The following is a 255,258-nucleotide window of genomic DNA, read 5'->3' on the forward strand; positions in this document are numbered from 1 at the left end:
TCGTGTTGGTGGTAGGCTTCACAATGCACCGTTAAGTTGGGAAACTAAATTTCCGCTTCTCCTTCCCCGAGAAAATCACTTCACAAAATTGATAGTGATCGCCGCTCATTGGCAAATAAAACACTCCGGATCACAGACAACTATCACACACATTCGGCAGAGATTTTGGATTCCACAAATTCGACCGTTTGTAAAATCAATATTGAGAAGATGCGTTGTCTGTCGAGTAGTGTGCGGCAAACCCTACAGAAAGCCAATCCCCGCACCCCTACAGAGTTGTAGATTGAGTGATGCTCCACCCTTTACTGTTACTGGCGTGGATTTTACTGGTGCAGTGTATGTCTCAGTAGGAAAGTCTGAGCAAAAAGCGTACATTTGTTTATTCACTTGTGCCGTTACTCGAGCCATACATTTAGAATTGGTCGCAAACCTCAGTAGCGAGACATTTTTACGAGCCTTCAGGAGGTTCGCCGCCAGACGCTCCCTGCCGCGCAAAATTATGTCGGATAACGGATCCACATATTTATCAGCCGCGACGGAAATAGAAAACATGATGAAATCAGTACCAGTACGGAACTATTTTGCAAACTGTCGCGTGGAATGGACTTTCATTCCAAAACGTGCACCGTGGTTTGGTGGCTTTTGGGAACGACTTATCGGCTTGACTAAAACTGCCCTCAAAAAAGTTCTCGGTCGATCGTTCGTATCAGTCGATGAGTTACAAACAGTTCTTGCTGAAATTGAAGCTACGTTGAACGATCGTCCACTGACCTATCTTTCCAACGATCCCAACGATCTTTCACCCTTGACCCCTTCACACTTGTTGCATGGCCGTCTTATCACAACTTTGCCATATTACTCAATCGATGAAGATGAGCTTAATGCCCAACATTTGGTTGCCAAGAACGTCTCCAGCGGAGATCAGAGTATTTAGGCAAAATTCACACTCATTTCTGGAAAAGATGGTCTCAAGATTACCTCAACACATTGCGTGAAAGAGATCGAATTTCAGGAAGGGAGCCATTCAGAATCAGATAAGGGTGGGTGATGTTGTTCTAATGGAAGACAAATCCGTCCCACGGATAAGGTGGAATCTTGCCATTGTTGAAAAACTTAACACAGGAAATGATGGTTTAGTGCGTTCCGCTTACATCAGAACGCGTACCGGCAAAACTAGTAGACCTATCACTAAATTGTATCCATTAGAAGTTAATTCAGAAGTTGAAAATAATGAAACGTGCGCCGACACTGACAAAGGTGCACACACTACAAATAGTAGCGTGAACAGTTCACGACCATTTCGTGAAGCGGCTATGAAAGCCCGTCAACGACTAAAGGAAATGTCATCAATTCTGTATTAATTTTTGTTTCAGACACGCATTCACTATCTTCAGTGACTGCTTTGTAGTTTAGAGTTTTACTTTAGTTTGTGATATTTGTAACTTTGAACTTATTTCAGTTGTGATTTCATTTAACGTTCGCTATGAACATCCGTTAGATTGTAACTTACAGTTATTTTTTGAATTAGAGATTAATGTAACGTTTACACAAAGTATTTCCGTCATCTTATTTGTAGTTTCTTCTGTTAAAGCTTATAACGAACTAGTACTGTAAGAAGGATTTAATTAAGTATAGTTTATATAAGGATTTGCATTAGAGTTCTCTTTGAAGTTTGTATCACGCGCCACAAACAGAAGCAGATTGTGATTTAATCCGTACCAGGCGTACTTTCATATCAAGCATGATTAGACACCAACCGCCATTGATCTTTCAGATTATTCTTTCCAATCTTACGCTTATCATAGACACTTTACTCTTGAGATTTATTTCGTGTTGTTTTTTGCATTTTTGAATTCAGTTGTGTAAGATTTTTGAAACTCTTTATCTTGCTGGCGGGAGGATGTTGGGAATCACGTGTATGGTGTAGCTCCGCCCACCCTTTCCTTTACTAATTATTTAGATTATGCATTGGGCGTGTCATTAGTTAGTCGTGTCATTCATTGATTCTAATGATTATTCATACTACACTGTATATATGGACCTGTGATAGTAATAAAGGTCAAGATTTGAACTTGGTCATACTAAGACACAATACAAAGCTGTCTCCGGCCTATTCTGTCTCTCTCTAACCGAACCTACCCCCAAGTGTGTAACCCACAAATGTCATAGCTATGCACATTAATTTGTTTTGTGATACGATCCAATATGGCCGCCATGCGACCATTTTGTTACGATTTTTTCATGTACAGAGCCATAACTCAGGCATATCTCAACCAATTTTATTCGAACTTGGTACAAGGACATCGACCTATGTCATACATATGCATATTGACTTGTTTTGTGATACGATCCAATATGGCCGCCGTGTGGCCATTTTATTATGTTTTTTCATGTCCAGAAACATAATTAACTCAAGACATGTATCAAGCAAATTTATTCAAAGTTGGTACAAAGAGATTGACCAATGTCATACATATGCATGTTAATTTGTTTTGTGGTACGATCCGATATGGCTGCTGTGAGGCCATTTTGTTATGATTTTTTCATGTACAAAGCAGTAACTCAGGCATATTTTAACCGATTTTAATCAAAGTTGGTACAAGGACATTGACCTATGTCATACATATGCATATTGATTTGTTTTGTGATTCGATCTAATATGGCCAACATGTGGCCATTTTATTACGATTTTTTCATGTCCTGAACTACAACTCAGACATGTATCAAGCGAATTTATTCAAAAGTATTTTTATCACAGACCTAATGAAGAGGACTCTATCCTCTCTGAGGACCTGTAATCAAAGCACCCATTAACAAGTGGGGACTGTGTCATCAACGATGACTTGTCTTCTTACTTCCTACAATCATATACTCACTTGAGACTTCGTTCAGTCAGTTTTGATGACACTGGTGGGAGGTTCTCATCGGCAGAATGGTGTGCCATCCTTCAATGGTACTTCGACTAAAACCACAAATTTGGCAAATATTCTGAAATGACACCTAAACTGGGGCAGCGTTGGTCGGTAACCCTATGTTTTCCGTTGTCTCAACAGTTGGCGTTTTACAAGGCGTTGCAATCCGGCGATATGCCCGTCGAATGGAGCTGCTCATAAGTCCATACAATAACGGGTTTATTGAACTTGAGACCCAGAACAGCGCCGAGCAAATCATGTACGCTTCTTTCGGAGAGGAACCGTTGGAGTCGATAAAGTTCAAAAGCACATAAGGTCCAAAGCAAACGAGGAAAGATATGAAAATCACAGCGGACTGCTTGGCTAATCGAATTTCTACATAACGGTCACTATTGCTGTTTGCAGGGTGATGAGCTGGCACAGGCGGGCCTGAGTGTCTCTGAATCCTTTGTCTTGACTTCTTAACGGAGACATAAATCCCTATGTACGCAAAAATTGTGCAAATGAAGGGAATTCCGATGCCAGACATAACCATGAAGTTAAAAACTGTTGGGTTATCAGTTTTCGTCAGAACACAGCGTGAGTATAGCGAGGAGTAATCAGCAGATGCCAAACGACCGACCATCGTGACGAGAGGCATCACAACAGGTAGTAACCATGACATGGCGAGCATTAAACAGACGCTTGATCGGTTTCGCAAGAACTCTTTCATCGGACAGACGATGGAAAAGAAACGAAACATGGAGATGGCGGCCAAATGGCACACCGAGGCACCGGTGAGGGTATACGTCAGGTTTGCCGTGATGACACAGTAGCCGTGGTGGTAGGGCCAGCTGTCACTGATGAACGAGACGAGGAAGAACGGAGCAACAGTAACGAGAAACAGGACGTCGGCGACGGCAAGGCTCAGTAGTAGCGCGTTAGAACGAGTCCGTAAATGACTGAAGGCCAGGATTGATGTTATCATCAGTAAGTTACCAGCATAGCCGACCAGAATGACACAAACAACAATGAAGACGAGAATGTTTCTTGCAGTATCAGCCATGATGGCACTAGCAAGGAGAAACTGTGACTTTGCCGGGTAAATAAATCGGTTAACTGTTTAGGGAGTGATCAAATATCATTGAAGTGACCGTATAGACGCTGTTATTGTCGTAGTCGATATTGCTAGGCAACGAATCAATGAACCATGACGATGATAAAAAGGCGGGTAAGTCCACGCATTCCCAAAACACATTTTTACAGAATTTCACGTAAGCTGCAAGGGAGAGCGAATTCGCTATATGTGAGAGCTTACGCGAAAACAGCATGCTTGTCGTACCTCGCGCAATGCACGGCACCGGGCAGAAAGTTATGAAAACGTAGGGCGCAATCCAATTCACATGAATCGTTTAGTCAGTTTACGTGTAGCTTACAGAGTGACGATAGAACCGCGGAAAATAAACTAAGCCCAACAAACAAAATAAAACGTATGGCTACATTTGGTATTACGTGTTTATGTGCCTGGAACAAATCGCAACGTCATGAAAGTCTCAAGACACTTCAAGTCGAAAGTCTCAATCAAGGGGACTGATTCCCTCGTTAAACCGAACTTGGTCAGTCTAATTAGTAGTGGTTGTTAATTAAGTCCTTTTATGCGCATTCGTACATCTGCCCTTTAACATTTTGCAGTCAAAGTGTTTTCACAAGCAGGGCTTTTCATCACATAATTACATCAACTTTGAGACAGCTGGTGCGTAATATTATGATGGTGCATTACGTACAATACTGCAGGAATACATGTATTCAATATACGAGGATTCAAATACAGCGAACATTGACAATATCAGACTTCATAAATCATAAGGTGACACAGCAAACCTTATACTTGATATGGTAGCTACGATAGTCAGAAAAGACAAAAACTTATATCAACAATGAGAGTTTGGTATATTTCTAAATCTGTTTAAAAACGCATGCCACCCATCTGATCAAAATGACCCGGGGATAGGAGGATTGTCAATTAACAGCAAAAATACAATGTAGAAGGCTAACTCTCAGCATAATCATTATTTCATACTGAAATGTCCATATATGAGAAATACAAGTAAAATACCTGGAAAATTTACTCAGTTCCTAGGATATATAATACTTTTTAGGTTTTTGAAAATCAAAAATTTCATTTTCTCGATAAAGATCAAATACAGAATAACCGGGCTATTTTGGATTTCAAATATCTGTAAATGTTATAACAGATAGCTTGTTACGAAGGTAGGTTATCTCACACAAAGGTTAATGCACCTCTGATGCACAGGAAAAATATATTAATTAAAACAACAAGATCTCAGTTATTAGTCGATATCCGTACAAACAAAAAACGGCGGCAAACCATATTGGCACAAGGACACTAATTACGGTTTACGAGAACATTTACGAAGTCTGGACGAAAACAATAATATTTTTGAATCATATTAAAAATGATGAAGGTAGTCAACACTTAATAAAGAAACATGAGAATTTCACGTGATGGGTTTGCAACGTGTCACAGGTTAGTCAATACCCAGTACTTCTCAGCAAGCCAAGACGAGTTCACGAGTAAAAGTCACAAACGATCTACGTAAAAGAAGGAATAGTAATAAATTGTTTGTTTCTTTAGTTCCAAACTTTGCATGGTGACCCCTGATTTTATTTTCGATTTCGTAAGGGAAGGATTGAAAGATTCATCGAGAAAAGTTTGAGGAAAAGTATAAGTATTTCAATTTCGGAGCACATGCTACATTGATCGACAGAGTAGTGCGCTAATTTCACTGCTAATAATTTGTTAGTTGCCAAATGTTTAATGCCATTTAGCACATTCAGCTCAACATTACGCAAGTGGAACACAACTGCGGCATAGAGTGTTGCTAAGTCTTGTACATATGTGATCATATTGCCTGGATACATAGGCATTTCATCTTTCAAATGATTCTTCGTATCTCTTACGTCACCATAAGTAAAACCTGTGCGCCTTTTGAGACCACAGTGATTTTATAGTGGTGTTCTGTTCAGATCAACAATTCTACTGTACTGTGGTACGTTTAAAATTCTCAGAGCAATACGGTACTTTATCAGGGTTATTGACACAGTAGCATCTCAATTGTACAGTTTACCAGAAAGACGACAGCAAAGATTGAGGCATACGCTTCAGGTATAACATTTTACACATTCATAAAGCATGTTTACCCTTGTCTTTCCTAATATGAATTGATATAATGCCCTGTACGGCATGATATTAGTTAATTATCTTTTGTACGGCTTAGAGCTAGTAAATTACTTCTGGAAACTGATCTTGCAAACTCCCCTTACAAAGGAACGACACGCAACGCTACTCCTGTTGAACAAATAAGCAGAGCATGCACCAGTTATCCTACGTCAGTAATAGTTCTGGACTATCGCCCTTGCAGTGAAATCGAAGCAATACGTTTAAGCACTTTGGGATAATAAAAATCCAAGTACGGCAGCTGTCATATTAACATTCAAGCTCCATTAAGCTGGAACTTTTGAAGCACTACCTAGTATACTGTTTTGTCTGTAAATTACAGTTGCCTGTTCTTCTGCTCAATTCACGTCGAAATTTATTGTATACACCTTGCTAATATGGCCTGTACGTGAGTATTGGTCATTTGTATTACTGACGCAAAAATCATTTTGAACTACAATTCAATTATCAAAGATACTACTATATAACGTAAAATTGAGTTTTGTGTTGGCAAGGACGATACTATTATCGCAACAAATACTTCAAGGACATTTGACAAGAAGAAAATGTTGTTGGTGATAAAAACAATGAAAATACTATGAAACGTAACATTAACTATCGCCGCCTTTTACATGGCTCTTTCACTCGCTATTTGATCATTAGTGTACATTGGCAATTTCGCAGCTGAATAACATTTCCGTACAACAACAATTTTTTGAACTCAAAAAAGCAGTATTAAAATTTCAAAATGGCCGCAATCCCCTGTGTTAACCCCATGGGATAAAATGACATTTTCGATTTTCAAAAACAGACGGTTGAGTCCCCACAAGTGGTAGATCAGTAAATAATTTTATAAGAATTGGGGGTCCGAAGATCTGTCCTTGGTTCGCATTTACTACCTTTAAACTAAACAGATTAGAACGATGTTCGTACCTTTACAAGAAGAAAGAGCTATTTATAGCCATTTCAATTTATATGTTACAATTAGCATGTATACTTTATACCACTAGGATAGTAAGAAGAAACACTCAACCTAGTAATCAGACCATAACATCATGAGACAGACAATTTATAACTGGAGAGAACAAGATAATATAACTAAAACAGGTACATGGACTTCTCATAATCATACCATCAAGAATTAGTGGAGAGAGAGAGAGAGAGAGAGAGAGAGAGAGAGAGAGAGAGAGAGAGAGAGAGAGAGAGAGAGAGAGAGAGAAGAGAGAGAGAGAGAGAGAGAAAGAGAGAGAGAGACAGACAGACAGACAGACAGACAGACAGACAGACAGACAGACAGACAGACAGACAGACAGAGACTCTTCGCAATATAAACAAGTATTGCGAAATGAAGTGAGATGATTCCATCGGTGAATGTTACTCCCAATAAAGAGTGCAACCGCACACGTTCATTTTGAAGAATTGCTACACCACTTCCTCCCTATTTCCTGTCTCTCTCTTTTACCTCAACAGACATTTGAGGAAAGAATGTTGTCCAAGGGTGAAACGCTTTGTTGAATGGATGTTTCACCACTTCGTTATTTCGCTATTTGCGGTTTAACATCCATTACTGTCATTTCAGTAGTCTGCGAACTCAATGAATGCCGTAATATGAGAATTGAATCAGAACCAGCGCGATAGCAATATCATGTTTCCGATCATGACGAACCAGAGTCGTGATCAATCAACAATAATTACGAGTAATTTTGAGACAATAAATGCGTAATCTGCGTATAAAGTGCCATATGCTTTCTCTCATACTTGTTATTTTCAGCCTGAAGGTAATAAAATTAAATGTTTCATCGAGAGTGGCGACAAAAATAATGATTGGCTGGTAATTCCCGTCTCCGATCGATGGCTATTTGACACAAATTGATTTTTTTTTCATTAATGTATGAGAATAGGGTATTCCTAGAATTGCCAAACTCAGTCACAATTTAGTCACAAACCTTCTTCCGTGTCTTACAACAATCTTGCATCTAGGTTCATACATCTAGCAGACACTGACACTGGAACATCCAACACGTTAGTAAGCCAAGTCGCACGATAGCAGACACACATCAGTAGCGGCATCCACCGAAACGTTAATTGTGTTTTACTAGGATAAGTTTATACTTTGCTTGCTTTGCAAAAGTACAATGTAACGTAACCCTCCCAGGCTTAAACCCCTATATATAGGAGTAGCTCTGGTAAATTGGGAAATGTATGTAGGCCTAAGGCTGTCATAAAGTGGATTTTCCCTATATTATCCTCTTAAAAAGACTCTAAAGAAGAATGACGTATGAGTGCGTTGCAGATTTCAATCTCAGAATCTGTGACATGTGACGTAAACATTTACTTGTCCTCGTCCGGCAGTAATGGGAAGGGTTGTGAGGTTGAATTGCCGAAGCAAAACACGAATAGAAACGAACAAGCAAACAAACATATGACTTAAAATCCTGATTCCCAGTAACGATTCTGTCACTAAGAGGGCGTTCACAGGTTGGCGAAATACGTGTACCACTTCATTTCGTGAACAAACAGCAAAGTCTGTAGAATTAATGTAGTACATAGACTAGTTTGACAGACCTGTGTTGTGTTTTAGAAATCGGGTACAAATGAACTAAGGTGAACTAAGGTCCATTCATAGGCACGGACAATGTACATGGCTAAAAAAATAGACTGGCTTGTTTTTCAGGGACATCTTGCTGCGTTGCTTATAGCATGCAGAAAAAAAACTTTTGGCCAACCGACCTTTCATTTGTTAACGGATCCACAAACACGTTACGACAAGTAAACGCCAATGATGGTATAAATTACGCCCTCACTAGAGTGGCAAGGTGCTTCTCTTTGTTTTATTTTTCTTCAGGTTAGAAATATGAAAATTGTGTTTACAAAATGTGTGGTTGTTTTTTTCTTACAGGGCAAAGAACTCTTTCAAACTCACATTGACAAGGCCTCATGTTCTCGACATGACATATGCGAGTTTTGCAATCACTGCACAGAGCTTGGTATCAAGTACTTGAGGATATGCTGCGGCAATCGTCCTGTCCTCACCCGAAGCCAAGCCAAGTCTCTTGGCCGATCGCCGCCCGCTAGTCGCTTCTCGCCCGACATGTCCAAGCATCGCGTCTACGGCACTGACGCCAAAGTAAAGAAAGACGTCGCTGACGTTAACATGAAGCTTTATCACTACCTGGGCGAAGTCGATTAACGGTATAAAGTTCTACTCGCAAATCCTTAGCACTCATTGAGTATACATCAGATTTGAGGACACGACTATAATAATGGTACCGGTTCGATAACAAACTTAGACCACGTGTTTGATTAAGATGAAATGGCCTTCAAAACGCGATAGTTGCCTCCTTATATACACGATTACACATTGGAGCAATTTACTCTATTTTAGAACTTAATAAAGCATCCTGTCTTAATTAACTGTTCTCTCGATCTACTTCATTTTAAACCATGCCTCTTACCAAAAATTCCTCAACCGCTAAAATTTTCCGTATGTAATTTTAACTTGCATAGCAATCTGGTGATTGTAGCGATACACGTCTTTGTTAAGGTAAATAAGCAGTCCCATCACACAATAGCATTATCAAAAGCGGGGAGCAACGAAGCTGTTTGCGAAGAAAAGTTATAATTCGCAACTGTAGCTGCTTGTCGGACGGACGGGCATTTGTTTGAATCTGGGGTGAGTAAAGAATTGGGTTGAATTTCTTGTCATCAGAGGGCTGGAAAACTTCTATTCAGTTGATTCGCTAACGAGGGGTAAAAAGCATAACGAGCCGACAGAGATTACACTTCGGTTATTTTGGGGCTTTTGTGACAGGAAGGGCAAACTGCAAATTACTGGGAGAGAAGAAGGGGAGCTTTAGTGACAGGGAGAGGGCAAGCAGCGTGTTCCGAATCGGGAGCGAGGAGATGGGAAAACTGTTGGGCTGGCAATTCCCCTCAAAATTCCAAATTTCGGCGCAGCAGCATTTTGAAGAGGCTCTAGGCGTGCAAGTCGGGCATTATGGATATCAAAGAAAAACAAACTATTACAGTGTTCTATACCTGGAATGTTAAAATATCTTGTCTTGAGTTTGTCATTGTCAAATATGTCTTTGGCTTTGTCTGTGTGTAGTGATATGGTGCTGTGAACCACATCTTTTACTTCCAAGTCGGAATATAGTCGGGTTCTAGGTGATGTGTCATCACACGAGACTCTGTATCCCTGAAATATGACGTAACATTTGAATTCCCATTTGAATGCACATGACTGTGATATGACTTCTGACCCGTAAATACCTCTTCAGCGTCGCGGCCGTCAGGAGATTTCGGTATAGGGTCAGTAGAACTTTTCTCTTTTAAAGCATATGCACCATAACTTCGAACTTGAATTTGGTCAACGCGTATTTAATGTTGGGCTTATCATCAATTCAAAAGATTACTCATATTGTTAGTAATATAATTAGAGTATTTCAGAGCAAAGAATCGCTAATATTCTAATATACCAACATACTCCTGCCCATAGCCTGTATCAAACTATTCGTGTTGCAGCCTATGATTATGTTCATAAGAATAACTAACATCGTCATAAAGACATTTTAACGGCGCATTTATGTCGACCCCGGACAAATTCTGCAAATGGTTGTGTAATGCACTTATGACGTCAGAGCATGATTTTAGCATTTTGGCCTAACTTTTCCTTGACAAATCCTTCCCGTCACATTTCATTTTTCTCAAATCATTGTCTACCATAATGAAGCTAGTCATACGGAAGCTGTACCAGTAGGAAACTAGTCATATGGGGCCTTTACCATCATGAAGGTAGTCATTCATAGCTTTTGTCACCCGAAATATAAAGTTGATTTGCCATTTCTCCATTGATTTTCTCGTCACCAGTCTTTTACCCACGTTATAAGTGATTAACCCCTGTATTTCACCCTATAGAGTGAACAATTGTGGCTTAAGCATACGTGACTGTGCAAAACACACGTATCTGGAGAGTTAGTCTAGTACTTTGACATATTTTTGCTTTGAAAACGGTCTTGGCATGCGGTTACACTGTTTCGTTGCAAAGACAGCACATCCATTTCAAATCTTACGATAAGTATACCCTCATCTGTGATGACGATATGCTTGAACAAATGGTCGTTTGCAACATAAAAAAAGCACTAAAGACTATCTCCAACGTTCATGTCATGCAGTGTCATGTTATATTCTCCATTGTTAAATCACTTGACAGATTTACCATATCTCTTTATATGAAGGTTACACTGGACAATAGCTACAATTGAGATAATACATTATACAGAAGGCCATCAAGAGTGCAAAGTGCAAGCGTTGGCTATGTCTGGAAAGGTGAAAGGTGAGTTACCTTAATTACGACACCAAAGAATTAATTGACAGACAGAGGTATATAGTAAGCCATGCCATGGAGTTGGATAATTTTATATGAGATGCAGACTATAGCTAGTCACAATCATTAAGCTAATATTAATACTAGCCCATATATCAGTCTTATAGTATATTTATTCATATGTCAATTTTAGCCATTACGCTGATTTCCCACCATGGGGACTTGACAAGATTTGGGAGGGAAAATGTTTTGTTGCGCCAAACGAAAGAGCGAGTGCCCTTTCGCTCCTTTCCGTGCAGACAGTAGCCATTCGCAAGAGAGTTAGTTACCAAATGCCTTTCATAATGCACCGATTTCTCCTCGCCACGGGGGTTTTTGAGTATCTTGTTATCGGTTTTCCTCGCCCTATATTAATGAGAGAGAATGTTCAGGGTAATTTTATGTACTATAAAATGCCTGCTGCTTATATGTCTGCGTGTCGGATGTACAGTGTAGCTGAAATTTGGGAAATTCTTGGAACTGGTGAAACCGTTACGTTTCATATATCTTAAGGTGGACCATTAACTTTCACTTCTAGGTTTTTAGAAACTTGATATCAACGGTTTAGATTATTTACTCGTTATTGTAGGCTTCATTCTTGAAAGTTGAACACGTTAATGTCGTTGAAGAGCAGTGATGTTAGAGCACTGCTTCTGTGAAACGTTCCTTTTCCATTCAGGCTTGCTGGAACGATTAAATGATGGAGAGTCAGTTATTGCCGCTGAAGGATTTCTGTTCCACTTTGAGAGGACCGGTTATCTACAGATAGGCCCGAGCGTTCCTGTCGTAGTACTGGAACACCCTGAGCTGGTTAGGGACACCTACAGAAATTTCGTTCACAGCGGCAGTGATGTCGTGCTTGCCTTTACGGTATGTAAGCAATTTCTCAGATCCCCGGCTCTGTAAGATCCATATATTTCTTGACGAATTTTGAACCTCACGTAATGTAAGATTTCTTTGTGTAGCAACGAAATTCTTCGTATACCTCATCTACAATTATCCCAGGATGCAACGGAATCATCAACTTCTGTTTAATCACGCCAAAGGCATCGGTAAGACCATACTACGACAGATTAAGCCCTTCATAATTTGACACAGTCGAACCCTAAAATGTATGTGTTTTTAAAGTTTTGTGGATAAGTTCCTGTGGGATACTAACAAGAAACTCAATATTCAGTGTATACTTAATGTATGCAAAAGGCATCTTTCTCTTCTCTTTCCTTACAGTTTTAAAGTCTAATTACTTTCAAATGAAAATCGATAAAACCCTGACAATACTGCCAGTGTGAGAAATAAATGAACAATAACATAAATGAAACAAAAACACAATACCGAAAAAATATCTCAAAACATTAAATACCCTTATTTATCTCCTTCAGTATTATGCAACACGTGAGAAAACACGTCTTATTGGAGCTGAAGAGTCCTTGGAAAAGATGAACCGCGCAGCGTTAAAAATGGCTCGGGAGGTTGCAGATGAAACTGGTACATTGATGGCCGGTAATATATGCAACACGAACATCTACCAGCCAGAGAATGAAAGCAGCGAGAAAGAAATACTTAACATGTTCAAGGTTACTTTCAATATGACCCCACATGTCTTTAAAATAAGTAGTTCCTTTCAGATATTGTAAACATTTGGGCTGATTAAAACTTGTTGACAACTGTTATTTTTACACTCACGATAAATTCAACTAATTGATAGTGCATGAAATTAAAATATTGTTAATAATATGCAATGGGTGATGAGAAAATAGTTAAAAATCTAAAATCTTGTTACGGGGTTGCATCGGGAACAATCTCTGTAACATACCTGTCAACGATAAAATGACGAAAATGGAGAAAGGAAGGACTGTTCAATTACGAGGTCTGTGAAGAAACTGAAATATGAGAAGGATGGCTGTTAACCTGTCGATCAATCATTACTATTAAAGGGACAAAGTCAGCCATTTTTCATGAATTTTGTTTGATACGGTATACTACTTATATACTAATATAAGTTGTATCTCGTATCAAACGAAATTCATGAAATTCAGCTTTGTCCTTTTAAGGTAGAACGCGCTTCGGGGACACAAATTTGGACTCTCAAACTTTTACAATTCTTTTCTGATATACCACTTGTGGGGGTTCATTTTAAAGCTCTTGTTGTAAAGAAACTTTTTACCGGCTTAGTTTTTCGAAACTCGAGAACCCAAGAGAGGGACAATTAAAATTGTAAAATAAGGCATATGGATCAGTTTCATAGGAGCTAAACAGTTATAAGATCACTTCTCGATGCAAAAACTGTAGCCATACACATTTTTTTCTTTCGCGAATTGACAGGAAATGATTTTCTGGGCCGTCGAAGAGGGCGCGGATTTTATCGTGGCCGAAACCTACGCACACTTTGGTGAAGCAATGCTTGCATTGAAAGCAATCAAGGAATACGGCAAGGGTTGGTATAACGAAATGTTACTTAATCTTGATACAATATTGAATAAACAATGGAAGGAAAGTTTTGTATAGTACTCTATTCCTGAAGTCTAGCTTCTCTGATGAAACGATATTACCAAAGATGCCTAAAAATTAAATTTCTAAACTGTATCAAAGACCTGACGTCGATGTTGACAATACATTAGTCTTGTAGAGGCCTACATTTTTGTAATCTCTAAAAAATTTTCATTTTATTAATAGGTCTACCAGCAGTCATAACATTGGCGCCATTCGTCGTGTCAACCCAAAATTGCCAAGCAATCACGGCTGATATGGTGCCTTTAACCGAGGCTTGTAAGAAGTTGGAAGAAGCTGGTGCTGATGTTGTTGGTTTGAATTGTGGTCGTGGACCAGCCACTATGATGCCCTTAATGGAAGAAATCAGGAAAACATGTAAAGTATGTAAACATATTCTCACCAAGAGTGTATTTTTTCACACTAAACCATTTATGACAGTGCATTATTTTTTAACAATGTAGTTCTCTATAGTTGATTATGAAGTGTTTAATATTGCATCATGAATGTTGATCGACATCATTTGAGAAACAGATGTTAGGCACTTCTAATTTTTTTCATCTTTAGGGACCGTTCAGTTTTTACGGCCGGGGGGGGGGGGCGGCAAAATCTTGTCGCCGGTATTCAAAAAAGTATATACCCCCCTGCATTTTTCGCGAAAAAATGATGACCCCCCTTAGTCAGACGAAAAAATTTGATGAACCCCCGCTGAAAAATAACCAAAACCCATATGCCAAATTTACCCGCACGGTTTGGATTTGAACCCCGGTACACGGCGCTCTTTATTCGTGTAGCAGAGATGCCAGTGTACAAACTTCTCAGCCACATCCATGCAAACGTCTGTTGATTAGGACAACTATAAGGCAATTTTCAACTTCATTTCCATAGACAAATTATGTCCATGGACATTGTATAAAGTAAACTTTATCGGAGTTGTTCGCCAAAGGTAGCCCTCCGGTTAAGAGGGTCATGGGCCATTACATAAAGTCAACTTTATTCTAGTGGGCAACCAAAGGTGGCCCGCTGGTAAAAAGAGGGTCGATCATGGCCATTGCACGAAGTAAACTTTACTGAACAGGGCCGCTGAAGGTGTCCGGCCGTTAAGATGGTCATGGGGTATTACAATAAAGTCAATTTATTGTAATGGGCCGCCGCAGACGGCCCACCGGTAAAGAGGGTCGATCATGGCCATTGCATGAAGTAAACCTAATGGGAATGGGCTTCCAAAGGCGTCTGCCCGTTAAGAGGGTCATGGGTAATACATAAAGTATATCTATTGTAGTGGGCCGCCGAAGGCGGGCCGCCGGTAAAGAGGGTCGATCATGGCCATGGCATAAAGTGAACTTTATCGTAGATATTATGTTTTTGAAAATGTGGTGACCCCCCTTTCCTACCAGTGAAAAAGTGATGACCCCCCCCCCTTCGCGGATTCCAAAAACGGCCGTAAAAACTGAACGGTCCCCTATGACCTCGTTTGTGAAGAGGCCCAAAAATAGTAAGTTTTTCAAGCGAAAGGGAAGACAGGAGATGTTTATTACTTCACAGTTTGGAGAGCCTATTATCACATAAAAGTGTGTATCAGGGATAGACCTGGAAGCTGTGGAAAACCGTTCGTCCTGACAACATTGTACAGCACATTTAATTGTGTATTTAGAAACACCCTGTAATTCTGCTTACTAAAAGAAGCAGTCACCTACCAAATCATTTTATTAGCACTAATGGAATCAAGAGCGAACTCTTTGTCACAAGTACATGGAGTTTTTTAACAAGCTTTTCGTAACCTTTTCAGGGTCACTTGGCTGTATTGCCCGCACCATATCGAACTACAGCAGAACAACCAACCTTTTTCATGTTGACCGATCCACAATCAGGTAAGCTATAAGTTACACGTTTTAAAGAGAAAAATGCAAGGGATCGTTCCCCATCGATCGGCAGATTCATCATGCCATTTTGAATCACATTTACAAACGTAAAATATACATGAACTCGAATTTATATATTTAAGCAATAAAGCAGACCCAGCGATTGTATATTTCGAGATTTTAACCAGTTCACGACATATATGCACAAGCGATAGCGAGTGCATATATGAAGTGAACCCGTCAAAATCGAGTGGTGTACCGTCGCTGGGTGTGATGTATTGCTATTATATCATAACAGTATGTTGAAATTCAGGCATGGAAAGTCAAAGAAGGATATTTCCTCAAGCTGAGAGCTCGCGCGTGTGCCAGCCGTGGTATATCGCTAATATACCACGGTTCTTTTCACATCTCGACCAATAAGATCGTTGTATTTGCGCTATCAGTATACTTGTATGATATAATAAGTGTTATATAATGGCTACTTTACACAGTACCTTTACGCAGTCATTTCTATTTTTATGTAAGAAGAACAAGAAATGTTTTAAACTGACAGGAAAATACTCAAAACATGTAAAAAAGTTTCAGCCAGTGGAGATTTAAAGCGAAAAAAAACTGTCAGTATAAATACTTCATCATATTTATTCTGTAAAACATTGACATTTTTGTCTTGTCTCAAAACTGTATCAAAATATAAAGTTTTAAGCCATTAAAAAATACATTGTGTACGATGTTGCAATATCTGTTGTTGTTGTTGTTGTTGTTGTTGCTGTTGTTGTTGTTGTTGTTGTTGACAAATGACTTCTGGTCCGGGATGGAATTCAATTGTAGACAATATCACCGCCGCACGTGTCACACACATACATGCTATGTTGATTGCAGGAGGTATCTTCGATTACGGGAGTAGAACTTGAACACTATATTTTACAAGCATAACAAAAATTTTAGAAAATACATAAAAAATTAAAGGTAAGAACCAAAAATTGTCATTCCGGTTATATCACCGATTGGTTCCAATGATAATTAGCATAAGAAATGTGGATTGAAATGCGACACCTTAATTTCCCTTGTGTGGAATTGTTTATGAAGCAGGATCTTTTGAGTTAAAGTGATGGAGACAGAGACGGCGGCTCTATTTCTTCAAAAGTTATTACTACAGCTACGATGAACTACTGGTACAATAATATAATGTATGAGTGCTGGGTGGATGAGTGACAACCAGTTCCAGTGGTGAGAGATGCGCTCTGAGTATACGCATACACATACACTATACTGTACATAAACATATACTAAAGTAAAGTGATTGATAACCGGTGTTGGTGGGAAAGTAAGAAGTGTCTTTGACTTTGCTTGGTCAGAAATGAGTGATTCGCCAAAGCATAATTTCCGCTCCGCTGACCTACGCAAAAATTAACGGGTAGCGCTAAGCTGTTGCCGTAAATAGGCGCGTGGTTGACGACGATGGAGTGAAGTAAAAAAGAATTAAAACTATGTGTAAACACAGGATATTAAGAAGGAACTGACAAGATGGCAATCTGTCTTCATTTTCAAGGAATTAAGAAGTAGCTATCTTTGTATAACGTTTCTCAACATCCCTTGGTATTGAATTCAGGTTATTTTCGCTGTCGTGGACGGGAATCATTACAAGGCACAGTCGCTTGTGCCACACGACACAACGCGACCGATAAGTGTCTTTGAAAGCAGTATCTCATTGTATATTTTACAGGAAAGGACTTGTTTCCGGCGAACACGGACGTCCTATCATGCTCTCGCGATGACATACACGAATTTGGCAAGCGCTGCAAAGAACTGGGTATACAGTACGTGGGGATATGCTGCGGTAATCGCCCTTTCTACACCCGAAGCTTGGCCGAGTCTCTTGGCCGATCACCGCCCGCCAGTCGCTTCTCACCTGACATGTCCAGGCATTACGTCTATGGTACTGACACCAAAGTGAAGAAAGACGTCGCTGATGAAAGCATGAAGCTCTACCACACCCTCGGTGAAGTCCAGTAGCCATTCACAATTGGCCGGTTTATCAAGAAGTCTGAATCGTGAAATGTTACCAAGATGGAACACATACATAACGATAGAATTCATCAAATCGTTGGAACACGACATTTAAGTGCGGACTTAGTTATGCATCGAAATGTATTTCATGATTGATGCAACAAGTTTTTTTACCGATTTTTCATGAGTAATCGCTTTCAAATTAGCATAATCAAGTAAATTTGTAACTCCTTGCATGTCATATGGGCTAGTGGCCTTGAAATGTAATAAACTTGCACTAATAAAATAAGTTACCGAAAATTTAAATATATCCACGTGAATTTATGTTCGGTTATTCCAATTTACCGTAAGTCGGGAAACGAAATTTTCAACGAGCATAACCTTAAAAAGTAAATGAAACCAACACTTCATATTTTTGTAGCGTGTGTATCGTTTACGAGAAACATGCTGACGGTGGAATTATGCGCGAGCATTCATGGCTACAACCAAATACCGCAAAATACTCTATACAGCATAATCAAAGAAAACGTACAATTATAAATGAAATAATTCTAGCCTGTGTACAGGAAATACATACATACATACATACATACACACACACACACACACACACACACACATACATACATACATACATACATACATACATACATACATACATACATACATACATACATACATACATACATACATACATGCATGCATGCATGCATGCATGCATACATACATACATACATACATACATACATACATACATGCATACATGCATACATACATACATACATACATACATACATACATACATACATACATACATACATACATACATACATACATGAGTAGAGAACAATCAAGAGAGGAAATGTCATCATCTCTACATCTGATTTCGATTGGATTAGGAGAACAGTGATAGCGAAATTGTAACATGGACTCTTTTATAGTCAAAACGTTCAATTATCTCAGAGTTAAAACCGGAAAGGTGTTGTACATTTATAGATTATCTACCTATATCGCAGTGATATTTTTTGTAACTCCTGCAATTATCCAGGGAAACCGACTCCACTATTTAAGATACGGAAACTCATTACATAAGTGTTGCAGGTGAGATATTAATGGCGTGCAAGGACCTAGCATCGTCCTGACGTGACCATTGCGTGTGCAATATGGTAGATTATCATATTTGTGTCTCAGACCAATGACAATGGACATTTGATTGACTCCCGTTTATTCCAAATGAAGCCAGCCGTTATCAGTATCAACTACTGTCCACTATTGGCACCGAAATATCACCAAATAACTTTTATGACGTAGTCCTCTACGATCATTTTCGTCCGATCATTTGTACTTTACTTTTATTTGTTCCTTGATATTACAGGCGCTAAAAGCATCGAAACCAAATCAAACCTGACTCTGACGGACTGGTCATTAACAGATAGTGGCCCCCTTTAACAAATAGGATGTACATAACCGGATGAGACGATTCCATCAAGGAAGCTAACAATTATCGACGCCTACTTTCACAGCATGGAAAGCAAGTTATATGTCTAGTTAGGACTAATTTATGATTACATCCCTCATAGTCGAGCCAAATTTCAAACAGTTTAGGATAGAATGGGATCAGAATCGTGCTGATGAAATGGCTATCGCTTTCCTGTAAAATTTCCATATACCATTTAGGGCGGCAGTCGTTAATTTAAATAAGAAGAGTTTCATGGTCTGAGTTTGTTGTCAGTGGCAATATGCAGCGCCTCGGTACATTTTAGCTAATTGGTCGCTTAAATGTCCTTATCATTAACAAATTATTTCCAACAGCCAATCACCAAATTTAGTTTCAGACAATTTACGCTGCTTTAGATAGTTAAAACCTGCCAACTACATCCAATTGCATGTGACCTTCCGAGCCGCTGCAAATCACTAGCAGTGCTGTCATATTTGGAACTCACGTCAAGCAACTATGACAGACCAAAATCGTTTACTTTATCCAGGGCATATGAGAAAGGGAGATATCGCCTGAATGATCAGGTGACACACGATCGCCTCTCCTATGAACTGACAAAAGGCATGTACCTGGGATTACAATACCTTAAGTAGAATAGAAAATTACTCGCATGAAACGGAAACACTGACAGTGTACGACCCGATGCAACGAATAAAGCATGTGCACCGCTGAACATTACTAGGCGCAGCCGAAAATGCAAAAATTATTGTTACTTTTCCAGTCAGGGCAAAGTGGAATCGTCAGATTGTGTAGTATTATTTATTTATTTATTTATTTATTTATTTATTTATTTATTTATTTATTTATTTCATATTAAAGGATTTTCCATTTACATAATCAAACAGGGGTAAAGACTGCTATAAGGTTGTAATCTACCATGGGGTCCGACATAAAGAATAAAATATTCAAGTTTTAAACGTGAAAATAACTATAAAAAAATCAAATAAAAATAAAATCAGTACAAGTAAAATGTAAGAGCAGTGACTACAGGTAGAAACATACATAAAAAAACTGCTAAAATGCGAATAGTCTATCTGTTTACATTGTCTCTGATGTAAGAGTTCAACTGGGATTTGAAATTATTCATGTTCGTACTGCATCTAACCACATCAGGCAGAGAATTCCAAGCTCGAGCTGCACGCATGGCAAAAGTCCTTTGACCCGTTTCAGTACGAAATCGAGGCAGTAATAATTTACAAGTTGAGGCTCCTCGTGTTTGATAAGCATGAACGTCATTCAGCGTAACAATTTTTTCGATAAGATAACTTGGAGCAGTATTGCTGAAACATTTGTACACCATGATACAGGTAAAGTAAAAAATACGTTGTCTAACAGATAGCACATTGAACCTTTCAAAAAGTACTTCAGTTGGGGTATCAAAATCAGCATTAAGTATCACTCTTAAGGCACGCTTCTGCATTTTATAAACCTTATCTATATTTTTATAAGTCGTATTTCCCCAAACAATAGAGCAATAATCAATGGCAGATTGAATCAAACCGTAATATAAAACTTTTCTAAGGTGCAAAGGAATAAAATTACACAGGCGCCTAAGTAGACCAACTCTCCGACTCAAAGTAAGACACAAATTATCAATATGTTTGTCCCAAGAAATAAAACTGTCTAATGTTAGTCCTAGTATCTTTTCAGAGGAGACACATGAAATTTGTTTGTCATTAATAGAGATGTCTAATTGTTCACCAGAAATATTAGCGTCTTTTATTTTTTGACGAGATCGACTAACATGGCTTTCGTTTTGCTCTCATTTATGATCATTCCATTACTACAATCCAGTTATTTGACGACATTACATCATTTTGAAGGGATTCATTAACATGCGGAACAGAAATACCAGAGGTAAGAAGGGTCTGGTCATCAGCGTACATATCAAGTTGTGAATTATGCAAAGTAAATGGTAAATCATTGATAAAAATAGTAAATAGTAGTGGTCCCAACAATGATCCCTGAGGCACACCTACAGTCACCTTTTGAATATTCGAAATTTTACCCATGTAAGTAACTACTTGAGAACGATTTGATAAAAACGATTTAAACCAGTTTAACCCATTAATTTCTAGTCCATATAAAGATAACTTTTTAAGAAGGGTTTGGTGATTAACTAGATCAAATGCTTTTGACAAATCCAAAAAGAATACCAGAAATTTGACCATTGTCAATATTTTCTAACAGTTCATCACACATTCTTAATAAAGCTGTTTGACAGGAAACAACATTATTAATTGCGCCCTTCTCCCGAAAAAAAGCCGACCTGTGTTCACGTTTTTTGCGAGTGCGATTGGATATGACGTTGAAACCAGCTTTTCAGTCGTCCGATTATTCCTGTATTAACTTCTTCTATCCATATTTATTACAAGGGAGCATTTAATCGGAAAATATGAAAAAACCCACTTAACAACGTTTCGTATTATTCAGATATTTTAATACAATGAAAGGAAACAAATCCAAAGGAGTGACAATACAGATAATCTGTCTGTTCCGGAAAGACAGTTGAGTACAATATTTCAAGATACATTCACGGTACTGGTGTAAAGCAATTATTATATTGTGCTAAACTTAATATCACGGCTCCTTTGATTTTTAAGTTTTTTAAGAACATGGGGTATAAAGTTTCCCTGCAATGATAAAAATTTTATTCGTGTTTTTATAATAATTCCAACTTATCAACTACTTTGTTCTACAGAATCAGACCGAGAAGACATTAAGAACAAGTTGGCCATAAATTCTTGTTTCGATATCGTATAGTTATTTATGTTCATAATAATGTGCAAACCTTTTTACTATAAATTTTCAAAACTAATAGACTATGAAGACCATTGGAAACTTTTCAAATACGATAATAATCCGTGATATGTGCAATATTTTGAAAGACTGCATTGGAGATTTAAAAGAGAGCAGAGCGCACAAATGTTGCTTTCTGCATCGAAGACCGAAAACATTCTTTGTATATGTAAAAAAATGCATTCGTATAGATATTTTGAGGTGTGAATAATCTTCTGCAATTGTAATTTAACAAGTAAGGATTTCAGTTTGTGATCTTCACCAATATATCGTTAACCGGTTAAATATCATGTCAAGTCTCGAAGCCATCTGTGTACGACAAAGATGATGCTATCTTTGGCTTAACGCCGATATATGGGATGGGTAGACGTGGGTTCACTCCGGCACAAATCAATTCGGGCAGCTGGACCATTTCATAAAGACCCCTACGTCATATTACTTCATAGTATTCTCTACGATATGTGACATTAAACTTTGAGAAAAAAAGTCCACAATTAGTGAAAGTGAAATTTAAGTTCAAAGTACAGTGAATGAACTCGACCTGCGGGTCCATACAGACAATGACAGCAGAATATACTGTAAGATCACGCAGGGGTCATAAAAATGTTCAACTCAATCCTGGGATGTTTTTCCTACTGACATGCAATGTATTAGATAAGGTAATAAATGTAATAGTCGATAGGAACGACACAACAAATAAGAAAAATAACTTTGCCAGTTGTTTGAAGATAGAGTGTACCACGGGGATAGATATTCGACTCTCTATAATTTTTCATAATACTTCTCTAGCCTAACACTTTTGGCGGCTCACCTTAAAGCTCCTGGAGTAAGAAACGTTTTGCCTGTCTTTATCTTTTCCAAATTATTAGACTCAAAACGGAGACAGCGGATATTTTGAATTCCAAATAACTGTAAATATCAGATAATTTCTTTCTGTGATACAAAACTTTGCAGGGTGACTCCTGCTTTTCATTCTTGATTTGTCTAAACAATGATTGAAAGTTCATTGAGGAAGTTGAGCAAAAGTTTCAGTCATTTACTTCGAGGGTTTACTTTTACTTTCGTGTACTACTAAATCATGAGAAAGTATATATCGTCAGATCCAAAATTGGCGATGAAAACATCCCCTGTATATGGGTTGACAGCCAAGAACATTTCCTCACTTTCTGGACACATAGACTTCAAGATGTAGAAATGCTGATCCTCTGGTTTGTCAAGGTTGAATGTACAGCAAGGGTCGGGTACGGACTCTTTGTCCTGCAATATAAAGGATGTCAAAATTATCACATTAGCGTCTTTTCTTTAATTGCGTTGCAAGGAGAAATTCCTACACCTGTCTTTTATTGTGCCGAATAGGTGATAAATGAGACAAGCATTTGTCACCTGTCACCATGAGAATACCAATGGAATACTCTAGCTTTTCAAGGTTCTCACAAAACAAGCGATAAATTTTACCTGAACAACTGGTACGTATGTCTCATTGTCGTGATGAAGATCCACGCAGAGAACTTTGCTCTCGGATTTATCCGTGTAGAAGAATGTCGTTGTTCTGTTGAAGGTGTTTTCTACCAAATGTACTGAAACAAACGGAGAAATAAATGGAAAGACGAGTTAGTATTTTTGTTTTATTTTGCGTTGCATGCATGCATATAGCAAAACCGTCTAAATAATTAAATTACAGTAAAGGCCTAAAGGTGGATAAAAACATGCGCCAACATCGTAAGTGGAACCGTGATATAATGGATGTTGTTAGCGTACATGAAGACAGATAGTGTGAAGGTGCTTTTAGTTCAAAACCGGCGTTAGAATGCTTTTATGTATTTTCTCTCTTCGGTATCAATTTGAAAGCCAAAAGATTATAAACAAGATATGATGTCAATTGCCAAATTGTGTGTGTATGTCTTGGTACATTTTGATCGTGACATAGTCTTCAATACGTAAAAGCTACCTCGTGTCAGGCTTTTGTTGTATACTTGTTGCTCGAAATCTTCTATACTTTTTGCGGCAAGAAGTTAATAAGTCACAAATAGGTTTGCTCTTAATCAGTGATACTGTTCCTTTGATATTTCATTCCAAAGTGATTAAGTTTTGTTTGAAAAATTCGCTTTTTTATTACTTTGCGTATATATTCATCGAGAACTTCAATACCTTCAATTATTGATGTTACTTGACAGTTTTGTTTTCTGAACGAGAAAACTCGAGGACCAGTAGGTTCACTGTGGCATTACAAATCGCATTAAACACCAACGGTATTCAAATGTTGGCGTCATTTTCATGAATTTGCAAGCAAGCAAGAATTCATTCACTTTTTTGAATTTTGGTAGTGCTATAGATGAAGAGAATAGTATATGAAGTCCGCATGACTAGGTAAACGTGACAATTATCAATAATGGCAGAAAAAAGATATGATTTTCCTTTCTTTGAAATAAGCCATAACGAGACATGGAGACTGGTCTTAGACTTTCATGTACCTGCCACTCTTGTGTGAACTGTTGGACTGACTCTCTATGGACAGAACATCACTTGACCAGAAAAAAAAAACCGTTTCCGATAAACCGGGAGTCATATTGTTTGGCATCGCCAGTGCACTGGCAATGCCAAAATCATATACCAAGATCATGCGTTTTTCTTCTTCTTACATCATCATAATTTCATAAATAAGGAACTTAAGGAAAATCTGAGGAAAGTAAAAAGTTGGCGAGGTACAAATTCAGATGATTGAACTGAGGTTGCCATAGACTTCTGGGCTCCGACATGATTGTCATAAACTGGGTAATATCTCGATTATGAAACCTACCATGATCGTGGTTCGAATCCCTTGTCGTTCCATGGGTGTGCAGCCCTTCGCTGTACGGCGAAATAATTATGTAGTAGCCACTCCTGTTGATCATGTTAATATGTCTGCTGTCTCTTTTCTCTGCCAGAGCTCCCAACAGTCGTTTCCGCATGGGAGATTCCCGATCTTTGTGATGTTGTCTGCCGTAACAACCATACAAGCTCAAGGTTATAAGGAGAGCTAGACATGCTATGCGTATCAAGTTCATGATGCAGCTGGATCAGGCCAGAGCCAATGGAACTGTTTCTCACTAAATTATGAAGTACACTTGTGCGCTGCTGGTTAAACAGCACCGCTTGTTTATATGTGTGTATTGTCGGGAAGCTGCGCAGATGCCCACAGCAATAGTGGGTAATTTGGGGCGGGGGTATTTGATTGATGAGATACTAATAGATAAAAGTTTTCAATTTCCGTCATCATCTGCCTCCCACGTTGATATCTTTAATGAAGCTTAATGTGAAAATACCAACCCTTTGCTTACAAGTAACTTTTCAATGGGATAATAACCAACGCAAATTTATGGCATTGGACTTAGATTTGTGATGTTCATGCTCTTGAGAAAATACGGTGGTTTCAAACGGGTTCGAACCCACATCGTACGGTACCCATGCAGTCACCTAGCGGAGAAGCAACTGACGAAATCGCTCGGCCAAATCTCCAATCTCAAAAAAGATTGGTTCAATAACCGAGCTAAGTTGTTACAATTTTTCTGACTGCAACCCCTCCACACGCTGAAGAGTTCGTGAAGAACTCACGCTCGTTCGCTCACTATCACACATCGCACAAAAACTTTATCGAAGCGAAGCAATGAATACATCGCTTAAAATGGGCGAAAGACTGCCTCGTGGACAATTCTGTCAACCAGCAGAGCTATCAACCAAGGGTACAAAATACATTGGTTTCAAACAGGTACGAACTCACAACGTATGGTACCCAGTCACCTAGCGGGGAAACAACAAACAAAACATCAGCCTCAATAACTTTGGATTAAATCAAATGCTTAAAGCTGTTGCGCCTTTTCATTATATTACCATCGAATAACATCGTGCGCCCAAGAGATATTGAAAGATCAGATCCACCCTGAAGACATCATCATCGGAAAGTAAAGGTGCACCAGAACCAAAGCAAACGGGCAAATAAGCAATAAGTATTGTACAGTATTGATGTTCCATTTCGATAGTTGGTTGGTAATGGCTACAACTTATTGTAAGTGTTATTGTTTTCCGGATTAAACCAAGAGAGCAAAAATGTGTCGTCCTGGTCCTTGAAAATGCTACTCAATAGAACAGTAACAGACTATATATATTTTACAACCTATTTTAATTTATAGTTGTCGTAAATTGTCTTGTGCGGAAATACACATCATTAAGAAGATGAAAGTCACAGCAATTTAACAAAGAAATTGCCGACACTTGATGCTGACCAATCAAAGTTGTTAAACAAACTTTCTGAATTAATCATTAAATGTAGACACGAGAAAGAACAAATTTTACCGGTCGAACTTCCAACCGATGACGAACTGCGGAAATGCACTCTCCAACATGACACATAAGTTGTATTCATTGATTTAAGTTAATTCATTTAAGTTAATTGAACACCATGGGACTGATCCATTCGATATAACCGCGAGTACATGGAACTCGACAGTCTGTGTACTCAATTCTTGCTTTCATATTATTCATTATACTATTCTGTGCCAAACCACACAAGATTTCTTGTGTGTGTGTGTATATATATATATATATATATATATATATATATATATATATATATATATATATATATATATATATATATATATCATATTTTCTTCATACTACAAATAAATATATAAATTTGAATTATTATCTATAACGCCCAGCTTTTGGAACCGAGCTCTGTGTACTATCTATCTATCTATCTATCTATCTATCTATCTATCTATCTATCTATCTATCTATCTATCTATCTATCTATCTATCTATCTATCTATTATACAAAGTACTGCAAGTACAAAGTAATAATATCTGTTACTTAAGTTTCACGCATCCTGCAATCATCAGACAGATGAATTTAAAATATTCTTAGCCCCACACTCTCTCTTATATCTTTGGACCTACCATGCCATTCTTAGTTGGTGTTAAAATTTGATAAATACTATTTTGTTTGATGGAACCACAGTTTTGCTTTCATTGTGTTACACTCTCGCTGATGCAAGTTATCTACTATGATTTTACTTGATATCCTATTACTTTGTGTGTGAGTTGATATAGGCCAACGCACACAAACTCTCATAGGAAGGCCGTACAATTCCCTAGATGGGAAACTATCCTTCAGGGAAATACGCATAATACTTTTGAAAATTGAATCAATCTTGTTTGTATTCTCATGACCTCAAAGTACATAAATAAATATCACTTGAGAAACATGTTTATGCACAATATATTAGTAAAGAACTTGTGTTGAATATATGTGCATAGATGTGGAAGACTTTAGTCGGATTCCAGCTGGATAATTACCAGAATCAGCTATTTTAGCAACGATATAGTTGCTTTTCCAGAAATGTCTAAAAAGTGATTACATTTTTTATATTTAACCTATCTACCTGAATGTTTGCAATGTGATACGGGACACTGCTTCCAAATTAAACCCATACCTTCGTCAACACGAGTATAAAAGTGCAAATGTTGAGCTAACCTACTAGGGAGTTTGCACTAAATGTATTTATTTGTGAATGTATTGTAATATACAGAACGTAATAGCCGCCACACAAACGAAACGCCATAGCTGAAGTAAAGTTGTAGGCCAGTGAGGGAGAAATGGCAACATCATATAGGAAAATGGCGTAGCATCAAGAAATATTGTTTTAATTCTTCTCTTAATTATGAGATGACGACAGAGCCAAAAACAACAGTCGCGCATATTACGATTGCAACAAAGATCGAAGGGATTCATATCGCTCTTGGGTGCATTCATTTGTGACGAGCTTCTATCAGCTCAGTCCCTCAGGGGTTATGTTAATTTTCACCCACATCATCCTTGCCATTATTAAATTAATGATCGTCTCGTTTCATTAACGACGACAAAAGAGTCCCCCTTTAACTATGTTACTTATTATAAACGCAATAATTTAAAATGAAGAACAAGTGCTTGGCGTCTACACAGGAAGTTGTAAACAATGGAGTGTTGAAATTAATAACGAATAAAAATACCTATCACATGATCACTAAAGTCATCGATTAAGGAGTACAGTTAGCTATGTTGATGCACTCAGATTAAAAGACGGTGAAAACAATGCAAAAGCATGAGTTACGTAGTTTCTGTACTTTAATCTGATCAAAGCTATCATCCGCAAAATTATTGTATATTTATTACGCTGTGTCAATGTCCTAAAATCTCATTTGACAGGAATGAATTTTGAAGAAAAAACTAAATATGGTTTCAAAGATTTGAAATCACTGCTCCACAAATTACCACCACCACACACTGCAAATACCTTTTGAATTGCGCAATATCTTGTGGCAGGTTACTTTGTATTCTTCTACGCCGAATTTATTTTAAAACACTAGGACGTAATGACATGAGGCTGTACATAATTTGATGGAAACTCAATAAAGATACTGATTTTTGAAAGATGTTTCGGTGATCCTGTATGGTGCTTTGCTCCTTTGAAGTATTTTCATTATCAGGTTAAGATGCGTTTTTATGATTCGTACTATACAATGAACCACATAATTCTAACAGTAGTTTTAATTTGTTTTTCTCTGTAACATACCTGAAATTTTTGACATCTAATGCAATTTCGAGACGGAAGTCTATAAAAAGTTTGAACCTCGGATCTTGCAGTGTATGATTTTTGAAGTAGATCATTTCTGAGAGAGAGTGTTGTCTGACTTCGCCTGATGATCAAACATTGCAAGGTTTAATAATCAGGACCTCAAGGCTTATTCATCGGTAAAGTATTTGAAAAATATTGAAGTGGTGTCATTTTACTAATTAAAATAATCCTTGTTTTTCATTAAGAATCACGATGCATAATCTGAATAATTACCTGCATCAATATTTGTAATATGGCGACAACGTGTTCTTAAATTGCGATAACTTTAGACACCATTTGAGCTTAATTTTTAACATGGTAAAAGGCGTGTGGGACTGATTCAAAGCAGAATAGCATTCTTGCTAGTGTTACCTGAATTTTCATCTTTCACTGATCAATATGAGATCACGGTTCGAAGATAAGAAAACTAAGCAATAATGCTTTGTGTTTCTGCCATCAACTTTAATTGAACGCTTCCCTTTTACGCGATCTAAAGTAAGCTTGTATTGGTTAAATGAAATCACCGAGAAAGTCCTTAATGAATACCGTGAAACGCAAAAACACTAAAAACACACAATTATATCAAATGGTACACCTGAACATCTCAAAATAATACAAAATCACGTAAAATCTGTTACAAAATGTCACTTTCACAATAATAACGTTTGCAATTGCTATCTGTTTAGATTACAAATATGTACAAGAACTCAGCTGGACCTACCATGCAGCGATTCTTCATCGGATATGCAGTATTTTATCTTTTGACTGGATTAGAAAATTGTGAGTGACACAGCTATGGGAGTCGGTAAAACAAATACGCTATCCAGTATTGTGAACCAGAGGAGGCCGTCCCCAGTTACCCTTCATCTGACATCAATTACGGATTTTTTGCTGCAATCATAAATTATTACACAAGCATACCACACAACTAATTTTTTTGCAATTTGAGTTTTTTAATCCAAAGAGATGGTCTAATTTGAGGAAAAGATTGCAGTTTGCTTTAGCCATATAACAAAATTTTCACGATGCAATTCACTCAAAACGATGGGCGATACCGACAGTACGAAGCACATAAAATATAATTGAATATCTTAGGATAAGGTCACACAATATTGTTCATACATCCGTTTGACTTTGTAAATTTTAATGTGCCATTTAGGATAATGGTACAGTATTTTTTTATATATCTGCGGTAATGGCTTGATCAGATAAAGTACACGACAGGGTATATCGTCATTTCTCTTTCAAGGTCTTTTTTTCTCTCAATGCATCGACACTGCCAATCACTGTGCTTGATTGATGACTATAGCCGATCACATTGTAGCCATTTAATTCGTTGTTTAATTTCAACAAAAGCATTGTTCACCACTTCGTATACAGGCGCCATGCTCTTGTCCTTCATTTTAAACAAAAGGGCCCATATACATTTACTATCGTTTAAAGGGACTCTTCTGTCGTCGTTCATAAAATGAGACGATTATTAATATAATAACGGTAGGGATGTGGGTGACAATTAACAGAACCCCTAAGGGATAGTAATGACGGAAGCGCGCTTTCCTCTTTCATTTGAAATAAATATATACAAGTGCATCAAGTACCTGTCCGAACTATGTTAAAATCAAATACGTGTGACTATTTTCTGTCTCAATCTATATCTCATAACGACTAAAGTGTCGCTATTACTCTATATAGTATCTGGGGTATGTAAATAAAAGTGATCAGAGTTCCAAAGCTGGCAGGATATAGGAGAGCATGGTTTCCCAGCTAATGAGTACTACACCTCTGGAGGAGGGGGATTCCGAAAAATGTTCTGAAATGTTTACAAATACCCCCTAACAAACTCACAATGCGTTCAAATTCCCGTATTGATTTGCCATAATTTTGAAGTCCCCCTCAAAGTAAGGCAAACTGTGGCCAATATAATGCTTTATCTAAAAATATCAAATCATAATACATGCGAGTCTATTGGGCAAACTATTAACATTTCCCCATAAAAACAAGCTATATCTCTACATTTATATGTGTTTGATAATTCATTTAAATGTACTTTGCTTGAAGTGGAAGGTAAAGAGTACATGTGGGCAATTACAAAACAATTGATTGTTAGATTTCATTGATAATAGAGAGGTTTAGTTACACGTAATTACGTTCGATTAATACGCGTAGTGTCTTTATCACGTGACAACCAGACGTCGCCTACGTGTAGAACAGACGTTCAGAACGTCAGATGACACTTCTACACGTAGTCGTGATTACGTGTAGTATTTTTTAAATATTCTTGATGATTTCTGCTAATTTAGACAAGAAACCTTGTAAAGTATTATTGCAAATTGGCAAACATCTTTGTAATCATAATATTTTGAAGAGTTTGCACCAGCACAAGAAGTACTTGCTATGATTTCCTGACGTGAATAAAATGTTCTGGTCTCATTCCACTTAATCTAACGCCGCCACAGAGATCTCGATAAACCACATAAACTAGAATATTACTCTCGTTGACAAATTAACGTTTCTTAAAACTTACACAAATTTAGCGTGTTTCTGAGAAAAATACAGCAAAACTATCGGGAACGCATAACTAAACTAAAAATTCACACGTGCGCACAGATACACGTACGTCATCACGCGCCGTCGGAGACGTACACGTAATTACGTGTAACTAAACCTCTATATTGTTGATTCTCTGTTCGTTTTAATCTATGAGAAAACTATGAACACATTTTCCAATATAAAACTAGGAATATCTGCTCATCTATAAACGTTCGATAATTGATGTAAATGTAGTTGATAAACACTGTGGTGTTTACAAGTGTATATGTGTACAAGAAATTTGATTTGATACTAACATTGGAATCTGTGACAGTACTGTGAATACTTTTTTTCCCAAAATAAAGCTAACAATATCTGTGCATTTATGGACTCTAGATAATTTCCATAACTTTACTTGTTTAGAAGAGGGTACTTACATGTGCACATGTTTACAAGAAATTTAATTTTGGAATTTCACCGAAGATGTTCATCCACTATACATGGAAAACGAAAATCCGGTTTCTTGCACACTTATCCACTTGTAACTACCCCAGTCCAATCAAGTACATTAATATCCATAATCAAGCACACATAAATACATATTTACCTATTTTTGTATTGATAAAAATTATTCATAATTTCCTCATAGACTACCATCTGTAGTGAATCAACATTTCGGTGAAATTCAAAAATCAAATTTGGCTCATATCAAAAAACTATTCTTTTCCAAAGTATTTCGTTGCCTCTTGAGAAATAAGCGGCGATCTCGTAAAGGAACTTTGCCACCAGGAGGAAATCGATCAGTATCAACTGTTTGTTTAAAGGCACTCTTCACACGTTTAACGTCTTTATGGTCCTTAACATCAAAATCTTTAAACGACTATCCCATCTTTTACCTTGCATTTTATGATCGTGATTCTTATTGATCTCAGAGCAGGAGGTTCATCTAGATCGCTAAGTTCAGTTTTTGTACATTAAAACAGATTGGACTATATCCTTATCATTTAGACATTGCAATTTTTCGTACAAACGACACGCTATAGCTAAGGGATGGACCATTAGACCTTGGGATGGGGGTGGTCACAATGAAATTGTGAATTTTTTTTTTTACTATTGTAAATTTCTGAAATTTTTTTTTCAAATGAGATTAGCTGTGCAAATTTTTTTTTCTGAGTAAATTTTCAGATTTATAATTTTTTTTAGTTCGTCGCTGTCTGAAGATAAAGAGGGCAAAGATATGGTGCAAAGCACCACAAGTGGCCATGCAAGCGGTCATGGGGGGGGGGGGGGGAGGGGGGGAGGTTGGAGCTTTTGAAAATAGAGATTAAAATGGTGTTATTTGGTGGCACTTGGGGAGTATTTTTGCGGGGGGGGGAGGTCAGGAGGGGGGTGTCCCCCCTCCTGCTGTTGGAGCTTTTGAAAAATAGAGATAAAAATGGTGTTATTTGGTGGCACTTTGGGAGCATTTTTTTCGGATTACACATCTTCCCCTGAAACATGGTCTTCTTGCTCCTCAGTAGCTTCCTATAGTTTTGAAAATTGACTATTTTGGTTTCCTGGCTTCCCTTTCTACTGCGTGGTGAAATGCCTACATTCACCCCACCAAACATCATGCATATCTCATGATTTACAATTGATTTTGACAAGCTGAGAAGCTAAAATAAGCTAAATAATATAGTTAAATTTGCATATTTGTGTTTTTAGAGCAATTGTTGCCCTTTTTTGATCAAAACATCTATTTCTCTGTAGCAGCATGTCCAAATTGATTGGATGTGTATAGATGTGTTGAAATTTCAATATTTGTCTTTTTAATTTTAGGGCAATTTATGCCATTCATGGTCAAAAAATCTGTATTCTCTGAAAGGGCTTGTCCAATTTCTTTGAAATTTGCTACACAAAAACGATTATTCATGCAGATTTATTCAGTATTTGCTATCGAGAAACTTTCAAAGTTCAACCCTTTTGTGTGTTTTTGTGTTGGGATTTGTTGGATAGATGGCATTCTACGTAGTGTATTGTTGAATGTTAAAACATGTGTTGCTGTTGTTTTTTGAGGCTGTTTTTTGAGAAAAAAGAATTGAAAATGCCTTTTTAAAAGCAAAATAATACATAATGACTTGATATGTTGTTTTATCATTATTACGTTCTTCTACTTGTTCACACCATTCTTGCATTCATCATTGCAATAAAATGCTGTGAAAAAAATGAAACTGATGTGGCCTGCATCTGTTTACCTTGATCTTAAAAGGCAAATACAACTTTCTGTCTTGACAACCATACCATAGTTTCAATGTTTTACCTAGTGTACCCGCTTGGGTTGAACGCAGGAAACAAGTAGAAAACAGGCTCTATAATTTCATAATGTTCAAGTGATCAGAATACAAAAGTCCCGAAAAGATAAGATAATCACAAATTCCAGTATAAGGGATACAGTCACTCTAAATGTATAAATTAAAATTAAAAATGTGCCGGGAGGATGTACTAAAAATACAAAAGTTGCTTTCTGTCGGTAAAATCTAAAAAAATTCAAAATTTTAAAGACTTTTGCAGATTTTTTTTACGCCTTTGTCTTCTTATTTATTTATTTTTATTTTGCAAACTAGTTTGAAGATTTTTTTTCCTAACTTTCTGCTCTGAAATTTTTTTCCCCTGTTTTTGACCACCCCCCTCCCAAGATCTAATGGTCCGTCCCTAAGCTGTTTGTAATCCAGAGGTACGCTTGATCCGAATATCTCGTCGAATGTCGGGGAGGCGGTGAGTAATATTAGAAGATCGACCGCTTACGCCTCGGCTATCATAAATGACACGAGGAGGAAATCTTAATGTGATAAAAATAACGCATAGAATGCGAACTATTAGAATAGCGGCGTCAGAACGCCTCGCTCGTAAAAACACTGAAAGCGACTTAATGTAAATGAACTGATTGCGGTAGAAGTGAAAGTAATTGAAATGGTATAGTAACTGCGCGGTTGCAAACCATCGTTTTCTTAGAGTACAAAGAATTGACGGCAAATGGTCATCGGGGAGTGCAGGGCTTGACGTGAAGACTTGTGACGTGTAGCAAACATCCAATAAATACCAAATTGGACGTGAGGAGGAACGACAATGTTTTCAATATATAGCACATTTATCATGTGTTTCGTGTGCAGTAAAATTCGTGAGTGGTGTATCTATTGTGCTTGAAATACGTATTCTTACGTTGTCGCATCTTTTGTGTATGTGTCGTCTGAAGCGAAATTATCCTTTGTGATTTACGATGGATTGACACAGTATGTTTGAAACTAAGGCTATACATGCCAGTTTGGCTAATTTACGATGTCCCGGAAGCCAGTCAATTTTTTTAAAGAAGCCATTTTGTGGATCATAGGAAACTTTCAAATTTCAAACTTTCCATGATCGGGAGTTTAGGAAATAATCTGTGTTGTCTCATGGGGATACTCTCCATACTTGTATATATCACAAATTTTCGGGTGACGTCAATATCTGTGTAAGATCAAATATTTGTGAATGTTACAAATCTATATTCTCCATCTGAACCGATATTAATTCACAAAGTCTCTGTACATGTACAACTTCTTCTTACTTTGCTTATAATAATCTTTAATACAAAGGGGAAACCTTTGATTATAGGAATAATCATCAATAAAATACGAAAGTATGTTATTGATGTTCTCAAATGTCAATAACCAGCCCTTTTTATACAACGTTACAGCGTCTACAGAGTATATTCTTTTTCTATGCGAGCGAGAAATTGAGGAACTATTTTCATCTATTTCACATTCTATTTTACAATGGAAATTCTCACAGCATGATGTGAAGTCGACTGAGCTCATCTTAGGTAGGTTCCTATAAAAAACAAGTACTGCGATCTGCATCCCCCTCTGCTGTCAAAGGTTGGACGTTCTTTTGCTTTTGACCTGTTGACTGACATTTTAAGCTATATTGGCACATATGCAATGGTTAATGACGTCTGCATCATATGTATACTAACTTTTGTCCAAGGTTTAGCGCCCGTCGACAGCATATACGCGGGCACTTTTGTCAAACATGTAGTTACTGACAATCTTTCGCAAGTCAATACCCTTTTGGACATTGCATTGCATTTGATTGATGCTGTATGATAAAACCTTGCATAATTTACACATAAAACCAAAATGTGTTTACAAGAAACAAGTTTACAAGAAAGTCGACTTCACATGACCGCGGATTTTATTCGTTCCGTGGTAGGACAAACGTAATAACGCAGACTACTGTACAAACTGGCATAGCTCATCTCAGGTAGGTTCCTATAAGAAACAAGTACTGCTATCTACATCCCCCTCTGGTGTCGAAGGTAGGACATTCTTTTGCTTTTGACCTGTTGACTGACATTTTAAGCTAAATTGGCACATATGCAATGATTAATGACGTCTGCCTCATATGTACCAACTTTCGTCCAAAGTTTAGCCCCCGTCGACAGCATATACGTAGGCACTTTTGTCCAACCTGTAGTTACAAGCACAGTAGATACACCACTCACGAATTTTACTGCACACGATTACACGATGCGCTTGCACATGACAATCTTTTGCAAGTCAATACCCTTTTGGTCTTTGCATTGCATTTGATTGATGTTGTATGATCAAACCTTCTTGCAAAATTTACTCATAAAACTAAAATATGTTTACAAGAAATGTCTCTAAAAATCTGACCTTTTCGAAGTTACCGATGCGTGATTTTGAATCAAAGCTTTGAGATCACATGAGGCATTACCCTGATAACTTAAGGGTCAAACACGATAACCTCGTTACAGGGTCAAAAGGTCAAGGACCCGCGAATGTGACCTTACTATCATTGTGTATGACATTTCGCACAAAGGGCCAGTGAAAATGGGTGTAGCATCTTGATTCCGACAACGCGTACACGTTTTGACAGACTGAAATTGATGGGACAAGCAAAATTTATATGTTTTCTCTGTGAAAGTTCCAGAAGGAGAAGATAGCTAGAAATATATACCTACAGGTGCCTAACAAACTCTGGATACCCTACTTCGAACCGAGAATCTATTCTGGCTGGCCAGACTGTGTCTTCAAATTAAATACAACCTCAGGACAAAAATGCGATTAATATATTCATAACACTTTCAAATAGTCCGACTTTGCGGAAGAACACAGCGGATACACCGTTCGGTAAATAGACCACATTTCAATCATTTTATGTATGATCTTCAGAAAGACACTTGGTATTCGAAAAGCTTATTTATATTTAGACTGAGTTCCAAGTATAGCCTGATGTCAATACAATATCAACTAGTTTGTGTCACACAAAGCATTATAGAAAGTAGCTCATCTATAGTCGATCTATCGGATGGTGTATCCTCCTTTGATAGACCGGCTGAAACACATGATTTCGCCATCTATCTAACCATAACCTATCCATGCATGCATCGCATTTGTATATATGAATATACGCTAATGAATGAGAGAGAGAGAGAGAGCAGTTGTAGAGTCGACTCAACTCTACTTCTTTGAAACCATGCAAATATATGCATCTGGTGACACTACGTCACACGCGTCGCGAGCTGTCCGCTTTTTAAAGTCAAGCCCCAGCCTCATACAACAGCCCGAGCTAGCTGACAACTTCGATACATGGGTTGGTGGTATTCATTTCTCGCTTACTTACTTAGAGTAGTATACGTCATGAATTCCTTGCTGAACTTTCTCCTGAATTTGCCTTCAAACACTGCTGTAATCGTTTCAGACCAGAATTGACTATTTGACATGTAATGTTTGCATCGCGCTGACTGTAGTTATGAATTGTGTCATGCTACTTTAAATAAGCGAACAATGGAAGTCTGAATATGTTTAGATGACTCATGAATGTCTTTATTCTATGTAGAGACACCAACTTGGCAAATGCAACGGTACAACCACAATTTTGCGCCTACATACGCACTTCACAAAACTACCTTAAGTTTGCTTCGCTCGTCGCTTTAATATTCATTACAGATATTATCTCCTGTAATAGGTGACGCTGACTAGTGTCCAAGTCACAATTGATAATTGCATCACAGGTCTTAAAGGCTGGAGAACGTGAGTGATAAACATGGCGGGAAAGGTGAAAGGTGAGATTGGGTCGAGACGGCCTAGTTACGAAATAACACACTTTGGTACACACATCAAAAATATGCTATGAGTAAATGTAACACGATAAGCCAGTGAAAACTTCATTTACCAGATGATCTTCAGAACGAGCCTCTACAAGTAGTAGACTAAAAGTGTATTTTAAAATTTTGAGAGTATGAATATCTGTCTCCCTGAGGCGTATTCTAGGAAGTTAACTTGAGAATTTGATGCATTTCACTGTGAAATAACCTATATGAAAAATAGGTAATACTCTTGAATTTGATCTTTTGCTGTATTTCTTAAAGAGGCACTCCCACTTGGTAACATTTTTAAAACACATATTTTTAATGCCAACAGTCGATATTTGACGTGGCGACTCCGCGCGGATCGCGAGATATCGATAAAAACATGTCATTTCCCGAGCGTATTTTTCACATCCCGAAGTTTTACGATCGTTTCTGATTATGACGCGAAATCCCCCGAAGGTTTGTTATTGTGGTGATTGACGATATTCTAGGGAGTCCATAATAAGTTCGAACGACGCAATTTTACCTCCCCTCCCGAAGACTTTATATACAGCATTATGCCTTCACTTCAGGAAATTGTTTTTAAAACTTCTCTTTAGTTTTTGTCGTTTTCATTATTCTCAGTCAGTTCTATTATATTTTTAACCAATACCACATAGATATCAGTTTTTACGTGTAAAATATTAGCCGCCTCTGATGACTACATTTTGTCGTCTGCCACACTGTTACGCGTGGTTCGATACATACACTACTATTTTATCTGTCAGATTGTGACAGGATATTTCTTTCTTGACTAAATCCCCCAGGACACATAACAATGAAAAAGTAAAGTGACGTAAAATACCATGAATATATTAGGACACTGACAAAATATTACATCCCAAGTGATTTTTAGCCGCGCTTGACGGAAACCCCGTATCACTTTCTCCTTTGTAATTTAGCCAACGGCTATGTCTAGCTGATTACTGCGCACTGTCAGCATGGAATCTAGTTAAGAGTATGAAGGCTGTACAGTACTCTTCACTATCGGCATTCTGTAAGTTTCTCCTCTCTAGTACAATGCAACACGTGAGAAAACCCGCTTCATCGGCAAGGAAGATTCTTTGGAAAGGATGAACCGGACAGCGTTAAAAATGGCTCGGGAAGTTGCTGATGAAACAGGTACACTCATGGCTGGCAATATTTGCAACACGAACGTCTATCGGCCAGATAATGAGAAAAGAAAGAATGAAACAATGAACATGTTCACGGTTTGTTTTCAGTTTGATGAAGTTCATTTTATGACCAGTTCGCAATTCATGGTACTTTGTGTTGAAGCGATGTTTCCATAGCAATTAAATAGAAACATATGATATAATGTCTCTTTGAAATTGCGATAAAGCAGTTCAAAGGAAGGTGATATGGAATCTCAAAACTTGTTATCCTTTCTGTTTTCCTTGCCTCGTAATTGCCTACTGGCTTCATGTAAACAAGTGATTATTACATTGATATTTAAGAATTATAATTTATAGGCATTATGTTATCGGTGACATTACTTTCTGTCTGTTTTAGGAAAAATTCCAGGAAAATTAATGAAAATGAAAGGGAAATTCTGAATAAAAGGAAAATGGTTGCTCATGTCATTTTCGTTCGCTTCGAGCTGGTAAATTTTAACAGGTTCCTATGAGTAATTTTGCTGATTGTTTTCAATTCCATCTATAATTGTTCACTTGAGTTAGCAAGGTCAAAGGTCAGGTGTAAGGAAAATTACGCAACGGTGAATGGTTAACTTCTGAATTTCAATAAAACTTGTGAACATTTCATGCATTCTGTACACCATTGAAGGTATGCATACGCTGTGAACCTTGACCTTTCCAACAATATTTGATAGGAAATGATCGAATGGTCCGTCGTCGAGGGCGCTGATTTCATCCTAGCTGAAACCTACACACACTTCGGCGAAGCCATGCTGGCTCTCAAAGCAATCAAGGAATATGGCAAGGGTAGGGAATGATTATTTGCGTTAAGTTTATTTGATAAAGAACTGAATGAGCTTGAAATGAATAATTCGTGTCAAACTGTGATTAAGTATAATATAACCCTTCATAAGATATAAACTAGGATTCTGCAAACTATTGGTTAACTCAAACTAAGTGTATCAAGAGGAACTGAATAGATATTTATAATCTTGGGACTACAATGTACAAAATGCATACAATGTGTATTTCATAGGTCTACCAGCAGTCATAACATTGGTGCCATTCGTCGTGTCAACCAAAAATGGCCAAGCAATCACGGCTGATATGGTGCCTTTAACAGAGGCTTGTAAGAAGTTGGAAGAAGCTGGTGCTGATGTTGTGGGTTTGAATTGTGGTCGTGGACCTGCCACTATGATGCCCTTAATGGAAGAAATCAGGAAAGCGTGTAAAGTACGGTAAAGTAATTATGTCTGTAGTCTGTCTGTGTAAAAAATACATCCGTTGTACTCAGATCATTCTTTTATGAACAACATTTTCGATTGATAGTTTTTTGCTCGACATACTATACCAATTGAAAACAAATCAAACCAATTTGAGGTAGAAAAAATCCCGTGGACAGATAATCAGACTCTCAAACTTTTACAATTCTTTTCAGTTCTACAACTTTAGGGGGGTTCGTTTTGAAGCTATTGGTGCAAGGAAAATTTCTATTGTCTTAGTTTTTCGAAAATTGAAAATTTTATTTTCCCCATAGAATAAAAACACAGGGATGGCGGCCATTTTGAATTTAAAATATCTGTAAATCTTTGGTAATTTGTTTTCCTAGTAGCAAAACTTGCACTGTGACCTCGAAAGAGAATGATCGAAAGATTCCTCAAGGAAAGTTTGAGAAAAAGTTTGTTTTTTATTTTTGAGGCGCATACTACGTTAAGATTAAGTATTATATTCGAAATTAAATGCAGTACATGTATATATCAAAGTCGATGTAATTGTCAGCTGATTGCATTGGACAAACCCTTTTTTCAAACACATCAAATGTGACAAATTTACCTTGGTAAAATAATTCTAGCCCTTCTTCATGTCTAGTTAATCTTGCTGTCTTCAAAAGGGTTGTACACTAATTATCAATGAGATTCTACGTGCAAAAGCATTAACTTATGTGAATCAGATTCAGATCAACACAAATTTTAAGTAATGATCAGTTGTTCTCGCTGTCCGATTCATATGCCATATGTCAGCATTCTTTTGTCAGTGACCTTTATCGATAGTCTCGAATCGACAATCCCCAGCCATTGAACAATCACAAAGCCAGGTACAATATTCTATATCTGTAGAGGGCTATGCTTTTCTATTTCAGGTTTTGAAACTTTTCACATAACTTTTCCAGGGACACCTTGCTGCTGTACCATTGCCGTACAGAACCACAGAAGAAGAACCAAATTTTTTCTTGATGACCGACCCTAAAACAGGTAATGCTACACAGTTCCGACCTGTAAATAAATGGATAGGTGGTTAGGGAATGCTCCTTGTCTTTAATGTACCTCGGGGACAGATATTCAGACTCTCAAACTTTTACTATTCTCTTCTTATATACCACTTGTAGGGGGTTCATTTCAAAGCTCTTGGTGTAAGAAAACTTTTCACCGACTTAGTTTTTCGAAAATAGAAAATATCATTTTTTCTCCATGGACTTAACATAGGGATGTCGGCCATTTTGAATTTCAAATATCAATAAAATTTTGCACCGTCACCCCAATTTTTATTCTTTATTTAGTAAGAGAATGGCTGAAAGTTTCAATAAGGAAAGTTTGAGCAAAAGTTCAAGTCTTTCACTTTCGAGGCCCAAAATGTGCCTCGGGGACAGATATTCGGACTCTCAAATTTCGAAATTCTTTTCTGATCTACCACTTGTATGGACTAATTTAAAGATCTTGAGGTAAGAAAAATGTTCACTGTCTTAGTTTTTCGAAAATCTGTTTTTCTTGATAGAGTTAACACAGGGATGGTGGCCATTTTGAATTTCAAATATCGGTAAATCCCGGATAATTTGTTTTTTTTTTTTATACGAAAATTTGATTCGTATTTTTGATTCTGAAAGCGAAGGGTTGAAAGATTCACTGAGGAAAGTTTGATCAGATGTTTATTTGTACAATGTTTAGGTGCATACTATCTTAATGACGTTGTCCTTAATACCACTGCAACTGTTAAACAATACCTTAAATATCATAAATTTATATCACTAACCATTAACTTTCGACCACATCGTTCAAATCGATGTTGTAAATCAAAGCTTCTTTGCATACACTTATTGTGGGTATTGATATACTGTCACTTAATTTTTTTTCCTCTGCAAGACGCTTCCGTCACTAAAATAAAAGTAACCAGATAACTTTCAGATGCACTTTTTGATGCGCTAAGCTGGCATTACATGCGTATTTAGAGCCATAATAGTTGGAAGTATTCGACCTTAACAGGTGACTGTTGCAACTAAGTTGTGCTCACAATCCACATAGTACTGACGAAAGCGTATTTGCATGTTGTCCAGGATAACCTTAATTAGACAATGTTTCAAACTAAAAATACCCTAGTTAAAGTCTCTGTATTTCAAAAGCTATTATATGCCTGTTATCTATCTATGAGGCAAGGTGTGGGAAACGCGTTATTCAGTTTATCCCTGTCACAACCATGGTTTGACCCAATCCTTTTGTTTTTGATTGCTAACATGACCTTCTACATAGGGCAATGGGTATAAATCTATTAAGAGTGAAGGAGAACAGATTTGCCAAATTTAGGAGACTCAAATATTCACCATAGTATGCTTACCTGCTTCTGGCTTTATTTTTTCTCTTTTTTTCCCCTTTTTTAATTTTTCATGGGAAAAATAGTTTTATCCAACAATTTCGTTTTATCTGACAGGAAAGAGACTGTTTCCAACAGATGACGATGTCTTATCGTGTTCTTGCGATGAAATACGTGACTTTGGCAAGCACTGTAAAGAGCTCGGCATAGAATACGTTGGATTATGTTGCGGCAATCGACCTTTCCAAACCCGAAGCTTGGCGGAGTCTCTTGGCCGATCGCCGCCCGCCAGTCTCTTCTCACCTGACATGACCAAACACGCCGTCTACGGTACTGACTCCAAGGTGAAGAAAGACGTCGCTGATGAATGCATGAAACTTTATCACACCCTCGGCGAAGTCCAGTGATAACCACCTTTTAGATCACCTACCATTATTCAAAGCCCTGATTGCAAAGATTACGAGCAGAGATTTTGTCACTGACAAATTGCACCCAAATTTAATAAAAGCTACTCACCCAGAAATGAGAGAATCAAATGTTCATGACATCTTAATGTGTCGATTAGGCTCTTTTACAAAATGTACTAATTGCTATGGATTGCTAACATTTAAATTGGAATAATAACAATATATTGACTAGATATTTATAATAATAATAATAATAATAATAATAATAATAATAATTTTATTGCTTGCTTGTAAATATAGGATTTACATCACATTTGTGGCAATAAAAGTGTGATACAAAAATATGTTAAAATTTTCTTCAATAAAGATAAAGTATGACAGTATAATAATAGTAGCTAATAATAAATATAACTAGGTATTTCGTTTTTTATATAAAGTAAAAATATAATCTGCTAGTTCATTAAAAGATAACTCTTGTTTTAGAGAAATAAGCTGATTTTCAGTATCGTCGTTTGGGAAACTGATTTTACTGAAAAGTTCTTTCTTTGGACTTTGTATTTCTGACAGACTAATAAAATATGTGTTTCATCTTCAATACTGTTGGTGTTACACTGATTGCAGTATCTTTCAGTAATTTGGGGTTTTCGATTGTTTTTATACATTTGATGGCCGTTACTGCTATGCGGAGATATCATAATATAATATCATAATTAATATCATGATGTAAGAGTATGCCCCTTGTTTTGCACTTTCAGCCAATTTCAACTTACTTTGAGGATAAGATATGTATGCTTTCATTAATCACGGGAAGAGGTTTCATACTTTATTCTGGAATACATCGAAATTACTTCAAATGTCGCCTCCCAGTGGCCGATGAGTAGGAGTACGGCATTAAAAAATGCATCAAAACTCTATGTTAAGAACGTAATTTTGATTTGATATAATATAACATAATATGATATGATATGATATAGTATATGATATAGTATAATATAATATGATATAATATTATGTAATATAATATAATATAAGGTAATATAATGTATGTAATATAATATAATATAATATAATATAATATATACGAGATTTTGACCAGTTCATGACACATATGCACGAGCGAACAGTCAAAATCGAATGGTATACCGTTGCTGGGTGTGATTTATCGCTATTATATCATCACAGTATATTGAAATTCTGGCGAGGAACGACAAAACGAGATTTTTGCTCAAGCTCAAGCCACGTTTTTTTTTTCGCGTCTCAACCAATTAGATCGCTGTAATATAATATAATGTAATGTAATGTAATAAGATATGATATAACATTATAAAATATAATAAACATCACATAATATAATATAATATAATATAATATAATATAATATAATACAATATAATATAATATAATATAATATAATATAATATAATATAATATAATATAATATAATATAATATGATATGATATGATATGATATGATATGATATGATATGTTATGTTATGTTATGTTATGATATGTTATGATATGTTATCATATACCCATGCCCATATTGCTACATCCTAGTGAACGCGCATTATAAAAAGAAGCTAAAATATCCTGCAACTGTCATTTTTGCGTTTTGTTGTAAAATTTGGAAAATGAATGGACGCACTTAGACCACTCTGTAGAAAGTAGGAATTCGTGGCAAAACGCGTCCAACAGTTATTCCTTTTTGATACAAAGAGATGAAAACAAGAAAACTGCTATCGTATACTGTTTTTCGGCATTTGTTGAAGAAGTGAAAAGTACATGTAAGTTCCTTTTTCATGTTTATGCTTTTCTCTCCTGTTTACGTATTAACGAAACAGGGAGCCCTACTTTCTACAGAGTGGTCCAAGTGCGTCCATTCATTTTACGAATTTTAAAACATAACGCAAAATTGACAGTGCAGAGATATTTTAATTATAACACGCGTTCTCATGGGGGCTTACTTATCAACTCAAGAGTTCGTTATATAACGTGGACCAGTTTGTTATTGTTCATAGTGGGTAGGTTTGTGCATAATTATTTATAGTTTCGATGCATTTCTTTTATAATAATGTCGATTTTATCATGGCAACCTTCCGAAAATTTCATTTTTATGAAGATATACAGGCAATATTTATACTGTATAATACATACTTAATATGCAGCCATGCTCAATAGTTTAATCATATCTTAATAACAAAAAGGGCATTAAATGACTAAAAATAGTAGAAAATATAGTTGGAATTGTAAAGTTACGATCAGTCCATCGAACTCAAACCCGAATCCGAACCGAATCTAAGTTCGGTGTCGAATAAAATCACTACTTCCTATGATTGTCTGCATCGCTTTTGGCAGGAAACTTTGCGCAGGTTCTTCCATCTTGCAACATGTAACTTAGTTTAAGTCAGATTAAGGAAAGGGCCGCAGTCAAAATAAACGGGAAGGTATCAACACAAACCTAAATAATTTTACTGATTCTATTTGCCATAATTCCTGTAACTCAGAGCGAATTGCGTTCGGTAGAATATTTCGACTGAATCACTCAGCCTCCATCAGCTGTTGTGTGATTGTGAAGAGTGCGATGACTTAACAGGTCCACTGATTCAGAAATATTGTACCAAAAGCAATTCGCTCTGAGTTACAGGATTACGACCAATAGAATATGATTCCAGAGCAAGGAAACAATACTTTAGTTGTATTTTACTGATTGATACTTAAAGTAGCTACATTTCATTGTTTGCACTGTCGAGTGTGACAACTGTTGATATAAGCAACGAAAGGTAGCCGTGTACGATAACTGAATCAGAGCTTCCAAGAAAGGTTGCCATGGCAATTTAACATTATTATAAAAGAAATACATCAAAACTATAAATAATTATGCACGAACCTACCAACTATGAACAATAACAAACTAGTCCACGTTATATAACGAACTCTTCAGTTGATAAGTACGCCCCCATGAGAACGCGCGTTATAAAAAGAAGCTAAAATATCCCTGCAACTATCAATCTTGCGTTTGTTGTAAAATTCGTAAAATGAATGGACGCACTTGGACCACTCGTAGAAAGTAGGGCTCCCTGTTTCGTTTATACGTATACAGGAGAGAAAAGCAAAAACATGAAAAAGGAACTTACATGTACTTTTCATTTCTTCAACAAAAGCTTAAAAACAGTATATGATAGCCGTTTTTTTGTTTTTCTTTCTTTGTATCAAAAAGGAATAACTGTTGGACGCGTTTTGCCACGGATTAGTAGGGCTCCCTGTTTCGTTTATACGTACACAGGAGAGAAAAGCAAAAACATGAAAAAGGAACTTACATGTACTTTTCATTTCTTCAACAAAAGCTTAAAAACAGTATACGATAGCCGTTTTTTTGTTTTTCTTTCTTTGTATCAAAAAGGGACTAACTGTTGGACGCGTTTTGCCACGGATTTTATATATATATATATATATATATATATATATATATATATATATATATATATATATATATATATATATATATCCATAAATTTTCCGGCGACGTTCATTTCTGTGTAAGATAAAATATTTGTGAATGTTACAAATCTACATTCTCTGTCTGAACTAATATTAAATTCACAAGCTCTGCGAGTCTGAGTATATGTACGACTACTTTTTGGTATAGTGATTATTATGGAGAATCATACATAAAAAGTGGAAACCTCTTCTTATAGGAAATATCATCAACGAAATACGAAAGTATGTTATTTTTTGTTTTTTCGCAAATGTCAATAACCTGCCATTTCTATACAACTTTACAGTGTCTACCAAGTATACTCTTTTCCATTCGAGAAATTCTTTCTTACAGCGAAAATTTTCATAATTTTCAAATGAAGTTTATTCGGCCTTGATGTTTTTATGAAATTTCCTCCGGAAAACCCCCAGGCTTTATTCTGTCGAGACACTTTTGGATTCAGCGTTTCCCTTTAGATAAATGATTAAAACGTGGGAATGTAATGGATACCATCACTGAAATGGACCTGCGCTTTTCAGATTTTTCATCTGCAACAAAGCCAGGGAGTCATATTTAAAATACATTTGTCAAGAGCGCATAAAAGTTTACGTTTAATATGTTTACAACTGTAGCATTGAAATCACCGATGAAAAGCGTTGTGTCAACGGTTTTGATAGGAACGTGCATAGGGGCATGAATATTTATAGTGACTTGGCCCGGTAAACCAAGGAAGTGATTGTTTTTTTCAAAATTATTGTGGCAACATTTACGTTATCAATTTTAATTCATTGCCTTTGTGAAGTTGACTTTTCAAGCCGTGGATTTAATTCGTTCCTTTGTAGGGTAAAGTAGAAACGCAGACTACTTTACTACTATCATGGCTCATGTCAGGTTTAGGTTCCTATAAGAAACACGTACTACGACCTGCACCCCCTCCCTCTGGTGTCGAAGGTTGGACATTCTTTTGCTTTTAACCTGTTGACTGACATTTTAGAACACATGTGCAGCATCTCGGGACCTTCTATTCAATTGGTTGGCTCTTACCGTCATCATTGAATTATGCACAATAGACTCCCTAAGTTGCTGTGAATAGTTACAATCGACCAATCAGACATAACCTTCGAACCAGGTTCACATCAGCAAACGTTTTAAGCTAAAATGGCACATATACAATGATTAATGGCGTCTTCCTCATATGTACTGAACTTCTGTCCAAAGTCTAGCGCCCGTCGACAGCATATACGTCAGTTTTTTTCCAACATGGAATTACAGAAAACTTTAAATACCCTTTTGCACTTGCATAGCATTTGATTGAGGCTGTATATGCTTCTTTCTATATAACATCAATTGCGATCATCAGTTTACATGATCATGAAAAGATCAATTTAAATGATCATGAAAAGATCAATTTACATGATCATGAAAAGACGTTTCTAAAGAGCACAACATTCCTGCACAACTCATAAAAACCAAAATGTGTTTATAAGAAAAGCCTCCAAAATGTGATTTTGTCGACGTCGCCGATGTGTGATTTACAATCAAATCTTTGAGGTGAAGCGTGGCATTACGCTGATAACTTACAGACTAAATACTATAACCTTGTTACTGGGTCAAAAAGTCATACTTATCGTCTAGGAGATGTGATTGTAATCTTACTATCATGGTGTATGATAAGCTCGAGCATATGTGAGGTACCGTACATGGCACTTTATTTCCAGGGCCAGAGAAAATCGGTCCAGCATTCCCGTTTTACGTTTTGACAACGTTTACAAGTTTTGACAGACGGAAATGTATGGTACAAACAATATTTACAGGTATTATCTGTCGAAGGTCCAGAAGGAGAACACAAATTTGATTATGTACGTCTGGGTGCCTACAAACTGAAGGTGCCTACTTTCAAACGAGCATCTACTCATACATGTCAGAGTCTGTCCTTCGAACTAAATACAAGGACCTAAAATGTGTTAGTATATTCATAACACTTTTTCTGACTTTGCGGAAAACAGAATGTTTACCCATTCATTGGATATTACAAAAATAATTCAAATACGTTCTTCGGAGAGATACTGGGTATGAGAAAAGCGTAATTGTATTCAGATTGAGTTCCATTTATTGCCCTGATGTCAACATAATATAAACTAGTTTTTCTCGAACAACGGACTATAGAAAGTGCAATAACATATTGAAGCACATTCATTTCGGCATTTATTGAGAACTATGAATGATATATCGGCCGATATATTCTCGTTTTGGAGACCTGCAGAAACACATGGTTTTAACTGCAGACTTGTATCACATCCATATCGCCATCCACCCATCATCCATCCATCCATCCATCCATCGCATTTGTACATAGGGATAATCAACGATGACAGAGAGAGAGAGAGAGAGAGAGAGAGAGAGAGAGAGAGAGAGAGAGAGAGAGAGAGAGAGAGAGAGAGAGAGAGAGAGAGAGAGACAGACAGACAGACAGACAGACAGACAGACAGACAGACAGACAGACAGAGACAGAGAGAGAATAAGAGAGAGGCACAGACAGACAGACAGACAGAGACAAAGAAAGAACCAAAGTCGACTCATTGAAACGATGCCAATATTTGCATCTGGTGGAAAATTTGACACTACGTCACATGCGCATACGCGAGCTGTCGTCTTTTCAAGTTAAACCCCAGCTTCATACAACACTGGGAGCAAGCTGACAACTTCGATACATGGTTGGTGTCATTCATTTCTCGCTTATATACTTACTTACAGTAGTATACGTCCTGAATTTCCTGCTGAACGTTCTCGGGAATTTGCCTTCAGACATGACTGTATAGTTGCAGAACAGAAGTGACTATAACGTTTGCATCGCACGGAACGTAGTTATGAATTGTGTTACGCTACTTTAAATAAGCAAACAATGGAAGGCTGAATATGTTTAGATGACTCATAAATGTCTTTATTCTATGTAGAGTCGCCAACTTGGCAAATGTAACAAGTGCAACCACAATTCTGTGCTATGTACTTCACAAATCTACCTTTGCTTCGCCCGTCGCTTTAATGCCCAGTCCATTACAGATGTGATCTCATGTAATAATTCATAGGTCGCTGACTGATGTCCAAGTCACAATTGATAATTGCATCACGGGTCTTAAAGGCTGGAGAACGTGAGTGATAAGCATGGCGGGAAAGGTGAAAGGTGAGATTGGGCTGAGACGGCCTAGTTAACAAATAGACATTTAGCACACAAATCACAAATATGCCATGTTTTAATGTAACATGATAAAAACTGTCTAAGATATCGTCTAACTATTCTCTTTCGCGATAAAGAATAAAACTCAGGGGTGTAAAATTTTGTTCCAGAAAAACAAACTACTCAATTGTTTACCGATTCTTGAAATTCAAAATACCAACCATCACTGTGTTAACTAGGTAGCGAAAAGCAAAATTTTCGATTCACGAAAATAACTTAAACCATTGAAATCTTAATTTAACCGATGAGCTTCAAAATGAGACACCACAAGAGGTAAACTAAAACTCTATTTAAAAATTTTGAGAGTCTGAATATCTGCCTGCCTGAGGCACATTCTAGGAAATTGAGCAACTTGAGAAATTTATGCATTTCACTGTCAAATGTCTATATCAAAAATCGGTAATATTCTTGAATTAAAATATTTCGATCTTTTGTTGCATTTCGTAAGAGTATTGCTCTTTGATTCCAGGATTGTTGGAGCGATTGAACGACGGTGAGTCTGTGATCGTCGCTGAAGGATTTGTATATTATTTTGAGAGGTTAGGATACCTACAACTCGGTGCAAACGTACCGGTTGTGTTGCTGGAACACCCGGAATTGGTAAGAAATCTCTACAGAGATTTCGTTCACAGCGGAAGTGACGTCGTGCTTGCCTTTATGGTATGTAACTGGTGAAGACTCACCATCGTTTTCTTAATCTGGCTCATTTGAACAGACTCTTGTTGAAATTGAGAACCTTCTCACTGTTTTACTTTAATGAATTCTCAACCAATGGTGGGATTTCATCTGGCAGTTGTGACAGGATATTTCGTTCTTGACTAAATCTCCAAGGACACGTAATAATGAAATAGTTAAGTGACGTAAAATACCATGAATACATTAGGACACTGACAAAATATTACATCCAAAGTGATTTTGGCGGCGCTTGACGGAAACCCCCTATCACTTTCTCCTTTTGTAATTTTTTCAATGGCTGTGTCTTGCTGATTACTGCGCACCGTCAGCATGGAATCTAGTTGAGAGTACGAAGGCTGTACATTACTGTTCACTAACTTACAGCGTTCTGTATGTTTCTCCCCTCCAGTATTATGCAACACGTGAGAAAACCCGCCTTATCGGCAAGGAAGATTGCTTGGAAAGGATGAACCGGACAGCGTTAAAAATGGCTCGGGAGGTTGCCGATGAAACTGGTACACTGATGGCTGGCAATATTTGCAACACGAATGTCTATCAGCCAGGCAATGAGGAAAGAAACAACGAAATAATGAACATGTTCAAGGTTAGTTTTCAGTTTGATGACGTTCATTTTATGAACAGTTTGCAATTCATGGTACTTTGTGTTGAAGCGATGTTTCCATGGCAATGGAATAGAAATATATGATATAAAATTGTGAGAAAGTAGTCCAAAACAAGGCGATTAGGAATCTCAAACTTGTCAATCTATTTTCCTTGCCACGTGATCGCCTGCTGACTATATGTAAACGAATCCTACATTGATATTTAAGAATTTATAGGTGTTATTTTTACCGGTAACATGACAGTTGGTCTGTTTTAGGAATATGACATTAAACTGGTCCAATAATCATTTTCATTCAAGGTAAAGGAAAAGTTCCAGGGAAATGAATGAAAATGAATGTACATGTAAGGGAAATTGTGAATAAAAGGCATATGGGAGCTCATTTCACTTTCGTTCGCGTCGAGCTCGCAAATTTTAGTGGGTTCCTGTGAGTAATTTTGTTGATTGTTTTCCAGACTTGCTATACTTGTGTTGGCAAGGTCGGGTAAGTAGTACACGTAACAGTAAATGGTTATCTTCTGAAATTTCGATAAAACTCGTCAACTCTCGATGAATTCTATACACCATTGAAGGTATGCATTCACTTTAAACTTTGATCTTTCGAAAAATATTTGATAGGAAATGATCGAATGGTCCGTCGACGAGGGCGCTGATTTCATCCTCGCTGAAACCTACGCACACTTTGGCGAAGCCATGCTGGCTCTCAAAGCAATCAAGGAATATGGCAAGGGTAGGGAATGATTATTTGTATTTCTTTGATGAGAAACTGGATGAGCTTGAAAAGAATAATTCGTGTCATGCTGTGATGAAGTATAATATAATCCTTCATAAGATGTTAGCTAGGATTCTGAAAATAAACATCTAGGATTCTGAAAACAAATAGTAAACTAAAGCAAAGTGTATCAAGAAGGATTGAATAGATATGATTCTTCTTGTAATGCTTGGGACGTCAGTGTACACAATGCAAACACTGTATTCCATAGGTCTACCTGCTGTCATAACCTTGGCGCCGTTCGTAGTGTCAACCAAAAACGGCCAGGCAATCACAGCTGATATGGTGCCTTTAACCGAGGCTTGTAAGAAGTTGGAAGAAGCTGGTGCTGATGTTGTGGGTTTGAATTGTGGTCGTGGACCTGCCACTATGATGCCCTTAATGGAAGAAATCAGGAAAACATGTAAAGTACGATAAAGTAATTATGTCTGTAATCTGTCTGTGTAAAAATATATCTGTTATATGTAGATCATTCGTTTAAGAGAATTTCTTTTTTGATGCCTGACGTTCTATACTAATTGAAAAAAATCAAACCAATTTCAGGTAGAATGCACCCCGGGGACAGATAATCATACTCTCAAACTTTTACAATTCTTTTCAGATCTACAACTTTTTTGGGCTCGTTTTGAAGCTCTTGGTGCAAGGAAAATATTCCCCGTCTTAGTTTTTCTAAAATTGTAAACTTTTATCTTCCCCTATAGAGATTGCAGCCATATTAAAATTTAAAATATCTGTAAATCTTTGGTAATATGTTTTTCTAGTAGCAAAATTTGCACGGCGACTCCCGATTTTCTCTCTTGATTTTGAAAGAGAACGACTGAAAGATACCTTGAGAAAGGTTTCAGCAGAAGTCTGTCTTTCACCTTCAAGGCGCATACTACCTTAAGATTAAGTATTATATTTGAAATTAAATGCTGTACATGTATATATCAAAGTCGATGTAATTGTCTGTTGATTTCATTGGACAAATCCTTTTATTCAAACACATCAAATGTGACAAATGTACCTTGATAAAATAATCTTAGCTCCTCTTCAGTTATAGTTAATCTTGCTTTCTGCAAAAGGGTTGCTAAAACATTCATTTATGTGAATCAGATTCAGATCTACACACACTAGAATTGAGTAATTCTAAGTAATGATCAGTTGTTCTCGAAGTCAGGTTCATATGTCACACGTCAGCATTCTTTTGTTAGTGCCATATATCTATAATCTCAAATCAACAATCCCCAACCATTAAAAATCACAAAACCAGTTATAGGTACATTATTCTATATCTCTAGAGCTGGCAATGCTTTGCGTCTTTCACGTTTTAAAACTTTGTACATTACTTTTCCAGGGACACCTGGCTGCCGTACCAGTGCCTTACAGAACCACAGAAGAAGAGCCAACTTTTTTCATGATGACCGACCCTCAAACAGGTAAAGCTACGGAGTTCCTCTTTGTAAATAAAAGGATAGGTGGTTTGGGAATATTCTTTGGTGTCAAGGTAGAATGTGCCTCGGAGACAGATATTCGGACTCTCAAATTTCGAAATTCTCTTCTTGTCTAACACTTGTGTGGACTAATTTAAAGATCATGAGGTAAGCAAAATGTTCAAAGGCTTAGTTTTTCGAAAATTTATTTTTTCTCTTCAGAGTTAACACAGGAATGATGTCAATTTTGAATTTCAAATATCGGTAAATATTGGGAAATTTGTTTTTCTAGTACAAAAATTTGAACGGTAATCCCAGATTTGTATTGTTGATTCTGAAAACGAAGGGTTGAAAGATTCATTGAGGAAAGTTTGATCAAATGTTTATTTGTACAATGTCGAGGTGCATACTATCTTGATGACCTTTTCCTTATTATCACTGTAGCTGTTTATTGATACTTTAAATATCATAAAGTTATATCACGAATGATTGACTTAGAATATCGGTTCAATCGGTGTTGTAAATCAAAGTTACTTTGCTACTTATTGTTGTATTGAAATACTGTAGGTTAACAACTGTCACTTAAGACGCTTCTGTCACTAATATCAAAGTCAGGAGATAACTTTCAGACCCAATTTGTGATGTGCTGATCTGGCGTGACATGCGCATTCAGAGCCATGATAATTGAACATTGAGATTGATATTCGATCTGAACAGGTGAATGTAGCAAGTAAATGCTCACAATCCACGTACTAGTACTGACGAAAGTGTCATGTTGACCAAATAACCTTAGATAACGTTTCAAATTAAAAACACTCTAATTAAACTTACTGTATTTCAAAGGCTGATATATGCCTGTTATATTGCTCTACCTATCTATGAGGCAAGGTGTGAGAAACGCATTATTCAGTTTATCCCTGTCACCACCATGGTTTGACCCAATCCTTTTGTTTTCGAAGGCAAACATGGACTACGTAGGGCAACGGGTATAGAAAGAGTGAAGGAGGGCAGATTTGCCAGATTTGAGGGGACTCAAATTTTCACCATAGTATGCTTGCCTGCTTCTGGTTTTGTTTTTCTTTGTTTTTTTGTTTTGTTTTTCTTTGTTTAACTTTTCATTGGAAAATGGTTTTATCCAACAATTTCGTTTTATCTGACAGGAAAAAGACTGTTTCCAACAGACAACGATGTCTTATCGTGTTCTCGCGATGACATACGTGACTTTGGCAAGCAATGCAAAGAGGTCGGCATACAATACGTTGGAATATGTTGCGGCAATCGACCTTTCCAAACCCGAAGCCTGGCGGAGTCTCTTGGCCGATCGCCGCCCGCCAGTCTCTTCTCACCTGACATGACCACACACGCCGTCTACGGTACTGACTCCAAAATAAAGAAAGACGTAGCTGATGAATGTATGAAACTTTATCACACCCTCGGCGAAGTCCAGTAATAACGACCTTTTAGATCACCTACCATTATTCAAAGCCTTGATTGCAAAGATTACGAGCAGAGATTTTGTCACTGACAAATTGCACCCAAATTTAATGAAAGCTACTCACCAAGAAATGAGAGAATCAAATGTTCATGACATCTTGATGTATCGATTAGGCTCTTTTACAAAATGTACTAATTGCTATGAATTGCTTACATCTAAATTTGAATAATAAAAGTATAATTAACGCGATATTTATAGTTCTCGATTATTTCTATAAGTTTGATGGCCGGTACCTAATATAACATAATAATTAATATCACGATTTAAGAGTATGCCCTTTGTTTACACTTACAGCCAACCTCAACTTACTTTGACGATAACATATGTTTGCTTTCATTAATCACGAAAAGAGGTTGTATACTTTATACCGGAATACAGCGAAACTACTTTAAATGTCGCCTCTCAGTGGCTGATGAGTGAGAGTAAGGCATTAAAAACTGCATCAAAACTGTATGTTTAGAGTGTAATTTCGATGAACACTGGCCTTTTTGAAAGCCCAACACGCTTACCTTCAATGTGGTCTGTCTGATATCTAATGTTGGTCGTCTGAACACCAGGGTGGATACAAAGTACGTTCAATACAATTTATATTGATCATTTCTATCTCTCAATATGTAACAATTTACATATAATATTGTATGCTACTTTAATCTATTTCTCGTCATCATACGTACACTAATATTCTTCTTCAATTACTCAAAAATTTCCTGTTCATTGTGATTTTGAGCGATACGTGTTCATACATCGCAACGCAGATCTAGAATACATTGACAATAAGGGAGCTAGGAATATAGCCATGCGCTAGTCGAACCTAGCCCCGTTAACTCATACGTACATTGCATTATCAAAAGCTATGATGGGTTGCTGTCCAATGATATACGTACATGGAGAGATATAGTAACTTGGACTGTAAAAAATTTAAAAAGCTGGTATTACAGCTAGACACATTAGCACATTAATAGTCGCGCCAGCAGCTTACTGACTACGCATGCGTAGATTTACATATGTTATGCGATTAACCGGAAGAGTACCCGGCTTAATTCATAGGCACCTCTATGTATTTTTGAGTGGTCGTAAATAAACAAATACGAAACTTGCAAAGTATTATTTTATGACATGCCATTAATAAATTATATGTTTTTATTAGCCAGTAAGTATTATTATGCACTTTGTGACTGATACAAAATATCGTTAGGGACCGTTCAGTCAGTTTTACGGCCTGGGGGGGGGCGGCATAATCTTGTCGCCGGTGTTCAAAATAATATAGACCCCCTGCATTTTTCGTGAAAAAAAGATGACCCCCCCCCCTTTGTCAGACGAAAAAATTTGATGACCCCCCGGCTGAAAAATAACCAAAACCCATATGTCAAATTTACCCGAACGGTTTGGATTTGAACTCTGTTACGCAGCGCACTTTATTTGTGTAGCAGAGATGCCAGTGCACAAACTTCTCAGCTACATCCATGCAAACGTCTGTTAATTAGGACGACTGTAAGGCAATTTTTAACTTCATTTGCATAGACAACTTATGTCCATGGACATTGTATAAAGTAACCTTTATTGGAGTGGTTCGCCAAAGGCAGCCCTCCGGTTAAGAGGGTCATGGGCCATCACGTAAAGTCAACTTTATTCTAGTGGGCCACCAAAGGTGGCCCGCTGGTAAAGAGGGTCGATCATGGCCATTGCATAAAGTGAACTTTATTTTAGGTATTATATTTTTGAAAATGTGGTGACCCCCCCTTTCCTACCAGTGAAATAGCGATGACCCCCCCTTCGCGGATTCCAAAATTTTGATGACCCCCCTGGATTTTGCCGTCCCCCCCGCCGTAAAAACTGAACGGTCCCTAAAGTGAACTTTATTTTAGGTATTATATTTTTGAAAATGTGGTGACCCCCCCTTTCCTACCAGTGAAAAAGCGATGACCCCCCCCCCTTTGCGGATTCCAAAATTTTGATGACCCCCCCCCTGGATTTTGCCGGGCCCCCCCGGCCGTAAAAACTGAACGGTCCCTTACTATCACGCCTAAAAATAGAAAAAGAAAACTGGCGAGCATATGAACGAGGGCATACGCAAAGAATGCTGGGGTTCAATTTCAGAAAAGAGTCATCAGTGTCAGTAACTAGATGCAAAAATTGCCAGTTTTTAGTAAGAACGCTAGTTTTCAGTTTGCAAGTTGAAGTTGGACAGTGCAGTTACTATTGCAACGATAATGATGGCACAATACGTCCCTAGTTAAACACAATAGGTAGTTATCATGGCAAAAATTGCTAATCAATGTCCAACATTTTTACACATTGAACAGGAAATCTATACCTGCAGGGTATCCGTAGGACATCGTGCGCGTGAACTGTTTTTATCAGAGGGTAAACAAGGCTTACGACAGTTGTCGTAAAACGTATATAGCAAGTTTAATTATATCTTATCCTCTACTATTAATAATCATGAAGCAATACAATTTTCTAATCTTAACACCTGGCGCGACACCAAGGGCTGAGCCCTATATAATACTGAAGAGCAAGACATTCTCGTAAGAGATGGTCTTTCAGGGCTTTTGTGAACTTACACCAAGACGTTTGATTTTTAATATAATTCGACAAAGTTTGCGTCTGTGTAAGAGATTGAAGATTAACCTGCAGATGTATACATGCTAGGCAGTACTGAATTCATATCCAACTTTTGACGGGTATCGTAACAATGGTCTACGATATGAAAATAATGTGATAAGTCTGAGGAACATTTTGATTGAGCCAATCACAAACATAAAAGTACAGAGTAGCAACTTGTAGAGCTTCTTAACATCCAGAGTAAGTATATTGAAGAACAAAAGTGACGATGGCTCTGTAAATTCAGAGGAGGTCATGCTACGCATACACGTTTTCTGAGTGATATAAATTAGATGTACTCATACCTCCCTTCGTACCCTGTATTTAGATACGATATTTGTTGCTGCTCCAATGTTAAATAAATCCGATCTAGGTATCCACCCCCCTGTTTCAAGGCCGGATGACTTGTTGTGCTGTCTAGCCATTGACTATTACGCTGCCACTTTGAAAAACACAGTCAAGGGTTCAAAATCCTCTGATCCGTATCATATTCTACAGCTTGAGCAAAAGTTAACAAACAGAAGACACAGCCGAAAGGATATAAGGTTTGTCGCTATCTTTGCACGTTGGAAAAGTAGTGTACGGTTCTTAAAGTAACGGTGGGTGTAGTATTAGAAAGCAACGTTGGGTTTAGTGAGGCGTTTTGCTATGCTTCCGTTACATTACTTGTTGCTGTTGACCGATACTGATCCATTACGAGGTCACACCATAGAACTGAAGGTCTATGGTCACACTGACCAACTTTTCAGCTGAGCAGTCGGGCTGAATTTCTTTACAGCGTATATGTCCCCTCCTCTATCTAGAACAGACAAATCCATTTCAAACATACTTTAATTTAAATCAGCTTGCCACGAAAGTCGTAGACCGTGCCTTACAGTTCCACGGGCATACAGACCCAGATACAGACAGAAGTATTAAAGTGGGTTAGGGTCGAAGGGTAGATTTATCTAGGACAAAGATGTAGAGTATAACCTTGTTTTAATGTGATTCACAGTTGGCACGTCATCCATGCCAAAACTAAGCTCGCAGATTCTTAGGTAAGGTCAGCACTTTTCACAGTTTTGTTTTTAAGAATGATTCTGATATCAGTAACAGTATGTGAAGGTGTAAAGATAATGACAATTTGAGCGATCGGCAATAACCGCCCCACGACCGCCCGCAAATCCCCTTCTGCTTCTTGCCAGATTCGTTCTCATCTGCCATCTACGAACGGTTTTGATTTACGATGATGATTATTCTAGGTTCACCTGATAGGCATAAACGTTGAAAAAATTTGGACTGTGCCCTTACGGTTTTAATCGAAATCAGGAACGTGAAACTACAAAACCATGTGGGGCAACTGCCACCTAAGAATATGCTTGCCAAACTTCGGAATCTAGCAAACCGAACTCCGGAAATTACCCACTCGGAACTACCGTTGACTCGTCTGACTCGTCACAACTGGGTCCGGAATCTAACATCCTAACTTCGTATTCGAACTTACCTTCCTTCGTATCCTAAATTCTGAATCGAACAACGTAACTCCAGATCTTGTCGATCCATCTCCAGGTCCTCGCCACCTAATTAGTATTGACCAAACCTAAGGAATGTATGAGCTTACATGTAGTTCAGGTGTGGACTACGCGACATAGCGATATGAGTGCCGGGACATTTTAGCAAGATAAGTCTGCACTCTTACTAACGGGGTAATCGCTTGATTTCGAAGACTATAGGGAGACTCACCGTGTGACAAACCTGACCCTAACTAAAATGTTCCATATTTTGAGGTCGAGTGAAAGAAAACGGCCTATAAAACGCACTTTTGATTTGCTCTGAAAGAAATCTTTCCTCTGGCAGCACATTATATGGGTCGGTGCATATGAGGTGTTTTTCAAAATGATGCCTATTAAGACAGTGATTGAATTTGAGAAAACAACCTTAGTTTCAACTGAAACAAATCGTTCGTCTAATTTACAAGCAGCCGTCGTAGCTTGTTTTCAAATTTATCTCAAGAAAAATGCAATACATATATTGTCATTAATACATGAGTAATTTGTCATCGCACGACATCGACCTAGATGCCAAACAGAACCTGGTAACATCAACTTACATTTTTTTCACATTCAAGGTAACAATTTGGTCATAGCTAGGCTGTTTTTTTTTCAAACATGATTAGATTTTTGTATAGGCGATTTGTATAGGCGCATTTATGACATAAGATTATGTAAAGCTAAGTGTTTCCGAACTGCAAACTTAGGATGAACTTTGTCAATATATTGCATTTCAGTTCTCGATTATTTGCACACGTGACAGGGTTATCTTTTTCTGCTAATTTACAGGTGACACGCTTTAGATATTTAGCAGTGGTTCAAAGTTCATCAAGGTGACCGCTACAAACGAGCGAGCGCTGAACATGCCAGGAAAGGTGAAAGGTGAGACTAGCCTTAGAATGTCACATAATAAATACCTAAATGACACAGCCTGTATTCTATGAAACACAATTATGATGACATTATATAACGGGATGGGATCTCGTGTAAGTTACGGGCGAGAAGCACGTTTTACCGAAAAAACCCTTAGGCTACTACTACTACTATTGCATTACGCTGAATGCTCACTGATTCTGATTCTCTCGATACTTATGAGAGTCCCTCCTTTATAGCTTTTTAAGGTAGAATTCACCCCGGTGACAGATATACGAACTCTGAAGTGTTTACAATAGTTTTCTGGCCTGCTGCTTGTGTAAATGGAATTATCACCGTCTGTTTCGGTGAAATCGACAATTTCATTTTCTCCATTTACGTTGACCCATAGGGTTTATGATTTAAGGTAGTATGCACCTCGAAAGTTAAAGACTTAAACTTTTGCTCGGATATTCCCAAAGGTATCATGGTGGTTCAGGATGGTCCTACTTAAATTTGTAAATCACAATTGTCCCATGGACCTGGTAATGTATTACCTTAAATGGAAATGGTTATTGGACCAGTTTAATGTCATATTTCAACAATTCTTTTTCAAAATCAAGGATAAAAATTAGGGGTCACCGTGCACATTTTGGTACTATAGAAACAAATTACCCTAGACTTATCGTTATTTGAAATTCAAAATGGACGCCCTCCCTGAGTTAACTCTATGGAGAAAAATAAGATTTTCGATTTTCGAAAAACTAAGAAACTGGAAGTCTCTCTTTCTCCCAGGGCTTCAAAATGAACCCCCATAGGTGGTAGATCAGAAAAGAATTCGAAAAGTTTGAGAGTTAAAATATCTGTCCCCAAGGCGCATTCTACCTTTAACACAGGGACGACCGCCAGTCTGAATATTAAATGTCAGTAAACGTAAGGTAACTTGTTTCCACAGTACGACAATATGCACTGTGACCCCTTGATCTTTGCTTTTATTTTGAAAGAGAATGGTTGAAAGTTTCTTCGAGGAAAATTTGAGCAAATCTGAAAGTTTTTCATTACAAGGTGCGAACTACCTCAAAACTGAGCACGGTCCACATTACACTCTACTCTTCCAACTCACTTTTCTTTGCATTCTTCCTAGCTTTCCTATGGTATTTCTACTCTGCTGATTTCTTTACCAATACATAGTTATGTCTAACCCATATCTACCATATAGTTGTTGCTGCCTGTTCAGCGCAAGCAAGTGAACGTTCTCAATATGTAATATGACGACGTCGGAATTGGGAACTAATGAATTGATGTTGCAAACCTTATAAAACAAATTTTATCAGCAACGATTGTATGACGACGTCGATAGACATACTTTTCATGATTAGATTCTATCGATGGGAAACGTGAAAAGGCTCATGAAGTTTACCCTGAACAACAAGGCTAAAATCTGTCGTCTGGTATATTTTGCTTTCAAATTTTAGTTTATGATTTTATCAGATACGCTGATTTCTTCCAAATACTTCAACGGGTGGGGCTATACTTTTTACTTGTCTCGGAAAACCTCTAGCAGGGACATCTGTTATATAAAGCGGGATAAATACTTGATACACATTGGAAGTTTCCTGTCATTTGAAATATTTGATTTCACGTCACTCACACCTATTCCAACCCTCTGCTAGGATTGATCGAACGGCTGGACAATGGAGAGTCGGTGATTGTTGCAGAGGGATTTGTGTTCTACTTTGAACGGATGGGGTACCTGCAAGCCGGCCCGTGGGTACCGCAAGTAGTGCTGGACCATCCTGAGTTAGTGAGGAACGCCTACAGGGATTTCGTTCACAACGGAAGTGACGTTGTCCTTGCCTTTACGGTATGCATATCCCCTATATACCACTTATACTCACACTGATAGTAAATTGTTTCAATTTGTCCTACGATATACAACAGTAGCATTTTGAAAAGAACAGTACGCTTTCAAGATTGGGCAAATTATCACCATGCCGCAGGTAAATCTGGAAAGTTTGACTCGAGATCAAAATTAATGATGTCAATGGTACAGCTAGTTTTTGCGCCCCTCGTACAGATAGTCAGACTTTTGAAAATATTTAATTACACTCATCATACTCTACGTCCCCCCCCCCCCCCAGTACTACGCAACACGTGAGAAGACCCGTCTTATCGGCAAGGAAGATTCTTTGGAAAACATTAACAAAGCTGCCTTAAAAATGGCTCGGGAGGTTGCAGATGAAACTGGTACATTGATGGCCGGTAATATATGCAACACGAACATCTACCAGCCAGATAACGAAGATAGGAAGAAGGAGATAATGGGAATGTTTAAGGTTTGGTTTTAGATTTTATGGCGTTTGTTTTGCCCTAAGTGCATATTTTAAACACTGATACTTTTTGTGCAGACATTCAAAACATATATATTTAAATGGTCAATGGTATATGAGTAATTCATGAATCCGAAACCCTGCTATAGTTTATGTGGCCCATTCTTTTGACTTATTTACCTACAAAACAGCATAAAGGAGAAAGCAAGGTGACCAGTTACTTTACGTTTATTCTATTGTTCCTGTCTTGTACTCTTTTGAAGTAAAGGATAGAGCTGTGATCGGTCATATGAAAGTCAAATTATTAGTTTCAGAAACGAAATTCACGAAGGGGTAAATTGGCTGGTGATTTGACCCTGTTCTGCCCACGCCCACATTACTCTCTCTCTCTCTCTCTCTCTCTCTCTCTCTCTCTCTCTCTCTCTCTCTCTCTCTCTCTCTCACAAGTGTAATATCGTCTATATTGTATGTACATGTATTCTCGGAGGCAGACATTTTTCGGGGCCGAGAACGTGGTGTCAAACCACTTTGTTTACTGTATCAGTTCTTGATGATACATTTTCTTTTCAATTGAGAGATTTTCCTTCTGTTTAATTTTCTTTCAGGAAATGATCGAATGGGCTGTGGAAGCTGGTGCTGACTTCATTTTGGCCGAGACGTACGCACACCTTGGTGAAGCTATGCTGGCTCTGAAAGCAATCAAGGAATACGGCAAGGGTAGGGGAAAAATCAATGAGCATGAAATTGGATGGAAGATAACAGTGATATGTAATGTGCTAAAAACTTAAGAGCGTCAGATGCGTAATGTGCTGACAAAATTATCTTGTAACTTTATCGGATATCGGGTATCAATATTATGCGGGCAGTAACCGTTCTTCTTTAGAACCAAAATAATTTCCGTGTACTCATTGACAAGAATATTACCGTCTTTCATAGGTCTACCAGCAGTCATAACCTTGGCGCCATTTGTCGTATCAACCAAAAATGGCCAAGCAATCACGGCTGATATGGTGCCTTTAACCGAGGCTTGTAAGAAGTTAGAAGAAGCTGGTGCTGATGTTGTGGGTTTGAATTGTGGTCGTGGACCAGCCACTATGATGCCCTTAATGGAAGAAATCAGGAAAACATGTAAAGTATGTGTACATGTTTATCCATTCAGTTAACCGAAATAGAATGTCTCATTCTGTCATAAGTCGTGTATGTGGTTAGCCTCCGAAGGATTGTCGATTGGTACACTTAATACAATAGATTAGATTTACAGCAAAGTCAGAGGTAAACACTGACACATTTTATGGCCATGGCGACACTGTTGTAATTTGTAACAATAGATGCACAGGTGGTAAGATGGTATTCATAATGATGATGAAGATGATGGTGAAGGTGATGATGATGATGATGATGATGATGATGATGATGTAATGCTATTTGGTCAACGAGGTGAGGTACGACAAATTTTTCATGGGTGGTTGTGCTGACGACGGCATAGATAGTTGGCGAACTAATATCGAGATATCAGGAGTGAAAATTATGTAAAATATTATCAAAGTCTTCATATCAAAAAATGATAACTCTTATGTGGATGGTACCGATGGGATTTATAGGGTAAGAGAAATTACGGCACCGAAATGTCGAATGATTTTTAATGTGTTTCAAAGTAAAATTGTTGTGTCTTTATGGTTGTTTGGTATTTCAATACTTTATTGCAAAATATGACCATTTTACATCTCCGTTTCCGAAAATAAACTCCTCTGCAACCTTCCGATTCGTACTCGGTACAATACACTTCAAAGAATGTATGCATTGCTGTAAAACGTTAGTGAAAGCCAATCCCTGTTACATAGGTTACATGAAGTCATGTAATTATTTCATTGATGCAAATCTATTTCCTTTATCGTTTGACCTTTCATACACGTATTCGTGTTTACGCTAGCCTTGTAGATTCATGTAATCCATTTGTACTTCACGGATTAGACCAAATTGCTTTGGTGGAATTTCGCCAAAAATCATTCTAGTTACTGTTCATATACCTTACAAAATTCATGTCACTTATAGGTTCACAGACCCTTTTCATCAATTGCAGCAATCATTATTGACCAACGCATTGTAAGATTTAACATGAATAACACCACTTTTACTGGGCAAAATTGAACAAATTTTGTTAAACCGTTTTAGGGTCACCTGGCTGTCGTGCCTGTACCTTACCGGACCACTGCAGAACAACCAACCTTTTTCATGTTGACCGACCCAAAAACAGGTAAAACCCAGAGAAGCGGTGTTTTGCGAAACGAGTGTCTAAAGATGATTCTTTAAGGATTATGTAACTAGATATTGCCCTATGGTGAACAAATAAAAGTGGCATACATCCATGACAATTATTTACATGTTGTATATTTGTATTGTGTAAATTATTCATGAAGCCGAACTCGTTTTATTCAGTGTCTAGACTGCTGGCTTTACAATATCATACAAATATATTAATTTATGTCTGTTGGAAATATCCCATCGAAGTTGAAGATTAGGGCACCTTTCAGGTTTACTATCACCACGGTAAAACTAAGCCTGTTACTGTTACATTTTACTTTGGGACGTGTTTTTTTGTACTACGGTCGGAATCCAGATTCATGTAAACCAGAAACTGTCCCTCAGACTGAAATGTGTATATGTATATCAAATACAATCTCAGAGGGTTAAAATGGTTGTGCACGCCTCTTCATGTTTCCCACAGCACAGATCAATAAATGTTAGCATACATTCTTGGTGTAGGTGCAAATTAAAACTGAAATGCGAACGAGAAAAATGCGCATTCTTAATATCTTTCCGAACGTTACGTTTTTGAGCACATGCAATGAAGTGTTAATTGCATCGTGGTTACTCTATGGGTAGAGTAACTGTGGCTTAAGTAAAACATGTGACCTCTTTACACTGATACCGTGTTGGCTTATTGTAATATCACATTCTTCATTGAAAATGCATCAAATCTGTCTGCACAATCTTACTGTTTTTCCCGGTAGGTAAGAAACTGTTCCCTACAGATACTGACGTACTGTCCTGTTCCCGCGACGACATGAGGGAGTTCGGCAAACAGTGCAAAGATATTGGCATACAGTACGTGGGAGTATGCTGTGGTAATCGCCCTTTTCAAACCCGCAGCTTGGCGGAGTCTCTTGGCCGATCGCCGCCCGCCAGTCGCTTCTCGCCTGACATGTCCAAGCATTACGTCTATGGCACTGACACCAAAGTGAGGAAAGACGTCGCCGATGAAAGCATGAAGCTTTATCACACCCTAGGTGAAGTTCAGTAAAAAAATTGTGATAGCAATTCTTCTAAAAAATCGAAAATATTTCCGGAAGAGTGCGCAGGCATTAATCATTCATTTATGCGATAGCTAAGTCCACTTACCTGGAGATGAGAGCAAATATCACACATACAATAATGTCAATTCTGCCTGTTAGCATCAAAATACATTACCTTTATGATATAAATTTATTTTTTACTGGAGTAATAAAGTAATTTGAGCTGTTATTTGGTCTTTGGTCATTTTTATTTTGTAATGCAAGTGTCACGCCAGAATGTTTTTACACGCAAAGCATAAATACCCTTAGTACAAGATATAAAGTTACACTGCTTGCTGGACGCAGATTTGTATCCATTATGTAACAAGAATAATAACGACTATGTGGTCTGTACCAAATCGTGTTAACCAATCAACCGATTCGAGTTCATCTTCGACCTTTGAATGTTTAGTATCCACTATACGTATATATCATTCGTTATCAATAAAGAACGCGATAATTGGTAACGGAAAAAACAAGGGATATTTTTACACAACAATGTACCATGAATCATCTTAATTTGGAGGCGGAGTTGATAACTGGTGGCATCTACCATTCTCTCAAGGTTAGATAGCCTTCCCGACTACTAGTGTTCCCACTTGTAATCACTCCACTACAGGAGCTCCAATGCTCTCCCAACATCATATTATCTCCCCCCCCCCTCCACTGGAAACCTTCAAAAATTGAACCCTTCCCCAAAAGAATTTCGGGCTTTTCCTACACTGCCAACTTAGCAAAAAACGCAAGCCCGTCCGTTGATGATAAAATTTCGGTCCACCGTATCCTTGCCCCGAGCAGCTTTGCTGACCACTGCGTCGGAGCTGTCGATGCCCGCCTCGTGATGTGACTGACATCAACAAGTAACGCCCCTTGCAAAGGACCTTGAATAAAAGATTGACAGGACCATACAGGGACACTCCATTGATGCACAATATATAGCGAGTGTCTGATGACCTATTTTTTTAACCCGTCAAACCACATCTTTCTCGACTGTCTATGATCAATATGACCAAACTTCTGTGAATGTTGCTGACCGACATTTTCTTTCTCAACCAACATGAATTTTCAATGGCGTTGATCATGTTATATATCCTTTAGCTTGATTTGAACTTTGGGCGAGTCACACAGACACATAGCATCACACAAGCCTAAGGTCACACAAATTTACACTCATCAGGTCAGTCCTTGATCGCTGACACCGCAATGTGTGGCTAAGCCATGGATAAGGTACATCATTTGAAATCGGGGAGGGGGGGGTTATTTTCAAATTGTTCCTTTGAATGAATCTTTTTTCAAATAAGGCTCAGCAGTGTTTTAGTTAAAAAATAAAATGCGTTAGAACACGCAATTCCACGCATTTTTGTCGTTTGAAGCAGCACTGTTGCGCTTGAACTAATGTTTTCCGAATAAGTCATATCGAGTGTACAATTTTTATTTTGTGAGGAAAAGATAACATTTTTATGAAAGACTGGAGACACAACTTGCTGTCCTATTTGCTCAATTTTTTTCTTTATAGTTATTTTTAAGGGTGCAATATATTGACCACTACCTTTGTTGCCATGAAGTTTAAACGTTTTATAAAAAATAATACAAAATACACACACATATATACATACATATATATATATATATATATATATATATATATATATATATATATATATGTATATAAAATAGTATATTCCATATATTTGAATTCACCAATAAATTATTTTTCCTTTGAAAATAGTTAAGCGAATTAATGAGATACATCCCTGTCAAATAACACATCAATCTTAATAGTGTGAGAGGTTAGTTTTTAGAGTCATTTTTAAAGATACAATTAGACACAGATTGCTTTTTACGTTTTCTTCAATCCTTCCTGGATAAGAAATCATGTGAACTGTTTCATGAACGTTGGGCTAAACAGGATTAATTGTGTACTCTTTTACAAGTTCCACAATAGATGGTTGCTCTAGATACCAGCGAAGCAGTACTCTTATTACCAGTATTCGACTGGAGACGATTGTGTGTATCGTAGCAATTTTTCAACCGTCCCCATGACAATCTCTTCAACTCTGCATACTGATAAGGCAGTTTTCTCCTAACCGGCAACACATGTTGTTTTTTTTCCTTTAAAATCCTCGACTACCCTCTCGCGACTTTAAGTGGCGCTCCCCCTAAGGTCAGGTTATAACCTCTGTACCCAAGGTCACGTGATTGTATTCTAACAACAATCAGCTGTTTGAGATCTTATTTCCAATTCTGTTCCAATGTGTGACCTACCCTAGCCCAGGAGCCCAACATACGGTTAGTAAAAACTTGTCTCCATTAATAACGATATGACAATAATTGAGTATGAATTTTGGTCAACTACACTCTGCGGCATGCATCTGTTACAGCTTTTTCTTGTTGTAGACCTGACCGAGACAGAGAATTGATTGTCTGCTGATGACTACGTTTGACCAGTGGAATACTATTATAAAACACAAGTATCTTATCTTATGTTATACGTACTAGATTTGTTGTAAAGGTCAATCGCTTATCAATGATGGCGCCTTTATGAGGTCAAAACGGGGGCAGTGCGCAGTGTTTGATCCAGACTAGAATCAAAGGGTCATATTTGCCTTGAATATGCCAACATAATTGGTGACCATTTTAAATAATAAGTGCACATATAATTGAGAAGACGTTTAATTTCAGACCAGAGGACATAGGGGAGCGTTCAGTTATTATGGCCGGGGGTGGGCCGGCAAATTCTTCCCGCGCATCAGTCAAAATAAGTGAACCCCCCCTACCCATTGTACCAAAAAATTGATGACCCCCCTTTCAAGATGAAAAAAAAATTTCATGACCCCCCCCCCCACATTGCTTGAGTAAATTAGCTGCACACACAAATACCTAAGGAGTATGGAGCGATAGAATCCCCCAAAAAAGAGCTTAGATTTTTTCAAATGACCTTCCTTACAAACTCAAAAGGTGTTAATGCTCAGATCTCCAATTCTGACTTGCTATAGTTTTGAAATTACCCCTCAAAGGGGTTGGACAGAAATTACTGGTTGATCGCAATATTTTTGCGCAAGCGTGTGTGTTCATATTTTGATATTTGGATTTAATTAAAAATCAGCTGTTGATAATGTTGATTCACATGGTATACATATATTTTCTCATACATGTATGAGGAATCTATGTAATACTTTCTCAATGCAAAACTATATCTATGCATTTATAGATACTTGATAATTTACATAAATGTACTTAAATGAAATAGGGTTGTTACAACTGGCATGTGGACAAAAAGTTTGACCTTAGAATTTCACCAAAAATGTTCATCCACTATACATGGGAGTCTATGAGGAAAGTATGAATAATTTTTTTCCAATACAAAAATAGGTAAACCCATGTATTTATGTACTCTCAATTATTGATATCAATGTACTTGATTAGATTAGGGTGGTAACAAATGGATGTGTTCGCCAGAAATTGGATTTTGGAATTATACCAAAATGTAGATTCACTGTACATGGGAGTCTATGAGGAAAATATGAATAAATTTTTTCAAATACAAAACTATCAAAATCTGTGTATTTATAGACATTTGATAATTCATTTTAAAGTACTTAGCCTAGGATGGTTAAAGGTTGATATGTGTGCAAGAAATTAGATTTTGGAATTTCACCGAAATGCTGATTAACTATACACTGGAGTCTATGAGAAAACTAAGAATAATTTTTTTACAATGCTAAACTAAATTAATTTGTGCGTTTATAGGTGTTTGATAATTGATACAAATGTACTTGATTCAAATAGGGTATTTAAAAGTTCATATGTGGACAACAATTATGATATTGGAATTTCACCTAAAAGTATTATTTAACTTTTCATGGTACTAGTATTCTCAGTACAGGTAACTGTTGAATAATTTCCCTGACAAAACTTGCTATATCTCTATTATGTAAGTAATCAGAATTGTTCATTGCCCTCAGTGCAGTGAACTTGATTTACAATAAGACAAGCCTGAGTTGTCAAGTCAAGATGTTCATGTGACAGATAATTATACTTTTGTTCAGATTTGAATAACTTCAGAGAATGAAATCATGCAACGAATCATTTTTATCTCCCAGAATATTTCTGAACACTGAAACTGCTTTTTGACGGGACGGATACTTATGAAAATTAAGTGACCCCCCCCCTCTGAGCTGTTTGAAAAATACATGACCCCCCCCTTTGCAGTTTTCAAATTTGAGGTGAACCCCCCCCCCTGGATTTTGCCGGCCCACCCCGGCCATAATAACTGAACGCTCCCTAGGTTTGAGACTTGTTTCAAATTTGTTTCACAGTCCGAAATACATTTAACCTAGCAAAGCAGAAGAATTTACGGTGACCTCAAAAGTAGTCATTCACTTTAATTGTGTGATTGAGTGAAAATCTTTATGGCCGTCCCCTATCTGATAAGTAATGGAGAACGGGCCCTTAACTTAGATTATGCACGCCTGGGTGTTTTCCGCAGCCTTGAGTGATTATTCAGTTATGTCCGATTCGAGTGGACTGTGGCTGAGCACAGTACCAACCAAGTGCAGTGATTCATTTTCGCTCAAAAATGTGTGGATTACGATAGAAAGTCTTCCAATGAGCGTTGAAATGATCAAGGTATGCAAAATACCCTGCGATATTGTGGTTCCCCGTCGAATGCTGAGCAACGATTTGTGTTAGACGCCATTTTGAGTCATGTTTGAATGTTTGACGATGAAATTGACAACAAATTCGAAAAATACGCGTTGAGTCGGCAGTTTTTAATACCGTTTTTCACTTTGTATCTGTAAATACTTGCATTGTCTATAACCAATATTTGAACGGTAAGTGCAAAGCAATATTGCTTAACCCTGCGCTGAGAGAAATAATTCAATTAAAGTCAGTCCCCACTTGTTTCTGGCTCTATCATAAAACAATACTAGTTATTGTAAAGATATCTAAAAGGATGCGTCCAGATCACCACACACGCTCATTCAATTTCTCGTCGACTCACTTCTTCATACGGTATATGCAATATTTTCTAACATTACATTATTTTGCGGTAAAACGGACAGTACTGCACTTAAGATGCTTATCTGACACTATTTTCTTATATTTATGTCGAGAGCGACTGTTCAGATATAATATGATTTGTTTTCTTAAAACAAATACGTGCCTGCCTCGAGTAATACATACATGTACAAATGAACATGTCGATATTTTTCTCACTTAATATGAAGGAGGACAACAGCATAATTAAGTAATATTCAGCCAAAGGTGTTCTGTGTCGCCGCAATGTCTGTATGTCCCTCTGTCCGACCCTCTGCCTGTCCGTCCGTGGATGAATTTTGCTCTATTCATAACTGAAGAAGCATTGGTTCAAGTGCATGTAATTTGGTATATAGTATTGTCATGATGAGATCTAGACCTAATTAGATTTTGGTGGGTTTGGCTTCCAAATTAATTGCTCATGACAGTAGCATAGTTTGATGAATTTTGTAATCAGGTCATATCTCAAGAAGTACTCAACTAAATTTGATGCTTCTTTGCACCTACTTTCATCACCCTAAAGCATACCATGCTGAAAGTTAAGCAGGTTTGGCTTGATTAATACTCTTTTGCATATTCAATGAATTTGTGAAATTAGACTACATTCAAGAATTTCTAAAATAAACATGCATTAAGAAGGGATGCACAGGATTGGATGAAATTTTGCTACAAATGTTGATCACACAAGGATTTATCAACATAAAGTTATATAAAGGTGTGCGATGAAAGTTAATTGCTTATATGCATATTTTATGACCTTCGCTAATTAGACATATCTATCTGAATTTACTCGATCAAAAATGATGAAACCTCGTGTGTATATTGAAGATACTATGGTTTAACATTATTGAAGACTTTTTACTTTAGCCAATATCTAATTTGCACATTTAATGAACTTTCCTAATGAAGGATATATACCTTGATTAACTTGATCAAGTTTGGCAAATCATGCTATGTATATTGATGATACCAGGTTAAAACAATTACAAAGGTCATTTAGCATTTTCACATCAGCTAATTACTAATTTGCAAAACATCCTTTTCTTATTAGGGATATTTATCTGGCTTGACACGATTAAATTTGACAAAAATTGGAATAAACATTAAAGATACTAAGTTAAAACATCATCCATTTAGCATTTTTACTCCAACTAATAACTAATTTGCATATTTACAAACTTTCGTAATTAGGGATATATATATGGATTGACTAGATCAAAATTTACGAAACTTGCTCTGAATATTAAAGAAACTATAATGACCAAAAGTCAGCTAAGATTTTTAGAACATCTATTTACCAATTCGTATACTCAACAAACTTTCTTTATGAGATATATATATATCTTGATTGGCTTAATAAAAAATGACAAAACGTGCTACATACATTGAAGATTCTGCGATATAACATTATTGAAGTCATTAGCATTTTTATTTCAGCCAATTCCTAATTAGGGATATATATCTGTACCAAAGTTGACGAAACTTGCTATGTTCATCGTAGATACTATTATTTATTATTACCAAAAGTCAAAAGTGTAACCTGGTATTCAGTTTTGTTTAGCTTTCGCCTGCACATTAATCGCTAATTTGCATTTTTCATAATTAGGCGATTTCTCAAATTTACTCAAGCCAACATGATATTCTAAGCACATACTTTGATCTTCCTATAATATTGACTGTATTGAGTGTTTGATTGAAATGTATTTCCTGTGCCACTTCACTGTCTCCCTAATACATACCGATTTGCCACCTAAGTCTCACTTTGATGAAACAGAGTTGTTATGCAGATCTTTTGCACGTGGAACTGGTGTGTTTTTGGCACTTGTTGTAGGACTTTACACGGATTAATCTGCATTTTCAATACTTCGTTTTATTTATTTATTTATTTATTTTTCACAAAATGATAATAAAACTCCACAAAATGAACAAAATTGTGCACGGATTACAAAGAAAAGTCTGAAGACTTATTACCACTGTGGTCCATACAGACAAAAGACTAAAAAACAACGAAAAACAATACAAAATAAGAAATCCGACAACACAGAGTAAAACAAGCACTTCCAAAAGGTAAATAAAACTGACTATAACCCTCTGAAAATCTCATCAAAGATTAAATGAAATCTCTCCTGAAACGATCGACATAAGAATCTTGCAAATGTCGTTGTAACTTTCTTTTAAAATTGTAACTGGAATCAATATTCCTTATACTACATGGAAGGCAATTCCATAACTGCGAAGCTGAGTTCTGAAAACTTGTTTGAAATAATTTAGCTCCTCCAGAGATAAAAACTGAATTATTGCCAGAACGTGTAGTATAATTGTGTACATTTTGTCTGGTAATAAAATTTGATGCCAGGTAGGATGGAGCTTGACCCCATATTATTTTATGCATGAGATTCAGTTTCAGATACGACACTCTTTCCTCTACACAAAGCCACCCAAGTTTTTCAAAGTGACCTGGCCCGATATGTTCCCTGGGGTGCATATCTAGAACAAACCTTATTGTGTTGTTTGTAGTCTATGTTTACTGACAACTTTCAAACCTTGATAACAGTAGGCACAGGCATAATCGAAGAGACAATTAATGAGACTGTTGGCAAGAAGTTTGCGTGTTTTCCTGTCCAAAAAGTGACGTTCGACAAAAACTTAAGACGAATGTTTGCCTTCTTAATTATTTGTGTGGCCATACTCTCTCCTGATAGTGTTTGATCCAGATCGGCACGCAAATAATATGACAGAACTCCATGACCTTGCCTTGACGTTTGTGTGGTACGGAAGTTATTTTCACGAGTGATGCGGTGTATCCTGCGGCCGTATTTTCACGAGCGAAGCGAGTGAAAATACAGCAAGGATACACCGCATCACTCGTGAAAATAACTTCCGTACCACACAAACGTCAGGGCAAGGTCATGGAGTTCTGTTATTATTACATATGTTCCCAAATTACACACGTTGGTAACTTCGTCGAACAAGTAAATTCCTGGGTCGGCGGATGGATATTACTTAACCTATAGAGTTATTCGCCTCTCAGCTGGTACACTCAACGGCGAGTCTCAAAACCCGGACCGAGACGAGTCGAGACGAGACCAAAATGACCCCTTGGGCCAGGCGTTGTAAATACATCATATCTACAACACTACAGAAAGCTTGCAGTTTGTTGAGAGTGTCAAAGATCGATGCACAAAGCAAGAGATAGCACAATCAACGATTGGAACAAGTGAAAAAAGATCTGTTGAGGTTTTTCAACTTGAGTTCAAGGCGAGCTCGAAACAGGTGTGATCTTGGTGATCTGAACAGGAGTGTCTTTCGTAATTAAACATTGTCATTTCATTGTCATATTCTGTAAAGGACGTTGTTCCACTTCTGTCTTAGTTAGTCAAAGAAGTGATATCCCACTCCTACCATCGACTTATGCTTGTTCATTTCTTACATTCTCTTTACATGGGTACAAGTCAGTGGTTACATAGCTCTCCGAATCTGAATCTTAATCTGAGGCTGCCTCAGATTCCACACATAACGTTAATATACATGTACTATCGGCAATGTGGAAAAATGGTGCAGAGCCACTGTAATAATTAAGTAAACATATGAGCTCTCAGTTAACTTTCCTATAATGTGTTTATAATGGTAAATCTAATTTCTAAAAAGTGATTACTTAAATCTCCTGTATGTATGTTTCCAATACAAGGCAATGCCTATTTTGAATTCACAGTAGATATCTGAGTAAAGAATCTGAATCTGGCGCTTATCACTTAGGCCACAATGCCGACGTCGTAGTTCGCATGTTTCGAGCTCGCCTTGAATTCAAGTTGAAAAACCTCAACAAATCTTTTTCACTTGTTCCAATCGTTGATTGTGCTATCTCTTGCTTTGTGCATCGATCTTTGACACTCTCACAAACTGCAAGCTTCCTGAAGTGTTGTAGATATGATGTATTTACAACGCCTGCCTGAGGGGTCATTTTGGTCTCGTCTCGACTCGTCTCGGTCCGGGTTTTGAGACTCGCCACACTCAAACAACGTCACTCACACACACATGACACTGCAAAATGTTTTCAAGTGAAACCGTTCGTATTTTATATCATTATAATCGAAATTCATGTAGACTGGAACAAGAACAATGAGTAAAACTTCAAAACGAGAAAGTATAATTATGTTATCGTTGAATCATTCAATCTGAGTCGGAATCGGAGTAGATCACTGAAGGTCGGCGACGTTTGGAGGCGATGCAACGACGCGTGACATACAGGCCACAGGCGAAGACTGTTGAGATCGAATAGGGAATTATTTCCGGTGATGTTGAAGGTAAAGTTGAACGATCCACCACTGATTTGTGCATTTGAGAACATCCCTGGTAGTTGCGGAAACTGATGGAGGGCATTTTGATGCATTGACGACAAGGGACCTCGAATAGCATACGAAGGACCGGCCACCGGTCGCGGTGTATGTTCGGCCGGCATCAGGCTTGTACTTCCGGTCGCGGTCGATTGTGGATCAAATGCAGGTTGTATACCGGCGAGTATGTTGCTCATCTGACGCTGCTGGTCTGCACTGGCCATAGAATAGCGGTTGAGTAATGCTGGATTTTTGTGCCCGCTTAGCTTAGTTGTGAAGCCACAGTTGGTGGAACGCCGGCATCGAGCAGTCGTTGTACGCAGGCTTTACCGTACGAGCGCTGTCAGTGAGTCCCGTCGCTCAGAAAAAAACGGCTAGCAATTGATCTAACTCAGGTGGTGGAATGTTCAGAATTCGCAAGTTTCTTCTGTCATCGTGTGAAGCCATTCCTTGAAAGTGCCACTTCGCGTCTTGTTTCCATTTCCGTGTTTTGGTTTTTCTGCGGTGCAACTTTCGACATGTCAGCTGTGTTGACACGGGCACATCTCCCTGTGCAGTCCCAGACGGCACTGTCAACGACGCTACCGTCGCGTTATCCTTGGAAAATACTTGTTTCTCAGTGTCACAAGGTGTTTCCATTGTGTCTCCGTAATTAAATTCACTTAAATTCAATTTCGAAATGATCAACATATTCGCAATTTTGCCAGTCGTAATGCCGGTCCTACATCGAGCGGGTTTCAATATACAGTAGGCCTAGACGACAATTTTTACCAAAGTATAAAGTAGTCCGTCAAATTTAAAATTTGATACTCATTTGCATAATTTAGCGTGAAAATACCGAAAAATTATTAAATGGGCACGTGACTAATTTGCATAGTTATTTGATTATTTGACATTCTCCCTCAATCTGTAAGTACGTTTTTAGCTGTTTGACAAGGAGTTTATTGTTAACATTTTGTATTATTATGATAAAATTAATAAAGTGTAGGAAGCAACTGTGTGGTCAATATGATATGCAATTTATCCTGCCAAAAACCGAATTTTGAAAAGGAACTATTTTTCTCAATGCACATTACTGAGATTCAATACCAACTTTATGTGGTGGGGCACAATAGAATAATCTGCAGTACATATGTAATAATTAACGATATCCTTGGCGATGACATTGGTATCATTACAGACTAGTTCCAGCTTAGACTGTTCTTTTAAGAAATGATTCGAGCCAAAAAGAATTGACTCCGTTTTACCAAGATGTAAAGTCAATTTGTTATCCACTAACCATTCATTCAAACTTTGCAATTGTAAGCTTAGTTCGTTTTGTATTTTACCAATATCCTCGTAAGAGACCAGTGTTGAGTCATCAGCATACGAAAAAAGTTTACAATTTACAGCAGAACATATGTCATTAACATATATTGAAAACAGAATCGGACTCAGTATCGATCCTTGAGGTACCCCACAATTGCACAGTTTTAGTCAACCACTTCATATTTCACAAGCCCAAGGATTTCAACCAAGACTTGTTTTCACTTGAACCAATCTGCGCTTCAATTAATCGCGTTAGAGCCTCGAAGATTTTCTAACATTTGTACGTATGACGCAAACATCTTACGTTGTTATTTACAGGTGATTGCAATATCGCATCAAAAATTCGCCAAAGCTGTAAAGTGAAATTCAGAGCATGCCAGGAAAGGTGAAAGGTAGGGTTGTGTTGCGGCACTGTACATGATGTAATGTAAGATAATACTTTATCATCCACAGTTGTGGCGACCGTTCTTACTATACGAAATTCAGGGTTGTGCCAGATGCTTTAGAGCACACAGTAAGCGAGGCTACCCACAATTCTGCACGATCTGTACACAAGGAGATCACTCACTGAACTGAAGCAAATTTCTTCTGTACACAGAACAACTCGGTCCATATTTCAAAATTCTGGCAACATAGTTCTGATAATCATGATTTTCTGATTTCTCACTGTGAATAATGAGAAGATCAACCCCTTTTCTGCGGAGGAGATAGCAATTTTGTAATTTTGTCGACATAGATTTTTGACAGCCATACACAATATTTTCAGGGAAACTAAAGGAATAAGTTGCATCTGTGTTGGCAAATGAAAGGGTATTGATTTCTTTTAATGTTCGTAACAAAGGAAATTTGCATGTCTGACAGGTGGTATGATGAGACCATCTTAGTTGCTGATAACTTTATCTTGACAAGTGTGCAATTTTTAGCACCTCCAAACATCGACTTCTCATTCAACATACTCTAGAATCTTAAACACAATCAATAATTTTGGAACATAGTTTTAACAAATAATGCTGAACTTAAATTGTAAGTTAAAAATTGTTAAGAAACTAATAAAGTTGAAAAAGATCTTAGCAAAAAATGTCTGAGTGAACAAATCAAGGGGAATTGTTGGTTGCCTCACTTACTGTGGAGCAGTTGACCAAGAAACTGATCAAACTCCTGGTTCCACTACTGTTACTATGCTCATTGTTACTATAATACTGATTGGATGCGGTGGAATTTTAGTGAAAATGAAATATAATGATTAATATTGTTCGATAAAGTGTTTACATGTCTAAATATATGTATTTGAGTACGTAGAAACGGTGAGTATGAAATCAGAGGAGAAATGTTCAACGTGTACAAATTAGAGGGTGAAAGATGTTCCCTTAAATTCTCGGGAATTTTTAGTTTGAATAAAACATTCTTCAGGAAGTCATCTGTTTTCGCTAGGCTAGACATTCTTGCTTTTCTTCGCAAGGTTATCGCGCACGGGATGCCGTAAAAGTTGCGCTTAGGGTAAATAATTCAGGCAGGCCTTGTCACTGACTTTAAAATGACTTTCTGGCGTTTCTATCAAGCATTTATCTCCGATTCTAGGATTGATAGAACGATTAAAAGATGGAGAGTCCGTAATTGTGGCCGAAGGATATGTCTTTCACTTTGAGAGGATGGGATACCTGCAAGCCGGTCCTTGGGTACCGCAAGTAGTGCTGGACCATCCTGAGTTGGTGAGGAACGCCTACAGGGATTTCGTTAACAGCGGAAGTGACGTTGTCCTTGCCTTTACGGTACGCGTGCAATTGGAACACCTTTGCCAATTTTCTCCTTGGTAATACTATGTATTGCTTCTAGACTGTGTTTCCTGATTCTCCTGTTTGTATGGGTTACATTTTTTATTCATCGTCGATGAAACTATGGTTACTTTAAATCGGATAACGTGAATGCAATTCTTGTACTTTAGTCTTTGAAATCAAACGATAAACTTTGAAAACTTGATACGAAACATCATAAATATTATAGGTTATTATATGATTTGTTTTTAAATATAAAGTAAATATTCATAAGAACACAATTGACTTAGTACTAAATCTCCATGTTCCTTTCCCGTCCCAGTACTATGCCACACGTGAGAAGGCACGTCTTATTGGACTTGAGGATTCTTTGGAAAAGATGAACAGGTCAGCGTTAAAAATGGCTCGGGAGGTTGCAGACGAAACTGGCACATTGATGGCCGGTAATATATGCAACACAAACATTTACCAGCCAGATAACGAAGATAGGAAGAAGGAAATACTGGGAATGTTTAAGGTTTGATTTTACGTTCAAAAATGACAAGCAGCATAGTTTTGAAAGGAAGGGGTCTATGAAAGATTGTGAAACGTGGTAGAATACCCCAACATATTACTACTGGGGAAACACTCTTAATTCTGCCAATAAAGCGAAATTTATGAGGTAAAAACTTGATAAATTTAGAACAGGCCACTAAAGAAAACAATTTTCGCGCACGTTTTTCTACCACTTTTCCACCGAATGAGATTGTGATATTGATTATTGTTAATGGTGGAAGCGTGTTCAGGTCGCAAATTTAAACTCAAAATGTTACTCTTACAGGTGACAGATTAAATTTTGTTTTATTAGGGAATATTATTTTCACTCATGTTCCTGGCATTATTCTACACAGGAAATGATTGAATGGGCCGTAGAAGCTGGTGCCGATTATATAGTGGCTGAGACATACGCACACTTTGGTGAAGCCATGCTGGCTGTCAAAGCAATCAAGGAATATGGCAAAGGTAGGGGATGGTGGCAAATATGTCTTAGCTAGAAAATAGGTGTGCATACTCAGAATTAAATAGTCTATGGTATTAGTTGATAAAGTGGACACAGGCAATCAGTGAAGCTTTAAGAGCAAGTTTATATAACCGGTGCACACTACATGATCGTATTAAGTTTTCTTCAAAATTACACGTAGATATAAAAACTCAAAAAATACTACTTACGTTTACTTTTTAACAAATAATGTCTATCAAAGGTCTGCCAGCAGTCATAACCTTGGCGCCATTTGTCGTGTCAACCCAAAATGGCCAAGCAATCACGGCTGATATGGTGCCTTTAACCGAGGCTTGTAAGAAGTTGGAAGAAGCTGGTGCTGATGTTGTGGGTTTAAATTGTGGTCGTGGACCAGCCACTATGATGCCCTTAATGGAAGAAATCAGGAAAACATGTAAAGTAAGCGAACAGTTTAACTATTGATTATGAAGGTGTGGCAGTCTTCTTTGAATGAAGGTGGAAGAAATGAAATGTTGCAACCCTAAATTCAAAATTCAATAAAAAGATAACTGAAGCATGTAGGTCTGTACTTCGCATGTTCTGTTTACAACTCTTTTTTACCCACATACCATTTTCACACCAAGGAATGCCAGTTGAAGTTGTTGGCCTAATGAAAGTATAGCCGCTCATTTGCATTGTGAATATCCAAGAAACGCGTATCGATAAGTTTATCAATGTCAAGTTTGAAAATATCACCACGAACGTTAAGGTTATGCAGATGGTTGTAATGGACTTACAACTCGCACGTGCACGATTAACGATTTATTCCTAACTATAACATTTATGATCACCTCCGCGATTGTCCCTTAATGATCCATTCATTTAGGAAGTCTTCTTGTGACTGACACATAAATATTCGAATTATGACCATCTTAAATGTACGTACAGTATAAAGCATACGTTCTGACATTTTTAATATGCCTTTTCAGGGTCCTTTAGCCGCAGTCCCGGTGCCAGTCAGAACGACAAGCAAAGAGCCAACGCACTTCTTGAGTACAGACCCAGTTTCAGGTATATGATTTACATACTACAAAAAACCTCAAGCCTCTTTATGAACATTTTTATTTCCTAAGTGGATGGAATATTGCACAAGGAAAAGATCACCTGAAAAATAATACTAGACTCGTAAATTTGAAACGTGCTATGATTAAAAAGCGTTATGGCACTATAAACATGATCGTAGGTATCAAATGAAAATCTCCATCTTATAATTGAGGGGAACTGTTATGACAGCTGTGTTAACTTCAACAGAGTCTTTACTTCAAAAGAGTCTCTCTGAGGCGAACTTTAGGGGGTAAAATGATTTCCGTTGTTCGAAATCCCCCCAAAAATTGCCGGTATGTTTTGATCTTCGTAAAAATTCAAATCCTAAAGTACGCTATGGCAAGAATTGTTTACAAAAATACTGCACAGAATAAGTTGTTTCGCTTCGTTTTACAGAACAAATGTGTCTGTATTTGTTGATGAGAAAATAATAAATAAATGTTCATGTTTTCCGAACAGGAAAAAAACTGTTTCCAGCGAATACAGATGTCATAGCATGTTCTCGTGATGACATGGGCGAGTTCGGCAAGCGATGCAAAGAAGTCGGCGTACAGTACATGGGAATATGTTGCGGCAATCGGCCTTTCCTCACCCGAGGCTTGGCCGAGTCTCTTGGCCGATCTCCACCCGCTAGTCTCTTCTCACCTGACATGTCCAAGCATTACGTCTATGGCACTGACACCAAAGTGAAGAAAGACGTCGCCGATGAAAGCATGAAGCTCTATCACACCATCGGTGAAGTCCAGTAGCAAGGGAATGAAAACCTGACTTTTGGCAAAATGAGATTGATCATGAATCAAGTTCGAGAGGGCATGCTTGACAATATCACTTGCCTTGAATACAGACTGTAAGACATTACACGGAATCATGGGTATTTTTAGGTCCTGGGAACAACATACAGATTGATACTGTTGATTTAACGATCCGATAAAACACCATTTTGTCAATAGCCGGAACTCCTGCACCACACCGTACAAATGTAATGTTTGCATTTCTTGTTTGTCTCTTTGAGTTTGCAGGATCATGATACATGTTCAGTTGATAGTGCAAGGACACTTAGAAAACGACCGATTTCACCGGCGGTCTAGTTTGTGACAATTGCCCTTGGGCGTCTGTCGAGCTTTCTGTGGACGTCTGTCACGTTTATGCTCGTCTGCTTCTGCGGCAGCCATGGTGTTGAAAATATCACTGCGAACTTCGGATTACATTTTCTGCCAATAAAAATATCAAATATATTGATCAATATGACAAAATGGGGTCGGGGAAACATTTTCCTGAATAGATTTGATCGTGAATAGGCGTGCAGTAAAAAAGTATTTCCTGTACTCTTTGGATTTGCTGTCACCTGGGCAGTAGGCACTTTTCCTTTTTTGACATAAGGCGAGTGAAACCTTCCCACCTCTTTCGAGCCTTATGCCCAATGTATTGAATCACCGCAAACCTCTTTCTACGTAGAGTAAGCCTTGCAAAAGCGAGAATGATTCAGAAGTATCAAAATGCTTCTCGTAATTTTTTGTAACTTTGACCCTTTATTAGAGCAAATGTGACAAAACATCATTTTTGCATTTATTTTTTATCGCCTCTCAGTTTCAGATATTGCCAAGGAGGATTATTAGGCTCCCGCGTCAGTGGTTAAATTTCATATCACATGTTTTCATTGAAAATTTATGAGTTATAACCCCCTTTTTGAGTATGCAAATGACAAAGATTTGCAGCACTGGTTTTGTAAACTGTATCTGTGGTTGGCTGTTAGAAGATCCAGTGACTGTTTTTTAGTAAGGACTAGTCTGCGCACGCGTTCCTTACCGCAAGGTCAATATGCAATTGTGCTACCACCCCTGGACAAATTGCAACGATAACAAAACAGTCACATGAGCTTCTGTCACCGACATTAAAACGTAAAATTACCAGCCCTGGATTTGAACAACACCCTACGCAGGCTTAGGACTTCATTACACGGTCAGTGGCACACTTATACTCCTCTGTCTGGTTTCTTTTTTACTTAATTCATACTTTCTAATTACAGCGAATGATCAGGCGGTTTGACTTCTGGCTTCGTCACTGAAAACATTTAGTTTGCATAGTATCAGGCGAAACCAACCGAAAAGTGAATGAAAATGACTGAAGGAAGGCGGAACAGATTCACTATCGACTTGGCTGTGAATTGTAGCAATATTATGTATCGCCAATTTGTAGTTGAAGCAAAAGTATGTGTATTCCTTCGACATGCTGCAGGCCTCTTTGCGGACTGCGATCTCACATATCGTGATATGCCAATCCAAAGCTACTGCTGTTCAAAAGTGTGTGAATGAAAGGATTTTAAATACGGCTGCGTTCACAAATAAGGGTTGGGGTAGGGGGCTGGAGGAATCGTGATTGAAATCTTATTTGTGTTAGACCCCCTCGATACCCCAGTCTATATGATCAAACATTTTCACGTCCCCCCGATTTATCATACAGCTGCATATTTATTAGGGATGCTCGTAAAGAAAAATAAACATGTCTTGGGCAGTTCTGCTCGCAGATGTTAAAAACTTCGTGTAATTAGCAGTTTGTAGAGCCATATACCTAAGGCAAGTTCTTAAATTGGCTCATATTTCAACACATCAGTGGACTTTTTTGATTTATCAGTCAAAGCTGGCTTGGATTAATCCGACTCGATCTGGCCAGGCCAGTGGCACTGTTGAAGGGAACACAAAATAACAATCACGAGAGAGTATGAAAATTGTGAATTACTGGCTCTGTAAGTTGCTACTTATAAGTTTTACAAAATTGACAATACTGGAAGGTTAAATATTCCATCAAATACGCGTATGTACCTATGGTAAATATGGTCAATTTAAAGTAATTCCGTTTAGTCACAAATTGTTTAATTTCAATTAGTGTCTTTACAGTACAAAGTTTTACTTTTGTATTATTTTACGACAAGAATGCGAAATTTAGAAAATCATGCATGCTAACCCCATTTGTTCTTCAATATTTAAAACATAATTATTCTTATATGCCAGAATTCAAAAATCCCTGATAACTTTCAAATCACATGAACCGAACTCTTCTTCAGCTACATGTACTCCATAATCAGAGCTATTTTGGTCACTGCCGGTATGCAGTGACAGTGACACTGCTCGTAGGCAGTAACAGGGCAGTAGCCTTACTAACTTTGACAATTGTGCCAATAATTTTCTTCAGTTTATACAACTTAATTCTTGTTCTGCTTCCAACAGCGTGTTGAACTGTCCAGTATTCAGCTTGCTATCACGGCCTGTGTATATTTACCCCGCATTTGTATCATCGACAAATGACTTTCAGTCTGGACTCTAATTCAATTATCACCCAATATCCATATATGCGGGCTTTGTCGACGAACTGAATATTGTGTGCTTCAGCATGCTGTAGGAAGACGGCAAGAAACTATATTTTGATATATTGAATAGAGATATTGAATAAACTTATCAACAGTTGCAGCTTCTGGCCATATGCTAGTTGTACTTGTTTTTTTTTTTACAAAAATCCATACATTTTAGTAATGAATGCGCAAAATGGTTCCAGATCTTGTTTAATTATTACCAACATTAGAACAATGGGATGACATTGAAATGTTATTAAATTTTCATTGAATTACGCACCACACCTTGGAATTGTATAAAAACAGAAACAAAATATTTTGAGTTGCGCCCCTTACCATATGGAAAGCAAAACTTTCAAGTCACCCCTCTACTACCACAAAAGTTGCAAATACCCAGAATTCCTCCACCCCCATCCCCCCGTTTTTCGTGAACGGAGCCTTAGGTCTTAGTTTACTTTGTTCCATCTCTGCTGAATCCATTTTAAGTTACGTAACAGTTGTTTGTGTCTATGGCAGAGTTATCTTATCTTGTGATTTATGAGTGACGCTCTGATCACAAACAGTGAAGAGTTCGCGTTGAGATGGCTGGGAAGGTCAAAGGTAAGATCGAGTCTTTTTGAAAAACTTTAGTTATTAGTTTCAAAAGTACGTCCATGGCATGAACCACACTAGCGTACTAAGTTAAAGGTAGAATTTCACAATACCTCAGTGGTCGGTTGTTGATGTGTACTCGTATTAATGCCCATGGAGAAAATGAAGTTTCATCAGCCTTGATTAATATTTTTAAGTGCCACTGGACAAATTTATACTTCCTGCTTAGAGTTAATACAGATATTTTGAATTTCGAAATCACTTAATTTGAAGGAATTCGTTCATTTTATCCCAAACTTTGCACGGTGACCAATGATTTAAATTATTGATTACAAAAGAGAATGGTTTCTAAGTTTGTCTGAGGAAAGTTCTTCTTAACGTCGCATATTAACTTATTTTAGTTAATTTGAAAAAAAATAATAGAAAATGTAAAGAAAGGACGGAAGCTATTTATGGAAGCTCAGTATGATGTAACACCCCTTGTCTATTCTGCTAAGTGTACATTTCTTTGACCAAACTTATCCCTACTACAGTTCCCTTATAGCTTCTCCCTTCTTAAAACCGAACACTGTTGACGTCACGGTTTTCTCGGCAGGTTTCCCTCAAACGACCATAGTATTTTCCCCTATAGAAAGTCAAGTTTCAACGCGTTAAACAAAAGAAAAGAAAAAAAGAAAAAAGAAAATGAGTACGACGGATGATCTGACCATGATACAACTCACTGTCATTGTTCTCCAAACCTAATCATGCCTTGATTTACATTTTTTGATTGATACAATGGATACCATTTCGTCTAGTTTCACAGTCAGAAAGACGCTACTGTGGTTAAAATTGGGGGTTTCAGTTGTAACTTATGGAATCGGCTGACCAAAGTGAATGATGTCATGGTTTGATGTGAAGTTTGATGTGGTGCAAACGACCACGTGTCCATATTCCAATATTTCTTTTAATAATATCTTTATTCATCTTGACAAACATCATACTTCGATTACAGGGTTGTTGGAACGACTTGACGATGGAGAGTCGGTAATCATCGCGGAGGGATATTCGTTTCACCTGGAGAGGTTGGGATATTTACAGCCCGGTACAGCAGTGCCAGAGGTGGTCCTCTACCGTCCAGAGGTTGTGAGGAGTGCTTACAGGGATTTCGTTCACAACGGAAGTGACGTGGTGCTCGCCTATACGGTATGTACTAGGTGAAAGATGTCAAGAAGTCAACATTAGAAATAAGAGTTTTTGCATGGAACAGTTGCTACAAACCCATGTACTATTTTGTACGACTGTTATAGGTATCTCAGTTTTACTTTTATATCTGATCTATATTATCTGCTTTTCCTGCAATAATCAACAGACAGTAAGACAGACAGAGCTGTATTCCTCTTTAGGCAAATATCGGCAAAAAGATAAGTCAACTGTGTGTTCAAAAACAAATAGTCAGGACCTTGTCATGGATTTGTCAATTTTAATCCTCGAATGCGTACCTTAAAGAACTTTTGTTTTCCAAGTGGCTTAACCTTTCAGCAGTCCCTTACACGGTAGTGTTAGCCTACTCATAAACAAGTGGCTGCCTTGAAGACTTATTTATAAGCAGTCACCGTGGTAATAAGTTTGAAAACGATTGGAACTAATTTCGGACAATTGGATGGTGAAGTAATGTTGATTTAATGTACAAATGTTATCTCATCTGCTTTTCTTTTTATATTACACACTTGTTTTTATGAGTAATTTGCGGTCTTGCAACATTCAGCTATATGGCACCTAACACTTTTGAAAATTTTGCAATATATGAAAATTAAATTATCCCAAATTAGTTCCAACCGTGTTTTTTGGAGAATGTAAACTTTTCTTTTTATGAATTTCGATTGATTCAAAATTATAGTTGAAATTATTTAAGGTAGAAAGCGCCCCGGGGACACAAATTCGGGCTTTCAAATTTTATCGATTCTCTACTGATCCACCACTAATGGGGGATCATTTAAAGCTCTTGATGAAAGGAAAGTTTTTCCCGGCCTAGATTTTCGAAAATCGGAAATTTTATTTTCCCAATAGAGTAAGCACAAGGACCAGATGGCAGCTATTTTGCATTTCAAATATCGGGAAATCTTAGTTAATTTGTCATTCTAGTACAAAATTTTGCACCTTGACCCCTGAATTTTATTCATGCGTTCGTAAGAGAATGGTCGAAAGTTTCATTGAGGAAAGTTTGAGCAAAAGTCTTTCACTTTCGAGGCGCATATGATGTTAATAGTAACTGTGAATGGACACGTCAGAAATGCTGTTCGTTGATATGACAACTCCTTTTTCTCATAACGCGATTGGAACTAAGTTGGGATAATTGGATCTTAATATTTTTCAAATTTCTCAGGAGTGTTAGGTGCCCTATTGCTGAATGTTGCAATATTACAAAATTACTCATAAAAAGTGTATAACTTAAAAAGAAAGGCAGATGAGCTTACATTTGCAGATTGAACCAATATTACTTCACCATCCAAATATCCAAAATCGCGTTTCTTACAACAACAGACATAAACACATCTCAACATGCATAAACCCCAATCACATGAAAGTTTCGGATTCAAAAAGGACAGGGCTTCCTGCGACAGTATGCGGTGTGATCTCTGAAAGTTTAGCTTTATTAGTTCAATAAGCCCTCTGCAGGTTCCCTCTTGAACTGTTTGTTTTCCTCGCGTTCTTTAGATATTTCTTTCTTTGACGGAATTTGGAGTTCGTTATCAGGGGTCTCATCGCTCGATAGCATCAAATCACTCATACTGCTTTTATTTAATAGATGCCAGATAAAGGATGCTCAGACTGGTTCCTTTTGTAGTTCTTTCGAGTGTTCCACAGTTTACCAAATGCTCTCCTGTGTTCATATTCCATAGTATTATGCTACACGTATTAAGGCACGCCTCAAGGGAGTCGAAGATTCATTGGAACAGATGAATAGGGCAGCCCTTAAAATGGCTCGGGAGGTTGCTGATAGCACAGGCACACTGATGGCTGGCAATATTTGCAATACAAATATGTATCAGCCAGAAAACGAGGCAAGAAAGGAAGAAATATGGAAAATGTTCAAGGTATGGTTTTCAGTTTTCTGTTTAATCAGTTTGTTTTACCCCCAAAATTATTGTGATAACACTATTCAAGTATTAAAAAAGTATCCATCGATATCGATATCTTTATCTATCCATCCACCCACCCATCCATCCGTCTCTCTCTCTCTCTCTCTCTCTCTCTCTCTCTCTCTCTCTCTCTCTCTCTCTCTCTCTCTCTCTCTCTCTCTCTCTATATATATATATATATATATAGAGAGAGAGAGAGAGAGAGAGAGAGAGAGAGAGAGAGAGAGAGCATGAAACCTCCCACGAGAGAGCAGTTGAAACTGAGTTGGTGGTACTCACTGATTTTAATATGCTACAATATTACTTAAACCTGAATGCAAATAAATAATGCTTGACTACCCACATTGTTGGTAGAAGTAGAAGTGGATTTTCTGTTGTTAACACAAATAAAGATAAGGTGGTTTGTCAACTGTACCTTTTAGCAGTTTGGAATAGGTTTAAAAGAAAAATTGCTAGTTGAAGAGTGTGTAGAGTTGAGAAATTACATATGTAACCATGGCTTACTCACCCTATGTAGTATATGTGGATGCATATTGTAATGTGACCACTGTGTCAGGAGTAAACATGCGGACCACATTATCACACTTATTGCTTTTGTGCATGTTTTATGGCATGATACTGGTTGTTATTATGCAGACCATGTTGCTTACTGGTGCAATATCAAGACTTAGTGATTGAAATATAAAGGTAAAGGATAATGTTGTAATTTCACTAACTTATGAAAAGTTGTGAAATAACCACACAGGAAATGATTGAGTGGGCCGTAGAAGCTGGAGCTGATTTCATCTTGGGTGAAACCTACGCACACTTTGGTGAAGCTATGCTGGCTTTGAAAGCAATCAAGGAATTTGGCAAAGGTACGGGATAAATCTTTCCAGTCAACTCGTACGCCCTGAGAAAACAAGGTTATACTTTCTGCGTTAGACTCTGAAGTAGTAGAGAATGTAATAACCTAATGTTGAATTGAATCTACACCCTCTCTTATCACTACAATGGCACAACGCAACTGAGAAAAGGGCAAGGCTAGGTCAAGCGTCTAAAACGGTTAACTGTAAAATACAGCTGCATATGATAACAAAGAAGAGGATGTTTGGAATATGATCAGGTCTGAGAAAGCAGTAGGGAGACGAAGTCGTCTAATACTGAAGATGACTACTTCATTACTAAACTAATATTAAACGTTAAATCATAACAATTTGGTGAGAGATCGTGCATAGAGTCCAGTGACATGAAGTATCTCTTTTGAGGGTAGAAATGTCTCTGATTTTGGAAGGTGAGGTTTCCTGAAGATAAAACACTTTTGGCGGAGAAAGTGTCTATGAGTCACGAGAAAGGCATATGATGGACAAATTATCTTAGCAGATTTAATCTCTGGTTGCTAAAATAAACAGTGATAGGAAGCATGCCTAAAAGTTAGGTCTTAGAAGGAATGCTGTCTTAGTATCTAGAGCAAGACACTGTACTAACAATGACGTAATAAAAATAATATACTTCCTAGCATACTATCTCACATAGGTCTACCAGCAGTCATAACCTTGGCGCCATTTGTCGTATCAACCAAAAATGGCCAAGCAATCACGGCTGATATGGTGCCTTTAACCGAGGCTTGTAAGAAGTTGGAAGAAGCTGGTGCTGATGTTGTGGGTCTGAATTGTGGTCGTGGACCTACCACTATGATGCCCTTAATGGAAGAAATCAGGAAAACATGTAAAGTAAGGGTACATTGTCTGTATGCTTTTTAAACATGTTGTTCATTTTTAAGTATAGTTAGTGTTAGAACCAGAGAAATACATTGATATCTTACCAGAAAGTCATTTGATAACAGCGATAGCTAGAATCAGATGTGTGACGGAAAGCAAATTAGAAATTGTAAAAGGACGGGGGCTCAAAATAGAAAGACAAATGAAATTGCGTAGATATTGTAAAGACGATGTTGTTGACGATAAATGCCATTTTCTGTTGCTTTGTAAATTTCCACAAGATTTAAGAAGTGAATACTTACCTGTATACTACAGTGAAAATGTTTCTACTATGTTACATTTATTGAGTTGATGAAAAACAAGCAGAAGTACGTGATTTTAGTCTGGCTAAGTACATCCATAATGGTATTAAAAGAAACAGATTGTAGATAGGCCTCTTGTGTGAGGCAGGTTTTATATGTAAAAGTGCTTTTGAGATGTGACTTGTGACCTTATATTACATTTTGTGGCATGTAATATGAAACAAAAGGCCGGTGGCCTGGTGTATTGAAATACACTATTTTTTCTAATTGTTTGTATGCCGAAACAGTTAGTACTGCTATCTTTGAAGATGGGAGAGGTTATCGAAAATGCTCTACGCCCTATGAATATCACTTTCTCTTTCGATAATTTCCGGACACTTCAATCCATGAAAAATCTTACCATCAATTAAACGAAATTATGCATTTACATGAGTAATGTTTCGTTTTTAATCAACCGATTGAAATCGCAATGACAATCCGACAGATGGCGAAGTTATGCCGACAGAAATAATGTTCTACACATATTATAACGGCCTACATTGTATTCTTGCAGAGATCATACTGATCATTACATGAGTGACGCTGGCATTAGACACTAGCCTTCGGTGTGTCTTTTCGGTAATTTATCATGAAAGACACCCATTCTGATACAATATGCTTTTCGTCGATATTAAAGTTGCCATATGTTAGCACGTTTTCATGAAGTACATTATCATTATCTTTTGAAAAATAATGTATCTTGCGGATATTTGAATTGTTCACGGAATTGAACAAATCATGTTTAATTCTTTCAGGGTCCACTGGCCGCTTTACCTGTACCGTATAGAACTACAGTAGAACAGCCTACATTTTTCATGTTAACTGACCCTGTAACAGGTAAGTCAAAGGAAGTATTTATAATAACGCATATAGTTATTGGTTCGAATATATATATATATATATATATATATATATATATATATATATATATATATATATATATATTATATTATATATATATTATTTATATATATATATATATATATATATATATATATATATATATATATATATATATATATATATATATATATATAATATATATATATATATATATCATAAATATGTCTAACCACAGTATTTGTCTAAACTTGGAACGAAAGTAAGGTTCTATCATATCACAATAATACATTACACTTCGGAATCCATGGTTTGCGATACATGTATAGGGCAAGTCGCAGGTTGGCCTAGTTTTATATTTTTATGTCCTACATTACCTGAAAAACCGTGATGTAAGGTTTAAAGCAAATCATGGATCAATTTATTGCTTTATTGATAAAATCCTGGAAACTCTTCATGATAGACCTATAAATATGAGAAATAAATTTCTAACTCAATATTTGATTAACATTAAACTGTTTTGTTTTCCGATCGTGAATAAAATGGAAGGTCAACTTTCGTTTTTCGTTGTTTTCCTTCGTTTGTTCAAATTGGTAACGGACTGTATCCGTTTCAGATGGAATTAAAACTAACACAGTAGCGTAACGTTCGAAATTGTTTTCCCACAGGAAGGAAACTATTTCCAGACGACACTGAAGTCTCATCGTGCCTTCGTGAAGACATATTCCAGTTCGGCAAGCGATGCAGGGAACTTGGTATACAGTGCTTTGGTATATGTTGTGGTAATCGTCCTGTCCTGATGCGAAGCTTGGCCGAGTCTCTCGGCCGATCACCGCCCTCCAGTCGCTTCTCGGCTGACATGTCCAAGCATTACGTCTATGGTACTGACACCAAAGTGAAGAAAGACGTCGCTGATGAAAGCATGAAGCTCTACCACACCCTCGGTGAAGTCCAGTAGCATATACAGTATAAATTGCATACTACAGCAGTAACGAGAACAAAATTACAAGAGACTAAAATATGGGTTAAGGTAGAACGCACCTCGGAGACAGAAATTCGGGCCTTTAAATTTTATCAATTCTCTACTGGCCTACCACTTGTGGGGACTCATTTTGAAGCTCTTGACGAAAGAAAAGTTTTCACTGTCTTAGTTTTTCAAAAATTGAAAATTTTATTTTTCCTCATAGAGTTAACACAGGGATGGCGGCCATCTTGAATTTCGAATTTCGAGAAATCGCGAGTAATTCGCCTCTCTAGTACCAAAGTTTGCACGGTGACCCCTGCTTTTTATTCTTGCTTTGGTAAGAGAATGGTCGAAAGTTTCACCGGGGAAAGTTTGAGCAAAAGTTTAAGTCTTTTACTTTCGAGGTGCATTTACCTTAATAAGCTTTCAACGATCATTCACAGTTAGCGTACAATCACGAAAAATTATGGATAACATCACATTTCACGAGGCCTTCTATCCAGCGACCGGAAGAAATGTTATATTTTCGCTGCCTCAAAATGTAGTTAATGTCCACCCACTCTTTTATGTTGTTATTGTTCTCAGATCGGTTTATAATAAAAATAAAATCAAACGTATAATTTCATTTTACCATGACATTATTCTTGTTTTCCTATCCATGCACACTGCAGCGCCCTCGACCAAGTTAGATTTTTGTGGACATAAACGTGCAAACTAGGGGTTGGGTGTTCTGGTACACAATGCAGCCATTGATGGACGAACACTGTAGAATTTCAAGATTATTTTACAAAATTTAGTGCCAGGCCACAACTTCATCATATTAACAAAATAAGGAACAGGAGTAACAGCGACTTTGTTTAAAACTTTGGCGTTTTAAGCAGCATACGAATGGAGCGGCGTACGTGTAATTCAATGTGGAGGGCCGTTGTATTGTCAAATGCTTTCATTTTGCCATGCTAGTACTTTTTCGTTCGTCAATTTTCATCTAAGGCCATACAATCATATGAACTTCATGTACCCGTCAAAACTCACTTAACAATTCTTAAAAACTATCTACCGTTGATTGACCAATCAGAGTGCTAAATTCAGGGTGTTATGTTTACTCGTAAAGCCTTGGTCACCAAATTCCAGAAACGAATGACAGCGCCGTAGTAAAGTACTGTCCAATCAAAAGTGAACATGTCAAATTCTGTAGACATCTGGTACGTTTTAATATTCAAATTTGGTAACACAGCGGAAACCAGCTGCAACACAAAATCTGCTGTGCCCTAGGGCATTTATATAATGTGCCCTAGGGCATTTATAGGATGTTCCATTACATTGGAAGGCTATTTCACAAATAAAAGTTTTAATTCATATCCTAAACATGTTACATTGACAAAGGGGACGGTTGACGTAAACACATCGAAAACGAAAATATATCAGTTAGGGGCGATAGTTTTTAAGTCGGATAAAACCCTCGTACTCGGGCTTTATCCTATACATAAACTCTACCCATAAACTGGAACAAACAAGAGAGAAAATTCATTTCCTCTGTAAAACCCCTATAAAACCCCTATAAAAGTTTTTGCCGTATTTAACGGTTGATACTGTGCAAAATAAGTATAGTCAACTAAGCTATTAATCGAGAAAAGTTGTACGGTAATTGCCATGATATTATCGCATATTGACACAAGTAAGGTCCTCTTTTACAGGAGCTTTGTAGGGTAGGTTGACCTTTTCAAGAGCATTTATTTTTTAGTGACCGGAAAGCTAGCTTTCGTGCAACGTTACATGAAATGGGAGAACAGGGTGTGCGTTTAGTATGCGTAAGTTTCATATAATCTATCAATATAATAATAATAATAATAATAATAATAATATTGGGTTCTTATATAGCGCTCAAGGCGCTTTACAATTATTATTACCCCTGGTCACAGGACCTAATATGATACCACTCAACCCCTTTGGGAGCAAAGTACAGCTCACATGTGCAGCCAATAAGCGCAGCAGAGCTGAACACACACATTACAACCACTGTCCTACCAGGTACCCATCACTCCTGGGTGGGGAGGAACAATGAGGAATAAAGTGCCTTGCTCAAGGACACAACACCATGGCCATGCCGGTGCTCGAACTCACCATCCTGTGATCGTGTGTCCACTGCTATTGCCACTGGCCCATGATGCCTCCCTAATTCAATCAGTTTATGACTAGACCTATCGCAAGACCCTTATCTTGCAAATGACTTTTGATAATCCGAGGTCGATATTTATCCGCAGTTTGATCCCCGACTACATTCCGAGCAGTGATGGCGCTCTTGATAAAAGCGTACACCATTGCTATGGCCACCTAGAATGCAACAGACATAGCAATATATCCGCCACAATCCCCCTTTAATGATTTCATGAGAGAAGAAAACATGGCCAACAATTTTTCACAGAATTTACGATGCATATAAGAATGAAATTATTATTTTGCATTATTCCCTTATATACAATCATGTAGGTATATTTTCCGCCCTGCTTCAAATTGGATTGGCATTGTTGGCAGACCTACAAATCTCATCAAGCACGTCATCACTGCTCTGATTTTGATTGAAAGTTCTTCGACGCGACAGTTGAGGGATATCTTCATCAAACATGAGAGTTACTGACAGGAGAATTCATATTCATCCCACAATGATAAACAAATGGTGGGTGTCATTCTCGAGCACAACGGTAAATTTACGTGACAGAGTATTCTTTTTAACTTTGCACAGCTATGATGATGACGTGCCGTGGACACTGTAAAACACAACTTGACCAAAGACACACATAAAATCTTTGCTATAGTGTACACAAAAGCAATGTGCAAATAGGATGTTATGATCTCCAGCCAAAAGAGGGAGACTTTTAATTGTCATGAGCAAGCGAAATTATGACCTTGAAACAGTCACTCAATAAACGATGTGACTCTATGATTGACATCTGCCATTAAGAACTTATCGTTTACGAGGAATTCCTATCCTAGTTCTCAATGTCGACGTACATATATTATATCTTGGGGTCCAAGGCTTAACCATAGGAGAGTTTTCAAGACTTCGAGTGGCACATCATCCGCATTGCCAATATCGATGGTTAGCCTTTACAGAACAGGTAACATTTAAACCGGGTTAAGAAATATCTGAAAACATTTAGGGGGAAGACTTAGGGGACTTTAAAAACTTGACAAAATGCCAGAGGTTCTGAAAAAAATTGACATTGCTGGGGTAGGGCGTTGAAAATTTATTGAATATCAAATTCCTTTCAAATACCTTGTGGCAACTTCATTTCCTTGCATTGCCTTTTTCGGCGCACCCTTTGGGCGAACGTTTTAGGGTATAATAGTAAACAATTTATTGATGATCCAAGCAGCCACCTTGAGGCAAAGGATTTATGTTGTCATTATTTCTACTTACTCAATCCGTCTGTTGCACAAAGCTGGCCTCTATATAATGACTAAAACATTCACCTCAACCTTTCCATAGCAATTTGGGAGATAACTTATTTGATAACATTCTCCAATTGAAAATATATTGGGTCTAGGTAGGTGTCAAATGTTCATGTGGCCGTACGTACATTTATATTTTTTGAAGACTTGACAGATACAAACCATTTAGACTAGTGCATAGTGTCATAAAGAGCAACTGGAAGCTTCAGGCCAAACAACCTTTAAATAACTTTTTGGTAACGTCTGTGCTATTCGTAGTTTCGTCATAGACTACAATGTATAGTGGATCAACATTTTCAGTGAAATTCGCAAATCAAATTTCCTGCACTAAGATGAACCTTTAACCATTCTAATCTAATCACGTATATTAATATCAATAATCAAACACCTAAAATACACAGATTTAGCCAGTTTTGTAATGGGCAAAATTATTCATGTTTCCTCACGGACTACAATGCTAGATGAATCAATATTTTAGTGAAATTCCAAAATCAAATTTCTTGCTCACACATGCACCTGTAACCACCCTAGTCCAATCGCACATTGATATCAATAATCAAGGGTCAAATACACAGATTTAGCTAGTTTTGTATTGTAAAAAAGTTATTCATGGTTTCCTCATAGACTACAATGTATAGTGGATCAAAATTTTTGGCGAATTTCCAGAATCAAATTTCTTGCACATACATGCATGGGTAACCACCCTCTTCTAATCAAATATAATAATGTCAATTGTTATATGCACAAACATTGCTAGTTTTGTATTGGGAAAAAATTATTCACAGTTTGTCATAGACCCCACTCACATGTATAGTGGATAAACATTTTCGGCGAAATTTCTCAATTAAATTTCTTGTAAACGTGTGCACTCTGTAAACACCCCATGTTGATCAAGTACATTTATATCAGTTATCACACATCTATAGATGAGCATTTATTGCTACTTTTATATTGGGAAATACGCCTTCATAGCTATCTCATATACTTCTATGCATAGTGAGTCAACATGTTATCCAAAAATCAAGGGTTTTTTATACACACGTGCACTATTAACTGCCACTTCAAGCAAAATACATTTATAATGTCACGCACATATAAATGTAGAGATCTATCTTATTTATTGGAAAATATCAATAGTTTCCCCAATTGACCCCATGTATTATGATTTGATATATTTGTACGAAGTACTATATCGGCCACATTTAGCCCTTTGAGGGGGGAGGAGGACTTCAAAATTATGTTAAGTCAAAGGGGGGACTTGAACACATTGTGGATTTGTGAAGGGGGTACTTGAAAAAATCTGAGAACATTTTTTTGAATCTCTCCCCACCCTTCATAGATATTAGTAAATGCAACCTTATTATGATATGTATCGCCAATAAAGATTTATACGGCCAACCTTTGATGTCTTGGTATTATGTTAGCACTGGTTTTATAACGATTTCTTTTTCTCCTTTCCGTGTCACGTATTTGTCCTTTGATAATCTTACGCGAAGTTTTGTTACTTTATTGCGTTTATTATCAAATGCGTTTGGTTGCCTAATGCGCCAAAGCAAGCAAGGGTTAATTACTAATCTGTGGACGCTGTCACCAGATTATCACCGAATTAACTTTGACAAAGTCAGCAACAAATGCACCAGTAAGGTATAATAGAAAGGTAGCCCAGGATCAGCAGGTGCGAGTAGTTTTGTTCCTGAGTAAATCGATCTCGGCTATAAATTTCCGCTTAGGGAAGTTCCACCGTCAAATGAATTGAGAAACAATGCATCAGTTATTAAACATAGCGATTTTTATATCTGTCGAAATAAGTAAGTTGATTGCTAAAGCTTGTATTTCGAAACCGCTGACTAAACCGCATATTGTTAACCCACTGTTGGTAGCAGTGAGACACGGTCAGTGCAGGTTGCAAGTTAAATTTGTTGTGCTATCAACTATTTAATAACGTTCGATATTAAGTCGGCCTTTCACCACATCGAAATTTTCCTTAGTCACCGCACGATTCGCTTGGGATTTGGGAAATGGCGTTGAATATTTTCATTTTAATGTTTTACCCTTGGCGTTCCAACGGCGACGTATATATTTACGAAAGTATAGAGAACAAGGCCTATATGATCTGGACAAGGTAAGCGCATTGTTTTGTATTAGTAGTCTGGTGCCGAAACCCTGATTTTTGGTCGAACCCAAAAATTTCGGCCCCACAATGGTTCTCGGTGGTTTCTGTATCTTCAAAGCCTACTGAATCAGGATCTGCATGATGCCACCCTGGCATCCTTGGGCATTTTAATATATTCAAGATGGCCGCCAAGATGGCCGCCAAAACATGTAAATGGTAATATCTCAGCTCTATGAAATGTTATCAAAGTGATTTTGGTGTCATTTGCCAGGTAAACAGGGCCAAGGAATTCATTTCTTTCATTGCCCAACATGTGCAACTCTTAATTTGCATAAAAATCCAAGATGGCTGCCAAAATCACCTCCAAAACAGGTAAAATGCCATATCTCAGCTCCATGAGAAGCTGTTGGAGTCATTGTGGTCTCCTTTGCCAGGTAAATGGGGTTAAGGAACTCATATCTTTCATTGCCTGACATTTATAACCCTTATTTGCATAAAAATAAGATGGCTGCCAAAACGAACTCAAAAAAAATTAAAATGTCATATATCTCAGCTCAATGAGAAGCTGTTGGAGTCATTTTAGTGTCCTTTGCCAGGTATATTTGGTCAAGCAATTCATATCTTTCATTGGCTGACATGTACAACCTTAATTTGCATAAAAATTTCATAAAAATCCAAATACCTGTTTCAGTGTGTAAGGAGTCATATCTCAATACACTAAATTGCCACTGAGTTTGGTGTCTGTCGGCATGTTTTACGGGTCAAAAATTGGTATCTTTTGTTATATTCGCTATAAAATCAACAATGAAAATCTGAAATTGATGCTTACAACCCAAGATAGTTGCTAAGAGGTTCCACAACAATATCAAGGTATATCTTAGCTGAGATTGCATACTAGAGACTAATACAGTAAGGTTTAAGGCTGAAGGATAAGTTTCTTTCGTTATATTAAATGTGAAATATTTCATCGAAAGCCAACATGACCACCCAATATCAACTATGGCCACACAGATGGATGTAACAAAAATATTGAGTCGTATCTAAACCCATCAGGCATTCTTGAGACCTATTTTGTTGTGTTTGGTCAGGTTTTATTGGTCGCAGGGTTTTATTGCTTGTTTTCTGCACTGGAAAAATCTTAATTTTAATTGCAGCTATAATGGTTTACTAAAACATCACACCATACTTTAATTAATCTAGAATCTTTGACACGAGGTTGTATGTGTTTGGGTCCGTCTGAGAGGTCATGGATTTCACATTTTCACTCCTATAAATTGTCAAACCATCCATTTACATGATTCTTTTATGACAGTAAAGATACTTTCATGTTATCCCTTTGAAGTTCTACCCTTAGCTTCGCAACCTTCATACTGCAAACAATTTTATAGTATCTGCAAAACAGTCATCCGTAGGGGCATCAAGAATACAAATGTTTGCGCTTGACACCCACCAAAGCACTTTGAACAGTTTAATTGCAGTAAAATATTACCAATATTTAATTTGATTTTTGTTGTTTTTATAATTAAACATATATACACCTTGCTCCTCCAAAAGCAATCTTTTTCACTAGTTCTAATCTACTACCTGACATAAAAGTTCTATACTGATGAGTATGTGCATTTTTCCTTGTGTATCGGAATGAAATCATAAGTACATTGCAGACTAACCTGTACTGTTTTGATGACTTGTACAAGCTTTTATTGGACTATGAAAAGAAACATACCAACACCCAAAAATGTATGGAGACAAAGAGCTACAACTGCTAGGTGCCCATGTTTTGTCTTGCTATGGTGCAGTGGGCTACATGCTAGCCATTTGGGCCGCAACACACTTAAACAGCTTCTAAAAATAACGAGCGTAACAACTGGCACACACATATATAACTTAGACAAGAAAAAATGAAAAAAGTAAAATATTGATGAACATGTAATATACGCATATAGATATTCAGATTAATACATATATATCTCTTTTTTAATACTCGTTTGTTGTTGATTTTTCAAAACCTTTATTGTACTTTATGATCAAGATCCCAATTGGGATACGACTTCAATAAAGGCTTACTTTACTTCACGTAACTTTATATATATAAATAAGGAACGGTATAGTGAACAAAGATCCAAGGTGTCAAACGGATTTCGTGACTTTGGTTGGCTGAAAAATGAATCAGTCAAATCGCTTTTCACTTTAACTTTTAGTCAAGGCTAACCAGCTCCTTCAGATGTGCATAAATTCATTCCTAATGGATGTACAGGTGACCCTCCATATTCCACAGGAAGTTACAGGCGCTCTTTAACTCAACTGGCTGTGACATTTGTATTTTCTGGTTCTATAGTATAGCAAGCAACTGCCAATATAAATGGCCCTGCTAATAACAAAAGCGATGAAGATGATGTTGTGTCAGAATCTTACCGAATCTTACAGTTCTGGTCGAAAACTTGTAAATGACTATTTTGGTACATTGTTACAGATAAGTATTATAAATGTGCCACCAAATGATAAACGGTACGTAAACAGTTCATGTAATGGGAAAAGTGTGTTCCTCTATACCTAAAATGCTGCCAAAGATTAAGAATCAATCTCAAAGATGATCAATGACGTTATAAGTTAAGGCTACATGCCTGTTTTGCGACTCTTTTTAGGGCATCGATGATGTTTTGACTTCACTTTTGATATATGTTGGATTGTACAGTTTATATGCAATTGACCTTCAAATGTATCAAAAGACACAAAAGTTGGTCTTGTGAGCTACTCAATAAATAGAAACATGATTAAATATTTTGAAACCATTATTCGCATTATCAGATAAACTCCCTCTTTTGTAATGTTCTTGGAAGTTTTTTCAGGTCAGATAACTGGAGATTCAAATTCTGCAACTGGATAAAACATGACCATACTCATCAAAATAGGTCTTAAGAATGCTTAATTGGTAAAGAGCAACTCACACCTTACTAATATGGTTGATTGTAATGCAATGACACTATAGCGAAACTAGAGACTTGTTTGCAGCATGAGGTTGTAAAGCTTAAGGTACAACGTCTGACGGATGACATTAAAACTGGTTGTCATAAGTGGCAAAAGACAACTATTTTCATTGTCAAATCAGAAAACCATGCCTGCAATGATAAAGGTATTCATAGAAGGCCTCTGCTACACCCACTTGCGGTCATATATTTAAAGGGCAGCAATGTTAAAGATCCTCCTTAAAATGATCTGAGTGACTAAGTTGGTGCAAAGAAAACAAGACAGGATGACTCAGGTTGGCTCAAAGATGATCAAACAAGTCACTTTTATGCAAGTGCGAAATGCATTCTCAGCAAATTCGCCTCGAATAATTGAAGCTCATTTATTGTGGTCAATTGGAAAATGATAAAATTACCATTGATGTTGTATGGAAAGATACAGTTCATTATCATTTAATTTAAATGGATGGTTTGACAATATATGTGAATAAAATGTGAATCCCATGTCCTCTCCAACAGACCAAACACACACAACTTTGTGTCAAAGAAGCTGGATAATTAAGATACGGTGTAATGTTTTAGGAAACCATATAGCGGCAATGTGGGATAAAATCCCCCCATTAGAAGTAAGATTTTTTCCAGTTCAGAAAACAAGCAATGAAAACCCTGCAACCGTTAAAACCTGACCAAACACAACAAAATAGATATCAAGAATGCTTGGTGGATTAAGATACGACTCAATGTATTTGTGGCATCCATTTATGTGGCTATAGTTGATATCGGGTGGTCATGTTTGCTTTCAATGAAATATTTCACATTTAATATAACGAAAAAACATTATCCTTCAGCCTTGAACCCTTAATGTATTAGTCTTTAGTATGCAATCTCAGCTAAGATATACCTTAATATTTGTTGTGGAAACCAGCTTAGCAAGTATCTTGGTTGTAAGTATCAATTTCAGATTTTCATTGTTGATTTTATAGCAAACATAACGAAAGATACCAATTTTGATACCAATTTTTGACCCATAAAACATGCCGAAAGAAACCTCAGTGGCATAGTGTATTGAGATATGACTCCTTACACACTGAAACAGGTATTGGGTTTTTATACAAATTTTATGCAAATTAAGTGTTGTACATATCAGCGAATGGAAGATATGAATTGCTTGATCAAATATACCTGGCAAAGGAGACAAAATGACTCCAACAGCTTCTCATTGAGCTGAGATATGACATTTTACCTGTTTTTTGATGTCGTTTTGGCAGCCATCTTGGCTTTTTATGCAAATGAAGGGTTGTACATATCAGGCAATGAAAGATATGAGTTCCTTAACCCCATTTACCTGGCAAAGGAGACCACAATGACTCCAACAGCTTCTCATGGAGCTGAGATATGGCATTTTACCTGTTTTGGAGGTCATTTTGGCAGCCATCTTGGATTTTTATGCAAATTAAGAGTTGCACATGTTGGGCAATGAAAGAAATGAATTCCTTGGCCCTGTTTACCTGGCAAATGACACCAAAATCACTTTGATAACATTTCATAGAGCTGAGATATTACCATTTACATGTTTTGGCAGCCATCTTGGCGGCCATCTTGAATATATTAAAATGCCCAAGGGTGCCAGGGTGGCATCATGCAGATCCTGATTCAGTAGGCTTTGAAGATACAGAAACCACCGAGAACCATTGTGGGGCTGAAATTTTTGGGTTTTGTGTTTCGGCACCAGACTAAGGCCTATGACGGTGGTATCGCAGGTCCTTAGATACTGAACGAAGTTGAAAGTTTTGCAGTACAAATCGAAAGAGATTTATCATGCTTCAGGTTTCTTATCGCTCAGGATAAATGTATGCGGATACCACAGCAGAAAGTACGGTGGTTAGGTTACGTGATTAATGTACTTGATGGCTACTTATAATTTGTTCCAAGAGGAACGAATTAAACGAGTATTGTCAGCTATATCCAAGGTAATACATTACGTTGCAAATAAAGGCAACTGTGTGCTTTAGCCTGACGTTACCAACTCTGGCTGTTCCATCATTAATGAATGAATGGAGTGAAACGTAATTTATTTATTAGAATGAGAGTAGAGCGAAGACGCCATTCTATCCGCGGTAAACCATGTTTTTTTTCTTGAAAAAGATAAATTTATTTCAACATGGTCGCAAATAAAACAAATCTACATAACTGTGAATGCATTAAAATTACAATGCGTCTTGTCAGAAACAAAAAAACAAACAAAAAATAATTAGCTGTTTAATTACAAAGATCATCATATGAATGCATTCAAGATGCATACTTCTCCTTCAAGTCTTACAAGGCTTGAAAACTTTGCGATGAAATCCTGTTTTGTTCATCATCTTATAAGTGAAATATAATGTGTTCATCCATGAGGAAAGATAACATTTTAATTGCATAACATAGGATTGAAGGTATACCATGATTTTTTTAAGGTATACCATGATTGGAGACACTATCTTGAGTAAAGCGCCCCCAACGGATGTTTCAAAGTTCAATTGAGAGGCCTTGAGGTCAAAAGTTCATATTGTAACTAAAGCTCGATAAACAGTCCTATTCGTTCTGTACACAGATGTAGCCGCCATTTGACGCCGTTTAAGATTTGAATTTTACGCCCCTCTGGAATGTGTTTGCAGCAAAATTTGTACTTTGACAACTAAATCGACGAAAATAATGAACAAGGACTGTCTTCTATCGGATTTGGAGCCGGCCTCGGAGAGAACAAACAACGATGGCGGCGGTGGCAGTGAATTGAATAACAACTGTGGTGTTCTACTACTAAGTCAACAAGGTATGATCCATGTGAAGCGGGGGTGAAACGCCCGCATAGTCCACAATCGCTTGTGGTCAGGCACACGGTAGACGTCCCTGCGACCCAGAAAAGGGGTTCTGTTTCAGGGTCAAAGGAGTCTGTCGTTCGTTATGTACCTCAAAACAGGGTAAGCCTAATTCAAGTGCCGCGAGCCAGAGTTCACGATGCACGATTAGCATGTTAAGCTAGAAATAGGTGCATTTACACTCCATTTTAATTCATTGATTTCAACGCCGCCTTCTAAATGCATGAACTGGTGACCAGCGAATGTGTGTTTACGAATTCTACATCAAGGGGCATATGCAGAAAGGGACTCGAGAGAAATTGTAGGGAGGGAGGGCCAAAAATTGATCAATCAAAATTCTGTACATTAATTTAGACCATGGTAAGGTTGCTATATTTCAAATATCTAATTCTCAAGCCATGATAACATTAGGGAGATTTTTACAATATTATTTTTAAGAATTTATGACCTTTGACCTGCCCTATCCCCCCTCTGCAACTAAGCTATGTGAGTCTTTCCACAGTAAAGCGCAACATTTGACATTCCCAACTTTGGAGCTCTAGCTTTTTCAATGATAACAGCATTCACACAGAATGATATTATTTTTAGTAAGTACTACATATGAACATATATAAAAAATAATATTAAAGCTGTATGTCCAGCTCAACAAAAATTATAGATTTTTATCTTTGTAAATATGGCCTCTATTTGCTCACCATTTTGTGACATTTTGTACCCCTGTAACATTAGGAAGGGATATTTACAATATTTATACCATTTGAATTGATTTTAAATGCAAAGTAGTAATGTATTATAAGCAATTACGAACTAAATTTATTCTTAGAAAAAAAGCACTAGGGAAAGGGCCAAATATTATGCCCAAAAATATTGCTAACGCGTGTAACAATGTCTGTCCAACTCTATGCGAATTGATAATATGAGAACAATAAATATAGTGAAGGCTGTAAGCTGCAACAAACCACTCATACATTTGACTAACAATGAAATCTTCCACTATGTAACATTCTTTATTCTGTCTTTCTTGAAGCTTGGGTTCTCTTGCAGTTAAAAATATTTCTGGAAGGAGTGTGTCCACATGTTACACGTGTTAACTCATTTCCAAAATCAAGATTTAAAAAAAATTCTTTTGGTATACATTGCTGAAATTTTGTCATTTGAGGGTGCCCTAAAGTTCATGTTTTATGGCGCAATTGAATATAAACCGATGGCCACCATTACAGAGAGCACCTGAATGGCAGGATGTGTGTCCTCTTTGTTACACGCGTTACCGGTGTTACACGCGTGGAAGTAATTGTAGTTTAATTAATACTGGATAGAATAATGTTAATTTGTTTTTTTAGTGTGACAATTCTATCTGTATCAGAAAGTTACTGAAAGCTTTCTTTACAACTATTGATGCACCTTAGATGCCCATATCGTTTATGAACGAATTGGACAGAACTGATGATGTGTGTCCAATGTTACATACGTTATCCCATAGACAATACAGGGGTCTTCCCTCTGTTGTCTATATGGTTATCCACAGAGCCAATTTGTAACAATTCACATCATAATTCTGAGGTATTTAACTTCGTCATGACATATACATATAAAATCAATCAAGTACATTTATTCAGAATGGAACACACACAATTTGTGTATAAAGCCAGTCCAGTGTCTGTATATGTTACATACGTTGCCAGTTGCCATAACGTTGCATCAGATATCCTCCTCTTCTGATAATATTAAGATTAAAACATCTTCTGAAGTGTGTTTCTAGTTCTTGTAGACTAATGGGTTTCTTTCAAACTTGGCACAGGGATGATAATGGGATACATGTGATCAAATACAATACAATGTCATGTCTGTCCATGTTACACGCGTTACTGTTGCCGCGACAATTTGCCCTCCTTCTTAAAGAAAGAAATTATTTATCTTAAAAAAAATATTTTTAGATGACACACCTGTAGTACTGTCCACCCACTCAACTTTTAGATTCAGATCAATAAATTTAATTTTTGACCTTATTGTCACAAAGTGGTTGCACTTTACTCTGGAATGACTCATATTGCTTATGCTACGTAAGAGTCAAAGAGTACTGGTGTCTATCAGGGCTCGAAATTAACTTTTTTCCCTGGTAGTCCCATTGGGCTACCATTTTCTGAAGTTGGTAGCCCAGCGACAAGGTCTGGTAGCCCTTGCATGAATGAAGTTTTTTGTAAAGGATATTTTTATTTATATCTAGACAATGAAATATTTATTTTGCATGATTCTATCCAGGAGGTGAATTTTCTAGTCATTTGACATCAATACCTGCAGATCATAGCCCGCTTAGGAGAACGGTTTAGCATGTGTAGTGGACAACGGTGACTCCTCAAAGTTAGGTAGACCTATTCACACATTTTGATGTTCGCCATGACGACTTTTCACTCAGCACATGTAAACATAACATGGCGAAAAATAGATGGGCTATGAATTTCCGGATGGCAACTTGGTACAGTCATGTTCCAAATACTTTCGTGGCAATTGGCTATATTTCTCCACCATAGTACACTATCATGCGATGATCTCATACACTCTGGAAAGCGTAATTTGTGGATGGCCCAACAACTTTTTCTTTGCAGCGTGAATAATTTTGTGTTTAATTGTGATTGATACATTGTAATTAAATAACTATGAAAATAAATTTTCATTGGCCATCATTTCCCGAGCCTGTCATCCAAGTACATCAGTGAACATAATGACATTTTATTGAAAGTTTGTCCCAACAAATTCGACTGCACTGTCGCCTTTTAATTTTCATAACTGGGTTGACTGTATTAGCGTCGGTCGTCTCACAGCGATCAACATCATGTCACTCACTAAGTAAGTTCATGTCCCGGCCTTTGGTAGTCCGTGTGGGCTACCATTTAATGGGTTTTGGTAGCCCAAGGAAAAAGTTGGTATATCTGCGCCGTATGTAAAATAATTAGTTTAGACATTAAAAACATCATGCATTACACATCACATCATAGTCTCTGCCTGGATACATACACATACACACACTCATACATAACATGTACACTCATACAATTGACACACACACATATAGATACATACGTACGTACGTACATGTACACATCACACATACATACACACAAACATACATACAATTACATGTTTGTATCATACATACATGTTTGTATTTATGTAGATACATACAGACATATATATAGGAGTTAATGTACACATGGTATCTGTGAGAATACACGAGCACATACATTGTATGCATTCAGTGCAGGACATACAGAAGACACTGGTGGAAGGTCTGTTCATGATACATACCAACACATGACACACAAACACATTCCTACAAATACTGAACACTGTCAACGTTGGTGACGATACGTATCATGGAGATGCATCGAACATGCAGATTTCTCAAACACGAGATGAGTGAGTTCAGTTTCACGACATGCATGTGAAGTTGCTACACCAGTGAGCCAACAGATTCAAGAATTCAACAATTCAAAGATACAGATACCACTGAGACTGAATGCGCATGTGTTGAAACGCATACAAGTGAGGTTTCTCAAACACAAAAGGGACTTCAGACACCCATAGGTGACGGGGGGTCCCACTCATACCGGTATTCTAGGAAAATGCTCTGCATGACACACAAGTGCAGGGGGTCCCACTCATATCCCAGGAAAATACTCAGCGTGATTATGTTACAGAAATTGAATATATATGCGTCTTTGTGAACAGTGGCGTATGAGTAAGATTACTCACACACACAATTATTTTAAGTGAGTTTCATTAGTGTCCGAGGTGCCTCCTCATAGTTCTTGGATCCGGGAAATGTCTTACTTCAGTGTCGTTCATCTACTGTATAACAAGCGCCTGAACTTAACAAATGTCTATGTGTCAATGTGGAAGTAAATATAATGTTGTGTCACAGAGCTCCAGATGGTCGTACGTATGTAAGCCAATTCAGCCACCTGAAAATGATAGGATTCACTTGTATCTCAGCACTTGTACTTTAGTTAGTAGTTTTTAACATCCTCTTGAACCACATACAACTAAAAACACAAATCGACACATTTGAATTCCTACGTAGAACATCAGGCCACCTGAAATCTACTCTCAAAAAGCCTGATCAAGGGCAAAACAATATGATACACCAGAACTTGCAACACTATAAAAATAACGTTGTTTCAAAGGTCAATACACTTAACAAGATTAGTTGAACGTGGCTATAAAAAACAAACAAGAAATCTGGTCACATCACAAACACTGTTCGCTACACGCGAATTTCATGGTACAGCATTCTTCATTGAGAAAACACAATTGCCCCAACAGATCTTCGCCACCGACGCGCTCTAGGGCAGGAGCAGGCATTTACGCGAACAACTGGTTCTGTACGCGAAGGTCACGGCCACCATGACCCTATGGTTGCAGACGCACATATCAATTCAAGAACTCTACACAATACTGCTTGCTTGCAGGCCGGCACACTGGCGGCACCGATTCTCTGGGACCAACTCTACAATTTGTAGTATATGTGGACAATAATCAACAATGTATATGATAAACACCGGTATGTCCCGCAATACTACAGCCATGTCCTGGCTCCGTGAACTGTTCTGGCTTTTGGCCCTCTTTCGAACATCTATATTACAGCAAGATACGTCAACATGAACGATAATCTTGTGGACATGCTATCGCACTTACATGAAGTCAAACATTACTTCAAGGCTGTGGACATTTCATGCACTTGTGCACTCCACCCATTACTCTACTTGCTGCATGAATTACACGACTAGAACACCAGCAAACAAACGAAGAAACAAATAACATGCTAGTATGCTCACCAAAAAATATAGCCCGTATATGAGAACACAAGCTATAAAAACAGCAATGTGCAAAAACTGGGAGCACATAGAAAAGGTCAAAACCTATGGAAACTATTCCCACAACAATGGATCAACGCATACAAAAGAAATCCAAACATACGCGATGCACTGATAAAGACCAAAGTCCAAGCCATCAGGAAAAAAGCCCCAAACAAAATACACAAAACGATCTAAATAGTATATTAAAGCTTCCCTTCCAGAAGAACAAGAGATCATTTACATGATTGGACATACATATAAAAATATGAAAGAGATATATCTAAAGGCAACTGAGGAAGAGACTGAACAGGTTTCTAAATGAGGGATCAAGGGGTCACGGTTGTCTCAGACACGCTCGACCATGCCAACGTACTTTTTCTTAAAATTAACAACCTACATTGTATTTGTTAGTTAGTCTTCACACGAACAGACAAAATACAATAGACACGAAACACATAAAAGCATATACAGGACAAGATAAGCGATGTGTGAATCCTCTTTCCCTTTATTACGATACAATTCATCAGTGAGGTTGAACACCTTTGCACGATATGAATGGCAAGCCCTGTCACCTGTGCGTTGCTGAAAACTCGCTCGTGTTTCTCACTCGTATACATTTTCCAAGATATGAGTGCCCCCCCCCGACACCTGTGTGTCTGAAGTCACTTGTGTGTTTGAAAACCTCACTTGTATGTGTGCGCTGTTTTAACGCATGCGCATGCGCAATGTCAGTGATATGTGTATGTTTGAATTGTTCGCTTGTCATCTGACTTATGTAGTGAAGCTCATATGTGTGTCGGATAACTGAACTCACTCGTGTGTTTGAGAATCTCAACCATACATGCCGTTGTTACAACGCATGTACGATGCATCTCCGTGATACTTATTGTCACCAATATTGACAGTGTGCAGTATTTATGGGAAATGTTTGTGTGTCATATAAGTTTGTGCGTCTTGTGTTGCTTTGTATCTTGACATTTCACAAATGTCTTCTGAGTGTCGTGTACTAAATGTATATATGCTCGTATATTAATCTCACAGATACCATGTGGACTTTACTGCGTATATATATGTATGTCCGTATGTATATGCATGTACAAATATGTATGTATGTATGGGTGTTTGTTTGTGTGTGTATGTATGTATGTAGTATGTATGTACCGGTATGTATGTATGTATGTATGTGTGTGTATCAATTGTACATGTATGTGTACGTGTTATGTATATGTGTGTGTGGTGTATGTATCCAGGCAGAGACTATGATGGAACGCGTGTGCATGTAAATTTATGTTATGTGCTTATACGTTTTAAATGTGTAAATTAATTATTTTACATTCGGTGCCCCATAGCTCTGTGTTGCATGGCTGTGTGAAGTCTATGGCATCTGTCGTCTCTTTTGCCTTCGCCGAAGGCCAAAAAGACAACGGAGAGACCCTAGAGTAGGCTGTATGTTACCGGTTACCATGGTAGGCCATAACTGCAGTACTGTAGCTCTGAGTTAGTAATTACCTGGGTATTTGGGTTTGGCGGAGCTACATGACTCCATAGCTGATGGGGCCACAACGTTGGCACGTGGAACTACATTGATACAGACATGATCGGAGGCTTGGAGTACATAATACTGGACACACCACAATATGCGAACTAAAAGGGATTTTCTTAGTGGCTCCAAAGTGGTCAGATAAGTGGACTTCAAAGGTTACTAACAATATTCTAACAGATTACTTTATGTCCACCGTTATCTTCAGCCTTGCCCATACATGATTAGTACTTTCACGGTATCATATATGGGGAAGACTGAAGATTAATGGACACAAAGTAACGCATTAGATAAAATACTGAAGTGAAACTGTCCTGTCACTTTTATCAAGAACAGGACAGTGTGACTTCCAGAGTTTTATAAAATATATAGTGCCGTATTTTCATATTGGTAAGTCATCGAATAAGTTTTAGAGCTATGTTAAAAAGTTTTAATTTTTACAAGAAAGTGATGAAAGATGTGTGTCTGAAGTTAGGTAAAATTGTGAAAGTTGAGGTTACTGAAGATTCCAGCAGTTTTTTCAAACTCAGTTGTGATGGAGCATATTGTCATGGTGCTTATATTTTCAATGAATATTACTTTATCTGACTATGTTTCAGTTAGGGGATATCATAGATCGGCTGTAATGTTACTGTATGGTTACATAATGTAGAAACATTCTTTATTTTTCCAGAGTGTTCTGCAATTTTCAAATCTCTAAAATATTTGGACAAAATGCACGAGCTTCTGAAACCATTAGAGACACTGACTGAAAAGATGCATCAACAATATCAAGATAAAACATTATCAATGAAAGGTAAGGTTTTGTTATACAGGGCAGATGTCGAGTTTTGTTTGGTATGGTATGAATAAGTGTGCATATGTGGATCTGAAACAAAGACTACGGTTTTGTATTGCTGGACTGCTGACTGTTCATATGAATAGCTAGGAGGGTAACAGTATACACATATTGACTGGCTATGAGGGCAACAGCATACGTCTGTACCCCGAGGGACTGTGAGTAACCCCCAAAAACAGTCTGTTTTTGGGGGTGACTCACAGGCCCGAGGGGTTAAAGACGTATGCTGTTGCCCTCATGCCAGTCAATATGTGTTTTGTAACACACCTCATCCGTAGCCATGCATAAGAACGTTCTATACACAAAACTTGTCTATGATGTAATATGTTGAAGTGGTTCAGTAAGAAAAAGTTTTTTCCTAAAAAGATCGCAATACTTCTGCAAAACGTTCAATGCACCTTTGATTATAGTTTTTGTCCGTATCGAGTCCTTGTTGGTTGTGTGCAAAGCATTCAATTCTTCTTCAGAAAGTAGGATAAACCAAGAAATTTCTGGATTATCGTTTCGATCGGCCGCAGACGACATCTTTGTTTACATTCCGTTCCGCGTTCGCGTCAGATATCGTTTTTGACGTCAGCGGGCATCATTTTCGGAACTGATGCCTGGCAGGCAACAGTTCAAACAAATGATGCCTGATGACATCGTTTACGTGGATCAGCATAAAAAGAACGCATCCCACGTGACTATCGATTGGCGAATTAGAATACAGACTGCGGATGAGGTGTGTTACAATTAGGTTAGTGATATGAATGGCTTGCTTATAGCTCAAATTGGTTATTCGTCCCAATGGACACCGTCCAGGGGACTTATTGTAAGTTTGGTCATGTCCATGCGTACGTGCATCCGTCCGTTCACGCAGATATCCCAGAGTTGCCCAAGTGATTTCATTCAATTTTGGTACAACGATTTCTCCTTATATCATACATATGCACATCGAATTGTTTTGTGATATGATCTAATATGGCCGCCATGCGGCCATTCTGTCAAATTTTCTCATGTCCTGAGCCATAACTCAGGCATGTCTCAACTGATTTCATTCATAGTTGGTACAAGGACATTGACCGATGTCATACATATGCACATGGATTTGTTTCACAATACGATTCAATATGGCCTTGTGGCGCCACTGTGTTACAGTTTTTTCCATGTCCATAGCCATAACTCAGGCAAGTCTCAACCAGTTTTATTCAATCAAAGTTGGTACAAGGACATTGACCTATGTCATACATATGCACGTTTTTTTTTTTACAGTAAGATCACATACATTGGCTGTGTGGCTGCCGTTATTTTACGATTTTTTCATATCCTGAGCCATAACTCAGATATGTATCAACCGATATTACCGTATTCAAAGTTTGTACAAGGACATTGACCTATGTCATAAATATGCAAGTCAATTGGTTTCACAATCTCTCTGTCCAAGAGTGCTTTATGGAGCCTTGTTGTTTACCTTACTCTATTGAACTGTTTTTTATCAATCTCTCTAACAACAGATGCATCAATGATTCTACAGGGCATAATGCAACATGGCCATATAACATTGGAATATGGCATGTCCTACCAAGAACACCGGAACAAAGATGTGAATCCATGTTACAACGGCAATCGTATTGAACACCAAACTACATTACACGAAGATTCCTTCCGTTTGGTGGAGTGCAGTTCCCATTATTGGGACAACTGTGACGGTGAGATCAGCACTGGGTGTGGTAAAATTTATATGAAAAACAGAAATGATGATGCACATGGATTGAACCTCTCAGGGGCAAAAGAAATTGAATGTGGAGGCGGCGTTGAGACCTTCAAACAGGACATGTGTCTCAAGGGGCTTGCAGTGATCCAGGCTGATCTCATGCCAATTGAACACACTGAGTGCGGTAAAACCTTAATTCATAATGGCAATTTTGAGACACATGTTTTGACCCACTCAAAGATCAGACTACATGAATGCAAAGAGTGTGGTAAAACATTCACAAAGAAAGGCTATCTTACAAAGCATTCAGAGAACAGACCAAATAAATGCAGGAAGTGTGGCAACAGATTTAAAATGAAAGACGATCTAAACAAGCATATGTTGATCCATTCTGGTGTCAGACAGCATGAATGTAAAGAGTGTGGTCAAAGACTCACACAGAAGGGCAGTCTTAAAAGGCATATGTTAATCCATTCTGGTGTCAGACCACATAAATGTAAAGAGTGTGGTAAAACATTCACATTAAGGGGCACTCATAAAAGACATATGTTAATCCATTCTGGTGTTGGACAGCATGAGTGTACAGAGTGCGGTCAAACATTCACAGAGAAGGGCAATCTTAAAATCCATATGCTGATCCATTCTAGTGTCAGACCACATGAATGTAAAAAGTGTGGTAAAACATTCAAAGAGAAGGGCAATCTTAAAAACCATATAGCGATCCATTCTGGTGTCAGACCACATGAATGTAGAGAGTGTGGTCTGACATTCACACTAAGTAATAGTCTAAAAAGACATATGTTAATCCATTCTGGTGTCAGACCACATGAATGTAAAGAGTGTGATAAAACATTCAAAGAGAAGGGCAATCTTAAAAACCATATAGCGATCCAGTCTGGTGTCAGACCACATGAATGTAGAGAGTGTGGTCTGACATTCACACTAAGGAATAGTCTAAAAAGACATATGTTAATCCATTCCGGTATCAGACCTCATGAATGTGCAGAGTGTGGTAAAACATTCACACAGAATGGCAATCTTAAAAAGCATATGTTGATCCATTCTGGTGTCAGACCACATGAATGTAGAGAGTGTGGTCAAAGATTCACACTAAGGAATAGTCTAAAAAGACATATGTTAATCCATTCCGGTATCAGACCCCATGAATGTGTAGAGTGTGGTAAAACATTTACAGAGAAGGGCAATCTTAAAAAGCATATGGCGGTCCATTCTGGTGTCAGACAGCATGAATGTAGAGAGTGTGGTAAAACATTCACACTAAGGAAGAGTCTAAAAAGACATATGTTAATCCATTCCGGTATCAGACCCCATGAATGTTTAGAGTGTGGTAAAACATTCATAGACAAGTGCAATCTTAAAAGACATATGTTAATCCATTCCGTTATCAGACCACGTGAATGTAAAGAGTGTGGTAAAACATTCACAGAGAAGAGCAATCTTAATAAGCATATGGCCATCCATTCCCGTGTCAAAAAACATGAATGTAGAGAGTATGGTAAAACATTCACACAGAAAGGCTATCTTAAAATTAAGAACATGCTAACCCATCCATAGAACAGACCCAATAAATGCAGTGAATGTGGTAAAAGATTTAAAACGAAAAACAATCTAATCAGGCATATGTTGATCCATTCTGATGTCAGACCACATGAATGTAAAGAGTGTAGTAAAACATTCACAGAGAAGGGCAATCTTAAAAAGCATATGGCCATCCATTCTGGTGTCAAAAAGCATGAATGTAGAGAGTGTGGTAAAACATTCACACAGAAAGGCTATCTTAAAAAGCACCTGCTAACCCATCCAGATATCAGACCCAATGCAGTGAATTTGCCAAAAGATTTAAAACGAAACTAAGCTCAATGGTGACATGACATCCTTTTGAGCTGGTTTTGTAATAATAATAACATGTGTATGAATATAGAAAAGACCAAGGTGATGGTCATTGGAACTTCCCAGAAAAAATCTAGAACAGACAAATGTATAAAAGTTGTTTGTAATGACGAGCAGCTTGAATGTGTTAAGCAAGAAACCTTTTAGGTCTGTCAATTGATGATACTTTGACCTGGGATAAACATGTCAGTGAAGTATGTGGTTTTACAGTTAAAGCGTATACGATCATTCTTAACTAAAAAAGCAATGTTAACGTTTGATAATTGTTTCATTTTACCTCATTTTGATTATTGTTCGAACATATGGGGTCATTGTTCAACCACTCTTTTATCTCGTATAGAAAGACAGCAGAAATCTGTTGCTAGAGTGGTTTTAGATCAAAACTTTAATACTCCAAGTTATATTTTACTAGTCCTGTTTCATAAGTCAGGTCCATGACATATGTACCAACATCAGTGATTGGTTCATCTGCTAATTTAAGGTCCATTTGCGTTACGCTGATTGGTGGGACCTCATGCGTTAGGTCTTATTACTATGTATTATTCAGTTTACAGCTCCCTGATTGGTTAATTTGTAGGTCCGGTCCTCCACTGTTCACTGCCTCATTATGCAATGTCCCACGTGCTTGCTGGCTACCGCTGAAGTAATACGTTATTCATGATGTTCACGGATCGGCCGAAAGTTACAACGAAAAATGCCCGACAAACCTTCATGCGTTAATTTCCATGTTTTCACTTATCCCTGTCCCTTTATGCATTACAGGCATGTTGGCTTATTGTTTTCCAATTGTTATACGTACAAAGTTCACGCTTTTAATTTTCATTTTGATTTGACGGGGGCATTGGCCGCATCGACAACAGTGAGGCCTGTGAATGACAAGAGGAAACAATAGAGCTTCAAGGCATTACGTAACACAAATTACGTCACGGTTTCAGGCATCAGTAGCTCATTTCAACCAACTACCACAGGGAAAAGGACAAAATTTCTCCTGGCAATATTTAATTAGTCCTCACGGACACCGTCCGGGGGAACTTATAGGTTTGGTCATGTCCGTGCGTGCGTCCGTGCGTCCGTCCGTCTGTGCTTCCGTCCGTTCACGCAGATATCTCAGACATGCCCAGGTCAATTTCTTTCAAACTTTGCAAAAGAATAGTATCCTACTTCATACAGATGCATGTCGATTTGTTTCACAATGCGATCAAATTTGGCAATGTTAGAGGACTTTTTAGTTTACATCTCCATAGACTCCCATGTATAAGGCAGTCCATAGACTCCCATGTATAAGGAAGTCCATAGACTCCCATGTATAAGGCAGTCCATAGACTCCCATGTATAAGGCCAAGAAAAATAAAAATTTAGTTTCTCATCATATTCATATTGCAAAAAAGGATGCAGTGACACAGTTTTTAGTCCCCACAAATAAAGTCAAGGGGGCTTATAGACTGGGACATGTCCGTCCGTGAGTCCATCTGTTCACGCAGATATCTCAGACACTTTGACAAAATGTCATGTGACCTTAGTGACCTTTGACCTCAAATATACATATCTGTTCACAACTCGGTAACCATAAGTGCCAAACCTTTCATATATGGTATGATGGGACACCTTATGACGCAACATATTGTACCTCATTAATTATGCACATATCTAATTTTGAGCGAGCCAATAGAGCTAGAGGTCTGATTTTTGGTATGTAGGGATACCTTAGCAATACAAATTTTTTTACAAAATGTCATGTGACCTCAATGACCTTTGACCTCAAATATACATATTTGTCCACAACTCGGTAACCACAAGTGCTACACCCTTCATATTTGGTATGATGGGACACCTTATGACGCCACATATTGTACCTCATTAATTATGCACATATCTAATTTTGAGCGAGCCAATAGAGCTAGACGTCTGATTTTTGGTATATAGGGATACCTTAGTAATACAATTTTTTTTGACAAAATGTCATGTGACCTCAATGAACTTTGACCTCAAATATACATATTTGTCCACAACTCGGTAACCACAAGTGCTATACCCTTCATATTTGGTATGATGGGACACCTTATGACGCCACATATTGTACCTCATTAATTATGTGCATATCTAATTTTGAGCGAGCCAATAGAGCTAGAGGTCTGATTTTTAGTATATAGGGATAACTTAGCAATACAATGTTTTTGACAAAATGTCACGTGACCTCAATGACCTTTGACCTCGAATATACATATTTGTCCATAACTCAATAACCATAAGTGCTACACCCTTCATATTTGGTATGATGGGACACTTTATGACGCCACATATTGTACCTCATTAATTATGCACATATTTAATTCTGAGCAAGCCAATAGAGCTGGATGTCTGATTTTTTTGTAAATAGGGATAACTATAGGATAGAAATTTTTTGACAAAGTGTCATGTGACCTCGATAACCTTTTACCTTAAATATACGTTTATGTCAATAAATAAGTAACCACAAGTGCTATGTCCTTTATATTAAGTAGGATGAGAGACCTTATGACAACACACGCTTTACCTCATTAACTATGCACATATCTAATTCTGGGCAAGCCAATAGAGCTGGAGGTCTAAATTTTGGCATATAGGGATTAATTAGCAATACAATTTTTTTTTCAAAATGTCATGTGACCTTGATGACCTTTGACCTTGATTATACATATATATGCATAACTCAGTAACCACAAGTTCTATATGCTTCAATTTGATTGGATATTAGACCTTAAGATGTCACATCTTGTACCTCATTTATTATGCACATATGTATTTCTTGGCTGGCCAATACAACTAGAGGTCTGATCTTTTTTCCCGATTTAGAACCATAACTTAGACATGCCTCTTGTTATAAATTGGAAAAATGACATAAACCTATGTGCCCATAGATCTGAACATATACACTCCAGTGATACTTCTTAATGATCACATTTCCCTGCTCCATCAAGACTAATACTCCTATTACAAGTGGGGACTATGTCATTGTCAATGACTTGTTCATATATAATTCACAGTATCACATAAAATGCCATGAATAGTGAAGGAACTCTCGAACAAGGTCAAATCTAACTAGATATTTTGACAAATACTCTGCATGAGTACCTTTCTTATACTGGGATTGAGCTGCGACCACGTGCAGGCATCATCAAAAAGTACATGGGACATTGCATAATTAGGCAGTGAACGCTGGAGGACCGGACCTACACATTAACCAATCAGGAAGCTGTAAATTGAATAATACATAATAATGAGACCTAACACATGAGGTCCCTCCAATGACTGCTCCGAAAGTGGACCTTAGAGAAGCGGATTAACCAATGAGAGCATGCAGTACATGTGTGTAGGACGTGTAATGTAGGTCATTTTGAAACAGGACTACTTAAATCCTTAAGGTGGTTGCCAATTCGTGAAAGAGTTTCATACAGTGAATCAGTTTTAATGTACAAAGTTCTCAATAACCTTGCTCCTGATTATCTTAACGTTTTTAGAGGTGTAAAGCAGATCCATGGACGTAACACAGGTTCTGCAAACAGAGAAGATCTCTATATTCAAGGGCATAGAACCCAATTTTTCAAAAGAAGTTTTATGGACAACGGGGTTAAAATATGGAATACTTTGCCTGGAGAGATCAAATCTACCTCTTCACTTCTATCATTCAAAAGAAATTGCAAGTGCAATTTTTTAAATAGATGGGATAATCTTTCTTTTATGTAATTTTATTAACCTTTTTTAGATTTTTTTTTCTTGAAGCGTCTTTACTTTTTTCAGTATAACGTTTTCTTCCTGAATTATTTTTTAATGTAAATATTATAAATGTTGTTTTACTAGACTCTGTGTGAGAAGAGCCTCAGGCTCAACAGTTTATCGAGTTTACATAAAGTCTAATAATAATAATAATAATAATAAAAGAAATCTAATCAAGGATATGTTTATCCATTCTGGTGTCAGAGAGCATGAATGTACAGTGTGGGGTAAAACATTCACACAGAAGTGGCATCTTAAAAGCCATATGTTGATCCATTCTGGTGTCAGAGAGCATGAGTGTACAGAGTTTGGTAAAACATTTACACAGAAGGGCCATCTTAAAAGCCATATGTTGATCCATTCTGGTGTCAGACAGCATGAGTGTACAGAGTGTGGTAGAACATTCACAATGAAGTACAATCTTAAAATCCATATGCTGCTCCATTCTGGTGTCAGACCACATGAATGTAAAAGGTGTGGTCAAACATTCACACTAAGGAGCAGTCTAAAAAGACATATGTTGATCCATTCCAGTATCAGACCACACGAATGTACAGAGTGTGGTAAAACATTCACAGACAAGTGCAATCTTATAAAGCATATATTGATCCATTCTGGTGGCAAAAAGCATGAATGTAGAGAGTGTGGTCAAACATTCACACAGAAGGGCTATCTTAAAGATCACATGCTAACCCATCCAAAGAACAGACCCAATAAATGCAGTGAATGTGGCAAAAGATTTAAAACGAAAACCAATCTAATTAAGCATATGTTTATCCATTCTGGTGTCAGACCACATGAATGTACAGAGTATGGTAAGACATTTATAGGCAAGCGCAGTCTTAAAATTCATATGGTGATCCATTCTGGTGTTGGACCACATAAGTGTACAGAGTGTGGTCAAACTTTCAAACCTAAGGACAATCTTATGAGCCATATGTTGCGCCCTTCTTATGTCAGACGGCATGAATGTAAAGAGTGTGGTAAAACATATACACATAAGGGCAGTCTTAAAAGCCATATGCTGATCCATTCTGGTGCCAGACCGCATGAGTGTGCAGAGTGTAATAAAACATTCACACAGAAGGGCCATCTTAGAAGCCATATGCTGTTGCATTCTCTCCTAAAGTTCATATTGGGTTACTTTTAAAATTGATACTCCTCATCCTAGGGTTGTCCTCTATTGGATTTGTTAAAATTGTATTTGAGGCAATTTTTCTCATTTTTGGTCAAAAAATCATTTTCTCTGAAATAGCTAGTCCGATGGCATAAAAACTTGTTATGCAGTTTCCCAGGTGTAAACTTACTTAAAAGTATACTCACTCTAGCCTGCCATATCGAATCAAATGTGAGCCAAGTGTCATTGAAGCTATGTTTTGTAGAATATTGCTGACAATATCTAGCTTAATCTTGGTGAAACAAAACAAAAGCTTTATAATGAATATAGCTCCACCGGATTCTTGGACAACACTGCAATGAAGAATATTTTTATATGCTGGTGTTAGTATTACCAATGAAATCACAGTTGGGGCGCTGTTAGAATAAAATGTTTGAAAAATGTTTTGCCTAATTTTTTACCTAAATTTTTGTTTTTGCCTAAATTTTTTGCTTTTTAAGACAAGTTGCATTGTAATTTTAACGCATTCACAGTTATGTAGATTTGTTTTTATTTAGAACTGTGTTGAAATAAATTTATCTTTTTCAAAAAAAATGTTTTGCCTAGTATTTCTTTGTGACAGGTCGGTCATTGTGTGGTTGATGTGTCAGCACTGAGGAGGTAATTTTGCTGACTGTATCCAGGGCATGAACATTATATATTTAAATCATTAAATTACACTTTCAGATAATTTCTTGAGTGACATGTGAAATCAGTGTCAAAGGTCATCGATGTCACGTGACATTTGTGGAAAAACTTTGCTCCCATCCTGATCCCTATCCAACACAAATCAGACTGTAATTTTTGTGGGGCATACATATTCCGGAGTTGTATTTGGATTCTTCGGCACTTGCAAAGCTGCAAGCTGAAGGATTTCAAACTAGCTGAGGCAGATGCCTGACAAGTTAACAGCTAGCAAGATGTCAAGTTTGTGATGCTGCACATTTCTTTCCCAGTTTGCGTTTTTTATTTCATCTAAGCAAAAACAAACAAAAAGTTGTCCTAATCGGTCTTGCTAAAACTATCGAGGTGAAGCAGACAGAAAAAAGAGATTTCTTCCCGGTCAATCTTCAAAGACCCTCAAATATACAAATATAGGTCCGCTTTTAGTCTGGTGCTGAAGCACAAAATCCGAAAATTTCGGCCCCCACAATGGTTCTTGGTGGTTTCTGTATCTTCGAAGCCTACTGAATCAGGATCTGCACGATCCCACCCTGGCACCCTGGGCGTTTTAATATATTCAAGATGGCCACCAAGATGGCTGCCAAAACATGTAAATGGTAATATCTCAGCTCTATGAAATGTTATCAAAGTGATTTTGGTATCATTTGCTAGGTAAACAGGGCCAAGAAATTCATTATTTTCTTAGCCGAACATGTGCAACTCTTAATTTGCATAAAAATCCAAGATGGCTGCCAAAATGACCTCCAAAACATGTAAAATGTCATATCCTAGCTCAATGAGAAGCTTTTGGACTCATTTTGATATTTTTTGCCAGGTATATTGGGTCAAGGAATTCATATCTTTCACTGGCTGACATATGAAACCCTCAATTTGCATAAAATTTGCATAAAAATCCAAATACCTCTTTCAGTGTGTAAAAAGTCATTTCTCAATACACTTTGCCGCTGGTTTTGGTGTCTTTCGGCATGTTTACGGGTTGAAGAATTGGTATCTATTGTTATATTTGCTGTAAAATCAACCATGAAAATCTGAAATTGATATTTACAATCCAAGATTCAGATTCAGATTCAGAAAACTTTATGATCTCCTCTAGATTTACATGTGGTTCTTAACACCAAATACACAACACACAATACACTTACACACAAAGGGATAAAACTGAGACTGGACATTACCCTAATTTGACTTGTTTGAAATTGAATTCGGAATAAAACTCAGCTTCGTTCTCACAGCTATACACTTTGGGACACGTAAACGACGGCCTGATGGCAGGTTCTCATAAAATCTACTTAAAATGTGATTTTGATCCTTTAAAATCTCTCTTGCCTTTATCTTTATGCGTCGGATATATAGATCACTGAGATGATTGCTAAGCTGATTTCTGCGACAAATATCAAGGTATATCTTAGCTGAATTGCTTCCTAGAGAAGGATAAGGAAGGATAAGTTTCTTTCGTTATATAAAGTGTAAATTTCATTGAAAGCCAAAGTGACCACCCAATATCAACTATTACCACACAAATGGATGCCACAAAAACATTGAGTCGTATCGTTACCAACCAAGCATTCTTGAGACCTATTTTGTTGTGTTTGGTCAGGTTTTATTGGTCGCATGACCATTACTTGTTTTCTGAGCTGGATTCATCTTACATCTAATGGAGGGATTTTATCCTGCGTTCTGTTATAATAGTTGCCTAAAAAATTACACCATATCTTAATTTATCCAGCATCTTCGACACAAGCTTGTATGTGTTTGGGTTTGTTTGAGAGGTCACGGAATTCACATTTTCGTTCATATAAATTGTCAAACCATCCAGTTAAATTAAAATATAATGAACTGTATCTTCCCATACAACATGAAGGGTCATTTTATCATTTGCCCATCAACCACAATAAATGAGTTTCAGTTATTCTAGGCGACTTTGCAGAGCATGCATTTGCACTTGCATAAAAGTGACTCGTTTGGTCATCTTTTAGTCAACCTTAGTGATCTGTCTTGTTTATGTTTGCAACAACTTAGTCATTCAGATCACTTTTAGGAGGATCTTTAATGGTGCTGCCCTTTAAATATTTGACCGCAAGTGGGTGTGGTAGAGGCCTTCTATGATTACTTTTATCACAGCGGGCATGGTTTTCTGATTTGACAATGAAGATACTTGTCTTTTGCCACTTTTGACATTCAGGTTTCATCCGTCAGACGTTGTACCTTAAGCTTTGCAACCGTCATGCTGCAAAAAAGTCTCTAGTTCCTGCTATAGTGTCATTCATAGGCAGCAGGAATGCCAACCTCTTGTGTTTGACACCAATTCAGAGCACTTTGAGCAGTTTAATTGCATTCCAAACACCAATGTTAGATTTAGTGAGGTGTGAGATCTATCTATGCCAATCAAGCATTCGTAAGACCTATTTTGATGAGTATGGTCATGTTTTATTAGTCGCAGAATTTGAATCTCTAGTTATCTGACCTGAAAAACAACTTTCAAGAACATTACAAAAAGAAGGAGTTTATCTTATAATGCTGATAATGGTGTCACAAATATTACATCATGTCTCTATTTACTGAGTAGCTTGCGAAAGCAATTTTTGCGTCTTTGGATACATTTGAAGGGTGAATTGTATTTAAACTGTACAATCCAACATATATATTAAAAGAGAAGTCAAAACATCATCCATGCACTTATGACAGTTGCAAAACAGGCATGTAGTCTTAACTTATATTACATTGATCATCTTTGAGATTGATTCTTAATCTTTGGCCACATTTTAGGTATCGAGGAACCCACTTTTCAAATTACATGAGCTGTTTATGTACCATTTATAAATTAAATGAAAATATGGTCTCTGGAATAGCAGCCATATCATTTAATATGTAATACATCAGCCGACCGAGTATTTAATAAAATAGATTTTGGTGGCATTTGATGGCACGTTTTATAATACTTATCTGTAACAATGTACCTAAATACTCATTTACAATTTTTCGACCAGAAAATATGGAGGGCCACCTGCACATCTATTAGGAATGAATTTATGCACTTCTGAAGGAGATGGTTAGCCTTTACTCAAAGTTAAAGTGCAAAGTGATTTGACTGATTCATCTTTCAGCCAACCGAAGTCGCAGAAATCCGTTTGAGACCTCGGATCGTTGTTCACTTTACGGGCTGTTCCTTATTCAAATATATAAAGTTAAGTGAAGTAAAGTAAGCCTTTATTGAATGGACACTGTAAAACAAAACTTGACCATTAAGTGCATAGTATCATCAAGAGCAACTGGAAGCTTCAGATCAAAAGTCCTTTGAATAACAATTTGCGAGACTAAAACCTCGGTGTTATTCGTAGTTTCGTCATAGACTACAATGTACAGTGGATTAACATTTTCAGTGAAATTACAAAATCAAATTTCTTGCTCACACATGCACCTTAGCCACCGTAGTCTAATCAAGCATATTGATATTAATAATCAAGGGTCAAATACTCTGATTTCGCTAGTTTTTTGTATTGCACAAAAATTGTTCATAGTTTCCTCATAGACTGCAATATATAGCGGATCAACATTTTTAGCGAATTTCAAGAATCAAATTTCTTGTACATATATGCACGTGTGACCATCCTCTTCTGATTAAGTACAATAATGTCAATTGTTATATGCACAAACATTGCTAGTTTTGTATTGGGGAAAAATTATTCACAGTTTTGTAATAGACCTACATTTATATTGGATCAACATTTTCGGCGAAATTCCAAAATTAAATTTTTTGTACACATGTGCACTTGTAAACACCCCATGCTAATCAAGTACATTTATATCAGTTATCAAACGTCTATATATAAACTAGCAATATCTGTTCATATATTGAAAAGAGAAATGAGAATCAGACATTATAACTTAGTATTGATGTCCGATAAACAATTTTAGATACTAATGGCGGATTGTAAGTGATTTATGGAGAAAAAATCTGATAAAAATCAGACAGGTAGACTTCAATGAACATTTATAAGTAAAATTGCACATTGTTGGATACTTTTGAAAATTGTGCAATCATTAAATTTACACACAACCCCAGTATTGCCTGGTAGTTGCCAAAAGTAATACAAATAAGAAAATCTGTCGATGTATGACGATTTTTAGCTTCCCTGTCATCGATGAGGAGCTTATCAAATTGATTTATTTACCGTCGTCGTCCGTCGTCGTCGTCTGTCTGTCGGGTCTCCGCCGCATCTAGTAACAATTGTCTTCTCCTCTGAAACATAGGGGATTGCCTACATGTCCGTCCCCAGGTTGGGGTGAAGATAGAGGTGTCTTGGTCTCAGCACAGATTTCGTCTTGGTATTGTTTATTTTATTTTAATACGTTTGACTATGATATGCATTTCAAATAAAGATTTATACTGCCCACTTTTGATGTCTTGGTCTTATGGTTGTGTGACGATTTCTTTTTCTCCTTCGGCGTCTCACGTATTTGTCCTTCGATAATCTTACGTGAAGATTTGTCACTTTATTGCATCTATTATATGATGCGTTTGGTTGACTGATGCGCCAAAGCAAACAATGGCAAATTACTAACCTGTAGACGCTGTCATCAGATTATCACCAAATTAACTTTGACAAAGTCAACAACGAATGCACTAGATGCAATAATTGTAGCCTTGGTTGGCCGTGGGGATTGGCGTTCTGTCGTGCGACTCGCGTCTTGCCAAACCAAGGCAAGGCGCGAGCCGCACGACAAAAGCCCAATCCCCACGGCCAACCAAGGCTACAAATATTGCAGCTACGAACGCACCAGCAAGGTATAACAGAAAGGCAGCCCAGGATATGGGGATTGCAGCAGGTGCGAGTAGTTTTGTTCTTGAGGTAATCGATCTCGGATATATATTGCTACTTAGGGAAGTACCACCCCTAACTGAATTGAGAAACAATGCATCGGTTGTAAACATAGCGATTTTTGTATCTGCCGAAATAAGTAAGTTGATTGCTGAAAGGCTGTATTTCGAAATCTCTGACTAAACCGCATATCGTTAACCCACTGTCGGTAGCAGTGAACCGACACGGTAAGTGCAGGTTGGTGCTTGACTGTCGTGCTATCAATATGTTTATTGAAATGTGAATACATAAAGGTTATTCAGCAGTTACTTGAAAAGGGTTTTTATTTAAAAACGTTCGACATCGAAATTTTCTCTAGTCATGCATGTATTTGGGATTCGCCTGGGATTTTGGAAATGGCGTTGAATATTTTCATTTTAATGTTTTAAGCTTGGCGTTTCAACTGCGCAGTATATTATTGCGAAAGTACCGAGAACTCATGATGGTTCGGTACTGGCGGGGACAAGATATTGTGACAATGGTATCGCAGGTGCATGCTGCGATACTGAACGAAGTTGAAAGTTTCTCAGTACAAATCAAAGGAGATTTATCATGCTTCAGGTTTCTTATCGCTCAGGATAAATGTATTTGGATACCACAGCAGATAGTACCGTGGCTAGGTTAGGGGTGGACCATTTGATATCCTGGGGGGGGGGGGCTTGGAAGATTTTGGGGAAAAAAGATGCCAGGTGGAGTTGCTCGAAAAAAAAAATCTTGCTTTAAGTGGCTGATGGAAAAACAATTATTGACCATTGCGACTCGGAAAAAAAATCTTGGCTATTGTTCGATGCACACTGCAGCATCAATAAAAATCAAGCAGTAGCTCTGGAGTTTTATAAAGCATAAACCATTTCAAGCTTGAGGAACAATAACTTAGAATTTATTAAACGAGGAACTGAAATAAATACACAAACAAAAACACTGAAAACTTGTCAAAAGTTACAGCTACTATCACTGTAGCTTTCAGCAACTGAAAACAAGAACTCGTCTGGAACAAAACCAATAAATATTTGTCGAAAAATAAAGCAAAACACCAAAACTTTAATAAAGTCTCAAGGACACTGTGCTCTTTTGATTTGAATTGGTAATAGTACATACAAGTTCTCATACTGATTGAGTTCAACAGACATCTGGTCAGCCAGGGAGCAATATGTCATATGGAAAAGTTCAATCGTCAGTATTTTGTATGAAGTCACACAATCATTGTTCCTTTTCAACTATAGTGTCAACAATGTCATTCAATATTTCTTTTGCAACTTGCTAAGGGAACCGTCATTATTTATGGCCTGGGGGGTCGGAGGAATCTGAGGGGGGTCACTCAAAAAATCGAAAGCCACAAGGGGGGGTTGCTCAAAAGTGGAGAACAAGAAGGGGGGGGCTACTCAATTTTGTTGATATGTACTGAAGCATTTAGTGAATACGGCTAGTTTTCAATCGGGTTCGAACCCACAACATATGGCATCAGTCGCCTAGCGGAGAGGCCACAGAGAGTCCCGCTCGGCTAAATCTCCACTCCCAAAAAAGAGTGGTTCAAGTTATGAATTAATATAACAATAATAGTAGCAATATGTATGCTTGAGATATGTATGTTCATACCCGGTATATGTACACACACACCCACACACATATTATATATATATATATATATATATATATATATATATATATATATATATATATATATATATATATATATATATATATATATCATAATACAGGTGGTTTCAAGTAGAAACTAAATCTCATTACACTATGTGTTTCACGTTATTGTGATCTTCAGACGAAAATGATCAGCTATTCGACGTGGCAAGCCTATGTTAAGTGAACTGGAATATAAGTTTTGGAATACTGTCTCAGATTTCTGTTCCTTTGAGTTTTTATACAAAAAAAATCTGAAAAAAATACTCCCAAAGTGCCACCAAATAACACCATTTTAATCTCTATTTTTCAAAAGCTCCAACGGCAGGAGGGGGGACACCCCCCCTCCTGACCCCCCGGGCCGCTTGTGGTCTTCCCCTCTAGTCAAAAAACCTACGAAGAACACTGCATGTCATCAGCCCCTGTCGCAGCAATGGAAACTCTTTCCAACACAGACCTATACCACAGGGTTTAATCAGGGTCTGTACAGTGCAGTGTTGTCCTTATATTTAAAAGTAGCCGGGCAATTCAAGAAAGTAGCCGGGTGGACTGCGACGGAGCGAAGCTACCGAGGGGCGAGTGAGCGTAGCGAATGAGGGGGGGGGAGAGCGCGAGAGGGGGTGTCCCCCCTCTCGCAAGGCGAAAAATGAAATTTTGGAGTGGAAATGGTGTTCTCTGGTGGTATCTGAGGTGACATTTAGCTGAGACTGAAACAGTACTTTTGTTGTGTGTCTTAGACGTGGCTCACATACAACAAAATAAACAAACATGATTTTGTTTTGTTTGTATTATTTATGACACACTTATGGTTTTATTTCCATTGAAGATTTAACATTTAATCTTAAATCACCTGCAGTCTGCTAATTTCATTGCTCATTTCCCAAAATGAGGTTGGAAAATTCAAAATACCGACAGTATTCTAATAAAAACACATTCGCTGTTGTTTAAAAAAAACATCGGTAAGATAATTCACTGTTACAGTGTTCGCATTTACGCAAAAAAAATGCGTATATCGAAAACTCATAACAATTAAAAAATGCGTAGAGAGTCGATCCAATGCGTAATAATATTACGCATTGGATTGAGTCTCGACGCATTTTTTTATTATGAGTTATAATACGCAAACAATAATTGTAAAATGTTTGCGAAAGCACTCTCCGCGACTTAGTCTCGCATTGCCAGACCTCGAACCTGCATGCGGCGCGAGCGGCGAAGCTGTCCCCAAATTTGATCAAAGCAGATATGCAGCATGGCGTCGGAAGGAAACAACTCTATTTTCTTCAAATTTGCTCCACAAGTCCGTGAAAAAATGATTCAGAGGGTCATCGAAATACACTATCGGGCAACCCAACATGGAGAACATGGAGAGGCGCAGTGAAATTGAACCCATGCCGGAATGCACGACGTATAACAACACGGGATCAGCACCACAGTGAAGCCGTGAGGCGTGACGATGATGCTCGGTCGGCAACGGTCGGCAACACACATGCCTGTGACCATGGATTCTAGTACGTAAAAATAATCAATGAAAAAAATACCCATTCAAATAAACAGTTGGTTCTAAAAAATTCAGTTCTAGCTCACTGTTTTTAAATCTACAAAAATGCGTCGCTATTGCTCTGAGAATAACTTGATTTGTTGAGAAGATCATACTCGTACTGACGTTGGCAGCCAGCGCGGCGGAGGAAAACTAGCTGCGTCATGAACTTCGAATCGTCGATCAAAATCACATCTTTTCGGCGCTTTTTTCTCTCACAAATTTAGCGAAATTGAAGTTTTTCATACATAAACTAAATGTATTGTTGGAATCAAGTATAGCTTTCGAACGGGCTTTCTTCGGGAAAAAAATATTCCATCGGCAAGGTGCCGGTGGCCGACGCCACATTTCATTTTACGCTATCGTTAAAAATGACCTAAGATGACCTTCATACTAATCAAACCAATTACACTGCTCGTAACAAAGACAACACCATAGGCGCGTCCATCAGCCAATCACACTATTTAACAAATAAAAGATCGGACTCAAAAAGCCACAAACGGGTATTTAGAAACTGTTTTATGTTTGTGCAGTTCCATGCGGGGAAAGGGGTCGCGAAACTGCTAATCGTACGTGTGCCGTCTAACAGCTGGCAGTGCAATCCCGAAATTACAGGTCTATAAAATAATCTAATGACGTTAAAAGTAGCCGGGAAAAAATGCAAAACAGCCGGGTTATTTACCCGGCACCCGGCTTCTAAGGGACCACACTGACAGGCCTCGCAGCTGCCATCCATTTTACTGTATATATATTAACTTTCCCATTTTTTTCGGGGGGGGGGGTTCACTCAAAATTTCTGTACCAGAGAGGGGGGGGGGGGTACTCAAACACGTCATGGTTGGCAGGGGGGGTTACTCAAAATTTTGGGGTTTCTAAAGCAATTCCTCCGACCCCCCTAGGCCGTAAATAATGACGGCTCCCAAATATCACTCAAACCAGGACACTTGTCAGACAATGACATATTTTTTTCAAACACAAGTAAATGCCATAAATGTACATGATTTTACAAATATATGTAGGATACCATCATCTCTTCTGATGACACCAGTGATGTTCCCAGAAAAGTTTTCACTGTAAGTTTGTTAATGCAGTAATCAGGTTGTTTGATTTGTATTTTCAGTAGTGTGTTACCCATGGTATAAATAAGATCTATAAACTGATATTTTTGATATTTTTGTAAAGTGAATCAAAAATGTATATGTATTTACATATCTTTATTTAGTTTCTTGAATATAGTCTGTGTGCGATAGAACAGCATCTTGTTACTGGGTGTGAAAAACCAAGCAAACAAACATTGCACCGAAATTTGGTAAAAAAAAATATCTCGAGGAAGGAAAGTGAAAAAAAAGTTGCTAGCATATGCCCTGTAGAAAAAAAAAAATTCATGGTGAAGCAGGTGGGAAAAAAAATAATGGCTCTCCACCAATCTTCCAAGCCCCCCCCCCCCAGGATATTAAATGGTGCACCCCTTACGTTACAATGTACTTGGTGTCTACTTATATTTCCAAGAGGGACAAATTAGCCTAAACGAGTTTTGTCAGCGATATCCAATAAGGTGATACATTACGTTGCAAAGAAAGGCAACTGTGTGCTTTAGCCTAAAGCTACCACCTCTGGCTGTTCCATCATTAATGAATGAATTGAGTGAAACGTAATTCATTTATTAGAATTAGAGTTTAGAGAAGACGCGAGTCTATCCGCCGTATACGGTATACCATGATGGGAGACACGGTTCTTGAGCAAAGCGCCCCCGACGGATGTTTCAAAGTTCAGATAAGAGGAATAGAGGTCACAAGTTCATATCACATAACCAAAGCTTGGTGAACAGCTTCCTACTATACACATGTAGCCGCTGTTTGACGCCGTCTCAGAATTGAATTTTACGCCCCTCTGAAATATGTTTGCAGCAAAATTTGTACTTTAAAGACGAAGTCGACGGAAATAATGAAGAAGGACTGTTTTCTATCGGATTTGGATCCCTGTGAGAGAACAAACAACAATGGCGGCGGTGGCAATGAATTCAATAACAACTGTGATGTCCTACTACTAAGTCCACAAGGTATGATCCATGTAAAGCGGACGTGAAACACCCGCATAGTCCACAATCGCTTGTGTTCAGGTTCACGTTGGACAGTCCCTGTGATCCACAAAAGGGGTACTGTTTCAGGGTCAAAGGAGTCTGTTGTTCGTTGTGTACCTGACGTCAAAACACAATGGACGCGCCTCGCAGTTTAGCTCTGTGTTCCAGGGCTGTGGGAAGTCTAGGGCCTCTCCGTCGTCTTTTGGCCTTCGCCGAAGTCCAAAAAGAAGACGGAGAGACCCCATAGGCAGTGTGTTACCGGTTACCACGTTTATAGGCTATAACTGCAGAAATGTAGTTCATAGACCCTCGAGGGTTTGGTCTATGTGTAGCTTGAGGCATTACTAGCTGTGGACAGTGTGGAAACGCAGCTATCTGTTGGCGCATGTAGCGTGCATCGCTATGCGGGTCATCTAAAGGTCAACCCCGCCACCGATAGCTGCGGGCCAACTGGCGGCGAAAATGGGTCCATTACGACGACACCACTTGTGTCGGAACTTTTAACGGCAAAATAAACCAAAGTGAGTGTAATTCGATAAAATGACCTATACCTGTCTGAACTCTGATTATTGCTCATTGCCTGACTCCTTTTGTGAACAAAATCTCTGGTTCGTGTACGTAATTCGGCTGATTTTCCAAGGAGTACTAAAGATTTTTACTCTGACCGGCCGTCATGCTATTCACGTTCGAACGCGCGACGTCCTTATTAGCATATCAATAGAAGTCAAAGTACGCTTCTGGAGTGAAAATCTTGAGTGCTCCTTGGGAAATCAGCAATGAGCAATAATCAGAGTTCAGGCAGGTATAGGTCATTTTATCGAATTACACTCACTTTGATATATTTTGCCGTTCAAAATTCCAACACAAGTGATGTCGTCGTAATCGACCCATGCATTTTCACCGCTAGTTGGCACACAGCTATCCGTGGCGGGGTTTACCTTTTGATGACCTGCATAGCGACGCACGCTAGCCCGCCAACAGACAGCTGCGTTTCCACAGCTAGAGGCATTACCTGGGTACAGTATTTGGGTAGGGTGGCGGTACATGACTGCACAGCTGATGAGGCCACAGCCCTGGCACGTAGCTACATTGACACAGACATGATCGGAGGCACGAGTAAAGAATACAGGAGACATCACAATATGCGAACTAAAAGGGATTTTGTCTTAGGAGCTCTAATGTGGTCAGATATGTGAACTTCATAGGTTACTAACAATATTCCAACAAATTACTTTGTGCAAACCGTAATCTTCAGTCTTGCCCATACAACATACATGATCAATGCTTTCACTGTATGTTTGGGCAAGACTGAAGATTAGGGAGCATTTGTTTTTTACGAGGGGGGCTCAATGGAACTTGAGCGACAAATGAAATGTGAAAAGCGACCCCTTCCAAATCAAATTTCTAAAATTTGCCCCCCCCCCCCCCATATTTATCAATTGTAAAATGTGAACCACCCAAAAAATTCATCAGATTTAATTCATTAACCCTTCACACCCTATGGCTCTAGGCTGAAAAATTAGTCCCTTCAATAGTGTTTGAAAGAAAAACAGTGACAAAACAGTTACCTACCCCAATTTCCATGCTCAAAAAACAGCGGCCCTCACCCAGATGTAACAGTTTCTCATAAACAGTCCGGGTTATGTCCATGTAGAGGATAGTAGGGAAGAGCCAATGGCGTACCGTATATGTAATGAAATTAAGGCAAGAACCAATCACGTACTGTATATGTAACAAGGGTCAAAGGTTACGTTGGTTCACTTTGTTCAGATCGCGATATGACCTGACAGATCCACCGATCGAGTGAGACTGTTGGCTACCCGGAAGTATCTTAGCTCCAGTCGATTGGCGACGTTCTACCGTGTTAAAAATTGTAAGATTTCTTCAAGAATAGTTTTCTGAGTTTCTTAACCCTTGACCATATTCGACAAAGAGTTATTGGACGTTTTTCGTTCTCTTTTTCAGCTTTTGGTTAACTTCTCGGTGATTGATCCGGCGCGCGTTTTTCTGAGCGAAGGGTCAATCGTACCGGGCAACGCATGGTGATCGAAAAAATCGTGCTCCATCGTGCTCCGATGACCGACTAAAACAGTTGACCCATCTTTGCAAAGCTTGAAACATTCTCCATACTGCAGATGGCAAGTTAAATTGAAATTTGACCAAAAGTAGGCGATATTTGGCGACAAATAACTTACTACATAGATTTACAAGGGACAAATGTTGATTTCTAGGAGCCGTACCCGGCCAGGAAATTCATCCAAATAAGTAATTTTCAATGTACTAACCACTTGTGTCGGTCACCATCTCGGCCGCACTGAACATTGTGCGTAACGTCTACATCTAAAAACTACCCAGTGCTAAAAATAAAGGGCGAAATCAAGCCGAAAAGTTCCAAACTCGTTGCAATGTACGAGCCAAGGTTTGCATGGTTAAGTATTCATGACGTTGGCGGCAGCAGGTTCGCTGATTGGTCAATCGTACTATCCTCTCTATGGACATAACCCGGACTGATAAACACAATCTACACATGATCTTGTGTACCTCTATGCTCCTTACTAGCACAAAATAAACCGGAAAATTCAAATGCACATGAATATCACAAGCACCGGCACTATGCCTGTACTAGCATTAGTCTTGCAAGGGTCCAGCTGCTAAAATTGCAACTCAGGGGCGACCGTGCGCAGTCTTTTTCTGATGTTTCACAGACCACAATGTATAGAGAATCAACATTTTTGGTGAAATTTCAAAATCAAATTTCTTGCCCATACATTAACTTGTAATCGCCCTAGTCTAATCAAGTACACTAATATCAATAATCAATAGTACATAAATACACAGATTTACCTAGTTTTGGTATTGGAAAAAAAATATTCATAGTTTCTTCATAGACCAACATGTATAGTAAATCAACGTCTTGGTGAAATTCCAAAATCCAATTTCTTGCACAAACATCCACTTGGAACCACCCTAGTCTAATCAAGTACATTAATATCAATAATCAAGCAACACAAATACACAGATGTAGCTAGTTTGTATTGGAAAAATATTATCCATAGTTTCCTCAGACAAGATAGTGAATCAACATTTCTGTTAAATTCCAAAAACAAATTTCTTTCTCACACATGCACCTTTAACTACTCTTGTCTAATCGAGTACATTAATATTAATAATCAAGAGTCTATAAATGCACACATTTAGCTAGTTTTGTATTAAAAAAATAATTCATAGTTTCCTCATAAACTACCAATAGATTATGTGTGGAGGATCAAGCAACATTTCGGTGAAATTCCAAAGTCAATTTTTTTTCCATAACTCCATACAAACCTTTGTTAAATTTGAGCCCCCTTCCGATCCTTGATTGTAAAATTTGACCCTCTCTGAAAAACGGTTTCGTAAAAACTCACCCCCCCCCGATTTCCACTGACCCCCATCCCTTTAAAAAACGAATGCTCCCTTAGGGGACACAAAGTAACACATTTGATAGAATACTGGAAGTCACACTGTCCTGTCACTTTTATCAAGAACAGGATAGTGTGACTTCCAGAGTTTTTATCAAATATGTAGTGCAGTATTTTCATATTGGTTAGTCATCAAATAAGTTAAAGAGCTATGTTAAAACGTTTTAATGTTTACAAGAAAGTGATGAATGAGGTGGGCCAGAAGGTTGGTGGAATTGTGAAAGTTGAGGTTAGGGGAGAACCATTTGATTTCGGGGGGGGGGGGGGGGGGGGGGTTATGGAGGAAGTGGGTATGGGAGCAAATTTTTTTTTCCTGTCGGAGTGACAGCAATTTTTTTTTTCTACAGTCAGACTTGCATCAATTTTTTTTTTCTAATGGGGTAGCAGTGCAAATTTTTTTTTATCATCAAGTTTGTAAAGTGTTGTATATAAGGGAGCCGTCATTATTTATGGCCTGAAACTCCGAAATTTCGAGTGCCCCCCCCCCCCCCCCCCTTCGCCAACCATGATGAATTTTAGTAACCTCCCTCTCTAACTCTGAAATTTTGACTGATCCCCCACTTAGAAAAGTTAAATACCAATACATGTAATTATAAAATTTACAAAATACAGCAACAGTAAAGACCTTTCAAATCCTGATGTACCCTGCTAGACTATCATCAGTTATCTCATGATGGTTCAAAAAAGGTGAACACATCAAAGTGAAATTCAAAGTCACAATAAAATAAAGATATAAAAGATTACGCAGTATCTAACCATATAGTATATTGTTTAATTTGGATGGATATTATGACAGGGTTCTCACTAGGGAATCTGACCGGGCAGAATTTGAAAGTACAGGGGGAGAACATACGAGAGACTTAGGGGGAAAGTGTCACAGGGGCTTTCCCCTATCTTGCATGGAAAAACATAAGATATTGATATGTGCAATGGTGCAGTCTGGTGCAATCTGAGAGGTGTTTTTAGTCCTTTGTGCCCTGTGGGCACAAAGTACTAATGTGATGACGCGGCCTCTGTTGTCGCATACATGTACAGTGGGCCGTATGCTGTGGACGCAGGTATCTCAGAAACGCTTCAGTAACTTCTTCTGAAATTTGGTCTAGTGGTCACTTGGGCATGTATCTCAAACGGTCTTTTTTGTTTTTTTGATTGAATCATTTTAAAGTCACTTTTTTAGCTTTTTTGTGAAAACCACTATTTTCAATTTTTCCTCGAAACCACTGATGTGATAATTGTGATATTTGGCATGGGTGTTTGTATAGTTTAAATGCCGTCAGAAATGTTCAAAATTCGGTGATACATGCCTTGTATTATTTTTAAACAATATTTTTATCCATTTTTATTTTATATTTACTTGATTTTGACTCGCTTTCGCTAAAGCTACCGTCTGCGCATGCGCACAACTGTAGGACAAAATCTGAGTTGAAGAATCGAAACGGACGCCATCTTGTTTCTCGGTCTGGGCATATTTTTTACGTTGTAAACGTTTCACTGTGTATTTCAATATGTTCTATAGTTATGAAGTTGACAGTGATGCACTTTTGCGGCTGTCGTGTATTTTTTGGTACGAAATGCGCCTTTGATCGACTGAAGAATGATGGTCTCCGTAGGCGATAAACACCGGTACCGGCAGGCATATTAGTTCTGCTGAGGAAGTAATCCAATGGCCTGTATAGGTCAGGGGCTCACATAGGGGAGAACCACTTGATTTCTGGGGAGTATGGAGGATTTTGAGAAAAAAATTGTCACCAGGTGAAATAAAAAAAAAAATTAAGCCTGTAATGGCTTCAGAAAAAAAATTCTCATAACAGACAGAAATAAAAAAGGAATTGTCACAATGCACTTGAAATGAGCAAAATTTTGGAAACTTCATTCTCATGTATTCTTTGCTGGCATGCTGCCATAGGCAGCGCAAATGTTTTTACCACATTGTGAAAATTTAAAACACAAGACAGGAGTCAATAAACTAGTTTTAAACCAATCTATTATTCTCTGAATATAAATATGTTAGAAAGATTACAGGTTGACAACGAAAAATTGAGGAACAACAAATATAATGAAATACAATGTGTGAGCCTTGTTTCTCTGACCACAAAAGATAACATCTCCCCTGAGAACTTAAAGAAATTGACTGTTTTAAACCCCAGTATTTGTAACTTTTAACCTTTTTTATGTTCGAAATTACATATTATTCTCTTACATCCATCGTGAAATGTTGTTCAGTAAAGAAATAAGCCAAATTTGTGCTCCTGTAGTGACATACAAACGCTAAATATTGCCCGATCGAGTTGGATTGCCGCGCGGGTTTGTTGACAACTTGTAGGCTGTGCACGTGATCGAGAACGCCGATACTGATGACATCATCGAGCCTGCAACATTCCTGGGGCCTTGCCATGCACGCCACACTGCCTAGGTAATCGCCCATGGTCGCCGCTGAATGACCTGCGAATGGTTTTATTTGTTCTTCTCCGTTCAAATACGTACTGCTACTGTGTTTCGAGGATACAGAACTTTGGCAGAGGAGGCTAACATTCTATTCTGGTACCGTGTGCGTTATACACGGATCATTCAAACTGCAGTCGGCAGTGCACCGATGCGACCCTGCAGTTGGTCACTCAGAACTCCGGGTACCGATGTAAAATCAAGACGACACTATATCACTTGGCTCACTTCTGTAGGCAAATAGCTATCAAAATTGAGTAACTTGAAGTAATAAATCTCAGCTGATTGTCGCTTTAGCGGCAAGGTGATTGCGAAATCGAAGCAACATAGTTTGGCAATGTATGGTAGGCTGTCGAATGCAGTGAACGCGATGGCCTTTGGCAGCAAGTAAGGGAACCGTCAGTATTTACGACCTGGGGTCATTCAAAAATTGAAAGTTATAAGGGGATGCTCAAAATGTTTTTTCTTTGTCTTACTCTGTCCTCAATGACATAATGATTAGTTTATTATATATATATTACTCTGATACATATTAAATAAAAGAAAATAAATGCTAACAGTACAAATAAATATCAACTAGATGAAGCAAGGCAAAAACTACAAGTAGCTGCTACTACTAGCAATACTTATTATGAAAGAGAAGATAGTGACGATGAGAATGATATCGTTGTTCATGTACGCAATGGCACCAGCGACATTAAAGATGAGGATCAACAGTGGTGATGATGATGTCACACAGTAGTTTTCTGCAGTCGTTACCAGGGTTGGAAGGAGAGGCTGGGTCATGGAGAAATGTTCTCGACAGATATCACTATAAGTGCACAGGATCTAGGACAAAACTGAACTGTTGTGAATTCATCATTCATATTATCATTAGAAATGTATATCTTATTTGACTTGAGTTCAACAACCACTTGGACATTTAACCATACCATACTGACATGCTACCCATCCAAATTTAACAATACTATATGGTCGGGGACTGGTTATTAGGTGAGCTTTTATATCTACATATTGTTACATGCGCTCAGGTAAGCCAAACTTTCTGTTAGAGAGGGGTTACTCAAAGTCATCATGGTTGCTGGGGTGTGACTCAAAATTTCGGAGTTTCTAATGTAATTCCTCCGACCCCAGATCGTAAATAATGACGGCTCCCTAAACAGCTGTGAACGCCCGAGTCAGAACGATCGGGACCAGTATACGCACGGCTGTATCTCAGCGAAAATTTAGAAAAAAACAATGGAGCTACTGCTAAGAAATTTACAGACTCTTGGCTCTTGATGCATCAGTTACTGAACTTCTATACTGGTAAAAAGGCATTCTGAATACAGCGGTAAATTTCCTCCCAAACGAGAAAGGATAACACGCGGGCATTCTGCAATGGACGCTGTCAATTTTACCTTGCTGCAGGCCCCACACCAATCTCGGCCCGACCCCGCTCGCAGTGTAAAATCCGAGGTCAGAACCGTTGATCATAAATTTCAGAACCAGTGATGTTTAAAAGTTTTGTATTGATCTCTTCATTTAGGTTTATGTGAATGACTTTCTCATCGAGCTGCGTCTATAATTGTCCCGGGCATTGTCCATGCAAATTTGAGGCCTGCCTTAGCTCCCTCCGATCGTCTGTAGACTACAGCCAAACTCACAGTCCTGAGCAAATTGTACAGTTGTGAAAGTCAGATATGTATCATGAATTTTATACAAAAATATATAAACAACAGAATAAAACCAAGAGGTTAGTTTGCTGTCGGGCCGGGTGCGCAGGGGACGACTTTGCAGTGAGGCCGGGATCTCTCTTGTGTTCGAACTTCTAAGCTTACAATGCCTGGAGCTCAATCGCATCGCAGCTAGCCGATACTTGTTGTACTACTGTAGTCCTTGTGAGGATTAGATACCCGTTACGTTCGATATTATTTTGAAATACTTTTAAATTTAATAAGTAAGACTTTTGTACTGCATTCAAGATATAATTTTCCTTTCTGAGCGTTTTCAATTACGGCAACCATGGATGTAAAAAATGCGGCAACGATATGCGAAGTTGATAGGCTGTGTTGCCTGCAGCCACAGAGTAGCCTGGCCGTACACAAAACTTCGTTTGAGTAGACGGAGCAGAATCAGTCCCGTCATTTATTTTCAACGAAATTTTCATTATACTCCATAATGAAGAAACGACTAGTTCAATGATTACAATGGTGAAGTGTTGAATTTTTATTCATATATGTTTTTCTCTCTCAATTCATTCAGCAAACTTGATCTCCGTACCATCGGTCACAACGTACAGTGCCTTGCATTGCATGAAGCTTACAATCGACTGCCTCAGTCGTTAGTTTAGCTGTTCAAGACGTTTGTTTGCACGGCTCATTATAGTCGGAACAATCTGTAAAAACTTACATATTTATATCTTTCCGGTATTTCACCCAACTTTCGCGCGTTTTTAGCTGAGTCTCCAGTTTCGATGGACCAGACCTTTTCGAAGAGCGTATGGTTTCTACGGACGCCACAGTATAACTTGCGTAGATGTGGTTGAGCATGCGCGGTGGTGTGATTACGTTTCGTTTCGTGTGTCAACAAAGCTGACTTCTGGTCCGGACAAGAAGTCATTTTTCACTCCTTTTACTGTTAATCGTGAGGCGGGCTGGGCATGCAAACCATGCGAGTCAGTATTAATTATGGTCTACTTTCACATACTGAGGATGTCATTTTAATCAAAAATATGAAAAAAATTGTTAAAAGTTACAAATACTGGGGCTTAAAGAAGAGCAAGTATAGTACTAATCACAGTTGATTTGCCAAAAAAGTGTTCTATAATTAGAAATTGTAAATATACTAGAATTTCCATTTTTGTTCATTTGTTGGAATTTAATATGAATATTACATAAAACCATCCTGTGATATGTGAAAGACTGGCTTAAATTTGAAAAATTGCACTGCTACTCCATTTGAAAAAAAATTGATGCAGGTCTGACAGTAGAAATAAAAAAGTGCTGTCACTCTGACTGAGAAAAAAATTGCTCTCATACCCACTTCCTCCATACCCCCTCCCCCGAGAAATCAAATAGTTCTCCCCTTAATACGCGCATGCGCATATAACAAGTTAGCATTATTTTGCAAGCTTCAAGGACTTTGAAGAATCAAACTGACGCCATCTTGTTTCTCAGTCTAGAGCGAATTTTGACGTTTTATAGTTTTTAGCGTGTATTTGATGATGTTTTGTTAATATGAGGTTCACAGTGATGGTACTTTTGTTGCTGTCGTGTATTTTTTGGCACGAAACGGTCCTTCGATAGACTGAAGAATGATGGCCTCCGTACTCAGTACTCACCCTGTACCGCGTACCGGCGAATCCATTGCTTTAGCAAGGCAATCCCACTGGCGCCCATACTAATAGCTGGGTGAGAGCGAGGGAACGTTCTCTCCTTCTTCGTCCGTGTCATAACTAGCGTCGTTTTATGTTGATGCACTGTCCTTTCGACACAGCGATAACTTTTAGTTTTCTGTTGCTTATTTTGGGTAATTTCATCAGTTGTGCGTTGATTTTGACATCATTGTTGACTTCGCTAAAAACAGTGTTCTTATGTGCTGACCGATTTACTAAGGAAGTACGTGTACTTCAGAATCACGGCAAAATCCGACATGGCAATTTGGCGTGATCATCAGATCATACATGATCCGAGATTGCACTTTAGCATGGTCACGATAACTAATGTTGTTTGTTTCACTGTTGTTACATATATTTCCACTAAAAGACCATCAGAATTTCCTCGTGGCTACTTGAAATCGTGCACTGTCAACATCACAATGCTTGAATGTAGTAGACTCTTACTATGAATTACATCGACTGTCTGCATATTGCATATGTGTGCAAGGCACTCCGTATCATATCAAAAAATGTAGTTATTGCGACGTTTGAGCTGCCAGAAGCCAGAATTTACAGTTTACGAGAAAGTTATCTTACATGTAAAACTCAGTTCTACTGTGAACAAAGTGCAAGCTATGTTGTATGGATATTTTGTATCTATCACTGCATCAGAAAATCAAAAGGAAACAACCAGACAGAGAAAAGTGTGGTCAGGATGATGCTGTCCAATTTTAATATTTGTCTCTTGGCACACACCAGATACTCATGACTGTAAAACAACATTTCAATATCATTGTATATTCAGTTTTTATATTTAGTTTGCTTTTCACCATATTGTATGCTCTTCCCTGTACTACGTAATTCAAAATTAAATATTGTTTTTGCTTGTACATATACTTGAGGGGTAAGCTTGTTCAGTCTCATACATTAAAGATACACTGTTGACCTACAGTGTCCAAACTTTTTTTCATTGTATTGTAGATAGGTGTACATTTCAAACACTTTAAGTACAAGTGTGGTGAGTGTAACAAGCAAATGTTTTTTAGTCAATGGCCCAAATTTTGTTTTTTATTTGATGGACAATAAATACATGTGTAATCAATGCCAACAATCCAGTTTAAGTTATTTGGTTTAGATTAGCCATGGTCCATTATATCACAATAGTTTGTGGCTAAATTTTCTCCCCTTCTGTATAACATATAAGGTTACTGTTTCCTGTTATGGATATTGTTGATCCTTATTGCATCCCTTCTCTCATTCTTAATTCACTTTCACACATATACTAAGGCTGTTGATACTTAGATTCCACACTTGAACTTATTCTGGAGCAGTAACTAACCAGAACAAATAACTTTCATAATTATGTCCAAACAATTTGACTTTTTGCCAAATTTCACATTTATGGCTAATAATAAACAGTAAGGAGGTACAAAGGACGTCGGTGCCCCCGGCCCCCATGTTTAATTTTTTTAGTAAGTGAAACTGTTAGAATACCCAAGGGGGGAGAGCACGAGAGGGGGGTTCCCCTCTCGTATTGGAAATTTTGAGAAATTGATGTTTTTATGGTGCAATCTGAGAGGAGTTTCAGTTTATTTTGCACTCGGTCAAACTGTTTGAAAATAACATTGAACACTGATATTTTTTTACATTTTTTGCATTATCAGTGTTTGAGTCACAATATTCAACAACCAAACAATGACAATACAATTTGTGAAAAACAGTTCTGTTTGCCAGAGACTGAAGACAAATGAAAATACAGGGATGGAAAATCTGTCCCCTTCTTGTGTCATTTCTCTAGCTGCCAGCTTCTGATGAAAAGCATGAATATGCTATGTTTAACTTTCAAAATGGTGATTGAACTGAGGTAAATTAAAACATGTTTCTGTGATAATAAAGGATGAATTCACAACAGTTCAGTTTCGCCCTTGATCCTGTGAAAGTTCAGAGAAATTGTTGTGCGCCACTATGCAGTGTAGTGCAATCCGAGAGGTATTTTCAATTTGTCTTTTACCAGTAAAACTGTTAGAAGACCCAAGCGGGAGAGCACGAGAGGGGGGTGCCCCCCTCTCGCATTGAAAATTTGAGAAATGGATGTGTGTCTTGTGTTTTAAATTTTCACAATTTACAGAAGTCAAATAGTCCCTTTAGATAGTGCCTATGCCATTGAGATATTGCAACAGAAATCCTGAAATATGATTTCTTGGGTCAGAAAAGGGAAGGAAAACATTGAGTGTACTGAGGTGGAAAGTAGACCTGTGTAGTGCATGCTTATATCATAAGTGCTAGGAAAAAAAACATAAGAATTGCTTGTGGGAAAAACATTTGTGCCGCCTATGGCGGCACGCCGGCAAAGAATACATGACAATAAGGTTTCCAAATTTTGCTAATTTCTGGTGCATTGTGACAATTTTTTTCTCTTCTGTCTGTTATGACAATTTTTTTTTCTCAGGCCATGACAGGATCAATTTTTTTTTCCTTCTCTCTCACCTGGTGACAAATTTTTTTTTCTCAAAATCCTCCATACCCCCCCAGAAATCAAATGGTTCTCCCCTTACTGAAGATTCAAGCAGTTGTTTGACACTGAGTTGTGCTGGGGCACATTGTCATGGTGCTTATATATATTTTCGATTAATATGACTTCATCTGACTATGTTTCAGTTAGGGAATATCATAGATCGGCTGTTAATGTTACTGTATGGATATGTAATGTAGAAACATTCTTTATTTTTCCAGAGTGTTCCGCAATTTTCAAATCTCTAAAATATTTGGACAAAATTCATGAGCTTCTGAAACCATTAGAGACACTGACTGAAAAGATGCGTCAACAATATCAAGATAATACATTATCAATGAAAGGTAAGGTTTCGTTATACCGTACAGGGCAGATGTCGAGTTTTGATTGGTATGGTATGAATAAGTGTGCGTTTGTGGATCTGATACAAAGAGTACGGTGCTGTATTGCTGGATTGCTGACTGAATGTCTTAATAGCTAGGAGGGTAATAGTTAGGTTAATGATATGAATGGCTTGCTTTTAGCTCATCTTGGTTATTAGTCCCCATGAACACCATCCGGGGAGACTTACAGGTTTGGCCATGTCTATGCGTACGTGCATCCATCCGTTCACGCAGATATCTCAGAGTTGCCCGAGTGATTTCATTCAAACTTGGTACAAGGATTACTCCTTATGTCATACATATGCACATCGACTTGTTTTGTTATACAATCTAATATGGCCGCCATGCGGCCATTCTGTTACAATTTTTTTCATGTCCTGAGCCATAACCCATGCATGTCTCAACTGATTTCATTCAAAGTTAGTACAAGGACATTGACCGATGCCATACATATGCATGTGGAGTTGTTTCACAATACGATTCAATATGGCCTCTTGGCGGCCATTGTGTTACAGTTTTTCCATGTACAGAGCCATAACTCAGGCAAGTCCCTACCAGTTTTATTCAAAGTTGGTACAAGGACATTGACCAATGTCATACATATGCACGTTAATTTTAGCTCCCATGTATGCATATGTATATATGCCAATGGGAGGTATTCTTATAAGGTGGCAAAATGTCGTCTGTATGTATGAATGTATGTATGTATGTATGTATGTATGTCCGTCCACGTCAAAAACTTCTAAACCGCAGCACCTACTGTCTTAATATTTGGTGTACTGATGCACCTAGGGGTGGAGATGTGAATTTGTTCAAATGAACATGTCAGTGCCAAAAATATGCAAATGAGGAGAAAAAAGGAAAAATCCTGCAAATGGCTAAAACTGAGTAAGCAATGGTCAGATTTGGTTGAAACTTAGTATGCAGATTCCTTTAGGTATTCTTAATTATGTGTACAAAAATCGGGGTGAAATTTGCATGTTTGTATTTTTACGATGTGTGCAAACATTGGGGTGAAATTTGCATGTTTGTATTTATAGGATATTTTTTTCCTGTTTTCAGTCAAAAAATCTTGTTCTCTGAAATCGCTCGTCTGATTGCTCTGAAAGTTAATATTCATGTTCCTCAGGATGACCCCAGTCATGCTTGTGCAAATTGTATTGATATTGTCATATTTGTAATTTTGGGGCAATTTTCCCAATTTTTGAAAAAAAAAATTATCCAAAAACTACTGATTTGATAGCTTTGATATTTGGTATACAGGTATCTAAGATTTATCTCGATATAATGTATTAAATTTATGTTGAAACTGGCAATTTTTTTTATTTTGGGGGCGATTTTTGCCTTTTTTGGTCAAAACATTTTTCTCCTTAAACTACTGATCTGGTAGCTTTGATATCTAGTGTACAAGTTCCCTGGGTTATGTTAATGACATATATTGAAATTTGGATGAAATCTGCAATTTTGTATTTTGGGGGGCGATTTTTCTCATTTTTGGTCTAGTCTGATTGCTTCGATATTTAGTAAACTGGTTCTTAGGGTTTTTATTAAAGCCCCAATAGCTGCAAATGTTTAATAAATCAATCGCAAAATATCCTTAGTTTCCCAAGAGGTTTCTTTGAATAAGACCCATTAGAGACTGAAAAACTGTATAACGCTGCCATGAGTGTCATGAGTGGCATGTAAATGCAAAGGTTTTAACGTCATTTTAGATTTCCCGCTATTTTCAAAAACTTGTCATATGACAGAGAAAATAAAGAAAAATAAAGATTACAACAGCAAAATGTTAGCCACCGTATGACGCCGCCATGAGTGTCATGAGTGGCATGTAAATGCAAAGGTTTTAACGTCATTTTAGATTTCCCGCTATTTTCAAAAACTTGTCATATGACAGAGAAAATAAAGATTACAACAGCAAAATGTTAGCCACCGTATAATGCATTCAAGTAAATGGCATCATACTTGTTTCTGTTATCATCACGATGTATATGTGTAGGAAAATACTGTTTTTTGTATTTTCCCGTGGGGGCGCCATTTTATGGGTGCGGCACCCATTTATTATTAAACCTGTTAAAATGTGTAGGCATGGTCCAAATCAGCAAGCAGTGATACTTCAATACACGTCCTTCAGCAAGTACATTTAAACGAACCAACTCTGGTTTGAAAATAAAATCATGAAAATAATGCATACAATTAGCAGCTATTGGGGCTTTAATATAATGTATTGAAATTAGGTTGAAATCCAGAATTTTGAATTTTTGTGGCAACTTTGCGAAACTGTCAATTTTACTGGGAAATCTTTCATTTTGTATTTTTACGATTTTTTGAGGGTAAATTTATACCTACTGTAACTAAGAGTATATAATGTGGTGATTTAGTAAGCATTTGATATGGTAAAGTGTATTTTGTGTTGAAATGCGGTAAAAATCATTAGAAAACATAGCTGAGGTGATTTTAGCAAGTTTGGTTTCCAACAAATATATTCCAAAAATTTTTTCAATGTTTAAGAGTGAGGGAGAGGGGGGTTCCTGGCAGATGTTGAAAAAAATTCCAAAGAAATGTCAATAAAAGTCAGCCAGAGAAGGTTTGACAAAAAGAAAAGGTGGGAGAGTGGGGAAAAAAGATTGTACAATGGATTGGGGGTTCCTGGCAGATGTTGAAAAAAATTCCAAAGAAATGTCAATAAAAGTCAGCCAGAGAAGGTTTGACAAAAAGAAAAGGTGGGAGAGTGGGGAAGAAAGATTGTACAATGGATCGGATAAAAAAGATAATGTACCTCATCAATCTTCCCCCCCCCCCCTTATCAAAAGGTCGACCCCAATGTATTTTTGCATGCAATTAACCATGCAGTGTATTTTAGTTTAAGGTAGCTACATAGCTTTTAGACACTTTCAGATTTTTATTTTTTTCTCAATTGAACACGTCCCAAACCCCAATAAAGTATACATTTTCTGAAAGCCCTGATATAGAGCTATCCGACTAAGCACAGTACACGGTCATTATTTGCATAAGAGTCACGTGACAAGTGTTTTGCTGAACCTTCCAAAAACCGGTTTTTCCCGCCTTATGCGAACACGCTGCAAGATTTCCGGTTGGAATTTCTTCATTGACAAGCCTTGACAATATCCTTCAAAACTGTGTCTGGGATTTTCTTTATGTGCCTTTATTTTTTTTAATTCGCTCTTGAAGGTGTTAGATGAATGTGCTTTTCAAGGAATTTTAATTATCACGCCATATAATTTGAATGGAGCCTCCGGGAAAAAATCGCAGACACGGTTTTGAAGGATATTGTCAAGGCTTGTCAATGAAGAAATTCTAACCGGAAATCTTGCAGCGTGTTTGCATAAGGCGGGAAAAACCGGTTTGGAAGGTTCAGCAAAACGCTTGTCACGTGACTCTTATGCAAATAATGACCGTGTACTGTACTTGGTCGGATAGCTCTATATCAGGGCTTTCAGAAAATGTATACTTTATTGGGGTTTGGGATTTGTTCAATTGAGAAAAAAATAAAAATCTGAAAGTGTCTAAAAGGTATGTAGCTACCTTAAGATGTCAAGTTAGGGAAGGATTTGAAAGGAATAGTCAAGTTCACTACAGTTAAATTTCTTAAGTTTATCTCTTTTGTCATTATCCTCCTGTAATTGGTTAAGTTTGTAAGTTGTTCCAGATGTGGATGTACCAGCTGTTCCGGAAGAAAACAATGTTTACTTTTCCCTGTAGGGTTTCTGAGCTTATGATTGTAAATTGTAATCTCTCTATGTATCTGATGTATGGGCAATATGTAAACATTGCTTGCATGTAATGTATTTCAGTCTATGTTAAATATTGTAAATGAAAAATCAAGAACAGTTTGCTGCTGTGTGCTTGTAAAAGATATCATATTTGTCAATACATAAACTGCCTTGCATATTAAAGGCACATGAGCTGTAACTTTTTGCATTATTTCCATGATTTTACATTCAAATTAGAATTAGTTCATGTGGATTAACTTACTGAAGGGTGTGCAAAGACGAGTTATTGGCCACGTACTCAAATCGCACGTGTAACTTTGAACGAGTCAAATAATAAAACGGTGCCGCACCCGATTATGGCGGCGCCCATGCCTTGAGTTCGCAAGAGTACACATAAAGTGTGAGTGTTGCGCATGCGCATTAGATTCCTCACAAGAAAATGGCGTCTCACAGTGGGAAACGTACGCCCGGTCATATCGGATTCTGACAAGGAATGGAGACAACAGCGCAGTAATGCGTCTAAACGCCGTAGCAAACTAGACATCGAAAACCAGATCGGGAGATGGCTTCAGTTAGTGGAAAAAACAGGGCTTGCAAATCCCGATTTGGCGGAGGAGTTAATTGATTGGTAAGTATACTGTATAGGACCGGACAGCGAGTGACTGTACACAATATACCGTGTCGAATAGTGCGTGCGAGTGCTTGACGACCATGGGTTGTGCAACGATGCCTTGATAAATTCACTATACATGCATTAATATTCAAAGAAGGTCACGTTTTAGCTTTGAAAGATCAACTTTTGACTCTCCAAATGTTAGGAAATACCATAGCTTGAATAGAAATCACAACAAAATCTCATACTCGCGTACGGTAAGCTTACAACGCAGTTTACGTACTGAATCGTTTCACACATCTTGTCGCAGTTAAAACAAGAATCGAAGTAAACAGTCACTGTCCTTCCTGGACCGAGCGACTGCTATTGCTACTGTTTTTAATACCGCCAGTTCTAAGCGCAAGGACGAGTTGGCAAACATCGCCTCTCGTAACATGTGGTGACAGGTGCAGCCAACGGAGCTACAGCAATATTTGAGGGCAGGGGAACTATTAATTTTGCTTGGGCAGGGGACATATTTTTAGCTGGCACGGGAGCAAATTTTAGTTTTTTTGTCGGGCAGGGCAGATATCGGTTGGTTGTCCCGGGGACAGGGCTTTGCGAAAAACGAGGAGAGGGGGAGCTACTTTTAAAACGGGGACGGGAAGTTGAGCCATTATGTTTTCAGGGGAAATTTTTCACAGGGCTGGGGAAAATCAACAGGTTTTTCATCACAGGGTAGGGTAGCTCCATGTCTGCAGGGGAAATGGAATGACAAAATTTAGGGGGGAATTTTTTGCAGGGCAGGGGAAATAGGCAAGTTTTTCCGCCACAGGGCAGGGGAGCTTCAAAAATTGACAGTGGGGAGGGGAAACTGGCAAAAATAAGTGGGGAGAGGGTAAAAATGAAGTTTGAGTGCGGGAGAGCAAGTCGAAAAATTTTCAGTGACAGGGCAAATTATGAACAGCTAATTAATTACCCTCATGACTTAAAATTAGTCAGTTCACATTACTTGTCATGCACAATATATCTTGTCATAGTAAAGACCCCTTTAAAAGTGCATTGTTCATTGGCTGCACCTGTGTTGAGCCAGTACAGCAAGAAATTTCGTGCACATCATCAGTTTCATCTAGTCATGAGAAATAAATAATTTCATCCTGTTGTGTAACCTTTCTGTATAAATTGTCTGAACTATGGATACATCTTTGCTTAATGAGTCAGAAAATACTTGTCAGTAGTAGCACAGACACTAAAAAAGAGGGTCTTAGTGGTAGTAGGAAGTGACTATTTAAGATTTGTATTCAACATGATTCAATTAAGGTGTAACTACTGATCCTTTCAAGCAAAGTAAAAAATTCCATTTGCTTTACAAGTGTATCTGTCTTGATCCAAAATATAATATAAACATATTTGTAAAGTAACCACTTTCTGTTTATCCATGGACACTCAAACCTCATGATTGTAGACTTACTTCAGCCATTCGGTCATGGTGACAAGCAAAAAACTGATAATGCCAGATGTTTAGATTGTTCAGCCTTTTTCTTCAATTTTCATCATTCAAGTCTGCTAACATTTTATTCCTTTCAGTTTCAGGTTTTGCAAACTACCGTGCAATGTTGTGAATTGAATGGTGTCTTCAGTATGCTGTAGCTGCCCAAGTTGTGATGTACAGAAAGTACTCTATATGGATACATTTACCATTTTCCCTTTTAGTAGAGATGTAAACTTTCTTAAAAAGCATCACAATTGTATACATTTTAAAACGTTACCTTTTATTCAACACATCGTCACTGTTTTCAATCTTAAAAAAGCTTTCACCTTTTTTACAGTAAATGAGACAGTAAGCATGCAAGATAAAACATTCAAAATAAGAAAAAAATTCATGTAAAATTAGGGTAAATCCCTTTCAGGTCTAAGCCCCTATTTATAGGGTGAATTTGGGCACTTTACTGGAAACTCAGGCAAGAAAGAAATAAAACAATTAGGACAATGATTGCACTGAATGTCTTGTCACATTGAGGAATGTCTGTCCCCAGGACTGGCAAAATCCTGGTTATTGGACGAGTGTCTCTGTAAATACATGACATGTATGCAAATAAACTTGTACAGCAATAAATATAAAACTTTATGTGAAAAATTCACTCCGTTCGCTCCGTAGACATGAAGATAGCCATTGATGAATTTGATGGAAGCAGATATTCAAATTTTACATGAAATGAGAAATATGGCACACCAATACATATCACCATGAAAGGGTGATACAGTTGTTTGGCCAAAGCCAACTGTACTCCACAACTACTTGACACACAACAGTTAAAATGGATGGTACGGTAAACATGATATGTTGAGGTCAACAAATTAAAACAGTACAGTTCATGAGACTTCCCACAATTTGGTTTGATTTCTACACACAACATTAGAATTTTTGTAACTTTTTCAGTTCTGCCTGAAAGCAATAAGGCAAACCCTCTAGACAAATGCCATACTTTTGGTGAGCAATTTATGACAAACTGAGAGGTCATTCTCTTAGATAGAAAAGTCAGCATGTAAATTTCTTTTGTCTTTCTGGTGGATGGGGAAACAATATCCTTTTGTTTCATGAAACAGGTGCAACTAGTCTCCCTACTTTCAACCACATTCTGTATGGCTGAGGACACAATCAGTGGAAATTTTATGAAAATACTATCTCCTCTCTCAATCAAGCATAATTTTCTGAGTCATTTAAAATGGCAATTTAGAAGAATGGTGTCCTTAAAAGTACATTTTCAGAATTAAAGAAACCAGTCTGTGAATTTGTGTACACAGGGAGACTTTGTAGATTTCGCTGAAGAGTCTCTGAGTGTATAAATCATGATTAACATGTATAGGAAATATCAAGTACTGTGCCAAATGGGAGGTAACCAAGCTGCTGTGTTTGGGTAAATGAGCTATATATCTTGTTACCATTTTGTCACAATTATGCAATTCAGCACCATTTTACAAGTAGTATAGCCACGAACTGATTACATCAAATCACTGTACACAAGACACAGACGCCCTGAAAGTTATGGCAGTGTGTATCGTGTATGGCAGTTTTGACGTCATCAGTTAGTGGCTATATCACATGCAAAATGATGCCTGCAATTCCTTTTATGCAAAACGTGTTGGAATGAACCCTGTATATTGACCAAACTGATCAGGATATTTTTCTCTTATTGCCCAAACACAGCAACCTGGTATCACTCTAGTTTCTTGCGCCAGGTTTCCCATGCTCCCACAAAATAAATTGCTGGTATGCAGCATGCCTGTTGCACTTGTGGTAGTCATCAAAGTCATTGGTGGCCATCATATCCATCCGATGGCTCTAGCAACTGCAAGGACTCCTTCATCAAGGCAGATAACTCTGAAATCCTGAAAAAATATGATATTTGTTTCAATATGTATTGCTTTTGTTTATATTTCCCATGATTGGATAAATTCTCATTGATCTCTACTTCCTTTCCCAAAGTTCTGAGTTTGGTACTAGTTTGCTTGTCTCAAAAATATTTTTGGAAGAACAGTAACACTGTTACAGTAGCTATGCTGATCTTCTGAGAGGTGTTCTTCCTTTGAAATACCAAAATGAGGATTTTTATGTACACATGTAACAGTCTCGTCTTACATTTTAGAATTCCTCTGTGACCATGCCAGTGCATTCTCAACACTCAAGAGCATTACGTATCCAAAAGTCATTACATAAATAATTTGCCCAGCACACATGGCTTTCCATCTCAGTCAGTTGGTATTCATCACATTACAATTATTACATATGCATCAAGACTGTTTACCAGATCTGATCTAAAAGCAAAGGATGACTTGCAGTTGATTGGATTTATTGCATTAAATTGACAATTCAGTCCATAAATGACCATGGGTAGGGACAATATGGTTAAAGTAGGAATACCCTAATAACTTGTATGATGATTTTCTTAGAAAAATTTCATGGCAAATGTCTGCTTGTTTGCATTCAGTTCATAAACATACTGACTAGCAATCTGGAGATACAGAGCCCAGGCACCTCCCCACAACATTTTCTCTCAGCAAGGGTTGGCATCTGCCGACAGTTTTGACGACACATCAATCTTGACTGTTTGTGAAGGTCCAGGATGGGATCCTCCAGCCTGTTCAGATAGGACTGCAAAGTCAAATATTAAACTTATGTCCCTCTCAACCACCTGCAACATGCTTCTGTTCTGGTGTCATTTTCTGCAGCATCTCCTGAAAATAAGATGATATTATTGTGATGGCTATATGCTGATGTCAATCTGTATGTCCCATTATCACGGTGTGTATACAAAGCAAAAAATTTTCTTACATGAAGAATATTTTTCCGTTGCTGCACATTTCGCAATGCCTCATCTGCTCTTGTCACAAGCCTTCCCCATCTAGCCCCTCTTCCTCTGCCCCAACCTCTGCGTCCCTGTCCTCACCCTCTCCCTGTGCCTCTCCCTCTACCCCTGTCTCCCTCATCTTTCTTGGGATTCAGTTATTACAGAACTATCAGTAGAATCGGTCGGTGATGTCTGCAAAATGAAAGAATCAGAAAAATTACAAAGGAGATTCAAATGTAGATATACTGCACTCTGCCGGTCACTGGTCAGTGTTGAGTTTTTCTTTGTTACCATCTTCTCTTCTAAACAAAGCAAAGTAAGTAGTCGACACTTTACTTTAATTCTTGACCATAACATGGCAAGTAAACTGTGGGTTAACTCTTGATGGAAATTAAGATGTGTAAAGTCAGACTAAAAATTTGGAAGGAAATATGCTTTTGATGCATAACATATATATTTGACATTTTCAAAGCCACTGCATAAAAGGACCACCTTTGTCATTTATGTTGTATCATAGACCCTCAAGAAATACACTGAAAATGTGTTGTTTACCCTTCAAATTTCCCAGCAAATTGTACTTCAAAAGCCATGGCGAAAATGCAAATCACAATAAAACAGCTGTTTGTCCTTGTTTTGGTATCGCCATAGCAACGTTATAGTCACAAGTGCGAACAACGCCGTTTTCTCCATGCTCAAAGTTCATCGCTTTGAAAAGAAAATTTCTAAAACGAGTTGGCATAAGTTTACAGCTGTAGTACACATCACACAGCCTTGTTGTACCTTTCTTTCTACCTCCATGGTTGTAATGCTACCGTAATCATCACGAAGCTTGCTAAACTCGTCCTCTCAAACATAGAAGTAGGATCGGGGCCGTATGTCTCAACAGTTCGATTAGAGCTGACTAAAAACACACGAAAGGCATTGTTAAACTCAAGGTTATTCACACAATAATTCCGAATCTGTGTAAAGTAAGTAATCCGTTTGCAAAATGGCTCGGAAATTGACAGTGTTCAGAAATAAGATCGACTGCATTTGGTCAATGCCGCTCATGGTTCAACCGCATGGCTCACTCAGGCCAAATATGAGCGAATACGTTCGTAATTACAAAACCCGAACGGCGTATCGCTAACTGAAAACCATTCTGGGTAAATCCAGATTCAAAACGAATTACTAGTTCTGGAAATCCATGCGAAACAACGAACCACAACGAGACTCTAGCGTACGCTATGGGCAGCTACCCGTACGCTTTACCGGACTGCGACCAGCGGCCGCCTGGCCGGGCCAAATTCACAAACAAGCTCTAGTTCCTTGTCATTTCAATCGCATCGTTTATGCCTACAACTGTTGTAACACCCTCTTTGTTCAAATGAAACATCGAACTGGAGAACAATCAGCATTAAATACAAGGTTTGAGGGGGCAGAAAACACGTGAGTTTGTTTACAAAATAGACATAAGCTTACATTACCTCAAGTGTAGACTCCATTGTTGTCGAGTTGCGAATGGGGTCACGCTCCCACATCGCGCAGTATCACACAGTAAGATCCCGCTCTCGTCCTCCGTGTGACGTTGCATTTGCTGTGTTCTTGGTCACGTGACTGCTTTTGCGAAATGGCGGTACATTTAAAATGAGGCGATATCGCGTGAATTTCCTTGCGTTCTGTGTCGTTTGTGACTGTCCTAGTATGTTAGTTGAAGGGTATATCGCTTAATTGCAAGAATTCAATCAACATTCGAGACGTTTGGGGTTATTTTAGGGTAAATAAAATGTTAAAAGTTACAGCTCACGGGCCTTTAATAGTCTTAAAAATAATCACAGAAGTAGAAAAGGAAAAGAAACTAATCAAATTGCTGTAACATATTATGCACCCTCAGTGCCTGTAGGCCTATACTTAATTATTTTACCATTACATTCAGCTGTTGTTATATCTTTATCACTCTCAATGAGCCAAGGCATACTTGGGGGCCAATGTCATCACTCTGTGCCAATCTGTGTATGTCAGTCTGTCTGTATGTATGTTTATGTTTCATACCATTGTTGGCTTGTTTTGATAACTATATGGGAGCGAACAGTGATATTGTCACTATTTTTTACAGTAAGATCACATACATTGGCTGTGTGGCTGCCATTATGTTACGATTTTAGCTCCCATAGCCATATGTATATATGGCAATGGAAGCTATTCTTATAGGCTAGGAAAATGTCTGTATGTATGTATGTCTGTATGTCTGTCCGTCAACATCAAAAACTCCAAAACCGCTGCACATTTCATCTTGATATTTGGTGTGTACATGGATGATGGGCTGTAGATGAGATTTTGTTCAAATGAAGTTGTCATTGCCAAAAATATGCAAATTAAATGAAAAAATGTAAAAACAGTCAAAATTGAAAAACTCAATAACCACAGAGTAGATTACATGAAAAATTTGCATGTAAGTACTTTGGGCTGACCTGAAATGATTGTGCTTTTTTTGATTTTTTGATATTGTTGAAAATATGCAAATTAGTGTCAAAAAAGGCGTTTTTGGTCAAAAATCTTCCCCTTCATAACCGCTGGTCAGACAGCTTTGATATTTGGTATACAGGTCCGTAGGGATAACCCAACTTGGATTTGTTCAAATATGCAAATCTGTATTTTTAAGGAATTTTTTTGTCATTTTTGGTCAAACATTTATTTCATCAAAACCGCTCGTCTGACAGCTTTTATATTTGGTATACAGGTTCCTACAGATAAACTAAATATGATATATAGAATATATGATGAAATCTGCAATTTTGTATTTTTGGTGCAATTTTTGCCATTTTTGGTCAAAAAATGTGTTTCTCAAAAACTACTTGTCTGATGTCTTTGATATTTGGTATACAGGTTCCTAGGGGTTCTCTTAGTGTGATATAGTGAAATTTGATGAAATCTTCAATTTTTGTATTTTTGGGTCAATTTTTGCTGTTTTTGGTCAAAATATTTGTTTCTCAAAAGTTAGTCATGTGATAGCTTTGATATTTGGTATACAATTTTATACATAATTATGATGAAATCATCAATTTTGTATTTTGCAGCTAGTTTTGCCATTTTAGGTCAGGCCATCCTGAAATGAGCTATCAAAGATCTCAACCTTCTTCATCAGTACATATGTCACGAAAAGTTGCTCTCTACATAACAGCGTTTCCGTTACAATTTCAAAACTTGTGTACGATTTTACGCAACTGAGTTTTTATTTGCGTGAAATGTATTCAAAATGCGTACGGTACAAATCAGTATCTGAAGTGAGCTGGGCAGTCTTTTCTGTAGAACTTGGGGGGTTTCCTGTAATGCGCATGCTCTATTAACAAAAAAACAACAACCTGGGGGGCTTCAAGGTGTAGCTGAACGTTTGCCTTGCCGTAATGCATGTCCCGTATATGATCGTTGAGCAGCCCAATGAGTTCATGTTCAATGAAAATACCTTCTGACTACGAAATTAGTGTTTTCAAAGGGCCAACAAAAAGCAGATACTGTTCAAAGTCCAGCGGGACCTCTCAAAAATTGAACCCGACTGAGTCTAAATGGTCACCCGTAAACACTTTCCAAATAACATGCAACGTAGTGACCATTAACTGTATTGTGTTACCAACAACGTAGACTCGGTCGATTCTCGAATTTTTTGCATCTGTAGTGCCATTGTCTGTACAGAACTGATTGACATGACGTTTTGTGATGCTGAAATACAATGTTGCATAAAGTGCTGCGGTCTGCTAAAGTCTAAAATGTTGCAATATCATGATAAATGTCACTTGCAAGCAGGTGCATATGTTCTATTTTTTATCTGCATTGAACCTCGTTTAGGCTAGGCAATGGGCCAAGTACGTCGTATCATTGGGCAGCATTTCTCAATGCGTATTTGTTTACGCAGTCATGATTTTTTTTGCGTATTTCCGAACAATTTTGCGTAAAATACGCAGGATTTTGCGTTAACGGAAACACTGCATAACACAGCAGAGCTCTGTCGATTATTGGGTCGCTTGTTTTTTTCAAAACCGCTGGTCAGGCAGCTTTAATATTTGGCTAACAGGTCCCTAGGATGACCTTAGTGAGATGATTTCATACAGTCAGGAAATACTTAATTTTGTATCCATGTCTATAGCAGCTTCAGGGACATTGGCCCTATGTTTAAGATAATGCAGTGATTCAGTAAGCATTTGAAATGGTAAACTGTATTTGGTGTTGAAATGCGGTAAAAAATAATGAGAAAACATAGCTGAGGTGATTTCAGCAGGTTTGGTTTCCAACAAATATATTCAAAGTTTTTTTCTATGTTAAAGAGTGATGGAGAGGGGGGAGTCCTGGCAGATTTTGAAAAAAATCCAAACAAATGTCAATAACAAAATCAGCCACAGAAGGTTAGTCAAAAAGAAAAGGTGGGATAGTGGGAAAAAAAGAATGTACAATGTATTGGATAAAAATGATAATGTTCCTCATCAATCTTCCAGACAACCCCCTTTTATCAAATGGTTCACCCCTGATGTATTTTTGTGTGCAATTAACCATGCAGTGTATTTTAGTTTAAGATGTCAATCAAGTTAGGTAAGGATTTGAAAGGAATAGTCAAGTTCACCACAGTTAAATTTCTTAACTTTATTTCTTGTGTCATCATCCTTGTGTAATTGGTTAAGTTTTTAAGTTGCTCCAGATGTGGATGTACCAGCTGTTCTGGAAGAAAACAATGTTTACTTTTCCCTATAGGGTTTCTGAGTTGATGATTGTATGTTGAAATCTCTCCATGTATCTGGTGCATGGGCAAAATGTAAATCGGTTGCATGTTATGTATTTCAGTCTATGTCAAATATTGTAAATGAAAAATCATGAACAGTTTGCTGTGTGCTTGTAAAAGATAACATGTTTGTCAATACATATTCAAACTGCCTTGCAGTTTGATTGTCTTAAAAATTATCACAGAAGTAGAAAACGAAAAGAAACTAATCAAATTGCTGTAACATATTCACCCTCAGGGTCTGTAGGACTATACTTAACTATTTTATCATTACATTCAGCTTTTTGTTATATCTTTATCACTCTTCATGGGCCAAGGCACACTTGGGGTCAATGTCATCACTCTGTGCCAGTCTGTGAATGTCAGTCTGTCTGTATGTGTATGTCCATGTTTCATAAAATTGTTGGTTTGTTTTGATAACTATATGGGAGCGAACAGTGATTATTGTCACTATTTTTTCATATCTTGAGCCATAACTCAGATATGTATCAAATACCAATATTATTCAAAGTTCGTACAAGGACATTGACATGTTGTAAATATGCATGTCAATTGGTTTCACAATCTGTCTGTCCAAGAGTGCTTTATGGAGCCTTGTTGTTTGCCTTACTCTATTGAACTGTTTTTTATCAATCTCTCTAACAACAGATGCATCAATGATTCTACAGGGCATAATGCAACATGGCCTTATAACATTGGAATATGGCGTGTCCAACCAAGAACACCAGAACGAAGACTTGAATCCATGTTCTGAAGGTGATCATATTGAACACCAAACTACATTACACGAAGATTCCTTCCGTATGGTGGAGTGCAGTTCTCATAATTTGGACAACTGTGACGGTGAAATCAGCACTGGGTGTGGTAAAATTTATATAAAAAACAGCAATGATGGTGCACATAGGTTGAATCTCTCAGGCACACAAGAAATTGAACTTGGAGAAGGCGTTGAGACCTTCACACACAACATGTATCGAAAGGGGCTTCCGGTAATGCAGTCTGATCTCATGCCATTAGAACACAGCGAGTGCGTTAAAACATTAATTCATGATGGCAATTTTGAGACACATTTTTTGACGCACTCAAATATCAGACAGCATGAATGTAAAGAGTGTCGTAAAACATTCACAAAGAAACGCTATCTTAAAAGGCACCAGCTAAGGCATTCAGAGAACAGACCCAATAAATGCGGGAAGTGTGGCAAAAGATTTAAAATGAAAGACGGTCTAAACAAGCATATGTTGATCCATTCTGGTGTCAGACAGCATGAATGTAGAGAGTGTGGTCAAAGATTCACACAGAAGGGCAGTCTTAAAAAGCATATGTTAATCCATTCTGGTGTCAGACCACATAAATGTAAAGAGTGTGGTAAAACATTCGCATTAAGGGGCACTCATAAAAGACATATGTTAATCCATTCTGGTGTCAGACAACATGAGTGTACAGAGTGTGGTAGAACATTCACAATGAAGTACAATCTTAAAATCCATATGCTGATCCATTCTGGTGTCAGACAGCATGAATGTAAAGAGTGTGGTCAAAGACTCACACAGAAGGGCAGTCTTAAAAGGCATATGTTAATCCATTCTGGTGTCAGACCACATACATGTAGAGAGTGTGGTAAAACATTCACATTAAGGGGCACTCATAAAAGACATATGTTAACCCATTCTGGTGTCAGACAGCATGAGTGTACAGAGTGTTGTCAAACATTTACAGAGAAGGGCAATCTTAAAAAGCACATGCTAACCCATCCAGAGAATAGACCAAATAAATGCAGTGAATGTGGTAAAAGATTTAAAACGAAAAACAATCTAATCAGGCATATGTTGATCCATTCCGATGTCAGACCACATGAATGTAAAGAGTGTGGTCAAAAATTGACACTAAGGAGCAGTCTAAAAAGACATATGTTAGTCCATTCTGGTATCAGACCACATGAATGTACAGAGTGTGGTAAAACATTCACAGACAAGGGAAATCTTAAAAGTCATATGTTAATCCATTCTGGTGTCAGACCACATGAATGTAAAGAGTGTGGTAAAACATTCACAGAGAAGGGCAGTCTTAAAATCCATATGCTGATCCATTCTGGTGTCAGACAGCATGAATGTACAGAGTGTGGTAAAACATTCACACAGAAGGGCCATCTTAAAATCCATATGCTGATGCATTCTGATGTCAGACCGCATGAATGTAAAGAGTGTGGTAAAACATTCACGCAGAAATGCAGTCTTAGAAGACATATGTTGATCCATTCTGGTGTCAGACCGCATGAATGTAAAGAGTGTGGTAAAACATTCACGGAGAAATGCAGTCTTAAAATCCATATGCTGATCCATTCTGGTGTCAGATCGCATGAATGTAAAGAGTGTGGTAAAACATTCATGCATAAAGGCAATCTTAAAAGGCACATGTTGATCCATCGTAATGTCAGACAGCATGTATGAAAAGAGTGTGGTGAAAAATTCACATTTTGTGTGGAATATGACCAGGTCTGAGTAAGCAGTCGGGAGACGAAGTCGTCTAATACTATAAATGACTACTTTATTCTATACTAATATAATAGACAGTGGCTAATACAGTGAAGCATAACACTCGGGTGAGAGACCGTGTATAGAGTTCAGTGACGTGTAGTGTCTCTGTTGAGGGTGGAAAAGTCTCTGATTAGGGAAGGCGAGGTTCCCGTAGATAAAGCACTTTTGGCAGGAAAAGTGTCTATGAGTCATGGGAAAGGCACATGATGGATTAGACATTTTGTCTTAGCAGATGGAATCTCTGGTTGGTAAAATAAACAGTGAAAGGAAGCGGTGCCTCAAAGCTTAGTCTTAGAAGGAATGCTATCAGAGTATCTATACAGTAAGGCACTGTACTAATAATGACGTAATACAAGAATATATTTCCTAACACATTTAGGTTTATTTTTAAACACTCAAAATATCACATGAACACAATGGCACAATACCTTGCTGTATAGACACAAAGAAACTGGTGAAACTTTACCTCAAAAATATTTCTGTGGGGCATATTGGTTAAAAGTTAACGTTGGATCATACCATTGCAACAAGTGTTATACACCATTCAAACAGGAGGGTGGTCTGGAGAGACATATGATGTTGACCATGCAAATATAAGACCTCATGAATGCAGAGAATGATGTAGAAAAGAGTTTCACATGTAAAATATCAGTGTATTAAAGCATTTGAAAAAAAAATATTGGAGAAAGATATTTGGGCACATGAATCAATCCAATAACATATTCAGCTATTTTGACTGAAGAGAGATAAGTTACACCTGTTCATCTTATTGCATATGAGCCCCTGCTAATGTTAACAGTAGATGTATTCATCTTAATATCTGACCTCATGAAATAGAAATGGAACATACGAACTGAGGCATTCAATGTTCAAAATATGTTCCTGACTGTATCCTAAGCATATTGTTATCTATATGAGGGATGTGTCATCATGGTGTTACACTCATGAAAATAATGTAGGATGTTATATTGATTTACATATACCGTACTGGCATGGTTTTTAGCTTACATTTGGTATATGTACCAAAGACAGCTTATATGGTATGTCATTGGCGTCTATATGTATATGTATGTATGTATGTATGCATATATGTATGTATGCATGTTAGTATGTGTAGAAGTCTGTCCGTCCACATTAAAAACTCCAAAAAAGCTGCACCAGTTATTAGTATTTGATGAACACTGATGCATCAAGGAGTGGAGATATGAATTTGTTCAAATGAACATGTCAGTTTCAAAAATATGCAAATGAGGTAAAACAGGGAAAAATCCAGGACAGCTTTCGTTGATGTGGGTTATTTATGGTGACTTAAGTTAGATTTGTTCAAATTGTATTACAATGAACTTTTGACAGTTGTAATTTGTGGGCAAAATTTTTCCGTTTTTGGTCAAAATATCATCTTCTCTTAAAGCACTTGTTCAATTACCTTGAAGCTTGGTATGCATGATCCAGGGGTTGGCTTCTCACAGATTTGTTCGAATTGTGTGAAAGTTTTCATATTTGTATTTTTGGGACAATTTTCCCAATTTTTGGTCAAAAAATCATTGTCTCTTAAAGTTCATATCGGGTTACTTTTAAACTTGATACTCTTCATTTAAGGGTTGTCCTCTATCGGATTTGTTGAAATTGTATTTGACGCAATTTTTCTGATTTTTGGTCAAAAATCATTTTCTCTGAAATAGCTCGTCCGATTGCATTAAAACTTGTTATGCCGTTTCCCAGGTATAAACTTACTTAAAAGTATACTCATTCTAGCCTACCACATCGAATCAAATGTGAGCCAAGTGTCCTTGAAGCTATGTTTTGTAGAATATTGCTGACAATATCTAGCTTCATCTTGGTGAAACAAAACCAAAGCTATATAATAAATATAGCTCCGCTGTATTCTTTGACAACACTGCAGTGAAGAATATTTTTGTATGCTGTTAGTATTACCAATAAAATCACAGTTGGGTCGCTGTTAGAATAAAATGTTTGAAAAATGTTTTGCCTAATTTTTTTGCCTAGATTTTTGTTTTGCCTAAATTTTATGCTTTTTCAGACAAGTTGCATTGTAATTTTAACGCATTCACAGTTATGTACATTTGTTTTATTTGCAACTGTGTTGAGATAAATATATCTTTTTTCAAAAAAATGTTTTGCCTAGTATTTCCTTGTGACCGGTCAGTCATTGTGTGGTAGATGCGTCAGCACTGAGGGGGTAATTTTGATGACTGTATCCAGGGCATGAACGTAATATATTCAAATCATTAAATAACACTTTGAGATAATTTCTTGAGCGATATGTGAAATCAATGTCAAAGGTCATCGATGTTACGTAATATTTGTCGAAAAACTGCAACAAAAATCAGACTGTAATTTTTATGGTTCATACATATTCCGGAGATGTATTTGGATTCTTCGGCGCTTGCAAAGCTGCAAGCTTAAGGATTTCAAACTACGTGAGGCAAATGCCTCAGAAGTTAACAGCTAGCAAGATGTCAAGTTTGTGATGCCGCACATTTCTTTCCCAGTTTGCGTTTTTTATTTCATCTCAACAAAAAGAACACGGTTATTGGCAGAGGGGAGCATACAAACGCACGAAAGAAAAACCGAAACATGTCACTGACAGACTATAAGCAAAAAACCCCAAAAAGTTGTCCGAATCGGTCTTGCTAAAAAATCGACGTGAAGCAGAGAGAAAAAAGAGAATTCTTCCCGATCAATCTTCAAAGACCCTCAAGATATAAAAATATAGGTCTGCTTTACACAAGTCCTATCCTTCCATGACAAGCAATCAAGTACGCGATACTTGGCTTTATTTTGACAATGCATCAAAGAAACTGAATGTACAAAATTGACAGAATGCTTTATTCAATATAAACCAACAAATCTAAAACGTTTAGCTTTCAATTGTAGTGTTAATTTAGCTTCGCTACACTTCGCAACACTGTTCTCATTTGCATACAACTTTGCACCTCGGATCTTGAAATAGACGCACCCGAAGCTTGGCCGAGTCTCTTGGCCGATCACCGACCGCCAGTCGCTTCTCACCTGACATGTCCAAGCATCATGTTTAATGGCAAAATGAGCGATCGAGGAAGGTGATGATAAACAAAAACACAAGTACTCTGCTTGCCATTGTGGTGATTTTGATACTCCTGCCACCGTGAGAGCGGACGACCCCATGTGACCTCGTGCCCTCTCCTCTACCCCTTAAGACAGCCTCTAAGTGTCGATCGATGTATACACAGTGATTGATTTAGGTGCTCGGCGATTTTACGCAATCAATGAAATTTACTGTATTTTTTAACTATTATATGGCTATTTTGTGATGTTTGTGATTTTAAAATGCTCTAATTAAGATTTCGTTTGTATGTTTTAACAGACGAAGTATTGTGTGAGGGATTACTTTCCACAAATAAGTAAGGCTACAAGCAGTAATTAGTTATTTTTGTAAGATAAGCACGTTTTGTCAGATAAGCGCCGTACACACGGTTCTCGTGCAAAGCGCCCCCAACGGATGTTTCAAAGTTCAGATAAGAGGACCAGAGGTCAAAAGTTCATATTATTTAACCAAAGCTTGGTGAACAGCTAAATTGTACTGTAGACACACATGTAGCCGCTGTTTGACGCCGTCTCTGATTTGAATTTTACGCCCCTCTGAAATATGTTTGCAGCAAAATTTGGACTTCAAAAACAATGCCGGCGGAAATAATGAAGAAGGACTGTCTTCTATCGGATTTGGAGCCCTGTGAGAGAACAAACAACAATGGCGGCGGTGGCAGTGAATTCAATAACAACTGTGGTGTATAATAATAATAATAATAATAATAATAATAATAATAATACTAATAATAATAATAATCTTTATTTCAACTCGATAGCCTTGATAGGTATACGCCTCTTTTCACAAGGGTCGAGCACAAAGAAAGTTAAAATACAAAAACAAACAACAGCACAGCAAAGTTAAAATACATAAAACATACAGCAACACGATAAAATCGACAACAACATAAAATGATCAGAAGGTGACAGCATCAGTAAAACTTTGTAAATAAAATTTATAACAAGCACGTTTAAAAATTGAAAGGCTTGTACAGCCTCTTATTGATGTGGGCAACTCGTTATAAAACCTCGGAGCAGATACTCTAAAAGATTGTTTCAGCAATTCAGTTCTGGCAAATGGTACTTTTAAAGTTTCATTAAAAACAGATCTTAAAGATCTTTGTGCATCGTACAATGTTAACATGTCCCGGATATAAGATGGAGCCGTGCCACAAAGAGCTTTGTAGACAGACACAACTAATTTATACTTGTAACGATAGGATAGTGGATACCATTTCAAACGAGTAAACATTTCCACAGAGGGAGTACTAGTGCCAGAGTCACAATCCAAAATTAATCTCATTGCCCGTTTTAAAAGACCGTTTAAACGATCCATATCCTTCTCACTACAACAACCCCAAATACTAAGACAATAGTCAAAATAGGGTAAAATAAAACAATTGTAAAACTGGCGCCTCGCTGAGGTTGGTAGAAATGGCCTTATTCTGGCCAAGAGATATAGTTTACATTTGATTTTCTTCACAATATTATGCACATGAGATGCCCAAGACAAATCACTCTGAATAGTAACACCAAGAAGTTTCTCACAATCAACATTTTCAATATTATTGCTACCAAGTTTAACGTTTAGTACTGAACTAGTCAAGTGTGACCGTTTTCGCCTAGTAGTGACCAACATGCATTTGGTTTTCTCAGTATTAGGACACATTTTGTTATTTAAACACCAATTATTAATATGTTCAAGGTCACTATTTAATTACATTCTAATTCATCATGTGGTCTTAGCCGACGTGTGCATTGTACTATCATCGGCAAACATCTCAACTTCACATTTAGTTGTATGTAGAGGCATGTCATTAATATATAACAGAAACAGTAGTGGGCCTAGAATTGACCCTTGGGGTACACCAACTGACAATGGTACATTATCAGATTTGTAACATTCATAACAACACACTGTACTCTGTTGGCAAGATATGACTGAAAAAAGTTGAGAGCGTTATCTCTAACGCCGTAGATTCTAAGTTTTTGGATCAAAATAGTATGGTTAACAAGATCAAATGCTTTTCTTAAATCGAGAAAAATTACACCAATTAATTGTTTTTTGTCTATATTACAACACCATGAATCCAAAAGTGAAGTTAGAGCAGACTGGCATGAGTGAAAAGCTCTAAATCCCGATTGTTTGCCATGTAATAGGTTATTATCTTGTAAGTAAGTAGTTAGATGATTATGGATATGTCGCTCTAACACTTTGGATAAAATTGGTAAAATACTAACTGGCCGGTAATTACCAGGGTCACCTATACTTCCACCCTTATGTAACGGGGTGACCTTTGCACGTTTCCATAGTGCGGGGAAAGTACCCGACTGTACAAAACCGTTTAAAATACCTGTTATCGACGGGGCTATAACATCTGCTGCTTTGGTTAAAAATTGAGCTTGCAATCCATCAAGACCGGTAGCCTTTTTGATATCTAACGATTTGAGTTGTTTTTCAACAAACTCTACAGTTATTTCTGGTATACAAAAGACCGATTGGGAGTTCTTTTTCCTGGATACAAAGTCTTTGAGGTTATCCAGAAAGGAATCTGATTCTTCATTGCTTTTGGTCACATATTTATCCACAACAGATGAAAACCAATTATTAAGACCGTTAGCAATGGAATTAGGGTTATTTAATTCATTACCATTTATATTCATATTCAACGGCATTGAAGATGTTTTACCTGGAACTAACTCCCTTAAATGGTTCCAGAAATCCCTAATAGCACACTGGCCCTTTTCTAGAATTGACTGATAATACACACACTTTGCCTGAAATATGAGTGACTTCACTCTATTTCTCCAGTATTTAAAAGTTTCAAAGTTTGTCTTTTTGTCAACTTTATCCCTTTGGGACATGGCATTGGATATTTCTTCAGTCCACCAATCGGGGCGATGTTTGTGCCTCACTCTCTTCTCCCTGATGGGCGCATGCGCATCAACCACACTACCGAATAGGTACATCCAGGTATCCAGCCTATCCTCGGGATCATCAAAAGCGTCAACAACAGACCATGGTTGACAACGTAATTCCTCACAAAATTTTGATTCAGTGAAATTTTTGAAACACCTGTATTTAATAGTACTTGCACTCTTATCGTTTGTTACAGATGCTTTTCTCGTGACACATATAGGGAAATGGTCACTAATTGAGTACTTAGCCACAAAGCTTTGTGTAATATTCTCTGGGTGCGAGACGAAAATGTGATCAATTAACGTTTCAGTCGCTGATGATATTCGAGTTGGCTCTGTAACCAACTGACTGAAATCATATTCATTGTCCATAAAGTCTTGCCATAAGCAGGCTTTCTGATTATCTTTTGATAAGTCAATGTTGAAGTCACCTAACACGATGACTTCTTTGCGTTCTTTTGAAATTCTGTTTAATGATTCACTGATCAATCCAAGCAGTGTTCTAAGACTAAGTTCACAAGGTATGATCCATGTGAAGCGGAGGTGAAACACCCGCATAGTCCACAATCGCTTGTGTTCAGGTTCACGTTGGACAGTCCCTGTGATCCAGAAAAGGGGTTCTGTTTCAGGGTCAAAGGAGTCTGTTGTTCGTTGTGTACATGATGTCAAAACACAATGGACGCGCCTCGCAGTATAGCTCTGTGTGCCACGGCTGTGTGAAGTCTAGGGCCTCTCCGTCGTCTTTTGGCCTTCTCTGAAGGCCAAAAAGACGACGGAGAAACCCTATAGGCAGTGTGTTACCGGTGACCTCGTTTACAGGCTATAACTGCAGAAATGTAGTTCATAGACACTCGAGGGTCTATGTACTATGAGTTACGTAATGGTAACTTAGTTGGGGGAAACAAAATGGCCGCCTTTTGGGAGCAGCGCCCTCTACGCCAAAGTTGTGATGATCTATTTGTACTTGAGTTACAGGGATATTGCTATTGAGCAATCATAATACTGTCACTTAACAGCAGGATTTTGGCCTGCAACTAATAAATTATTAAAAATATGCTTATTTTGCTGGCCTTGTCATTAATTTGTGATGCTTTCATGGCATTACCTTCTTTATAGCTCTATACTTAGGATAACTCATGCAACAAAGTTGATATAATCACCTCAAAACGCACACACACACACACACACACACACAATAAAAGCAATCAAGAAAGACAACAAAGATACAATCAAATTATCAGATTAAAACTAACATGTTCACATCTTTATTGATTGAAGTATCAAAAAATTTTCTCAGGACAGTCAAATACAAGCACTGTTGATTACTTCCTCTTTTTGATTTCAGGTTTCACATGATTTGGGTTTACTTTGACATGATGATCTTTTATCATTTGCTCAAGTTTTTTGAGATTTTTCCCTGGAAGACACTGATAACTTTGATATGCTTCATTTAACTTGTGATGAATTGATTCCACCCCTTGCTCAGAAAAGAATCCCAACCCTCTGTTATGCTCCCTAATGCGTTCCATGACATGGTGTTCCAGTATATGTAATTTCGGGAAAACATTTACAGATGGGAAGCTCTTCCTGAAATGTTCCATCAGTTGTGTAATTGAAGAATCTGTCAGGAAAGAACAAATTTATACAATTTTAAATGTACAAAAACATCATGGTTTCATTTAGGGCATACTATATTTAAACATAGTTGCTAAAAGGACATCACTGCTTGAGGAAACACACATGAGTTTGTTATAATGTCATTTAATATAGCTGTACTTCTATTTTTGTAAAAATGCATCAACAACAAATTATCTACACAACAAACTGTGTCCAGTTGGCAATGAGAGGATTTGCTCTTTGGATAGTAATATCATCAATTCTTATATTTACTAACCAATGCATGTCAAATTTGAGAACTGAAATTGCCCTGTGATTGAGAAATGAAATTGCCCTGTATATGAATACATACAGGCTGCTTACCTTTATATCTATAATATGCAGTGTTCTCCAAAAGTCTTGGAAACTAGAGAGATGGTCAATTAACATAATAACTAATAATTTGCATGTAATTGAGCAAATGTATTCTTTCGTTTAGTTATTGACTTATGAATGGATTGGTAAAAACTATCAGGATAGATGACCTATCCCTCAACCACCAAATCACTTGTGGAGAACCCTGATATGTGTACATACCTAATAGCTCTATTTCAGCAGTTGTGAGTTCTCTACTCAATGAGTAGAGATTGTGACAAGTACTGAAATGAGTGAACAGTGGTTGATACTGAGCAACAATAGCCCTTGCATCACCCAAGAGATGTTCACATACATTTTCAGTGACTTTGATGACAGCATCACACAAAAGGGTTACATTTGCAGGCTGGAAACAAGACAGAGGTCAAAAATACATGTAAATATAGCAAAATACTTACTGATTATCATAATTATGACTTGGAACCTGGAAATGAACAATACAGATACCACAACACAACACAACAAACACAAATTATAGCAAAACAATTAAATTACCAAAAAAAGAACAAATTGAAATCAAATAAAATATTCTAATGTCTTGGGAGTCAAGAAACTGACAAAACAAAAAGGATATATATGGTGAGTATCAAAAGTAAAGATAAAACATGCCATGCTAGTCTTTTCTTGAACAATACCTGCTTGTGAAACTAAATCAATCTAACATTGATATATTAGAACAGTGTTATCAGAATTTGAACAAAGGAAAACAAAACATTCAAACATAGGTGTCTATAAAATATCAACTAAATGATTCAGCTTGATATATTTCCTGACACACCTTACAACATTTATCAACATGGTTCCCGATGAATGCTTGACTATGATAGCTTTGTAAATACACATTAATGGTAGCTAGTGCAGACTCAAGGCCTCTCACAGTGAAACCTGCTTGTGCGGGTAACTTGTCCTTTAATTCTGCTGCTTCCCTTCTCTATGATAAACATAAAGAATTTCATTATTACCATGACCCTCCTTATTGCTGACACACTGAAAGAAAATTCATTCAAAATGAAATGGCAGAGTAAAAATCATTAGAATCATGACTGATATGCACCTTATCTTCTACCAGATCATACAGCTTTTCTTTTTCTCTTTCCATTTGCTTTATTTCATGAAGTGTAGGGTGTCTGACATCATCATCATCATCTGAGTCTTCATCATCAGAATGCAGCAAAAGACGCTCTATATCATTGCCTAGCATGTCAGCCTTGTCTTTACACTCCTGAGCTTTCTGTTCATGGGCTACCATTTGCTCAACCAGTGTGACATACTCCGCAAAACGTTGTGATCTTAGCACAGGCTCATCAACATCATCATCCTGCACCATGCTAGTAAAGATCTTAATGTCATGCAGATGACAAGCATGTTGCAGTAATTTATAGAACCTGTGAAAAATACCCAGAGATATGTGCAGCACTGGCAGGCATACCTGTTTGTCAGAAAAGTTGAAAAAAAATTGATGTGAATTGTTCACCACCTGAAAATGAAAAAGTGTCATAAAACAATCTATCAGCTTTTTAAATTGAGTTTGTTACTACCATCCTGGCACAAATTAAGGAGTTCACATGTGGGAAAATCAACAATCAAGCATTCACCTTAGCTCACATTTCATACTAGAGGGCATAGATCTATAAGTACATCAGTTAGCACTTGTAGATCAATGCCCAATAAGAAATGTGAGCTATAAGTGAGTTCTTGATTGTGAATAATTTCATTACTTCATAATTGTAACACTGTAATAATGTCAGTAATTCGTAGTGTTACAATTCTGATGTCGAAAAATTATTAACAATCATGAACTCACTTGTAACTCACATTTCTGAACAGAGGGCACAAATCTACATGTACATCAATTAGCACTTGTAGAGCCATGCCCTCTTTTAAAAAATGTGAGCCATAAGTGAGTTCTTGATTATGAATAATTTTGTGACTTCATAATTGTAACAATATGAATTAATGACATTATTATAGATAAGAGGGATATAAACTTGTGCAAAGTAGAAGAGGAAAATCCTCTTGCTTTGCAAAAATCCTACTTTTACTAACCCTTGACAAGGGAATTTCAAACATTGGCTCTCTGATGCAATTATGGAAGTTTTTTGCTTTCTTCAACACAGCTCCACTTTTCTTAAAGTCTGCTACATCTTTCTTTATTTGTGCAAGTGTTCGGACTGGTACTGATGATTCCTGTGATGGAGCCATATTAGCCAATTCTTTGGTTGTGAGGCACCAAAGACAAAAATATTTACCTGTAAACAAAAAAATTTACTGTGATTGCATGTTAATACCAGTATGTGACACAGGTCTGTCACAAACTTATAAGTACCCCTGTTTTACCCCATACCTTTCTATCCTCTGCCATGAAACAAACAACCAATACATGGAGACAAATGGAGATACAACAAGTAGAAACTCATCATACATGGAGTAATCTGAAAGTTAAATGACAAATGAACAAAGTATTTAGGTTGCTTCCCACAAAATACACCGAACAATGACTGTTGTACTTTTTTAAGATAGATAGAAACACTCTGACATACCACTGGCACCAGATAAACCATAGATCTTCAACAGGTACTCATAATCACCAGAAAGCCACACCAGTAATATCCTGTCTCTAAATGAAAAAGAGCACAAACAGTGAGATCATAATTTGCACATTAGCCTTCCCAGTAAACCTGAAATGAAAGGTAAAACAAAAATATAGTTAGGTGAACATACTTCCATATGTAATGGTCCAGTGCATCGACATCACCCTTGTTCAAATCCATGGCATTTCTCAGGTTCCTATCAGAGTCCTTTGCCATAAAGATATTCCACACAACTGTATTGTCACAGCTGTTGGGCTCGGTGACATTCAGTATCTGGAATATTGATTTCATGGTTCCTCCACCATGGTCGCCGCCAATTTTTATCCATACTTCTGATGATGGAATCACTCCGTTTGACACTAATCTACCTGTCCTATATAAAGAAAATAGTTAAAGCAGTAATATTGATATTTAAAGAAAATAAAAGGTGCACAAACTTAACATTTGCAAATTTTGCATTCCAATTTTGACCTGCAAATGAGAAAGTTAAAATATTAACATGTTGGAATTCATATCATTATTGTCCTGCTGTAAAAATTTACTGCTGTGACTGGACCAGGATATCCCTGTAAGGCAATAGACCATGTGCATGTGTGTATGAATATGAATACCTCTGTAAATCCTCAAGTCTTGAAATCACAGTGTCAAGAAGACTTGACACTGCTACACAAGGTGCCATCCTTATCTCCTGCAATTTCTTCCCTTCAGTCCCTTTCACAGTAAAAGTAAAAGGTACGTTTTCTGCTTTAAGCTGGAACTGTAAGGACTTGGCTCTCTCTCTATCTTTCCTCTCACTGTCTATCTTGATGTTCCATTGCCTAAGCCACCTGATGAAAGAAATTTGATAAAATATTATAGCAGCCAATAAAAGGTACTGCATTTGTCAGTGTCATCGGTGATCATGTCACACAGATACAGAAAGAAATGGTACTTCACTGCATTTTTACATTTCACTCAAAAAAGGGAAAGTGATAAAACACTGGCTTTGTGAAAATATATCTTTCAAATTTTATCTGAACCATAAGGCTTTCATGAAATATTACTAAATTGGGAAAATAACATGTCAATTCACATGTAGTAACTTCATTGTAGAATGGGAATATTATTACATATAGCCCACCCCTTATGGAGAACCAGTGTCAAGTTGACAAAGGTTTTCAGCTTACCTTCTCATCTTACGGAGTTTTGACCAAGTTATTCCAAGGTCTGCTTTAAGGAGCAAACCTGCTCCTGGTTTAACATCTGGTAGCAGACCAATTGACGACAACATCTGATTTCGATCTGTCTCCTCCATTCGTTGTATATCAACAGCAGCCTGACAAATAGACCCACGTCCTCTACCACTAACTTCCACTCTCATGTTGCTCAAAATTTTTGATCTTTTCACCAATGTTGACTTTGAGCATTCATCACTAGCTTTCCTAGGTTGTGTTGTCTTCATTAGGACAAGAGGCTAAGAGTTATAAAAAAAACAACACTTACAGTCTGATAACATGTGTTATAATTGACATAATTATGCAAATAGACATATACTGTCAATATTGTCTATAGACAATTTTTTGTAGACAATACAAATTGTTTAAAGAAATTATGCAAATTGCAAATATTGTACTCAAATTCTCTTGTGATTGCCAATAAAAATATTTAAAGAGAAATCGCTTGCTCCATTAAAGTTCTTGTAAAATTGTTTTGCAATTTCATTTACCTCATATGCCAATTTTGTAATGAACTCAAATTAATTAGATTTATATTATTAACATTATACACAAAAGCTGGCATCAAATGGTACTGCACTGCACATTTTAGGAATTTTGAAAATTTGCATCTAACATAAGAGGTAACAGAATAGATAACCTGCAAGAAAATATAATTAAAAATCATTCCACATCATACCTGAATAGACAAGGAAAATTATTTAGCATGCTTACCTGACCTCCTGTTTTAAATTTGACAATACTTCCAGAATTTTTGTTTTCGTCCAGTTTGTGTTTGACAATGGCTGTAGCAAGTTCTTCGAATTGTTGAAATTTGCTCATTTCTGTGATATTAGATGTTATGTACTTCATGTGATCAGCTAGAGTAGTGCTCTCCTCCTTGTCGTTTGCTTGGGAAGTTTGCTGTCTGTCACCTGGACCACAGTAATCATGGTCGTGATGAACAGTTCTGAAGGAGCAGATCTTACAGTGTGGTCTGAGATCTCCAAGTCTGACAATTTTCTGACACCCACTTGCAGCATGATCACAATTTATGTACTGATTGGACAATATATTTGAAAATGGAAGTGGGACTGACTGTATACTGTCAGGTGTAATGTGGACACGGCACACAGGACAGGTAGATGACACCTCCAACCATTTTGTCAGGCAATCAGCACAGAATGTATGGGGACCTTTACAATCAACTTGTACACAGCCATCCAGCATATCTTTACACACTGGACATTCTAGGTCAAGTTCAGCATCAATTGAAGGAAAGCGATCTTTGCCTAAGCTCGAGTTTGCTCTCAATTTTTGTGTAGCCTTCTGATTGATGGATTGCTTGAAATGCTGTGATAATGATACAGTGACCTCGCTGATACAACTTTTCATCTGTTTTGAATCTCCTGCAATGGGCGGTCTCCCCCTGTTTTTGCTCGCTTTCCTTTTCCTGCCTCCCTTGCTGAGATCACATACAGCACACTTACCACTCCTAGGATGTTTCTCCCACTCAAAAATTTGAACGCCTGGTCTGTAGCGCCTACCATAAGCAAGACATTGCTTCACATTATCAATGGTGCGCTTGCAACTTTTGCAAAATCTACCTGGGTGAACGTCAGTTTGATCAGTGACAACATCAATTGAAAAACACAAATTGATGTCCGAGTAATATTCCCTGCACACATACGACGTTCCCTGACATTTCGATGCACAGATACGACATCGTGTTGCAATAAAATTGAGATGGAAATCTAAATTTCTGTCAGACGACATTGTCAACAGACCATTTGTATTTGCCGCGCTGCCGGTAGACGCCGTGACCATAGTTACCCGAGGGCTAGTTTCTTGTCAATAAAAAAAAAAACCCGAAGGCCACAAAAAAAACCCGAAGCCAATTCATGCTGCTGACTCATACCGTTACAAAAGAAGGCACTCAGGAAAACCGATTTCGAGACATGAAAAACCAGTTTTAGTTAAAAAATACGACAAATAAGTACATGACTCAAAACATGATCAATGTAAACGGAAGATTCTTTGGGGAATACCTGATCGAGCGACTCCGACTTCACGATCTCGATGTACGCCAAGCACAGGGTCCCGCCATTACATGTTTACATGAGAGGTAGTCGGGTGTTTTCGGATTCGTATTCGGGTACCCAGCATGCCAGCCGATCGTTTTCCGATGATTAAAACATACAAAACCTGACCCGACCGGGGACCACGTTCTTTTCCGAATGGAAATCTCGACCAGTCGCGCGGGATTTCACGAGAGAATTTGTATGTCTGTTTGTTAAAACTTTCCTCTTACTAAACTGCGCGTTGCCTGTACAGTGTAACGCATAGCTTGAGGCAGTACTAGCTCTGGAAACGCAGCTATCTGTTGGCGGGGTAGCGTGCATCGCTAAGCAGGTCATCAAAAGGTAAACCCCGCCACTGTTAGCTGCAGGCCAACTGGCGGCGAAAATGAGTCCATTACGACGACACCAACTTGTGTCGGAACTTTGATTGGCAAAATAAACCAAAGTGAGTGTAATTCGATACAATGATCCATACCTATACACATTTAGCTAGTTTTGTAGACTACCGATAGATTATGTATGGAGGATCAAGCAACATTTCGGTGAAATTCCAAAGTCATTTCTTTCCATAACTCCATACAAACCTTTGTAAAATTTGAACACCCCTCCGATCATTGATTGTAAAATTTGACCCCCTCTGAAAAACGGTTTCGTAAAACTCATGCCCCCTGATTTCCACCGACCCCCATCCCTTTAAAAAACAAATGCTCCCGTAGGGGACACTAAGGAACACATTTGATAAAATACTTGAAATCACACAGTCCTGTCACTTTTATTAAGAACAGGATAGTGTGACTTCCAGAGTTTTATCAAATGTATAGTGCAGTAATTTCATATTCGTTAGTCATCAAGTAAGTTATAGAGCTATGTTAAAACGTTTTAATGTTTAAAAGAAAGTGATGAAAGAGGTGTGCCCGAAGGTTTGTGAAACAATATGACTTTATCTGACTATGTTTCAGTTAGGGAATATCATAGATCGGTTGTTAATGTTACTGTATGGATACGTAATGTAGAAACATTCTTTATTTTTCCAGAGTGTTCTGCAATTTTCAAATCTCTAAAATATTTGGACAAAATGCATGAGCTTCTGAAACCATTAGAAACACTGACTGAAAAGATGCGTCAACAATATCAAGATAATACATTATCAATGAAAGGTAAGGTTTCGTTATACAGCCTAGGGCAGATGTCGAGTTTTAATTTGTATCATGGAATGAATAAGTGTGCGTTTGTGGATTTGATACAAAGAGTACGGTGTTGTATTGCTGGATTGCTGGCTGGTTATCTTAATAGCTAGGAGGGTAATTGTTAGATTAGTGATACGAATGGCTTGCTTTTAGCTCATCTTGGTTACTAGTCCCCATGGACAATGTCCGGGGAGACTTATAGGTTTGGCCATGTCCATGCGTACGTGCATCCATCCGTTCACGCAAATATCTCAGAGTTGCCCGAGTGATTTCATTCAAACTTGGTACAAGGATTACTCCTTATGTCATACATATGCACATCGAATTGTTTTGTGATACGATCTACTATGGCCGCCATGTGGCCATTCTGTTACAATTTTTTCATATCCTGAGCCATAACTCAGATATGTATCAAATACCGACATTATTCAAAGTTTGTACAAGGACGTTGACCTATGTTATAAATATTCATGTCAATTGGTTTCACAATCTCTCTGTCCAAGAGTGCTTTATGGAGCCTTGTTGTTTACCTTACTCTGTTGAACTGTTTTTTATCAATCTCTCTAACAACAGATGCATCAATGATTCTACAGGGCATAATGCAACATTGCTTTATAACATTGGAATATGGCGTGTCCAACCAAGAACACCGGAACGAAGACCTGAATCCATGTTCTGAAGGCGATCATATTGAACACCAAACTACATTATACGAAGATTCCTTCCGTTTGATGGAGTGCAGTTCTCAAAATTGGGACAACTGTGACGGTGAGATCAGCACTGGGTGTGATAAAATTTATATGAAAAACAGCAATGATGGTGCACATAACTTGAACTATCCTGCGGTACAAGAAATTGAATGTGGAGAAGGCGTTGAGACCTTCACACACAACATGTATCGTAAGGGGCTTGCAGTAATCCAGTCTGATCCCTTGCCATTAGAACACAGCGAGTACGTTAAAACATTAATTCATGATGGCCATTTTGAGACACATGTTTTGACCGACTCAGAGATCAGACTACATGAATGCAAAGAGTGTGGTAAAACATTCACAAAGAAAGGCTATTTTAAAAAGCACCAGCTAAGGCATTCAGAGAACAGACCCAATAAATGCGGGAAGTGTGGCAAAAGATTTACAACGAAGGACGATCTAAATAGGCATATGTTGATCCATTCTGGTGTCAGACAGCATGAATGTAAAGAGTGTGGTAAAACATTCACGCATAATATCAATCTTAAAAGGCATATGTTGATTCACTCAGGTGTCAGAAAGCATGAGTGTACAGAGTGTGGTCAAACATTCATATTAAGGGGCAATCATAAAAGACCTATGTTAATCCATTCTGGTGCTAGACAGCATGAGTGTACAGAGTGTGGTCAAACATTTACAGAGAAGGGCAATCTTAAAAAGCATATGTTGATCCATTCTGGTGTCAGACAGCAAGAATGTAAAGAGTGTGGTAAAACATTCACACTAAGGAAGAGTCTAAAAAGACATTTGTTAATCCATTCCGGTATCAGACCACATGAATGTAAAGAGTGTGGTAAAACATTCACAGAGAAGGGCTATCTTAAAAAGCATATGGCGATCCATTCTGATGTCAAAAAGCATGAATGTAGCAGTGTTCTGCCGAGGCCGCGGCCTTGCGCCATTGCCGCAAAAATAAAATTGAAGACCCCCAAAAAATCAATCATCGGGTCCGGCAGGCGCAGCACGCCGTCAGTCCCACTAAACTTTCGGTAAAAAAATACACTTATTTACGTACTATACGCGAAAGGCCAAACGCGGAAGTAGACATTCCACGCTGCTCATGCGTGCATGCTGCTCGTGAGAACATGAGACGTGTTGCTTCCATAGCAACCTTCAGTGATTTTTTATTTGCATAATCGTGAACTAGGTTTTCATCGGCTAGATTCAAGTCAGCCAGTCAGCGTCTCTGTTAAATTCAATGCCTCACAGTACTCTCTGGCAGTGGAAAGGAAAATTGCTTCCGTGAATAAATCAAAACATAGAGGCAGAACAATTCTTAGTTTTTTTGGACCAATTCCGCCCTAAAAAGACAAATCCAACAACCGGACGAGTGAAGACAATACGATCGAACATGACATCGTGTCTCAGCTGTTCACATCCTCGGAAACTGAAAACCAATGCACGCCGCTGCCATCCACATCGGAAACGCATCAGTCAGAAACAGAGCAGTCTCAAAACATTGCATCGGAAACTCAGCCTTCATTGAGGCAGGCCAGTGTTTCCGTTAATGCGAAATCCTGCGTATTTTACGTAAAATTGTTCTGAAATACGCAAAATAAATCATGACTGCGTAAACTAATACGCATTGAGAAATGCCCCATGACACGACGTACTTGCCGCACTGCATGTATTGCATTGTATTGCCTGAATGTGGTTCAATGCGGGACAAAATTAGAACATATGCACCTGCTTGCAATTGACATTTATCATGATATTGCAACATTTTAGATTTTAGCAGACCGCAGCACTTTATGCAACATTGTATGTCATCATCACAAAACGTCACGTCAATCAGTTCTGTACAGACAATGGCACTACAGATGCAAAAAATTCGAGAATCGATCGAGTCTACGTTGTTGGTAACACAATACAGTTAATGGTCATTACGTCGCATGTTATTTGGAAAGTGTTTACGGCCTACGGATGACCATTTAGAATCTGTCGGGTTGCATTCTTGAGAGGTCCCGCTGGACTTTGAACAGTATCTGCTTTTTGTTGGCCCTTTGAAAACACTAATTTCACAGTCAGAAGGTCTTTTCTTTGAACATGAACTCATTGGGCTGCTCAACGATCATATACGGGACTTGCATCATCACGGCATGGCAAGCATTCAGCTACACCTTGAAGCCCCCCAGGTTGTTGTTTTTATTAATAGAGCATGCGCATTACAGGAAACCCTCCAAGTTCTACAGAAAAGACTGCCCAACTCACATCAGATACGGATTCCTTAGCCGTACGCAGTTTTGAATACATTTTACGCAAATAAAAACTCAGTTGCGTAAAATCATACGCAAGTTTGAAATTGTCACGCAGGCATGTTCGACGTCTTCATGAAATTTGTTACGTGATTTCAGCTGGCTCCACTACGATGCCAAAAACAACCAAATGACTTGCAAAGTATGCATAAAGCATAATAATAATCGAAATACGATGACCCGAGACAACATGAATTTCCGAACGAGTACACTTACTCGCCTTGTAGACTGTAGGTAGGACCATAAAACCGCAGCACTCATGGAATCTGCGAGTTCGAACTTCGAAACAACAACACGGGTATGGCATGTAATAAAGTGAGAATGACCCCCTTTTTTCAACAGCGACCCACTTTTTGAGCTTCCATGGGCCCTCAGACCCCACTGATGCAAAAGCTTGGCAGAACACTGATGTAGAGAGTATGGTGAAACATTCACAGAGAAGGAGAGTCTTAAAAAGCACATGCTAATCCAGCCAGAGAAACGACTCAATAAATGCAGTGAATGTGGTAAAAGATTTAAAAAGAAATACAATCTAATCAAGCATATGCTGATCCATTCAGGTGTCAGACCACATGAATGTAAAGAGTGTGGTCAAACATTCAAACTTGCGAAAAGTCTAAAAAGACATATGTTGGTCCATTCTGGTATCAGACCTCATGAATGTGCAGAGTGTGGTAAAACATTCACAGACAAGTGCAATCTTAAAAGGCATATGTTAATCCATTCTGGTGTCAGACCACATGAATGTGCAGAGTGTGGTAAAAAATTCACAGACAAGTGCAATCTTAAAAGGCATATGTTAATCCATTCTGGTGTCAGACCGCATGAATGTAAAGAGTGTGGTAAAACATTCACAGACAAGTGCAATCTTAAAAGGCATATGTTAGTCCATTCTGGTATCAGACCTCATGAATGTGCAGAGTGTGGTAAAAAATTCACAGACAAGTGCAATCTTAAAAGCCATATGTTAATCCATTCTGGTTTCAGACCACACAAATGTACAGAGTGTGGTAAAACATTCACAGAGAAGGGCAGTCTTAAAATCCATATGCTGATGCATTCTGGTGTCAGACAGCATGAATGTAAAGAGTGTGGTAAAACATTCACACAGAAGGGCCATCTTAAAATCCATATGGTGATCCATTCTGGTGTCAGACCACATAAAAGTACAGTGTGTAGTAAAACATTCACAGAGAAGGGCAGTCTTAAAATCCATATGCTGATGCATTCTGGTGTCAGACAGCATGAATGTAAAGAGTGTGGTAAAACATTCACGCAGAAATGCAGTCTTAAAAACCATATGTTGATCCATTCTGGTGTCAGACAGAATGAGTGTACAGAGTGTGGTAAAACATTCACACAGAAGGGCCATCTTAAAAGACATATGCTGATGCATTCTGGTGTCAGACAGCATGAATGTAAAGAGTGTGGTAAAACATTCACACAGAAGGGCCATCTTAAAAGACATATGCTGATGCATTCTGGTGTCAGACAACATGAATGTAAAGAGTGTGGTAAAACATTCATGCATAAATGGAATCTTAAAAGGCACATGTTGATCCATTCTGATGTCAGACAGCATGTATGAAAAGAGTGTGGTGAAAAATTCACATTTAGGTTTATTTTTAAACACTCAAGTAGTGGAGATATGAATTTGTTCAAATGAACATGTCAGTGTCAAAAATATGCAAATGAGGTAAAAAAAGGGGAAAATCCCGCCCAGCTTTCGTTGAAACTTGGTATGTTGGTTCTTAATGGTGACTGAAGTTAGATTTGTTCAAATTGTGGTGAGCCAAAGTATCAATGGAGAACAACGGAGAGGGGGTTTATATCGGCCTCACTGATAACACCTTCAAGACGCGCTACACTAATCACATGAAATCGTTCCGTAACGAGAGATACAAGAACGACACCGAGTTGTCAAAATTTGTATGGAACTTAAGAAATAAGGGACAAGACTTTGACATTTCATGGTCAATCATTGATAAAGCATTGAGCTACTCTAACATGAACAAGCGATGTAATCTTTGTATATCAGAAAAGCTGCACATTATCAATGCTGACAAATCTACACTGTTAAACAAACGCTCTGAGTTGGTTTCAAAATGTCGCCACCAAAACAAATATTATTTATCGAATTTTAACACTACCTACAAATAGAATGGTTCGTCCCAATCATATATGTAAGAGTGTCGAGCTAGTAATCCTTTCACTCTATCTGAGGATTGCAAGATGCATGAAACTTAAGTAATAGATTTTATTACTTTGTACTTGAAATAATCTGTTTATTTATAACGCTCTGCTTTTGCATTGAGCACTGTAATTTCCCACGAGGACATCTGTTTACTTCGATATATATATATATATATATATATATACACAAAATGTATACAATGTGCCCTCCCGGTTATCACCATAATGGCTTTATGGCAACCTCTGAACTTGGGCACAGAGTGTACGGTATATATATATATAATTCTTAAGGAACTGTCCCAAGCATAGTAAGGAAATCATGAATATATCTAACCAGTGTTTGTCTAAACTTGGAACGAAAGTAATGTTCTATCATATGACAGTAATATATTACACTTCAGAATCGATAGTTTGCGATTCTAGTATGCCGCAAGTGGCAGGTTGGCCTTGTTTTTATATTTTCATGTCCTACATTAGCTGAAAAACCGTAATGCAAGGTTTAGAGCAAACAAAGAATCAATTGGTTGCATTATTGAAGTCCTGGAAACTCTTCATGATAGACCGCTAAATATAAGAAAAATTTCTAACTCCACATTTGATTAACATTAAGCCGGTTTGTGTCCCGACTGTGAATAAAATGGAAAGTCAGCTTTTCTTTTTCGTTGTTTTCCTTTCTTTGTTCAAAGTGGTATTGGACGGCATCCGTTTCGAAGGAATAAAAACTAACACAGTAGCGTAACGTTCGAAATTGTTTTCGCACAGGAAGGAAACTATTCCCAGAAGACACTGAAGTTTCATCGTGCCTTCGCGAAGACATATACCAGTTCGACAAGCGATGCAGGGAACTTGGTATACAGTACTTTGGTATATGTTGTGGTAATCGTCCTTTCCTGATGCGAAGCTTGGCCGAGTCTCTTGGCCGATCACCGCCCTCCAGTCGCTTCTTAGCTGACGTGTCCAAGCATTACGTCTATGGTACTGACACCAAAGTGAAGAAAGACGTCGTTGATGAAAGCATGAAGCTCTACCACACCATCGGTGAAGTCCAGTAGCATATACCTTTTAGATTGCATATTACAGCAGCAACGAGAACAAAATTCCAAGAGACTAAAACATGATTAATAAGCTTTCAACGGTCATTCACAGTAAGCGTACGATCACGAAAAGTTAGATAACACAACATTTCAATGGACCTTCTATCCAGCGACCGAGAGAAATGTTATATTTTCGCCGCCTCAAAAGTAGTTAATGTCCACCCACTTTTGTACGTCGTTATTGTTCTCTGATCGGTTAATAATAAAAAGAAAATTTTACAGTATCATTTCAGTTTGTCATGATATTACTCTTATTTTCGTATCCATGCAAACTGCAGCACCCGCCAAGAATCAGATTTTTGTGTTCATAATTGCGCAAACTGGCGGTTGTGTTATGGTAAACCTTGCAGCCATTAATGGACGAAAACTATAAAGTTTCAAGATTAGTTCACAAAATTTAGTGCCAGCCCGCCACTTTATGATTGACACGATTAGAACTAATTTGGGATAATTAGATTTTCATATTTTTCAAATTTCTCAGAAGTGTTAGTTGCCGTATTGCTGAATGTTGTAATTTTGCAAATTACTCATAAAAACAAGTGTGTAATGTAAAAGGAAAAGCAGAGGTGATTATATTTGTAGATTAAATCGGCATTACTTTACCATCCAATTATCCCATAGTAGTTCCAATCGTGTTGATTTTAACAGAATAAGGATCGATTGAAATCAAGGAGTAACAGCGCGAACTTGTTTTAAACTTAAGGAAACGACGTTTTAAGCAGCATACAAATAAAGAGGCATATGAGTATTCAATGTTGAGGGTCATGGTGGTTTCAAATGCGTTCATTTTGCCACCCTGGTGCTTTTGCGTTCGTGAATTTTCATCTAAGGCCTTAAAACCATATAAACTTCATGTGCCGATGAAAACTCACTTGACAAGTCATAATACTCTACCTATAAACTGGCACAAAACAGAGAGAAAAGTCGTGTCTTCTACAAAACCCCTATGAAAGTTTTTGCTGTATTTGATGATCGATACTGAGCAAAATAATCATAGTCAACTAAGCTATAAATCGAGAAAAGTTGCACGGTAATTGTCATGATATTATTGCATATTGACACAAGTAAGGTCCTCTTTTACAGGAGCTTTGTAGCATTTATTTTTGTTAGTGACAGGAAAGCTAGCTTAAGTGAAACGTTACACGGAATGGAAGAACAGGGTGTGCGTTTAGTATGCGTAAGTTTCATATAATCTATTCAATCAGTTTATGACTAGATTTATCGCCAGTCCCTTATCTTGCAAATGACTTTTGATAATCTGAGGTCGATACTGATATTATTATCTACGGATATTCAATCCCTAACTTAACTGAACTGAACTGAACTGATATTTGTCCTTAGTTTGATCCCTGACTACATTCCGGGCCGAGCAGTGATGGCGCTCTTGATAAAAGCGTATACCGTTGCTACGGTCACCTAGAATGCAAAAGCCACAACAATATATCCGCCACAATCCCCCTTTAAATGATTTCATGAGAGAACAAAACATGGCCAACAATTTTCCACAGAATTTACGATGCATATAAGAATGAAATTATTTTTTTGCATTATTCTCTTATATACAATCATGTAGGTACATTTACCGCCCTGATTCAAATTATTTATCGGTATCGTGAACATTTACCCTTTCCAAAATTACAGTCAGTCACTATAATTGTTGGCATACAGTTACAGACCTACAAGTTTCATCAAGCGTGTCATCACTGTTCTGATTATGATCGAAAATTCTTCAAAGCAACGGTAGATCGATATGTTCATCAAACATGAGAGTTTTATTCGTACACATACTGACAGGAGAATTCATATTTATCTCACAATGATTAACAAATGATGGGTGTCATTCTCGAGCACAACGGTAAATTTACGTGACAGGGTATTCTTTTTAACTTTGCACAGCTATGATGATGACGTGCCGAGGACACTGTAAAACACAACTTGACCAAAGACACACATTAAGTCCTTGCAATAGTATACACAATGGCAATGTGCAAATAGCATATTATGATCTCTAGGCCAAAAGAGGGAGACTTTGAATTGTTATTTGCAAGCAAAAATATGACCTTGAAACAGTACTTCAATAAACGATGTGTCTACATGATTGACATCTGCCATTAAGAACTTATCGTTTACGAGGAATTCTTATCCCAGTTCTCAATGTCGACTTACATGTCTTATATCTTTTCGTCCAAGGCTTAACCATAGGAGAGTTTTCAAGACTTCTAGTGGTACATCATCCTTATTGCCAGCTTAAACGCAATATCGATTGTTAGCCTTTAAAAGAGTAGCTTACCGCTACACAGAACAGGTAACATTTAAACCGGGTTAAGAATTTCTAAAAATACCTGGGGGGGCGGGAGACTTCTAGGGGGGTTATTAAGAAAGTGACAACATAACAGGGGCATCTGAAAAAAAATTAACGTTGTGGGGGAGGGGGAATTGTAAATTTATTGAATATCAAATGCCTTTCCAAATACCTTGTGGCACCTTCGTTACCTGCCATTCCCCTTTTCGCCGAGCCCTTCGGGCGCAAGTTTAAGGGTATAGCAAACAATTTATTGATGATCCAAGCAGCCACATTGAGGCAAAAGATTCAGGTTGTCATGATTTCTACTTACCCAACCCCTCTGTTGCTCAAAATTGTCCTCTATACGATGACTAAAAGTTTCAACTCAACCTTTCAATAATAATTCGGGAGATAACTTATTTGATAACATTCTCCCATTGACAATATATTTGGTCTAGGTAGGTGTCAAATGTTCATTTGGCCGTATCTACATTTTTATTTTTGAGGACTTTGACAGATACAAACTATTTAGAATAGTGAATAGTATAATTAAAAGCAACTGGAAGCTTCAGATCAAAATCCGTTGAATAACAATTTGGGAGATTAAAACCTCTGTGTTATTCGTAATTTCGTCATAGACTACAATGTATACTGGATTAACATTTTAACTGAAATTGTAAAATCAAATTTCTTGCTCATACATGCACCTGGAGCCACGCTAGTCTAATCAAGCACATTGATATTAATAATCAAGGGTCAAATACTCTGATTTCGTTTGTTTTTGTATTGCAAAAAATTATTCATAGTTTCCTCATAGATTACAATGTATAGCGGATTAACATTTTTGGCGAAATTCCAGAATCAAATTTCTTGTACAAATATGCACGTGTGACCATCCTCTTCTGATCAAGTACAATAATGTCAATTGTTATATGCACAAACATTGCTAGTTTTGTATTGGGAAAAAAATTATTCACGGTTTTGTCATTGACCCTTATTTATAGCGGATCAACATTTTCGGCGAAATTTCAAAATTAAATTTCTTGTACACATGTGCACTTGTAAACACTCTAAGCTAATCAAGTACATTTATAACAGATATCAAACGTCCATTGATGAACAGATATTGCTAGTTTTATATTAGGAAAGACGCCTTCATAGCTTTCTAATAGACTTCTATGCATAGTGAATCAACATGTAATCCAAAAATCTTGTTTTGTACACACATGCACTTTTAACTGCCACTTCAAGCAAAGTACATTTATAATGTCTCACACACATAAATGTAGAGATATAGCTTGTTTTTATGGGAAAAGATAAATAGTTTGCCCAATAGACTCCAATGTATTATGATTTGATATATTTGTGCGAAATACTATATTGGCCACATATAACGCTTTGAGGGGGGGCTTCAAAATTATGGCAAGTCAGAAGGGCGACTTAAACACATTGTGAGTTTGTTAAGGGGGTACTTGAAACAATCTGAGAACAATTTTTTTTAATCATCCCCCACTCCTCATAGATGTTTGTGAATGCAGCTTTAGAGTTTCTTTTTCTACTCCCTTAAGGAACAACAAGTCATTCACTTCCAATATCACCACAAACTGTATATTAACATATGAACACACTAGTACTGGCTGTATAGAATGCCGATTTTTGATAAGCCGAATACAGTTTTTTCCGGCGAAAATACGTCGGCATTTCAGTATAATTTCTTTGTCAAATGCTTTTCAAAAAGCACGTTAATGTCACACAGAAGAGCCCCCGGAAAAGAACAGAGAAAACACTAGAATATCTTAAAAACAGAAATGAAAATCAGACATTATAACTCAGTATTGATGTCCGATAAACAATTTTAGATACTGATGGCGGATTGTAAGTGATTTATGGCGAAACAAATCTGCTAAAAATTAGACAGGTAGACTTTAATGATCATTTATAAGTAAAATTGCACATTGTTAGTACTTTTGAAAATTGCACAATCATTAAATTTACACATAATCACAGTATTGATTGGTACTTGCCCAAAGTAATGCAAATAAGAAAATCTGTGGATGTATGACGATTTTTAGCTCCCCTATCAGCGACGAAGAGCTTATCAAATTGGCTGATTTTCCGTCGTCGTCCGTCACCGTCGTCCGTCTGTTGGGTCTCCGTCGCATCTATTAACAATTGTCTTCTCCTCTGAAACATAGGGGATTGCCTACATGTCCGTCCCCGGGGTGGGGTGAGGATAGAGGTAACTTGGTCTCAGCACAGGTTTCTTCTTGCTATTGTTTATTTTATTTTAATACGTTTGACTATGACATGCATTTCCAATAAAGATTTATACTGCCCACTTTTGATGTCTTGGTCTTACGGTTGAGTGACGATTTCTTTTTTTTCCTTCGGCGTCTCACGTATATTTCCTTTGATAATCTTACGTGACGATTTGTCACTTTATTGAGTCTATTATATGATGCGTTTGGTTGCCTGATCTGCCAAAGCAAACAAGGGTAAATTACTAACCTGTGGACGCTGTCATCAGATTATCACCAAATTAACTTTGACAAAGTCAACAACGAACGCACCAGCAAGGTATAACAGAAAGGCAGCCCAGGATATGGGGATTGCAGCAGGTGCGAGTAGTTTTTGTTCTTGAGGTAATCGATCTCGGCTATATATTGGTACTTTAGGGAAGTACCACCGTTAACTGAATTGAGAAACAGTGCATCAGCTATTAAACATAGCGATTTTTGTATCTGCCGAAATATTATAGGGTTATTCACAAAATACGGCCCTGTATGGATGAGGGGTCACTCACTGAGCCCGAGTCCATACAGGGCCGTATTTTGTGTATAACCCTATTATTATACACCTCCCTCCATTAATCGTCCGTATAAACTAATTCTATGGTAAATTTTGAGGGATGCAGCACGCGCGATATGAGTGGAACGCGCGCGATTGTTGAAATAAAATTGCTACAAACCCCTGAAAATTTGCGCGTCGCGCATCTCCCGTATTCGGGACTCCGCGTACTATACAAAATACGGAAAGTTATTGGACGGTCAAACTCCCATAGGTTACGGCAGTAGGTGTATAATAAGTAAGTTGATTGCTAAAAGGCTGTATTTCGAAATCTCTGACTAAACCGCATATCGTTAACCCACTGTTGGTAGCAGTGAACCGACACAGTAAGTGCAGGTTGGTGCTTGACTGTCGTGCTATCAATTTTGTTTATTCAAGTGTGAAGACATAAAGGTTACTCAGCAGTTACTTGAAAAGGGTTTTTATTTAATGACGTTCGCCATCGAAATGTATTTGGGATCCGCCTAGGATTTTGGAAATGGCGTTGAATATTTTCATTTTAATGTTGTACGCTTGGCGTTTCAACTGCGCAGTATATTTTGCGAAAGTATCGAGAACTCATGGTGGTTGGGTACTGGCGGGGACAAGATATTGTGAAGATGGTATCGCAGGTGCTGCGATACCGAACGAAGTTGAAAGTTTTTCAGTACAAATCAAAGGAGATTATTTATCATGCTTCAGGTTTCTTATCGCTCAGGATAAATGTACTTGCATACCACAACAGATAGTACCGTGGTTTGGTTACGTTCCAATGTACTAGATGGCTACTTATATTTCCAAGAGGGACGAATTAAACGAGTATTGTCAGCGATATCCAAGAAGGTGATACATTACGTTGCAAAGAAAGGCAACTGTGTGCTTCAGTCTAAAGTTACCACCTCTGGCTGTTCCATCATTAATGAATAAATGGAATGAAACATAATTCATTCATTAGAATTAGAGTTTAGAGAAGACGCGAATTTATCTGCAGTATACCATGATGGGAGACACGTTTGTACGGCGCCTATCTGACAAAATGTGCTTATCTGACAATAAGCTCTTTTTAGCAATACCCTTGGGAGTCACTTTAGCCAGCGCACTTCATGCGCGCGGTACATGTCGCTTCGCGCTTCGTACGATGTTGTGTACACGTAGTGTGCCAATTTAACGTTAATACGAAGTCTTCTATACGAAGGATTTTGTTTCTGTACACTACTCTCAAATTGTTGACATGTAATTAATTCTTTTGTATTGTGGCTGTTCTTCCATCGGCCGGGCTCGCGCTCGCTCACTGTACTGTAGTCGAGACCATGGAGATAACTCCGTATTGCAACATGTACAGTGCAGGTGCTTTTCTTCTCATCCACTTGCATGTTTATCGAGTACAATTCAATGGCAAAATGAGCGATCGATGAAGGTGATGATAAACAAAAACACAAGTACTCTGCTTGCCATTGTGGTGATTTTGATCATTGTACTCCTGCAACCGTGAGAGCGGACGACCTCATGTGACCTCGTGCCCTCTCCCCTACCGCCTCTGAGTGTTGATCGATGTATACACAGTGATTGATTTAGGTGCTCGGCGATTTTACGCAATCAATGAAATTTACTATATTTTTTAACTATTATATGGCTATGTTGTGATGTTTGTGATTTTAAAACGCTCTAATTAAGCAATAACCCCCGCCGCAGGAGGGTATACACGAGATTTTGGTACAGTGCGCGACATATAGCACGAGCCGATAGGCACGAGCCGATAGGCGAGTGCTATATGGAGCGAATTGTACCAAAATCGAGTGTATACCCGACTGCGAAGGGGGTTATTGCTATTATATTATATCAACTTGCGTGTCTTTGTTGTCTTTCTTGGGTATTTTCATCACTCTAAGCCCAAAATACAGAAAACGGACGTCTGAGAGATCGTACGGACGAAATTCTGCGCCCGAGACCGAGCATTTTTATCATCGTTGGGATTTTGTACAGGCACACAGTAGCCTACGATAAATACGCATTACGTTCATAATTACATTGCATTTTATTCGCATGCAACACGAACACTATACTTGTCAAAAAATACCGGTACCTGCTGCAGTCACACAGAAAATTGGTCAAGAGTTCAAATCAAAAGAAAAAAGTAACAATTGTTTTCGTAAATTTACATAAGAACAATAGTCCTGTTTTTTTTGGCATACTAAAAATAGATTTGTCCCATTCTGTACTGCATACCATCGTGACATTCAGTGGTGGCACAGTGAAGTTACAGGATCTATTTTTGATGGATAATTTGGACGTTAATTGTACCAGAAAACGAGCAATTTTAAAATAATCCAGACTTGTTATGACTGCAACTGTGATGAACAGTTGTGCAGAATCTGAGTGTGTTGCCCGATGCAGGGAGAGCTGGACGCTGACACTGCTGTTACGTTTGATGTCAAATATCGTCGCAGTCGCCAGGAGTCATCCCATTGTTATTTTGAACTTCTTGGTCTACATCGTTAGGACATCCCGATCTGTTATAGCCCAAACTTTGGTAAATAATATCTGTGAGGAAGTGTCAATTTGTTTGTGTATGAACGAATACTAATCTTCATTTAAAGAGCGGTACTAGGACATATCGCGTCTCGATTCCCGCAATATCAAGCAAAGTGCACGGTGCGCTGTCGCCCTAATATTTGTGTGCATCACACCCCAAACGTGCTGTTTCAGAGATGTCTTTCATCATCGATCCCAACTTATTTACACCAAGAGGTGAGTTTCAGACCTACACTTTATCTTTGTATCGAAATTCGGTCTTCGGTCTTTGAAACAAAGTGGACTGTTCCGGTCTTTCTCGAGGGTCTGTGCCCGGGGGTGTAACTCCCATAGATGGCTATACGGGGAGGGTCCGCGCGAAAGGGGTCGTTTTTTTGCACTGTTTGGTATCAGAAAGGGTATACTTTTCACGAGGTGTTGGTATGAGAAAGGGTCCAGTTTTAAACACAAACTGACATTTGTTAAAAAATCATGCTGTCAACACTGGAAACCCATGTATCTACATTCCAGATCAACCATCAATATTTCCGATCTGTCGGTTTGACTGTTGGTACCCCTGGTACGCAAGGCGAGTGAGTCGTATCTGTATACGTATGGTATTGTATGTTGACGGGGTAGCGTGAGTTGCTATGCGGGTCAAAGGTCAACCCCAAGCTACCCCGCCAAGAGATAGCTGCGTTTCGACAACTAGGTGTCAGAAAGGGTAGGTTTTTTCGCTCAAAACTGGTATCACAACAGTTTGGGTTTCCATGTTCGTGCGGAGCCCCCCCCCCCCCCGTACTATTAGCCATGGAGTTACCCCCCGGGGGTCTGTGGTTTAGATAGGCACGTTCAAATGCACCGACCGGGCAATTTTCGAAAATGCTGGTTTAGGGGCCCGTTTTAGCACTGCTATCAGTGCTAAAACAGTATTTTAGCATCGGTGGAATGAGCTCTCGTCCAATCAGAATGGCGCATGGTATAATATAATTAAGATTTCGTTTGTATGTTTTAACAGACGAAGTATTGTGTGAGGGATTACTTTCCACAAATGAGCAAGGCAACAAGAAGTAGCCCCCCCCCCCTCTAATTAGTTATTTTTGTAAGATAAGCACGTTTTGTCAGATAAGCGCCGTACACACGGTTCTCGTGCAAAGCGCCCCCAACGGATGTTTCAAAGTTCAGATAAGAGGACCAGAGGTCAAAAGTTCACATTATTTAACCAAAGCTTGGTGAACAGCTAAATTGTGCTGTGGACACACATGTAGCCGCTGTTTGACGCCGTCTCAGATTTGAATTTTACGCCCCTCTGAAATATGTTTGCAGCAAAATTTGGACTTTAAAGACAATGCCGGAGGAAATAATGAAGAAGGACTGTCTTCTATCGGATTTGGAGCCCTGTGAGAGAACAAACAACAATGGCGGCGGTGGCAGTGAATTCAATAACAACTGTGGTGTTCTAAGACTAAGTCCACAAGGTATGATCCATGTAAAGCGGATTTGAAACACCCGCATAGTCCACAATCGCTTGTGGTCTGATTCACGTTGGACAGTCCCTGTGATCCAGAAAAGGGGTACTGTTTCAGGGTCAAAGGAGTCTGTTGTTCGTTGTGTACATGATGTCAAAACACAATGGACACGCCTAGCAGTATGGCTCTGTGTGCCACGGCTGTGTGAAGTCTAGGGCCTCTCCGTCGTCTTTTGGCCTTCGCCGAAGGCCAAAAAGACGACGGAGAGACCCTATAGGCAGTGTGTTACCTGTTACTTCGTTTACAGGCTATAACTGCAGAAATGTAGTTCATAGACACTCGAGGGTCTATGTGTAGGTTGAGGCATTACTTGCTGTGGAAACGCAGCTATCTGTTGGCGGGGTAGCGTGCATCCCTATGCAGGTCTGTTAGCTGCGGGCCAACTGGCGGCGAAAATGAGTCCATTGCGACGACACCAACTTGTGTCGGAACTTTGATTGGCAAAATAAACCAAAGTGAGTGTAATTCGATAAAATGACCTATACCTATACACATTTACCTAGTTTTGTAGACTACCGATAGATTATGTATGGAGGATCAAGCAACATTTCGGTGAAATTCCAAAGTCATTTCTTTCCATAACTCCATACAAACCTTTGTAAAATTTGAACACCCCTCCGATCATTGATTGTAAAATTTGACCCCCTCTGAAAAACGGTTTCGTAAAACTCATGCCCCCTGATTTCCACCGACCCCCATCCCTTTAAAAAACGAATGCTCCCTTAGGGGACACTAAGTAACACATTTGATAAAATACTTGAAATCACACAGTCCTGTCACTTTTATTAAGAACAGGATAGTGTGACTTCCAGAGTTTTATCAAATGTATAGTGCAGTAATTTCATATTCGTTAGTCATCGAGTAAGTTATAGAGCTATGTTAAAACGTTTTAATTTTTACAAGAAAGTGATGAAAGATGTGTGTCTGAAGTTTGGTAAAATTGTGAAAGTTGAGGTTACTGAAGATTCCAGCAGTTTTTTCAAACTCAGTTGTGATGGAGCATATTGTCATGGTGCTTATATTTTCAATGAATATTACTTTATCTGACTATGTTTCAGTTAGGGGATATCATAGATCGGCTGTAATGTTACTGTATGGTTACATAATGTAGAAACATTCTTAATTTTCCAGAGTGTTCTGCAATTTTCAAATCTCTAAAATATTTGGACAAAATGCACGAGCTTCTGAAACCATTAGAGACACTGACTGAAAAGATGCATCAACAATATCAAGATAAAACATTATCAATGAAAGGTAAGGTTTTGTTATACAGGGCAGATGTCGAGTTTTGTTTGGTATGGTATGAATAAGTGTGCATATGTGGATCTGAAACAAAGACTACGGTTTTGTATTGCTGGACTGCTGACTGTTCATATGAATAGCTAGGAGGGTAACAGTATACACATATTGACTGGCTATGAGGGCAACAGCATACGTCTGTACCCCGAGGGACTGTGAGTAACCCCCAAAAACAGTCTGTTTTGGGGGGTGACTCACAGGCCCGAGGGGTTAAAGACGTATGCTGTTGCCCTCATGCCAGTCAATATGTGTTTTGTAACACACCTCATCCGTAGCCATGCATAAGAACGTTCTATACACAAAACTTTTCTATGATGTAATATGTTGAAGTGGTTCAGTAAGAAAAAGTTTTTTCCTAAAAAGATCGCAATACTTCTGCGAAACGTTCAATGCACCTTTGATTATAGTTTTTGTCCGTATCGAGTCCTTGTTGGAAATCAAAGCATTCAATTCTTCTTCAGAAAGTAGGATAAACCAAGAAATTTCTGGATTATCGTTTCGATCGGCCGCAGACGACATCTTTGTTTACATTCCGTTCCGCGTTCGCGTCAAATATCGTTTTTGACGTCAGCGGGCATCATTTTCGGAACTGATGCCTGGCAGGCAACAGTTCAAACAAATGATGCCTGATGACGTCGTTTACGTGGATCAGCATAAAAAGAACGCATCCCACGTGACTATCGATTGGCGAATTAGAATACAGACTGCGGATGAGGTGTGTTACAATTAGGTTAGTGATATGAATGGCTTGCTTATAGCTCAAATTGGTTATTCGTCCCAATGGACACCGTCCAGGGGACTTATTGTAAGTTTGATGCGTACGTGCATCCGTCCGTTCATGCAGATATCTCAGAGTTGCCCAAGTGATTTCATTCAATTTTGGTACAACGATTTCTCCTTATATCATACATATGCACATCGAATTGTTTTGTGATATGATCTAATATGGCCGCCATGCGGCCATTCTGTTACAATTTTCTCATGTCCTGAGCCATAACTCAGGCATGTCTCAACTGATTTCATTCATAGTTGGTACAAGGACATTGACCGATGTCATACATATGCACATGGATTTGTTTCACAATACGATTCAATATGGCCTTGTGGCGCCACTGTGTTACAGTTTTTTCCATGTCCATAGCCATAACTCAGGCAAGTCTCAACCAGTTTTATTCAATCAAAGTTGGTACAAGGACATTGACCTATGTCATACATATGCACGGTTTTTTTTTACAGTAAGATCACATACATTGGCTGTGTGGCTGCCGTTATGTTACGATTTTTTCATATCCTGAGCCATAACTCAGATATGTTTCGACCGATATTACCGTATTCAAAGTTTGTACAAGGACATTGACCTATGTCATAAATATGCAAGTCAATTGGTTTCACAATCTCTCTGTCCAAGAGTGCTTTATGGAGCCTTGTTGTTTACCTTACTCTATTGAACTGTTTTTTATCAATCTCTCTAACAACAGATGCATCAATGATTCTACAGGGCATAATGCAACATGGCCATATAACATTGGAATATGGCATGTCCTACCAAGAACACCGGAACAAAGATGTGAATCCATGTTACAACGGCAATCGTATTGAACACCAAACTACATTACACGAAGATTCCTTCCGTTTGGTGGAGTGCAGTTCCCATTATTGGGACAACTGTGACGGTGAGATCAGCACTGGGTGTGGTAAAATTTATATGAAAAACAGAAATGATGATGCACATGGATTGAACCTCTCAGGGGCAAAAGAAATTGAATGTGGAGGCGGCGTTGAGACCTTCAAACAGGACATGTGTCTCAAGGGGCTTGCAGTGATCCAGGCTGATCTCATGCCAATTGAACACACTGAGTGCGGTAAAACCTTATTCATACTGGCAATTTTGAGACATGTTTTGACCCACTCAAAGATCAACTACATGAATGCAAAGAGTGTGGTAAAACATTCACAAAGAAAGGCTATCTTACAAAGCATTCAGAGAACAGACCAAATAAATGCAGGAAGTGTGGCAACAGATTTAAAATGAAAGACGATCTAAACAAGCATATGTTGATCCATTCTGGTGTCAGACAGCATGAATGTAAAGAGTGTGGTCAAAGACTCACACAGAAGGGCAGTCTCAAAAGGCATATGTTAATCCATTCTGGTGTCAGACCACATAAATGTAAAGAGTGTGGTAAAACATTCACATTAAGGGGCACTCATAAAAGACATATGTTAATCCATTCTGGTGTTGGACAGCATGAGTGTACAGAGTGCGGTCAAACATTCACAGGGAAGGGCAATCTTAAAATCCATATGCTGATCCATTCTAGTGTCAGACCACATGAATGTAAAGAGTGTGGTAAAACATTCAAAGAGAAGGGCAATCTAAAAACCATATAGCGATCCATTCTGGTGTCAGACCACATGAATGTAGAGAGTGTGGTCTGACATTCACACTAAGTAATAGTCTAAAAAGACATATGTTAATCCATTCTGGTGTCAAACCACATGAATGTAAAGAGTGTGATAAAACATTCAAAGAGAAGGGCAATCTTAAAAACCATATAGCGATCCATTCTGGTGTCAGACCACATGAATGTAGAGAGTGTGGTCTGACATTCACACTAAGGAATAGTCTAAAAAGACATATGTTAATCCATTCCGGTATCAGACCTCATGAATGTGCAGAGTGTGGTAAAACATTCACACAGAAGGGCAATCTTAAAATCCATATGTTGATCCATTCTGGTGTCAGACCACATGAATGTAGAGAGTGTGGTCAAACATTCATACTAAGGAATAGTCTAAAAAGACATATGTTAACCCATTCCGGTATCAGACCCCATGAATGTGTAGAGTGTGGTAAAACATTTACAGAGAAGGGCAATCTTAAAAAGCATATGGCGGTCCATTCTGGTGTCAGACAGCATGATTGTAGAGAGTGTGGTAAAACATTCACACTAAGGAAGAGTCTAAAAAGACATATGTTAATCCATTCCGGTATCAGACCCCATGAATGTGTAGAGTGTGGTAAAACATTCACAGACAAGTGCAATCTTAAAAGACATATGTTAATCCATTCCGGTATCAGACCACCTGAATGTAAAGAGTGTGGTAAAACATTCACAGAGAAGAGCAATCTTAATAAGCATATGGCCATCCATTCCCGTGTCAAAAAACATGAATGTAGAGAGTATGGTAAAACATTCACACAGAAAGTCTATCTTAAAATTAAGCACATGCTAACCCATCCAGATATCAGACCCAATGCAGTGAATTTGCCAAAAGATTTAAAACGAAACTAAGCTCAATGGTGACATGACATCAATTTTGAGCTGGTTTTGTAATAATAATAACATGTGTAGGAATACAGAAAAGACCAAGGTGATGGTCATTGGAACCTCCCAGAAAAAATCTAGAACTGTGGCTGGGCACATTTAGAAGCAGGTTCTATATTGCGTGATGAGAAAGTTACGGTGCAGAGAGTGAGAACGACACTGTCTCTCCTTTGATGTGTAACAACAAACTAACTTTATTGCGTGAAAAGAGGCGCGAAAGTCACCTCAACCTGTCAATCAACCTGAACAACTTGCAACATTGTCTCAACTCAGTCTGAGGTATTTTTGCGTCCCGACATTTCTCCGGGGGCGCCAATAAAGAGTAAACCTGCATAAGTACGTACTCTCTGTAGTTGTCTTGAAAGGGCTTTCTGGATCTGTAGGATCAGACAGCCAGAGGAATTTGGTATATTGTTGATCCTTTTCATCTAGATTCACATGCAAGAAGGCTTTTTCGATATCACTAGATATGCCGATGTTGTGTACGCGGAAGCGCAGGAGTATTTCGCTAAGTCCGTTAAGTAAAGACGGCCCTGTTTCTAAGCATTCATTCAGGCTTGGCTGATCGGCGGACTGTTTACAACTACAGTCATACACGATTCTTATTGGTGTGGTCTCAGAGTCTTTTTTCACGGCACGATGAGGGAGATAGTGTCCGCGCGATGTGTCATCCTCAATGACTTCACTGATAAATGCACGTGACACCTGGTCGTTGATGATATCGTTGTATTTTGCTCGTAGTTCTGGGCTTAGTCTTCGAATCATTGAGCGCGTTCTGACGTTGCAGATACCGTAGTCGGTAGGTAGCGGTGGGTGGTTATCGAGCCAAGGTAAACTTGCGGTGTACTTTCCTTTTTCCTTACTCAGATGAGAGTCTCGATATTTCTCAAATTCATCAGTCGTAGATGTGTCTGAGCTGACATCCCTGACGCCAATTGTTTCTAAGTCCCAATAACGTGACGTCAATTTGTCCTCCATGCGACTGTCAGTCATGACGTGGAGGATAGTTGCTTGAGTGACGTGAGCAGAAGAATCGTGTGCACGTCGTGGGTGCATAGGCCCGGACAACAAGTATCCAAACTTGGATGAAACGGCAGTGGGTCTGGGTCCCCTTATGATGTCATCACCAATTATTGACCAATAGTAATCAGAACCAATCAATATGTCGATCTCAACAACTTCAGTGTTAGCGTGGTTTGCTAATGTTAGACCATGTAGGTGGGGGAGATCGAGCACTGATTTATTGACGTGAGATTTCAGCGGTGTTGATATTTTCGGTACCATCAAAACTTGAATGGTTATGTTTGAGGCAGTGTTAGTTTCAAGTGTCACTTTGGCGTTTTCCATCGAGCGTATGCCATTCGATTTAGCTCCGAATGGTGCTAGGTTGATGAGCTCTTTGTGCTGAGCTTTCAGTTTCAACTGTTCGGCACAAGTCGTAGTGATGAATGATCTTTGAGCTCCTTCGTCAATGAGAACGTTAGCTTTCACCTTTGTTTGTCCGTTGATAGCTGTTACAACCGCTGTTTTCAGTAAAACTGGTCCAGGGTGTGTTTCCTTTCCTTCTATTGCGAGTTTGGTGTGTACTGTTTCTATCTCAGTGTTCTTTTTAGGGTTTGCGGATTGACTTGTCTTCGTCGACAGATCACAGAGCGCGGTATGGTGTCTCCTATCGCACTTCTTGCAGCGATATTTTGACTTACAAGCTGATACCTTGTGTCTACCAAGACAATTGAAGCAAAGATTGTCACGTTTTACCACTTGTAATCTTTTGGCAGGATCAGCTACAATATGGCACTCTGTCGGTGTGTGAGACACTGTTTTACAGAAAACACAGTTGCGCGGTCTCGGCTTTGGCTTCCCACCCTGTACCAAAAAGGTTGCTGTGCTTTCTTTAGGCTCCAATGAAAATCCGTCAAACTGCTCGAAACTGTTTTCTGAGTTGTTGCCTGACTGCAGGACTTCTATTTCCTTTCGAAGTGCTTCGCGGAGTTCGCTGAGGTTCCACTCGTTGCTACCATACACTCTTGTTATTTGTTGTCGGGTGCTTGTGGGAATTTTGTCGAGAATTAGGGGTACCAGCAGTTCTCCATAGCTGTCTTCCGCTTTCCCCAGTGCTTTCAGTCCCCGGATGTAGGACTCAAGTTTATCATAGAATGACCTGAGACTCTGCACATTCATGGTTGGTCGTTCTAGATCCCACAATGCCCTCATGTAAGCACTGATAACTTTGGGGGTCTGTCCGTATCGATTTGTCAAAAGTTCCATGGCTTGTGTGTAGTTTGAGTTCGACAATGAAAGGCCATCGATTGATTTGGCAGCTTCTCCTGTCATATGCGCCTCCAGATATTGGAAACGTTGTATGTTACTGAGGTTACCGTCGTCATGTACTGCCGCCTTGAAACCATCGTAGAAACTTTGCCATTTCAGGATGTCGCCTTCAAATTTCTCGAGAGTCAGCTTGGGTAAATTCACATTTTTCTGAGTTGTAGGTATAGTTGGCGTTGCAACGGCGATCGGCTCTGGTCGTTTACCAAGTTTTTCAGAGAAGCGGCGAAATGACACTAACCTGTCTGTGATACTGGCGTCGTAGTTGTCTGTTTCCCCAATTTCGTTTTCAAGTTCGGCGACATCCATTGCGGCCATAATGTCGGCATCAAGTTTGTTGAGGTGGGCCTGTTTCTTGGTGATATTTTCGATCGTCGAAATCAGAGTGTTTACCCCCTCTTCGGTAATCTCATCGTGGCCATGTCCTATGATTTCTGATGCTTTGTTGATGAGTTTCGTCATCTGACCGCGATGAGCTCTTCTAGACAACTTCAACCGTTGAATGTGTTGAGTGGTGGTTTGTTCACCGCCTGCGCCGCTGGCTCGTCCTGTTTCGGGCATTTTTCGAAAATGTCTGTGATTCTTGCACCGTATGCGGGTAACTGAGCTTTAGTCACACAATCCTGGTCTCGGCACCAAAAATGTGGCTGGGCACATTTAGAAGCAGGTTCTATATTGCGTGATGAGAAAGTTACGGTGCAGAGAGTGAGAACGACACTGTCTCTCCTTTGATGTGTAACAACGAACTAACTTTATTGCGTGAAAAGAGGTGCGAAAGTCACCTCAACCTGTCAATCAACCTGAACAACTTGCAACATTGTCTCAACTCAGTCTGAGGTATTTTTGCGTCCCGACAAGAACAGACAAATGTATAAAAGTTGTTTTAATGACGAGCAGCTTGAATGTGTTAAGCCAAAAAGCTTTTAGGTCTGTCAATTGATGATACTTTGACCTGGGATAAACATGTCAGTGAAGTATGTGGTTTTACAGTTAAAGCGTATACGATCATTCTTAACTAAAAAGCAATGTTGACGTTTTATAATTGTTTCATTTTACCTCATTTTGATTATTGTTCGAACATATGGGGTCATTGTTCAACCACTCTTTTATCTCGTATAGAAAGACAGCAGAAATCTGTTGCTAGAGTGGTTTTAGATCAAAACTTTAATACTCCAAGTTATGTTTTATTTAAATCCTTAAGGTGGTTGCCAATTCGTGAAAGAGTTTCATACAGTGAATCAGTTTTAATGTACAAAGTTCTCAATAACCTTGCTCCTGATTATCTTAACGTTTTTAGAGGTGTAAAGCAGATCCACAGACATAACACAAGGTCTGCAAACAGAGAAGATCTCTACATTCAAGGGCATAGAACCCAATTTTTCAAAAGAAGTTTTATGTACAACGGGGTTAAAATATGGAATACTTTGCCTGGAGAGATCAAATCTAGCTCTTCACTTCTATCATTCAAAAGAAATTGCAAGTGCAATTTTTTTAAATAGATGGGATAATCTTTCTTTTATGTAATTTTATTAATCTTTTTTAGATTTTTTTTTCTTGAAGCGTCTTTACTTTTTTTCAGTATAACGTTTTCTTCCTGAATTATTTTTTAATGTAAATATTATAAATGTTGTTTTACTAGACTCTGTGTGAGAAGAGCCTCAGGCTCAACAGTTTATCGAGTTTGAATAAAGTCTAATAATAATAATAATAATAATAATAATAATAATAAAAGAAATCTAATCAAGCATATGTTTATCCATTCTGGTGTCAGAGAGCATGAATGTACAGAGTGTGGTAAAACATTCACACAGAAGTGGCATCTTAAAAGCCATATGTTGATCTATTCTGGTGTCAGAGAGCATGAGTGTACAGAGTGTGGTAAAACATTTACACAGAAGGGCCATCTTAAAAGCCATATGTTGATCCATTCTGGTGTCAGACAGCATGAGTGTATAGAGTGTGGTAGAACATTCACAAAGAAGTACAATCTTAAAATCCATATGTTGATCCATTCTGGTGTCAGACCACACGAATGTACAGAGTGTGGTAAAACACTCACACTAAGGAGCAATCTTAAAAGCCATATGCTGATCCATTCCCGTATCAGACCACACGAATGTACAGAGTGTGGTAAAACATTCACAGACAAGTGCAATCTTATAAAGCATATATTGATCCATTCTGGTGGCAAAAAGCATGAATGTAGAGAGTGTGGTCAAACATTCACACAGAAGGGCTATCTTAAAGATCACATGCTAACCCATCCAAAGAACAGACCCAATAAATGCAGTGAATGTGGCAAAAGATTTAAAACGAAAACTAATCTAATTAAGCATATGTTTATCCATTCTTGTGCCAGACCACATGAATGTACAGAGTATGGTAAGACATTTACAGGCAAGCGCAGTCTTGAAATTCATATGCTGATCCATTCTGGTGTTGGACCACATAAGTGTACAGAGTGTGGTCAAACTTTCAAACGTAAGGACAATCTTATGAGCCATATGTTGCGCCCTTCTTATGTCAGACGGCATGAATGTACAGAGTGTGGTAAAACATATACACATAAGGGCAGTCTTAAAAGCCATATGCTGATCCATTCTGGTGTCAGACATGTAAAGAGTGTGGCAAAACATCCACACAGAAGGGCCATGTTAAAAGCCATATGTTGATGCATTCTGTTGTCAGACAGAATGAATGTAAAGAGTGTGGTAAAACATTCATGCAGAAATGCAATCTTAAAAGGCACATGTTGATCCATCCTGATGTCAGACAGCATGTATGAAAAGAGTGTGGTCAAAAATTCACATTTAGGTTTATTTTTAAACACTCAAAAGATCACATGAACACAATGGCACAATACCTTGCTGTATAAACACAAAGAAACTGGTGAAACTTTACCTCAAAAATATTTCTGTGAGGCATATTGATTAAAAGTTAATCCATTGCAACAAGTGTCACACACCATTCAAACAGGAGGGCGGTCTGGAGAGACATATGATGTTGACCATGTAAATATAAGACCTCATGAATGCAGAGAATGATGTAGAAAAGAGTTTCACATGTAAAATATCAGTGTATTAAAGCATTTGAAAAACTTTATTACAGAAAAATCTGTGGGCACATGAATCAATCCAATAACATATTAAGTTATTTTGACTGTAGAGAGATAAAGTACACCAGTTCATCTTATTACATATGAGCCCCTGCTAATGTTAACAGTAGATGTATGCATCTTAATATCTGACCTCATGAAATAGAAATGGAACATATGAACTGAGGCATTCAATGTCTAGATTGTTCAAAATATGTTCCTGACTGTATCCTCAGCATATTGTTATCTATATGAGGGATGTGTCATCATGGTGTTACACTCATGAAAATAATGTAGGATGTTATTTTGATTTACATATACCGTACTGGCATGGTTTTTAGCTTACTTTTGGTATATGTATATGTACCAAAGACAGCTTATATGGTATGTCATTGGCGTCTATATGTATGTATGTATGTATGCATATATATGTATGCATGTTAGTATGTGTAGATGTCTGTCCGTCCACATTAAAAACTCCAAAATAGCTGCACCAAGCACGTTAGTATTTGATGAACACTGATGCATCAAGGAGTGGAGATATGAATTTGTTCAAATGAACATGTCAGTTTCAAAAATATGCAAATGAGGTAAAACAGGGAAAAATCCAAGACAGCTTTCGTTGAAACTTGGTATGTGGGTTATTTATGGTGACTTAAGTTAGATTTGTTCAAATTGTATTACAATGAACTTTTGACAGTTGTAATTTGTGGGCAAAATTTTTCCGTTTTTGGTCAAAATATCATCTTCTCTTAAAGCGCTTGTTCCATTACCTTGAAGCTTGGTATGCATGATCCTGGGGTTGGCTTCTCACAGATTTGTTCGAATTGTGTGAAAGTTTTCATATTTGTATTTTTGGGTAAATTTCCCCAATTTTTGGTAAAAAAAATCATTGTCTCCTAAAGTTCATATTGGGTTACTTTTAAACTTGATACTCTTCATCCAAGGGTTGTCCTCTATCGGATTTGTTGAAATTGTATTTGACACAATTTTTCTGATTTTTGGTCAAAAATCATTTTCTCTGAAATAGCTCTTCTGATTGCTTTAAAACTTGTTATGCCGTTTCCCAGGTATAAACTTACTTAAAAGTATACTCACTCTAGCCTACCACATCGAATCAAATGTGAGCCAAGTGTCCTTGAAGCTATGTTTTGTAGAATATTGCTGACAATATCTAGCTTCATCTTGGTGAAACAAACCCAAAGCTATATAATAAATATAGCTCCGCTGTATTCTTTGACAACACTGCAATGAAGAATATTTTTGTATGCTGTTAGTATTACCAATAAAATCACAGTCGGGTCGCTGTTATAATAAAATGTTTGAAAAATGTTTTGCCAAATTTTTTTGCCTAAATTTTTGTTTTGCCTAAATTTTATGCTTTTTCAGACAAGTTGCATTGTAATTTTCACGCATTCACAGTAATGTACATTTGTTTTATTTGCAACTGTGTTGAGATAAATTTATCTTTTTTCAAAAAAATGTTTTGCCTAGTATTTCCTTGTGACCGGTCGGTCATTGTGTGTTTGATGTGTCATCACTGAGGGGGTAATTTTGATGACTGTATCCAGGGCATGAACGTAATATAATCAAATCATTAAGGTAGAACGCACCTCAGGGACAGATATTCAGGCCTTCAACTTTTATCAATTTTATTCTGACCTGCCACTTGTGGGGGCTCATTTTAAAGCTCTTGGCGAAAGAAAAGTTTTCACCGTCTTAGTTTTTCGAAAATCGAAAATTTCATTTTTTCCCATAGAGTTAACACAGGGATGGCGGCCATTTTTAATTTCAAATATCGAGAAATCGCAAGTTATTTGTCTTTCTAGTGCCAAACTTTGCACGGTGACCCCTGATTTTTATTCTTGCTTCGGTTAGAGAATGGTTGAAAGTTTCACTGAGGAAAGTTTGAGCAAAAGCTTAAGTCTTTCACTTTCGAGGTGCATATTACCTTAAATAACACTTTCAGATAATTTCTTGAGCGATATGTAAAATCAGTGTCAAAGGTCATCGATGTCACATAACATTTGTCGAAAAACTTTGCTCCCACCCTGATCCCTATCCAACAAAAATCAGACTGCATTTTTGTGGCGCATACATATTCCGGAGATGTATTTGGATTCTTTGGCGCTTGCAAAGCTGCAAGCTTAAGGATTTCCAACCACCTGAGGCAGATGCCTTAGAAGTGAATAGCTAGCAAGATGTCAAGTTTGTGATGCCGCACATTTCTTTCCCAGTTTGCGTTTTTTTTTTTATTTCATTTCAACAAAAAGAACCGTCTCAACAAAAAGAACACGGTTATTTGCAGAGGGGAGCACAAACGCACAAAAGAAAAACCGAAACATATCACTGACAGACTGTAAGCAAAAAAACCCAAAAAGTTGTCCGAATCGGTCTTGCTAAAAAATCGAGGTGAAGCAGAGAGAAAAAAGAGAATTCTCTCCGATCAATCTTCAAAGACCCTCAAGATATAAAAATATAGGTCTGCTTTACACAAGTCCTATCCTTCCATGGCAAGCAATCAAGTACGCGATACTTGGCTTTATTTTGACAATGCATCAAAGAAACTGAATGTACAAAATTGACAGAATGCTTTATTCAATATAAACCAACAAATCTAAAACGTTTAGCTTTCAATTGTAGTGTTAATTTAGCTTCGGTACTCTTCGCTACACTTCGCAACACTCGTTCTCATTTGCATACAACTTTGCACCTCGGATCTTGAAATAGACGCACCCGAAGCTTGACCGAGTCTCTTGGCCAATCACCGACCGCCAGTCGCTTCTCACCTGACATGTCCAAGCATTACGTCTATGGTACTGACACGAAGTGAAGAAAGACGTCGCTGATGAAAGCATGAAGCTCTACTACAACCTGGGCGAAGTCGAGTAGCACGCGTACGGGAATGTAAAGTTACTGTTGGCGAAATTCGACAGAGCATGCGTGACAATACTTCTTGCCTTGAATACAGACTAACACAATACATTGAATCATGAGTATTTTTAGATACTTGAACAGCTAACAAATTGATACTATCGATTTCAAGATCCGATAAAACAACGTGAATATCTTATCAAAAGCCGGAACTCTTGCACCATACTCTTCAGATGTAATGTTTCCATTTCTTGTGTTTCTCTTTGAGTTTGCAGGATCATCATAAATGTTCAGCTGATAGTACAAGGACACATTCTCAGGTGATGTCATATAAAACTACCAATTTCATCGGCGGTCTAGTTTGTGACAATTGCTCTTGGACGTCTGTCGAGCTGCCGATCGAATTTGTCTTCGTTCACGTTTATGCTCGTCTCCTTCTGTGGCAGCCATGGTGTTAAAAATATCACTGCAAACTTCGGATTACATTTTCTGCCAATAAACATGTCAAATTGAATGTATTGATCAATGTGACAAAAAGGAGCAAGGACAACCTGTTCCTATTATAAATCTAATAGATGTGGTCGTAAACAGACATGCAGTAAAACATTATTGCCCTATTCTTTGGATTTGCGGTCATCGGGACAGTAGGCGCTGTCCCTTTTTTAGCTCACATTTGGTTACACCAATGTGAGTTTATCGTATAGGCTGAAGTCGATGGCGTCTGTGTGTATGTATGTATGTATGTATGTATGTATGTATGTATGTATGTACGTACAGTATGTCCGTCAACATCAAAAACACGCAAACCGCTACACGTTTCAGCTTGATATTTGGTGTGCTGATGCATCCTGGGCTATAGATGGGATTTTGTTCAAATGAAGTCTGCATTGCCAAAATTATGCAAATGAGCTTACAAAATGTGAAAATGGTTAAGAATTAATAACTCAAGAACCGCTTTTTTGATTGCTTTGAAAATTTGTGTGCAAGTACCTTAGGTGAACCTTATACAGTTTTATGAATATTGTGAAGATATCCTTAATTTTGTATTTTTGCTGAATTGTTTGGTGATTTTTCTCATTTTCAGTAAAAATTCTTCTTCTCTGAAACCGCCAGCCCAATCGCTCTCAAATTTTGGTTGTCTCTTTGCAAGGGTGTTACTCTTCTAATTTGTTGAAATTATGACAAAATTGGGAAAATTACTATTTTTGAGCAATTTTGTCTTTTTTGGTCAAAAAATCTTAAACAGTATTTCCTTTTTAAAACCCCTGGACAGACAGCTTTCATATTTGGTACACAGACGTACAGAGATGACAATAGTTAGATATGTTGAAATTGTCCTGAAATATACAAATTTGTATTTTTAAGACAATATTGTCATTTTTGGTCAAGAAAATTGTATCTCAAAATTACTTGTTTGATAGCTTTGTAATTTGGTATAAAGTCCCTTGTTTGATAGCTTTGTAATTTGGTATAAAGTCCCAAAAGATGTTATTAGATAAATTTTCTGCTCAAAGTGTTGGTAAACCCCAAAATTTGTATATTTTAGGTAATTTTCTCAGTTTGTGACCTTAAATGACCTACACCAACCCAGGATATGTTGTGAGACAATTTTGAAGGCTGTGAACATAATTTTGTCATGTTTGGTATCATTTTGTAGGAAAATTTGATCCAGAAAACAAAGCTAAGGTGAATTTTTACATTTTGGACCAATTTTTGCAACTTTTCTATGTAAGACATACAAGAACTGATGAGAAATTTGGATCCAGGATATTTCCAGATGTTGTAATCACCGCCCACAGTGGAAGGCATTTCCCTATCTGTAACTACCTTAAGTGCTGTTTACATTAGAATGATAACACTCGTGGCATTAATTAAAAATCTCCAATGTTGTGAATGTACTTCCTGTCATTTGGTCTTATGTAATACCAAGGGGTGGAACATTTGATATTCAGGAGGGGGTAGGGTCTAGAAGATTGATGATGTAGCATTACTTTTTTACCAGATCCCTTGTGCATTTTTTGCCCACTCCCACCTTTTCTTTTTATCAAGCCTTCTCTGTGTTTTGTCGTTGACATTTGCTTATGTATTTAGGATCTGCTTCTCCATTGCTATAGAAGTTGATATGCATGTTCCTAAAGATAACCTCCAGTACCTAAGTTGGAGACCTTATTTACTTTTGTCATTCTTGTTTTTCCTGGTTTAAATATTTCTCGAATGGACTAATTCAAACCGAATGTGAGCACATAGTGTCCTTGACGGTATTTTTGACATAAGCCAACCGAAAGCCTCTCTCTTTCGGACCTTGTACCCAATGTATTCAGATAATATCATCACAACCTCTTTCTACGTACAGCAAACCTCGAAAAGGCGAGAATGATTTTGAAGTATCAAAATGCATCTCTGAATATTGTATAGTGCAAATTTGACAAAATATCATTTCACGTATTTTTAAATTTTAGTTCCTATACATTTCATAATTTCCCGATGATGGTTAGCAGGCCGCTGAGCCCTAGCGGTAAAATTTCATACCACATACTCATGCTTAAAAGCTCATTATTTACAAAACCATTCCTCATTATTGAAACTTCAATGTTGAGTTTAAGGATTTCATTCAAGGCGAAATGTTCAACGAATATCTGATGCTATATTTCGTCGATGAATGTATTCATTGAAAATTTGTGAGCTCTGAGCTTAGTTTGGGTATATAAATTATCAAACGATTATCACTCGTTTACGATCTAGGATATTCATTGATCTAAATCTTGCATCATATAAAATGAAATACAAAATTGAACATAGAGCTGGACAGTAACGCATTTGTGCTTGGATGCACGGGATGCGACGAGGGCAGCACAGGTAGGGTACCTATATTGATTTGTAAAAATAAGATAATACGCCATCTCTAACAGAATGCTAAACAAAGTTTGTTGACCGCCCCTTGGTTGACCAACCATTCAAACTTTGGAGGTCAATTAATTTCAAATGGTCGACTACTGACAGAGATTTCAGGACGCCGAATTTAATTTTACACAGTGTGATGTTGCTATTACTGTAGGCGGGAAAACATGCTTACCAGTTTATATATGGCACATGAATGACTGATATGGTCTCCCGTCGGTAAATGCAGTTCAACCATAGACAGAAGACTGTCGCCAGTAACCCTACCACTGCTAACGCAGGGAACCCGGAGAATCTGGTTGTTGTTGTTGTTGTTTGTATTGTTGTACGTTGGGAGACAGTTGCATTTGTTCAAAAATACTCACAATGTCCTCATGTTTCTTAGGACATCTATATTATTACGTTTGAAACAAAAACAACAGAATTGATATTTTCATTGAATTTTCTTGGTCAACAACAACGACACGACTATAAATACAATCATGAAAAACAATACAAACAATAACGACAACCACCAGATCTCTGGTTTCCCTTTGCTGCTACCGCTTGACATGTCAATTGACAAGGCCAGCATAATATATCATTCTTTGAGGAAACGGCGACATTGGCACTTTAGACGTTGTCGGATAATATTGTCTAAGTTCTCTGAATAAGAGTCTAATATTAGAAAGGTTGGCGAGTGATCGATGCCCGGAATGCTGATTTATGGGATATAATTGGATAAAATTGAAAGAATCTTCTAACGTCTTAGTTAAAGTTTAATATAAAAAGGGTGGGGAGGTGGCCGATGCCGGACATGCTGTTTTATCTGAAAATATCGGATTGCCAAATATAGTCCTGAAGTAATATTTCTGTAACGTTTGCAAGTTAACATTTAACATTACATTGAATTGTACGTGTCTATAAATTTTGCATTGATGTTAGTATTTTGTCTGATGTGTTTGTGTGGATGTGGGAGGAATTGTGTAAGCCTGACTTCAGTCTTATATGTTCACAGACCCTTAAAACACCGTGTCGGGCATCGTATACTTCCCAACCCTTTTAATATTAGACACTAACTAAGCTGTTAGACGATGTTATCGATTTTATCCTATAATATCTGATGCAACTGTCTTAGAAGGGTTTGGAAGTGGCAGATGTCCGGCATGCGTTTTTATCGACTGATATCGTATAAAATCATCGATAATATCGTCTACCTTCTAAGTTAGAGTATAGAATTCGAAGGGATGAGTTTTGCATACTGTATCAGTTATTGTTTGTTAAGAGATGGATTGATCGGGGGTTTCATTGGTCAGGACTAGTCTGTGCATGCTTTCCTTGCCACAATGTCTGTATGTCATTGTGCTGCTTGCTCTGAACTCCCACCCCTGGACAGAACGATTGTATGGTCACATGCGTTTACGTCACCTTTGACATTAAAATGTACAAATATCAGCCCTGGATATAAACAACAACCTATGTAGGCTTAAGACTTCATGACACGGTAAGTGGCACACTTTATATAACTTTACACTGTCTGGTTTCTTAAAGCGCTGTGCCTCCTTTTACTCTAGATGCTTTCTAAATACAGCGAATGGTCAGCTGGTCTGTCTTCTTGCTTCGTTACTGAAAACAATCACTTGCAAAATGTCAGGCGAAACCGTAAAGTAAATGAAAGCGACTGAAGGAAAGGCAGGGCGGAGATGCGTCTCGAACTAAGTGCTTATCGACACGGCTGTGCATTGCAGCAATGAATCATAATTTTCAGTCGAAGCAACATTGGATTTGAAAGAGTGTATTCATGCGATATGCTGAAAGAGTATGGCGATATGTTTTACCGTTTTGTCTGCGCAACAGGCCTCTTTGCGGACTTTGATCTCATATGTCATGACATGGCAATCCCAAGCTGCTGCCGATCAAAAGTGTGCGATTGAAATGATTGTCACTAAGGCTGCGTATACAAATAATGGTAAGGGAGGCTGGAGGAATATCGATCGAAATCATGTTTTTTTCAGATCTCCCCTCGATACCCCAAAAAATGTTCAAGTCCCCCCCCCCCCCGTCTATATGATCAAAATTTTCAAGTCCTCCACAAATCATCATATAGCTGCATATTTATTAGGGTGCACGCAAAGAAAAAATAAACAATGGCATGTATTTCGCAGTTCTTCCCGCAGATGTTTAACACTGCCTTTTATTAGCAGTTTCTACAGCCATATTCCTATAAGGCATGTTTTTAAATTGATTCATTTTTAGCTCATATTTGGTTTTATATATAAATACCAAAAAGAGCTTATAAGATGAGTCGGTGGCGTCTGTTTGTCTGTATATTTTTGGGTATGTATGTGCGGATGTATGTCCGTCACACACAAAGGCTCCCATACCGCCAAAGCTACCGTCTCAGTATTTGGTGTACGGGTAGATGTAGGGGTTGAGATGTGAATTTGTTCAAATGAACACGTCAGATTCAAAAATGTGCAAATGAGGTAAGAAAAAGGGAAATCCTGCAAATGTGCAGGAGTGGTGGCAGTGAACTGAATCAGCCCACACATTTTAACCTATTTGTATGCAGGGTACCTATTATGTTTTGGAGTGGTAGCAGTAACTGAAACAGCTAATTGGTCATTTTCTGTCATTGTTTATGAACTGTGACATATTAACAGATCTGCTGAAACCATGGATGACTATTTTTGTACATCCATGGTTGAAAAATTCTCTGCTATGCATGTAGCTAAAGTTGACCTTCAGTACCTAAAGACCTTATTTACTTTTGTCATTCTTAATTTTCTGGTTTAAATATTTCTTGTTGTTTTTCTGGTTGTACTATGCAGAAATTGTCATAACATCAACGTATAATTTTCCTGCACTGAACAGATAGAAATAACACTTATTGTTGATCTTTGGAAAGTACCAATTCTGATCAAATTTGAGCGACACCGTATAATTGCGGTATTTTTAAACAAATCAGTGGACATTTTTTTATTTACCAGTCAAAGCTGGCTTGAATTAATCCGACTCGATCTGGCCAGGCAAGTGGCACCTGCTGAAAAGAACATAAAATGACGATCATGAGAGAGTATACAAATTGCGAATTCTTCAAGCTACATTAGATGCTACTTGTAAGTTTAAAATAGTGGAAGGTTCAAATATTCCATCAAATAAACATTTATCTCTGAAGTGTTTGGTTGAATAACGGTAAATTTGGTAAAATTGAACTAATTCAATTTAGTCACATTTTTTTTCATTTAAATTAGTCTTTACTGTACAAAGTTTTACTTCCTTGTCAATTTTGTTTACTTTTGTGCTAATGCACGGTGACAATGTGAAAGCATGATGACCCCATCTTTTTCTTCAATATTTAAAAGTTTGATAATTCTCATTTACCACAATTAAAAAATCCCTGATAACTTTCAAGTCTTCTGGTCTTCCATGTGTTGCTTTCTGGCCTGATCTTGTGTAAAAGTATCTTTTTCTGTCATGAGCGTCACATGAACTGAACTCTTCTTTAACTACTTCATATACTTAGTCAGAGCTATAGCTGTCTCTGCCGGTATGCAGCGACAGTGACACTGCCTGTAGGCAGTGGTAGGGCAGTATAGTTGTATTAAGTTTGACAATTTTGACAATGATTTTGTTAAGTTTATACAACTGCATTGGGATTTCTTGTTCTACTTCCATCCGCATGTTGAACTGTCCAGTACAGGCTTGCAAACACAGCCTGTGAATGTACCCCGCATTTGTACAATTGATAATGACTTTTAGTCTGGACTCCAATTCAGTAATCATCCAATAACACGATTGAGCTAATTTGGGATAATTTTATGGTGAAGTAATGCTAATTTAATCTACAAATGTAATCTCATCTGCTTTTCGTTTTATATTACACACTTGTTTTTATCAGTAATTTGTAATATTGCAACATTCAGCTTTACGGCACCTAATACTTTTGAGAAATTTGAAAAATATGAAAATTCAATTACCCTAAATTAGTTCCAATCATGTTCAATATTCATATGCAGGCTTTTGTTGACAAATTGAATATCATGTGTTTCAGCATGCTGTAGGGAGACAAAAGGAAACTGTGTTTGATATACTGATTAGAAATATTGAAAAAATTATCAACAGTTGCAGCTTCTGCCCCGACACTAGTTCTATTTGTATGGGATTTTTTTACAACAATTCATACATTTTAAGACCTTTTCGGGACAAAAGTAATGCAATGCGACAAAATTGTTCTAATTCTTGTTAAATTGTTACTAACATTAAACAATTGGACGATATTAAATGCTAATAAATTTTCATTTAATTGCCGGCCAAACCTTGGAATCGTAAAACGTAACCCCAAAATTTTCAGGTCCCCTATAGGCAGAGCAAAACTTTCAGGTCCCCCTCTACTACCCCCCAAAATTTTCGATCCCCCGTGACTTCCTCTTGTCCCCCTAACTGTTTTGTGAACGCAGCCTATCGTCTTAGTTTACTTTATTTGACGTCTACTGAATCCATTCTTAAGTTATGTGACAGTTGTTTGTGTCTGTGGCAGAGTTATCTTATCTGGTGATTTATGAGTGACCATCTATCTGATCATAAACAGTGAAGAGTTCGCATTAACATGGCAGGGAAGGTCAAAGGTAAGATCGAGTCTTTGTGAAAAACTTCAGTTATTTCACAGGTACATCCATAGCACGCAATGCCGAATAAGAAGGTTTGTCTGCAACCTGAAGTCAATTGCCTACACTAGTTGCGAGAACCTGTGACTGGGCTCGTGTATCACACCAGACTAACGCACTAAGTTAAAGACAGAATGGGCTCCATGGATTTCACAATACTACTGCCAGTGACCGGTTGTTGGTGTGCATTCGTATTAATGCCCGTGGATAAAATGAAGTTTCATCAATCGTGGTTAATATTTTCAAATGGATAAATTTTTACTTCCTGCCTAGAGTTAATACACTTTGAATTTCGAAGTCACTAAATTTTAAGGAATATCTTAATCCGAACTTTGCACATTGACCAATGATTTAACTTATTGATTACGAAAGAGAATTATTTCTAAGTTTGCCCAAGAAAAGTTTAAAATTTCTTCTTAAAGTAGCATATTAACTGAGTTAATTTTAAAATTAATCGAAAATGGAAGGAAAGGACGGAAGCGTACTCGTTTTCTATTCTGCTAAGTGTACATGGCCCGAGGTCCATATATCTTTCTTTCATAATTATGACTTTGTTTGTGTAGCGTCTATTTACTGTCTGTTCTGTGCTGTTTTGTGTCTATGTTTACAACTATTGTCTTGCGAATTCTGACCTACTGTCATTGGATTATGGATTGGTATGATTGCGATTATTTTTCTTTGACCCAACTTATCCCTGTTACAGTCCCCTTAGAACTTCTCCTTTCTTAGATTTGTACGCTGTTAACGTTTTCTCTGCAGCGCAGGCTTCTTTCAAAACGACCATTGTGTTTTCCTCTATCGAAAGTCAAATTTCAATGCGTTCAAAAAAGAAAAGAAAAAAAGGGAGATGATTACGACGGATGATCAATGATACAACTTACTGTCATTGCTCTCTGAATATAACCATGCCTTGATTAACATTCTTTGATCGATCATGTGGATATTATTTCGTCAACTTTCACAGTCAGAAAGATGATACTGTGCTGATAAACTGCGAGCTTCAGCTGTAATGCTGACCAAAGTGAATGTCGTCATGGTTTGATGTGAAGTTTTATGTGACGTGCAAGCGACGACGTATTCCATATCATATAATGTCTTTATTCATCTTGACAAACATACTTCAATTACAGGGTTGCTGGAACGACTTAAAGATGGAGAGTCGGTACTCGTCGCAGAGGGATATTCGTTTCACCTCGACAGGTTGGGATATTTACAGTTCGGCACAGCAATGCCAGAGGCGGTCCTCTACCGTCCAGAGGTTGTGAGGGGTGCTTACAGGGATTTCGTTCACAACGGAAGTGACGTGGTGCTCGCCTATACGGTATGTACTAGGTGAAAGTCCTCAATAAGCCAAAATAGGTGCAACAAAACCGTGTACTGAACTACAATATCTTCTTTCTCGTGGAATAATCAACGGAGAGTAATACAGACACGGCTGTATTCCACCTCAGGAAAACATCGATAAAACGAGAAATCATGTTGTTCAACAATTAATAAACAGAACCTTATCATTCGATGGATAGAATGGAATTCGTCAATTTTAATCCTCAAATGCGTACCTTAAAGAGCCTTAAAAAGTTTGTTTCCCAAGAAATGGCTTGACCTTTCAGAAGTCCCTTATATCGTAGTGTTACTGGTAAACAAGTGCCTGCTTCAAAGTCTTGTTAATAAGCAGTCACTATGGTGATAAGTCTGGGAGACTGTAGACCTTTCGTTTCATGAATTTCAATGGATTCTTCTTCATGGCTGAATTTACTAAAAGTAATGCGTGACGCGCCTTGGGGACAGCTATTCAGACTTTCAAAATGTATCAAACCCCTACCGCTCTACCACTTGTGGGGGCTCATTTTCAAGATGGAAGAAGTTGTTACCGCCTTAGTTTTTAGAAAATCAAAAATTTTATTTATCCCTATTTCGGGAAATCGTAGGTAATTTGTCTCTCTGGTACCAAATTTTGCACGACGCCTGAATTTTACTCTTGCTTTGATAAGATAATGGTCGAAAGTTTCATTGAGGAAAGATTGAGTGGAAGTCTTTCACTTTCGAGGCCCATATTATCTTAATGGACTGCAGAAATGCTGTTAGTTGATATGACAACTTCTTTTTCTGATAACACGATTAGTTAACTAAGTTGGGATAATTGGATCTGCATATTTTTCAAATTTCCCAAGAGTGTAAGGTGCCCTATAGCTGAATGTTGCAATATTACAAATTACTCATTAAAACAAGTGTATAAAAAATAAGAAGACGAGCTTACATTTGCAGATTGAACCAATATTACTTCATCAACCAATTATCCCAAATCGCGTTTCTTACTACAACAACACACACAAGCCCATCCCCACATGCATAAACCCCAATCACATGAAGGTTTCGGATTCAAAAAGGACAGGGCTTCCTGCGACAGTATGCTGTGTGAACTCCAAATTTTTACCTTTATTAGTTCAATAAGCCCTCTGTAGGTGCCCTCTGGAACTGTTTGTTTTCCTCGCGTCGTTTAGATATTTCATTCTTTGACGGAATTTGGACTTCATTATCAGGGGTCTCATCGCTCGATAACATCAAATCACTCATTATGCGTTTATGTAACATGTATCCGATAAGGGTCTCAGACTGGTTTATTTTGCAGTTCTTTCGAGCGTTGCACAGTTTACCAAATGCTTTCTTGTGTTCATATTCCATAGTATTATGCTACACGTATTAAGGCACGCCTAACGGGAATAGAAGATTCATTGGAACAGATGAATCGGACAGCCCTTAAAATTGCTCGGGAGGTTGCAGATAGCACAGGCACACTGATGGCTGGCAATATTTGCAACACAAATATGTATCAACCAGACAATGAGGCAAGAAGGGAAGAAATATGGAATATGTTCAAGGTATGGTTTTCATTTTGTTTTACCCCCCCCCCCCAATTAGTCTGATAATACTATGCAAGTTTTAAGAAAATATACTCCTTATCTATCTATCTATCTATCTATCTATCTATCTATCTATCTATCTATCTCTTTATCTATCTATCTGTCTATCTGTCTATCTATCTATGTACTATCTATCTCTCTCTCTTTCTCTCTCTATATATATGCAATATATATATATATATATATATATATATATATATATATATATATATATATATATATATATATATATATATATATATATATATATATGATTGGAAGTAAGGTCAATCTTAGAACAACCTACCGTTCTACAGATCTTTTCGTATATATATATATATATATATATATATATATATATATATATATATATATATATATATATATATATATATATATATATATATATTGCATTGGACGTCCTAGGAGAGAGGAGTTGAAAGAGAGTTGGTATACACTCAATGATTTTAATATACTACAATACTACTTGACGCTGTGAACAAATAAATAATGCTTGACTACCTACATTTTCGGTAGAAGTTGATTTATAAGATAAGGTGATTTGTCATCTGTACTTTTTACCAGTTTGGAATGGGTTTAATGACAAAAACTGCTACTTCCAGAGTCTGTATAGAGTTATGATATTAAAGGGACATTGTCGCTATCTTTTGGCCCCTTTTACCCGTATTGTTGCAAACGAGCAGTTGGTGATGTTGTTTGACTTTTTGAAAGATGTCTAAAAATGGTCGACCATAGACAACTTCCATCCCATTTTGCCTACACTGTGTAGAAAACCTCGGGTCAGAGGTTTTAGATGGGTTACTGTTAACCCCTGACCCGAGTGTACACAATGTAGGCAAAATTGGATCATCCCATGGAAGTTGTCTATGGTCGACCATTTTTTAGACATCTTTCAATAAATCGAACGACATCAGCAACTGTTCATTTGCAACAATATGGGAGAAAAAGGGTCAAAAGATGGCGATAATGTCCTTTTAAATACATAAACATGGCTTACTCACCTTGATATTGCACCAGTAAGCAAGGAAGTCTGCATAATAACAACCAGTATCGTGCCATAAAACTTGCATAGAAGCAATGAGTGTAATAATGTCGACCGCATTTTCACCCCTGACACAGTGTTCACATTACAACATTCATCCATACAGGCTTAGTGATTGCAATATAAAGGTACTGGATAAGAATGTTGTAAATTCAATGAATTACGAAAGGTTGTGAAATCATCACACAGGAAATGATTGAGTGGGCCGTAGAAGCTGGAGCTGATTTCATCGTTGGTGAAACCTACGCACACTTCGGTGAAGCTATGCTGGCTTTGAAAGCAATCAAGGAATTTGGCAAAGGTACGGGATAAATCTTTCCAGTCAACTCGTACGCCCTGAGAAAACAAGGTTATACTTTATGTGTTATACTCTAAAGTAGTAGAGAATGTAATAACCTAATGTTGATTTAAAACTACACCGTCTCTTATCACTGTCATGGCACAACACAACTGACAAAGGAGAAGGGCTATGTCAAATGTATAAAACGGTAAGGTGTAAAATACAGCTGCATATGATAACAAAGGGGAGGATGAATGAAATATGATCAGGTCTGAGAAAGCAGTTGGGAGACGAAGTCCTCTAATGCTAAAGATGACTATACTCCTTTATTACTGAACTAGTAATAGACAGAGGCTACATACAGTGAAGCCTAACAATTGGAAGAGAGACCGTGCATACGTCCAGTGACATGAAGTGTTTCTGTTGAGGGTAGAAATGTCTTGATTTCGGAAGGTGAGGTTTCCCGAAGATAAAGAAAGTGTCTTTGAGTCACAAGTAAGGAACATGACGGATTAGACAAATTATCTTAGCAGATTTAATCTCTGGTTGGTAAAATAAACAATGATAGGAAGAGGTACCTCAAAGCTAAATCTTAGAAGGAATGTTATGTGAGTATCAATAGTAAGATACTGTACTAACAATGACGAAATACAAATAATGTACTTCCTAGCAGAGGACCTGCTTTCGGAATATACTGCAGCAAAAAGTCTACATAGCAAAAGGGGTAAGAAAAGACCAAAGAACTGGCTTTACACTACCTACAGCGAAATTTGAATGTTACTTAAAATACAGGCAAAACAAAACTAATATAAAGTGCTAGTACGTTACCATCGTTTAGTTCTTCCCGCGCCAGGCTTACAGGTAGCTGATTGGTTGCAACAAGTGTACTGTACGATACAACGGATACATACACAGTAATATATATAATGTGTATAACTGTGATAAATTTTGTTTTATTTAACTACAAGGAATTCCCCCCTTACGCGTTTGCCTATTGGGCCTGCGTGGAAGAGGGAATTCCCCACTGAGTCAGATATAGTACAGAAGGCCCCCACTGACATGTCTATACACGCAGCCACGCTATTTATAAACACACAACATGTATAGACATGTACGTGAGGGAAATTCCATGTGAGTCATCACCATCAAACTAGCCTATATAAAGGCCCCTTCGGAACGGAGTGTTGTCAGTCAGTCGACGGAAGCAGAACCGGAGTCCAGCTGATGTAAGTATGTGAAGATATGCGGCATGACTGAGGTATATGTCGAGGGGCTTCCCGTTTCGATAGGCTTCGAGTGTTGCTTAGCAGCCTGTGATGTCATGACACAGGTCTGTCATTCTACAGTTTTTCGGAACGGTTTTCATGAAAATCCTATCGGAACGTTTCTACAGAATTTTTTCTGAATGACTCTCGTTAACTAAAATAGTAAAGACTTTAATCTACTATCTCAAACAGAGACCTGGGCATCGCTAATAACATACATGAGCAAATATATTATCATCGTGAGCGTCGTCGCCAGCCTTAACTGAGGTGTCTTTCTTCAGGATTTCAAGCTGTATTCCATCTTTTGTGTTCATTACTCTTAATCCATGTCCATGAAATTCAATATCTTTAAAACTACGCAGATCGATAAACAGACATAATTTATTCTTCAAATAATCAACTTCATCTATATCAATTTCACACCAATCTTTATCTTCAGCAAAATACCGTCGTGTTTCTTTCCAAAATTGTCTTGGTAACATCTTCTGAGCGTATATTTTGTTCGCAATACCCTCAATCATTACAGACACAGATTCAATGGATGGATTAAAGAAAAGTTCACTGTTCAGTTCTAACTGATTCTGATTTTTAGTGAAGAGTATCGCGATACCTCTCATGCTACATCGTGGTACATTTATATTTTCATTGATAACCGTGGTTGATTCTTTGAATGGGATTGTTCTAAAATAATGTAAATGTTCGTAGAGAAAACTTTTCCCACTGTTGTAATAACCAGCAGTTTCTCTCGCGAGTGTTTGATCACTTAATGTCTCATATTCCATTTGAATGTTTTTTAATTTATAATTGGGTGTAACATTATTATTACTGACAAGTAATTGGGAGGCGGGTGCAAGCGTAATTTCCCATTCAATATGACTCCTTTACGCTGATGGATATGCAACCCCATGACCTGTTATGAGGGGATGAGTCAAACGAATAGCATATTTTGTTTTATATGTGTCAAAAAGTAAATGATCGTCCCATTTTGTAAGCCTGTTGTCATCTGCATCGGCCGCGCCACTTCTCAATTTTCTTAGATTTTCATTCTGAATTCCATACAGTGTCATGTTCGTTCTCTCCTTTTCATGTTTGAAGAGATCACGATAACATTCAATAAGGTTATATTTATTCAAATTGAAAAGTGCCTAACCCTCAAATGTGAGAACCATTCGCTCCACCAAATTTTTTGCAACATTTTGCACTACTCGGTTTTCTTGGTGACCCATTACTTCGAGATCAAAAACCAGGTCGAAAGTATCTGGAACTAGTACTACTCCGCTTTCTAACTTTGGACATCGTATGATAAGTGTCTGGCCTGGATCTGCCTCACTTGGATTATGAGCAATCACATGATGAGTTCTTTCTGCTTTCGTTCCCTGCGGTATTCGGTTGCTGAAAGTCGGTAATAATGATCTATCGTATCCCATTTTCGTGCACTTCGTGTATATAATAACTCAGAAGAAAAAAATTCAAAATAAATCACATCTTTACATAAATATTTCCGTCTGATTGAAAGATAAATCGATTACCTGTGTCGCGAATCAATCGAAGAACCCAATATTCTTGTAAATATATGACCTCCTGGTCATCATTATCTATCTCTTGGAATACGTTTATGAATTCTAGTCGCTTAAAGAAGTTAGTCTTTTGACATTCCTTCACGAAAGCTAATATGTTATGATATAGATTATCATCTTTGAGTCGAACACCTGGATTTGCTTGAAGTATATGTCGATTTACTCGTCGGAGTTTGCACCATTCCAATTCGACAGAGAAACCAAACAGGTCTTTATTTTTAGAAAGAAACTTTGTAATATTCTTTTCACCAAACATGCTTGGTCATATATTAATACATAAATAACATAATTTTATTTATTATCCATACGGAGTCGTCTTCAGAATTTATAAGACTCTGTATCAATACATAATTTTATTTATTATTCCTACGGAGTCGTCTTCAGAATTTATTAGACTCTGTATCAATACATAATTTTATTTATTATGACTAATGTTAAACCAGTTAAAAATATCCATAGCTGTTCTCCAACAAATCCGACCACCGATCCTGCTGTTTTTAATAGAAAACTAACAAGTGAACCGATTAAACCTGGTATTGCAGCAGCACTTTTTGCGGCCAATGTTTTTAACCATTCGCAAAATTTCTTTCGCTTTTGTGTATACTTTGGGCGGACCTGAACCCCCTGTGTTTGCGCCAGTTCCTGCTGCTGCTCCTCCTCCTCCTTTAGTCACAGCCAGGGCAATTGTTGATATTGTCATACCAAGGGCAGTCAGTATTGCAGCGATTATAGTACCATTTCGTTTAAATAACTCTGTCAGCTTCAGCCTGAGTGACAATTCTGGATCGGAAATTACATCACAAAGAGACCTAGTCGACGCCAGTCTTTCACGTGCCCCACTGATCATATCATGTTGTACTTCAATTCGATTATTAATTTTTGCTAGTCTTGTTCTGAGTTCGGGTGTAAGTTCTGTCTGCTCTGACGTAATTTTATCTCTTTCATTGTAAAGCTCATTAAGACGCATATTCGCCATCTTTAATTCATCAACAAAAGCTCTGTAGTCAGGGTTTAGATTATTCCATTCATCGATTTTATTTTCTATAGTATGTATTTCATCGGCATTATCGCTAAAATTTACTCGTAAATCTGTTATTCTATCTCTGAGTTGTCCAATGTCGTAGGGTTTCAGTCTATCGGCCTGCCTTTTCAGTAATATTTTAACTTCATTATCAGTCAATTCTGGTACCAAATGTGGATCTATTTCAAATAAATCTCTTTTAAATTCTGCAGCTCCTTTACTTTTTATTGAGGAGATCATTAAAGACTTATTGCCTTTATTTGATGTCAGCCTGGCGTCTCGATAATACAGCTCTCCATTCCTAATACTAGCATTATTATGCATTAATATTCGTTTATGCTCATCAGTAATCTTATTAGCATCTAAGTATTGGTCAGCCATTTGTTTTGTAATTTCTACTCTCTGTCCAGTCAAACGATCCACCTGTGGACTCCGCGCGCTTGAGCTGGCCTGGAAAGGGTCGGTGTTTGCAAAGACATCATCGTCTATAAAGTATGTTTCAGCAGCAGTAGCATCATCATCATTTAAATTTGCATCATCGAAATCCCGGAGTGGTATATCTTCTCCTCCTTCTGCCATATTGTCTCTCTATATTACTACAATTATTTTTTATCATCCCTCACATATACAGTAAAAAGAAATGCACGTCTCAGTTGTTGAAAGTGTTGAACAATTGGCAGACTATATCGAAAGAACCAGCGCCACATATCGACGAAGTTACAAATTAATGGGCAGAATTGATATGGCTCTTAATGTGACTAAGGGAATTCTTGTAAGTTCAGCTGTCATAGCAGCAGCAATTCCGACAGTTCCAGTTCTTTTATCTTTAACTCCTATACCAGGTGTTATTATTGATGTAATACAAGGAAAAACAGGAGTATCAAGAAGGCAAGAGAAATATAAACATTATTACGTTCAATATAAACAGCTGCTTACACAAATACAAGAAAAAGGCGCAACAACAGAAAATGCCTCAGAACTTATTCAAAACATATTTCATCAGGCACTAGAAATACAAAAACAAGAAGGATTTAGTCCACCTCTAGAAAGATACATATGTCATTATGGATTAAATGGATATGAAATATAAAGTTAACTCCGTTTCTATTCCGAAGGGCGTTTCTATTCCGAAGGGGAACTCCGTCCTATCGGCCATGTTTCTGCCAGCCATTCGCCCGTGTCTGGATTGTATAACTGCACACGTTTGATATCATTTGGTGCCATCATGATTTTACTGCGCTTTTCACTACGGATTTCTCCAGGTTTTTTCCGTACAAACTGCACAAAATGTGCCTGCTTGGGCTCCTTCCCAGTTTCAAACAGATCCCCATAGTCTTCAAAGTTCAAATGTTTTCTAACACAAACATCTTTTATCCCTTTATTTTTTTTCGTCTCGGAAGTGGGAGTTCGAAAAGCATACACTTTCGAGCGTATGCCGACAAAATCAAGAATAGGTTCTCCATTCAACTCATCTTTAAATTTACCTATCACCTTTTTATTAATCTTTGGAACTCCCGTCCGGTCTTTTATACCACTAGTATCATATATCGTTTCCTTACCATTCTTTTCCACATCTTCTCGGACTATATCATTGAAAGTTGTATCTGCAGAATGAAGAGGCACACTGTAAACAAAACTGTCAGTATCTATGTAGGCTAATCGTATTCCAGGGAACTGCTTTCGAAAGTAATTGTAATGCGTCTCATACATAAGCAGCTTAGAAAGTTCGAGTACTGCCGCGCCAATGAAAACTGGCTTTTTATATTCATATTGATCCCTTTTCAGTTCCAGTAGCACAGTGTCGCAGGAATCGGCATCTTCTTCAGAAGTTATGAGAGTTATATGTTTCATCTTTGGATTATACTTCTGAATCTTTTTACGACCACTATCCGTACCGTTCCAGCCCGAAACAAATTTAAAATTTCTATACTTTCGGACATCTTCTATTGTCTTGCGGAACATTGCATTATTCATCAGCTTATAGAAATTCTTTTCGAAGTCAGTTTTCCCCTTTGCCCACATTTTAGTGTTAAAGTCAATATATTTCGCGAGACACGGTGTCTCTTCGAAGGCAAGCGCCCGATGAATCTTTTTCAGCCGCATTCCCATCCGAAGATAGAATTCAAGCAACTTATAATGTAAGACGTATCTATCTCTGTCCATAAGACTTGTAATCAGTCAACTCCCTCCGGCGGTAGCTTCCTGCCTCGGAAATTCGTAGTGATGCAGTGCGAGAGGTAGATCGGAATGTTCTTCATGTAATTCAGTTGGATATTCTAAATCTACTTCTAGAAAACTTGGCGGAAATCTAGCGATGGGTCCCCAATCCAAGCCTGCTCCGCCTTCCCATTCTAACAATTCTTCCATCGTCATCCAATGAAGTCAGCCCACTGGCATTGCCTGACTCATTGCCCAGCCATAAAGATTGTTAGCATCGAGATATTTTATTTCGGTTAACGGTTTCTCCAGATCGTAATCCCCGTAAGCCGGATGATTTGTCTGTAAATAATGAATACTACACTGGCTGATACCACCTCTAATTCCCCTCTGAATGAAATTCATCTGCTCAGCATCTTGAATTAGTTTAAATTTATTACCCGTGTAAAGTAACATAGCATCCCATGTCAAGCCGGGCGCTGACATATAGTGAGCTGGGTCTAACTTATATGCTTCTAAACATGTGTCACGGAAATTTTCGAATATATTAGCAAGAAGGAGAACATCCGTCTCACAATAGAATTCCATATAATCTTTAATCGTCTGACATCCAACTTCGTCCCACACCTTCAATGCATGTTCGTAATCAGACTCAGAAATCCCCTCTTCCGTTAATTCGCTATAAAATTTGTGTCGTGGTGGGAGCTGGTCCTCTTCCAATCGCTCTGGAGAATCTAAATATTCATACGGAAAGAAACCTTTCGCTCGCTGAATGTCTGGGTACGAAAGTGGTACTGCTGTCCATCCATTCTTTGGTACAGTCTTTGCCAACTTCGCGAGCGACCCAGACATCAACTGAGCACTGTCCATAAACTTTATAGAAAAGAAACGTTTCTTTGTCTCCCTCCCCCCATCGACAACAATTGAGGCGTGAAAAATAAATGTTTTCATAAGACACATAATTCCACCATTGCCCGTCTTAGCTATGATATTTGGCTCTGGTTCGTCAACATCCCTGATTTCATGTATTTTTTGTAAAATAAAAGAACCATCGTATCCCTTGAGGTTGTGAAAGTATATAGGAATGGTTCTTGATGGGCGGCACTTTTCACAATAAAAAGTCGTTCCGATAGGATCCTTCACTATTCGGTATCCGGCTTGATCTCCACATGCAATACAGTCTGGATCGTTGTAATTAGAAGTATCTTTCATCGGTTTTATTTTCCAATAATATGATTTCGAATGATTTTCAGCCCTTTTCTTCATATCCTTTAGAAATTCTGTAACACAATCTGTACCTGTGAATGTTCTTTTACTAAAAACTTTCGGCCCCCTACCGAACGGTTCCGGCCTGGCCATCGTTCAATCATAACATACGAAATACAAATTGGAATGTGTCGGCCGGTGTCCTTCTCAATAATTGCCTCAGTATCTGCGTAGATAACGTAGGGACAAGGAACCTTCTTCTTATGTCCTTCGAATTGACACACTTCCTTAGGAAAAACTGGCTGAGCAGTGTCTGTTCCACAGTACACCTGATGTATTTCTAATTCTTCTGTTGATGCAAAACCTTGCTTACAAACCATACAAATACACTTCTGCCTGCGCTCATTCTTTCGATTACTGTTAGAATTAAGAAGGCGATTTAACGCAGTAATTGGTACATAGTGGCCACTTCCGTTCCGTGAGGGGAACCCCTTTCAGAACCGTTCCGAAAGGGCGTCTTCACCGACTATCAGTAAAATATTTGCTATTTGATCCCTATCGCCTTCGGCTTCGCTCCGATAGGGGGCTTCGCCTTCGGAACGGGCTCCGCTACAGCTACTATATAGCACAGTTATGTCGGACGGGGCGGGATCATTCTCGTAGATCTGAAATACTTGGAGTTTGATGCCTGGATTTCCCTGCTTGAAGCGCTTGAATACAGTCTCATCAGCGGGCGTAGGAAATTGTATTCCATCAAAACAGTAATCGCTCATAAATGGAGTGTACTTATTCCATTTTTTTCTAGTCTGTCCACATTTCTTTTCACGAAAGTGGGGGTCACCTAACTTTATACTTGCTACAACTGCGTATTGAAAACAATTCTCGCTGCCGAAAGGAAGAATAAGATCGCTCACACAATGCTTATTTTTTAACCATCCGGGAAGTTGAATCCGTTCCGAAAGGGGGCTCTTGTGTGCCGAAGGGCGGCCGGCCCCGAGTAAAACTTCTACTAGAATAACTTCAAAATTAAGTATCTCCTCGAGAACAAGACCAGAACCCTCAACATTTTCAATTGTATCAAGCATATGGTCGTAGCGATCTATTAATTGTTTTTTCACATCCGATCCCGCTGTGCCTCGTACATCTTTTGTGTATGTATCTTTTAATTTAACAGGCAATGTACGATTTTGTGTATTACCGTTTTTCGGATCCACTAATTTGACTTCCATTTCTGTATAAACAGAGTACATCTTTCTTATTTTGGTCATACCTTCGATATCCACCAGCGTTTCGATATCCTCGACTCGCTTGACTTCAGGAAATTCTTTTCGTAAAATTGCTCCCTTGAATGCTGTACGTAATCGACGGGCCATAATAATCTTTATAATATATACTATCCTAAAAAATTTTAAAAAGAAAAAAATAATTATTCTATGATACCTGTCATCAAAATCTACTATGATATTTTTAGCAGCATTTATTTGTTTATATATCTCGCCTAATCTTTCTAAGTCGATTAGTTCTTCCACGTCTTGAATTTCTGGTTTATAAGGCGTGACACAAAATAACCTCTCAACAGTGAAAGAAAGGGTACGCTTATTTAAGCGCGGTTTAAATGCTAAGAATTCTATCTTACTACCCCTTCGGATATTACGAGGTACAATAGCAGGATTTTCTCTGGATGGCAATGGGCTCACTGCTTTAAAACCACAGTCAATTTCTTGAACTATATCAATACATGTAGTGAAATCGTGAATCCCTCTTTTAAACCGAAATTTAAAATACTTTGTCTGTGTGTCGCTCCCTTGCTTCTGATACACTTTAGATGGATTGTAAAATAATCCGCAGGAATTCATTCCGATAGGATTCTGGGAGTGAGCGGCCAGGCTTGCAGCATAGCTTTTAGCAGTGCTTGCATCGAAACTTTCACCTAAGGTACATAATATTATCAGATCGGTAAACTTTTGAAGACTCGGTAGCCAATGGACACACATTTCATCGCATGTAGCTAGATCTTTTGAACCATATTTAGGCCCGATGGGGAAAACCACTTCTAGCTCACTGTCTACATATATAATAGGATCTACATATTCACCAAATATGAGTTTGCCGTCACTGATTTGAATATTGTTTTCTCCACTTTCAAGTATTTTTATTGCATCTGAAATAGAAAGGATTGCCATTGTCTTATCGTAATATATCTTTACGAAAAATAATTTAAAAAAATTTCTATGATATAGATAGCACAAAAATGTCATACATATTTATAAATGGACCAACTGGAAGTGGTAAGAGTTACGATGCAGTAAATTTGGCGGGCGCCACCGACCACATTATTTGTGACTCTTCCATAATCCAACATCTGACTTTTTCTCGAATCCATTCCCACGTTTCCGTGGCAGCGGAAGAAAAAAAGATTGTTTCTAGAGCATTTGACGATTTACATAGTTTCATTATCATATTCAAAGATATGCCTTTTGATTACTGCAGGCAGAATATTCTGACTCGAGCCAGTACCTTAAAAGAACTAGAAGAGATTCATAAGCAGTTCAAACAGACTTTCTTAGAAATTTGCAACGACTACAGACTTCCATGTTTGATAATTAGTTATCCTCTTACGCCTGAAGTTCTCAAGAATATACTTAATCCAACAATTGATACCGAGACAGTCGGGCCAGTAGATATTCCACGAGCTTTTGACTTTGGAATTGCATGGGGCGGCGGCAGCCAGGGATTTTTAATAGAGGGTTTCGACGAGGAGGAACTTGAAAAAGCTTATTATCCACCTGATCAAGAACAACTAGAACAACCTCGAGTCTCACTCAAGAACCTACACAAACTTCTTAATGCTTGTGAATCTGTGCCGCTTATAATGCTTCTTTTGACTTACAGGCACTTGACATGATGCCGAAGGAACCCTATGGTTACCCCTACGGAACGGTTCCAAAAGGGGGCAAGACTTGGAAGTTACTTGTCTATGGCTCATGTCAGTTGTGTACATTATACTTCAACCAGAACTTATCGATAAAGCTGAACAAGGAGGACTGGAAAGAACGGACCTTGGCAACATGAGAAGTCGCTTTGAAGATCTTGCAAACTTAATATGTGCCTCCGGATCCTCCCCCTCCCCTGTACCACCTCATCCACATACTGCCAAAAAAGATGCAATAAGTGAACATTACTTATGACAATACATGATAAATACTTGGCCAGGTGGTTGGAAGCGGGCTGGTGGTAAACTGACACTTTTGGCTTTCAAGAAATTAAGGCTTGCTCCATGGTACTTATTGAATAACTTTCGTAATTACTTGCGTTAGTACCAGCACAGGAACTTGGTCGAGTACTTACGAAGTTCTAATAACATTTTCCTCTGGCTCCCAACTATTGAAACTTTCTGGATAGCCTTATGAAGTTCTTACGAAGTTCTAATAACATTTTCCTCTGGCTCCCAAATATTGAAACTTTCTGGATAACCTTTCCATTTTATCAGATAATATTTCTTTCCTCTAATTTTTTTCGTCTTCAAAATTCGTTCTACTCTGTACAGCTCGTCGGCACCAACACGTTCCGAAAGGGCGCTCTGAAGTTCATCAGAATAGAAAGTGCCAAGTATTTCCTCTCCATTCAGATCTTTTATCTTGTAAACAGGCGGCGTTCCCAATCCAGCTGCATAAACCACTTTTGAAACTATGAAAATCTCCTCTGTCCAATTTGGTAAATATCCTTTCTTGAAAGTGGTCTTGTATTTTGTAATTCGGACCCATTCTCCCGGCTTGAATTCAGGGTTAGCTCCCATGGCTGCCAACTCAGGGTAAAGTGTATAAAATGCCTGCCAATCGTTGTCCTCTGTTACGTCGACGGGTTTCATTTTGATACTTCCATGTACGGTGTTATTGTAATTCTCGAGAAGTTGTGGTAAAATGGAGAGCCAGGAACGTGTTTGTCTGTATGTGAAGTATTTCCACATCATCGTTTTAAGAGTACGATTAAAACGTTCAACGACGCTAGCTTTTTTGTCACTGTAGGTGTGAAACCAGTGAATTCCCGCCTCCTCCAACCATTTCTGCATTTTTTGATTAGTAAATTCCCGCCCCTCATCTGTCTGAAGTCTGTCGGGTTGCCTCCCGGATTTCTTAATTATGTCTTGAAGCGCCTGTAACGTATCATCAGCCGTTTTTGACTGTATCGGCCTGGCCCATGCATATTTGCTGAGCACATCGATTACTGTTAGCATGTATCGAATGTTACGATTCTCTTTTGCGAATGGTGAAGGGAATTCCACGAGATCCGCCTGCCAAAACTCGTCTATCGATGTTACGAAAACGCGCCTCCTGCCCGTAGCACGAGTACGAGGTACCGGTTTATGTAGATTATAAGTTAGCTGAGTTTTTAACCACTCCTGCACCTCTTTCTTAGGAACGTTTAGTCCGCTGGCGCGTACTGCGTCATATAATTTTTGTACACCTCCAAACCCAGTTTTCGGGTTGTAATATAATTCTCTAAGAGTACCTTCGGTCGAAGCCATGATTAGCTTAGCAGCTGTTTATATTGAACATAATAATGTTTATATTTCGATACTCCTGTTTTTTACCCTATTATACGAAAAATTGAATGTCGTACGGATGCCGTAAATGAAATACTAGTTTACTGAATGGTATACTTTTCAATTGTCTGACTAGGTCCATGGCCTCCCGTTCTGGCACCTCCATTCCATATTCTTTTATAATAGTCTTGTTGTCTGTCTTGCTCAGTGTGTAAAAAAGTACTAACATCTGTATGTTTTCCCTAAATGGTTTACTAATACTAGTATATTGTTGAGTCAGAACCCAGACAGATAATCCGTCATGTCTTGCGCTGAAACCAAGTTTGACTAAAACGTCACTGCGCTTCTTCATATCTTTGGACGAGGCGCAGTCGTCGAGGATTATTAAAGTGTTCGTGCCGGCCCATTCTTTTTGTACTAAGGCTAGTGTAACATCCACAGCATCGAGTCCGACCGGAAACACAAACACGTGGTCATCGGTGAAAATGAATCTTTTATTATACGTTTTATTGTTCATGAATGTTGGACAAATGAAAACTATATATTCAAATTTCCTTAAGTACGGACCGGTGAGGAGATCCATCACATATTCTGTTTTGCCAGAATTTGTCGGCCCAGTTACAATCATGTTGAATGGCACAGTTGCATACATCGGATCTATATACTGTACATAAATGAATCTCTTCTAGTTCTTTCAGAGTATTCCACCTACAATAGTAATGAATAGGGCTAAAGATAACAAACCAATTTTGCCGTATTCGTGAAAAGGATCCGCACCGGCGAGTGGCACAGCTGCTGCCTTCCGTTCCGAAGTCGATAAGGGAATCTGACTTGTGTCAACAGCGTCTGTCGTATTAGGTGGCCCTCCGGATCGTTCCGAATGGGGCTCATCCTGCCATTTCACAGCATCCTCTTCCCCTTCCATCTCATGTTTAGCACTTTCTTTAATTTCTGTGTTTATATCTCCATTTACCCCGAAGACCATAGATTCTGTTGCGTATTGCAATTCATTATTATAACCTGTGATTGCCGAGCCCGAAAGAATGACCATTTTAGACGATAAGAGAAGTAAATTGGGTGAAACTGCCATATCAAGTTTGACACCAGTATTCATTATTGTGTCTTGATATCGCCTATAACTGATTACCTTATCAGTATTACGAATTTCATCTTCGAGGAGAACGCCGAATTCTTTTCGGACTTGCTCTGCGCTGCCAGTATAACCCACAATGGTACTGTGAATATTAGCTTGTGTGCCAAGTATGCAATATACATAGGCTACAAGGCTTTCATTGAGGCGGGCGAGACCGGCCTTTGTTAGTCCGGAGTCTCCCTTCAGAGGAATGAAACTATTATATTGCCCCTCTGTTCAATCATTTCGGAAGAAATAATAATGTGGTCTGTCTTTGTCGGGTAGTACATGTTTTTTCTTTCCAAAAATGGTATGTGTATAGAAAACGCCTCTGTCGGCGGAGAGGAAAAAGTCATGACCATTGTATATTGTTTTTGGCTGTTGAACGGGGCCACGATTAGTGTAATATTCATAACCATAACCAAGATCTGAGTTTTGGCCTTTGCGATATCGAAAGTCGGACTTCGTTGGGCTTATATTTCCAAATTCTGTACATAGAAGTTCATATTGGACGAGATTGTATGGATTGTCACCGGCTTTGAAGACAGAGGTATCGTCTGGAAGTGCAACGCCCATTTCATGAAGTATCCGACGTATTGTAAAGTATACATGAAAACGGCAGAATGATCGTATTTGTGGCGGAAATTTCTTATCAAAGAGATGGGCGAATGATACCACAACCAGTAGTGCTGCACCATACGGCGAAATTTAATTGCTGGTCCCAGTATTTCATGTGTGGGCCGCCCAGCCATATATTACTTTCTTTAGCTGATCGATGAGTGATTACGTTATCTTTAAATATATCCCGCGGATGAAAAGTAAATTTATCTGTCGGCGTTACATATATTTCTAAGTCCATGAGAATAGGTTTTACTCCCCCGTTTGGTTTGGAAGGAATATCAGCATGCTGTACTGTCGGTACGCTCATCTTATTCAATTGAAAAGCAACTGGGAATGCGTCTGTACTCATTATTCGTGTTTCTATATACAGATAGATTTTAATGGAGGAGAATTTTTCATACTTCGGAATCGTACTAACATTCCAGACTATGTTAATACTATATTTTGGATTCAGGTTCCAAACGATTTTTTATTTTTTACTAAGAATAGATAACATACTGCAAACAATGGAGAATTTAATAAAGTCATCGGCAGCAGCAAATACGACAGCGGCCTACCGGAACGGTTCCGAAGGGCCAACCACAGCGTCGGACGCTCAATCCATAATAGAGACGAAGCCTGAAAAAATACTCTGTGACATCGCAAGTGGTCAAAGCAAGTTATTTTTTGGCAAGGAGATTTCAGTTGTGGACGCAGAAACGTGGAAAGAAGAGACTGTAATTAAAGCCTTCAAAATGTACAAAGCGAAATACAGTTCTCTTATAAGTGATACCATCACTCAAAGTTTCATAGATCTAGGAGCCCGTGCAATCAGTCAGGTAGTTCCAGTCGATGATCGAACAAACTATGCCACTGATCTTAAAAAGGATTTTATTCTAAACAGTGAAATAAAACGATTATCAGGACGGATAGCCTACACGTGGGGGCCCATACTTGCTCTAGTTTCCACCGGTTTAATTACGGGTAAACATGTAGATTTTAAAAAAATCAGGTTAAATATAATATCCGAAATAAATGGATTCAACTTCGCAAGCACCCCAAACGGTTCCAACACCGACTCAGCAAACGGAAACGCGTTCCGAAGGGGCTCCGCCGACTCCGACACCTCCGACGACTACCATTCAGAACCCTACCGGAACGGAGCGCAATATAGAGAAAATTACATTACCGACGAAAAATCCAGGGAGAGAGGCTGCAGGGAAGCGACTAGCAGAATGGAACAGGCAAAACAAGGAGAAGACGCTGGAAGCAATGACTAATGCGTTCAGAAGGGATAGCGATGCGGTAGCGGCAAACTGTATAAGTCCCTTTCGGGACCGTTCCGTAGGGTATCGCCTATGATGAAAGAACAGTGTGATAACTGGTATAATGAATGTTATCTTGTTTTAGGAATTATAGGAGTTTCATTGGCTGCATTAGGACTATATTGGAGGCGTGCTCGACATCCCCTTCAGAACAATCTTAAGCAACCAAGTCCCCTCCAGAACCATGCCGATAGTGTGCTTACGCCTGAGTCGCTTTCTGAAGCGACGTCTGAGTCGCCTTCTGAAGCGACATCTGAGCTGCCTTCTGAAGCGACGCCTACAGAGATCATACCGGGGGGGAAGAAGGGCTGAATACATAAATAGGTGGCGGGAAAGAAGGCTTCCCAACTCCAGAACGCAACGTCCCTCTACATTGTATGAGATGGACTAATACATAATTTTATTTATTATGACTAATGTTAAACCTGTTAAAAATATACAAAAGCTAGTTGGCCAGTTATTGAAATTGACTATGTTTCCATCCTGGTCTGTTCTCCACCTTCGGAACCGTTCCGATAGGGAATTCCGTTGACCTTTCGGAAATTATTTTATTTTTCTATTTTATATACGTGTCAGCAATCATGGATACTAAGACAGTTGTAAACACAATGTATGATGGTATTGTAATCGCTGGACTTACGATGGGATATCTAATGATCTCCAGCAAATTTCTGAAAATGGATATGGGCGATCCAAGTCGACCAAATTTGACTCGGTGGCTAAAATTAGGTGGAGCGACTGCTGCCGCGGTTGCGACCAAAGATCTCCTTGAACAGAAAAATATTATTCCTGCAGAACCTTATACTTTGATATGGACACCTTCGGAATGGACAGTCGAATAATAATAAATATTCATCGAACACTTATACATACAGTAAGTATGATCATTTGGATTGAAAGCAAAACAGGCAAACCGGTTACTGTTAATTTTGACCCTTGCATTGACCTTCAGAATGGACAGTCGAATAATAATAATAATAATATTCATCGAACATTTATACTTAGTAATATATACATACAGTAAGTATGATCATTTGGATTGAAAGCAAAACAGGCAAACCGGTTACTGCAAATTTTAACCCTTGCATTGACATATCACAGTTTACTCAAATAAGACTTTTACAGTGTTCACTCTTTAATTCATGGTATAACATAACTGGGACGAATAGTATATTAAAATATCAAGAAGGTGGCCAACCGAAGAAGACTAAATCAATACATCCAGGTAACTACAATATCGATACGTTGAACAAAGCAATCGGGTTGAAACAGAAAATTAATTTTGAAAAACATCTGCCGACAAACCGCGTTCTTCTAACTTTGGCTAAAGATGTTAAAGTATTTTTTAATGCTACAGGTAACTTCGCTAACCTCGTCGGTTTTTCAGATAGAGGAGATGACAACCCTGTGATAAAAAGTACTATGAGTCCAGGTCAAGCGGATTTCTTAACAGTCAATAAATATATAGTTCATTCAGATGTCGTCGATGTGACTGGAAATTATGTTTCAAGCGGCTCGGGTGAATACATACAGGGGAAAGTATCGAACTGTTTACAAATACTTCCCGTCCAGGATACAAAAGAAATAAGTGAAAAGGTCACCTATGATTTTAAAAACGGGGGCTCAATTTCCATGCCATTGAGAAAAGGCTCATATTACATGAGTTCAATGCGTATTTGGATAACAGATCAGGGCGGAAAGGAAGTCAATTTCAATAACTGGCCAACTAGCTTTTGTAGTGAATTGCTGTAGCTAACCCTATCAGCGTAGCGCCCTACCGGAACGTAAACCATCCCACGACCAATCCTCCAGCAATATAAATCATTCCATATTTCTTTTGCTCGGGACTGGGCTGATAATAATCTGAGAATTGCGCTGGCCCTGACGAAGAGTTGGCCACCACTGCTGCTTCTTCCAGGATCTCTGCATCTGTGTCTCTTAACTCAGCTGCAGCATGCGCGTCCTTTGCTTGATTTTCTCTTTCCCAATCAGCTTGGAGTAATCTTTTTTCTGACCAGACGGCACGATCATGTTCAAATTTTTCTAATGCTTTATCATGTCAGACTTTCTCTTCAATAAGAGCGTCACCATTCCCGGAAAGCTTTTGTCCAATAATATTTCCTCCTGTGAATGCCGTTGCATTTAATACAGCACCGAGAACTGTCATTCCTATAGCTGAAGCCATGATTGTATATTTATATTGTACGTAATAATGTTTATATTTCTCCTGTTTTTCCTTGTTATTACAAGGTATTATTTTAATTTTCACTGTATATAGGTTAATTATGTCTGGCCCAAGTAACTTCGGTCTAGGTACAATTCACACACAAATCTTGAGCTTGAAGATTTGAGTGATGTTAAAGTTAACAATAATACTAAGATAGCAGGTAATCATAATAAGGATTACGTCCTTCGTTATAAGGACCGTGAGAAACTTTTTGTTTTATCGGCCGCAACAGCACAGAAATATGAACATGCAGTAGAATTTTCCGAGCTTAAAGACGTCGATGAAACTGTAATTGACGCTACAAAGGCTTCAAATGATCCTACTCCTTTTGCTCTGACATGGGATGGAGATAGTCAGAAATTCATGCCTTATAATGTACCACGTAACATCTTAGATATATTGGATAGTGAAATTTCAGGTGGGGTTGATGAACCGCCAGGAACTCCAAATGTGATTTATTTTGATAGCAATGTAAACAAATATAAATTGTCCGATTTTCGCCTTTATCTTAAGCCTAATAACCCATACATTACACCACTTGGTATACCGGTTCACCTTAAAATTAGTCCTCTTAATACAATAATGAAGGCAGATAATACACTGCAAAGGTGGATAAATAATGGGGAGAATTATTGTTCATATTCAGCTAGCAAGGTTCCAGTAAGATTATTTTGAGACACAATTTTAAAGAAACTGGGTCTGAAAAGTGTGGGGGAGGAGACAGCTGAATTAACTTTACAGACAGCCAATCAACAGATGACTGATAATATGAAAATAATTGAGCATGGTGCAGTTGTTATCAAATGTGTAAAATTAGGTACAGGAGACGAGTTTGATGATTTAGTTGGAAATATTGCTTTAAAAACAGATTCAAGAACACCTTGCACCATTTTCATAACTATTGATAAAGATCGAAAAGATTTAGATATTTTTACTCATACTCAGGAAGAAAGTAGTTCCAACAACATTTCATTTGTTAAAAAAGATACAACTACTTACACTTTAGATATCAGTACCATTTATCTTAAACGTCTCATATTGTTTGAAGTATTGGTCTTCCGACATATTTTAAGTTCAGAGGAAAATTCTAAAGTTTTATCTATCGTGTGAGAAAGTTCGTACCGATAGGAACGAGAGTCATTCAGAAAAAATTATGTAGAAACGTTCCTATAGGATTTTCATGAAATCCGTTCCGAAAAACTGTAGAATGACAGACCTGTGTCATGACATCACAGGCTGCTAAGCAACACTCGAAGCCTATCGAAACGGGAAGCCCCTCGACATATACCTCAGTCATGCCGCATATCTTCACGTACTTACATCAGCTGGACTCCGGTTCTGCTTCCGTCGACTGACTGACAACACTCCGTTCCGAAGGGGCCTTTATATAGGCTAGTTTGATGCTGATGACTCACATGGAATTTCCCTCACGTACATGTCTATACATGTAATGTGTTTATAAATAGCGTGGCTGCGTGTATAGACATGTCAGTGGGGGGCCTTCTGTACTATATCTGACTCAGTGGGGAATTCCCTCTTCCAAGCATGCCCAATAGGCAAACGCGTAAGGGGGGAATTCCCTGTAGTTAAATAAAACAAAATTTATCACAGTTATACACATTATATATACTACTTACACTCTGAACCTAATGTGCACTCTTTGACTTTGAATCCACTACGTCCCTTCCTTAGCAACGTCTTCGTAAGTAAGCTTAAGGCTACAAATATGGAAAAAACAAAGATACATCATGATCAAATATGTCTACTTGAGTTCAAACCCACAACTTACGATTCCAACTCCTTCAGCAAAGAAAGCTTCAGCAAGAAACTGACACACAACAATGAATGCAATAAATAACTCGTTTAACAAATACTGCCTTACGATTGCTCGTTAAAAATTGCAAAATATCTCAAATAGGTCTACCGGCAGTCATAACCTTGGCGCCATTTGTCGTGTCAACCATAAATGGCCAAGCAATAACGGCTGATATGGTGCCTTTAGCCGAGGCTTGTAAGAAGTTGGAAGAAGCTGGTGCTGATGTTGTGGGTTTAAATTGTGGTCGTGGACCTGCCACCATGATGCCCTTCATGGAAGAAATCAGGAAAGCATGTAAAGTAAGTGGATATTGTCTGTATGCCTTTTTTAATTATGTTCATTTTCAAAGTAGTGTTAGAAGCAGAAAGATACATTGATATCTTACCAGAAAGACATCTGATAACGGCGATAGCTAGAATCAGATGTGCGACGGAAAGCAAATTAGAAATTGTAAAAGGAAGGGAGCTCAAAATAGAAAGACAAATGAGATGTGTAGATATTGTCAAGACGATGTTGTATACGATGAATACAATTTTTTGTTGGTTTGTAAATTTACACAAGATTTAAGAAGTGAAAACTTATATGTATATTACAGTGAAAATGTTTATTATGATGTTAAATTTATTGAATTGATGAAAATCAAACAAAAGTACGTGATTTTAGTCTGGCTAAGTACATACAAGGAGACACAATGCAGATCGACCTCTTTGAGAAGGCTTTATATGTAAAAGTCCTTTTGAGATGTGACTTTTGACCTTGCATTACATTTTTTGGCATGTATTATGAAACGAAAGCCGGTGGCCTAGTATATTGAAATAAACTATTCTTCTAATTGTTTGTATAACGAAACAGTTAGTACTGCTATGTCGTCCTTCAAGATGGAAGAGTTTACCGAAAATGCTCTACGTCCAACGGATATCACTTTCTCTTTTCATAATTACTGGACCGTTCAATCCATAAAAAAATCTTACCATCAATTAAATGGCATCATGCATTTGTACCAAATGTTTAGTATTTAATCAACCGATTGAAATTTGTATAAAAATCCAAATGAAGGCGAAGTTATTCAGACTGAAATAATGTTCTACACGTAGTATAAAGGTCTAGATCGTGTTCTTGCAAAGGTCATACTGACCACTACATGAGTAACGCTGCAATCAGACACTTGCCTTCGGTGTATGTTTTCGGTAATTCGTCATGAAAGACACCCATTAAGACAAAATATGCTTTTCGTCGATATTTAATAGTTGCAACATATTCGCATGTTTTCAAGAAGTAGACATTAATCATGTTTTGAAAAATAATGTATCTTACGATTATTTGAACAATTCACATAATGGAACAAATCTTGTAAAACTATTACAGGGTCCACTGGCCGCTCTGCCTGTACCGTATAGAACTACAGTAGAACAGCCTACATTTTTCATGTTAACTGACCCTGTAACAGGTAAGTCAAAGGACGTAAACGCATAATTATTGGTTGGAATTTATAAATATATATATATATATATATATATATATATATATATATATATATATATATATATATATATATATAATTCTTAAGGAACTGTCCCAGGCATAGTAAGGAAATCATAAATATATCTAACCAGTGTTTGTCTAAACTTGGAACGACAGTAATGTTTTATCATATGACAGTAATATATTACACTTCGGAATCGATAGTTTGCGATTCTAGTATGCCGCAAATGGCAGGTTGGCCTTGTTTTTATATTTTCATGTCCTACATTAGCTGAAAAACCGTAATGCAAGGTTTAGAGCAAACAAAGAATCAATTAATTTCTTTATTGAAGTCCTGGAAACTCTTCATGATAGACCACTAAATATAAGAAATAAATTTCTAACTCCACATTTGATTAACATTAAACCGGTTTGTGTTCCGACTGTGAATAAAATGGAAAGTCAGCTTTTCTTTTTCGTTGTTTTCCTTTATTTGTTCAAAGTGGTATTGGACGGTATCCGTTTCGAAGGAATAAAAACTAACACAGTAGCGTAACGTTCGAAATTGTTTTCGCACAGGAAGGAAACTATTCCCAGAAGACACTGAAGTTTCATCATGCCTTCGCGAAGACATATACCAGTTCGGCAAGCGGTGCAGGGAACTTGGTATACAGTACTTTGGTATATGTTGTGGTAATCGTCCTGTCTTGATGCGAAGCTTGGCCGAGTCTCTTGGCCGATCACCGCCCTCCAGTCGCTTCTCAGCTGACATGTCCAAGCATTACGTCTATGGTACTGACACCAAAGTGAAGAAAGACGTCGCTGATGAAAGCATGAAGCTCTACCACACCATCGGTGAAGTCCAGTAGCATATACCTTGTAGATTGCATATTACAGCAACAACGAGAACAAAATTCCAAGAGACTAAAATATTGTTAATAAGCTTTCAGCGGTCATTCACAGTAAGCGTGCGATCACGAAAAGTTAGATAACACAACATTTCAATGGACCGCAAAATAGGTTAAGGCATGGGCGTCAAACGTTATCATGAATATGCATTAGGGCTCATGAATATTTATAAAACAACACTGCATACGTGAGATAACAACAGGAAAACTACATCACATCACAAACGAAGTTCGCAACTAGAACACAAGTGAGCAAATGAATTGACAGAGCACTCACTAGTGTTCACAACAAAATGTAGCCTATGTGCACTGTGTTGAAACTTGGAACATATAGAAAAGGACGAAACATTTACGAATTTATTCCCCAAACAACCGATCATCGCATACAAAGGAAATCCAAACATCAGCGATACACTGATAAAGGCCAAAGTCCACGGCATAACAAACAAGGCGACAAATGTTGGGCCGACTCGCAGCGATTTCGAAGCTGTTATCCAATTGGTTGGCAGAATCGTACCGTTATAATGAAATAATACAAATAAACTCCCTAAGTTGCTGTGAATAGTGACAATCGACCAATCAGATATAACCTGCAAACACGCTGCAAGTCAGCCGCAAATGTTAACTAACAGAGTCGGACACAAAACGATCCAGACATAAGTATTCTAGAGATGTCAATAACATAGATACAATATAAAATTAAGAAAGAGATATATAATGGAGAGACAGTTGGTACCTCCATATTTATGTAAGCGACTGAGGAAGGAACCAGTTACGAAACGTGGGGTCAAAAGGTCAAGGTGATCTGAGACACACTTCCACGTCTCACCATGGCTTATTTTAAATAACAACCCATTTGTTAATTTTGACACTAACAACTTTACCAAATACAGACACAAAACACAGTAAAGCACATACAAGACAAGCGGAATGATGTGTGAAGCCACTTTACAATAAAAATCGTTTCGGTAATACTGCAAGTAGGCGACGGGGTCATGACCTTTGGATGGCTTGCGAGATGGTCCGATCGCGTACATAACGACCAGATTTCTTTCGAAAATTTCAACTTGTAGATCGCCCTACTTTTCAGAAATTTTGCTATCCTCAAACTAAGGCTTAAAATATCTTTACAACCATACCTTTAACATGTACGATTTGGTAACGTTTCCTTCAAAAAATTACAGAAATTCAAACAAGAATTGATTTTTCGTACAAATCGTATGTATTTGGCAGAAATATCAGGCGATTAACTCCGAAATTTTCTTAGTGAAGTATGTTTATCGATTGACCTGAACCTACTCTGTTATCATTTGCAGAAAAAATGAAGTTTAAACGTTGTTTACAAGATGAAATATGCCGATAGATAATACTATCGATTTGGGCGGGTAAATGCCGGTATAAGAATCACGTGACACCTTTTATGCAAATTTAAATGACATAAACTGAAAGAGCTATCAAAACTACGTATGTGTACCAAATTTCATCAAAATATGACCAGTAGTTTTTGAGAAATGAAATTTAGCTAAAAATTCGGTCTGGACCCCTGCCTTAACTCACTTGCGACCTTCTATCCAGCGACCGAGAGAAATGTTATATTTTCGCCGCCTCAAAAGTAGTTAATGTCCACCCACTTTTGTACGTCGTTATTGTTCTCTGATCGGTTGATAATACAATAAAATTTTACAGTATAATTTCAGTTTGTCATGATATTACTCTTATTTTCGTATCCATGCAAACTGCAGCGCCCGCCAAGAATCAGATTTTTGTGTACATAATTGCGCAAACTAGCGGTTGTGTTATGGTAAACCTTGCAACCATTAATGGACGAAAACTATAAAGTTTCAAGATTAGTTCACAAAATTTAGTGTCAGCCCTTAACTTTATGATTGACACGATTGGAACTAATTTGGATTTTCATATTTTTCAAATTTCTCAGACGTGTTAGTTGCCGTATTGCTGAATGTTGTAATTTTGCAAATTAGGCCTACTCATAAAAACAAGTGTGTAATGTAAAAAGAAAAGCAGAGGTGATTATATTTGTAGATTAAATAGGCATTACTTTACCATCCAAGTATCCCATAGTAGTTCCAATCGTCTTGATTTCAACAGAATAAGGATCAATTGAAATCAAGGGGTAACAGCACGAACTTGTTTTAACGACGTTTTAAACAGCATATACAAATAAAGAGGCATATGAGTATTCAATGTTGAGGGTCGTGGTGGTTTCAAATACTTTCATTTTGCCACCCTGGTGCTTTTGCGTTCGTGAATTTTCATCTAAGGCCTTAAAATCATATAAACTTCATATGCCGATGAAAACTCACTTGACAAGTCATAATACTCTACCTATAAACTGGAACAAAACAGAGAGAAAAGTCGTGTCTTCTACAAAACCCCTATGAAAGTTTTTGCTGTATTTGATGATCGATACTGAGCAAAATAATCATAGTCAACTAAGCTATAAATCGAGAAAAGTTGTACGGTAATTGTCATGATATTATCGCATATAGACACAAGTAAGGTCCTCTTTTACAGGGGCTTTGTAGGGCAGGTTGACCTTTTCAAAAGCATTTATTTTGTTAGTGACAGGAAAGCTAGCTTAAGTGAAACGTTACACGGAATGGAAGAACAGGGTGTGCGTTTAGTATGCGTAAGTTTCATATAATCAATTCAATCATTTTATGACTAGACTTATCGCCAGACCCTTATCTTGCAAATGACTTTTGATAATCTGAGGTCGATACTGATATTATTATCTACGGATATTCAATCCCTTACTGAACTGAACTGAACTGAACTGATATTTGTCCTTAGTTTGATCCCTGACTACATTCCGGGCCGAGCAGTGATGGCGCTCTTGATAAAAGCTTACACCATTGCTACGGTCACCTTGAATGCAAAAGCCACAACAATATATCCGCCACAATTCCCCTTTAAATGATTCCATGAGAGAACAAAACATGGCCAACAATTTTCCACAGAATTTACGATGCATATAAGAATGAAATTATTATTTTGCATTATTCTCTCATATACAATCATGTAGGTACATTTACCGCCCTGATTCAAATTATTTATTGGTATCGTGAACATTTACCCTTTCCAAAATAACAGTCAGTCACTATAATTGTTGGCATACAGTTACAGACCTACAAGTTTCATCAAGCGTGTCATCACTGTTCTGATTATGATCGAAAATTCTTCAAAGCAACGGTAGATCGATATGTTCATCAAACATGAGAGTTTTAATCGTACACATACTGACAGGAGAATTCATACTTATCTCACAATGATAAACAAATAATGGGTGTCAGTCTGGAGCAGAATGGCATATTTACGTGACAGGGTATTCTTTTTAACTTTGCACAGCTATGATGATGACGTGCCGTGGACACTGTAAAACACAACTTGACCAAAGACACACATTAAGTCCTTGCAATAGTATACACAATGGCAATGTGCAAATAGCATATTATGATTTCTAGGCCAAAAGAGGGAGATTTTGAATTGTTATTTGCAAGCGAAAATATGACCTTGAAACAGTACTCAATAAACGATGTGTCTACATGATTGACATCTGCCATTAAGAACTTATCGTTTACGAGGAATTCCTATCCCAGTTCTCAATGTCGACGTACATGTCTTCTATCCTTTCGTCCAAGGCTTAACCATAGGAGAGTTTTCAAGGCTTCTAGTGGTACATCATCCTTATTGCCAGCTTAAACGCAATATCGATTGTTAGCCTTTAAAAGAGTACCTTACCGCCATACAGAACAGGTAACAATTAAACCGGGTTAAGAATTTCTAAAAATACCTGGGTGGGGGCGGGAGTCTTCTAGGGGGGTTAAAGAAATTGACAACATAACAGGGGCATCTGAAAAAAATTAACGTTGTGGGGGGTGGGGGAATTGAGAATTTATTGAATATCAAATGCCTTTCCAAATACCTTGTGGCACCTTCGTTTCCTGCCATTCCCCTTTTCGTCGAGCCCTTCGGGCGCAAGTTTTGGGGTATAGCAAACAATTTATTGATGATCCAAGCAGCCACATTGAGGTAAAAGATGCAGGTTGTCATGATTTCTACTTACCCAACCCCTCTGTTGCGCAAAATTGTCCTCTATACGATGACTAAAAGTTTCAACTCAACCTTTCAATAATAATTCGGGAGATAACTTATTTGATAACATTCTCCCATTGACAATATATTTGGTCTAGGTAGGTGTCAAATGTTCATGTGGCCGTATCTACATTTTTATTTTTGAGGACTTTGACAGATACAAGCTATTTAGAAAAGTGCATAGTATCATCAAAAGCAACTGGAAGCTTCAGATCAAAATCCTTTGAATAACAACTTGGGAGATTAAAACCTCTGTGTTATTCGTAATTTCGTCATAGACTACAATGTATAGTGGATTAACATTTTCACTGAGATTGTAAAATCAAATTTCTTGCTCATACATGCACCTGTAGCAACGCTAGTCTAATCAAGCACATTAATATTAATAATCAAGGGTCAAATACTCTGATTTCGCTAGTTTTTTGTATTGCAAAAATTATTCATAGTTTCCTCATAGATTACAATGTATAGCGGATTAACATTTTTGGCGAAATTCCAGAATCAAATTTCTTGTACAAATATGCACGTGTGACCATCCTCTTCTGATCAAGTACAATAATGTCAATTGTTATATGCACAAACATTGCTAGTTTTGTATTGGGAAAAAAATTATTCACGGTTTTGTCATAGACCCACATTTATAGCGGATCAACATTTTCGGCGAAATTCCATAATTAAATTTCTTGTACACATGTGCACTTGTAAACACTCTAAGCTAATCAAGTACATTTATATCAGTTATCAAACGTCCATAGATGAACAGATATTGCTAGTTTTATATTGGGAAAGACGCCTTCATAGCTTTCTCATAGACTTCTATGCATAATGAATCAAAATGTAATCCAGAAATCATTGTTTTGTACACACATGCACTTATAACTGCCACTTCAAGCAAAGTACATTAAATTTTATAATGTCTCACACATATAAATGTAGAGATATAGCTTGTTTTTATGGGAAAAGATAAATAGTTTGCCCAATAGACTCCCATGTATTATGATTTGATATATTTGTACGAAATACTATATTGGCCACATTTAACCCTTTGAGGGGGGACTTCAAAATTATGGCAAGTCAGAAGGGCGACTTAAACACATTTTAAGTTTGTTAAGGGGGTACTTGAAACAATCTGAGAACATTTTTCTTTAATCATCCCCCACCCCTCATAGATGTTTGTGAATGCAGCTTTAGAGTTTCTTTTTCTACTCCCTGAAGGAACGAAAATTCATTCACTTCCAATATCACCACAAACTGTATATTAACATATGAACACACACTGGCTGTATAGAATGCCGACTTTTGACAAGCCGAATACAGTTTATTTCGGCGAAAATACGTTGGCATTTCAGTATAATTTCTTTGTCAAATGCTTTTGAAAAAGCACGTTATTGTCACACAGAAGAGCCCCCGGAAAAGAACATAGAAACAATAGAATATCTTAAAAAGAGAAATGAGAATCAGACATTATAACTCATTATCACATGAACTGGCCCGAATCTTCACCTGTGTGACGTAGAACAGGACGGATAAGAAATCCGAATTACCCCTGTTGTACGTCATCAACCGGAACTTTTTTCGTGCATAGTACCGTTCATACATGCAGGCGTCGCGACACAAACAGATTTGTTGTGATCAAATGCAGTGCTAGCTCGCACGTTATTTTTACAAAAAGGTGACCCAATAAATCCAGACATGGAAACATAGAAGGCATATTTGTCCAACGAAATTTCAAGTCGCTAAAACTATAGCTTTCCCGAGAATCGAATGGAGATACCGACGATCGTTTTATTTTAACGGCTCAGTAACGTCGCGGCTCTGTAGTCGAGTCGTGTAGGCTCAATGTGGACGTCGTACCTGGCGATCCCGGTTGGCGATAAAACCGAAACCTACACCTCAACGTAAGTTAAACTGAATAAATGAGTACAGTATAATCTTCGGGAAAGCGACATAGGAGGCACAAGCATAAAGTCATTTGACTTACAACGATTAATTTATGTTAATCGCACTCGCTCGGAATCAAACTTGCAGCGCGGCATAAGGCTGTAGCGAAGACAAAAGCTGTCGAGCTGCGTGCAGCGCTGGGGAATCCCATGTACTTCGAAAGTTGACTCAGTCAACACTCAAAACAGAGTTTCCGTCAAGTAACACAATTAGGATGTATCCATGGGCGAGATATGTGTCACTGCAAACATCAAAGTCCGTAAGACGAAAACATTGAGGACCGAGATCGGGATTGACGAGTTGACACCGGCAGAGACCGCTGACGGCAACGTTGTGGGCACAAACATGCAATGAGTGTGTCATCGAACGGAATCTTCGCGCTCACAAACGTCGTAAACTTGTGTGATATTTTGAAAGCCATGGCATCTCTGAGAATGAGAATGAGAATGACTGTTTCGATCGTATAGTTGCATTTACTTCATAAATCTATTTGTAAATATTCTAATTAACTCTGAATAATATGGCTATCCGTCGCTAGCACGGTGGAAGCTATGTCCGCCGATGGCCAATTTGTCTTGGCATCGGTACAGCGCGAGACAATGATTGACACGTTCACGTGACCGAATCCGTACGTCTGGTTGGTGGAGATACCATTTGATGTAGGAAATTTTAGCTTGATGGGATTTATGAATGAAAGTATCTCCTAGGTGACGGACCGCTTTACTCTTTAAATTAAAGTTATCCGCTTAAGTAAAACACAAATCGAGACGAAATTCATGCAATTTGTTACGACAATTTTGATCCATCTACGTCAAAAGAAAAATAAGAAGACTGTTCATGTGATAAATATATAATCCCATGGTATTTTTCTCTGTTTGACGTCATCGTATACGAGTGTTTTTCGCGCAGCCGCACAACTTCGAGCAGAACCATGGGGTTATATATAAGTATTGATGTCCGATAAACAATTTTAGATACTGATGGCGGATTGTAAGTGATTTATGGCGAAAAAATCTGATAAAAATTAGACAGGTAGACTTAAATGATCATTTATAAGTAAAATTGCACATTGTTAGATAATTTTGAAAATTGCGCGATCATTAAATTTACACATAATCACAGTATTGATTGGTAGTTGCCCAAAGTAATGCAAATTAGAAAATCTGTGGATGTATGACGATTTTTAGCTCCCCTATCAGCGACGAGGAGCTTATCAAATTGGCTGATTTTCCGTCGTCGTCCGTCATCGTCGTCCGTCTGTTGGGTCTCCGTCGCATCTATTAACAATTGTCTTCTCCTCTGAAACATCATGGATTGCCTACATATCCGTCCCCGGGGTGGGATGAGGATAAGGGTAACTTAGTCTCAGCACAGGTTTCTTCTTGCTATTGTTTATTTTATTTTAATACGTTTGTCTTGGTCTCAGCACAGATTTATTTTAATACGTTTGACTATGATATGCATTTCCAATAAAGATTTATACTGCCCACTTTTGATGTCTTGGTCTTATGGTTGTGTGACGATTTCTTTTTCTCCTTCGGCGTCTCACGTATTTTTCCTTTGATAATCTTACGTGACGATTTGTCACTTTATTGAGTCTATTATATGATGCGTTTGGTTGCCTGATCTGCCAAAGCAAACAAGGGTAAATTACTAACCTGTGGACGCTGTCATCAGATTATCACCAAATTAACTTTGACAAAGTCAACAACGAACGCACCAGCAAGGTATAACAGAAAGGCAGCCCAGGATATGGGGATTGCAGCAGGTGCGAGTAGTTTTTGTTCTTGAGGTAATCGATCTCGGCTATATATTGGTACTTTAAGTAGGAAGTACCACCGTTAACTGAATTGAGAAACAGTGCATCAGCTATTAAACATAGCGATTTTTGTATTTGCCGAAATATTATAGGGTTATTCACAAAATACGGCCCTGTATGGACGAGGGGTCACTCACTGAGCCCGAGTCCATACAGGGCCGTATTTTGTGTATAACCCTATTATTATACACCTCCCTCCATTAATCGTCCGTATAAACTAATTCTATGGTAAATTTTGAGGGATGCAGCACGCGCGATATGAGTGGAACGCGCGCGATTGTTGAAATAAAATTGCTACAAACGCGCGTCGCGCGTCTCCCGTATTCGGGACTCCGCGTACTATACAAAATACGGAAAGTTATTGGACGGTCAAACTCCCATAGGTTACGGCAGTAGGTGTATAATAAGTAAGTTGATTGCTAAAAGGCTGTATTTCGAAATCTCTGACTAAACCGCATATCGTTAACCCACTGTTGGTAGCAGTGAACCGACACAGTAAGTGCAGGTTGGTGCTTGACTGTCGTGCTATCAATTTTGTTTATTCAAGTGTGAAGACATAAAGGTTACTCAGCAGTTACTTGAAAAGGGTTTTTATTTAATGACGTTCGCCATCGAAATTTTCCCTAGTCACCGCATGTATTTGGGATCCGCCTAGGATTTTGGAAATGGCGTTGAATATTTTCATTTTAATGTTGTACGCTTGGCGTTTCAACTGCGCAGTATATTTTGCGAAAGTATCGAGAACTCATGGTGGTTGGGTACTGGCGGGGACAAGATATTGTGAAGATGGTATCGCAGGTGCTGCGATACCGAACGAAGTTGAAAGTTTTTCAGTACAAATCAAAGGAGATTATTTATCATGCTTCAGGTTTCTTATCGCTCAGGATAAATGTACTTGCATACCACAACAGATAGTACCGTGGTTGGGTTACGTTCCAATGTACTAGATGGCTACTTATATTCCAAGAGGGACGAATTAAACGAGTATTGTCAGCGATATCCAAGAAGGTGATACATTACGTTGCAAAGAAAGGCAACTGTGTGCTTTAGTCTAAAGTTACCACCTCTGGCTGTTCCATCATTAATGAATAAATGGAATGAAACATAATTCATTCATTAGAATTAGAGTTTAGAGAAGACGCGAATTTATCTGCAGTATACCATGATGGGAGACACGTTTGTACGGCGCCTATCTGACAAAATGTGCTTATCTGACAATAAGCTCTTTTTAGCAATACCCTGGGGAGTCACTTTAGCCAGCGCACTTCATGCGCGCGGTACATGTCGCTTCGCGCTTCGTACGATGTTGTGTACACGTAGTGTGCCAATTTAACGTTAATACGAAGTCTTCTATACGAAGGATTTTGTTTCTGTACACTACTCTCAAATTGTTGACATGTAATTAATTCTTTTGTATTGTGGCTGTTCTTCCATCGGCCGGGCTCGCGCTCGCTCACTGTACTGTAGTCGAGACCATGGAGATAACTCCGTATTGCAACATGTACAGTGCAGGTGCTTTTCTTCTCATCCACTTGCATGTTTATCGAGTAAAATTCAATGGCAAAATGAGCGATCGAGGAAGGTGATGATAAACAAAAACGCAAGTACTCTGCTTGCCATTGTGGTGATTTTGATACTCCTGCCACCGTGAGAGCGGACGACCTCATGTGACCTCGTGCCCTCTCCTCTACCCCTTAAGGATGTACGATCGGAAAAAGTAAAAGTAATGTCAATTTTTTCAAATGGGGATTTTTGAATACCTACATATGTGAATAGTCCAAAACTGGGAAAAAAGATGGGGTCACCGCGCTTGTTTTTTTACAAAATGACATTAAAAATTCACGGTTTTTCACAAAATCACTAAAAATCAATAAAACAGGTCATCATTTTCATATTTATATCATGATTGCATTTTCCACATTTACACTGTAAAAGAATAAAGAAATTATAAACCTAAGCTACTTTGAAGATTTTACTTACATTAAAATTGAGTTAAAAAGTCATGATATATTTATTTTTTAACCAAAATTGCAACAAATGTGCCCCAAATTTTAGGAATGGGAGAGGGTAATTTATTAATTATTGATAGTTTCTACTAATGTCAATTTTCTCAAACTTTGTTAAATAATAGCTCTTTTTGTGAATTTTTCAAAACCACATTTTGTTTAGTAGGTAACCGAGCTCGATTTTTCACAATTTTGCAAAATCTAACTAGGATTTACAGGTTCTGGCGATAAACCATGCTCTCCCGGGTTCGTCGCACGTGGGCGCTCTTCAAATGCTGCTGACCTGCAGTGGCTACCTGTAGTGGCCTTGTCCAGGCATGGTCATGATTCAAGCCTACCTGTAAACTTTAATGAGAGGGAAATGACAGAACAAAGCAAATACTTTTAGGCTCTTCTACTTTTTAGAGTCTATATATTAATACAGTATACAAAACATCACGTACTAATATTTATTGCCGTGACGTTTATCGGTGGGGATTAGGTTGACTTCGCTGCAGGCTAAGTTGTCACACACTACGTGGAGCCAGGAGCCGAGGCCGTGAACTTGGCGTTTCCCCAATACACGATGACAATCGTAAAGGCAAGCCCACAACTGATACAAGTGTCAAGATTTTCGGCTAGTACACTCAAATCGACAATGCAACGGCCATTCTTCCATTCTCCGGTAGGCCTACTAGCGACAGTATCAATGGGATTATAACCACGACCTCCTCGTGTATAGCGAATCAGACGTCACACTTCTAACTTACGCTGTACAAGCTACGGTCATGTTGCATTTTTTTATCTCTTTGCTGAATTCTCGTACCTTCCAGCGTGTTTTGAGGGCACGCTGAACATTTTCTCGGCGCGATTTTCCTTTACCTGCAGACGAGATTTTGTACAACGCAAAAACGTTCGGAACGTCACTATGCGCGCGTGGTAACTATGGATACATTTCTGCGCGGAAATCGGCGCAGTACGCTTATATTTTTCCGATCGTACATCCTTAAGACAGCCTCTAAGTGTTGATCGATGTATACACAGTGATTGATTTAGGTGCTCGGCGATTTTACGCAATCAATGAGATTTACTATATTTTTTAACTATTATGTGGCTATGTTGTGATGTTTGTGATTTTAAAACGCTCTAATTAAGCAATAACCCCCGCCGCAGGAGGGTATACACGAGATTTTGGTACAGTGCGCGACATATAGCACGAGCCGATAGGCACGAGCCGATAGGCGAGTGCTATATGGAGCGAATTGTACCAAAATCGAGTGTATACCCGACTGCGAAGGGGGTTATTGCTATTATATTATATCAAATTGCGTGTCTTTGTTGTCTTTCTTGGGTATTTTCATCACTCTAAGCCCCAAATACAGAAAACGGACGTCTGAGAGATCGTACGGACGAAATTCTGCGCCCGAGACCGAGCATTTTTATCATCGTTGGGATTTTGTACAGGCACACAGTAGCCTACGATAAATACGCATTACGTTCATAATTACATTGAATTTTATTCGCATGCAACACGAACACTATACTTGTCAAAAAATACCTGCTGCAGTCACACAGAAAATTGGTCAAGAGTTCAAATCAAAAGAAAAAAGTAACAATTGTTTTCGTAAATTTACATAAGAACGATAGTCCTGGTTTTTTTGGCATACTAAAAATAGATTTGTCCCATTCTGTACTGCATACCATCGTGACATTCAGTGGTGGCACAGTGAAGTTACAGGATCTATTTTTGATGGATAATTTGGACGTTAATTGTACCAGAAAACGAGCAATTTTAAAATAATCCAGACTTGTTATGACTGCAACTGTGATGAACAGTTGTGCAGAATCTGAGTGTGTTGCCCGATGCAGGGAGAGCTGGACGCTGACACTGCTGTTACGTTTGATGTCAAATATCGTCGCAGTCGCCAGGAGTCATCCCATTGTTATTTTGAACTTCTTGGTCTACATCGTTAGGACATCCCGATCTGTTATAGCCCAAACTTTGCTAAATAATATCTGACGTACCGGAACTGTGAGGAAGTGTCAATTTGTTTGTGTATGAACGAATACTAATCTTCATTTTAAAGAGCGGTACTAGGATATATCGCGTCTCGATTCCCGCAATATCAAGCAAAGTGCACGGTGCGCTGTCGCCCTAATATTTGTGTGCATCACACCCCAAACGTGCTGTTTCAGAGATGTCTTTCATCATCGATCCAAACTTATTTACACCAAGAGGTGAGTTTCAGACCTACACTTTATCTTTGTATCAAAATTCGGTCTTCGGTCTTTGAAACAAAGTGGACTGTTCCGGTCTTTCTCGAGGGTCTGTGGTTTAGATAGGCACGTTCAAATGCACCGACCGGGCAATTTTCGAAAATGCTGGTTTAGGGGCCCGTTTTAGCACTGCTATCAGTGCTAAAACAGTATTTTAGCATCGGTGGAATGAGCTCTCGTCCAATCAGAATGGCGCATGGTATAATATAATTAAGATTTCGTTTGTATGTTTTAACAGACGAAGTATTGTGTGAGGGATTACTTTCCACAAATGAGCAAGGCAACAAGAAGTAGCCCCCCCCCCCTAATTAGTTATTTTTGTAAGATAAGCACGTTTTGTCAGATAAGCGCCGTACACACGGTTCTCGTGCAAAGCGCCCCCAACGGATGTTTCAAAGTTCAGATAAGAGGACCAGAGGTCAAAAGTTCATATTATTTAACCAAAGCTTGGTGAACAGCTAAATTGTGCTGTGGACACACATGTAGCCGCTGTTTGACGCCGTCTCAGATTTGAATTTTACGCCCCTCTGAAATATGTTTGCAGCAAAATTTGGACTTTAAAGACAATGCCGGAGGAAATAATGAAGAAGGACTGTCTTCTATCGGATTTGGAGCCCTGTGAGAGAACAAACAACAATGGCGGCGGTGGCAGTGAATTCAATAACAACTGTGGTGTTCTAAGACTAAGTCCACAAGGTATGATCCATGTAAAGCGGATTTGAAACACCCGCATAGTCCACAATCGCTTGTGGTCTGATTCACGTTGGACAGTCCCTGTGATCCAGAAAAGGGGTACTGTTTCAGGGTCAAAGGAGTCTGTTGTTCGTTGTGTACATGATGTCAAAACACAATGGACACGCCTAGCAGTATGGCTCTGTGTGCCACGGCTGTGTGAAGTCTAGGGCCTCTCCGTCGTCTTTTGGCATTCGCCGAAGGCCAAAAAGACGACGGAGAGACCCTATAGGCAGTGTGTTACCTGTTACTTCGTTTACAGGCTATATCTGCAGAAATGTAGTCCATAGACACTCGAGGGTCTATGTGTAGGTTGAGGCATTAGCTGTGGAAACGCAGCTATCTGTTGGCGGGGTAGCGTGCATCCCTATGCAGGTCTGTTAGCTGCGGGCCAACTGGCGGCGAAAATGAGTCCATTGCGACGACACCAACTTGTGTCGGAACTTTGATTGGCAAAATAAACCAAAGTGAGTGTAATTCGATAAAATGACCTATACCTATACACATTTAGCTAGTTTTGTAGACTACCGATAGATTATGTATGGAGGATCAAGCAACATTTCGGTGAAATTCCAAAGTCATTTCTTTCCATAACTCCATACAAACCTTTGTAAAATTTGAACACTCCTCCGATCATTGATTGTAAAATTTGACCCCCTCTGAAAAACGGTTTCGTAAAACTCATGCCCCCTGATTTCCACCGACCCCCATCCCTTTAAAAAACGAATGCTCCCTTAGGGGACACTAAGTAACACATTTGATAAAATACTTGAAAACACACAGTCCTGTCACTTTTATTAAGAACAGGATAGTGTGACTTCCAGAGTTTTATCAAATGTATAGTGCAGTAATTTCATATTCGTTAGTCATCGAGTAAGTTATAGAGCTATGTTAAAACGTTTTAATGTTTAAAAGAAAGTGATGAAAGAGGTGTGCCCGAAGGTTGGTGGAATTGTGAAAGTTGAGGTTACTGAAGATTCCAGCAGTTTTTTGACACTGAGTTGTGCTGGGGCACATTGTCATGGTGCTTATATATATTTTCGATTAATATGACTCTATCTGACTATGTTTCAGTTAGGGAATATCATAGATCGGCTGTTAATGTTACTGTATGGATAAGTAATGTAGAAACATTCTTTATTTTTCCAGAGTGTTCTGCTATTTTCAAATCTCTAAAATATTTGGACAAAATGCATGAGCTTCTGAAACCATTAGAGACACTGACTGAAAAGATGCGTCAACAATATCAAGATAATACATTATCAATGAAAGGTAAGGTTTCGTTTTACAGCCTAGGGCAGATGTCGAGTTTTAATTGGTATCATGGAATGAAGAAGTGTGCGTTTGTGGATCTGATACAAAGAGTACGATGTTGTATTGCTGGATTGCTGACTGATTATCTTAATAACTAGGAGGGTAATTGTTAGATTAGTGATACGAATGGCTTGCTTTTAGCTCATCTTGGTTACCAGTCCCAATGGACACTGTCCGGGGAGACTTACAGGTTTGGCCATGTCCATGCGTACGTGCATCCATCCGTTCACGCAAATATCGCAGAGTTGCCAGAGTGATTTCATTCAAACTTGGTACAAGGATTACTCCTTATGTCATACATGTGCACATCGAATATTGTTCTGTGATACAAGGACATTGACCTGTGTTATAAATATTCATGTCAATTGGTTTCACAATCTCTCTTTCCAAGAGTGCTTTATGGAGCCTTGTTGTTAACCTTACTCTGTTGAACTGTTTTTTATCAATCTCTCTAACAACAGATGCATCAATGATTCTACAGGGCATAATGCAACATTGCTTTATAACATTGGAATATGGCGTGTCAAACCAAGAACACCGGAACGAAGACCTGAATCCATGTTCTGAAGGCGATCATATTGAACACCAAACTACATTACACGAAGATTCCTTCCGTTTGGTGGAGTGCAGTTCTCATACATGGGACAACTGTGACAGTGAAATCAGCACTGGGTGTGGTAAAAGTTTTATGAAAAACAGCAATGATGGAAATTTTGAGACACATGTTTTGACCGACTCAAAGATCAGACTACATGAATGGAAAGAGGGTGGTAAAACATTCACAAAGAAAGACTATCTTAAAAAGCACCAGCTAAGGCATTCCGAGAACAGACCCAATAAATGCGGGAAGTGTGGCAAAAGATTTAAAACTAAGGACGATCTAAATAGGCATATGTTGATCCATTTTGGTGTCAGACAGCATGAATGTAAAGAGTGTGGTAAAACATTCACACATAATACCACTCTTAAAAGGCATATGTTGATTCACTCAGGTGTCAGACAGCGTGAGTGTACAGAGTGTGGTCAAACATTCACATTAAGGGGCAATCATAAAAGACATGTGTTAATCCATTCTGGTGCTAGACAGCATGAGTGTAGAGAGTGTGGTCAAACATTCACAGAGAAGGGCAATCTTAAAAAGCATATGGCGATCCATTCTGGTGTCAGACAGCAAGAATGTAAAGAGTGTGGTAAAACATTCACACTAAGGAAGAGTCTAAAAAAACATATGTTAATTCATTCCGGTATCAGACCACATGAATGTAAAGAGTGTGGTAAAACATTCACAGAGAAGGGCTATCTTAAAAAGCATATGGCGATCCATTCTGATGTCAAAAAGCATGAATGTAGAGAGTGTGGTCAAACATTCACAGAGAAGGAGAGTCTTAAAAAACACATGCTAATCCAGCCAGAGAAACGACCCAATAAATGCAGTGAATGTTGCAAAAGATTTAAGAAATACAATCTAATCAAGCATATGCTGATCCATTCAGGTGTCAGACCACATGCATGTAAAGAGTGTGGTCAAACATTCACACTTACGAACAATCTAAAAAGACATATGTTAGTCCATTCTGGTATCAGACCTCACGAATGTGCAGAGTGTGGTAAAAAAATCACAGACAAGCGCAATCTTAAAAGGCATATGTTAATCCATTCTGGTGTCAGACCATATGAATGTAAAGAGTGTGGTCAAACATTCACAGAGAAGGGCCATCTTAAAATCCATATGTTGATCCATTCTGGTATCAGACCGCATAAATGTACAGAGTGTGGTAAAACATTCACAGAGAAGGGTAGTCTTAAAATCCATATGCTGATGCATTCTGGTGTCAGACCATATGAATGTAAAGAGTGTGGTAAAACATTCACACAGAAGGGCCATCTTAAAATCCATATGTTGATCCATTCTGGTATCAGACCGCATAAATGTACAGAGTGTGGTAAAACATTCACAGAGAAGGGCAGTCTTAAAATCCATATGCTGATGCATTCTGGTGTCAGACCATATGAATGTAAAGAGTGTGGTAAAACATTCACACAGAAGGGCCATCTTAAAATCCATATGTTGATCCATTCTGGTATCAGACCGCATAAATGTACAGAGTGTGGTAAAACATTCACAGAGAAGGGCAGTCTTAAATTGCATATGTTAGTCCATTCTGGTATCAGACCTCATGAATGTGCAGACTGTGGTAAAAAATTCACAAACAAGTGCAATCTTAAAAAGCATATGTTAATCCATTCTGGTGTCAGACAGCATGAGTGTACTGAGTGTGGTAAAACATTCACAGAGAAGGGCCATCTTAAAAGACATATGCTGATGCATTCTGGTGTCAGACCACATGAATGTAAAGAGTGTGGTAAAACATTCACACAGAAGGGCCATCTTAAAATCCATATGTTAATCCATTCTGGTGTCAGACCGCATGAATGTACAGAGTGTGGTAAAACATTCACGCAGAAATCCAGTCTTAAAAACCATATGTTGATCCATTCTGAGGTCAGACAGCATGAGTGTACAGAGTGTGGTAAAACATTCACACAGAAGGGCCATCTTAAAAGACATATGCTGATGCATTCTGGTGTCAGACAGAATGAATGTAAAGTGTGTGGTAAAACATTCATGCATAAATGCAATCTTAAAAGTCACATGTTGATCCATCCTGATGTCAGACAGCATGTATGAAAAGAGTGTGGTGAAAAATTCACATTTAGGTTTATTTTTAAACACTCAAAAGATCACATGAACACAATGGCACAATACCTTGCTGTATAAACACAAAGAAACTGGTGAAACTTTACCTTAAAAATATTTATGTGAGGCATATTGATTAAAAGTTAACGTCAGATCATACCATTGCAGCAAGTGTTATACACCATTCAAACAGGATGGTGGTCTGGAGATACATATGATGTTGACCATACAAATATAAGACCTCATGAATGCAAAGTATGATGCAGAAAAGAGTTTCACATGTAAAAAATCAGTGTATTAAAGCATTTGAAAAAAAATTATTGGAGAAAAATATTTGGGCACATGAATCCATCCAATAACATATTTAGCTATTTTGACTGAAGAGAGATAAGTTACACCTGTTCATCTTATTGCATATGATCCCCTGCTAATGTTAACAGTAGATGTATGCATCTTAATATCTGACCTCATGAAATAGAAATGGAACACATGAACTGAGGCATTCAATGTCTAGATTGTTCAAAATATGTTCCTGACTGTATCCCCAGCATATTGTTATCTTTATGAGGGATGTGTCGTCATGGTGTTAGACTCATGAAAATAATGCAAGATGTTATTTTGATTTACATATACCGTACTGGCATAGGTTTAAGCTTACCTTTGGTATATGTACCAAAGACAGCTTAAATGGTATGTCAGTGGCGTCTATATGTACATATGTATGTATGCATATATGTTTGTATGTATGCATGTTAGTTTCTGTAGATATCTGTCTGTCCACAGCAAAAACTCCAAAATGGCTGCACCAAGCACGTTAGTATTCGATGATCAGATGCATCAAGGAGTGGAGATATGAATTTGTTCAAATGAACATGTCAGTGTCAAAAATTTGCAAATGAGGTAAAAAAGGGAAAATCCCGCCAGGCTTTCGTTGAAACTTGGTATGTGGGTTCTTTATGGTGACTCAATTTAGATTTGTTCAAATTGTGGTGAGCTTTTGATAGTTGTAATTTGTGGGCAAAATTTTTCCGTTTTTGGTCAAAATATCATCTTCTCTTAAGCGCTTGTTCCATTGCCTTGAAACTTTGTATGCATGATCCTGGGGTTGGCTTCTGACAGATTTGTTCGAACTGTGTTAAAATTTTCATATTTGTATTTTGGGGCATTTCCCCCCATTTTTGGTCAAAAAAAATCATTCTCTCATATTGTTCGTATTGGGTTGCTTTTAAACTTGATACTCCTCATCCTAGGATTTCCCCTATCGGATTTGTTAAAATTCTATTCGAGGCAATTTTTCTCATTTTTGGTCTAAAATCATTTTCTCTGAAATAGCTAGTACGATTGCTTTAAAATTTGTTATGCAGTTTCCCAGGTGTAAACTTACTTAAAAGTATACTCACTCTAGCCTGACATATCGAACCAATTGTAAACCAAGTGTCATTGACGCTATGTTTTGTAGAATATTGCTGACAATATCTAGCTTCATCTTGGTGAAACAAAATCAAAGCTTTATAATAAATATAGCTCCGCCGTATTCTTTGACAACACTGCAATGAAGAATATTTTTGTATGCTTTTGTTAGTATTACTAATAAAATCACAGTTGGGTCGCTGTTAGAATAAAATAATTGAAAAATGTTTTGCCTAAGTTTTTGCCTAAATTTTTGTTTTGCCTAAATTTTTTGCGTTTTTTCAGACAAGTTGCATTGTAATTTTAACGCAGTCACAGTTATGTAGATTTATCTTATTTGCAACTATGTTGAAATAAATTTATCTTTTTTCAAAAAAATGTTTTGCCTAGTATTTCCTTGTGACAGGTCGGTCATTGTGTGGTTGACGTGTCAGTACTGAGGGGGTAATTTTGATGACTGTATCAAGGGCATCAATATTATATATTCAAATCATTACATTACACTTTCAGATAATTTCTTGAGCGACATGTGAAATCAATGTCAAAGGTCATCGATATCACGTGGCATTCGTCGAAAAACTTTGCTCCCACACTGATCTCTATCCAACAAAAATCATACTGCAATCATTGTGGCACAGACATATTCCGGAGTTGTATTTGGATTCTTCTGCGCTTGCAAAGCTGCAAGCTTAAGGATTTCCAACTACCTGAGGCAGATGCCTTAGAAGTTAACAGCTAGTAAGATGTCAAGTTTGTGGTGCCGCACATTTCTTTCCCAGTTTGCAGTTTTTATTTCATCTCAACAAAAAGAATCGTCTCAACAAAACGCACGAAAGAAAACCGAAACATATCGCTGACAAACTGTAAGCAAAAAAACAAACACAAAAAAGTTGTCCGCATCGGTCTTGCTAAAACTCGAGGTCAAGCAGAGAGGAAAAAGAGATTTCGTCCCGGTCAATCTTCAAAGACCCTCAAAATATACAAATATAGGTCCGCTTTACACAGTCATATCCGTCCATGGCAAGCAATCAAGTACTCGATACTTGGCGTTATTTTGACAGTGCATCAAACAAACTGAATGTACAAATTTGACAGAATGCTTTATTCAATATGAACGAACAATTCTAAAACGTTTAGCTTGCAATTGTAGTGTTAATTTAGCTTCGCTACACTTCGAAACACTCGTTCTCATTTGAATACAACTTTGCACCTCGGATCTTGAAATAGATGCACCCAAGGCTTGGCCGAGTCTCTTGGCCGATCGCCGACCGCCAGTCGCTTCTCACCTGACATGTCCAAGCATTACGTCTATAGCACTGACACCAAAGTGAAGAAAGACGTCGCCGATGAAAGCATGAAGCTCTACCACAACCTAGGCGAAGTCGAGCAACACTGGAATGTAAAGTTACTGTTGGCAAAATTCGACAGAGCATGCATGACAATACTACTTGCCTTGAATACAGACTAACACAATACATGGAATCATGAGTATTTTTAGATACTTGGAACAATTAACAGATTGATACTATCGATTTCAAGATCCGATTGCAGTATCATCATACATGTTCAGGTGATAGTACAAGGGCACGGTCTCAGGTGATGTCATATAGAACTGCCAATTTATCGGCGGTCTAGTATGTGACCATTGCTCTTGGATATCTGTTGAGCTGCCGATCGAATTTTCGTTCACGTTTATGCTCGTTTATGGCAGCCATGGTGTTGACAATATCACTGCGAACTTCTCGGATTACATTTTCTGCCAATAAATATGTCAAATTGAATGTATTAATCAGTGTGACAAAAAGGAGCAAGGACAACCTTTTGCTATTAATATCTAATAGATTTGGTCGTAAACAGACATGCAGTAAAACATTATTGCCCTATCGTTTGGATTTGCGGTCATCGGGACGGTAAGCGCTTTCCCTTTTTGACATAGGCCAACTGAAAGCCTCTCTCTTTCGGACCTTGCACCCAATGTATTCAGATAATATCATCACAAACCTCTTTCTACGTACAGCAAACCTCGAAGAGGCGAGAATGATTTAGAAGTATAAAAATGCTTCTCTGAATATTGTATAGTGCAAATTTGACAAAATATCATTTCATATTTTTAGTCCTTATACATTTCATAATTTCCCGATGAGGGTTAGCAGGCCACTGAGTCCTAGTAAAATTGCATACCACATAGTTATGCTTAAAAGCTTATTATTTACAAAACCATTCCTCATTATTGGAACTTCAAGGTTGAGTTTAAGGATTTCATTCAAGGCGAAATGCTCAATGAATATCTGATGCTAGATTTCGTCGATGAATGTATTTATTGAAAATTTGTGAGCTCTAAGCTTAGTTTGGGTATATAAATTATCAAACGATTATCACTCGTTCACGATGTAGAATATGCACTGATCTAAATCTTGCACTATATAAAATGAAATACAAAATTTAACACAAGGCTGGACAGTAACGTATTGGTGCTTGGATGCACGAGATGCGTCGATGACTGCACAGGTAGGGTACCTACATTGATTTGTAAAAATCGGATTATACGCCATCTCCAACTGAATGCTAAACAAAGTTTGTTGACCGCCCCTTGGATGACCAACCATTCAAACTTTGGAGGTCAATTAATTTAAAATGGTCGACTACTGACAGAGATTTCAGGACGCCGAATTTAATTTCACACAGTGTGATGTTGCTATTACTGTAGGTGGGAAAACATGCTTACCATTTTATGTATGGCACATGAATGGAAGAAGACTGTCGCCAGTAACCCTACAACTGCTTGCCCACAGGGAACCCATATAATCTCTTTGTTGTTGTTGTTGTTGTTGTTGTTGTTGTTGTTGTTGTTGTTGTTGTTGTTGTTTGTATTGTTAAACGTTGGGAGACAGTTGCATTGGGTCAAAAATACTCATAATGTCATTTTGTTTGTTAGGACATCTATATTATTACGTTTGAAACAAGAGCCAAACAATAGTTTTTTTTCGTTGAATTTTCTTGGTCAACAACAACAACAACAAGAACGACTAATATAAACATGAAAAACAATACAAACAACAACAACAACAACAACTAGATCTCTGGTTTCCCTGTGCTGCTACCGCTGGACATGTCACTTGACAACGCCAGCATCATAACTCATTCTTTGAGGAAACGGCGACATTGGCACTTTAGACATTGTCGGATAATATTGTCTAAGTTCTCTAAGTAAGACTCTAGTATTAGGAAGGTTGGAGAGTGATCGATGCCCAGAATGCTGGTTTATCGATATAATTGGATAAAATTGAAAGTATCTTCTAACGTCTAAGTTAAAGTTTAATATAAAAAGGGTGGGGAGGTGGCCGATGCCCGACATGCTGTTCTATCGGAAAATATCGGATTGCCAAATAAAGTCCTGAAGCAATATTTCTGTAAGTTTTGCAAGTTAACATTTAACATTAACATTGAATTTTACTTTTCTATAAATTTTGCATTGCTGTTAGTATTAAAGTAAACTTTTTTTGCAAAAAGCAAGCTCTTCCATGATTTTGTCTGATGTGTTTGTGTGGATGTGGGAGGAATCGTGTAAGCCTGACTTCAGTCTTATATGTTTACAGACCCTTAAACCAGCGTGTCGGGCATCGTATACATCCCAACCTTTTTAATATTAGACACTTACGAAGCTGTTAGACGATGTTATCGATTTTATCCTATTATATCTGATGAAACTGCATATAGAAGGGTTTGGAAGTGGCAGATGTCTGGCATGCGTTTCTATCGACTGATATCGTATAAAACGATCGATAATATCGTCTACCTTCTAAGTTAGAGTAAGGTATTCGAAGGGATTAGTTTTGCATACTGTATCAGTTATTGATCTTTAAGAGATGGAGTGATCGTGGGTTTAATTGGTCAGAACTAGTCTGTGCACGCTTGCCTTGCCACAAGGTCTGTATGCCATTGTGCTGCTTGCCCTGAACTCCCACCCCTGGACACAACGATTGTATGGTCACATGCGTTTACGTCACCTTCGACATTAAAATGGACAAATATCAGCCCTCGATATAAACAACAACCTATGCAGGCTTAAGAC

The 255,258-nt window shown here is 38.0% G+C and overlaps 19 protein-coding genes and 3 long non-coding RNA genes across 30 annotated transcripts in view; 17 read left to right on the forward strand and 5 right to left on the reverse strand.

The window, feature by feature from the left end:
* The window catches only part of LOC139141597 (uncharacterized), a 2,154-nt gene extending 1,220 nt beyond the window's left edge, over positions 1–934 (forward strand). The window contains exon 1 of the mRNA XM_070711191.1: positions 1–934. This exon is cut by the window's left edge and continues 1,220 nt beyond it. Coding sequence (XP_070567292.1) covers positions 1–934 — 934 coding nt within the window.
* Positions 935–11,371: 10,437 nt separating this feature from the next.
* LOC139142403 (betaine--homocysteine S-methyltransferase 1-like) lies at positions 11,372–18,138 on the forward strand. The gene is made up of 7 exons (XM_070712326.1): positions 11,372–11,464; positions 12,174–12,364; positions 12,874–13,068; positions 13,817–13,928; positions 14,168–14,364; positions 15,771–15,852; positions 17,567–18,138. Exons 1-7 carry the CDS (start codon positions 11,446–11,448, stop codon positions 17,854–17,856), a joined length of 1,086 nt encoding a protein of 361 aa, XP_070568427.1. The 5' UTR covers positions 11,372–11,445; the 3' UTR covers positions 17,857–18,138.
* Positions 18,139–21,770: 3,632 nt separating this feature from the next.
* On the reverse strand, positions 21,771–25,291 carry LOC139142407 (uncharacterized). Its single transcript, XM_070712330.1, has 3 exons — positions 24,945–25,291; positions 23,603–23,724; positions 21,771–23,404 (listed from the first exon to the last, which is right to left on the reverse strand). Exons 1-3 carry the CDS (start codon positions 25,189–25,191, stop codon positions 23,219–23,221), a joined length of 555 nt encoding a protein of 184 aa, XP_070568431.1. The 5' UTR covers positions 25,192–25,291; the 3' UTR covers positions 21,771–23,218.
* A 12,884-nt stretch (positions 25,292–38,175) lies between these two features.
* Positions 38,176–42,781, forward strand: LOC139142405 (betaine--homocysteine S-methyltransferase 1-like). Of its 2 annotated transcripts, none has more exons than XM_070712327.1 (5): positions 38,176–38,688; positions 39,309–39,420; positions 39,650–39,846; positions 40,784–40,865; positions 42,313–42,781. In XM_070712327.1, the coding sequence occupies exons 1-5, from the start codon at positions 38,551–38,553 to the stop codon at positions 42,600–42,602; spliced, it is 819 nt and encodes a 272-aa protein (XP_070568428.1). In that variant the 5' UTR covers positions 38,176–38,550; the 3' UTR covers positions 42,603–42,781. The 2 variants fall into 2 exon arrangements, with proteins under 2 accessions (XP_070568428.1, XP_070568429.1); XM_070712328.1 differs by having other exon boundaries at positions 38,176–38,599.
* Positions 42,782–48,688: 5,907 nt separating this feature from the next.
* On the forward strand, positions 48,689–54,478 carry LOC139142400 (betaine--homocysteine S-methyltransferase 1-like). Its single transcript, XM_070712321.1, has 8 exons — positions 48,689–48,792; positions 49,165–49,259; positions 49,783–49,973; positions 50,398–50,592; positions 51,229–51,340; positions 51,594–51,790; positions 52,719–52,800; positions 53,955–54,478. The coding sequence occupies exons 2-8, from the start codon at positions 49,241–49,243 to the stop codon at positions 54,242–54,244; spliced, it is 1,086 nt and encodes a 361-aa protein (XP_070568422.1). The 5' UTR covers positions 48,689–48,792; positions 49,165–49,240; the 3' UTR covers positions 54,245–54,478.
* A 2,802-nt stretch (positions 54,479–57,280) lies between these two features.
* Positions 57,281–65,126, forward strand: LOC139142397 (betaine--homocysteine S-methyltransferase 1-like). 2 transcript variants are annotated; one of them, XM_070712317.1, is made up of 8 exons: positions 57,281–57,438; positions 59,212–59,304; positions 60,948–61,138; positions 61,416–61,610; positions 62,210–62,321; positions 62,541–62,737; positions 63,777–63,858; positions 64,616–65,126. In XM_070712317.1, exons 2-8 carry the CDS (start codon positions 59,286–59,288, stop codon positions 64,903–64,905), a joined length of 1,086 nt encoding a protein of 361 aa, XP_070568418.1. In that variant the 5' UTR covers positions 57,281–57,438; positions 59,212–59,285; the 3' UTR covers positions 64,906–65,126. The 2 variants fall into 2 exon arrangements, with proteins under 2 accessions (XP_070568418.1, XP_070568419.1); XM_070712318.1 differs by lacking the exon at positions 57,281–57,438 and adding an exon at positions 57,911–57,930.
* A 1,969-nt stretch (positions 65,127–67,095) lies between these two features.
* LOC139142398 (betaine--homocysteine S-methyltransferase 1-like) lies at positions 67,096–82,946 on the forward strand. 2 transcript variants are annotated; one of them, XM_070712319.1, is made up of 8 exons: positions 67,096–67,225; positions 75,937–76,010; positions 77,197–77,387; positions 77,713–77,907; positions 78,281–78,392; positions 78,632–78,828; positions 79,359–79,440; positions 79,933–82,946. In XM_070712319.1, exons 2-8 carry the CDS (start codon positions 75,992–75,994, stop codon positions 80,220–80,222), a joined length of 1,086 nt encoding a protein of 361 aa, XP_070568420.1. In that variant the 5' UTR covers positions 67,096–67,225; positions 75,937–75,991; the 3' UTR covers positions 80,223–82,946. The 2 variants fall into 2 exon arrangements, with proteins under 2 accessions (XP_070568420.1, XP_070568421.1); XM_070712320.1 differs by lacking the exon at positions 67,096–67,225 and adding an exon at positions 73,984–74,280.
* LOC139142401 (betaine--homocysteine S-methyltransferase 1-like) lies at positions 81,292–178,445 on the forward strand. Of its 2 annotated transcripts, none has more exons than XM_070712324.1 (8): positions 81,292–81,432; positions 83,336–83,419; positions 84,405–84,595; positions 86,293–86,487; positions 87,278–87,389; positions 88,048–88,244; positions 89,329–89,410; positions 177,464–178,445. In XM_070712324.1, exons 2-8 carry the CDS (start codon positions 83,401–83,403, stop codon positions 177,751–177,753), a joined length of 1,086 nt encoding a protein of 361 aa, XP_070568425.1. In that variant the 5' UTR covers positions 81,292–81,432; positions 83,336–83,400; the 3' UTR covers positions 177,754–178,445. The 2 variants fall into 2 exon arrangements, with proteins under 2 accessions (XP_070568425.1, XP_070568423.1); XM_070712322.1 differs by lacking the exon at positions 177,464–178,445 and adding an exon at positions 90,082–90,997.
* On the forward strand, positions 101,451–112,267 carry LOC139142386 (zinc finger protein 160-like). 2 transcript variants are annotated; one of them, XM_070712303.1, is made up of 3 exons: positions 101,451–101,715; positions 108,828–108,950; positions 110,486–112,267. In XM_070712303.1, the coding sequence occupies exons 1-3, from the start codon at positions 101,598–101,600 to the stop codon at positions 112,258–112,260; spliced, it is 2,016 nt and encodes a 671-aa protein (XP_070568404.1). In that variant the 5' UTR covers positions 101,451–101,597; the 3' UTR covers positions 112,261–112,267. The 2 variants fall into 2 exon arrangements, with proteins under 2 accessions (XP_070568404.1, XP_070568405.1); XM_070712304.1 differs by lacking the exon at positions 101,451–101,715 and having other exon boundaries at positions 108,834–108,950; positions 110,506–112,267.
* On the forward strand, positions 116,531–118,752 carry LOC139142387 (zinc finger protein 551-like). The gene has a single exon (XM_070712305.1). It carries the CDS (start codon positions 116,531–116,533, stop codon positions 117,497–117,499), a length of 969 nt encoding a protein of 322 aa, XP_070568406.1. The 3' UTR covers positions 117,500–118,752.
* Positions 127,995–158,537, forward strand: LOC139142394 (zinc finger protein 665-like). The gene is made up of 3 exons (XM_070712312.1): positions 127,995–128,282; positions 140,295–140,417; positions 154,524–158,537. The coding sequence occupies exons 1-3, from the start codon at positions 128,168–128,170 to the stop codon at positions 156,323–156,325; spliced, it is 2,040 nt and encodes a 679-aa protein (XP_070568413.1). The 5' UTR covers positions 127,995–128,167; the 3' UTR covers positions 156,326–158,537.
* On the forward strand, positions 144,056–146,772 carry LOC139142408 (uncharacterized). The gene is made up of 2 exons (XR_011554390.1): positions 144,056–144,815; positions 146,367–146,772. It is a non-coding gene; the product is annotated as an uncharacterized lncRNA (long non-coding RNA).
* On the reverse strand, positions 147,168–150,922 carry LOC139142409 (uncharacterized). The gene is made up of 3 exons (XR_011554391.1): positions 150,595–150,922; positions 149,113–149,320; positions 147,168–148,169 (listed from the first exon to the last, which is right to left on the reverse strand). It is a non-coding gene; the product is annotated as an uncharacterized lncRNA (long non-coding RNA).
* Positions 163,653–166,332, reverse strand: LOC139142410 (uncharacterized). Its single transcript, XR_011554392.1, has 2 exons — positions 164,848–166,332; positions 163,653–164,039 (listed from the first exon to the last, which is right to left on the reverse strand). It is a non-coding gene; the product is annotated as an uncharacterized lncRNA (long non-coding RNA).
* On the reverse strand, positions 166,468–170,463 carry LOC139142395 (V(D)J recombination-activating protein 1-like). 3 transcript variants are annotated; one of them, XM_070712314.1, is made up of 4 exons: positions 168,969–170,462; positions 168,207–168,493; positions 167,652–167,867; positions 166,470–167,127 (listed from the first exon to the last, which is right to left on the reverse strand). In XM_070712314.1, the coding sequence occupies exons 1-4, from the start codon at positions 170,058–170,060 to the stop codon at positions 167,067–167,069; spliced, it is 1,656 nt and encodes a 551-aa protein (XP_070568415.1). In that variant the 5' UTR covers positions 170,061–170,462; the 3' UTR covers positions 166,470–167,066. The 3 variants fall into 3 exon arrangements, with proteins under 3 accessions (XP_070568416.1, XP_070568415.1, XP_070568414.1); XM_070712315.1 differs by lacking the exon at positions 167,652–167,867 and having other exon boundaries at positions 166,468–167,127; positions 168,969–170,463; XM_070712313.1 differs by having other exon boundaries at positions 166,470–167,867; positions 168,969–170,461.
* Positions 171,349–173,246, forward strand: LOC139142934 (zinc finger protein 776-like). The gene is made up of 2 exons (XM_070713130.1): positions 171,349–171,471; positions 172,075–173,246. Exons 1-2 carry the CDS (start codon positions 171,390–171,392, stop codon positions 173,244–173,246), a joined length of 1,254 nt encoding a protein of 417 aa, XP_070569231.1. The 5' UTR covers positions 171,349–171,389.
* An 8,148-nt stretch (positions 178,446–186,593) lies between the features above and the next one.
* Positions 186,594–190,278, forward strand: LOC139142406 (uncharacterized). The gene is made up of 3 exons (XM_070712329.1): positions 186,594–186,894; positions 188,077–188,199; positions 189,723–190,278. The coding sequence occupies exons 1-3, from the start codon at positions 186,765–186,767 to the stop codon at positions 190,274–190,276; spliced, it is 807 nt and encodes a 268-aa protein (XP_070568430.1). The 5' UTR covers positions 186,594–186,764; the 3' UTR covers positions 190,277–190,278.
* A 437-nt stretch (positions 190,279–190,715) lies between these two features.
* On the forward strand, positions 190,716–191,540 carry LOC139141598 (zinc finger protein 154-like). Its single transcript, XM_070711192.1, has one exon. The coding sequence runs from the start codon at positions 190,716–190,718 to the stop codon at positions 191,538–191,540; it is 825 nt and encodes a 274-aa protein (XP_070567293.1).
* Positions 191,541–191,837: 297 nt separating this feature from the next.
* On the reverse strand, positions 191,838–194,462 carry LOC139141599 (uncharacterized). Its single transcript, XM_070711193.1, has one exon. It carries the CDS (start codon positions 194,460–194,462, stop codon positions 191,838–191,840), a length of 2,625 nt encoding a protein of 874 aa, XP_070567294.1.
* A 1,187-nt stretch (positions 194,463–195,649) lies between these two features.
* LOC139141600 (zinc finger protein 154-like) lies at positions 195,650–196,573 on the forward strand. The gene has a single exon (XM_070711194.1). The coding sequence runs from the start codon at positions 195,650–195,652 to the stop codon at positions 196,571–196,573; it is 924 nt and encodes a 307-aa protein (XP_070567295.1).
* A 7,576-nt stretch (positions 196,574–204,149) lies between these two features.
* Positions 204,150–232,986, forward strand: LOC139142402 (betaine--homocysteine S-methyltransferase 1-like). Its single transcript, XM_070712325.1, has 8 exons — positions 204,150–204,250; positions 207,287–207,374; positions 208,544–208,734; positions 210,098–210,292; positions 211,566–211,677; positions 230,628–230,824; positions 231,891–231,972; positions 232,566–232,986. Exons 2-8 carry the CDS (start codon positions 207,356–207,358, stop codon positions 232,853–232,855), a joined length of 1,086 nt encoding a protein of 361 aa, XP_070568426.1. The 5' UTR covers positions 204,150–204,250; positions 207,287–207,355; the 3' UTR covers positions 232,856–232,986.
* A 12,449-nt stretch (positions 232,987–245,435) lies between these two features.
* On the forward strand, positions 245,436–251,552 carry LOC139142392 (zinc finger protein 493-like). 2 transcript variants are annotated; one of them, XM_070712307.1, is made up of 3 exons: positions 245,436–245,728; positions 246,914–247,036; positions 247,540–251,552. In XM_070712307.1, exons 1-3 carry the CDS (start codon positions 245,599–245,601, stop codon positions 249,765–249,767), a joined length of 2,481 nt encoding a protein of 826 aa, XP_070568408.1. In that variant the 5' UTR covers positions 245,436–245,598; the 3' UTR covers positions 249,768–251,552. The 2 variants fall into 2 exon arrangements, with proteins under 2 accessions (XP_070568408.1, XP_070568409.1); XM_070712308.1 differs by having other exon boundaries at positions 245,451–245,728; positions 247,560–251,552.
* The last annotated feature ends 3,706 nt before the right edge of the window (positions 251,553–255,258 follow it).

Source organism: Ptychodera flava, chromosome 10, assembly GCF_041260155.1.
Source record: "Ptychodera flava strain L36383 chromosome 10, AS_Pfla_20210202, whole genome shotgun sequence".
NCBI lineage: Eukaryota > Metazoa > Hemichordata > Enteropneusta > Ptychoderidae > Ptychodera > Ptychodera flava.

Bases quoted from the DNA above. Each gene is read 5' to 3' on its own strand.
- LOC139142403 (XM_070712326.1), top strand. The intron at 13,069-13,816 runs GTTACTTTCAAT...GCGAATTGACAG, and splicing joins AAATACTTAACATGTTCAAG to GAAATGATTTTCTGGGCCGT. The intron at 14,365-15,770 runs GTATGTAAACAT...TAACCTTTTCAG, and splicing joins AAATCAGGAAAACATGTAAA to GGTCACTTGGCTGTATTGCC.
- LOC139142407 (XM_070712330.1), bottom strand. From the start codon at position 25,191: ATGAACTTGATACGCATAGCATGTCTAGCTCTCCTTATAACCTTGAGC. The intron at 23,725-24,944 runs GTAGGTTTCATA...CGTTTGTTTCAG, and splicing joins GGATTCGAACCACGATCATG to TACATTTGGTAGAAAACACC. The intron at 23,405-23,602 runs GTAAAATTTATC...TTTATATTGCAG, and splicing joins CATACGTACCAGTTGTTCAG to GACAAAGAGTCCGTACCCGA.
- LOC139142405 (XM_070712327.1), top strand. From the start codon at position 38,551: ATGAACCGGACAGCGTTAAAAATGGCTCGGGAAGTTGCTGATGAAACA. The intron at 38,689-39,308 runs GTTTGTTTTCAG...AATATTTGATAG, and splicing joins AAACAATGAACATGTTCACG to GAAATGATCGAATGGTCCGT. The intron at 39,421-39,649 runs GTAGGGAATGAT...TGTATTTCATAG, and splicing joins AATCAAGGAATATGGCAAGG to GTCTACCAGCAGTCATAACA.
- LOC139142400 (XM_070712321.1), top strand. The intron at 49,974-50,397 runs GTATGTAACTGG...TCTCCCCTCCAG, and splicing joins ACGTCGTGCTTGCCTTTATG to TATTATGCAACACGTGAGAA. The intron at 51,341-51,593 runs GTAGGGAATGAT...TGTATTCCATAG, and splicing joins AATCAAGGAATATGGCAAGG to GTCTACCTGCTGTCATAACC.
- LOC139142397 (XM_070712317.1), top strand. The intron at 61,139-61,415 runs GTATGCATATCC...CCCCCCCCCCAG, and splicing joins ACGTTGTCCTTGCCTTTACG to TACTACGCAACACGTGAGAA. The intron at 63,859-64,615 runs GTAAAACCCAGA...TTTTCCCGGTAG, and splicing joins GTTGACCGACCCAAAAACAG to GTAAGAAACTGTTCCCTACA.
- LOC139142398 (XM_070712319.1), top strand. The intron at 77,908-78,280 runs GTTTGATTTTAC...TATTCTACACAG, and splicing joins AAATACTGGGAATGTTTAAG to GAAATGATTGAATGGGCCGT. The intron at 78,829-79,358 runs GTAAGCGAACAG...ATGCCTTTTCAG, and splicing joins AAATCAGGAAAACATGTAAA to GGTCCTTTAGCCGCAGTCCC.
- LOC139142401 (XM_070712324.1), top strand. The intron at 86,488-87,277 runs GTATGGTTTTCA...ATAACCACACAG, and splicing joins AAATATGGAAAATGTTCAAG to GAAATGATTGAGTGGGCCGT. The intron at 88,245-89,328 runs GTAAGGGTACAT...TAATTCTTTCAG, and splicing joins AAATCAGGAAAACATGTAAA to GGTCCACTGGCCGCTTTACC.
- LOC139142386 (XM_070712303.1), top strand. From the start codon at position 101,598: ATGAACAAGGACTGTCTTCTATCGGATTTGGAGCCGGCCTCGGAGAGA. The intron at 101,716-108,827 runs GTATGATCCATG...TTATTTTTCCAG, and splicing joins TCTACTACTAAGTCAACAAG to AGTGTTCTGCAATTTTCAAA. The intron at 108,951-110,485 runs GTAAGGTTTTGT...CTCTAACAACAG, and splicing joins TAAAACATTATCAATGAAAG to ATGCATCAATGATTCTACAG.
- LOC139142387 (XM_070712305.1), top strand. From the start codon at position 116,531: ATGTTTATCCATTCTGGTGTCAGAGAGCATGAATGTACAGTGTGGGGT.
- LOC139142394 (XM_070712312.1), top strand. From the start codon at position 128,168: ATGAAGAAGGACTGTTTTCTATCGGATTTGGATCCCTGTGAGAGAACA. The intron at 128,283-140,294 runs GTATGATCCATG...TTATTTTTCCAG, and splicing joins CCTACTACTAAGTCCACAAG to AGTGTTCCGCAATTTTCAAA. The intron at 140,418-154,523 runs GTAAGGTTTCGT...CTCTAACAACAG, and splicing joins TAATACATTATCAATGAAAG to ATGCATCAATGATTCTACAG.
- LOC139142395 (XM_070712313.1), bottom strand. From the start codon at position 170,060: ATGGTCACGGCGTCTACCGGCAGCGCGGCAAATACAAATGGTCTGTTG. The intron at 168,494-168,968 runs GTAAGCATGCTA...TATAACTCTTAG, and splicing joins AATTTAAAACAGGAGGTCAG to CCTCTTGTCCTAATGAAGAC. The intron at 167,868-168,206 runs GTAAGCTGAAAA...TTCTTTCATCAG, and splicing joins AAACTCCGTAAGATGAGAAG to GTGGCTTAGGCAATGGAACA.
- LOC139142934 (XM_070713130.1), top strand. From the start codon at position 171,390: ATGCATGAGCTTCTGAAACCATTAGAAACACTGACTGAAAAGATGCGT. The intron at 171,472-172,074 runs GTAAGGTTTCGT...CTCTAACAACAG, and splicing joins TAATACATTATCAATGAAAG to ATGCATCAATGATTCTACAG.
- LOC139142406 (XM_070712329.1), top strand. From the start codon at position 186,765: ATGCCGGAGGAAATAATGAAGAAGGACTGTCTTCTATCGGATTTGGAG. The intron at 186,895-188,076 runs GTATGATCCATG...TTAATTTTCCAG, and splicing joins TCTAAGACTAAGTCCACAAG to AGTGTTCTGCAATTTTCAAA. The intron at 188,200-189,722 runs GTAAGGTTTTGT...CTCTAACAACAG, and splicing joins TAAAACATTATCAATGAAAG to ATGCATCAATGATTCTACAG.
- LOC139141598 (XM_070711192.1), top strand. From the start codon at position 190,716: ATGTTAATCCATTCTGGTGTCAAACCACATGAATGTAAAGAGTGTGAT.
- LOC139141599 (XM_070711193.1), bottom strand. From the start codon at position 194,462: ATGCCCGAAACAGGACGAGCCAGCGGCGCAGGCGGTGAACAAACCACC.
- LOC139141600 (XM_070711194.1), top strand. From the start codon at position 195,650: ATGTTTATCCATTCTGGTGTCAGAGAGCATGAATGTACAGAGTGTGGT.
- LOC139142402 (XM_070712325.1), top strand. The intron at 208,735-210,097 runs GTATGTACTAGG...CATATTCCATAG, and splicing joins ACGTGGTGCTCGCCTATACG to TATTATGCTACACGTATTAA. The intron at 230,825-231,890 runs GTAAGTGGATAT...AAACTATTACAG, and splicing joins AAATCAGGAAAGCATGTAAA to GGTCCACTGGCCGCTCTGCC.
- LOC139142392 (XM_070712307.1), top strand. From the start codon at position 245,599: ATGCCGGAGGAAATAATGAAGAAGGACTGTCTTCTATCGGATTTGGAG. The intron at 245,729-246,913 runs GTATGATCCATG...TTATTTTTCCAG, and splicing joins TCTAAGACTAAGTCCACAAG to AGTGTTCTGCTATTTTCAAA. The intron at 247,037-247,539 runs GTAAGGTTTCGT...CTCTAACAACAG, and splicing joins TAATACATTATCAATGAAAG to ATGCATCAATGATTCTACAG.